General features: G+C 36.8%; 2 protein-coding genes and 1 long non-coding RNA gene across 11 annotated transcripts; 2 read left to right on the forward strand and 1 right to left on the reverse strand.

The window, feature by feature from the left end:
* Positions 1-34,439: 34,439 nt before the first annotated feature.
* Positions 34,440-42,614, forward strand: SERTM2 (serine rich and transmembrane domain containing 2). Of its 4 annotated transcripts, none has more exons than XM_058536536.1 (4): positions 34,440-34,689; positions 34,784-34,880; positions 38,199-38,314; positions 40,745-42,614. In XM_058536536.1, exon 4 carries the CDS (start codon positions 41,547-41,549, stop codon positions 41,817-41,819), a length of 273 nt encoding a protein of 90 aa, XP_058392519.1. In that variant the 5' UTR covers positions 34,440-34,689; positions 34,784-34,880; positions 38,199-38,314; positions 40,745-41,546; the 3' UTR covers positions 41,820-42,614. The 4 variants fall into 4 exon arrangements, with proteins under 4 accessions (XP_058392519.1, XP_058392518.1, XP_058392517.1 ...); XM_058536535.1 differs by having other exon boundaries at positions 34,440-34,663; XM_058536534.1 differs by having other exon boundaries at positions 34,440-34,626.
* A 75,704-nt stretch (positions 42,615-118,318) lies between these two features.
* LOC131401334 (uncharacterized) lies at positions 118,319-170,084 on the reverse strand. 6 transcript variants are annotated; one of them, XR_009217638.1, is made up of 8 exons: positions 169,683-170,084; positions 164,680-164,774; positions 163,483-163,534; positions 148,161-148,252; positions 124,072-124,409; positions 123,912-123,966; positions 120,202-120,302; positions 118,319-118,837 (listed from the first exon to the last, which is right to left on the reverse strand). It is a non-coding gene; the product is annotated as an uncharacterized LOC131401334 (long non-coding RNA). The 6 variants fall into 6 exon arrangements; XR_009217637.1 differs by lacking the exon at positions 124,072-124,409 and adding an exon at positions 123,343-123,446 and having other exon boundaries at positions 169,683-169,806; XR_009217642.1 differs by lacking the exon at positions 124,072-124,409 and having other exon boundaries at positions 118,319-118,590; positions 118,754-118,837; positions 169,683-169,804.
* On the forward strand, positions 169,434-232,524 carry ALG13 (ALG13 UDP-N-acetylglucosaminyltransferase subunit). Its single transcript, XM_058536538.1, is given in 30 exon segments — positions 169,434-169,534; positions 170,457-170,619; positions 172,338-172,476; positions 189,611-189,641; positions 189,643-189,765; positions 189,767-189,838; positions 189,841-189,999; positions 190,570-190,653; positions 192,730-192,780; positions 193,566-193,612; positions 195,042-195,114; positions 199,467-199,548; positions 199,751-199,913; positions 201,580-201,655; positions 202,682-202,790; positions 203,969-204,033; positions 204,338-204,438; positions 205,552-205,679; positions 206,427-206,673; positions 207,135-207,248; positions 207,442-207,598; positions 208,746-208,866; positions 211,052-211,084; positions 211,187-211,242; positions 214,407-214,478; positions 215,746-215,911; positions 222,797-223,030; positions 226,816-226,856; positions 228,763-228,946; positions 231,592-232,524. Coding segments are annotated over 30 exon segments (3,438 nt in total). The 5' UTR covers positions 169,434-169,453; the 3' UTR covers positions 231,858-232,524.
* The last annotated feature ends 11,269 nt before the right edge of the window (positions 232,525-243,793 follow it).

A 243,793-nucleotide genomic window follows, 5' to 3' on the forward strand; every position in this document is an offset into this window, starting at 1 on the left:
TCTAACCATAATTTTTTCTGAACAGAAAAGACAGAAACTGAGCAATTCTATATCCTCCTTATAGTTATTAACATTATACTATTACATTATCGATCTCAACCCACACATATACCCTTCTTCTTTGGTGGTGCGGGAAGGTTGTTGTTCCTAACAGTTTCCAAATTCCTTAAATAATTCTGGGTGTTGGCTTTCCTGGCTCTGTGATTGCAGGGTCATTCCATTCATTTATGTTTGTGTTTGCACCAGTGTCCCTTCATTCATCTTTTGTCAATGTATATTATAAATATTTGCACATATATGGATTATATGTACATGTATGTATAGTTACTTCAATGTTATAAATCATAAAATACTTTTTTCTGGAAGGAATTTTAGAGATATTATTTGTTCCAATAGTTTTCAATTTTTTTCTAACCACAAAACTCTTTCTCCAAGCAAACTGTATTCAGAATCCCAATACATAAAACAAACATCAGGAGAAACTGGTAGAGCAAGAAAGGAAAAGACTTGCCTGCTCTATCTCTTTGGACTTTGAAGAAGCTGCAAAGCACAATTTGAAAAACACAATTCTAGTCAACTTCCTCAATTTTTGATGAGGAAATTAAAGTCCAGAGAGGTAAATCAACTTGCCTAAGGTCACACAGCATGTAGTAAATCAAGATCTAAAGTTCAAATTTCCTAATTTGAAGTCCATTGCTCTTTCTAACACACTTGATATGATAAAAATGGAAACTAGCACCATATCCAGAAAGTTCTGGAGAAAACTTCAATTATAGGGAGAATAATAATATTAACAGTTAATATATCTTGAGCACTTACTATGTGCCAAGCACTTTTACTGCTTTACTTCTGGCTATACTCTCACTGTTTTAGAGTGCCTTCACTTGAATTAAAGTACTGTACCTGCTTCATTCATATGTCTCTGAGAGTCTTTTGAACACATCCACCATCTTTTCCTCTTCACTCCCACTAATAGTGCCTTAATTTAGGCTCACATTATCTCTCTTTGTTTTTTTAAATACCAGCTTTATTGAGATATAATTCACATACTGTAAAATTCACCCATTTAAACAGTACATAATACAATGATTTCTAGTATATCCATAGAGTTGTACAACCATCTCCATAATTAATTTTAGAATATTTTCATCACTTCAAAAAGAAACACCACACCCATTAGCAGTCACTCCCCATTCTCCCCTCCCTGAAGTCCTGGCTACCACTAATCTACTTTTTTGTCTCTATGAATTTATGTATTCTGGACCCTTCACATAAATGGAATCATATAATATGTGGTCTTTTATGACTGACTTCTTTCACTTAGCACAATTTTTTCAAGGCTCATCTATGTTGTAGCATGAATTAGTGCTTCATTCCTTTTTATGACTGAATAGGATTCTATTGTATGGATAGACCACATTTTGTTTATCCATTCATCAGTTGATGGGCTCCTTATTATCTTGTTTGAACCACTGAAATAGCATTCTGACTAGTGTTCTTACCTTCATTATTCCCTCCACTCTTCCCACTGCCATCAGAAATATTTTGTAAAAGTACCTATATGCCATTAGTACCTCAGTGGTTCCCTACTCTAAACAGGAAATCACAAACTTAATTGCCTCTAGAGGCAAGATAGGTCACTCAAGTGTGAAGCTGTGAGATGCAAGACAATTTTGAGCAGTGTGTTCAGTGGTCAATTGGAGAGCGCAAGCCCTGCTTCAAGGCATTCACATTTGAATTAAAATAAGACAAACATTGTGCTCATATAACAAATAATGAGGCTGCTTTTCTCCATGCCTAGTCTACAGGAGAAAAGCCAAACCACTTAGCAAGGCTCTTGATCATTATCTGATCCCAGTCTTGCCCCCTGGTTCCTCTCCTGCTTCTTTTCCTCCTCCTTCCTCCCATTCCCTCCTATTCCGTGCTCCAGCCACATAATGTTATTAGAAGGCCCAAATTAACCCTTTGTACTTTCAGGCCTTTGTGCCTTTTTGTTGCCTCTGCCTAGAATGTCCTTCTTCTACTTCTCTTTCTAGAGAGTTAATTCTCCATCCTTCAAGATCCTGCTTGAATGTCACCTATGCCACCACCCTTTGTAGTATATCTCTATTATTATACCTACCAAGTTGTAATGGAACATCTTACATTCAGGTCTATCTCGCCTATCATACTGTGAGCTCCTCCAAGGCAGGGATGTTGTTCTAGTCAATGTTGTATTTTTAGAAACCTATCAAAATACCAGTGAAACTCTTGTGGTAGGTTGTTGGTTTTCTTGTCCCCCAGAGCATGCGTTTCCTGCTACAAAGTCCTCCAGCTAGTTATTGTCTGGGTATAGATACTCCTCTCTGTCCAATAGTCCACAAAAAGGAGGCTCCTACTACCATATTTGGCCAAGAAGGGGGTGGGGATACTACCTTCCCTGCTTTTCCCTGGAGCTATTATTCACTGGACCCCAGGGAAGGTTTACACAGTTCTTGGCCCAAAGCTATCTGAAGTTGGTGTGTTGGGGTCTAAAATTGGACATTGTGATCCTGGCCTAGCTACTTCAGTGTCTCATATCACACTAGGCATGGGAAGTGGAGTAGGGTGGTCCCAACTAGATGATCCCTGGGACTTTGGAGAGTTTTGCATATGGACTTATTATTTAACTCTTCCCTGTTCTCTCCCTTCCCACAGTCCTCAAGTCTTTACCTCTTCTTTGTCCCAGCCTCCTCCACCCCACTTACCCCTTCTCTCAGTCATTTCTCCCAACAGCAACAATCCAGCCTCAAAACCCATCAACTCTCCCTCTCACTTGCAAATTTTGCAGCCTCAGAGGATCCACTAAATATCAATATATTTTCTTCTAAGTTCCTGCTGGTCTGCAGAGGTCAGGGTAGGCTGTCCCAGAGGTGAGATTTGGTCACAAGTGGGATAGAGTACACCGATGATTTTCTACTCAAGTCTGTGGGCTTGTTCAAGCCCCAAAATGTCTGTGATTAAACAGACCCTTCTCTGGTTATGAGAAATTCACTTTCCTCCTTAACATAACTAGCACTCTATTTCTTGTAAAATAATATCCCTGCCTTGTTATACTAATAAAACATGTGCCATCTCCCAGCCCAGAGTCTTTCGTTCTTTTCTGTTTCTTTTTTCATTTTTTGCAGAAGCAGTGGGAAGGGGAGGACGGGAAAATAGTTAAACTTAGCTTGTTATATATTTTATTTTTCCAAAGCAAAGGTCTCAACAAGGATAATTTCTATTACTGAAATACAGTTCCACACACTTTTATTGAATGGCTTTTGTGTCAGGCAGTATCCTGATTGTGATTTGCTTCAATGAACTAGTATTATAAAATTTCTCCAGAACTGGCCAAATCAAGGGGCTTGAGATTTGATGCCAAAACCCAGGATTTGCTCCAATGAACAAGTTTTTATACAAGGTCAATTACATTTGACACAGCCAAAATGTTTGGTGATTTTGGTAGCAATCTAGAAGTACTGCTCCCAGTGCTCTCTGTACCAGTGTTCATCCAATCAACTAGTGTCGGGGGAAGAGAGAGAATCTCCCTCTGCCCTTTCCCTTAAGGTTCTTCTGGCTGGCCAAATAATCAACAAGACAGGTTAGCAGGAGAAAATAATACCAAGTTTAATAACATGTATACATGGGAGAAAGCAGGGACACTGCGTTTCTCAACACAATAGCAGAAATTCTCGTCTTAAATATCATTTTCAGCCAATGACAAAGGAGGATTTTGGGGGTGGGGGGAGTCAGTTACAGGAGATTACCACTAAAGCACAGTAAACAAGAGTAAGGTTTATTATGTAGCTCAAGGCCTCACCTTTCACATTGATAAGTCACTGGAAATGAGCTCATCCCCCTCTCTTCTCCAAACAGAGAGGGAGATACCTTTACAAATGGAGATTTCCCTTATAAATGTAAATGATTGTCTGGCAACTCTTCCCAGGGCCATCCAGAGAATGTGGCCAGAGAGACAGAACTTCTGATAAGAGGGGCTTGTTTGTGCCTTTCCTATTGTAACATTTACCCTACGTTATCTTTACAGCCATCATGATAGATCTGTTCCAGGAAGGAGCTACCATGTCAAATTCTTTAGGCAGTTAGTGGGGGAGGTCAAATGTCCCTAGAGAAAACAACCAAGGTAAAGAGATAGATTTCAGGGTGGCCAAATCTTGATCTCCCACACCAGCATGGATTGATCACTTACTATGTTCCAGGCACTGTATTAATCATCATGGCTACCACGATGAAAAAGATGTCCATGTCTCATGGAGGAGGCAAATATATATATACTACTAAATGCATTACAGTGTTTTGAATGATGTAATCAACATACGAACAAAGTGATTTAGTGCAGAGGTTTGCAAACTGCCCACCACCTGTTTTTGTGAATAAAGTTTTATTGGCACACAGACACACCCATTCATTTACTTATTGTCTATGGCTACTTTTGTGCTACAGTGGCAGAGTTGTTGCAATAGAGACCATGGCCTGCAAAGCCAAAAATATTAATATCTGGCCCTTTACAGAAAAAGTTCGCCGACTCCTGCCCTAGAGAAACTAAGTCTCTTTGGGGTATCCTGAAGAAGCATCAAAGGGATGTCCTTTAAGCTTGAACTTTTAGAATTAGTTTTACGTTTTCAGGTGGACAAGAGAGGAAAGGAGATTATAGGCAAAAGATCATAGGCAGAAGTTGAGCCGAGATATGGAAGTATAAAAAAAGCAAGGCCTTTACTAAAACCCATTGAATTATACACTTTAAATGGGTGAATTGTATAGTATGTCAATTATATGTGAATAAAGTTGTTTTTTAAAAATTACCTTCTTGGGCACCGGCTCAATGTGTCTCAATGGAGCACTCCATTGAGTGGGACAATTCTATGTTGTACATTTCAAGATGTTTAACCTCTCTGGTTCTCATCCATAAATGCCAGTAGAGTCCTCCAGGCTCTATGAAAACCAAAATCACTACTACACATTTCCAAACATCCCCTTAGGAGGCAGTAACAGGCTCACTGAGAGCCAGTGATAGCCCAATGTGGCTGAGTACGGGGCATATGGAAGAAGCGGCAGGAAGTGGCAGGCTAGGAAGTTTAGATGTTATCCAGTAGTCAGTCCTCCTCCACGTTGATAGTTCATGGACTAAGATCTCTCCTCTTGGGAAAAGCTGCTCCCTCCCTCTAAAGGAAGCCTTTCTGCAATATTCCAAGGTCAACCTAAGGTGAAAAGCCCAGAAAAAGTAGATGGCTTCCATAATTCTATCCCTCGCCATTACCCATCCTGCAAAATGGTGACCAACCTACCGAGCCATGGTCAATTGAAGTGAACAAACCTGCTAGAACCATATAGACACAGCTGAAATATGCAGCTCTGTATTGAACAAACTAGGTCATTAAGCACGCATTACCAGCTAGGAACCTGCCCTTTAAAAGTGCTATTAACGTGCTGATAAGACATTTTAAACATTCAATAAATAAAAAGCACCTTAAGAATGGTGTGAATGTATTTATATGTTCCAAAGCCCCACAAAGTGAGCACAATTTATTTTCGTCATTGCTTTTAATCCTTGCAACTCCTACCTTTTCCACATTTATTCAACACTCATTTGAGAGCAGGCACGAAGAGGCATTCTCAGGAGGGCGTGGTTAACAGTATTCAAATAATAACATTTCAACATGCTAGGGGTATTGGGAGGTAGAAACAAAGATCTCTCTTTTCCTCAACTCTCAAGGTCAGCCAACTCTAAGCAGCATAATGTTTCCGGGGCCTCAATGAGAAAGGAACATGTAGATTTTGAACAAAATGTCAGCCACACTGTTACATTGGTTAGGTTGTATGTCTGAGAGCACTCAAGGACAAAGTTCATTTTCCCAGAATATTGGTGATGGAGGATTAGTGAGGTTTTTAGCTGCTTCAATTTTAAAGACCCTTTCTTGAATATGTTGCAGATTAGACTCCAATCAGACTAACTTCTCTTTGTGCCTCCATCTCGTTCACAAATTAAAACAACATTTTATGGGGTCCAGTTTACTCAAAATTGTTGTAATTATTGCTTCATTGATTGCAAACCGGGAACCACCCACTTCTCTTAAATACAGACAGCTGGGCCATCTGTGCCCTATGAATCATGTAAACAGAGAAGACTTGAGAGAAGGATTTAAACACTTTCCAACCTGGTTCTGCCTTATTTCAAAAATGCAATCAACTGTCCAGAGACTTAACAGATGCAATGCTTAAGATATGACCTGCCAACTTGGTCCTCTTGTGTAACATAGAAAGTTCTGGTTAGAAAATGAGGTCAAAGCCTCCAACCTAGGCACATTTGTTTGTCCTGTTCATTTAATTAAGGTTTTTTTTATTATATAGCAAATACATAACACAAAATAAAAGTTCAAGCAGTACAGAATGGTACAAAATGAAAAGTAAAATACTCCCTCCCTGCTCCTTGCTCCCAGACCAATCCCTTCAGACCTTTGACTTTTCTGTGTTGAGTATTTTGATGTTAATTCCTTTACTTCAGTTCTTGGTTTATCAACTTTAGTCTGTATCTATTGAGGCTACCCACTAAGAAAGATGATGAAGTTGGCTCCCTTGTCTTCTCTCTTGACACTGCCAAGACCCTACCTCATTAATCCTACCTCTCCGTTCTGTCTTGAAATTTTTGTTATAGTCTTCAGTTTTAGCTTTTATATGAGTGAACTTTAAAATTCAAATGATACACATAAGCCTTGATTTCTTGATCCATCCACTTGGTTTTTATTTTATTATATTTTAATGCAGTCAAATTTAATATTTTCCTTTTTATGGTTTGTGCCTTTTGTCTTGTTCAAGAAATCCTTCCTTGTCACAAGGTCACAAAAATATTCTCTTGTATTTTATTCTAAAGTTTCGTCTTCTACACATAAGCCCCTAAACCATATGGAATTGATTGTTGTATATAGTGTGAAGTAGAGATCCAATTTTAGTTTTTTAATAATCATTTGTTTCAGCCCCATTTATTAAACAGTCCTAGCTTGCCCAAGTGTTTTGCAATGCTGCTTCTGTTATACATCAAGTGTTATACAACACTTTCAATATAAGTGCTGGTCTGTATCTGAGATCTCTATGCTATCCCATTGGTCAATTTGAATTTAACTGCAGGCCTTGGAGTCACCATGCTCTCTGGGACTTGGTTTCCCCATCTTTAAACTGGGGATAACAATATTTTGCCTTAACTACCTCAGAAAGTTGTTGGGAAATCAAATGGAATAATGCATGTGAAGACACTATGACAATCGGAAAGTGTTATTCAAATTATGGAATCAAAACATGCTGGAATCCCTGATAGTTAATGATTTTGAACATCTTTTCATGTGTCTGTTGGCCATCTGTATATCTTCTTTGGAGAAATGTCTGTTCAGGTCCTTTGCCCATTTTTTAATTGGGTTGGTAGTTTTTTTTGTTGGAATCAAAGTGACTTTAGTTATCACTTAGTTAAACTCTTTCTCTTTATGGAAAAGGAAATGGGGTTTGGAGCAGACGTGTGATCTGCCCATATAGAAGATATCATTATTGTGCTCCTAGACTATGTTTCCTGAATCCTCAGCATAAAGCAAATGGCATTGTATCTGATTCTACTAAAATACCAAGTCAAGGACTTAATCTGCTAGGACTTTCTATTGGACACCGTCCATGTTTTCCCCAAAATGTGACGTAATCTTTGAAGTTTGACATATTACTTCCGTAGAAGCCTGTGCCTCATGGCCAATTTCAAGGTTGAATGGTGCAAATGCGATTTGGCATAGGCCACGTCAGACTTAGCAGCAGAGATTGATATACATCACGGCCACTTAACAAATGGCATCTATCCAGTTGATGCCTGTCACACAGCTATTATGTGTTAAAATATAAGGCACAGTTAGGTGATTTATATTGCTGCTTTATGTAAAACAAGAACATCTATTTATAGAAACTGGCCCATCTGCAAATTGGCAAACACACCTGAACAAGAAGACAAAAGTTTGATTTAAACATTAAATGGCAATAAAGATAATTAAAAACTTTCATTTTCATTGAGTTAGAGAAAAAAAATGTCTCAGTCAAAGACTGAACTTGGGCAGATAGTCTACAAACAGAATAACTATTAGCATATGATAAAGTGGGGTTATAAAAGCATTATTTCTCATTTTTATTGTGAAATATATTATTCACACAAAAGAGATTAAACATTCCTACAGTTTAAAGATTAATAATAAAAAATAAAACAACCACTCCTGTATCTACCACTCAGGTTAAAATATAGTACATTACCAATACCTTAGAAGCCCTTGGTGTACCGTCTACAGGACCTCCTCACCCCCAAGGGTGACCACAGTCCTGGATCTTATGTTAATCATTTCCTTGCTTTTGTTTATAATTTTGCCACCTATGTCTTAAAAATGCATTGCTTAATTTTGCCTTGATTTGAAACTTACATTAAATGGAATCATACTGTTTGTATTCTTCTGTTATTTTTTCCCTTCATCTGAGCCTTAGATACGTTTTAGCTTACACAAATTCAACTATAAGATAGGAAAAGGAAAGAAAAAAGAAGGAAATAGCAGAAAGAGTAAGTTGTCAAATAAAATACAAATTTGTAGTATAATTATTGTTTATCTAATATTCAAATTTAACTGGGCTTCCTATTTTGCTAGAGGCAAAACTGGCTTGTTGGAAAATATGTTGGTCTCTAACATGGCACCTTCCCAGGCTATTTTTGAAGGTAATTTTGATTATACACAATTGCATCAGCAAGTGCATTCAGTCACTAATAACAGAGACGCGACTACAGCATTTTAGAAACAAGAAATTATCCCCTCATATGAAGGTAGTCTAGAGATAGGCAGTGCAGGGATGATATAATAGCCTCACATCTCATCAGGGACTCAGGCTTCTATCTTTCTGCTCCACCATCCTTAGTGCTGCCTTCCATCCTTAAGATCACTTCATGGTCTGAAATGGCTACTAGAGCCCCAGCCATCAAGTTCACATTCCAGGCAGGAAATAGGAGAGGTAGAGGGCAATATGGGGATTCACCAACAGTCTGTCCAATCTTAACTAGCTTTCCTGCAAGTCCCTCCTAATAAGGTTCACTTAGATCTTGTTAACCATCCCTAGCTGAAATGGAAGCTGAGACATGTAATGTTTAATGAGCACATTACTATCCAGGAAAAATCTCTGTCACTACAGAGGAAGGGGAAAGTGGATATTGGGTAGGCGATTAGTAGTCTCTGCCACAGTGATTTTTGCCTTATCTTCTGAATTAAGAACCCAACCCCTGAGTAAGATAGGACTCCACTGTGACTATTTTCAGGGGAAATTGTCTAAACTCTCATTCATTGCTTTTTTGATCATAAAGAATCAGTGTAATTATATTAGTATGTTTGAAAAACAATGTATAAATCTGTCTATAAATTTGACATATGTTTTAATCCATACTACACTGCTATAAATAAGTAGCCCCTTCATTTAAATACTCACTTCATAAGCAACATGCTTTATAATACTTAGGTATTAATGGTTGGTGCTAATGAATGCAGTCAATCCTCCTAAAGGAATACTTTAGCTTTATTAACAAATCTAACATCAATTTTTATAGAAGAAGCTGTATTTAAAGGATCTTGCAAATAACCCATGTACAAGGAGAATCATCATGTTTCCTAAACTCTTTGGAGGGTGATCAGAGATACACTATTGAGCCATGCTTCTGGTCTGACACAGGTGGGCATTGGATGATACACCTATCCCCTTTAATGCATCAGCAAACCATCATATTTAGTTTGTGTGTTTCCAGAATCCTTGTTTCCCCCTTGGGCCATCATTTGATCCTTTTACCTTCACCTGGAAGGCATGGGAAGATGCAGTGTAAACAAAAGACAGACAAATGCATTTTTCTTTTAAGTTACAGAAAGAATCAGGTAAGGAAAAAGTTTGAAATAATGAGGTAAAATTCAATTTTAGAGCTATTTATATATTCAATTTACTAATGATTTTCTGCATAATCAAGAGTTTATTCTATGGCAAAACTGTACTGTGCTTCATAGGATGCCTGCTGGCTGCCTAATCCTCAACTCTTCCAAGTCTAAGAGCCAGTCCTGGAAACAGAAGGTGTCTTAGACAGCTCAGGCTGGTACAACAAAATACAACTTCTCATTGTATCCTCACATGGTAGAGAGCAGAGACAAGGAAGGAAGCTCTCCCGTGTTTCTTCTTATAAGGGTATTCACTAATCCCGTTCATGAGGGCTCCACCCTCACGACCAAACTACCTCCCAAAAGCCCCACCTCCTAATACCATCACATTGGGGCTTAGGATTTAAATATGTGAATTTGAGGGAAACACAAACATCCAGTCCATAACAGAAGGGCTGCCAACTGGTCCATCACATTCTCCCCCATTAGCCTCCAAAGCAAAGTCCAGGAATATAGTGGTGAGTGTCACTGCATTTCAGTGCTTGGCTCCCACTTCCAGACTCAGACTCACCAGCCTCCACAGGTGGCACTATGTGCTCGGACTATACAGCTGAATAACTCACTATTGTCAAAAGGAAAAAAACAAAAAATGACATTTACTTCCACATATTTGTGCTTTTGATCATGGGATCCCCTCAGCCGGGAATATCCTTCCTTGCATCTTCTTTATCAAATCTCAACTCATTTTTCAAGGCCCAAGTCAAGGAGTAACTCTTCTGTGAAGCCATCCCTCACCTCCTCAGGCAGAACTAACTTAACCTTCCTCCATACTTTCAAGTCACTTTTCTCAGCACCAATAACTCTGCCTAGGATGTACTTCATTCCACTTTGTATTAAGCATATTGACTTGTTTGTCTCTTCCAGTAGATTGTGAGCCGCTTGTGGTCTGGGAGCCGATGTCAGTTCATCTTTGTTCATGACATGGAACCTCTCAGTACCCATGACTCTTGGTTCAAAGTGGTCTTCATTCCATGATATTATTTGAGCAAAAGGTAAACAATCATTTTTTTTTATTCACCACTGATGAGGCATAAATTGAAATGGAGTCATAAAGTCCTCCCTAGACATAATCCACTATGAGGCAGTATTATATTTAACAAAAGACAATCTTGTGTTCCATCCAGAGGAGTGTTTGTACTGCAAACACAGAAAGCTCTCCTTAATATGCACCCCAAAAGTCCAACATGCAGAGTATTATGGAAAGTCTTCAGTGTACTCTTCAGAAAACATGAGCCAACAACCACTAAAATCTCTGTCTATGTCTATTACCTATTCCTCGACATCTGTTCTTACTGTCTCCAGGGATAAATTTTTTTTTAATGTATGAAGCATAACTTTCCTCATCTTATCAGCCAGCTTCACAATTAATTGGTGTCTAGCCTCAATACCAGAGGTCAAAGTAGATGAATAGCCACATATTTCCAACACGCAGATGTTGGGAGGAGCACTATTCTGATCTGGCTCTTACTCTAGTCTAGTAGGACTCAAGGGAGAAATAATATACCCAGTCATCCACTGGGTTTCCTTCTGTCATTATTGCAATCATATCCATACAAATACCAAACCTATAATGTCAGCACTTTGAGTCAGTTTAGTCTACCATCCGGGCCCAGTTGGGACCTTCGGAACACACATTTCAAAATGAATATCAGGGTATTCACCACTGTAGTCCTTTTGGCTGGATAGGGCAAGAGATTGGCCAAGGAGGTGCGATAATAAGAAAAATGCTCAGCAGTCTTTCTGCTTCTTCAGCCAGGCTACCAGACAAACCTCTGAATCCCCAAAGTTATTCTTACTCAGTGACACTGCGTTCTGAGAACAAAAACTCTTTTAAATGTGGTAGAGTGAAAAGATCAGGGGATTTGAAATTAGATAAGTCTGGGCTTAAATCCTGGCTCCATAGGATTGGTATAATGCATAACTGAGATGATGTAGGGCTCAGCACACAGAAAGCACTCATTTAACAGTGTCTGCAATCCATGATTGTGAGTTGTCAACAACAGCTGGAGGGTGACAAACAGTCCCTTCCATTGGGCATTTGGTATGTGCACAATATTTTTGTATGTATTAATAGCTCGTGTTTTTCTCACAATAACTATGGAATACTAAATAGGACCTGTCAGGTTGACTTTCCAGTGGTGTGATTCCCTCCCAAAAGCCCCACAGTCTTCACTCATCCTCAATCCTCAAGGACAACTAAACTTTTATGCAGCATTAAAAAAAGGGCCTGAAAGCAGGTTTTGATCAAGAAAAAGAAAAAACAAACATGATGAAGATACTGGGCCTTAGAAGATGGCTAACACCAAAGGATAGGGATGGGTAAAGCCAGAGGAAGGAAAGCCCTGAACATAAGCTTTGTCTATATCGAGATTCCTGGATAAAAATAATAATACTTAATTATTGAATACTAACTATGTGCCACACACTATTCTAAGCCCTTTACATGAAACATTACATGTAATACTTGCAATAACCCTCCAGGTCATTACAATTACGATCCCCCCCATTTTGCAGGTGAAAATACTGAGGCCCAGAGAGGTGAAGTAATTTACAAGGTTATTTATTGGCAGAGCCAAGATTTGGAGGTAGGCTAGCTAGATCTTGAGCCTGTGATTTTAAGCATCATGTATGATAGCAGCTGACATTTGGCAAATGGTGGTGGCAAAATATGTGAGATATAGTTCTAAGCACTTCACATGAATTATCTCATAATAATCTTCCAACAACCCTTGGGAGCCAATGCTATTGTCAACCCCATTTGACAGATTAAGAAACTGTGGTTCAGAGAGTTGTTGTTTGCCCAAGGTCACATAGCAAATAAGTGAAAATAAGCCAAGATTCCCACCCAAGCACTTCGGTTCTGTGGCCTGCACTCTTAACAAATACCTTATACTGCCTCTCCAGGTAGAACAGGTATTATTAACCACATCTAACAGATGAGAAACTGGTGTCCAGTGGCTGAAGACTCATAGCCACTCAGCAGAAACAGGTCTTAAATCCAGGGTCCCTGAATCTTTGCTTTTACTAGGCTACCTGACCACGTCCCATAGAGACTATCTTATGGCTTGAGATTTAGTTTGCAAGGCCTGTCACAGTTCTGCCTCTGTCAAATAGGTAGCTCAAGCTTCTCAGGCTTTGGTTATTCCACAACAGTTTGGTGAATTAGTTGGTGCTCTTTTCTGTTATTCTAAAGGTGAGAATTCCTAAAGAGTTTATCTAAGAAAATTATGAAGAGTAAATAGCCCTAGAATGTTCCTTCCTAACCCTCTCCCTCTCCCTCTTCAGGTTTTACAGGAAATACACTGGCAATTATCACAGAAAAACCAATCATTCAGCCAGCACTACCTAACAAATCGCCTTGAAACTATTTTAGAAGTGACAGATGAGTGCAAGGTCCAGGAAGGCACATGTTCTTGCTTCCTTAATTGCTGCCTGACTAAAAGCATGAGGCAAACAATATTGAGAATCTTATCTCTGAAATGCACTACCTCAGATGGCAGAAGAAGCTGTCTTCGTACCTATTAAATAGGCCTACTGAAACCTTGTTTGCTCAATATTCATTAAGAGATGCTAATATAACCCAGCTTCTGTGAATGAGCCAAGAAGACATCTGTGGATTACCAGGACAAGTATTTCATATTTTTATATCCCTTTTAATAACTTAAGTAGCTCGAGGTACTTTTATAAACACTAGAATTTAGCTTTCTAATACCTCTAGGATATAAGAAACGGGTGAATGTTTAGTCCTTCCTATTTGAATTAAAAAAATTGAGACACAAAGATACTAAACAAGACAAGTCTCCAGATTTTTAATTCACTGCTAAATCCTTAAACTAGAGTTTTACATAGGAAGACTCATTCTAGGGAAAAATATGAGAGTGAAATTTGTTTTTTGGGTCCTTCTGAATTTTCCTTTATCCATCCACCAATCTTCATGCCCTTTCTCTGATTCTTTCTTCCCCTGCTCAAATGGCCTAATGCTGAAAGACTTTTATTATGGCTTCTAATATGGACCAAAGCCATACTCTATGACTTGCTCTCCACATTTACCACTCAAGAAATTACCTGGGTCCCATTCTAATACAACCTCCTACAAAGAGTCGTGAATAAAAGCAATCAGATGACCAGACAATCCCAGATCTAGGAAAGTATGTGACAGAAACAAAAGTAGCAGAAGATAAAAACAGATGTAGGAAGATGTCGGAGTGGGGTGACCAACTGTCCCAGTTTTCCCAGGATTAAAGGTTTTCCTGGGATGTGGGACTTTCGGGGCTAAAACCAGGAAAGTCCCAGGTAAACTGAAACAAGTTGGTGACCCAAGGAGTACTCTTTATAGTAAGCAAACAACTGAAAAAAACCCTAAATGTTCATCAATAGGGTAATGGTTGAGTTAATTATGGGATGTTATTTTGTAGAATACTACCAAGCTATTGTCGGGGGAAGAGGGAGAATCACCCTCTGCCCTTTCCCTTAAGGTTCTTCTGGCTGGCCAAATAATCAACAAGACAGGTTAGCAGGAGAAAATAATACCAAGTTTAATAACATGTATACATGGGAGAAAGCAGGGACACTGCGTTTCTCGTTTTTCAACACAATAGCAGAAATTCTCGTCTTAAATATCATTTTCAGCCAATGACAAAGGAAGATTTTTGGGGTGGGGGGAATCAGTTACAGGAGATTACCACTAAAGCACAGTAAACAAGAGTAAGGTTTATTATGTAGCTCAAGGCCTCACCTTCCACATTGATAAGTCACTAGAAATGAGCTCATCCCCCTCTCTTCTCCAAACAGAGAGGGAGATACATTTACAAATGTAGATTTCCCTTATAAATGTAAATGATTGTCTGGCAACTCTTTGCAGGGTCATCCAGAGAATGTGGCCAGAGAGACAGAACTTCTGATAAGAGGGGCTTGTTGGTGCCCCTCTTTTATTGTAACATTTACCCTACGTTATCTTTACAGCCATCATGATAGATCTGTTCCAGGAAGGAGCCACTATGTCAAATTCTTTAGGCAGTTAGTGGGGGAGGTCAAATGTCCCTAGAGAAAACAACCAAGGTAAAGAGATAGATTTCAGGGTGGTAAAATCTTGATCTCCCACACTATTTAAAAAAATGAGATAAATCTCTACGTATTGAATAGAAAAGATTATTACAAGGAATTATTAAATGAAAACTCAAAGTATAAAATAATATGACTAGTATGATACTATTTTTGTGAAAGTTTAAAAAAAGACAACTAAAGTAGAAAAGTGACATGACCAGATTTGCATAATAGACCCAATCCTAAAATGAAAATACGTTGTCATTTAAAAAATCCAGGGGCCAGCCCGGTGGCGCAGCGGGTAAGTGCGCGCACTCCCTTTTGGTGGCCCATGGTTCACAGGTTCGGATCCCGGGCGCGCATCATTGCACCACTTGTGAAGCCATGCTGCAGCGGAGTCCCATATAAAGTAGAGGAAGATGGGCACAGATGTTAGCCCAGAGCCAATCTTCCTCAGCAAAAAGAGTAGGATTGGCGACAGATGTTAGCTCAGGGCTAATCTTCCTCAAGAAAAAAAAAAGAAAAAGAAAAAAAATCCAGATAACACAGGGATGATCCATACATTTGGAGAGATCAGCAGGGTAGTTATTAATAGTCATTATTACCTCAGGCCTAGGAATTTTGAAAACTGTATCCTAAATACATGAAAAAATAGAGCAATCTGGAGTAATTTAGAATTACAGTCATATTATACCAGAAAACATGAGGGTTCAAAGAGAAATGAATAGAAAAAAAAGAATAATAGGATGAAAGCAAACAGGCATTATTTTCAATTTCTTTTAAAGTGGCCTAAAAAGAAAAGCCAAATGCAATTTCTGGTGATGGAAATGGAGAGAAAGAGTAAAAACATGTAAGATAATGTCTAGCCAGTAAATATAAATTTAAAATAAATAACAATGTAGAGCTGTTTGAATTTGATGGTGGTATAGATCTTTGATATGAACAAGTTCGCTATATGATATATATGAAAATAAATAAAAGTGATTAGAAAACTGTTTCAGCGAGTAGACTACAGTCACTGCAAAAATTGTGTTTTGTGACTGAAATATATTATAGAGGTATTCAAGACTTTGGGGAGGGCCGGCCCCGTGGCTTAGCGGTTGAATGAGTGCGCTCCGCTGCTGGCAGCCCGGGTTCGGATCCCGGGTGCGCACCGACGCACCGCTTCTCTGGCCATGCTGAGGCCACGTCCCACGTACAGCAACTGGAGGGATGTGGAACTATGACATGCAACTATCTACCGGGGCTTTGGGGAAAAAGAAAAAAAAAAAAGACTTTGGGTAGTGGTCAATGTCTCAGGACATATTTCCCTTGAATGTCAAAGGTCATCAATATACAAAAAGAAAGAAGAGTAGAAATTAACTACACCAAATGGGTAATGATGGTTCTTACTGATTAATAGGATGTGGGAGATCAAGATTTTGCCACCCTGAAATCTATCTCTTTACCTTGGTTGTTTTCTCTAGGGACATTTGACCTCCCCCATTAACTGCCTAAAGAATTTGACATGGTAGTTCCTTCCTGGAACAGATCTATCATGATGGCTGTAAAGATAACGTAGGGTAAATGTTACAACAGGAAAGGCACCAACAAGCCCCTCTTATCAGAAGTTCTGTCTCTCTGGCCACATTCTCTGGATGACCCTGCGAAGAGTTGCCAGACAATCATTTACATTTATAAGGGAAATCTCCATTTGTAAAGGTATCTCCCTCTCTGTTTTGAGAAGAGAGGGGGATGAGCTCATTTCTAGTGACTTATCAATGTGGAAGGTGAGGCCTTGAGCTGCATAATAACCTTACTCTTGTTTACTGTGCTTTAGTGGTAATCTCCTGTAACTGACTCCCCTCACCCCCAAAATCCTCCTTTGTCATTGGCTGAAAATGATATTTAAGATGAGAATTTCTGCTATTGTGTTGAGAAACGCAGTGTCCCTGCTTTCTCCCATGTATACATGTTATTAAACTTGGTATTATTTTCTCCTGCTAACCTGTCTTGTTGATTATTTGTCCAGCCAGAAGAACCTTAAGGGAAAGGGCAGAGGGAGATTCTCCCTCTCCCCCGACAGTTTTGGCGTAGTCGGCAGGATCCACACTGGCTGGCAAGTTGCCTTCTCTGGCTGGAAGACCTGCCTTCTCCCTGGACTACTGCAGATGATGAGATACGGGAACGCCTGACGAAAGCCGGCAAAAGGTAAGACTTCTTACCATGTCAGCCTCCCGGAATCTCTATCTGCGGAGTCCGGGAGAAGGAAATGGTGAGAATTTTTTCTCTTTCTAAATTTAGATTGGCAGGAGAAAATATTTGGGAAACTAGTTTCTTGGGCTTTTAGTGACTCTTGGTTTAAATTTGGTAGAGTACTCTTGGTTTTGATCTTGATCCCTTTTCCTCCCAGAGTAGTCTCTGTCTTGAACTTGGCTTTGTGGCCAGTGAGAATATTCTCCTTGGTCTCCACCATACGGAAGGTGCATTTACCGGGGTGCACCTTGGTGGCCAGTCGAGTAGACTGGGGTTCCGAACTGTCTCTTTGTCCAGCTGTGCCAAGCTCTCAGGGGAGTTTGTCATAAAGGGCCCAGTCCATAAGGGCTTTTGTCGTCTTTACCTTCGTTGCTTGTTAGTGCTGGAAAAATCCCATTCCAGTATCGCCTGCCCGGTGTCACAAATTAGTGGGTCTGTGACTGGAGGCGTCCCACACTATTGTGGGAGACCGGAGACACCATCCTTACCGCCTGTGCAACGAAGGTCTTTACTTTCTCTGAATATCTTTGGGAGTGAATTCTGTGGATCATGGGGGCTACATCATCTGTGCCCTCACCAGGGACGCCTCTTGCGTCCATGGTAGATTTATTCTAAGCGTGGAAAGTTACCTCCGGGTCTTTTCTTAAAAAGCCTTATTGGTTCGAGTCACTATTGGAATAAATATACAAATGAAGATCCTACTTGTCAATGGCCAGACGACGGATCCTTTGAATTGGGAAAACTTCTAAATTGGGGGAAAAAAAATTTTTTTGAGAGCTCTCACATAATTATTTATTTGGTACCTAAGAAAAGGCCAGAAAAAGGAAGGAAAAAATTTGACTAGCCTTAAGACCTTGACTCAGGTTACAATTGAATTGAGAACATGTAAAAGTGTAAGTGTTAATAAGATTATAAAGGTTGGCATGTTTGAGCTAATTTTATATAGAGGTTACATCAACTTTGCCTGAGTATGTTTTAAAATGTCTGACTGGGAATGCTTCCCTTGTCCAAAATTAGAAGACCAAGACCTATTGATAAAAATGTTAATGATAACTATGTTTAAAGGTATAAGAGGTGATGAAATTTACATAAAATTTTGTAGAAAAAAACTGATGTTATTTCTATTACAGAACTGGTTAACAAAAATAGTAATTTAAATGATGGCTAATTTTATCTAATGTCTTATGAAGTCTTATAGGCAATCTAAATAATTACTGGGAACAAGTAAATAGTTGTGAAAAAGATAAATGTTGGATGAACTTTAAACAATAATTATGTGTTATGGTGCTTACAGCTTCCAAACTCTTTTTGGTGACTTTTAGAGTTTTGATAAAATTTATGATAAAAAATTCTCTGAGTATCATCATTTCCAAATAAGATAAGATATTAGACATTGATTGCTAAATGTACGTTTGTCTACTTTTGGCTTTTCATTACAGGAAAACTAAAAGGTGTTTTGGGTCTATTGGTAAACATGTGTTTTATTAAAAGATTGTACTATAAAGAAACATGTTTCTAGAAGTTATGAAGTGTTTATAAATTTTCCAAGCCACAAGATACTAATGTAAAAGAAAGTTTATAATTGTTTAGTTTTTACTTACAAATTAAGGTTTCTAAGGGTTAAAATTTCTAATTAATATATGTGATTGAAGCTACTAAATATTAAGAAAAGTATGTCTGTGTACAAGGAAAGTAAGATGTATAAAGAAGGTGCAAAGAATGGAAATATTTTGTTTGGTTGATTAAGAAAGATAAATTTGTCCTCAAGTACTAGAAGGGAAAAAAAAGACATGGGACAAATTCTGAATGTAAAAAGAAAGTTATAGAAGGTTTGTGGAAGAGGAATTCTGGAAAAGGAGTTTTTGTATGGTTAAGTTGGCTAAGATTGAAATGAATTTAATTAAGTAAATGAGTTTTAATAGCAGAAGTAAGCTGGTGCAAAATTGAAATTTCTCGTAAAAAGATAATTTGCTTAAACTTGATAAAGAGGTTATAAAAGATTTTTCTTTACCTTTGAGAATGTCTACCAAAAAAAAAAAAAAAACCTGTTAAAATAATTTCCTGTGTTCAAAAGACTGAGGTCTCTCTATTAAGGCTTTTTGGACTGTTAATGCTATGTTTGCTTTGACTTTTTATATTTTTGACAAGCTGCCCAAAATTCACATCTTAAAATAAGTCTTTTTTTCTTTGAGAATTTTCAAAGGGCCCTGGAACTTCTCAAAGAAATTTGCTCTCTTCCTATAAGGGGAAAGATACTAAACTTATTAGGCTTATTCAGTATGTTAAATTACATAGAAAACATTGTCAGACAAGTGATGATAAGCCTGCTTAGGTTGTATTATGTGGGTAAATGTTATTGATATAGGTGTTTTAAAATTGTATAACATTACTAAAATTCTGATCTGTCCTGGTTATCAACCATAATTCTGGTTATTATTATTTTAAAGTGTTGTATGTCACAAAATTAACCAAATTTCTTTGTCAATTGCCATTTTGAAGTCTTGTTGTTTACAGACTTATTTCTTTGCACTAATGCTTTTGCAAAACATGTTTCATCTTCAGAGAAGTTCATGGAAAGGACTTTAACACTTACTCTAGAATACAAGTTTCTGACAAACTTTCTGATCATAAAACTGAACTTGGTAAGAAATTACAGAAATCTGATTGAGAAACTGACTTCATGAAGCTGCTAACAAAAAGATTGGGATCAAGAATGGATTACACAGGACTGAATGAACTGATAAGGATGATTATAATTTTTATGATTTTTCATTTAAAGTATTGCTGAATTTTTAATGTTTTGTTTTTTCAGATTTAAGGAAAACTTTTTCTCTTTTCTCCCGAGATAGCTATGACTTACAGCAATTTAGTAAATGATATTTTTGTAAGTAAAATTGAAATATTTATCTTTTTCTCTCTATCTGATCCCTCAAATTTGGAAACTCTTAGTGAGTGAGTATTGTTGTTTTCATGGCAATATAGTTATTTGCATAAGTTCAATAAGAATCTGTTCTCCTTATAACAGGACACAATTGGAAACACTGGTTCTATTACCAAGGTTGTGACTGGAACACCATATTTGCGATATAACCGTACAGCTTTTGAGCAATGAAGATTCGACTTTATGGAATAAAGCCACGTGGAACTATTGGCCTGGTACCTTATGTTCCAAGCAGCACTTAGCAGGATAAGTAAAGAATGTCACTTATCTGGCAGGTACAGGGAACCTCAAAATACTTTGGGGGAACCTCGGAAGAGAGGAATTCACCCAAATCTGTAGGTATTGCAGGCAACGTCTGATGACAAAATCCTTGGCTTGGCTTTCCTGGCCTCGAGAGGGCTTTGAAGTTCAATCTGAGATTCCTTATAAAAAGTTCCAGCAAAGCAGATTTAAAAGAGCCTATGTGATCAATTGCTATTCTTGCTGTACTTATGTAAACAATTGGGCCAACTCTATTGGAACTAGACTTATTTTGCAAACTAGTTAGTTTTAATTTGGCTATCTTTGATAAAAATGAGGGTGATTTTAGAGAGAAAAATTATGTTTCAGTAAAAACTATAGTATACATTTGCGGATATTAGATCCTAGTTTTGTTAATTGTCTTTTGAGGTTTTTGTTTTATATCTGTTGACTGGACTGGATCCTGATTTCTTCTAGTCTCGTGAAATATCTGGCTACAGATGTCCAAACTAACGTTTTTGATTTTTTCCATCATTTTCATTTGAAATCACTGAAAACTGAACCTGCCCTTTTTCCTGAAGCCTTACAAACTGAAGCTGATGGACTTGATACAAACTTAAGAGATTACTTGATGACATCATCAGAGACATTTTAAACTGCAAAAGATGCTTTGACGCTGACATCTAAAATTCTTCTTCACTGGCTGTCCTCTGAACTCAAAAACTGCTTTACAACTTGCTCCAACCATTAACCTTGTTTTTCTTTCGTTTACACAGAAATGCTTCTTATTAAATACTTGATTGCTTGCTTCCACAATATAGGTTTAACCTTGAGAGCCCACCTGCATCACCACCTTCTAAAATGAACTTAATTGAACTGATCTATTATCAGGACTAAGAAATGTGTTCAGTGACATGAAACAATCTACCAACTCAGCTTCTGGACTATGAAACTTCTTTAAGTTTCAAAAGGATTGTGAAACTTATAGTTTCAAAGGCAGGACTGTGGGAGATCAAGATTTGGCCACCCTGAAATCTATCTCTTTACCTTGGTTGTTTTCTCTAGGGACATTTGACCTCCCCCACTAACTGCCTAAAGAATTTGACATGGTAGCTCCTTCCTGGAACAGATCTATCTTGATGGCTGTAAAGATAACGTAGGGTAAATGTTACAATAGGAAAGGCACCAACAAGCCCCTCTTATCAGAAGTTCTGTCTCTTGGCCACATTCTCTGGATGACCCTGCGAAGAGTTGCCAGACAATCATTTACATTTATAAGGGAAATCTCCATTTGTAAAGGTATCTCCCTCTCTGTTTGGAGAAGAGAGGGGCATGAGCTCATTTCTAGTGACTTATCAATGTGGAAGGTGAGGCCTTGAGCTGCATAATAACCTTACTCTTGTTTACTGTGCTTTAGTGGTAATCTCCTGTAACTGACTCCCCCCACCCCAAAAATCTTCCTTTGTCATTGGCTGAAAATGATATTTAAGACGAGAATTTCTGCTATTGTGTTGAGAAACGCAGTGTCCCTGCTTTCTCCCATGTATACATGTTATTAAACTTGGTATTATTTTCTCCTGCTAACCTGTCTTGTTGATTATTTGGCCAGCCAGAAGAACCTTAAGGGAAAGGGCAGAGGGAGATTCTCCCTCTCCCCCGACAAGGAATACAGAATATTTTAACTTTTTCATAATATTCTTATGTTTTCCAAGTTTATCTACAAATGAGGTATAGTCCTTTTATAATCAGAAATAAAAACCATTGATTATTAGCTCCTATCCATCACTGGAGGGAGCACGTGGAAAAGGATTGTGCCAATATAACGTTGGTGGGAATGTAAATTGGTGACCCCTTTTAGGAAGGCAATTAGCTGTATCAATAAAATTTTTAAGCTTTAATATCTTCAATCCAACAATTCCACTTTTCTGTGCAGAGAAATGTATACATAAAGACAATCATTGCAGTGTTGTTATAATAGCAAAACTGAACAAGCCCGTGTTCATCAATAGGATATGGGTTAAATAATTTAAGCTACACACATACTAAGGAATAAAGGGAAGACATTTAAAAGAACAAGGTAAATATGTAACTAATAACATGAAAGACTGTCCATAGTATGTGATTGAATGAAAACAAGTTGCAGAACAATGTGTGTGTAATCCTATTCCTTATATGTATACACACACATACACACACATATTTGCAAATTTTGTCTAGAGATATAGAAACTAAACTGTTCACAGCAATTATTTTTGTAAAGGTGATGGGGAAGAGTGGAGAGGACTTTCACTTTATATATTTACATATTACTTAAGGTTTTCCTTTTTCATCATAAGCATGTATTATCTTGTAAAAAAGGTTTTTAACCCAAAGTAAGCAATCTGATAGTAGCCTGGATAAATACAACAAAATACTTAGGTATTAAATACTTTAGGTAGTAAAAACGAACTACATCCATACAAATCAACATAAGTGAATCTACCAAACATAATAAAAAAAAAAAGCTTCAGAAAAATATACACAGCGTGAACCTATGTACGGAAAATGCAAAACATGCACAAAATCTAAACAACATTGTTTAGAGATACATAAAGAAGAGCAAGGGATGACAAACACAAAACTCAGAATCGTGGTTAATTCTGGAGAGGAGGAAAGAGCACCCAAGGTACTTCAAAGATCTTGGTTATATTCTATTTTTTAGGCTGGATAGTGGGTAGATGGATGCTCATTTTATCACTATTACTTAAACAATATGCATACGTAATATATACTCTTTTACATATATGACAGATTTTATACATATAAATTACAGTATAGATTTCATAATTAAAAATTTAAACAAAAGAAAAAAAACATTGATGTTATCCTGAAAAAAATCATTACACACACACATGCAATCAGATAAACTCATTCACATACAAGTGTTACAAGCTGAATGGCACCCTAAAATCTGACCTGAGGGGCAGATGCAATTTAGTGGAGGTTCTCTAGAGATGCAAAATCCTACCACCAAGGAATGAATGAATGACTGAAGGGCATTTTAGATTTGGGGAAGTAGAAAGAGGAGGGGAATAGTTTTGGATGAATTGGGGGCAAGGAGTATTTCTGGTGTTCCCACATTACATCACAACACATGGGGATCAGCTAACATCTTATCCCAAAGGATTTAGGGAGTCAGTGACTATACCATAAAATTTATCTTCAGGGGTAGTACCAGGAAACCACTCAAAAGTCTGATGTACTGACTTTATACATGATGTATATACATTTACATGTATATACATTATGTACAGCCATGTCTATAAAGGGCTTCCAGGATGACCAGTAAAATCTAATAACTTGGCTAAATTTTTCATTGAATTGAACCTAAATACTTGAATTGATAGCCCTATAACAACATAGTTTTTGACATATACATTCTTCGTGGAACATTATGCTGTGAGTTCCTATTAATTAAATTTAATCTCAAGAACACTAATCACCCCCCCACCTTCACTCTCCCCTACCCAAGAAGACAAAATGGTAAATTAAAAAAAAGTTTTAATTTGCTCAGACATCCTGATTTTGTTGAAATGACTTTAAATCCTTTGTTTCTTAATTGATACTTTTCCCCTAGTAATTAAAGTATGGCAATAAATAAGGAAGAAGCCTTTTATATTACTTGATAATGATGGGGTCAGGCTCTCAGTCTTATATTCATCAGCCTGAGATGGGAAGCAGCAGCACGATGGGGGAAACCCATCTGTCTTTATTAAGACTTGGCACGGAAGGAGCACAGAATAGCAAAGAGCTCATTTAGTAAATGGCAGTTCCCATTCTGCAAAGCGACGGAAAATTTACTGCACTGTCAGCAAGAAAAAAAAATAATCCACTCAGAGAAAGTTGTTCTATTAGGGAGATTTAAAGAGAAAGAGCTTTTTAGTGAGGATAAAAATTTCTACCTAATAATACATACTAAGTAGAAAAAATATCTTCTCCAAGCCATTGCTCATGTTGCCTTTCCCTCCCCTAAGGCCCTTCTGTTCTAGACCTATTCTTATCTTTTCCATCATTTAAGGCCAGAAACGAAACAAGCCCCAGCTCTGCCTGAAGGCTTCCCTAATTCCAATCCAAACTGATTTAACCTTCCTGCTGCTATATTTTCTAGTGGGCATAATTTAGCATTCTAACAATTTAGCATTTTACTATGTATTTTCATTCTCTAATTCTCTCATGTACTAGTTTGCTTTGCCCAACTAGATTTCCAGTTCCTTATGGACAGAGACTGTCTTAAACACTCTTGAAGCTCCCTTTAGCACCTGGCAGGGTGCTAGGCACATAATAAGCATTCACCAAATGATCGTTATTTGATTTTTTTTCTAATCTAAATCCCATCATCCACAATGACCGTCTTCATTGGACAAAAACCTGAAAAAAAACAAATAGCTTAATATCTTAAATAATTAAAAAGTATTTATCAAAGTAATACATACACAGATTTAAAACATAATAGAATACAGGAGGGCTTACAATGCAAAGCAACAAACTTCTGCTCCACCATGCCATATCCCGTATTTATGCTCTCCAGGACAGCTCCTTTTACTTGTTTAGCTGTTTCTTCTTGTAGTTACCTCCTCCAACCTCTATATAAAATGCTTATACCACTTGCTCTCATATCATTCCCTCTTCCCTCTCTCCCATTCATCTACTATCGTTATGTAATTATTTTGATTCCTCTATTGGTTGCCTTAAATTTTACATATTATGGTTGTAGTACTTTTATTACATGTTCCTTCAGCATTCTTCCTTTTACAAACCAATTTTTTTCATCTGTATGTTTCTTTTGCATTCTTTCTATAATCGTAATTAAGTCTTCTGCACTTTTCTGTAGGTTAACCTGAAAGTTAAAATCAGTCACCAGTGTTTACATTGTTGTGACTATGTACATAGCATTCACTTCAGGGCCAGGAATTAGATTATATTTCCTAACTTGTTCAGCTTTTTCATCTTTTCTTGGAGTTTCTAATAGCTTTTTCCCCACTTTGTACTATTTGCTTATATCATATCTCAGTTTGTTTGTTGGTTTTTTTTCAGTCTCCAACATAACTGATGAATGGAAACTTTTTTCTGGAAACTTCCCTCCCGGAAGCCTCCAACCAGGCTCCACTGCAGGCCAGTTTCTCTCTAGATTTACTTCACAGCTACCATCCTAGAACTTCACTGCTTCCCAGGGTTGGATCCACTCTTTTCAAGAATTCATGTCTTTCTCTTTCTTGGTTTATTTCTTCTTTTTTGCTTGACTAAATCCTCAACTTCCTTTAAAAGTATTTGATGTTGATTAATTTCAGAAGTCATCTCGTATCTGAAGATGCTTTTGTTCTATTCTCACACTTGAATGATAGTTTAACTGGTTATAGCATGCTGCCTTGAAGAAATTAATTTTCCTTCAGAACTTTGAAGGCATTGCTCCAATGTTGTCTCCCCTGTGAGATTGCTGATAAGAAGTCCAATGTCAATATCATGCTCATTTCTTTGTAGGTTACTTGTTTTTCTCTCTGGAAGCTTTGATGATATTTCTATACTTTGTATTCTGAAACTTCACAAGAATATACTCTGAAAAACTCTCTGGTGGGCCGGCCCCGTGGCTTAGCGGTTAAGTGCGCGTGCTCTGCTACTGGCGGCCTGGGTTCAGATCCCGGGCGCGCACAGATGCACTGCTTGTCCGGCCATGCTGAGGCCATGTCCCACATACAGCAACTAGAAGGACGTGCAACTATGACGTACAACTATCTACTGGGGCTTTGGGGAAAAAAAAAAGGAGGAGGATTGGCAATAGATGTTAGCTCAGAGCCGGTCTTCCTCAGCAAAAAGAGGAGGATTAGCATGGATGTTAGCTCAGGGCTGATCTTCCTCAAAAAAAAAAAACTCTCTGGTATTGTTTCTTTGATAATTCTTTCCACTTTGTTCTCTCTCTCTTTCTTTTTTTTTGTGAGGAAGATCAGCCCTGAGCTAACATCTGCCAATCCTCCTCTTTTTTTTTTTTTTGCTAAGGAAGACTGGCCCTGGGCTAACATCCACGCCCATCTTCCTCCACTTTATATGAGATGCCTGCCACAGCATGGCCTGACAAGTGGTGCGTCGGTGTGCACCTGGGATCCGAACTGGTGAACCCCGGGCCGCCACAGCGGAGCACACGTGCACTTAACCACTTGCGCCACCGGGCCGGCCCCTCTACTTTGTTCTCTTGAATTTTATTATTTAAATATTGGATCTCTCAAATTTACCCTCTATGTATCATATTTTTTTCTCTCATTTTCCTTCTTTTAGTCTTTTTCTGCTACGTTCTTTATTTCCTCAACTCGATCTTCCAACTCTTCCTTTGAATTTTATCTCAGCAATCATGTTTTTTATTTCAAAAGATCTTTCTTGTCATCTTATTATTGATTTTCAAATATCCTATTTCTGTTACATAAATGTAAAGTTTTCTTGAATCTCTCTAAGTATACTAATTAGAATGTTTTGCCTCTCTTCTCTTTTTTCTCTCTCAAGGGTCCTGTATTATTTTTTTTCCCTATTTGTTTATCATTCTCTTTCATGTTGAAAGTTTTCCTCAAATATCTGGTGAGCATTGATTTTTTTGTTCACATGGTAGAATGAGGCAATAAAAAAGTGATTGGGCGCTTCATATTCATGAGTAGGGAGCTAGCCATTTTGTTGGGGAGTTTCCTAAATGCAAAATGGGGAGGGATTTTCCTTTGGACCTCTCAATCTCTTCAAGGAATAACACTCCAATTTTTTGGAGCTCATGGAGGATACATCTGACTACAAGGCACTCTGTCCACCAGATTGGGGAGGGTAATGGGGGAATTAAATCTATAAAAAGTGACTTAATTCATTTTCCCCCTTCTGCCTTATATCTCACTCATTCTCTTGTTCAAACCTAGCATTTATGCAGGGAAGGGTGACTTTCTCGTGCACTGTATCACCCCTCTGCAAGTATTCTAAATTGAGGCTTCTTCTATACTGTTTCATCAGTTATTACTCCTGCATCTGCTTTCCAGCTTTCTTCCAACTTTCATCCACTAATGGCCCCTTTCCCATTATCTTCTTCATCACGAATTTATATCTTTTTATTCCTCTGCTATCTTGGGATGTAGAGGCAATATGTGCATGTAATCTGTCTCCTGTCTTTAACTTATTGAAAAACATAAACTTGTTTTGATTACAGTTTGAGCTCTCGCTTTGCTATTCATTCCATTTATTCAGGAAGTACAGCACTAAAGAGCATCATACTTATTGCTGCGATAGCATCCAACTGACTTAGTAATAAAAGCCCATTTTACAGGGTACTGAAACATCAGAACAGTGAACTTCCATATACTCCCTTCTTAAGCAGAATTTCCTTTTTATTTTCCAGCTTTGTTAAGATATAATTGATATATAACATGTAAGTTTAAGGTGTACAAAGTGATGAATTGATACACATATACATATATTGCAAAATGATTACCACTATAAGATTAGTTAACACATCCATCACTTTACATAGTTACTACCTCACATAGTTACTTTTATGTTTTTGTGGTGAGAACTTTCAAGATCTACTCTTTTAGCAACTTTCAAGTATACAGACACAGTATTGTTAACTATAGTCACCATGCTGTACATTAGATCCCCAGGATTTACTCATCTTATAACTGCAAGTGTGCCCCTTTGACTATCCTTTCACTCACTTCTCTAACCGCACACCCCCCTCCCCACACTAGCAACCACCAATCTACTCTATTTTTATGAGTTCAGTTTTTTAAGATTCTACACATAAACGATATACAGCATTTTGTCTTTCTCTGTCTGACTTATTTCACTTAGCATAATGCTCTCAAGGTTCATCCATGTTGTCACATGTGGCAGGATTTCTTTCTTTTCATGGCTGAATAATATTCTATATATATATCCATTCATCCCTCAACAGACACCTAGGTACCTAGGTTGTTTTCATGTCTTATTGTAAATAATGCTGCAAGGAACGTAGAGGTGCAAATCAAGATACTAATTTCTTTTCCTTTGGGTATATACGCAGAAGTGGGATTGCTGGATCATATGGTAGTTCTATTTTTAATTTTTTGAGGAAACTCCATACTGTTTTCCATAGTGGCTGCACCAATGTACATGCCCACCAACGGTGCACAAGGGTTCCCTTTTCTCCACATCCTCATAAACACTTGTTATCTCTTGTGTTTTTGGTAATAGTCATTCTAACAGGTGTGAGATGATATCTCATTATGGTTTTGATTTGTATTTCTCTGATGATGAGTGATGTTGAGCACCTTTTCATGTACCTGTTGGCCATCTGTGTATCTTCTTTGGAAAAATGTCTATTCAAGTCTTTTGCTCATTTTTTAATCTAATTATTTGTTTTTGTGCTACTGAGTTGTATAAGTTCCTTATACATTTTGGATATTAACCCCTTATCAGATATACGGTTTGAAAATATTTTCTCTAATTCCAAAGGTTGTCTTTACATTTTGTTGATTCTTTCTTTTGCTGTGCAGAAGCTTTTTAGTTTGATGTAGTCCGAATTGTTTATTTTTGCTTTTGTTGCTTGTGCTTTTGGTGTCATACCCAAAAAGTCATTGCCAATATCAAAGTCAAAGAGATTTTCTCTATGTTTTCTTTTAGGAGTTTTATGGTTTCATTTCTTACATTTAAGTGTTTAATCCATTTTGAGTTAATTTTTGTGAGTGGTATATGATAAAGGTCCAGTTTCATTCTTTTGCATGGGAATATCCAGTTTTCCCAACATCATTTACTGAAGAGACTATATTTTCTCCATTGAGTATTAATGGCTCCCTTGTTACATATTAGTTGACTATATATGCATGGGTTTATTTCTGGGCTCTTGATTCTGCTTCATTGGTCTATGTGTCTGTTTTTATGCCAGTACCATACTGTTTTGATTGCTATAGCTTTGTAATATAGTTTGAAATCACGAAGTGTGATGCCTCCAGCTTTGTTCTTCTTTCTAAGGCTGCTTTGGCTTTTGGGGGTCTTCTGTGGTTTCACATGAATTTTAGGATTGTTTTTGCTATTTCTGTAAAAAATAAGCAGAATTTCTATGCATAGACCAAGGGTGTTTGATATACTTTTTAATACCATCAGTTCATTAGGTACCTACCTGTCTGTTCCCCCAAGGCAGTGATTCTTGACCTGGGGAGCTTGTCAAAAATACATATTCTCAGGTCTCAGGCCTGCAGAAGGTCTGGGATAGGGCCAAGATTCTATATTTTGAAAGGGCTTCCTGGGTGATAAAGCACAGCCCTGGTTAAGAACACTGGCCACTGGAAGGCCACCAACAGCAAGGCTGGGCCATTCCCATTCTCTTTTCCTCCCCATTTCAACCCCTATTTTTGCTGACTCCAAAAATACATTGCAGGCTTTAAGGTGAGAATTGTCAAAGAGTAGTTGCTGCATGGCTAACCTAGCTTTCCAAACCATGCTACCTCAATAAAAATCCACCAAGCAATCAATAAAAAAGTGACAGATTTAATCTGTGCTGAGTAAGTTCACTTGTCCAAGGTCATCAATGTGAGTGATGAAAACAGGAACAGTACTTGGACCAGTCACCATATGTGGTCCAAGCCAGAGGGTACTATCCATTCTAAATGTCTAAATCTATAATGAGAAGGTAAGAAAATTACATTATTGCAGTGCTAGGGCTTAGCTACCAGGAAAAAAAAAAAACTCTTCCTGTAATGATGAAAATAAGCAAAGTCCAGGGGCCGGCCCGGTGGCGCAAGCGGTTAAGTGCGCGCGCTCCGCTGCGGCGGCCCGGGGTTCGCTGGTTCGGATCCCGGGCGCGCACCGACGCACTGCTTGGTGAGCCATGCTGTGGCGGCGTCCCATATAAAGTGGAGGAAGATGGGCACCGATGTTAGCCCAGGGCCGTCTTCCTCAGCAAAAAAAAAAAAAAAAAAGAGGAGGATTGGCGGATGTTAGCTCAGGGCTGATCTCCTCACAAAAAAAAAAAAATAAATAAGCAAAGTCTGAATTTGAGCAACGTGTGGTAGGTTTTATTGGGTGGAAGGGTTATTTTTAAAAGAGAGAACTAGAGTTCTGGTCAAGATGACCCAACATTATTGATTCACTGTCTTATTTTTAAGGTGTGCAAGCCCCTTTACAACTTTTACATTTTCAGCCCCAGGGGAATCAGAAGTGAGCCAGAGAGAGCTGCTGATTTGCAAATACTAAGAAGTAGATCCTAGATGTAGCTTCAGTGCCAGGGCAGGAGTATGATACAGTGGCTAAGAGCGTGGGTTTAGAGTCAGACGCACCTGGGTTAAGAGTTTAGACTTCATCACTTACTAGTTGTGTGACCTTTAGCAAACTACTTAACCTCTGTTAGATTCAGTTCCCTCTTCTGTAGTTTGTAAAGTGAACCAAGCTCTGTCAAACTTTAATGCCTGTGTACAGGCAGCTCTCTCTGCCTTGAATACTACTCACCACCTTTAACCCTGACTAATTCTACTCATCCTTCAGGTCTCAAATCAACATTGTTGCTTCCTGGAAGCCCTGATTCCCCAATCAGAGTTGGGTAATGCTCTTCTATGTCTCTTCCCCAAGTGCCCTAAACACGTCATCAATCATAATAAATGTATGGTAATTGGTGTTTTTTAAAAAAAATATTTCTTCAACACATTAGGAGCCAGCAAACTAGGACCCATGGGCTAAATCCGACCCATAACCTCTTCTTTGTATAGCCCTCAAGAATGATTTTGGCATTTTTACAGAGTTGGTTAAAAAAAGAATATGCAACAGAGATCTTCAGTGTCCCACAAAGCCTAAAATATTTACTCTCTGCTGATCCCTGCCATAGACCATAAGCAATCTGAAGCATTTCACTGTATGTCCTACTCCTAGCACATTGCCTGGCACATAATAGGCACTCAGATTTTTGTTGAACGAAGGAATGAATTAATGAGTACAGCTGGTATTTTTTAAAGTATAATGTGTGATAGAATCAAAACACAACTTTATTTTGTTTCCCAGAGTACAAATAAAATGTACTCTGCTGGAGTAAATTTTCCCTGACCCTGGATGGAAACTTGGACAGATCACATGACTTTTCCCTTTATTTCTTTGAGAATAAACGGTCCTAAGATCACTCAAAGTCACAAAACACAGTCTTGATTCAGTAATCAGGACATATTTGGTCCAAGATATTAATCAAATTCTTTAGGCTTTACTCAGAGATAAGATCACCCCTCTTACCCCATGTTAAGGCCTGTAGGTGATGGCAACCTGCCTTTGGAGAAAGAAGAGGTGATAGGTTTTCTTCTTTCTCTCCTCACTTAGCAGCTCCTATTTGGAGCCTCACCAGGCTGGGAGCAAGAACAGGGAGGAGAGGTAAAGGGATCGGTCATTTCTTCCTTGGTAGAAAAAATGCCTTCCCACTCTCTGGGTCTCTGGCTCTTCTTTGGGCTTTTTAAAGGCCCCCATCACTGAGGCCTCCTCTCCTGCAATTTGGGAGACCTTGGTTGATGCATTTCTATTCAGGTTGGTAGTTTACAACTCCTTTCTCAGGCCCTAGAAATCCAACAATTATCTCCAGCTTTTTTTGCTGGGGTATCTCCACTCCTCTAGGTGGCTCTATTGGACTGGGTCCAGGGTGACACCACCTTGGCTCTCTCTCTTGCATGGCCCCCATTTGGTTCCCAGGAAACACTCAAACATTCCTTGTTCTGACAAATTCTGGGAATGCCAGCCAATCCCAACACAGTCAACCCTGTCTTCCTGCCAAGGGCCACGTTAGCTTTCTTGGAATGGAGTACCAGCTCCAATCCTCTGCCTCTACTGCAGGGAATAAATGTCAAGCTCTCTGAGTGGTCTGATGAAACACCCCCTCAGTAGGGTTGAAGTGAAGGAGGTGGAAAGTGGAGTGGAGTCTTAGCCTGGCAACAGATCTCTGCAAAGAAATGTTTTCACAAATTTTCCTTCCCACTCTCCTCCACAATCTGACTTTTTTTTTTCTTGGAACTTGTTCTGGAGCATTTCCTTTGTAAATTTTGTATATGATGACCCGGCTTTGGAATTTCCCATGTATTGTAGGGCATCTATTATGTCTTCCTGGAAACTTGAATTTTAATATCATCTTATCTAAGGCTTACTTTTTTCTAATTAGGTGAGAAAAGTTAGACTACTCCTGGTGAAATCTCGTTATAAAAGTAGCCTCATTTTCTTCTGACATAAAAAAATTTGAGAGGACAACATTAACATTTATTGAGCATCTACCACATAGTGCATGCTCTAGAGATGTTTTCTCATGTAATCCTCATGAAGATAGTTTTTCCTCTTTTACAGATGAGAAAACTAAGTCTCAAAGAAATTAATTGACCTTCTCAAGGTAACCCAGAAAATATAGAAAAAAGCTGAGGCTGAAACCCAGGACTATCTGAATTCAAAATCCATGTTCTTTTTGTTACACCATAATCTTCAAACTTTTCCACCAAAATACCCCAAACGGCAGAAAAGAGTGAACATGTATCCTTGGGGAAGTCTGGATAGCCCAGAGGCCCCACCACAAGTGCAAAATTTCTCTGAAGTCTAGTGTTTAATTGCAAAAATGCATACAAAATTTGCATTTTATTCTACAATATATGTTTGTCATATAAACTATGTTGAAAATTATGACTCAAATTACTTATGTTCTCCCTATCTGAATTTTCAAGTAAAATTGATTATGTAGAAAAATTCACTGCTTATCCTGTAGCTTCATGAATCTTAAACATAATACTCCAGTTTGAGAAACCTCAACATATTCCACAAGGTATTAGACTATGCTGGTAAGGTATTAAGGATTTCAAGGAGAGCCTCAACCCATTGTAACCACCAGAATGAGGGAAATGAAAAGATAGAAGATGCAAGCCTTGTTAAGAAGAATTTGGAGATAAAGGGGAAAGCACTTCAATAATTTCTTAAAGATTGGCATAACTGTTATTATTACAGTATATACTATTAACATTATTAATTTCATAATAAAAATTGTTGATGACCGTGAGTTGTTGGATGAACAATGCACTAATGATGTTATAATATTGGAGAAGTGATGTGAGGACATTCACCTGTTTTTAACCTGCAGGCCATGGAGCATGGAAATTCTATGCCCATTTCGGAAGGAGGGGAAGGTCCATAGCTTTCATTAGGTTCTCAAAGGAATCCAAGATCCACAAAAGCTTAAGAACCACTGATACAGAGAAAAGAGCAGAGACTTCAGGATCACACTGGCTTGTTTTCAAATATTGGCTCCAAGCTTACTAAAACTACATGATATACTTCCTCTCTGAGCCTCAGTTTCCTTATTTGTAAAACGAAGATAATACCCAAGTTACAGAGTTGTTGTGAGGATTAAATGAAATGCTCTACATTGAATGCTTGACTCAGAGTAGGCACTAGAGAAGTGTTCATCTCCTTTCTTCTGCCACAATATGTAAAACACACGGCATTTAAACAACAGTTGGATGAATCATTTATAATGGAGCATACACCCTGGGTAGATATGCCTTCTTCATAGAGATTCTACCTAAAACTTAGACCCCCAGCCAAAACCTCGGACCTAGATTCCAAGATTGATATTAAATTTCCAAAAAAATTCAAAATAAAAGTATTCAGTCGGTGCCTAAAAAAAAAAGTTTCCCAAACCTAGAAACATACGTATGTATACATTCTGTTTTTAAAGATGGAATTATTTCAATACCACTACATCCTGGCATGTTTGGTTTCAATTCTAATCATATACTGCCATAGAACCTAGGATGAAAAACCTCTTGAATTGAGCAAGAGATCTGATCCTCTTAAATGACATATGAAGAAGCTTTTACAAAGACAGGGAGCCTTCACAAATCCTACAGATTCATGAAGAAGCCTCGAAGGGGTTAAAGTGGAAGGCTTAGACAAACTTTGCTTCTCAGCTTCTCTCTTATCTCCTCCCTCTCGGGCTCCCCACGGCTAAGGCAGAGCAGAGCTGAATCACTACCTTTCCCTGCATACTCTGAACTGTTGCCTGCGAAAGAGAACTGTGGACTTAACTATTCAGGCTGCTTCTATTCAAGTGTTTCAGACGGTATCATACACATCCAAACAGACACTTGTCTCAGCTCTTTGGAGTTTATAAGGAGCAGGCATCTGAAACCGCACTTGGAAGCTGTAAGCGGCAGCTGGCATTTTAAGTAACTAATAGAAGGTGCTTTTCTGTTTTGCACTGGAAAGGTCTGACTCTTTAGGAAGAAGAAAGAGAAAGCATACTTTGCATGAACATAGTCCTGCTTCTCTGGCAAAACAATTCTGTCATTCTGTTTTCCAGATATTCCAGAGATGTTCCTGAACAAGTTGCCTGTTGGTGCAAGCCTCAAAAGGGATACTTAAATGGCCCACCCCATTCATCCCGTGAGCCAGGGAAGGTAAGAGAGATTTGGAAATATTATAGTGTTATTCATGGTGAAAGGAGCGGCATTATTTTTTTTATCGGCAGATGTGACAAATAGGCACCATCTGCCGCAGAAGATACAGCAACTCCCACTTGAGAAAGCTTATTACTTAATGGCTCCAGCCACTGAAGAAGCGCTTGCTGCTGGAATTGTTCTTTTTCATAGGCGGATATGGAACTAGATACTCTAACAGCTCTTACCTCCTTTAGTTTGCTCTCGCCTACACTGGGCAGAAAAATACAAACAGAATGTGTTAACTCCTGAAGACTGTTGCAACTGATAGTTTTGACTTTCTCTTCTGAATTGTTCTACTGATCATTTTTCTTAGTTATTTGGTGGGATTTCAGCTCTGGAATTATAGGCAGGTGTCATGCAGAAAAATGTAAAATTACCAGTAAATTGTTTTCAGAGCTTTATCATGTTAGAGAAAAAGCAAAAGTAACTACTAGGAGCTCCTTAAGAACCCAACAGGGATCAGGTTACGTTTATCTCTATCTCCCCAGCACTTAGCAGTGTCTGATACTTGGTTGGGGCTCAAAGGTTTGGTGAATAAATGTCAATCTGATTTTGGAGATCCACACAGAACTTTGTTGCTCTTATTAGAAACAAGTTTCACCCAAGTAATCCCTCTCAGGGTTGATGGATGGAGAAAGCTCCACATTTCCTTCTCATTTTAAGGAGCAAAATTCATGATCTGGGTGTGTATGTTATTTTGCTTCTGTGAGGTTATGTATACTATGCTGATGTCAAACATTACCAAAGACTTGGCATTTTAATGTTCATACCAAAAACACAAGAAGTTTTTTTTATTACCAAGAGTTTTATTTACCAAGTTAGTGACAAAACATGCAATCAAAAAACCAAAGGTGCAGTCACATCGCTTGTGGGTTTTTTGATTTATATTAAAAGTGAAGTAAACCAGATATTCAGGCTAATGTTAGACATTGGCCAATTATTAAGTTAATCTCTTTCCCTTTGTGGTTCCCTGAAACTTCCCTCCCCCTTTCCTTTCTTCCTTCCTTCCCAATCTTCTCTTACTTCCCTATCTTCATCTCTACCTCTTAATCACTCATTTCCTCCCACCTCTTATCTACTTCCCACATCCCTCATCATCTTCTCACATTTCCTTGCTTCTGTCCTCCCTTCTTCCCTCTATCTCACTTCCTTTCTTTTCCTAATTCCTTACCCTTTTTCCTATCCCTCACTCTCCTCCTTATCCTTCAACAGCTTTCAATCACTTTTACAAAGACTAGAAACTGATTTTTATGTTATGAGCTTTCCGGAAAGGACTGCAGGATACTAAAATTTTATAAGGGTCTTTCCACAAAAATGAGATCCTTCAGAATTAATAAAATTGCAATTTCTTTTGAAATTGCATGGTTATTTTTCTTTCCAAATGGTGCAGAGCTTTTAATGGAGCAATCACATTATCTGTGCAACTCATTAATTAGTTAGCAAAGAGAGCCATGGCAATCCTGTTTGGAAAGCATTTATGGGAAGTCATCACAGATACAGGACCAGGCTAACAACGAGGATTCCCCAATACCTAACTTTTCTTTTACTCATTTCCAAGTCCTTAATGGGTTTACGGAATTAAATCGATAGACCTGTCTGAATTGGCCAGGGTATTTGGTGTCCTGAAGACTACAGAGGTTTTAAGAAATATGTAATTAGTTAGTTTTCTAAACCCTCAAATGAAATGTTTAAAGAAATTCACAACTGTACATGAGATCATTGTTTTTTACAGCTTCTCCAAGCTTCATAAAATTCTGATAAATATTTAATAAATATTCAGACCTAAGGAAGATTCAGGGTCAATTGTGTAGGAGGCAGAAAATATATATTGTCAATTGTTACTGAAAAGTACCTATAGACATAACTGAACTTTCTAAAATTTAAGGCTGTAAACCCATCCCATGTAGTTTTCCTTTAAAATCATGTAACTAAAATAGTAATTCAAGAGCAAAGTTTCTAACAAAGTGATTATTCCTTAATTCCAGATTACAATTGGGGATTTAGTCTCCTTGGCACAATAAGAGAGAGGGGAGTGGGAGAGGGGAATACAAAGAAATGGGAGTTTCAGGCTCTTCCTCAACCTGTATTAGCAATCAGAACAGAGATAAGACTGCTTCTCTTCAAATTGTTAGTGCTAAGTGCATTTCTTCAGTCATATCCATGCGTTTATTCAAGAATTACTGAGCAGCTACTGTGAACACGGTCATATAAGGGATAGAATATTGAAAAAGATCCTCAAGGAGTTTATGTTACAACTTGGGGGAAAACACTTCAAATAGATATTTACAATATTAGGTGAATGTAACTTCTGTAAGAGAGACACAAAACCTGTGGGAATCAGTATTTGGATGGGAAATCAAGGTCAGTTTTTTGAGCTGCACCATGAAGAATGGTAGCATTTCCCCACACAGAGATGTGTGAAGATGGAAGGAACTGGTCAAGCAAAAACATGGAGGCAGGAAAGTAGGTAACAGTGAGCATTACAGCTTGACTGGAAAGGAGAGTAGTGGAAGGAATTAAGGTCAGCAAGGACCAGGACATTGACAGCCTTGAACGCCAAGCTAAAGAGAATGGAGTAAAGTCCAAAGGCAATAAGGATCCTCAAAGGCAACATGTAGGCTTCCAAAACTTTATTCCCTTTTCATTCTAATAGAATAGTTATAAATAAATCATATAGTAACAGAATGTATAGTAAAAAGAGCAAGTTTAAGATGCCGTATAGCTTGACGCTTTTTTATTAAGTTCAAAACAAATAAAACTAAACAATATACTGTGTAGGCATAGGTGTGTGTGTGCGTGTGTGTGTGTGTGTGTGTGTGTAAATAAAAAGCAAGGTAATGATTAACAAAATTTAGAGTGTTGATTATTTCTGGGGAGGAGTAGATAGTAGGATGAGATGGGGAGGAGCATAGATAGAGTTTAGATGTCATGTAAATTATTATTCTCAATCCTAAAGTCGGTAAGTGTTCACTCACAGGTGTTTGTCCATGGGTGTTATTAAGTAAACAAATAAAATAGACCCTGGATGCACTTATGATGACAATGTAACATAAACCAAGGAGTATGACTTATTCAAATCTGTGTATTTGAGGTCCATGGGAGACTAAAAAGATACCATAATACTACAGTGGCTTCTCCTACTTGGTTTGCACTAGCAGTGAGTATTTATTTTCCTTCCACTTCTCTTCTGGAGGGCAGGTGAAAAAGTAACACCTCTGTGTGGGCTGCCCCAGACTGTCAGAGTCCTGAATCTGAAGTACTCTGTTCTATTTGTAGAGTGGTGCTTCTCAGCCCTGGCTGCGTTTCAAAATCACCTGTGGAACTTTAAGCACTAAAGATGTTCATGCCCCACACGGACCTACTGAATCAGAACCTCTGAAGGAAGGACACAGGTATATATATTTTCAAAAAGCTTAATAAGTGATCCTGAGGGCAGCAGGGTCTGTAAACCATTCCTTGCAGTGTGTGCTTAGAAACTCTAAATGGGTAGCATGTCACGAATGTAGATTTCAGGGTCTTATTCCCAGAGATTCTGATCTAGGAAGTGAGGGAAAGGGCCTAGAAATCTGCATTTGTAATAAGCATCTTCCAGGTGATTCTGATGAAGGGACTTCCTCGGACCACATTGAGAAACATTGACCCAAAAGTTTCAAAACACTAGGGCCTTAGGGTGATTACTCAGTGTATCCGCTTCCTAGGGCTGCCACAAACAAAGAACTACAAACTGGATGGCTTAAAACAATAGAAATTTAGTGTCTTAGGTCTCCAGGCTAGAAGTATGAAAACAAGGCATCAGCAGGGCCATGCTCCTGCAATCTGTAGGGTAAAATCCTTCCTTGGCTCTTCTAGCTTCTGGTATTTGCTGACAATCATTGGCATTCCTTGGTTGGTAGATACATCACTCCAATTTCTGCCTTTGTCTTCTCCCTGTGTCTCTGTCTTCTCTTCTTATAAGGACACCAGTTATATTGAATTAGGGCCAACCTAATGACCTCATTTTATCTTGATTACATCTGCAAAGACCCTATTTCCAAACAAGGTCACATTCACAGGTACTGGGTGTTAGGACTTCAACATATTTTTTTGAGGGACACAATTCAACTCATAACACTGTTTTAAATAGTTTTTTAAAGTAGGGCCCTCAAACAACCAATAAGACAGATTAGCTATGTTCTTTAGCTGAGATATCTAGATAGAAAGACCAATAGTTAACTCTCAAAGTTCAGTGTGCATAGAATAACCCGAAAAGCTTGTGCGTAGAATGCATATTCATGGGCCTTGACCCAAGATATTAGAATTCATTAGGGCTTGGGAAGGGCCTAGGAATCTACATTTTAAATGATGTTGGGGTCCATGCATCACACTCCTGAGAAAAACTGGATTTGACAGAAAAAGCAAGATCAAGAACCAAGTGGTTTGGGGAGGAGTAGCTCCCAAGAACAGATCCTGAAATCTGCATTTGTAACAAGCTACTCAGCTGAACCATTGCCTTTGGAATATGTTGTTTCTAGGGAACTAAAGGATACCTACTGTGATTTTCTTTTCCTCTTGTTAGTGAATCAGAAATCAAAATTGATGTACCTTTAAGTATTGCAAAAATGTTTCCTAGACCATTGCTCCAAAGATAGTGGAAAGATACCCTTTCTCTTTGCTCTTGTTTCTTGTAAACCAGGTGGCTCTGCATGGGTGGCAGGGGCAGTAGGCAGGCAGACTAATAATCATGTAGATTACAGAAAGTATAGTAACGTAGGCTAGTGAATATAAACTTTAAGCTGAAGTGCTCCCAGTCTGGGGGCAAAATTCAAGATTATAGGAAGAGTAATGTGACTGTCGGATCTATTTCTATTAACTCTTTTTGGGTATGTTAACAAGCGACAGAACTAGGCTACATTGTCAGCTCTCTGCTACTATTGCACATAGAAGTTTGATGGGTGATAGTGGTTTATATTGTATATTTTGGTCACACATATTCAAAATTCATGTTTGAAATGACAAGCTAAATCATTTTGGAAGACTTCCACAGTAAGTAGTTGACCCTATTTACACACTGGAATGTTTTTGCTTATAAAGACAAAGGTTCTATCTTTACCAATAACGAAAGATGCAATTATTTGCTCAGAAAAGACACACTCAAGTCTTCCTGATCTACAAATACCGAGAGAAAAGTGTATTCTCACCCCACAGACCTAAGTGAGAGAGAGAACACAAAAACAAAATTGGGGGAAGCCTGCATTTCTGAAAATTCCACGATTTGTTAAAATGACCCATGGCACTGGGGCCTGGAATTTGAAAAATGAATCCTTAGATTTAGGTCTTCTTTATTTCAGGGCTAGGCTTTCCTGGTCAAGCTAGAGCAGTAGTTCTCAGTCCTGGCTGCACGTTCGAGTCACTTGGGGAGCTTTTAAAAAAGACCAGTGCTTGGGTCCCGGCCCAGACCAATAAAATCTGACTCTCTCGAGTGGGGACCAGGTGCCTACTGTGGAGATTGTGATTCAGAAAGTCTAGGTTGGGGCCCCGGGTCTGTATTTTAATAAGTACCTCAGGTAAATCTTATGACCAGTTAGTTTGGGAAACACTGTCCTAATCTAGCCTAGTTATTAGCTGCTGTTCAGTGATCTGAGTTTTTGTTTAAACTTTTAATAGCTATTTTTACCACAGAGAAAAAAAAAAGCATTCAAATGATGAAAGCTCAGGGTATAATTTTAAAACTAATTTACCCCAGCAAACCATTTTGCAATATATCAGTTAATTTTTATTTCAAAAGAAATTGCCATCTGTTTCCTTGGATACATGAATCTTTTATTTTTGTTTTCGATTTTCAGGAAAATAAATCTGTTGAAGAATCTTAAGAGTAAATCTTCTGAGCCTCGACCTACTGCCGTTAGCATCTCTGAGACCTCCTCCATCTGAGAATTACCAGGTCTGACAACACTTTCCCTCCAGCCTACAGTGAGGGACATCAATAAAGCAGTAGAAAACTCACATCCTCTAGACTTACAGCCCTCAAGCTATGGCAGCTGGGCAGGAACCTTACAAGCTCCATCCTTAGGGAAGATTTAGAAAGACAAGAAGGGTGAAAATTCAGATATGGTGAGCCTGAAATATACAGAAGCATTTAGAAAGTCTCCTCACAGAAGAACCCAATTAAATCCACGTAATTAGTGTACACATTTAGATGAGCTGTAGGTAAAATGGAGCCCTTTCTTCCTCTACCAAAGCAGAGTAAAAGTCTGATTTAATATTCTGAAAGATCTTGTCCCAATACCAGTATTATAAAGCAGTTTCACCATATTTGTTTTCATCAGTATAAGAGTAGGACTGTGGAAAATAAAAGACTTATTTATATATATATATATTTTTAAAAAATGATCAAGAAGTTCTGATAAAACCTATTTGGGAGGGGGGTGCTGTGCTGGAGGACAGAGAGGGTGTGGCAATTGCCAAATTAGAACATCACCATTTTTCTTGCTGTACGCTACTGACTTGGCTCTGGTTGTGATTGTTTTGTATGAGATTGTTAGAACACCTCAATATTCAAAATTCAGAGACAGTCTAAGTGACTGTGGAATGCCTCAAGGGCAATAGAAATCAAATAGAAACAGGTAGCAACTCAAGCCTTAAGTGATGACGGAGGTGCATTTCAAATACCATGGAAATCTCACTGGGCGGGCCCATTACCCCACCCTGGCAACAGAGGTTGACACCACTTCAGATAAGTATTCCAACCTGTACATGTATGTGGGCTTATTCCTGAGCCTCCTGGCTATTCTCCTCATTCTGCTCTTCACAATGCTCCTTCGGCTCAAACATGTCATCTCGCCCATCACCTCTGAGAGCACAGACAGTGTTCCTCAATTCACAGATGTAGAGATGCAGAGTCGAATCCCTACTCCTTAAAGCCAGGATGAAGATGAGCATTAGTGGATCTCAGTAAACCCTTGTACTTTGATGTCCAGGAAAGCTTACTTTGTTGTACATAGCTTCCCATGTAGGGAATCAATAAGTTGTTCATTTAACAACAAGTTGTTCATGTTTTCTTTGTGTTATTCTTTATTTTGACTCTGCTTGTGTGATATCTAAGAGGTTTAAGACTCATTCTTTGCCAGGACTATAGGAAACGGCAGCTGGTTGGGAGGGCAGGTTTCCATAGTAACCAAAGAGATCCTGGGCCTTGAGCAAACCTCAGACCACAGAAATTCATATGTGGCTGTTGTAAAAAACACAGGATCCCTGCAAGCTCCAAGAACAAGGAAAATTTGCCTTTGAAAGGGCTGATTGTTCAAAGACAGTACCCCAAGAAAATGACAAGCTTTAATTTGGCACTTGGACCCTAAAGAATCACCTCTGCTTACATGAAGCTAAATCATGTCAGAGGTTAATGGAAGGGACTACGAACCCTTTCCCAAGGGAGCAGTGATTTTTTTTTCTCATCTAAGGCTATTAGGTTTGTCCCAAATGAAAGAAGAGATTAAAGAAACTGTTTCAGTTTAAAGAGCAAGTTTGCAGAAAGAAGTTTCTAGTCAACAAACTCATCCAGAGAGGGAAAATGTGTGTTTTATATTTGTGTTTTTACTATTACTGGACTGTTAAAAACTCAGATAATCGCAGATGTATTACAAAAATCTGGCATGATGAGCTTCCCCCAAACCAAGGGAAAATAAAGTCAAAATATGCTCATGACAATGAACCTTACATTATACGTTCAGCTTCCTTGCCTTTTTCTCCCTCTCCATCATGCTCCAGGATTGAGTTGCACACTCATATGAGCTTTGTTTAAAGGTGGCCTCGGCAAAGAAGACTCAACTATACTTTAAAGCAGAAATGAACTAATCTTAGTATTCTGTCGTTAAATGATTGTGGCTTTGGACAGAACACTCAAGCTTCCAGGGGCCAGGTTTTTCTTTCTGAAAAATGATCAGAGAGCTATTTAGTCATCACTAGACTCCTTTTATATCTGAGTGTAAGGAAAACAAAGAGAGATAAAGGAGGAAAGGACTAAACAACACCCTCCAACAAATCCTTATTGAGATCAATGTCCTCAAATGTCACATTTGTCTTTCCCAGAAAATGCTCCTCCCTTCCTGATCCCTGCCAAAAGATGAAGTGTTTCACTTATTACCTATAAGAGAAATATATTTTGAAAAATTCCATTCTCATACATAGCCCTAATATGCCAGTAGTGGAGAAAGAATTTGATTTTTTTTAAATTAATGTTCCAAAAGGGGAACCAAAGGAGACAAGTACTGTTTACAAATTAGAAATTAGAAAGCTGGTCATATTCTTGCCACCAAAGAACTAATACACCTGTGTTAAATTCTACCTGCTTACAAAAAAACCAGGTCTCTCTTGCACCTAAAAAGTGGTCATCAAATGTCAGAGGGTGATCCCTTGGGAACTGCAGTGGTGGTGAGACAGAAATGGAATGGATCTTAGGTTAACGCCGCTTCCACCAGACATGCAGCTCTCTCTAGTCTATTACCAATTTAGATTGGCCCCTTTACTCTGATCTAAATCTAGCTTGGTGGTAAAATTCCCAAGTGCTTTCTACTTTTATACACAGTCATTTGCCAATACTCCCCTCTCCAAGGGGCTGCAAAGTGTGAAATCCCCACATGCAGAGCTAAATTTAGCAGCAAGGCTGACTCTGGCACATCTATTATAATAGCGTACTGTTTAAGAGATGGCAGCTTCATTCTGCACCATTCAGAAGAGATCAGCAGGTAGGCTAAGACTCGGAGAGGGCATACACTTCCCTTTTGGCATTATATTTTCCAAAATGCAAAGTGACTCTTATTATATTTGGTGGTTTAAGTTGTGTCTTTATTCAACACCCAGGCTCCATGTACTCTTTAAAATTTTAGTTCTTGGCAGCCATACGTGGACTTCATCAAAGACAGGCAGTATACCCCAGAGTCTTAAGCCCTCACTCCAGGCTCTCCCTTTTGAGCTCACAGTATTTGAATGCGCTTTACAGTTAAGAAGTCAGTGGCTGGATAAATGAAGAAACTGACTACACTTTCAACAGCAGTGAATAGCAAGATACCCAATGCCTTGTCGCTGAATCTGATGAAGAGACAGACTGCAAATCTGTTCCCTGCCCACCTGACCTCCCCAACCCAAATTTCAGGAGTTTAAAACTGCTCTTTAATCACTGACTTGGATGAAGATTCCTAATTTATGATTAGGTTACTCACCTGGAAAACAACTACCCTCTTTCATCACAACTACCCCATGGGATCCGGATCTTCACTGAGCACTAACCAAAGCACACAGCACAGATCACACTAAAATAGTAGCATAACTGCTCACAATTTCCAGTGATAATATAAATGGAGATGCATTTAAGCAGATGTATCATTATGGTGACTCACATGGTATTTAATCTTTAGGAAAATAAACTGAATGTTTTCATCATAGCAAACTTATTGTAAAGAAAATAATTTTTTCATTTATATTAAATTATATTATATCCCCCAATGTATTAATTAATGTATATTACTGCTCAAAGGGGCAGCTAGAGCAATCAATGGGCATGATTTGAATTTATCCATCTATCCAAAATGCTGACTAGGCAATTCTCTCCCCCACCGCCGCTCTCCAAAAAATTGCACGTTAGCTTAAATTCTAAAAGTATATAAACAGGTAGGTTATTTACATATAGATGTACCCTGTTTTAAGGTGAAAGAATGATTCTTCACTTTTTATTACACTGAACCATAAGAAATTGCCATTTCTATAGGTCAAAAATGCTCAAACATCAACAATTTCATATAATTCAATCTAATAAAAGACTCATCATATGAATTATTTAAATAGTAAACTCCCCTAATACATTTAAAATTAATTCCATTTCTAAAAATGTACTTTGCATATACTTCAGAATCCTGGGTTGTATAAAACGAAGTGTATTGTTAAAAGTTTATGTATTATGTATTAGGCAGTTAAATATTAAGGTTAAACAAGTAAAGATGGGTTCATCCAGCCTAAGCTTTCCATCCATGCCAAATCTGAAGCTTTGGACTCATAACTGAGTTTGACTGCTGCAGACCCTACTTTACTTACTAAGTAGGTAAAAGGGGTCCATTTAATGCAATCAAATTGTTATATTTAATAATACATTTTATTCACCTGCCTTTGTACAAAAGGAACATTTTTTTTTAACAAAATGAAGAATTGTGTGGAAGAAAAAATCGGGTTTCTTTTGTTTGAAATCATTAATATTTGATATAGATTCATACTGTATAAAAACAGAAATATAACATTTGAATTGATATTCAGCATGTCATTTTTGATTCCTAGAAAATAAATTCTGTTTGGTTTGCTGATAACAAATATCTATTGTCTGAATAATGTAAAGAGCATTAGTCTCTTTATCCCAATATAAATTGTAACAACTGCAAATTTGTGGATTTATAATTTTGAGGTGTTGTTATTTTTTCTTATTCCTCAACCTCCCAGTTTTTATTTTCTCTCTACTTGCAAACTTATTGGTGCATTTGTTTGTTTCTTTAGTAGTAGGATGTGAAAAATGGATAATGAATATCAGCTGTCAATGAAGGTGACCTGAGGTGAGAGTGAGATAAGGCATCTAAAGTGCCAATATCTTTCAACATTCCCCCCCTTGCAGGGTATTTTTTTAAATATATCTTCCATTTTGTGCTTTCTTCATTTGATCCTCACAGCAACTCTGTGAGTAATGAGTGGAGGTATTATGGTCTGTTTTACAAAAGAGGACATGAGCACAGAGAGATTAGTGAGACATTCATAGTTACACAGAGGTCGAGTCAAGATTACACTACCAGTCTTTGGATTCCTAGTTTAGTACTCATCCCATCATGCTCTGCTTTCTGAGCACTGAATAGATATCTCAAAGCTAGCCATTCTATAACACTCCAAGTTCTGCAAACAATGATTGAGCTCTATAGATGATTAATTCCCTGTGCCCAAATTCAAAACAAATAAGCAGAATTCTGCCATCTCTTTAATTTTATAGCCACAGCAACACATATTAACAGACTGTTGGAAAGTTTACACCAAGGGAGATCATGCAGCTTTAATTTACATGGATGAAGGGAAACAGGTAGCAATATGGATGGATTATCACCCACAATGCAAATCCCAATCCTCTGGTCATTTGACTTAATGTTCACAGTCAATGCCAGTTCTTCATATGCATGATTGTCTTTCCCCTCCCTCCTAGAAATGAGAACACCTCCCCTTAGGTAAAAATAGTGTTTTTATTTAAAATTGTATGGTACTCTAAGTGTACACAGCAATTGCACTTGTGATCTATAATAAATGAAATGACATTAAAAGAGAGAGAATTACTAGCTAGAGAAGCTTCCTCTAGCCACAAAGAATGAATTATTATACTTGTAGAAAAAGGAGACAAAAATATGGAACATATGTAGAGTAGAAAAAAGAAATGCACATATTAAATATAGGTGAGAAGATTTTGAAGAATAACTTGAGCAATTCCAGGCATTCCAATTCATTTTCACATCAAGTATTTATTGATTAAATCATACATAAACATGGGGGAGAATAAGAAAGATTTACAGCATACTGGGCTAGGCTCTGTGGGGATCTAAAGTTTGCAATCAGAAAGTTTGCAATGTGGCAAAGATGATAAGTACCAAAATTCATTAATTCATTCATGTATTCATTCAACATTTATTCAGCACCTACTGTGTGTGCTAGCATTGAAAACAAGACACAATCTGTGCCCTGAAGCTTATAGCCTACTGGGATGGATGACACCAATCAGATAATTACAAGAATACTGTGTTATAAAGGAGAAGTATAGGGTGCTTGGGTACATATAAAGTGAAGGGGATGCTGCCTAGCCTGGCCTAGAGTGTCAGGGAAGTCTTTACTAAGGAGATGATATCTAAGCTAAAATCTAATGCATGAGTAAAAGAAGAGAATAAGGCAAACATTCCATAGAGAGGATAGCATGTGCAAAGATTCTGAGGTCAAAAAAACTTGGCCCACTTGAAGAAGCACAGTGATTGAAGAGAAGTCTCCAGAAGGCTGGAAATGTTGACAGGGACAAGAACATGCAGGGCCTTGTGGACAATCTTATGAGTTTTTAACTTTATTTTAAGCATAAAGAAGAAGAGAACTCTGGCAGCAGTGTGGAGGACCAGTTGAAGAGGGGCAAGAGTGGATGCAGGGAGACCAGTTGAGAGGCTATGGCAGTGGTTCAGGAGAAATGTGCTAATACCTTAGATTTACCACCATCAAGTGGTAGTGGGTAGGGATAAAATGAAGTGGATAGCTTTGAGACAGATTTAGAAGATAAAATCAGCATTACTTGGTGATGAATTGGATAACTGGAGTAAGTAAGAAGGAAGAGTCTGGAATGACTTACTGGTCTGGTTTGAACAAGAGCCTGATGGCTCTATTCACTGAGATAGAGAACATTGGAAGAAAACCAGATCAAGGGGGAGATAAATTCAGTTTTGGACATGTTTAGCTTGATGTGCCTTTGAGACATTCAAGAGCAGTTGAATATATGGATCTGGAGCTCACAAGAGAGGTTAGGAAAGGAGATGTAAATTTCAGAGGGGTTAATGGATGAGACTGCACAGGGAGGGGTTGTAGAGTAGACTGAAGAAAGAATGACAATAATGTAACAAGGAATATGCCCAAATACTCTCCTCCCCTGTTTTTGGAATGGTTAGTCACTTGTTAAGCAAATTGAGAAAGAAGATTAGGTTTAAGGGTCCTCAAACAAAGGCAGATTGCTCAGAGATACTTGGGAGCAGGAGAAAAAGAAGAGTCAGAGCCAAAGTCCTTTGGGGAGAGGGGAGATTCCAACCTGGGGAGACCAAATACAAACTTTAAGTACAAAGATTAGGGGCAGGATCATAAATTAGAGGGAAACAGAACCAATAATTAGAAGCCAGAAACCAATGGAGCAGTGTAGGTACAGGTCAGCAATAGTACAAAGAGGGTCCTGAGAGTTTGCAGTGAACAGGGGTGGGTTGTCCAACACAGGTATGTGATTATGGTCCGGTAGGAAAGAGATGGCATTCTCAAAAACGGTGAGTAAAGAAATTTTAAAGAAGGAATTATTTATAAAGGGTGGGTAGGATTAAGGGGCCAACAAGAGATGGCAAAGCACCCAGGGACTAGCAGCAGCAGGAAGCTACTACCACTCCTAGGCTTGAAGGGGGAAGAGGAGTGAGCTGTGACTGGAATCTGGCATGTCCTGTAGCCATGAGAAAGAAACTAACAATCGATGGCCTTAGGCAAAGAAGCAAAGCCAGAGGGGGCTGGAGGTTTAAATACCCCCAACACTTCCTCCTCCAGCTTCCATTCTGCTGGTACAGATTGAATATAGCTGGAAGCCAGAGGGCAAGAAGCCCAGGTGATGCAGTTTGTAGAGGTCAGCCTCCTAGAGCACAGAGCAGGGTGGATAAACTGCTCTGGATCTGGAAGGGAAGACATAATATCCAGCACAAAAGTAAATAGGCATGTTGGCATGGCTTAAAGATTTGACTTGAGGTTTACTGAATATGACTTTACTATATAAGAGATAAAACATACTGCAGATTTTCAAAGGAAATGTATCATTCAGAGTCGAATCAGAAAAAACAAAATCACTTTAGCTATTTCAAATAAATGGAATTTAATATAAGGAATTGGTAATGCCTGTGATAGAAGACAAATGTGATAGTGAAGCAACCTAGAGATTAGCAGAAGCAGAAAGCTACCACTAATCCTAGGGCTTGAGAAACAATGGGAAGAAGTGATATTACCAGAGCCTAGAAGCTGGGACCCTCTTTGGGGCCTAGAATTATGGAGAGGCCTGCCTGGCAAGAGATGAAACCACAGAAGTAGCTACCTGGTAGAATCTGGGGCCTTAACAGAAAGGGCTCTCTGGCAGGAACAACCACCACAGAGGAGAAAGATTTTGAGCCATTTTTGGTAAAGCATGCTATGATTGATTAATAACGTCTTTCATGGTGGAAAGGGTAATGGAGGCATGCATGCCATATATCTTTCATCATGGACAAAGGTATTTTCCTTATGTCATGTCTGTGTAGCATGGAGATATAAAATGTTAGTGTAAGAGCTAGCTGGGGGCAGATTTTCTCTTAGTAAGAAAACTTTTTATCTGGCAAAACACTATTAACAGGCCATTTTAATTGTGGAAAGATAACCCTCAGAGTATAGCTGGTTTGGGCTAGAAGCAAGAAAAAGATGGATAAACTGTGATATAAGAAATGAACAGGCCGGCTCCGTGGCTTAGCGGTTAAGTGCGCGCGCTCTGATGCTGGCGGCCCGGGGTTCAGATCCCGGGCGCGCCCCAAGGCACCACTTCTCCGTCCAACCCGGGGCCGAGTCCCACGTACAGCAACTAGAAGGATGTGAACCTATGACATACAACTATCTACTGGGGCTTTGGGGGGAAAAAATGAATAAATAAAATCTTTAAAAAAAAAAAAAAGAAATGAACATATATTTGAAGGGTTGGTGGGCATGAACTAGAGATGAGAGGTAAAGAATACAGAGTAGACAGGGGACCTAGCAACATGGCAGGGGCTGGAGGCCAAACTAAAGAGATAACCAGTGAAGATTCTTCCCTCAGAAGAACTTTGAAGAACAGCAATGGTTAATGTTCAATTTTAAGACTTTTGCTGTGATGCCCTAAAACGTAACCCTTCTCCATACCCCCAAACCTTCATTCAAGTCTGCAGCCCATGTTGCCTGGAGATATCAGTACTTTGGTAAGTGAAGGAACTGTGATGGTGTCTTGCATGGTGGTCTGGTGCAGAAAACAGACTACATACACAGAAGGCAAAACAGAGCAAAAATGGTGAATTTGGTAAAACCAGGAACTTGGATCCAAAGGTAAATAAAAGAAATATAAGACTTTCCTTTACCCCAAACCTTAGATACTAAAACTCATTAGATGCCTGGAGACAGGCTAATTACACATCTAAATCAAACTGTTACCGCACAAAGGGCATGATCTGCTTGCCGTGAGACAAAAGCCAATCGTCAAGAGGCAAGATGATGGCAGAGAAAGGGCATTTTATTACTGCTTGCTAGTAAGAGGGAAGATGGCCGATAATTCCAAAAGAACCATCTTAAGGGGGCACAAAATCTTACAGCAGTTATATAGGCCAGTGGATTACAGTGAAGGGGGTTAGGAATGTTGACCCTCGGGTGTTACAGACTGGGAGTCGCTACACCAGATCTTTCAGTTTTCATTGATGATGGCTATCAGCATAGACTCTCTGTTCAGGGGTCATCACATTCCTAAGGAACTCAAAAGAACAAAGTTATCATCTTATTGCAGCTAGGAGGTACATGTACAAGCAGGGGTCATAAAATCTACAGAGCAGTTAGGTCTCCTGGAGGGTGCATATCCAGCTGGGTTAGTTAGTCAGAGGTCATTCAAAGTTACAATAGGGTTTCTTTTCTACAATATGGATTCCCTTATGTCAACCTTGTCTTCAGCCAGTATCAAAACACCTCAAAATTGATCATTTTACACTACCATAATATCCAATACTTGTTCACCAATCTAATACATTTTTAGGTGATGCTGAAATCTGCTAGCTAATTCTAACATGATTTATACTCTAGAGTTCTGACATGTAGGTAGAGAATGTTCTGGAGAATAAGAGACATTGATTTCAAACTTTGAAGAATTTCTACATTGAAGTGATAGAGACTTAATCTGTATAGTTTGAAAGGGCAGAATTATGACCAACAAATAGAATTTAAAATAGGGTTTCTAGGCAAAGAATTTTAGCTCATTGTGTTTCTAGCAACAGAGATTCCCCAAAATAGAGCAGGTTTTCTTGTAGAGTAGAATACTGTTGAAACAGTTCAAGCAGAAACTGATGGCCATACCTATCAGAAATAATGATAATGATAATGATAATAATCACTAGCATATTTTGAAGACTTATGTGTTAAGCTCTATGCTTAATAGTCTACATGCATTCTTATTTAAACTTAACAAAATCCTACAAAGTAGGTATTATTATTATCCCCATTTTACCTACAAGAATATTGAGGCTTAGAAATGTTAAATAACTTGCCCAGGTCACACAGCTAATAATTGACATATAACTGGGATTCTAACCCATTGCCAACTGACTCCAGAACCCATATGCTACCATTATGGTATACTGCCTACCTACCTAATGCTATAGAAGTGATTCATATATTGGCTAGGAAGACAACCTGGGGGATTTCTAACTCTAAGATTCTATATCTGTGTGTGTATAATTATGTATATACAATATATGATCTGTGTGTATATGTATGTGTACATATGTTTATATAATATATATGTATATAATATATATATGCATGTATATATATATATATACATATATATATTTCCATACATAGAACACTAGGAAAAGAAACTCTTTAATCTACGGAAAAGATGAGTAAAAGATGGCCCTCTCAACAGAAAAAAAATCAACATAAATTGAAATCAATACAAACTGAGAAGTGGTTTCTAAAATTTTGGTTGACAAGAAATGGGAAGTGACCAAGTCTTATGAAGCTGACGAAGGTAGAGCTAGATAGCCTGGAAACTATGACTGGAATGTAATGAATCATGAACTACCTCAACTGTAATGTAACTGGACCATCTGTGATGCTGAATCAGAAAAAGAGATCTACATGGTATCTGAAAAAAAGGGAGACAAAAAATTGGTCATTGTTTATGAAGCAACAGCATTATTAAAAAAATATTAAATATTTTAAACCTACAGAAAAGTGCAAAGAAATATTAGGAAAGATAAACCATTTTACCTGTAAACCCATTACCAAGCTTTGGCAAGTCTTAACATTTTGCCTTATATTAGCTTCAGATTTTTTTAAGAGAAATAAACATTGTAGGCAGGTTTGAGACCCTGTGCACTTCTCCCTGATCCTATTCCTCTGCCCTAGAGTTAACTACTGAGAACCAAAACCATCTACCCCTACTCTCAGTTTAGACACTGAGGACTGAAATTACCTACCCTCCCCCACATATGCCTTATTCTCTACCTTAATGTGACTACTCTTCCAGGAGACTCTGTCCAAGCAAATGGCTTAATTGTCCGTTATAGGAACTTCCCAAAGACTTATCAACTTTTCAATGGAAAGTGTCAACAGGCAGTTTGTGCCCTAAGACTCTTTGAATACCTCTCCTCGAAATCCTCTCATTTTTGTTTCCACCAATCCTGGACTGTTATATCATAATCCTTGCCCAATCTTAATCAATTCCCCATATTATAAGACTTACTTTTTTTTTTTGTGAGGAAGATCAGCCCTGTGCTAACATCTGCCAATCCTCCTCTTTTTTTTCTTTTTCTTTTTTTTTTTTTTTGCTGAGGAAGACTGGCCCTGGGCTAACATCCGTGCCCATCTTTCTCCACTTTATATGGGACGCCGCCACAGCATGGCTTGCCAAGCCGTTCATTGGTGCGCGCCTGGGATCCGAACCTGCGAACCCCAGGCCGCCACAATGGAGCGTGTGCACTTAACCGCTTGTGCCACCGGGCCGGCCCCTATAAGACTTAGTTTTAGCCAAACTTCCAATTCTCAATAAATTCTGACCTTGCCTTTCTCCCTCTGAGATACTACTAAACCATTGAGGAGGTGGTAGTCTCCCTTACCTCTGTAAGTAAGTAAACTCCTCAAGTTGTGTTGATGATATTTGAGGAGCCAGCATTCAACAATGCTATTCTCAACTTGGTATTCATCATTACAATGTATGATTTAATTTGTTTTACTACATATGTATGTATCCATAATTATATGTAATATTGCTTTGCAATGCATGCTTTTGAACTTAATATAAATATATCACAATGTATATATCCTTCTCCAACTTCTTATGATGATGATGCTTATTAGATTTGTGATATTTATCATTAATTTTCACTGTTATATTCCAGTGTATAAATATACTGTAATAGCTTTATCCACTTTCCTGGATAAATGTTTTGTCTGATATTGATTGAGCTATACCAGCTTTCTTTTGGTTAGTATTTGCCAAGTATATATTTTTCCATCCTTTTATTTAAAGTACGTGTGTTCTTATTTTAGGTATATATCTTATAAGTACAATATTAGCTGGATTTTCTTTCTTTGTTTTTTTTTTTGGTGAGGAAGACTGGCCCTGAGCTAACATCCATTGCCAATCTTCCTCCATTTTGCTGAAGAAGATTAGCCCTGAGCTAACATCTGTGCCCATCTTCCTCTATTTTATGTGTGGGATGCTGCCACAGCATGTCTTGATGAGAAGTGTGTAGGTCCATGCCTGGGATTCGAACCTGTGAACTCCAGGCCGCTGAAGTGGAGTGCGTGAACTTAACCACTACACCACTGGGCCACCCCCGGATTTAGCTTTCTTATTGTATTTAAAATCTGTGTGTTTTAATTGGTGTGTTCAGCCCATTTACATTTACTGGGATTACCAATATATTTGGACTTATTACTATCATCTAATTTTGTTATTTCTCTTGGTTTTTGTTTGCTTTTCTTTCTCCTTTTCTACCCTTGATTCAGTTGCTTAAATTTTTTTATTCTTTCTACTGATCTGGAAATTAGGTATTCTATTTATTTTCTTTTAGTGATTAACCTTAAAATATTAAGATATTTTATGACAATGTAAAGGATAAAGTTTACCAGCATGTCTAGTCTCCTCTTTCATAACACAAGGACTGAACAGTAGAATTCTTTATGTGCAATTTCTTTCTTCTCATCTTCTATATTACTCTTTTTGAGCATTTTATTTCCATTTTGTTTTAGTTTTTATTAAAATAATGCATGAACAAATCTTAAAATTCTCAAAATATTATACTGAATAAAAATCTCTTAAAGGCTACATATTGTACGATTATATTTATATTACTTTCTAGAACTGTGCTGTGTAATATGGTAGTTACTGGCTACATGTGGCTACTGAGCACTTGATATATGATTAGCCCAAAGTGAGATGTACTAAGTATAAATTGTACACTGGATTTCAAAGACATAGTATGAAAAAAAGAATGTAAAATATCTCATTCATAATTTTTATACTGATTACATGTTAAAAATGGTAATATTTTGGATACGTTGGATTAAATAAAATACATTATTTAAATTAGTCACCTATTTCTTTTTACTTCCTGTAACATGGCTAATAGAAAATTTAAAATTACACATTACACATGTGGCTTTATTTTTGATTCACATTATATTTCTATTTGACAATGCTATTCTAGAAAAAGCAAAAGTTATCTATGGTGAAAAAATCTAAATAGTAGTTAACTTTGGAGAGATGGGAGTGGGGATCAACTGGGAAAGTCAGGAATAAACTTCCCATGGTAATAAGTATGTTTTATGTCTTGAAGGACGTTAGCATTATGCAGGTTATTATTTTTCAAAATTCAAAATATTAAGCTCTAATTAATGATATGCATGCTGAAGTGTTTAGGGTTAATTATATTGATATTTTCAATTTATTTTGAAATGCATCAAAAATTAAGATGGTTTGATGGATGGATAAAGGGATAAATAAATAGACAGTTGTATAATAAGGCAGATATTGTAAACTGTTAATTATAGAATCTAGGGGTGGGTATACAGTTGCACACTGTACAATGCTTTCAATTATTTTGTATGTTTGAAAATGTCCATTATGAAATGATGAATAAAATTATACATGTAGACAATTTTTAAAGTTAAATACATGAAATAATGGTTTTTAAGACACTGGCCATCAGGCAACGAAGAACACTAGTTTGCAGATGTGAGAGACAAATGAGGTGACCCCCTATGATATCCCCAGCTTTAAGAGATTTTCCAGGCCACAGCATAAGGAGGAGGTATTGAGGCAAGGGCCAGTGGACTCTCTCTGTTGAGGATATATAGCTGAGAGTCTGGGGAGGCCAATGTAACTAGAGTTAATAGGACAGAAATAAAACCCCAGAGAATTGCAGAGGTCTCCCCTCAAGTATTCAGCAGAGTATATGTCAGTGCACACGTGTGAAAAATCTACCTGAGGCCAGGGAAACAACAACATGAAAGGATTAGATTAGAGGGAACAGTGCCTGACACAGAAGGCCAGAAATAGTGCCTATTCCCACCAGTCAGACTAGAAAAACTCATAATTCACAGGACATTGGGTAGGGTCCTCAGAAAGGTCTGGCCTCAGTGGTGGGAAAAATTAGCCCTAGACTAAGCTCTGCTTTGCACTCACCCAAACCATAAAAATAAGACCTGAGGGGCCGGCCCCGTGGCGTAGTGGTTAAGTTTGTGTGCTCTGCTTTGGCAGCCCGGGGTTCACAGGTTTGGATCCTGGGTGCAGACCTATGCACTGCTCATCAAGGCATGCTGTGGCAGGCGTCCCACATATAAAAGTAGAGGAAGATGGGCATGGATGTTAGCCCTGGGCCAATATTCCTCAGCAAAAAGAGGAGGATTGGCAACAGATATTAGCTCAGGGCTAATCTTCCTCACCAAAAAAAAAAAAAAAAAAGACCTGAAAAGATCAAACTCTTTCCAAGTAACTTAACTGTATCCAAGAACAAAGCTCATAAAGATTTACAGGAATACAAGTATTTACAACACTTAACAAGGTAAAATTCACAATGTTTGGCATCCAATCAAAGATTACCAAGTATGTAGAGAAACAGACATATATGACCTATAATGAAGAAAAAAAAATCAATCAAAACTGATGCAGAACTGACAGAGATATTAGAATTAGCAGACAAGGACATTAAAACAGTTATTATAACTGTATTCCATATGGTAAATAAGTTAAGTAGACGTATGAAAAAGACCCAAATTGAACTTCTAGAGATGAAAACTACAATTTCTGAGAAGAAAAATTCACTGGATGCGCTTAAAGGCAGACTAACCATTACAGAAGAGATAAGTGAACTTGAATACATAGCAGTAGAAACTATACAAAATGAAACATATAGAGAAAAAAGAATACCAAAAAAAGAAAGCATTAGTTAACTGTGTGACAACTATGATTGGCCTCATATATGGGCAATTGGAATCTTTGAGGGGGTTGGGGGACAGAAAAAACAATTGAAGAAATAATGGCTGAAACTTTCCAATGTTAATGAAAAATATAAACTCACAGATCAAAAAGCTCAATGAACCCCAAGCACAAGAAGTATGAAGAAAACTATAGTAAGACACATCAAAATCAAATTGCTCAAAACCAAGGATAAAGAAAAATCTTAAAAGCAGATAGATCTGTTACATATAGAGAAATGAAAATAATAACATCAGATTTCTTGTCCAAAATAATGCTATAGAAAATAGAGTGGACATCTTTAAAGTACCAAAAGGAAAAAAAGCCTGTAAACCTAGAATTCTATACCTGGCAATATATATTTCTAAAACAAAATAAAGTCATCTTCAGACATACAAAAATGGAAAAAAATCATCACCAACAGACTGGTACTACAAGAAATATTAAAGGACATCCTTCAAGCAGAAGGAAAATGATACTAGATGGAAATATTGATTTAAACAAAGAGCAAGAAAAAGAGCACCAGAAGTGTAAAGGACTTTTCCTCTTATTCCAATCTCTTTAAAAAACTGTTTAAACAAAAATAATAACAATGCATTGTGGGATTTAGAACATATATAAAAGTAAAAAATATGACAACAATAGCATAAAGGCTAAGAGGGGAGAAATGGAAATATAATTGTAAGGTTCTTATACTATACATGATGTGGTATAATATCACTTAAAGGTATACTGAGGTATATTGTAACAAGTTAAATGCACATACAACAAACCTTAAAACAACCACTAACATAACAGAACAGTGTTATAGCTAATAAGCCAACAAATGAGATGAAATGGGATTATAAAAAATACTTCATTAATCCAAAAGAAGGTAGAAAACGAGGAAAAAGTGAACAAAAAAAACCACATGGGACAAATAGAACTAAATAGCAAGATGATAGACTCAAACCTAACCATATTAAAATCATATAGATGCAAATGGTCGAAATATCCAAATTAAAAGGCAGAAAGTATCATACGGCATAAAAAACTAAGACCCAAATATATGCTGCCTGAAGGAAACACATTTTAAATATAAAGACACTAATAGGTTACAAGTAAAAGGATAGAAAAAGATATAGCATGCTAACAGTAATCAAAAAAAGCTGGAGTATCTATATTAATATCAAAGTGAATTTCAGACCAAAATATTACCAGGGACAAAGTAATTCATTTCATAATGATAATGGGGTCAATTAATCAAGAAGACATAACAATTCTAAATGTGTATGCACCAAGTAGCAGGGCTTCAAAATGCATGAAGCAAAAATTGAGAGAACTGCAAGGAAAAATAGACAAAGCCACAATTATAATCTACTAATCTCTATACCCCTCTCTAAATAATGAATAAAACAAGTGGGTGGAAAATTAGCAAAGATAAAGTAGACTTGAACACCACTATCAACCAGTTTGATCTGATTGACATTTATGGAACACATCACACAACAATGTCAGACTGTACTTTCTTCCCAAGTGCTCAGGGAATATTTACTAAGATAGACCATATTCTGGGCCATAAAACAAGTCTTAATAAGTTTAGAAAGATTCAAGTCATGCAAAGTTTGTCCTTCAACCACAATGAAATTAAATTAGAAATCAATAAAAAAATGATCTTTGGAAATTCCCATAATATTTGCAAATGAAATAATACTTCTAAATAATGTATATATCAAACAAGAAATCAAAAGGAAAGTTAGAAAATAATTTTAACTAAACGAAAATTTAAACACAACATATCAAAAATTGTAGGATGCTACTAACCCTGTACTTAGGGGAAAATTTATAACACAAGATGTCTCTATTAAAAAAGAAAAATGGTCTCAAAGTAACATCATCTTTCACCTTAAGAAACTAGAAAAAGAATAAATTAAAGTAAGCAGAAGAAAGGAAATAATGAAGATCAAAGCAGAAATCTATATAATAGAAAACAGAAAAACAACAGAGAAAAACCAATGAAACCAAAAGCTGTTTTTTTGAGAAGATGAATAAAATTGGTAAACCACTAGCCAGATTAATCAGGACAAAAAGAGAGAAGATGCAAATTATAAATATCTAGAATGAGAGAAGTGATATCGTGACAGATTTTACAGATATTAAAAGAATAATAAGGGAATAACTTGAATAACTTCCCATAAATTTGATGAATTAAGTAAAATGGACAAATTCTCTGAAAGGCACAAGTTACTAAAGCTCACTCAAGACAAAACAGATAACCTGAATAGTGATATATATATATAAATTGAAATTATAATTAAAAACCCTCTCACAAAGAAAACCCAGGCCCATATGTCTTTACTGGTGAATTCTACCACACCTTTAAAAAGTAAATAATAACACTCTTACACTAAGTCTTCCAAAAAATTTAAGAGGAGAGAATACTTCCCAACTCATGCTACAATGTCATCATTACCCTGATACCAAAACCACACAAAGACTTTACAAGAGAAGAAAACTATAGGCTAATACCTTCATGAACATACATGCAAAATTCATAACAAATTTTTAGTAAATTGAATCAGCCTATATATAAAAAATACAATACATTATGACCAAGTGGGTTTTATCCCAGGAATGCAAGGTTAGATTAACATTCAAAACCCAATCAATGTAATTTATCATATTAACAAACTAAAAAGGGAAAAACTATGATCATTTCAATAGACACAGAAAAAGCATTTGACAAAATCCAGCAGCATTTCAAGATATAAGCACTCATCAGACTAAGAATAGAAGGGAACTTCCTCAACCTGATAAAGGTCATTTACAAAAAACCTACTGCTGGAGCCAGCCCGGTGGCATAGTGGATAAATTTGCACGCTCCGCTTTGGCGGCCTGTCGTTCGTGGGTTTGGATCCCAGGCGTAGACCTACACACCACTCATCAAACCATGCTCTGGAGGCATCCCACATACAAAATAGAGTAAGATTGACACAGATATTAGCTCAGGGCCAATCTTCCTCAAGCAAAAAGAGGAAGATTGGCAACGATGTTAGCTCAGGGTCAATCTTCCTCACCAAAAATACAGAAAACAAATCTACTGCTTACCCTACATTTAACGGTGAAAGACTGAATGCTTCACTCCTAAAATCAGGAACAATGCAGGAATGTCTTCTCTGCCACTTCTATTCAACATTCTAATCGGTGCAGTCAGGCAAGAAAAAATAAATACATAAAAGACATCCAGATTGGAGAAGAAGAAGTAAAACGATCTTTATTTTCAGACAACATAATTGTCTATGTGGAAAATCCAATAGAATCTACAAAAAAAAGCTACTAGGACTGATAAGTGAGTTTAGCAAAATGGAAGGATACAAGATTAATATAGATCAGTTTTATTTATATATACTAGCAACAAACTATTTGAAATTAATATTTAAAAACAATACCATTTGTAATAGCATCAAAAAATATGAGATTCTTAGGGCTAAATATAACCAATGATGTGAAAGACATATACACTGATAATTGTGAAACTTTGCTGAAAGAAGTTATAGAAGACCTAAATAAATAGAGAGAGATTCCTTGTCCATAGTTTGGAGAATTCAATATTGTTAAGATGTGACCACTTTTCAAAATTGATTTATAAATTCAACACAATTCCAATCAAAATCCCAGCAGGCTTTTCTTAGGAATTCATATGAAAATACAAAAGACCTAGAATAGTCAAAAGAAATCTGAAAAAGAACAAAGTTAGTGGATAATGTCTCGTTACAAGACTTATCATAAAACTACAGTATTTAAGACAGTGTGTTATTGGCATAAATGTGGACAAACAGATCGATGGAACAGAATAGAGAGATAGACATAAACCAAGACATATATGGATAACTGATTTTTGACAAACATGCAAAGTCAAAGCAGTGAATAAAGAAAAGCCTTTTTGCCAAATGATGCTGAAACAATGCAATGTCCATAAAGCAAAAAAATGACCTTTGATATATGCCTTGCACAAAATACAAAAATTAACTCAAAATGGATCTTGTACCTAAATGTAAAATCTAAAACTTCTAAAATAAAATATAGGCAAAGATTTCTTAGACTTGACAACAAAAACACAATCCATAAGAGAAGAAAATGATAAATGGGATTTCATCTAAATTAAGAAAACTTTGGCTCTTCAAAGGACAATGATAAGAGAATGAAAAACAAGCCACAGACTGGTAGAAAATCTTTGCAAAGCATGTAACTGACAAATTCAGTATATATAAAGAACTCTCAAAACTCAACAATAAGGAAACAACTCAATTTGAAAAAAATGAGGAAATATTTGAAAAGATATTTCACCAAAGATGTACGAGTGGCAAATAAGCACATGAAAAGTTGCTCAACATCATTAGGAAAACGCAAATTAAAACCACAATGAGGGCTGGCCCTGTGGCGTAGCAGTTAAGTGTGTGTGCTCCACTTGGGAGGCCCACGGTTTGCGGGTTCAGATCCCAGGTGCACACCAATGCACCGCTTGGCAAGCCATGCTGTGGCGGCGTCCCATATAAAGTGGAGGAAGATGGGCACGGATGTTAGCCCAGGGCCAGTCTTCCTCAGCAAAAAGAGGAGGATTGGCAACGGATGTTAGCTCAGGGCTAATCTTCCTCACAAAAAAGAAAAAAAAAACCACGAGACACCACTACACACTTATTAGAATACCCAAAATTAAAAAGACTGACCATACGTTAGCAAGCATTGGAGTGACCAGAACTCTCATACTGCTGGTAGGAATGTAAAATGGGATAGATGCTTTGCAAAATAGTTTGGTAGTTTATTATAAAGTTAAACATACAACTACCATATACAATACAGCCATTTCGCTCCTAGGTATTTACCCAATACTAAAGAAAAATATGTCCATACAATGACTTGTACAAGAGCCTGATTTGTAATATACAAAAACTGGAAACAACCTAAAGTCCATCAACAGGGGAAAGGATAAATAAATTGTGGTATATCCATACAATGGAATATTATTCAGTCAAAAAAGGGCTGGATTGGCGCCAGCCTGGTGGTACAGTGGTTAAATTATCACTCTGCTTCCGTGGCCTGGGGTTCGGATCCTGCGCAGACTTATACACCACCCCTTAAGACATGCTGTTGCAGCATCCCAAATACAAAATAGAGGAGGATTGGCAATGGATGTGAGCTCAGAGCCAATCTTCCTCACACACACACAAAAAAAAGGACTGGATTATTGATACATGCAACATGGATGAATCTCAAAATAGTTATGCTGAGTGAAAGAAACCAGACCAAAAAGAGCAAATACTCATGATTTCACTTACATAAAACTCTAGAAAAATGCAAATCTACAGTGACAGAAAACAGAAGAGTGTTTGCTTGGTGAAGGACAGGAGGGAAGGCCCAAGGAAACTTTTTGGGGTGATGGATATGTTCACTATTTTGATTTTGGGGATAATTTCATGAGTGTACATATATGTGAATATGTATATATATTTGAATATATATGTCAAAACTCACCAAATTATGCACTTTAAATATATGCAGCTCTAAAAATGTTGAAGTTTTTCTCAAATGTCTGGTGATCCTTGGCTGAATGTTCATATTTAAGAATGAGACACTGAAAAGCTAAGGGAAAGCTCTGTGTGTATGGAGATTGTTTGTTTACTTGTAGATGTCACTATAAGAGGATCAGACATTAGTCCAAAATGTGCAGCATGAGGTATAAAACTTTCCATCACCTGGTCTTGCTTGCTTTGCTCAATCCTCATCCCCCACTAGTTTCTCTTGCACAATACGCTCCAGATCACATTCTGCTCCCTCCACATAGAAAGCCCCTTCCACCTCTGCATCCTTGATGTACTGCCATTTACCCTTCAAAACAGCTTAATTTACTTCCATTATCCAGGTCTATCACTTTCCTTGATTCTCCCCCTCCAAAACATAATTACTATTTCCTCTGTGTGACCTCAGTGGTTATAATTGCATATATTCTTGCATTTAATCGCTGCATTGCAATTCATTCATTTGCATACATGTGAGTTCCTTGAAGGAAGACGTTCATCTTTATTTCCTCAATGACTAGCACAGAACCTGGCACATAGTAGATGTTCACTAATACTGGATTACTGACTGCATGGCTAAATATCATATTCTAACTCTCATATTGCATTTCCTCTGGTGCCTATAGCTGAATTAGCATAGCTAATTCCATGACCTGGCCCACCTACTCTATTCCAACTGGATGCAATTAATCCTGGTTACCTCCAACTGGGTCTTGAAATATATGAAAGACCTACACATACTGTGAACATTTTAGTTGTCATTACTGGCAGAGAGCGTAGGCTAGTTTAACATTGGGAGGTTGCTTTTAGTAAAAGGTTGTTCACTTAGACAGCCTAAATATGATACTAACATTGTTCTTTACGTATTCATTTACTTACCAAACCTTTTCCTCACTGTTCTCCACACATCGAATTCTGAAAATTTTTTCTGATTTAGTAGAGTCTAAATTAGTGGGATTTTACTTTACATGAGGAAAAGAGATAATCACAATAATTTTGGAATAAAACAAATGCTTCCTTCTAGCATACGCTCCTAGTACCACTTTACAATCTTTTTCATATGCTAGTAGGAATTTAGGTTTGAATGTCTCCATTTATTTTTAATCAGAGTTTTTCATTTTGCTTGATCATTTCTTAAACAGTATATACGCTATTGCTATCATAAGTTATTATGGAGAGAGTGGTGATCACAAACTCAGTATTGTAGCACAATTTTGAAGGTAAAAAAGATGAAAATGTAGATAAAGAAAAACTCTTGCTTCCATTCAAATACATATGATAATTAGGGAAAGAACCATATGAAAATTTTAAAAAGCAGAATTTAAATATGCTGATGACCATTTCTTCAGAATTTAATGGAAGGAAACTGTTTTTCATGACAGCTATGCTCATTTATATTGGATTCATGTATAGAATCAATCAAAATATGGTAGTTACACAGTAATGACTAATGTGATAATGATGAGATTCTGAAACAGGGGCAATTGAATATGCATCACTTGCTTTTCATATGTAAATTCCATTACTAACAGAGCATTACTGTTACCTTGTATTTCTATACCACACTGTAGTTAATAGGAGTATCATGATAGAATAAGAGAAAAAAGGTTCCTATGTTGTGTTCGCACATTTACAAGAAGCAAAAAAATCCAGATTTAAGTCACAGCAGAAGATCTTCCTTACTTGGGCACTTATCAAATTGTTTAGGGTGAGAATGCAACTAACAAATTTGTATCTAATCTACAATTCTCTGGTGGGTATTGATCTGTCTCCTTTTCTCGAGCGAAATAAAGTATTTTTTTTAAACTCTGGATTCAAATGAACGTAAATATCTGTATTCTTTCAGACCTAGTTATAGCATCTAGCCTCTTTCCCTAGAATGACTACATCAATGAGCAGGTCAATTTATCCCCTGAATAAAAATGTAGATTTGCTAAGGGTTCTGCATTTCTTTTACTTAAGTATCAAGAGGGAGGGAAAGAAATAGAATAGAGGCATCTCAGAAACTCTGCCTGGTGGCCTAGCATCAAAAACTTTTTTTTTTCAATTTATTTAGCAGAATCAATCAGAAATATGCACTTAAGTCTGTCCTGGGTATATAATCCTCTAATAAGCACAACGGAAGTCACCATCCTTACCATCAAATAGCATATGTCATCTGGCTAGGTAGACATGATTTAATGAAGGAGCATAAAGTATTCACAAAGGTTTTCTTTATCTTAGTAATGGTACTACCATTTGCTCAGGTCAAAAACACTGGAGGGGCCAGCCCGGTGGGGTAGCGGTTAAGTTCGAGCATTCCACTTTGGCGGCCGGGGGTTCGCCGGTTCAGATCCTGGGCGTGGACCTACTCACCACCCATCAAGCCAGCTGAGGTGGTGTCCCACGTAGAAGATCTACAACTCTACAACCATGATATAAAACTATGTGCTGGGGCTTTGGGGAGAAAAAAGAAAAAGAGGAAGATTGGTAACAGATGTTAGCGTAGGGCCAACCTTCCTCAAAAAAAAAAAAAATTGGGGATATTCTTTTTTTTTTTTTTTTTTGTGAGGAAGATCAGCCCTGTGCTAACATCTGCCAATCCTCCTCTTTTTGCTGAGGAAGACTGGCCCTGAGCTAACATCCGTGCCCATCTTCCTCCACTTCATATGGGACGCCACCACAGCATGGCTTGCCAAGCGGTGCAGTGGTGCCTGCCTGGGACCCGATCCGGCGAACCCCTGGGCCACGGTAGCGAAGCGTGTGCACTTAACCACTTGCGCCACTGGGCCGGCCCGGAGATATTCTTGATTGCTCTTTCTCACCCCACATTCAACCCATCAACAAATCCCATTGGCTCTACTTTCCAAACATGTCCTGAATCTACCACTTCTCACTACCTCCAAAAGTACTATCCTGTTCAGACCACTATCATCTGTAGGGGGGGAAAAATTTATCCTCTGTCCTCTTAGAGTGTCTGGCTGGGCCTAAGAATTAAACTGACATAAGACAGATTAACAGGAGAAAAGCATACAAGTTTTAATTTTTTTTTTACTTGTACACGGGAGTCCTCATAAGAAAAATGAAGACCCAAAGAAGCAGTTCGAGTTTAACACTTATGTACTGAGTTGGACAAAAAGTAGTAAATTGTGAAAACATGACAAGGCAAAGGGGCTTGGACTAGGGTACTTCATTGGGTGGAGAAGTGACTAGGAAGATAAAAGCTAAACAAGGTTTGTTTATACAGATTTCTCTCAGCCTCAACTTCCTGTCCTTGGAGATAAGAATGTCTCTTTCCTTCTGGTATAGGGAGGACATCATTCACAAGGGAATTTCATCTCCTGTTTTTAAAAGAAAAGGACTGTCAGAGCGTCTTTTTGCATCTGCTGTTTTTCAAGTGCCTTTAACTCAAAATAGTCAATATGCTAAAGTAACCTATTTTGGGGAGCATGTTCTGAACTCCTTCATATCTCCCACCTAAACTATGGCAATAGTCTTCTTGGTAGCCTCTCTGCTTCTACTCTTGTCTCTCTATAGTCTCTATAATCCATATAACAGCCAAAGTAACCTTTTACAACTATAAATCAGCTCACTTCACTCCCCTGTTGAGAATACTCCAAAGGGTTCCTATTACAATGGAGTAAAATCAAACTCTTTACCACAGATTTCAAGGCCCTACCAGGCCTATTCTCTACCAGTCTCTCTAACCTCATCTCCTAACACTTTCTGCTACTACCCCTCACTCTAGCCACACTTGCTTTCCTGGTGTTCTTCAAACGTGTCACATTTGAGAGACAGAATATGCAAATAGACAATGGCCAGACCATATATAAAAATAGAACTCTGACCCACAATCTACAGAAACCAGCCCAAGAAACCAACTTTACTTTTTACAAGTCAGATTTGTAGGAAGTCAGATTACTATCTCTAACAACTATTCCAACAAGCCAAACAATACTCCATGTAACAATCAGCCCAAAACAGCCAGGGCTTGATTAATAACGGACAGCTTCCCTAATTTTTGTCCTGGCTTCCAACTTAGGACCAACCAAAGAAAGCCAAATATGCACCTCTAACCAACAACATAGGATACCCTACTTCTAGTTAGCCTGCCTACAGCTTCCCCATGCCAACAGCCTCCAATCAGGGCATACCTGAAGCCGTCCCTTTTTCCCACGATGAAGCTTCCCTACTCCTTGCCCACCTTTGAGTCTCTGTCAAACACAAGTAATGGTGGCTGACTCCGTTGCTATAACAAGCCCTGAATAAATACCCTTTGCTTGTTTTGATTTGGGTGATCTCATTTATTTCCACATGTTCATTTGTGCCTCAAGTTCTTGACACTTTCTGTTCCTTCTGCCTGCAACACCATTCTGCTTTGCATGGCTAGCTCACTTAATGAACTCAAGTCTCTGTTCAAAAAAGATTTCCTCAGAGAGGCCTCCCCTGGTCACCCTATCTAAAATACTCTTCTCATAACAACTGGTTCTAATCATTGATATTAAAAAAATATTTATTGACTAGAAATATTTCACAGGCAGCTCCACCCTTGCACAAAAAGGGGTATAAGAACCAGGTAAGCCCAGCAGTCTAATACCTTCAAAGGAATACCTATGACAATGCTGAAATTTGTCTGAGCCCTGTGCTCCTGGAAGGTAGTGTATGGGAGGAAAAATATATTTTTCCTTCAACCCTTCTAGGTTCTTAGCTGGGTCTCTGTAACAAAAGACAGATTAACAAGAGAAAAGCATACACATTTATTTAAGTTTTACATGACACAGGAGCCTTCATAAGAAAATGAAGACTCGAAAGGGTTAAACCTGAGTGTTTTTATAATAGGTCTGATGAAGAGTGGAAAGTTGTGGAAAAATGTGATAGGACAAGACGGTATGAGCTAAAGGTAGTAAACTGGGGGAAATTTCGCACGGCCTGTTCAATCAGATTCCCTGCATCTTCAGAGATAAGGATGCACCTTTCCTTTGGGTACAGGGTGGGCACCTCTCACGTGAGGGTCTTATGACCTGTTCAGGGAGAGGTCAGAGAGTCCTTCCTGCACCTACCATTTCTCAAATTCCTTCAGCTTAAAATATCCTATATGTCAAGGCACCATATTTTGGGGTAGTGTGTTCTGAACCCCATCATTAGCAATAGTTAAGAATTCCTCCCACTCCTTTATATTCTGGCTAACCTCAAAGGACCACTCTTTTTTCATATATTCCCAGATAAGACCCATCTATATCCTTTATTATGACTCCCATATGCCTCATGGATAACTCCCTTGTTTACCTGGCTCTGTAAAACCTCAGGCTCCCTTCTTTTTCTTTGAGATGTTCCTCATTAATGAACATTCTCCCTATTGCGATAGCCTGAATAAAATAATCTCTTTAATTGTCTGCTGCATTTTGTCTTTCACACCTTACATCTGGAACTCCTTTCCTTTCTGTACCCCGCTTCCCACGACATACACTAATAAGAAAGGATTTTGTTCCATGACTCAAATAGATTAGCTAAGCCTACTCGCAGAACATTTGCTTTGGAGTGAAACTTTCATGCAAGATGCTTGTTAAAGTGCTCAAAAAGATGGAACAGCAACTTTTCCAAGCTTCTTGTAATAGGTTGTAAGACTTTCTTCTGCCTGCTTACTAATAAATGTATGTATGGGGTAATTCAATTTAAGACCTCCATTCATTGTAACATACCATGCAGTAGCAAAGTTGTGCATGTGAAAACCTATAGTCTTCAACTTATATATATTCAAACCTAACACTTGTGAAGGCCAAATTGGCTAAGTCAGATTACAAAAAAGATATGATAATAAATGGAAATTAATTGTTAAATATCCACTATAATTAATTTGATGTATAAATATCTTTTAATCCCTTTCCTATTTTCTTTTTACTGTCTTCTTTATATGAAAACTGAGACCATCTACACCCACATAGCTTACTGTCTTCATTAACATGACTTTACTTTTCCACTGCCTCTATCAGCATAATTTTACTATTCTAGGAAACTCTTTCCCAGAAAGATAAAAGTTTTAAATAAACTTATTGTACATTCCAGGAACTTCCTGTAAGAACCATCAGGAAAGTCCTTAATGTTCATTGGTGGACTTCTGGGTCCACAAATCTTAAACTATTGTATCATGATCCTTACTCAATCATAAGAAAGCCTCTTCCCCAATTAAAGGCCTGCCTTAAACCATACTTCAAAATCTCATAAAAATCCCAACTTCACCCTCTCTACTTATAAATGATATTAAGTCTCTGTTGAGGTGGTGCTCCCCCTTACCGTGGAGAGAATAAGCTCAGCTTTGTTTCATCAAGTTGTTTTGATGATATTTGAGAAGCCAGTATTTACAATAAGAACTTGCACAGAATCATTTACAAGCTCAATTGCCTTACTTTGGTATTTCTCACAAGGTCTTTGGTTCTGCAACCAGGAATTGTCCTTCCAAAGGTGCTTTTGGTAACAAACTGCACAGCTGGGGACTATGATTTCACATTATAGTTAGCTTTTCACACGTATCTCTCACAAACACATCTCTAGTCATTTACTTGTAGACACAAATCCATGGGGACCAGTTTGAAGCCTATGTCAATAGTCCAGGTGAGAGATGGTGAGGACTCTGACTAAAGTGGTTGCTATAAGAATGAGGAGAGCCTGAATTTAAGAAACATTAAGGTAAAATCAATAGCATTTTGTGATTAACTAGATTTAAGAGTGACAGGGAAAAACCAAGAATTGCACTGAGGTTTCAAATTTTCAAGAATGGCAGAATTGGGCCAGCCCCGTGGCTTAGCGGTTAGGTGCGCGCGCTCCGCTGCTGGCGGCCCGGGTTCGGATCCCGGGCGGGCACCGACGCATCGCTTCTCCGGCCATGCTGAGGCCGCGTCCCACATACAGCAACCAGAATGGATGTGCAGCTACAACATACAGCTGTCTATCGGGGCTTTGGGGGAAAAGTAAATAAATAAAATCTTTAAAAAAAAAAAAAAAGAATGGCAGAATTATGTGTCATTCAAAATATCAAGAAGATTTCCATTTTAATTCAGATATTTATTGAGCACCTACTATGTGTAGGGCACATGTAAGGAAGAAGAATGGGGGAGATTATATTAAATGGCAGGTTCCCGGAGAACATTCAAGTGGATACAATTAATGAGTAGCTGATAATATGGGTCTGAAATTCAAGGAAGAAGTTGATATGGGACAAAGAGATGTGAGAATCATCAGTACGGAGTTTATTACTGAAGCTATGTGAGAATATATAAAATGAGAGAAAAATAAATAAATAAAAATGGCTGGAGAGACAGGAGAACTAGGAAAAAAAGCGATGTCACAAAAGCTGAAGTAGAGCACTTTAAAAAAGGAGAAATTGGTTAACAAGGACAAATGTTGCAGAGAGGTCAAGTAGGGATTGCATTTGGAAAATCAGGACATCTTTGATGCTTTTAGCAAAAATAGTTTAGTGGAGTGGTGGAGGGAAGAATAAATTATGTAGTCCTCATAATTAACCTATTTCAAGGGAAGCCAATAGATTTTAAGTATTTTATGTTACTGGCTTGTAAGTTTCACTTTGAAAGATTAAGGGCATTTTGACTGGAACCACTCAAGAAGGCTCTCTTTAATGGAATGGATGGTGTTTGAAAATGTATTTTTTCAACTTTGCATTAACCAGAATCTTGGCTGTAGAATGCATGCAATAAATTATCGTTAAATTAAAGATAACACTCATTCATTTTCATCTCTGTCTCACACACACACACACGCCTCTCTCTTATATTTATATATATGCACACTTTTTATTTTTAATAAAATATATTTTATATTTTAATATAATAATTTTTATTTTAAAATAATTATAGATTCATAGGAGGTTGCAAAAGAAATGTATAGGGAAGTTTCATGTATTCTTTGCCCAGCATCCTCCAATGTGAACATCTTATACCAATATAATACATGATCAAAACCAAGAAATTGACTTTGGTACAATCCATAGAACTTAATCAAATTTCAGCAGTTATGTATGCACTAATTTGTGTAAGTATGTGTTGGGGAGGGGGTTATGTAGAATATTATCACATGTGTAGCTTTGTGTAACCACCACCACAACCCAGATATTCAACTGTATCATCACCATAAGACTCTCTCATGTTACCCATTTATAGCCACACTTGTCCCTCTCCTCCCCAGCCCTAACACTTGGCAACCATTGATCAGTTCTCTACCTTTATAATTATGCTATTTCATGAATGGTACATAAATGGAATCATGCACTGTCTTTTTGAGACTGGCTTTTTACACTCAGCACAATTTCCTCAAGGTTCATCCAAATTGTTGTGTGCTTCAATAGCCCATTCTTTTTTATTGCTGAGTAACATTCTATGGTACGTGTATATTGCATTTTAACTATTTGCCCTTTGAAGGACATCTGGGCTGTTCTGAGTTTTTTACTATTATGAATAAAGCTATTACGAACATTCATGTAAAGGTTTTTGTATGAACATAAGTCTTCATTTCTCTGGGATAAATGCCCAGGAGTTTAATTACTAGATTGTAAGTTGTATGTTTAGTTTTGTAAGAAACTGCCGAACTGTTTTCCAGAATGGCTGTACCATTTTACCTTTCCACTGGCAATGTATGTGAGATCCAATTTCTTTGCATCCTCACCAGCATTTGGTATTATCACTATTTTTTTTATTTAGTCATTCTGATTGGTGTGTAGTGATATCTCACTGTAGTTCTAATTTGCATTGTCTGGTGGCTAATGTTAAACATCTTTTCATGTGATTATTTGCCACTTGTATATCTTCTTCAGTGAAATGTCTCTTCACATATTTTGCCCATTTTTTAACTGTTGTTTTGAAAGTTCTTTATATATTCTGGATACTAGCTCTTTGTCAGATATGTGGTTTGTAAATATTTTCTCCCACTCTACAGTTTATCTTTTCATCCCTCATAAAAGGGTCGTTTGCAGAGCAAAAGTTTTTAATTTTGATGGCCGATTTATCAGTTTTTTTCTTTTTATGAATCATGCTTTTGGTGTCCAGTCTAAGAATTCTGCCTAGTACTAGTCCCCAAAGATTTTCTACCATGTTTTTTCTAAAAGTTTTATAGTTTTACATTTAAATCTGTAATCTATTTTGACTTAATTTTTGTATACAGTGTGAAATTTAGGTGAAGGATCGTTTTTTTGCCTATAGATGTCCAATTGCTTCAGCACCATTTGTTAAAAAGGCTATCCTTCCTGTATTGAATTGATTTTGCTCCTTTGTCAAAAATTAATTGAGTATACCCGTGTGGATCTATTTCTGGGTTCTTATTCTGTTCCATTGATCTATGTGGCTATCCTTCTGCCAGCACCATACTGTATTGATTATTGCCAATATATTGTCAGACTTAACACTGGGGCAAGGGATTCCTCCCACTAATATATGTATTTTTACTTTACTGTTTTATAGTAATAGCTCTGTGGTATGAGTTACTATTTGTCTCTAACATGGGTTATCAATTTGCAAAGAATTAGAATACAGTAAAGTACATTTTAAACTATAACTACATGAGAAATAATTTAATATTCACCCTTGATGGACTGATATAATGAAAAGAGCATTGGACTAGGAGTCAGGATATCTGGGTTTCATATCTAGCTTTGACACTGATAAGCTATATTACTTTAAGCATGTCTCTCTTTCTTAACCTCTCAGAGTCTAAGTTTCCTTATCTGTAAAATGTGTAGGAAGTAGATAGTTCCCATGGTCTTTTCTAGAAAGATGAAAAATTCTCAAGTTGATTTAATCTATGTAAATTGTGTACATGGCTACCACACTGCACAACTCCAGGAGGTACCATTCACACTATATCCTGTGTCAAGGTTTGGAAAACTATAACCTGAGGGCCAAATCCAGACTACAGCCTGTTTTTGTAAATAAAGTTTTATTGGAACACTGCTATGCTCATTCATTTACATATCGCCTGTGGATGCTCTCCCTATGAAAATGGCAGAGTTCATTAGTTGCAACAGAGATCCTATATTCAGGAAAGCCAAAAAGATTTTTTTTTTTTAAAGCTAAATTAAAGATTTCATTTATTCATTTTTTCCCCCCAAAGCCCCAGTAGATAGTTGTATGTCATAGGTTCACATCCTTCTAGTTGCTGTACGTGGGACTCGGCCTCGGGTTTGTCGGAGAAGTGGTGCCCTGGGGCGCGCCCGGGATCCGAACCCGGGCCGCCAGCATCAGAGCGCACGCACTTAACCGCTAAGCCACGGAGCCGGCCCAAAAAGATTTACTTTACAAAAAAAATCACCAACTCTTGGTCTATGTGAATGCTGCTTCCTGGAGTTGTGCAACTATGGTTGACTTAATTATTTAAATATTTGCAAATGAGGGAGAAAGCACTGATTTAACAAGAATTAAACTGTTTTTTTGTTTTACTAATTTATCATTATAGTTAGAAAATATTCAGGGTAACAAAAATAACATTCCTAATTTTAGAGCCATCATTATCATATTAATATATGGAAACTTAGCCCTTTCAAATGGTAGAAGTTTAGCCTAGAAGAAATAGAACTTGATATGTTAATTTAGAAATATTCTTTTCATTCAAGTACTTTTTAGTTCAAAAAATATTTGAGCACCAATGACCATTATGAGATATAATGTGTGCTGTGAGGTAAGAAATGAGTAAGACAAGATTCTTGCCTTCAAGAAACTTACAACCTAGTTGAGGGGAAGGAGAATAAACCAGAGAAAAAACCAACATAATTAAGACATATTGTGATAAGATATATAAAAGGGGATGAAAAGGGTTATGGGAACATCAGGGGTATGTTTTCTTTCATTTCTTAGCTTCAGTGGCTTGCTTGTGTGATGACATTGTAAGGGAGGAAAAAGTTTTCCCTGACCCTCCTAGGGTCCCTGGCTGGGTCTGAAAATTAAACTGACAAAGACAGATTGACAGGAGAAAAGCACACAAATTTTATTAAATTTTTACATGTTACATAGGAACCTTCACAAGAGAATGAAGACCTGAACAAGTGACTAGGGCAGGAAGGTCTGTTTATACCTTTTAGACAAAGAAACAATAAATTTGTGAAGAATTGACAAAACAAAGCGGTTTGGGCTTGGGTAGTTAATGGGGAAGAAGAAACTAGGAAGATAAGGATTAGTTTAACAAGTTTGTTTATACAGATTTCTCTGGTGCTGTCTCTGGGCTGATAAGAGTCTGTCTCCAGTATAAGGAAAAATTATTTTCTGTCTTTAGGTAGAAAAAGGGGAGCTTTTGCTGCATTTATTTCTTCTTAATTGCCTTCAGCTCAAAATAATTTTTATGTCAAAGAGGCATATTTTGGGGTGACATATTCTAGTTTCTTTCAACATTCATCATTCCCTGAGTGTTGTCACTTAACTTGCACTAGAATGGCTCATTTAAGGTATGCTTTGTATGAGTTAATAGAAAATCAAAAGTAGTATCCATTCTTGGCACTTCTGAATTCCAGAGATTTTAGTTACACTACACTAGAATGTCTGACCTGAATAGATAAAGATGTGGTATATGTATACAATACTATTCAGCCTTGAGAAAGAAGGAAATCCTGCCATTTGTGACACCATGGATGGACCTTGAGGGCATTATGCTAAGTGAGATAAGTCAGACAGAGAAAGACAAATACCATATGATTTCATTTATATGTGGAATCTAAAAAAAAAAAACTCATAGAAAAAGAGATCAGATTTGTGGTTGCCAGAGGCGGTGGAGGGGGTGTGATACTGGGTGAAGGTGATCAAAAGGTATAAACGTCAAATTATAAGATAAATAAGTACTTGAAATGTAATGTACAACATGTTGACTATAGTTAACACTGTTGTATGGTACATTCGAAAGTTATTAAGAGAGTAAATCCTAAAAGTTCTCATTACAATGAAAAACAAAATATATATATTCAGCAGAGGTACTTGCGGGAAGGATTTGCTCCTTCCCCCAAACATTTCTGCTAGTTTTTCTACTTCAGTTAATAACCTCATTATTCTTCTAATCACAGGGGCTCAAAACTTTGGGGTTATATTTAATTCTTTGAGGCAGTATAGTTGAAGGGTTAGAATTTTGTAGCTGGACTATCTAGGTTTAAATCCCAACTCTCTGACCTTAGGCAGGGTGCTTATCCTCTCAGTACTTCATCTGTAAAATATCTTACTCATAGGATTGCTGTGAAGATACATGAGTTAATATACACAAATGACTTAGAACACACCAGACACATAGTACGCTCGAAATACATGATTGTTGTTATAAATATCCTTCCTCTTTTCTTTGCTCCCTACATGTTTTTAGTTGTTGAGCCATGCAGATTCTTCTTTTACCATGCCTCTCCAATCCATCCTCTCTATTCTCACAACTACCATGCTAATCACTTTTCATCTGGAGTATTATTTCCCCCATTCAATTCATCCCACACTTCCTCGTCAGATTAATCTTCCTAAAATGAAGCTTCAATGATATAAAACTGCCCTTCTCCCCATATATACAACAGTGATTTCCACACTGTAGACTATGGACCCCTGGGACCCTATGAGGTAATTGCATGGATTCTGGAACCCATATGCACATAAATATTTCCTCAATCAACCAAATCTACTAAAAATACAAGATGCGATTACATTCCAGAGGCAGGATTCTGTCAGCCTATAGCCTGCATCAAGCAACTAGAAATCCTCCAAACCAAAGGCTGGACTCTGGACATAATTTAGGTTTGAATCCTGGCATAGTGTAAGTGCCTGACAATTAGCTTTTTTGATTGTAATGTAAGCACCTTACATTAAGTTTTTGATGCCGAGGCATCTACCTCAAAGTTACCCATCTCGAATAAATGTTGGAAGCTGGTTTTTATTGGAGAAATTTGTGTCCTAATTAGCATAATGAATGGTAGAAATCAGTTCTCATTGCTGAAATTAAAAGTATTCAGGATATGTGGATTGACTAACATATTTCGAATACACCCTTCATACACTGCCAGCTATACAACCAGATAAAGAGCCAGGCCACCTCACCCATGAAGTTCCCTTTTTAGAGAGCTCTGGTTGACTTAGATAACTGACCGTTTGACTGACTACTTCTTTTTCCCTTCCCATGCTTTAATTCCCATTCTCATGTTTTAAATTCACCAACAAAGGTGAACCCACGAAACCCTAGGCACCCCACCCTTGACCCCAATAAAAGCAGAATCCTAGGCTCATGCTTGCTCTCTCTACCTGCAACCTTGCTATGTGGCCCTAGGCATGCCTTGTATCGTCCAGAACCTGTATGTAATAAACCTTGTCTTTTCAAAGTTCTCTGATGGTTGTTGCTACGCGTGTATTGCAATCCTAAGAACCCCAAGGGCCGGTCCAGCCATAACATTGGCTCTGGTCAGGGAAATGTCTATGGAGGCTCGCCACAGGTAGTAAAGGCCCAGGTGAGTGCTCCAGGCATTTCTAGCCTATAACATCACTATCCATAGGCTGAGATCGACCCCAAAACACCTGATATTCCTAATGATAAAGGCCATAGGTCTCACTAGATTTTTTTACACTACTCATATAAGAACGAAGTGTGTATTCAAAATATATCAGCCAATCCACATATCTTGACTACCTTTAATTTCAACAATGAGAACTCTTTTCTAACATTCATTATGCTAATTAACAAGACACAAATTTCACCAATAAAAACCAGCTTCCAACATTCATGGTGCTAATTAGTAAAGCACCTGGTATTGCTATAGATAAAGGAAGCACTTGTAGTAGTCACTTTAGGGGTAGTTGCCTCCTAATTAAAATGATAGTTGGTTTCTCTGGAATGTGAACTAACTGGAATGCTAGTTGCACCTGGGTCATAACTTCAACTAATCCAGACACACAATATCACACTGTCTATGCTAAAGTGTTTTTAGTTACAAATAATATAACACTTCTGCTCTGATTTCTGCTTGTAATTATCCTTTCATTCTTCCTAGGTCATCTAAGATAAGCCTTTCAACAAAGCTCTCTCCAGTGAGCTTCAATAGCACTTAGAACTTCTCTTATGATATTCACCTTATACTCGTATAGTCCCTTACCTCACGCTGATCCTCAGAAGCAGTAGAGCCATAGCAGTTAAAAGCATGAGCTCTGGAGTCAAGCTACCAGAATTTGAATCCTCACTTCACCTGTGACCTTGGCAAATCCTACAAGATACTTAACTCCTCTGTGCAATTTCCTCATTTGTAAAATGGGGATGTTGCAAACTAATTGTAATATGCATTTGCTGTATTGACTGAGAATATTCAATTCTGCCATAGAAAACAAGGAAATAAATGGGAGAGATGAAATTCACACATATGTCAAGTAGAGACAAGTAGGTTAGTAACCCATGAGACATTTTAGACATAGAGTATGCGTGTGCAGAACATAAATCAGAAGGGTTAGAAAAACTAAGGCACAAAATATTCATGTGGCACAGGAGGCACCTAATATTTGTGATACACTAAATATATGAGGCACTCAGTATTCATGAGGGCCTAAATCAGCCACCCATGAGTGATACCTATTCTGGGCCCAGGTATCCTCTGGCCAGGAAATAAAAAGTAAAAATCCCTTCAGCTCTGGACAGGCACACTTGCCCCTACAACGCTCCAATAGAGTACATGTGTATAATTGGCTTCAGGCTTCTTTCATCCACAAAGTCCCTTTGCTCAAATCTCATCTCTAGTTCTCCTAACCACACCATCAGTGGGAAAGGCTGATGTGGACAAGAGAAACAGGACCTATAAACACTGCATAACCTAGGTGTGGTTCAGCTTGCTGGCATCCTATCCTAAGTGTGTTAATATACTCCATTTCTCTCCCCTAACTTCTTACTAAATATTAAATTGATTTAATAAGTCACATGATTTGAGTGATCTGAGACTTATCTGAGTTTCTAGGAGCCCAAGCACTCATTATTCCACCATGCAGTATTTTTATTAACAGCCTCATTGAGATATAATTCATAAAGCATACAATTCACCCATTTAAAGTGTACAATTCAGGGGCTGGTCTGGTGGCATAATGGTTAGGTTCATGCTCTCCACTTCTGCGGCCTGGGGATTGCAGGTCCGGATCCAGGGCACAGACCTGCGCGCTGCTTATCAAGCCATGCTGTGGCAGGCGTCCCAAGCATAAAAGTAGAGGAAGATGGGCATGGATGCTAGCCCAGGGCCAATCTTCCTCAGCAAAAGTAGGAGGATTGGCAACAGATGTTAGCCCAGAGCTAATCTTCCTCATCAAAAATAAAAAATAAAAAAAATAAAAAATAAAGTGTACAATTCAATGTTTATTGATATATTAAGTTTTTAAAAATTGTGGTAAAATATGTATAACATAAAATTTGCCATTTTGACCATTTTAATTGTATAATTCAGTGGCATTAATTACATTCGCATGTTATGCAACCATCCCTATCTATTTCCAAAACTTTTTAATCACCCCAAAAAGAAACTCTATAACCATTAAGAAATAACTCCCCATTCCCCTGCCCCCAGCCACTATAACTTCTAATCTACTTTCCATTTCTATGAATTTGCCTAATCTAGATATTTCATATCAGAGCAATCACACAACATTTGTCCTTTTGTGTCTGACTTCTTTCACTTAGCATAATGTTTTTAGGGTTCATACATGTTGTAGCATGTATCAGCACTTCATTCCTTTTTATGGCTGAATAATACTCCATTGTATGGATATACCATATTTTGTTTATTCATTTGTCTGTTGAATGGACACTTGGGTTGTTTCCACCTTCAGGCTGTTGCAAATAATGCTGTAATGAACACTGGCATACAAATATCTGAGTCTCTGCTTTCAGTTCTTTTGGGTACATATCTAGGAGTGGAATTGCTGGGTTATATGGTAATTTTATGTTTAGCTTTTTGAGGAACCACCAAACGATTTTCCATAGCGCTTGCACCATTTTACATTCCTACCAGCAATGTACTAGTATTCCATTTTCTCCACATTCTTGCCAACACTTGTTATTTTAACTTTTTTTTTAATTATAGGCATCCTGGAAGGTGTAAAGTGGTATTTTACTGTGGTTTTGATTTGCATTTCCCTAATGCCCATCTTAGTTTTGCCTAAACATGCCCCCTAGAGCAGATTTGGAAAACACTTTCTGTAAAGGGACAGATAGTAAATATTTCAGGATTTGCAGGGTATATAGTCTCTTTTCACAACTATTCAACTCTGCTGTTGTAGCATGAAAACAGCCACAGGCAATATGCCACAGGCCATGGTTTCCAGACCCCTTATCTAGAGCTACAGAGTCATTGTGGCTGAATTTGCTCCACATGCAAAAACATGAATACAATGGGATCACGTTCTTCTGTTTATTCAAAAATATTCAACAATATTTATGGAGTACCCACTATACGCCTGCATGTTCTAGGTGTTGGCTATACAGTAGTAAATAAGATGCTGTTCTTGCTCTCAAGGAGCACTTTAGGAAGTTCTGAGATACTTTTACTGAGAAGGCTTTTTATTATTTTTCTGATGCAATTGAACAGTTAGCTCTGCTATAGAGATATTATGGTTTCATTACAACAGGGAACAAAACAAAATACCCCACAATTAAAGGTCTAAATTCTCTTGAGGAAAGTCTTTGACTTGATCCATTTGCTCATTTATTTTTCTTTTTCTAAAACCACACTAATTATTTAAGGGAGCAAGATATATTATAAGCCCATACAATTTCCTTGACTACTTTTACACATAAATTTTAAGTTCTATGTGTTAAAAATCACAAGTGTTTTAGGATGTGAAGTTGACAATCTTTTAAAAAGTTTTCCATGTTTAGTCCTTTCTGTTCTGCCTTTCACACTCAATGATATCACTGAGGTGAATAAGAACTGACTGTACAAAAGGAAATTAAAGGGGTGAAAAGGGCAAAGATCAAGTCAAATATGAATAGAGATAATCATGTTTTAAATCATAATTAATTTAACATGTACAGTCCACAAAAAGATGCAGCAATAGAACCTTCCTGGATAAAATCAAGAGAATCCAGGGATTAGACATGACATTTAATAGAATTATTATTATAAGCATATCTTATTATTAAGAAGAATGAAATTCATGTTTTGTCTGAGTTTCTGAAGACATACTGAGCAATTAGAATAATGTTTAAATAAATAAATCATCAGAAGCCTTCTACCCAGGTTAATCCCCTTACTTAAACAAGAGCTTAATAGAAAAGATTAGTCTTTACAGAGCTATCAGTATTTGAAAACTAAATTCAATTTGACAAATGAAAGAGATGAAATTCAAGGCACAGCATAGGACAAGGGTCTAGCAATCAGGAGGTCTATTTGTGCCCCTGATCCCCTGAGTAAGCCTGTGAAAAGTACTTTAAATCTTCAGTTCTAGATTGATGGATGAATAGAGATATGGATAGATGGAGGAATATGTGATAAAGCAAGTAAAATAAAATGTTAATTATAGAATATGAGTGGTATTATAGAATAGAATTATAGAATATGAGAATATGGATGTTCACTGTAAAATTCTTTCGCCTTTTCTGTATGTTGGAATATTTTCATAAAATATTGGAAATAAGAAAAATCTTCAGTTCTGTGTAATTAGTAACAACAGCATCATAGTCCCACTTTGACCATAAAAGATATTTTTTGTGTGTGTGTGTTTTACCTGACATGCTAACCAACTTGCAGTACCTGAACTACATTTTCCACATGTTCCAACATTTTATCTTTATTTTAGCACATTGGACTGGAAGGGATAGTGAAAATGGTATTCCTACACCATCTTCGTTACATGCACTCCCCTGGAGTTAGGAGAGCAGCCACAAAAACAACCAGAAGAGAGTGCGCTTTAAGCTCCATGTCACCAACCTTTATGAAAATGATTCCAGGGTTATAGCTGTCAGTCCATCAAACCAGAGCAATGACAGAATTCACCATCTGTGTGGATGATAGATGGGCCATATTTCTTGGGAGGGAGAGGATAATGGAGAAAGAAAAGTTTTCTTAGACAAAAACTTATTCCTTAGTATTTAGTTGACAACTTATCTAATTCTATGTTCGTACCATCAAGGGAGTCTTGTCTCAAAAGGGTAACTCTGTCTTATGGACTATTACCAGTTCCTGATCACTAAAGGGATTAATATTCAGGGCCCTACTTGGAAGCAGGCTGGCTAGAGACACAGAAAAATTTTTAGGAGGGTTAGGTGGAGGAGGCAAACCATGAGATGCAGCCAGGTATGAAAGCTCTGTGAGGTAGAGATTTGGGGGCTGTTTCTGTTCACTGCTATATCCCCAGGTCCTAGAACAGAGCCTAGCACATAGTAGGTACTCAATAAATGCTGAATGAAGGAATTCTACCCAACTGACAAGACTGTAAAACCCTTTAGGGCATGGGCCATGACTTGTCTCTGATCATATTAAAAAGAACCAAGCAGTCTAGCCCCAAACTAAATCATCATAGGTTAAAATTAGAATCGAGTGGGATGCAGTATTTCTTATCAAACATGTGCTATGATCTCTCTCTCTCTATCTCTCTCTCAGCTTCCAAATTGTTCATTTAGTAACTTTAACAGATTAACACTTTATACTAGAAGAGGTGTGCATTTTGAAAAAGGAGGAAAGAAGGGGAACTCATACTTTCAGATATTTAGAGGACTAATATTTCATATTTGTAATTTGAAGCCATGTAGGCAGCCTCATGTACACTCCAATTGACTACTTTCTGCAAAAAATTGCCAAGCTTTATGTTGCTATGACTTTTGGATGACTGGCAGAGCTCATATGAATCAGGAAGTATCAGTGATTGCTATTTCTGAAAAAGAAAACTGATAAATTTTCACTGACTGAGGTAGAGCTTGTAATTCATCATTTATTTATTCAATCATTCAACAGATATTTAATGAATGGCTATGATGCGTCAGGCACTGAGCTAGGCCCTAAGGATACAAAAATAATGAGCCTTGATCCATCTCCTAAAGAAGTTCACAACCCAGTAAGAGAGAGATAAGGATATCAACCATCACAGTGCAGTGTGATAGAAAAGTACCCTGAAAAAAGAATGGAGGAATGATGAACTTGGCCATTTTTCTGGTTTAATTGATTAACAACTATAACCAATAGTGGAATCATTTTCATATGGGAACAGTTTTGCAAAACTATGAACCAACTACAGCATTTCTTTCAAAAAAAGAAGATAAATTTTATGTTACTAATTGGTTAGTTTTTTAGTGCACATAATTTTTAAAACCAAAAATGAATTATTATTATAGAGGCAGTACAAGCTTAAATAAACAGCATGATTTTTAAACAACTTTCTTGAGATATAATTCATATTCCATAAAGTTTACCTTTTAACATGTATAATTCAGTGTTTTTTAGTGTATTCACAGGATTGTGCAACTATCACCACTAACTCCAGAATATTTTCATCCCCCCTAAAAAAATCCCATACTCATTAGCAGCCACTCCCCATTTCTCACCAAGACCTCTCTCCCACCCCTAAGCAACTACTAATCAACTTTCTGTCCTGTGGATTTGCCCATTCAGGACATTTCGTATTAATGGAATGATACATATGGTCTTTCATGTCTGGCTTCTTTCACTTAGCACAATGTTTTCAAGGTTCATCCGCGGCCTAGAATGTATCAGTACTTCATTATTTTTTTTAAATTTTTTATTGATGTCATAATAGTTTCTAACATTGTGAGATTCCACTTGTACATTATTATTTGTCAGTCACCATATAAATGTGCCCCTTCACCCCTTGTGCCCACCCCCCAACTCCCTTCCCCCTGGTAACCACCAAACTGTTCTCTCTGTCCATGTGTTAATTTATATTCCACATACAGTGTTTGTCTTTCTCTGTCTGGCTTATTTCACTTAACATAATACCCTCCAGGTCCATCCATGTTGTTGCAAATGGGACAATTTTGTGTTTTTTTTGAGGCTGAGTAGCATTCCATTGTATATATATATATCACATCTTCTTTATCCAATCATCTGTTGATGGACACTTGGGTTGCTTCCACGTCTTGGCTATAGTGAATAATGCTGCAATGAACAGAGGGGTGCATAAGCCTCTTTGGATGGTTGATTTCAGGATCTTTGGATAAATACAGTAGTGGGAAAGCTGGATCACAAGGTATTCGCATTTTTAATTTTTTGAGGAATCTCTATACTGTTTTCCATAGAGGCTGCACCAGTTTGCACTCCCACCAGCGGTGAATTAGGGTTCCCTTTTCTCCACATCCTCCCCAACATTTGTTATTTTTTGTCTTGGTGATTATAGCCATTTTCACGGTTGTAAGGTGATATCTTAGTGTAGTTTTGATTTGCATTTCCCTGATGATTAATGATGTTGAACATTTTTTCATATGCCTATTCGCAATCTGTATATCTTCCTTGGAAAAATGTCTGTTCATATCCTCTGCCCATTTTTTTGATCAGGTTATTTGTTTTTTGTTGTTCAGATGTGTGAGTTCTTTATATATTACGGAGATTAACCCATTGGCGGATATATGGTTTTCAAACATTTTCTCCCAGCTAGTGGGTTGTCTTTTCATTTTGATCCTGGTTTTGTTTGCCTTGCAGAAGCTCTTTAGTCTGATGAAGTCTCATTTGTTTATTTTTCCTTTTGTTTCCTTTGTCCGAGTAGACATGGAATTCCAGAAGATCCTTTTATGACCAATGACAAATAGTATATTGCCTATATTTTATTCCAGGAGTTTTATAGTTTCAGGTCTCACCTTCAGGTCTTTGATCCATTTTGAGTTAATTTTTGTGTAAGGCGAAAGAAGATGGTCTACTTTCACTCTTTTGCAAGTGGCTGTCCAGTTTTCCCAGCACCATTTATTGAAGAGACTTTCCTTTCTTGATTGTATGTTCTTTGCTCCTTTGTTCAAGATTAGATGCCCGTAGATGTAAGGTTTTATTTCTGGGGTTTTAATTCTGTTCCATCGATCTGTAGGTCTGTTTTTGTACAATACCATGCCGTTGTGATTACTATCACTTTGTAGTATGTTTTGAAGTCAGGGATTGTGATGCCTCCAGCTTTGTTCTTTTTTCTCAGGATTGCTTTAGCTATTTGGGGTCTTTTGTTGCCCCATATGAATTTTAGGATTCTTTGTTCTATTTCCGTGAAGAATGTCATTGGGATTCTGATTGGGATTGCATTGAATCTGTAGATTGCTTTAGGTAGTATGGACATTTTAACTATGTTTATTCTTCCAATCCATGTGCATGGGATATCTTTCCATTTTTTTATGTCATCATTGATTTCTTTCAATAACGTCTTATAGTTTTCATTGTATAGGCCTTTCACCTCCTTGGTTAAATTTATTCCAAGATATTTTATTCTTTTTGTTGCGATTGTAAATGAGATTGTATTCTTGAGTTCCCTTTCTGTTAGTTTGTCATTAGAGTATAGAAATGCAACTGATTTTTGTAAGTTGATTTTGTACCCTGCAACTTTGCTGTAGTTGTTGATTATTTCTAATAGTTTTCTGATGGATTCTTTAGGGTTTTCTATATATAAAATCATGTTGTCTGCAAACAGCAAGAGTTTCACTTCTTCATTGCCTATTTGGCTTCCTTTTATTCCTTTTTCTTGCCTAATTGCTCTGGCCAGAACTTCCAGCACTATGTTGAATAACAGTGGAGAGAGTGGGCACCCTTGTCTTGTTCCTGTTCTCAGAGGGATGGCTTTCAGTTTTTCCCCATTGTGTATGATGTTGGCTGTGGGTTTGTCATATAGGGCCTTTATCATGTTGAGGTACTTTCCTTCTATACCCATTTTGTTGAGTTTTTTAAATCATAAATCGATGTTGGATCTTGTCAAATGCTTTCTCTGCATCTATTGAGATGATCATGTGGTTTTTATTCCTCATTTTGTTAATGTCGTGTATCACATTGATTGATTTGCAGATGTTGAAACATCCCTGTCTCCCTGGTATAAATCCCACTTGATCATGGTGTATGATCTTTCTAATGTATTGCTGTATTTGGTTTGCCAATATTTTGTTGAGGATTTTTGCATCTATGTTCATCAGCGATATTGGCCTGTAATTTTCCTTCTTTGCATTCTCCTTGTCTGCCTTTGGTATCAGGGTGATGTTGGCCTTGTAGAATGTGATAGGAAGTGTTCCATCTTCCTCTATTTTTTGGAATGGTTTGAGAAGGATAGGTATTAAATCTTCTTTGAATGTTTGGTAAAATTCTCCAGAGAAGCCATCTGGTCCTAGACTTTTGTTTTCTGGGAGGTTTTTTTTTTTTTTTTTTTTTGAGGAAGATCAGCCCTGAGCTAACATCCATGCCAATCCTCCTCTTTTTGCTGAGGAAGACCGGCCCTGAGCTAATATCTATTGCCAATCCTCCTCCTTTTTTTCCCTTTTTCTCCCCAAAGCCCCAGTAGATAGTTGTATGTCATGGTGGCACATCCTTCTAGTTGCTGTATGTGGGATGCTGCCTCAGCATGGCCAGACAAGTGGTGCGTCAGTGTGCACCTGGGATCCGAACACGGGCCGCCACTAGCAGAGTGCACACACTTAACTGCTAAGCCATGGGGCCGGCCCCCTGGGAGGTTTTTGATTACAGTTTCAATCTCTTTACTTGTGATTGGTCTATTCAGATTCTCTATTTCTTCTTGATTCAGTTTTGGGATGTTGTATGAGTCTAAGAATTTATCCATTTCTTCTAGATTGTTCAATTTGTCGGAATATAGTTTTTCATAGTAGTCTCTTATAATCCTTTGTATTTCTCTGGTATCCATTGTGATTTCTCCTCTTTCATTCCTAATTTTATTTATTTGAGTCTTCTCTCTTTTTTTCTTGGTGAGTCTGGCTAAAAGTTTGTCAATTTTGTTTACCTTCTCAAAGAACCAGCTTTTTGTTTCATTGATCCTTTCTACTGTTTTTTTGGTTTCAATTTTGTTTATTTCTGCTTAATTTTTATTATTTCCCTCCTTCTGCTGACTTTGGGCTTTGTTTGTTCTTCTTTTTCTAAATTTGTTAGGTGTAGTTTAAGATTGCTTATTTGAGATTTTTCTTGTTTATTAAGGTGAGCCTGTATTGCTATGAATTTCCCTCTCAGGACTGCTTTTGCTGCATCCCATATGAGTTGGTATGGTGTATTCTCATTATCATTTGTTGCCAGACATTCTTTGATTTCTACTTTAATTTCTTCAATGATCCATTGGTTGTTCAGTAGCATGTTGTTTAGTCTCCACATCTTTGTCACTTTCCCAGCTTTTTTCTTGTAGTCGATTTCTACTTTCATAGCATTATGGTCAGAAAAGATGCTTGTTATTATTTCAATCTTCTTAAATTTATAGAGGTTTTCCTTGTTTCCCAACATATGGTCTATCCTTGAGAATGTTCCATGTGTGCTTGACAAGAATGTGTAATCTATTCTTTTTGGATGGAGTGCTCTATATATGTCTATTAAGTCCATCTGGTCTAGTTTTTCATTAGTACTTCATTATTTTTAATGGCTAAATAATATTTCACTGTATGGATATACCACAATTTGTTTATCCATTCATCAGTTGATGGACATTTGGGTTGTTTCCAACTTTTGGCTATTATAAATAAGGCTTCCATGAACATTTTTGTGCAAATTTTTGTGTGGACATATGTTTTCAGTTCCCTTGGCTGTATACTAAGGATTAGAATTGCCAAGTCATATGGTAACTCTATATTTAACTTTTTGAGGAGTTTCCATACAATTTTCCACAGTGGCTTCACCATTTTACATTCCACCACCAGTAATTTCTTGACATCCTCAAAACTTTTTTTTAATTGAGGTATAATTGACATATAATGTTATATTAGTTTTAGTTGTACAGCATAATGATTGAATATTTGTATACATTGCAAGATGATCATCACTATAAATCTAGTCAACATCTGTTACCATACATAGTTACAAATTTTTTTTTTCTTGTGATGATAACTTTTAAAATCTACTCTCTTAGCAACTTTCAAATATGCAATACAGTATTATTCACTATAGTCACCATGCAGTACATTACATCCCCATGACATTTATTTTATTAACTAGAAGTTTGTTTACCTTTTGACCCCCTTCATCCATATCTATGAGCTTGGTTTTTGTTTTTAGATTTCACATATAAGTGATATCATATGGTATTTGTCTTTCTCTGTCTGACTTAATTCCCTTAGCATAATGTCCTCAAGGTCCATCCATGTTGACACAAATGGCAGGATTCCCTTCTTTTTTATGGCTGAGTAATACTCCTTTGTATACATATACCGCATTTTCTCTATCCGTTCATCCATTGATGGACACTTAGATTGTTTCCATATCTTGGCTATTGTAAATAATGCTGCAATGAACAGGGGAGTGCATATATGTTTTCGAGTTAGTGTTTTCATTTCTTCAGATAAATACCCAGAATTGGAATTGTTGGAACATATGGTAGTTCTATTTTTTAATTTTTGAGGAACCTCCATACTGTTTTCCACAGTGGCTGCACCAAATTACATTCTCATTATGGTTTTGATTTGTATTTACCTAATGACTGACAATGTGAGCATCTTTCCTTGTGGTTATTGGTCATTTGTATGTCTTCTTTGGAGAAATGTTTATTCAGATCCATTGCCCATTTTTTTAACTGGGTTATTTTTCTTATTATTGAGTTGTAAGAGTTCTTTATATATTCTAAATACAAGTCCCTTATCATACATGATTTGAAAACGTTTTCTCCCATTCTGTGGATTGTCTTTTCACATTCTTGATGGCATCATTTGTAGCACAAATGTTTTTAATTTTGATGTAGTCTAGTTTATCTATTTTTTCTTTTGCCACCTGTGCTTTTTTGCTGTCATATGTAAGAAACCATTGCCTAACAAAAGGTAACAACACTTTTTTTTTTTTTGCAGGCAAGATTCGCCCTGAGCTAACATCTGTTGCCAATCTTCCTTTTCCCCCCCATAGCCCCAGTGTGTGGTTGTATATCCTAGTTGTAAGTTGTTCTAGTTCTTCTGTGTGAGCCACCACCACAGCATGGCAACTGACAGATGGGTGGTGTGGTTCTATGACCGGGAAGCGAACGTGGGCCACTGAAGTAGTGAGTGCTGAACTTTAACCACTAGGCCATCAGGGATGGCTCAACAACAGTTTTTTAACAACAAGTCAAATGTAACCAAGTACTCAAAACAGTGGTACCTTCACAACTACCCATTGTTGCTGGCTGCCTCACTATCATTAAATCATGTTTACTTAACACTTTTATTCTTTTCAAAGAACTTTTAATTTTACCTGGAAACTCAACCTAGTACTTAATTTAACAAAATATCACAGGGCTAATATGTGTCAGGCACTCTGTTTGGTCTCTAGGATTCAAGGATGATTAGAACAGCATCCTTGAGAAAGACACTAAATACTTATCTACAATATATTATGCATAATATTATAAAAGAAGCAATATACAGGATGTTATCAGAACAATGATGAAGTAATTCTACTTGGGGTGGTTTGGAGAGTCAGGGAAGTTGTCCTAAAAGAGTTCAGCCAGTCAATCAACAAATATTTACTGAGCATCTATTTTGTGGCAGATATTGTGCTAGGTTCCAGGAGTGTAATAGTGAACAAATCTGATGTGGTTGTAGCTTTCAGGGAGCTGATGTTCTAGAGCAGGTGTGGCTTATGAACTAAGATGATTTTTACATTTTTAAATGGTTGAAGCACAAACAAAGGAGAACATACAACAAAAAACAGATATGGCCCACAAGTCCTAAAATATTTACTATCTAATCCTTTACAGAAAAGTTTGCTGTTCCTTAGTCTAGAGCAGTTCTCAACTTTGGCTACATATCAAAATCCCTTGGGAAGCTTTAAAAAATTACAGATGCCGGGGTCCCAAGTTGAATTTCTGACTTAACTGGTCTGTTGTATGGCTGGAGCTCCACGATTTTTAAAAGCTCCCCAGTTGATCCTAATGTGCAGGCAATGTTGAGAATCACTATTCTAGAACAATGCTGTCAAATAGATCTTTCTGCAATGATCAAGATGTTCTATATCTATACTGTTCAACATGGTAGCCACTAGTCATATGTGGCTATTGAGCACTTGAAATTTGGCTACTGTGACTGAGGAATTGATTTTTAAATTTTATCTAATATTAATCAGTTTAAATTTAAATAGCCACAAATGGCTAGTGACTACTGTATTGTACATGGCAACTCTAGAGGGAAGGCTGACATGAAACAAAAGATTGAGTAATAGAAACATTAGATAACATTTACTGAGAGGTTATATGGGCTAGGTACTGCTCTAAGTGCTTTACATGTAACAACTTTTTTAATCCTCACAACAACCCCATACTATTATCATCTCCATTTTCCAAATGAAGAAATTAAGAAATAGAGAGGTTAATTCACCCAAGTTCACACAGTTACTAAATAGCAGAGCTAAGATTAGAACTCAAGCCATTTGACTCCAAAACCCATGCTTTTAATAATTTCATAAAACTAATAATTAGTTAAATAATAACTACACAAAGTGTAACTGTCATAGCTGGAGGGTAGCATGTCTAAGACCTACAGTGAACCCTGTTACATTTATCCCACTGGCCTCAACATAATAAAGAGGAAACTGAATAGAGGTAGCTTTTTCAAATTACTTATATTTATTATGGAATTATCCAACATAACAAAAGATTTTCCAGTATAATTTCTAATCTAAATCAATCTTCCTATTAATATGTACCACAATCAGGCATATTCCTTTGGGGTAGAGGTAGAAGGCCAAAGTACCTTAACCTTTGCGGGGTGCCTGCAATGGTCCATTAGTTGCTTTGTAGGTATGGAGGTATGGATGTGCTCTCCTTCTCCAGGGGTTACTTAGGTCATCATTGTGGATGGGCTCTGGTACAACGCTCTTTTCAAAGAAAGCTCAAGGGCTTCCAGCCAGAGACACAACATTCAAGCCTTAGAAGAATGGAGGGCCTCCATGTAGTCCTTCAGCAAGAACAAGTGCCATCAAGCTATGCACCCTCAGGGTTCTTATACTTAGGAAACCTTAATATATTTCTCTTAGGTATGCTGACTGAGTGCACAACTAGCTCTGTTATTCCCAACCTTCTGGTATATGTTTTACATATATATGAATCAGGCAACCTTCTTATGTTGATCCTAAGTGTTCCACTGGCTGTAGGTTTTGCAATAGGTAAATTAGGAAACCCTAATATTGATCCTGATTTTATATAGTGACTCTTGCTGGAATATAGGCAGCTGTTATGTGTTGGTACTGATAAGATGTTGTGAGCATATCTGGGATTTATAATTGTGTTCTCTTTCTCTATCCCCCCTGCCCCCCCCAATAATTACCAAGGAAGTATAGGGTTCAGAGAATTAGGTAGTTGATATATAAGAAATAAAGAATGTGATAGTTCTAGCACACGTAAGGTTTCAGATTGAGAATCATTCCTATTATAGTTAGAAAAACAAAACTGGAATAAACCACAGTCCAAAAGATATGTGAAGACCACGGTAAGAATAAGAGTGATTTAGAGATATTCAATTCCAGCCGCAGTGATATAAAGAGCAAGAATAAGCCTTTGGGAATTTCAGCATAATTAATGGGGAGCTCTATTCAGAGCACCTTGGATAACTGTGCCTCTGGGGGCCAATTCTTATACAATGCTTTAGTCTGGGTACAAATTTTGCTGCTGCCTTTTGCTCAGAATAAGTGGAAGTAGTAGGTAGCTGCCACACCTAGAAGATAAACTACTGGCACACCCAATCTAGCAGCATGTTATGTTTCTTTCCCACAATTATGAGAGGCAGGTTTTACTTTACAAAAACAACATCTACAGACAAGCTAATAAGGAATCTCAGAAACAAAGACAAGCACACAAGCAAGAAACACCAATTAATATTTGAATAACAGACACCATGTAAGAAATTTACCAAAATCAATAAATAGAAAAACTAACATCTGAAGAAATGGAGTAAATATAGCAAATGAAAAAAGACTTTAAAATAAGTATAAGTAGTGTTCTCAGAAGGATAAGAGAAGTTATCAAACCCATAAGCAAGGAAAATGTTGATATAAAACAAAACCAATGGTAGGTCCTGGAAACTACATAAATAAAAGGTAACAAAAATAAAGAATGCAATGAATATGTGTAATAGCATCATAGAACAGAAGAAGAGAAAAAAATTGTGTGTTATCAAATCAAAAGATTCTCACAGGATAGTGCTAAAGGACAAAGAAATAGAACTTTTGAGAATACAATAATAGACATAGATATTAGATCTAGAAGTTCAACATCCATGTGGCAGAAATTCCAAAAGGAAAGAACAGAAAAAATAGGAGGAAGTTAATAAATCAATAATAGAAGATAATTTCCCAGAAATGATAAAAAAATACTAGTCTCAGATGGAAAGTGACCATTAAGTGCTAAACAAGGTAAATAAAAGATGACTCATAAATAAGTTCATTGTGGTAAAATTTCTTAACACCAAGGATTAAAAAAAGGATAAAGAAACCCCAAAATCTTCCATAAAGAAGATATGAAATAAAAGAAACAGCAAGAAGCAACAAAACCATTAAAATTTGTAGTTAAGTCTAAATAATTGTAGATACAAAGTCAAAATATTTTTTTTATAATTATTTGGAACTAAAATCCCAGGAGATCTCAACTTGAGAGACAACAGAAAAGAAACTGTAAAATTGCTGAGGCCTAATACAAGAAAAGATATAGATTCTAATAGAATCTAGATTTTTATTTAAAAAATATATATATAAATGTGTGTGTTAAGGGTACCAACCAGATGCATAGAAAGAGCATTTTCACCTTTGAAACTAGAAGAAGAAAAATAAAAGAACAAATTAAATCATCAATCCAGCCAAAAGAAAGAAAAGAAAAAGAAAACAAGAAAAATGACAAATAGAAAACATAAAATAAGAAGCAGTACAGTCATACACCACATAATGATGTTTTGGTCAATGACGGACTGCATATAAGATGGTGATCCCATAAGATTAGTACCATATAGCCTAGGCGTGTAGTAGGCTATATCATCTAGGTTTGTGTCAGTACATTCTATGATGTTTGCACAATGATGAAATTGCCTAATGATGCATTTCTCAGAACAAATCCTCATCATTAAGTGATGCATGACTGTACTAAGTACAAATGTACTAGTAACTACAATAAATATCAATAGGTTAAATTATTAAGAGAAGATTCTGAGAATAAAAATAAATAATTTGAATATTACAAACTGTTCCAAACATAGTTAAATAATTCTGATATAGCATTCACCCAGATTTACCAAATGTTAACATTTAACCACTTTCATTTTCTGTCTCTTATTCTTCCTTGAAATATTTCCAAGTAAGTTGCAGACAGGATGCTCTTAACACAATCTTACAAAGGAGCACCTTATTGGGACAAATGGTGAAATTTGAAGAAGGTCTGCATATGAGATAATAATGTTGTATCAATGTTAATTTCCTTATTTTGATAATTGTACCGTGTACAATTAATATGTAAGAGCATCCTGTCTGCAACTTATCTTTCTCATGATTTTTTTGAGAACTTCTTTACTTTCTGGCATCACAAGATGTTCCAGAATCATCTTGTACTTTCTCTGTCCTAGCACTGGAATCAGTCAGTTCTCCAAGGAGCTCTTGTTCCTTTATTGAAGAATGGTTTTTAGAAACCAACATCTGGGTACTGGGTGTGCTCATTGGTACTAGAATATCACTTGCTTCTATGACCTCTCAGTAGACAAAACTAGGATATATATATGTGTATATACACACACAAACACACATCTGTATTTCTATATCTTTCTATCAATCTATCTTCCAAAAAGCATGAATTCACACTGATACCTCTAATTCCAATCCAACACCATAGTGTTTGTCCTAGGCTTCCTCCTTTCCTTATTTGTAGTTCCCTTCTCCAACAGTGAAAAACCTGGCTCTTATTATCAACAATATATTTGCTCAATCCCAGAATACATATAAATTAGTTGTAGAATTGCGAACCTATACTGAGAAAACCAAACCTACCAACAAGAGTACAATATTTGTTTCCAAATCTATCTTTATCCTTAGGTTATATTATAGCAACCTCACTGTATCACGGGGAAGCTCCCGTTCAAGGTTAGGTTCAGGTGTTGAAACTCATGATGGTAGTCTTTTGGTATGAAAAAAACAAAACTATATTATTCAAAAAGGTGAGGAAGTCCCAAGGCAGAAGGCAGGGAGGATGGCTCTCTAAAAGAAAGTCCAGAAGTGAGAGAGAATGAATAGCAGTGCACAGAAATTTTATAAAGAGAGAGTCCCACTGGCACAAGATTTAAAAGAAGCTCTTGTCCAATGCAAGATTTTAAAGAGGTAGCCAAAGGATACATGACCTTGTGGGATGTGTGGGGGAAAGGGGCAAACCTTATCAGAATGCTCCAGGAGGTGACAGACATAGGCAAGAAATGAAAATTAGAGGGTGCTGGCTCTAAATCATATATCATTGGGAGTCCAAGTTTCTTTCCTGTGGTCTTCATAAGGTATATAGTCAAAATACTGTGTTTCAGTTACTTATGTTAAGTCTCAGACTTCCTATCTCCTACACACACACACACACACACACACACACACACACTTTGGTGTGGTTGTTATTCACCTAAAATAAAGTTAGGTTCATTTACTTCTGTTTGTATTCCATTTATCTTGCCTTGCTCCACCCTTGTTGATTTTATTAGTTTTTAAGTATCTGAAATATTAGCATGGTTCTAAAAGTCAGAACTATACAAAAATGTGTATTCATTCATTTATTTATTTTTTTTTGTGAGGAAGATCAGCCCTGAGCTAACATCCATGCCAATCCTCCTCATTTTTTGCTGAGGAAGACTGGCCCTGAGCTAACATCTGTGCCCATCTTCCTCCACTTTATGTGGGACGCCGTCACAGAATGGCCTGACAAGCAGGGCGTCAGTGTGCGCCTGGGATCCGAACCCAGGCTGCCAGCAGTGGAGCACACGCACTTAACCATTAGGCCAGGGGACCGGCCCCAAAAATGTGTATTCAGAGAAGTATTACTCTTCCATATTTCTTCTACTCTTTTTCCATATCTCCTCCTTTCTACCTTATTCCCACCCAACCCCTGTAGGTAACCAATCTCATTACTTTCTAGTTTATCTTTTCATGTTTCTTTTTGTACAAATGAGCTGATACATGTATATTTTTTATTTCTCCATTTTTCTTATGTGAAAGGTAACATACTATTTTTCACTTTGCTTCTTTTTACTTAATATATGCTGGAAATCACTCCATATCAGTTCATAAAATTCTTTCCTCATTCTTTTGTGCATCTGCATAGTATTCCATTGTGTCATATACCACATTTTATTCAAGCACTCACCTGTGTGATGATTTAGATTGTTTCCAGTATTTTGAAATTACAATTCTGTAATAAAAAACATTGTGTATATATATTGTTATATTGTTGTAGGTCCATTTCTGGATAAATTCCTAGGGATAGGATTGCTTTGTTAAAAGACAAATGAGCATGTAGTTTTTTTAGATATTTCCAAATCTCCCTCCAAGAGGATTGCACTACTTTGCATTCCCACCAGCAGTGTATGAGAGTGACTGTTTCCCCACAGGTTTGCTAATAGAATGTGTTGTCATACTTTTCATTTACATCACCAGATTGAAAATTTTAATCCATCTATACACCTATGTTTTGTTTACAAGAGACCCACTGAAATAAGATAAAAATTTAAAATTTAAAATAAAGAAATGGAAAAAGATATACTAGGTAAATGCTAAGAAAATAGAGAAGATGTATCAATATCAACATATAAAATAGAATTCAAGGTGAAGAAATTTAATGGGACAAAGAGGGATATATCATGGTGGTTTTATCCACCAAGAAGATGATAGTTGATCCTTTAGGCATATAACAAGGGAGCTTTGAAATATATAAGCAAAATCTAATAGAAATATAATAAGAAATTTACAAAATCACTATCATAATAGGAGACTTTAGCATACTTCTCTTAATGATCAAAAAATCAAATAGAAAAAAATGAGAAGTTGTCTTAATTTGGGTTACCCAGAAAGCAGACTTTTAAACAAGGACTGGGTATGGGTAGTTTATTTGGGAATTATCTCAAGAATCACCTCCCAAAGAGATAAGGTACAACTGTTGCAGACAACTGGTGCTCAATCCTGCTAGGAACTCTCTGAGCAACTGTATAGAACAGGCTTCAGAATTGTCTTACCACGGAACAGAGAAGTTGGGGCATTTATCCATTGACTTGCCCTCCTTTGGTTGAGAATTGTCCTCATTCCTGGGGCTTTAACTCCCCATACTTTAGGTTGTACCTGTAACACAGTTTAGCAGCCTTCTGTAGCTTCTAAGAAAGCAAAAGCAGAGAAATGCTGACATGCTTGGTTCAAGACACTGGCAATGATACATTGAACTTCCACCATGCTGAGCTGAAACAAGGTGGATTCACAGGGATCTAGCATGGTATATCATAAGCACCTGCCATAGTAGGATTACTGAAGATTTGAATAATACAAGTAATCTCACATGGTGTGTGGTTGGCTCATTGTTGGTAAGGTAGAATGAAGCTGTGTCTGATGAACCTTGTATGCCAGACTTAAAAAGCAAACTCTATCATTTTGCAATAGGGAGCCATTTCAGGTTTTAAGCCAGAGAATGGCACAGTCAGACTGTGTTTTCAGTATATAACTCCTGTAAAGTTGAGGATAATTTGGAGGAGGGTAAGAATGGGGGTAGGCTGACCATCTATTGCAATTGTCCAGAAGACTGAGAAGAATAGGATTTGACCTAGGACAATGAGAATGGAACAAGGAAGAAAGATTTGTGAGACCATTAAGAGCATAAAAGACAAGATTTGGGGGGCTGGCCCGGTGGCGCAAGCGGTTAAGTGCGCGTGCTCTGCTGCAGCGGCCCAGGGTTCACCGGTTCGGATCCCGGGCGTGCACCGACACACTGCTTGTCAAGCCATGCTGTGGCGGCGTCCCATATAAAGTAGAGGAAGATGGACATGGATATTGGCCCAGGGCCAGTCTTCCTCAGCAAAAAAAGAGGAGGATTGGCAGATGTTAGCTCAGGGCCCATCTTCCTCACCAAAAAAAAAAAAAAAGACAAGATTTGGGAAGCAGAGTTGGGAGAAGAGATGGTGGAGGTAATCAGTTGAACTTGGAACATGTCAAGTTTGTCTTTACAGCATCCTAATGACGTAAATAGGAGAGACATTATGACATGATGGATAAGAAAACTGTGGTCCCTGTATGAGGTTGTGACTTGTTCAAAATTACAGAGCTATTTAGTTGCAGACTGTAGACTAGGACCCAGGTTTCCTAACAGATTTCTAGTCTTGTGTTCTCTCATTCTAGCACTATGCCAAAACAAGCAATTGACACACGTTATGAATGGTATTAACTGCTCTTCTCACTATTTGTAAAGAATATTTTACCCATTGCAACACACGACTGCATCATTAAAAACTGTTTTTTAAAAAAAGCTGAATATAAAAAATCTTATATCCTATTATACTCTAAAAATCAAAAAAGGTGCTGAAAATTCTCATAGGAAACGACGATTCTAACAGCAATCTTGAAATGGAGAGTGTTCATTGTGACTGTAATATAACAAGACCGTTTTAACAAATCAGAATGTATACATCTGAGTATTCTCCTAAGAGAAAAAAGAACATTTATTCCATGGATGCCACTATCACTTGCAAACCTTTTACTCATTTTTGAAATTGCTTTTACGCCAGTGTATGAGTCACAGAAGGAAAATTAAAAAGAAAATTTATAGTCATACCTCATATACAACTGATGGGAAATTTTTAATCAGTATGCAGCTACTACATACAGTTATAAAAGCTACACATATGGGAACCGATTCAATGAAAATGATTAAAGGGCACAATTAATTCTGAGTGAATTAGCAAGCACCTAGTTGGAGTCGATGATAAATTGTGTTACAAGTGGTTAGTATTGAACCTAGCTGAGTAATGTGCTTAAAGTAAAACTTCATGGTATGATGGTGGGTGGAAAGGGCATCTGAGGCATAAAAACCCTGCAGGCTGACCTTATGTGAGATGAAAAATCCTGAAAGTTACCTATAAAGAAAGGAGGCTAGGAATTATACCTCTATTTTGCTGAACTTTCACAGATAGTATCACACCAGAGATCAGAGAACAATGAATGGAGTTTTGTACTTAATCATCCTTAGATTGTGATCTTAATGTTCTCATTGTGATGCCATTTGCCTTACCATCCACAGGGTTCAAAGCATTTTTGAGCTATAAATGAGTTACCGCTCTGGGTCTCCTTTGGCCACGATGAAAATATTTTGGAACTATATAGAGGGGATGGTTGCACAACATTGCGTATGCCAAATGTCACTGAATCGTACACTTTAAAATGGCTAATTTTATGTTATGTGAATTTTACCTGAACCTAAAAAAAAGAGCTACCACTTCCTGAACAATTATGTTTCAGGCACTTTGGCCTTAACATATGGCATCTCACCCTCCCAACAACCCTGCAAGATAGACATTATTATCTCTATTTTTAGGATGAGAAATCTGAGGTTCAGTGAGGTTAAGTGTTTTGCCCAAGGTAGTTTAGTATAAAAGTTGTGGTTCAAACTAAGTCTATCTGATTCCAATGCCCAGGTTTAAACATTAATAGAAGTCCATAAAGGGAGTGGTCAGTCACTTAGATGTAAATCCTTGAAGCAATTTAGCTAAATATGAAAAGAGGAATATACCTGTTGAAACTTTCTTTACCCCGTGTCATGGAAAAGTGAACTAATATGAGGACTCTTCATGAGGAGGATATACTTACTGGAACTGGATTATAAAGAAGAAACTTATTTATAAGGACAAGGTAAGAGTCCATTTATTAGTCTAGACTATTAGGTCAGAAAGGGACTGGTAGGAAGGCTGACTTTATGCTGAGTGACTGAGGTGTGAGTCCAGGGTTCTTTACATTTCCCCCTGCCTGACAGCCAGACGGCTCCTAGAGACTGGGGCAAGGCTGAGCCTGCAAGTCTGGGTCAAGTGACAGAAGCTGTAGGAACTGAAATGGAACTGATCCTTATACCTAGAAGCTCACCTCTAGGAATTGCTTTTCTCTAAGTGGCCAGTTCCTAAATTTCTCCTAGGGCAGAGAATCCACACAGAATCCAACACTTTACTTCTTTCCTGCTTTGTCTCCCCTGGGTATTTACAGTGTCTGGTGGAACAAGACTATATAACATGTGCTTCCTGTAGCTTCTGTCATCTGACATATATAATCTAAAAATATTCAATAAAACTTTGAATTCAAGGAATTATCACTTCTCCATGTTTCAATTCTGAATATAACATTTTCTTAAATAAATAGTACAGACATAAAGAATAGGTTGTATTCCTAAATCTCCTGAAAGGCAACATGGTAGAGCAGAAAGTACATAAGGCTTGAGACAGATCTGGATTCAAAATCAGCCTCTATTTACCAGCTGTGTAACTTTGAGCAAGTTACCTATCTTCTCTGAGCCCCAGTTTCTTCCTCTGTAAAATGTAGATGCTATCTGCTTCAGGGTTACTGTTAGTTTTATATGATATTATGTATTATTATACATACAACAGTGCCTAATATATAAGCGCTCAATAAATGTTAGTTTCCCTTCCCTTCTCTCTTATAACAATAGTCTTAGAAAACGTCTGATTTTATACCAAGAACTCAACAAGAAAATATAGAGAAAATGGGGTAGGAGAAGATAATGCTTCTAACTGAGAAAGAGAAAAGCAGGCCCTGACATCCAGGAGCTGACCTGGCATTCACAACTAAATCTTGGTATTCTCCTATTGAGCATAAGGAATCTTACAGATAAAGAACATCAAACAAGGCCACTCTGTGACTATAGTGTATCAACGCAAAAAAAAAGACCTCTGTGTACTCATGTTAAAACATAGACAAAATATGAATGTTGTCCAAGCCACAAAAATGACTAAACATCCCCCTAGCCTAGCTAATATTAGTGACTGCTGCTTCTGTACCAATTATAGCTTTATCCTTGGGCTAGTCTTCCCTTCTTCTAGGTAAGATTTATTAAGATACCCAATCATGAAATTACTCCTACTTCCTGACAGCATCCATAGCCAGAAAAAAGACTGCTTCCTTAAAACCTTCCCAGAATCATCTAACACCAACACAAATCCTAAACGCTAAGTCCTTTCTAAAGTCTCTTAATGAGGTGCCCCATGAACCTCCATGGTGTGCATTCTCCCTCCCTGCAACAAGCAATAAACCCAACTTGTTCAATTATAGGTGTGTTCCCAGTGGCCTTTGGGTGGAGGGCCATTGACAGAACTGATTATGCAGTATCAACTCCAAGGTCTGAATAAACCAAAAACACTTCCATTTTGGTCTTTTAATATAAATTCCTTTTCTCTTCCCTCAGCACACACTTTTTAAAATTACTTATTGCAGTTAATTGAAATATTATTTAAGATATAGCAGGTAATTTAATCAGTACAGAAGATACTCAAATCTTCCTTGAGCTCTGCTGTAGCTTCCTGATTCTTTGCTTACATAACAAATTGATGTCTGGGTTAGCTATTGAGAAGGGAACATGATGGGTATCTCTGTATCTTAACAATTAAGTTTAAAGCCATAACTACTGTTTTCTCTATTTCAAGAGTAGCTTCTGATTAATTCTCTTTTCCACTCTATATGTAATACACAAACTCCCTTTTTCATACTAGTCAAGAAATCTTTTGTGAATATTTTATGTAAATGCCATTGTTTGCTAGTATAGAACTGTTATGATATCTACTACCTACTGAGACTTGGAGAAAATTACACAATCAATATAGATCTTTGCATACATGGAGAAGGGATAAAAGTGAATAAAATGAAAGAAATACTAAGGACAATGTGGGAAATAAAAACTAGAAGCCTGATAAGATCCCTGTAAGTTTTAGAGTTAGTAGTGCCTTTAGGCTCACAGAATGAAGAGAATTAGGGAAAACAGGCCATTTCACCTGAACTGGGATAAAAGAACAGAGGGCCACAGCAAGACAGGTGAAAAAACTAATGTTTATTGAGAATCTACCATGTCCCAGGCTCCATGCTAGATACTTCATATAACTTAATTCCATTTAGTTCTTACAACAACACCTTGAAATAGGTTATGATTCCCATTTTGCAGATGAAGAAACTGAGGTTCAGAGAAGTTAAGGTCACACAGCTGATTAAGTGACAGTGGTCAAATCTTGGTGGCGCCTCTCTCTCCCCAGGTTAATTTCCTAATATAATGTCACTCCTGGAAATTACAGTCCTTAGACTCAAGAAACTCATAATCTAATGAGGGAAGATGACAAAATCAGCAAAGGGCTAACTAAAATGACTGAGTTCAAACATGGCTAGTAGCACCACCACAGTATTTGTAGGAAGAGAATCCCGACTTTGAATCAGGTAGAAAAATACTTGGGCTAGGAAGGGCTACATTCTGAGACTAAGCTGAAAATATAAAATTACGGAAATTTTTAAATAAAATATCTCCTGTGCACACTTGTTTGCTAACTCATCAGTTTTTCTTCCTGCTTTTTCTTTTCACTAGTTCAAAACTAAGTATAATACTTCTTGTTACATATTGCCATTACATAATGAATTTATAATATCACCGGGAAATAGTTCTTCCTATTTCCCTATAATACTGACACTGATTTCCCCATTTCAAAATTGTTTACATAGACAGATATATGAGTATTTTAAAGTTGTATGCATTTGCATATATACATTTTCATATGCTGATGTTGTCTTTATTTCATTAAACTCTCTGCCACTTTGTTCCGTTTTTTAGCAGCTTAGTTGGAATATAATTCACATATTATACATTTTAGCCATTTAAAGTGTACAATTCAATGTTTTTGGTATATTTAGAGGGTTGTGCAACCATCACTGCAATCTAATTTTGAACATGTTTGTCCTCCCAAAAAGAAAGCCTGTACCCATTAGCAGTCACTCTCCATTTCCCCCAACCCCTCACCCCAGCCCTAGGCAATCACTAATCTACTTTCTGTCTCTGTGGATTTGCCTGTTCTGGACATTGTATATGGAATAATACAATATGTGGTCCTTTGTGACTGGCTTCTTACACTTAGCATAATGTTTTCAAGGTCTGTCCATGTTTTATTATGTATCAGTGCTTCATTCCTTTTTATCGCCAAATAATATTGCATTTTCCCCTACCTTTTGCTTTGCTAACAGAGCCCTGAATTTCATCAAGTATAAGACAGGCTCGTACTCCAAGGTAGGTCACATCACAGACAGTCAATCTGAATTAACATAAGCTAGGATTTTTCAAAATCAGGTTGTGACCCATTAGTGAGTCATAAAATCGATTTAGTAGGTCACAATCAACATGTTTTTTTTTGTGGTAAAAGACACATAACATAAAATTTACCATTTTAACCATTTTTAAGTAAACAGTACATTAGTGTTAACTATATGCACATGGCTGTGCAACAGCTTTCTAGAACTTTTTCATCTTACAAAACTAAAACTCTATACCTATTAAACAAAAAGTCCCCATTTTCCTCCTGCCCGCAAGCCCCTGGCAACCACCATTCTGCCTTCTGTTTCTATGAACTTGGCTACTTAAGATATCTTATATCAGTGGAGTCATGCAGTATTTGTTTTTTTGTAACTGGTTTGTTTCACTTAGCATAATGTCCTCATGGTTCATCCATGTTGTGTATATGATAGGATTGCCTTCTTTTTTAAGGCTGAATAATATTCCATTGTATGTGTACACCACATTTTCTTTATCCATTCATCCTTTGATGGACATTTAGGCTGCTTCCATTTCTTGGCTTATTGTGAATAATGCAATGAACATGGGTGTACAAATATCTCTTTGAGATCCTGTTCTCAATTCTTTTGGATATATACTCAGAAGTTATATTCCTGGATTATATGGTAATCCTATTTTTAGTTTTTGAGGAACCTCTATAACATTTTCCACAGTTATTACATCTTTTTACATTCCCACCAACAACGCAGATGGGTTCCAATTTCTTCACATCCTCATCAACACTTGCTATTTTCTGGTCTTTTTTTTTTTTATAATGGCCATCCTAACAAGCATGAAGTGATATCTCATTGTGGTTTTGATTTGTATTTCCCTGATTATTACTTAAGTTGTACATCTTTTCATATTCTTGCTGGCCATTTGCATATCTTCTTTGGAGAAATGTCTATTCAAATCCTTTGCCCATTTTCAAAATTGAGTTATTTGGGGTTTTTTGTTGTTGTTGAGTTGTAGGAGTTCTTTATATATTCTAGATATTAACCCTTTATCAGACACATAGTTTGCAAGTATTTTCTCCCATTCGTAGTTTGTCTTTTCACTCTGTTGATTGTGTCCTTTGCTGTGCAGAAGTTTTTCAGTTGGATGTAGTCCCATTTGTCCATTTTTGCTTTTGCTGCCTGTGTTTTTGATGTCATATCCAAGAAATTATTGCCAAATCCAATGTCATGAAGCTTTTCCACTATGTTTTATTATAAGGGTTTTATAGTTTTAGTTCTTGCATTTAGGTCTTTCCTCCATTTTGAGTTAATTTTTGTAAATGGATTAAGGTAAGGATCCAACTTCATGCTTTTTTTTTTTTTTTTTTAAAGATTTTATTTATTTATTTTTTCCCCCCAAAGCCCCAGCAGATAGTTGTGTGCCACAGCTGCACATCCTTCCAGTTGCTGCATGTGGGACGTGGCCCCAGCATGGCCGGAGAAGCAGCGCGTCGGTGCGAGCCCGGGATCCGAACCCGGGTCGCCAGCAGCGGAGCGCACTCACTCAACCACCAAGCCACGGGGCCGGCCCCCAACTTCATGCTTTTGCATGTAGATATCCAGTTTTCCAAGCACCATTTGTTGAAAAGACTATCCTTTTCCCATTGTGTATTCTTGGTGTACTTGTCAAAGTTCATTTGGGCATATATGTGAGGGTCTATTTCTGGGCACTCTATTCTGTTCCATTGGTCAATATGTCTGTCTTTATGTCAGTACCATATTGTTTTGATTACTGTAGCTTTGCAATATGTTTTGAAATCAGAAAGTGTGAGGCTTCCAGCTTTGTTCTTCTTTCTCAAGATTATTTTGGCTATTGGGGTCCTTTGAGATTCCTTATGAATTTTAGGATGATTTATTTATATTTCTGCAAAAAAAAACATGGAATTGATAGGGTTGGCATTGAATCTGTAGATTACTTTGGGCAGTATTGATATTTTAACAATATAAAGTCTTCTAATCCATGAACTCAGGATGTCTTTCCATTTATTTGTGTCATCTTTAATTTCTTTCAGCAATGTTTTGTAGTTTTAAGTGTACAAATCTTTTGGCTCCTTGGTTAAGCTTATTCCTAAGTATTTTATTCTTTTTGCTACTATTGTAAATGGGATTGTTTTCTTAATTTCCTTTTCGGACTGTTCATTGTTAGCATATAGAAATGTAACTGATTCTTGAGTGTTGATTTTGTGTCCTGCAACCTTACTGAATTTGTTTATTATAGTTTGTGTGTGTGTGTGTTTGTGTGTGTGTGTGTGTGTGTGTGTGTGTGGAGTCTTTAGGGTTTTCTACATATAAGATGATGTAGCCTGTGAACAGAAATAATTTTACTTCTTCCTTTCTTATTTGGATGCCTTTTCTTTCTTTTTCTTGCCTAATTGCTCTGGCTAGGATTTCTAGTACTTTTTTCAATAGAAGGGGCAAGAGTGGGCATCTTTGCCTTGTTCCCGATCTTAGATGAAAATCTTTCAGTTTTTCACCATTGAATATGATGTTAGCTGTGGGCTTTGCATAAATGAACTTTAATAAAGGGCAAAAAAACACATTAAAGTAGTTTTCTTCTATTCCTGGTTTGTTGAGTTTTTATCATGAAAGAGTTTTGAATTTTGTCAAATGCTTTTTCTGCATCATTTGAGATTAACATGTGATTTTTATCTTTTGTTCTGTTAATGTAGTATATTACCTTGATTGATTTTGCATATGTTGAACCATCCTTGTGTCACAGGGATAAATCCCACCTGGTCATGAAGTATAATCCTTTTAATGTGACTTTGAATTTGTTTTGCTAGTATTTTGCTGAGGATTTTTGTATCAATATTCATTAGAGATATTGATCTATAGTTTTCTTGTTTGTAGGATTTTTTGTCTGCCTTTGGTATCAGGGTAATGCTGGTCTCAAAAAATGAGTTTGTAAGTGTCCCTTCCTCTTTAATTTTTTGGAAGAGTTACCATCAGCATTTTTTAATTAAAGAAAAAGAATATTATAAATAATATCAAAGTATGTTACATGCATTAAAGGTAAGAATTATTTTGTGAAGTTTTATATGTGTGTGTATGCATGTGCATGTTGATGCCTGTGTGTGTGTGTTATGTAATAATGTGTAGATTATTTTCTTACTGCGGGTTGTGGTTTCAAAAGTTTAAAATTCACTGGTATAAGCCAATCATGGTAATGTCATTCCCCTTGCTGGAGCTTGGTCTAGGCATATGTTAGTGATGCAGTTCTGGACAATGAGACATGAAGAGAAGCCTGTTGGCTGAAGAAGTTATCTATTTTCTGTTTATGGATACGAAAGGACATAAGAAACAGAAACATTCTTTTTCTCTCTTGCAGCCTTTAGGTATTTTTGGTGAATGGGTGATATTTGGGGCTGCTGCATGCATTTTGTGACTATGTGGGAAGTAACTAACTTACTAAGGATAGCAGGTTGAAAAAACACAATGACCCTGGGTCCTAATAACATTACTGAGTCTCAAGCAACCACTTCTGAAACTGCCCTACCTTCCAAATTTCCTGTTATGTAAGATGAAATAAATTTGTTTCCTTATTGTTTAGACACTTTTAATTAGATCTTTGTAACTTCTGTTTAATGTTGCATAAAGTACATCAAGGATAAAGATATTTTATTCTTCTTTATAGTCCCTACACCCCCTTGTACATATTTCGTGGTCAGGAAAATTTAACAATCTGACAACCTTATTGTGATCACAAGAGCAGGGTGACAAAGTAGGGTGTCTCTGGAATTTCATTACATCTGTTGCAATGTTGTCAACTAAAAATCGTATTGACCTGCTTATTTTTAGGTAAAATAGGTCTGTATTACAAAGATTAGATTTTTGTCTGTGCAGAAAGCTAAAACTGAGTCAAAAAAATTAATTGAGGATGTACCATGTGCTAAGCATCATTGAGCCAGACCTGGTGGTATAGTGGTTAAGATTCGGTGCTCTCACGACCACGGCCGGGATTATTTCCTGATCAGGGAAACACACCACCCATCTATCAGTTGTCATACTGTGGTGGCTGCATGTTGCTGTGATACTGAAAGCTATGCCACCAGTATTTCAAATACTAGCAGGGTCACTCACAGTGGACAGGTTTCGGCACAGCTTCCAGACTAAGGCAGACTAGGAAGAAGGACCTGACCAGCCACTTCCGAAAAAATTTGACCATTATAACCCTATGAATAGTGGTGGAGCATTGTCTTATATAGCATGGGAAGGTGAGAGGATGGTGCAAAAAGACTGTGCAGATTCCACTCTGCTGTACATGGGGTTGCTAGGAGCAGAATTAACTAACTACTAATTAACTCAACTAACAACAACAAAAGCATCATTAAATGCAATTATAAAATACCTATGACAGCCTTTATGCTAAAAGTAATTTTAATCTCTTTGGCAAAACCAAATGGACTAGATTTTTACTAGTAGGTGCCGAATAATTATTTGTTGAATTAATTAAATGAATATAATAAAGCTATTTAACACATGAGTCATATAATGGTAGGAGTAATGCCACAAAGTGGTACGTGATCAACTGCCAAATGAACAGTACAGATAAGTGTGTGCCCTTTCCACTCTTTCCTGTTTCTGTCTTTGCATTTATACATATATTTTTAAGAAGGTAACTATTATTTATTTATTTATTTATTTATTTATTTATTTATTTATTTATTTATTTATTTATGTCAGGAAGATCAGCCCTGAGCTAACATCCATGCTAATCCTCCTGTTTTTTGCTGAGGAAGACCGGCTCTGAGCTAACATCTATTGCCAATCCTCCTCCTTTTTTTTTCCCCCCGAAGCCCCAGTAGATAGTTGTATGTCATAGTTGCACATCCTTCTAGTTGCTGTATGTGGGATGCAGCCTCAGCATGGCCAGAGAAGTGGTGCGTCGGTGTGTGCCTGGGATCCGAAACCGGGCCGCCAGTAGCGGAGCATGTACACTTAACCACTAAGCCACGGGGCCGGCCCTGCATTTATATTTTTATCTAAGTTACATTATAAGAGTTTTTTTTTCAATATGTATATTTATTGACTTGCTATTATGCACTTAGCAGATTAAAAAACAGGCAAGGTCTTTAAGCTGACAGTTATATAAATAATTAACCTATTATAACCCTTCATTTTACAAAGAAAGAAATTAAGTCCCAGGGGGATTTAACAATTTCTCCAGGGGAATGCTGGTCCATTAATATTTAAATAATAGTGGAAATGGCTATGAGACAGACTATAAGGGCATCCCCCTCCTTTAAAAACAACATTTTTTACATTACCAAAAAGATAATAGCAATAATTAATGCTAAAATTCTATAATTCTGTCAGCAGTGCCAATTAACAAACTATAACTATAGAACATTTAGACAATTACTGATCAATAGAATAGACACAAAGTTCAATCTTGTTCAGTTTAAGAGACAATGCATACTGAGTTCCTTCAGTCAGTGCCCCGATCCTAGTTTGCTCTTTGTCTAGGGTTTCTTTTTCTCCCCAGGGATTCTGTAATCTTGCTCTCTCTCTTTGCACTAAGCTACATCTGAACTACATTTTATCACAGTCTGAATCTTTTCGAGACTTTAGACCATTATTTTATCAAATGGTCTTCTTTCTTTTTTTTATCATAGATTCCTTCTGACTGAACTGTTCTCTTAGAAGTGTGGTTAAGAGCATGTACTCTGGGGCTAGCCCTGCTAGTGGTTAAAGTTTGGTGCTCTCACTGCTTCTGCAGCTGGGGTTCATTTCCTGGTGTTGGAACCACACCACCTGTCTTTCAGTTGCCATGCTGTGGCGGTAGCTCACATAGAAGAAATAGAAGGACTTACAACTAGGATATACAACCATGGACTGGGGGGCTTTGGGGAGGAAAAAAAGAGGAATATTGGCAACAGATATTAGCTCAGGGTGAATCCTTCCCTGCCAAAAAAAAAAAAAAAAAAAAGCATGTACTCTGGAACCAGACTGCCTGACTTCATAATCCCAGCTCCACCAGTTATTAGCCATATGACTCTGGTTAAGAGTCTTAACCTCTTTGTCACTCAGTTTCTTAATCTGTAAAATAGAGATATTAATTGTTGTGAGTATTAAGTAAAATGATATTTGTTCTATATAAGTATTTGCTGCTATTATTTTCAGTATTATTATTATTAATCATAGTCAACTCTCTATTAAGATAAATACAAAGTTATTTGGGTAAAAAATGTGTACTTAGAGGTCGACAGATAGTAACTTTAAGGATATCCAGAGGGGAACATGGGAGTCTTTTTCTAATTCCATTTTATTTCCCCTTTGTTTCCAATTGCAGCTGGCCAAGTGTCAGGTGGCTGAAGAACAAGTACTCACTACCGACTTCTCATTAAGCTGCCTTGAACCACAAGTGAAGTCACCTTATTCTTCATTTTGAAAGACTTTACCTATAAGGCATCTGAAATGGTATTGTCTATGGAATAATCACCATTGGTTGGTGTTGCAATAAGCCATTTTTACTTTTTAAAATCTTGAGAAGCTCACAAAAACATAGAAAGGAAAGCCACTTGAAATTTGTGAAAGGTAGTTTAAAGCTTCTTCAGAGTTTGCCCAGAGCATCCTGCATTAGATCATGAGCTGTGCAGAGAATTTCAAGTATTGATCTACCATACCCATAGGAGCCTCCTGAAAATGATAGACATTCCAAAAGACTATATCAGCAAGAATACAATTCTTCAAGAAAAGAATGCATCTTTGGTTTATTATAACACAACTTCCTGGCGCTATGCAATTCATTGCAGTTGCTATTTGCTCAGAATTTCCAGGTGAATCCTGTAGAATGGAGGTGACTTCTGCCCTTGCCTTAGCTCAGCTATTTCCTGCTTTCTTGAAAGAGTCTTTCTCATTTGTAGTCTCAATGTTTTCCCCTTCACTGCTAAATGGATCAAGTGGCACCTTCATCTACCTGCTAAGCAAACTATTAATGAAGAAGAGTATATGGCCCACATCTCTGAAAACAGCATAGGAGATTATTAGGGAGGCAGTGTAACATGCACTTATGAGCAGATACTCTCTGGAATCTAACACATTTGGACTTGTAGTCCAGCTGTGCTACTTACTAGCTAAGTGATCTTGGGCAAATGACGTACCATCTCTGAACCTTAGTTTCTTCATTTGCAAAATGGGAATAATTACAGTACCTATCTCATAAGGCTATTATAAAAATTCAGTGAGATAATTTATGCTAAGTTCTCTTAGGAGTGCCTGGCACATGGTGGCCCCATATAGTGGTAGTAGTAAACCTATTCCTATATGATAAGGTCATGGAGCTACAAAAAAACAAAGTGTAGGTAATCCATTCTGCCATGATACTCATTTTCAATGAAATACTATTTGGTTATAGTCTGCTCCTTTTAAACTCACCCCTGTTGGTAGGAACAACCAAAACATTCAGAAAACGGGCCTGAAACTACATTCCCACTTCTTCGAGGTGTGTTCCTGAATTACCCTATCCTCCACAAACACCAAGCTCCATCCCAGCTTGTTCCATTATCTGATGCTCACCTTGATCTTCGCAGCATCTTACTAACTCTAGTTCCTATCATTTCTTTAGTGCCTTGGTGTTACTGCTTCTTTAGCATCTGGCCCACTTTGTCTCCTGGACCCATGCTCTCCTCTTCTCTCCTGCTTCAAGTTGCTCAGAATTATTACCCAGATTTAATCTTTCTGGCTAGGCCTCAGGATCCTCTCTCATTAACTGCCTGCCACAGTCAGTCCTGGTAAGTGAAGCCGACCACTCTTGGGACCTGCCCTTTTGCATGGCTCTGGTCTCAGAGGATTCAACACTAGAAAATTACCATTTTACGGGGAGTATACTATCACCTACCACTGTTTCTTACCACTCTGTTATTCATCTGTTCTGCACATAAACTCTCTCTCCCATATGCAGCCTCTTTATTATCTACAAAGCCCTTTGTATAAAGAGAAAAATCATTTCACAGACATGGACTCATATACAATGGAAAGCATAAAGGTGTGCACCTACGTGTGAATTTGTGTATGTATATACTAGCCACATGGAAGAGGGGCAACTACTTGGTCAGAAATCTGGGTGTCCTTAGGAAAGAAGAAGCGGGAAATGGATGCTGAGTAGGCAACCAATTAAAATCCATGACAGCAAGTGAACATGGATAACTTATGAAACAAATCTCATTCATAATAGAAAACATATATTTTCATATGAGTATATGACTATACATGATGCCAGTTAAATATAATGTATTGTCTTGGGGGTGTAAAGTGCTCAATTTTGAGGTATAAAAATGCAGGATACAGGTTGTCAACCTGGTAAGATTTCAGTCTACAGCTATAAAGTTTCCTCCAAGGTTTAGCCCAGTGGGCAGAGCAGGAAAGGAGATGAATTCAAGTGCAGTCCTTCAAAATTATCCTGGAAAGAGGAAATATAATGTAAGGGTTTCAGTATAGTAAGTAAAGATTACTCTCAGTGAACATTCATCTCAAGCAAACAATAGGCATTCAATAAAAATCATATTGGGGCTGGCCTGGAGGCACAGTAGTTAAGTTCACATGTTCCACTTCTGCAGCCTGGGGTTCATGTGTTCGGATCTTGGGCATGGACCTACACACCGCTCATCAAGCCACACTGTGGTGGCGTCCCACATACAAAGTAGAGGAAGACAGGCACAGATGTTAGCTCAGGGACAATCTTTCTCACCAAAGAAAAAAAAATTCATATTGAATTGATTCAAATAATATAAGTTGCAACAGATAGATCTGAACTTCTGCCTCACTAAGTAAATAGGAAACATATATTACTAGGTTTAGTAAGTAAATAGAGAACACAGCTACTTACATCTTATCTAGTGTACGAATTAGGAATTTACATTTGGCTGGTAGTTACAGAAACTGGAAAACAGTGACTCAAACAAATTGGAGGTTTATTTTTTCTCATGTAGAAGTCCAGAGGTGGGCAGTCTAGGAATTGTATGGCTTTACCACTATCCTTAGGGTATGGCTTTGTGTCAGCTTGCCTACTCCTTTTAAGGAGCATCTTTAGAAGTTATAACCAACAACTTCTCCTTCATATATTTGACCAGAAGTGTGAAATATAGTCATGCCTATCTGCCAGGGAGGTTGGGAAATGCTTGCCAAAAACTGGGGCAAATCTGTTAGTAAAAAACGAAAGGGAAAATGGATATTGGGTAAGAAACTTGTATTCTCTGCTCTAGTCCACCTCTATGACTACCAAACATCTATGCACATCCTTCCCATTTATGGACTACACTCGTCCATCTCCCAAGAGAGGTAATAATTTCATATAATCACTAGATCCAGTAAAAAATTTAGGATTTCTGGGTGATGTGAAGTCCTCTCCATCAGGTTTGGATGTGGCAGAAGATACTAAAGTAAAAATTCCCATTCAGAAAAAGGAGAATGTAAAACTCTGAATCCTAACAATCATCAAGTCATTCTGAACAGGAATAGTGAAGTTTCCTTGCCTTGGCAGTAGGCCCTTGAGTGGCCCATCTGGCAGCCTTCAAAATCTTTGGAATCATCTGGGAGGATTTCCCTTGTCCATTGCCCTCTGTTTTCCCTGATTCTTCTTTCTCATAGTTCTTCCTTATTCATCATCCTCCTGGTTACATCTGAGTTGAGCTTTGTCAAGGATGTCCTTTCTGGAAGCCTATACATAGCTTTGGGCTGCTTTCTTATTGCTGGTGCAGGTTCAGGACCCTGGAGATTGTTAGGGGGTTTAACAGTCACAGACTGTTCCAGTCAGGCATTGGACATTTTTTGGCAATATATTCCCTGAAAATTTAGCAGATTTCCAGCATATTTATTTCTGATCAATCCATGCGTGAGTAACCTCAGCCAAGGACATTTTCTAGACCAGTTCTCCTCAAAATTCCAGATTGTGACAAGATAAGGTGATTGCACCAGAATGTAAATTAACACTGCTTTTTTAAAATAATTTTATTTCTTTATTTATTTTCTTCCCCCAAAGCCCCAGTAGATAGTTGTATGTCATAGCTGCACATCCTTCTAGTTGCTGTATGTGGGACGCGGCCTCAGCATGGCTGGAGAAGCGGTGCGTCGGTGCATGCCCGGGATCCGAACCCAGGCCACCAGCAGCGGAGCGCACGCACTTAACCGCTAAGCCACAGGGCCGGCCCAACACTGCTTCCTTCATTGACGAAGTTTTGACATTAAAAACTGAGATGAACTAAACGGTGATCTTAGTGTCAAAGTTGATTTACATTCTAGTTCAATCTCCTTATCTCCTCTCAGACCAGTACCGAAAATTCATGAACTGACAGCTAGTCTGTGGACCACACTTTGAGTACCACTGGCCCAGACAAACTTTCTAAGCCTGAGAATTTTGGGCTTTTAGTTGCTTATCTTTACACTCTATCCATTCTCATCTTCTCCTTTAACTTAATGGCTACCACCTTCAGGACATTTGAAACAATAAGCTTTGTCGAGGAGAAAACACTATTAATTTGATCAGAGAATTTGTTCAGCAGAGCATCAATCTTATTTCCTGCTAAGGCTGCAGCTTTGTTCTCACCACTGTTAATGGCTTTCTTTGGAGTACAGAAGCCTTTAGCTTTTTCAACCCTGCAAGGCTCCAAATTAAAAGAATCTCAGTAAACTTAAATTGCAAGCCAAAGACTAAAAGCACCTCTCTTAGTACATTTATCTTTCCTTCCATTTCTGCAGCCTGAGTTTATCACTTTCTTATGGAACTTTTCTAAAAGCCAGAAGAAGGAGCCAAAACATGCCAACTTCTGAAATTTCCTACCATTTTTCTTAATGCTACAGCTTTGGTTGACACTTGGTTTATACTCCAAGGAACAGCAGGCAAAAGTTTGACCACAGTCACAAGCTTTCCAGACTGAAGTAGGTGTATCTTTAATACTTATTTCCCCATTGTCTCAATTCAGCCAGTACCACATTTTAGATTCTGTTACTTGCAACACCATTCTGATACCAATTACTGTATAGGTAAGGATTCTTAGAACTGGACAAAAGATTCCATTCTAGCTAGTTTAATAATTCATTCAGCTTAGTTTAATAAGGGATATTAGATGATGCTCAGAATCATTGGGAGACCTGAAGGAACAAACTGTAGAGTACATTTCTAGAAACAACTCCCTAAACCTAACTATAAAACCGGCTTATTAAGCAAGCCGTTATTGACATAGGCCTCAGAACTATACTGTTTCTGCCATAATTTTGAGACAGCTGCCTCCATGGTTATCTTAGAAGAATGAAATTCCTTTGCCAGTGTATTTGCTAGTAGTTCAGTCTCCTACATGTGGCCACTACCACACACTGCTCCTTTCCTTCTTCCAGGTCTCATTACACGTAGAACCCTAGCTCCAAGGATGAGAAATAAAGATTTCAGCAGGAAGTGGGGTGGGGTGGGTGTTGAGTGAGCCAATCTACAGTATCTATCATAACTGATCTTTTCCTTCCCTCCCTTCTCAAAGGAAGGGGTGTTTCTACTTCTTTTCAAAGTAAGTCTCTTACATTTTTGATCTCACTTCTTGAATTTTTCAGGACTTGGCTCCATCAACTGTTGCTCAATTTATTTTCAATCTCCCCTCCACTGTCTGCTTTCTCTCTATCCCAAATCTTTCCTCACCTATACCTTCCTATCAAGGCTCTTGCTTTCTCTTTCTCCTTTACCTCAACATCACATTTATAGAATAGATAATCTATATTAACTCTTCAGCCCATAGCAATCTGAACATGTCTGTGCAGCCAAATTTTTCTCGAAAATCTGAATGAAGAGAAAGCTTTGATTTTGCCTTAGTTAGAATGCAGATAAAAATAGGAATTTGCTTGATTTATTGATACTATGATAACAGTATAGACTTGATGTTTATATTTAAGAATAAAGTAAGATTTCTCCATAAACTTTATGCTGAAAGGATACAAAGTATAACTGGGGAAATATGCAAGGAATCGTTTCCTTGTGTCTTGGCGCCAGTTTTCCGGTCTTTAAGAACAAACTTTTCAGTGAATACATTTGTATACAAAAAGTACATCACAGATTAAAGTGTACTGATAAATTCATAAGTATGTGGTCAAATCAACTATCTTCGAACCTCATATTTTCTGGATTTTAAACATGACTAATTTATTTATGTAACCCTTAAATATATAGGAAAACACAAACCCAAATTTGAGACCACTTACCCCCACCATTCCAAAGTACCATATTTCAGGGCTCCCAGAGACAAACTGCTCATAAATATTTCCTGCCTAAGAAATTATAAAGCCTCCCTTGTAAGCTATTGAATACTGCAAGGGCTGTGTGATTGGTTGCTTCTGCAATATAATCACTACTAGTACAGTACAATAATTGATAGGACGGTCAATCCCGAACTCTGTAACCTAGATAATTAGCCTGAAGTAGAATCATGACTAAAATGCTAAACTTTATATTGAGAATGTTAGAATCAGAAAAGAAAAAAGTCAAAAGGTAAGCATCTATATTAAGCGCTACTAATCTGATATTCATATATTGAGTAAAACATATTTTCTTGAATTATCCACTTGTTGTCACAATTGTTTTCTTTGCTAGTAGGAAATCTAGCTAAGGAATAGCTTCCTTTCACCTCAAGAGAAAGTTATAACCCTCCCACATCAAGAGAGCTTACTTAAAATGACCAAATGGAAAAATAGATTGGTATATGTCAAAATAACTTCATAAATGGGGGGGGCTGCATTGACATCATGTACATGTATTCTGAAAAGAACCCTAATTTTAGGCTTTCAAGATTAGGAATGTTTTGCTCAATTTAACTGCATTAATATTATCATTGACACATGGAATATTCCAGGTTAAAATTCTTTAAGGCCTATGGTTCTATATTTAAAGTTCCCTGATTTATTGATTCTTCTATATATTCAGCTATTCCAAGGAAGAGGCAAAAATCACTTTGGCTTGTGATCAATAGACCATCTTAAAATAAGATTTTTATTACTGCTGATGCCAATAAGGATGGTGAAGATAATCACACCTTTTTTTTCTTTTTGCTCAATGAGGTTTTTTAAAACAGCTTTACTGAAGAAAAATGACATAAAGTAAACTGTAAACTATAAAGTATACAATTTGGTTAAGTGTTGACTTATGCATACACATGGGAAACCATCCCAACAACCAGGATGGTGAACATATCCATCACCCCCAAAGTTGTATTTTGCCCCTTGGTAAACCCCTGTCTCCCATCCCTCTCCACTCTCCCTTTCCTCAAGCAACCACTGATGTGTTTTCTGTCAATATAGATTAGTTTGTATTTTCTTAAGATTTGTATCAATGGAATCATGAGTATGTGCTCTTTTGGGGCTGGCTTCTTTTAATTGGCAAAATTATTTTGAGATTGATCCATGTCGTATCAATTTTTATGTATTTATTTTTTATTTATTTTTTTTGTGAGGAAGATCAGCCCTGAGCTCACATCCATGCCAATCCTCCTCTTTTTGCTGAGGAAGACTGGCCCTGAGCTAACATCCGTGCCAATCTTCCTCCACTTTATGTGGGACACTGCCACAGCATGGCTTGACAAGCAGTGCATCAGTGCGTGCCTGGGATCCGAACCCAGGCAGCCAGCAGGGGAGTGCACGCACTTAACCGCTAAGCCACAGGGCCGGCCCCTGTTTTTATTTTTTTTATTAATGAGTAGTATACCATAGTATGGACATATACCAATTTGTTTATCCATTCACCTGTTGATGGATATCTGGGTTGTTTCCACTTTTTGGCCACTCCACATAAAGTTGCTATAAGCATTCATGTACAAATTTTTGAAAGGACATATGCTTTCTTTTCTCTTGGGTAAATACCTAGAGAAGGAATGGCTAAATCATATGGTAGCTGCACATTTATCTTTTTAAGAAACTGCCAACCTCATTTCCAAAGTGGTTGTACCATTTTACTTTCCCACCAGCAGGGTTATGAGAACTCCAATTCCTTCATATCCTTGCCAATATATGTCATTTTAATAGGTCTGTAGTGGTATTTCATTGGGGTTTAATTTGCAATACCCTTAATGACTAATGAGGTTGACCAATTTCTCATGTTATTTTTTGTGATCCATGTATCTTCTTTGGTGAAATATCTGCTCAAATATTTTGCTTTTTTTATTGGGTTGTTTGTTTACTATTAAGTTTTGAGCATTCTTTATGACCTGGATACAAGTCTTTTATGAGAAATATGCTTTGCAAATATCTTCTCCAAGTTTGTAGCTTGCCTTTTCAGTCACCTAACAGTGTCTCTTGAAGAGCAAAAGTTTTTATTTTCCATGAAGTCTTTTATCGATTTTTTTATGGCCTGTGTTTACGGTGTTGTATCTAAGAGATTGTTCCCTAAGCAAAGGTCACAGAGATTTTCTCCTATGTTTCTTTCTAAAAGCTTTATAGTTTTAGGTTTACATTTAGTTCTGTGATCCATTTTGAGTTAAATTTTGTGTATGGTGTGAGCTTTAGATTGAAGTTCTTTTCTTTTCTTTTTTTTTTTTTTTTGCATATAGACAACCTCTTGTTCCAGCATCATTTATTTAAAAAATAAAATACTTTCTCCACTGAATTGCCTTTGCACTTTTGTTGAAAATCTGTTGTCCATATATCTGGGTTTATTTTTAGACTCTCTATTCTGTTCCACTGATCTGTTTGTCTATCTTGATGCCAATACCACATTGTGTTAATTACTGTAGCTTTATAATAAGACTTGAAATCAGGCAGTGTGAGGCCCCAACTTTATTCTTTTTTTAGTTTTGGCTATTGTAGGTCCTTTGCCTTTCTAGAGGCATTTTAGAATCAATCTGGCAATTTCTTCAGAAAAACAAGCTGGGATTATAATTGAGATTGTGTTGACTCTATAGATCAATTTGGGGAGAATTGATCTCAACAATATTGAGTCTTCCAACCCATGCACAGGGTGTATTAATTAAAGGTCTTTTAAAATTTATTTCAGCAATGTTTTTTAGTATTCAGTCTTGCATATCTTTTTCAGCTTTACCCCTAACTATCCTTAAGCGTTTTTGATCCCTAAGTGCTATTACAAATGGCATTGCCTTTTAAATTTCAATTCTTTTTTTTTTTTTCTTTTTTTTGGTCCAGTTTTATTGAGATATAATTGACATACATCACTGTATAAGTTTAAGATGTGTAGCATAATAGTTTGACTTAAATATATTGTAAAATGATTACCTTAATAAGTTTAGTTGGCATCCATCACCTCATATAGATACAAGAAGAAAAAGAAAAAAAAGAAAAAAAATTGTTTTCTTTGTGATGAAAATTTTTAGGATTAACTTTAACTTTCATATATACATATCATATAGGTAGTATCTTTTTTTTTTAATTAATTTATTTTTTTCAGGTGTACATCATTGTACTTCTATTTCTGCATAGACTACATCATGTTCACCACCAAAATACTAATTACAACCCATCACCACACACATGTACCGAATTATCCCTTTCACCCTCCTCCCTCCCCCCTTCCCCTCTGGTAACCACCAATCCAATCTCTGTCCCTATGTGTTTGTTTATTGTTGTTATTATCTACTACTTAATGAAGGAAATCATATGGTATTTGACCTTCTCCCTCTGACTTATTTCACTTTGCATTATACCCTCAATGTCCATCCGTGCCCATCTTCCTCCACCTTACATGGGATGCCGCCACAGCATGGCTTGCCAAGCAGTGCTTCGGTGACCGCCTGGGATCCGAACCGGCGAACCCCAGGCTGCTGTAGCAGAGTGCGTGCACTTAACTGCTTGTGCCACCGGGCCGGCCCCTAAATTTCAATTCTTGATTGTTCACTGCTAATATATAAAAACACAATTGATTTTTGTATATTGATCTTGTAATCTGCAACCCGATAAACTCATGCATTAGTCCTAGTATCTTTTTTGTGGATTCCATCAGATTTTCTACATAGACTGTCATGTTGTCTACAAAGACAGTTTTACTTTTCCCTTTCCAATATGGACGTCATTTACGTATGTATATATGTATGTATGTCTTCATTTTTGCCTAGTTGCACTGGCCAAAACCTCTAGTACAATGTTGAAAAGAAGTGATGACAGTGGACACCCTTGTCTTATTCTTGATTTTAGGGGGAAGTCATTCAGTCTTTTAACATTAAATATAATGCTACCTATGAGTTTTTCATAGTTGCTCTTTACCTGGTTGAGAAAGTTTCAATTCCTGTTTTGCTGAGAGTTTTAATGAGGATTGATGCTGAATTGTGTCAAATGGCTTTTATGCATCTATTGAGATCATAATATGTTTGTATGGGTATTAATTTGTTAGTATGATGAGTTACATTGATTGCTTTTGAATGTTAAATCAACTCTGTATTCCTGGGATAAGCCCAACTTTGTTGTGATGTATTATCTTTTTTTTTTTTAATTTTTTAAATTCATTTATTTTTTTCCCCCAAAGCCCCAGTAGATAGTTGTATGTCATGATGCACATCCTTCTAGTTGCTGTATGTGGGACGCGGCCTCAGCATGGCCGGAGAAGCGGTGCGTTGGTGCGCGCCTGGGATCCGAACCCGGGCCGCCAGCAGCAGAGCACGGGCACTCAACCGCTAAGCCATGGGGCCGGCCCATGTATTATCTTTTTTATATATTGTTGGATTCAATTTGCTAAAGTTTTGTTTAAAATTTTTGCCTCTAGCTTTGTGAGGGATATTGGTCAGTAGTTTTTTTTTTGGTAATGTCTTTGTCTGGTTTTGGGACCAGAGTAATGCTGGTCTTGTAGAATGAGTTGGTAAGAGGTCCCTCTCCTCCATTTTTTGGAAGAGTTTTTGTAGAATTCATGTTATTTCTTCCTTACATGTTTGATAGAATTCACCAGAAATAACATTTTTTATATAAAAAATTTTTAAATAAATATAAGAAACAAAAAGCCTTTTTGTGATTTGATTAATGTTTAAATATAGCTATAACTTTTCTAAAATTTGTCCTTCAGGGTCATTAGTTTTCACTGTTTTCAATTAGAATGAAATTCCTACCCACCCATACACATTTTTAATAGCTGTATTGAGATATAATACATATCATATAGTATAAAATTTAACCATTTAAATTATACTTTTCAATATTTTTTAATATATTCACAGAGTGTGCGATCATCACCACAATCTAATTTTAGAACATTTTTATCCCCTCCAGAAAAAATCCTGTATGCATTAGCAGTCACTCCTTATTTACCCCTCCCCAGTTTCTGGCAACCACTAACCTACTTTCTGTCTCTACGGATTTGCCCATCTGGACATTTCATATAAATGAATAAATGTAATTATATACATGGTCTTTTTTGGCTGGCTTCTTTCACTTAGCATATTTTTAAGGTTCATCCATGTTGTAGCATGTTATCAGTAATTCATTCCTTTTTATTGCCTAATAATATTCTATCGTAAGGACCATATACATTTGAAGGAACACATTTTCAACTTATATTAGATATACCAATATTATAGAAAAAGCTAAATTTTCAGTAAAAAGAAATCAGCAGTTTCCAGTCAAGATAGTGGATTCATAAGGATACCAGGAGCCTAATCACATTAACAATGGCGAATAAAATCTATTCTTTTTTTAATTAAAAAGTATAACAGAGATTATAGTGGTGGTTATAGAACTCTGTGAATATACTAAAGGCCATTGAATTGTAAGTTTAAATGGGTGAATTTTATGGTATATGAATTATATCTCAATAAAGCTGTTTTTTTTTTTTTAAGATATAACAGATAAAAGTCGGTTCACCAGGAAGGGAAAGAGATAGCAATGAGCAAGAAGCTGAAGCCACAGGCTTGTGCGAGTTGCTCTTAGGTACTCAACTGTACATAGTGTACCGTACAGTTCATTGCTTATTACTTCTATAGGGACTATATTAACCATGTTTGACGTAGAGAGAGTCATAAGAATTAGGACTATAAAATATCCTTAAATAATAAGAAAACAAACTTGTTTATCTACTCATCCTATCTTTTCTATACTCAGTAAATTTTATCTTAGCATCCACTATGTACCAGGCACTATTCTAGGAACTAGGGATCAATGGTGGGCAAGGATGATCATGGTATGTGAAAAATGTGCATAGAAACAAAATTAATATGAAATCCTCCAAAACGTTAACGTTGTGCCTTTCTGTGGTTTCCAAATTTTCTAAAATGAACATGTACTCCTTCTGTCATAAAAAAAACAAAAAGGAATAACATACATATTTTTTCTGGAGATTATTATCTTTATTTGCTTGGAGGAGTATCAATCGTTATTCAAAACATGCAGTTATCCTAACCAAGACCTCAATTTATTCTTGTGGGTTTTTTTTCTTGTTTGTTTGCTTCCTTGTTTACTTATTTATCTATATCCATTTATTTATTTGTGGAGGGGGCAATTCTTAGAGGAAAGGGGAAGTGTATTAGTTTTCTATTGTTGTGTACCAAAATACCACAAACTTAGCAGCTTAAGAAAAACATCCATTTATTTCCATGGGTCAGGAGTTTGGGCACAGATTAGCCGGTTTCTTTCATCGTCATCTCACTAGGCTGAAATTAAGGTGTTGGCCAGGGCTGAGGTCTCACCTGAGGCTGTAGGCTCTCTTCCAGGATCACGCAGTGTTGGAAAACTTCATTTCCCTGCAACTGTTCAACTCATGGTGGCTGTCTTCAAGGCCAAGAGGATCATGTTGGCTGTTGCTCCTTATCTTCTTTAAGGGCTAACCTGATTAGGTCAGGCCTACCCAGAATAATCTCCATTTTGATTAACTCAAAAGCAACATCTGCAAAATCCCTTCGCCACCACATTCATAGAGCCCTCCCACAATCAAGGGGAGTTTATTATACAGGGTATGTACGCCAGATGCTGGGAATCTTGGGGGCCATCTTAGAAGTCCACCTACCACAGAAGGGTTCTTCTTTAAAGGATTATAAGAAGATCTCCTAGTTATCCTTCAATTCACTCACAAGCAGAACTGGAGCATGTTCTGTAAATTAAGCACACACACAAAATTAACAATAAAACTATGAATTACAATCGCAATATATAAGAACTGTGTCTGAAGAAGGGAAACCTTACATTACCTTAATGAAATTAACTATTTCTTGTATATATAGAATCTATTGTCAGGAAAAATTATGAAAGAACAAAATGGACAAAAAAGTAATAGTGAGTGTCCTGTCGAGTTTACCCATCAGAGTTATCTCCACCTTTCATCGTCTTTGAATTATTTTACAATTCTAAGTTGTAGATAACTGAAAGCACTGCCAAGGATTTTTCCATATGCAAATTAATTGTCTAGTAGAGAGACAACTGATTTTCCTCTTCCTCTGTGGAAAAAGCCAGTTGTGAATCTATACTGTATTTGTAAATTCATTTCATAAGCTATTTTTCTTCTCTTTGAATTCACCTTAAACCAATCTTTCATTAATTAATAAATAAAATCTTTGACACATTCATTTTATATTTGTATGATAGTCATGATTTCATTTTATTTATTTATTTTTGTGTGTGTGTGTGTGTGAGGAAGATCGGCCCTGAGCTAACATCCGATGCCAATCCTCCTCTTTTTGCTGAGGGAGATTGGCCCTGGGCTAACATCCATGCCTGTCTTCCTCCACTTTATGTGGGACGCCGCCACAGCATGGCTTGACAAGCGGTGCGTCGGTGAGTGCGGGATCTGAAAAAAATTATCTTTTGAGGCCAGCCCGGTGGCACAAGCAGTTAAGTTCGTGTGCTCCGCTGCGGCGGCCCGGGGTTCGCCGGTTCTAATCCCAGGTGCACACCGACGCACCACTTGTCAAGTCATGCTGTGGCGGTGTCCCACGTAAAGTGGAGGAAGACGGGCACGGATGTTAGCCCAGGGCCAGTCTTCCTCAGCAAAAAGAGGAGGATTGGCATCGGATGTTAGCTCAGGGCCGATCTTCCTCACACACACAAAAAAATTATCTTTTAACACTCTATCTTTTAAATTCCAAAGAATTAAAAAAATGCTTGTAGGTACAATCTGTGCAATGATAATATTTGGCCATAGCATAGAATTTTTGTGCATGTCATGAGCCAATTTTTCCAATGCTGATTATCTGTTTAGTGACAAGTATTTTGCTACTTTCTTGCTTAATACATTTAAAAACTGCCTGCTCCTGTTTTTAATTTTTAAATCATGTATACTTGAAATGAAGTCACGTCTGTGACTGCATTAAAGCCTCTTAGGCAGGCTTTCAAGAAATCAGAGTATCTGGTCCCCTAACTAAGATTCTATACCCTTACTTCCAAACATCAGGGTAATGGGAAGAAAATGTTAATTCTCCTTCATAGTTTTTTATTTAAAATGTGCTTCAGTTCACTTACCCAGTCTCTATGAGAAGTCTTTTCTGATTCCATAAAAGTGAGGTGTGAGGAGTCTGGCTATTTAAATACAAGCACGTTATTTTTTTTCTTCAGGCTGAAAGCTGAATTTCCAAAAGAAATTAATCAAATGCAGCATTTTGAAAATTGGACCTATTATGCTAAGCTGATGTATCCTCACAGAGGAAAAGAGCAAAGCACTTGAAACTAATAGAATTGGCTGAATGCAGGGATTTTTAAAAGGCCCTTGCCCATTTCCTGGCTGACCTTTCTCATAGCATATGTAGCAGTCAATTAGAGTGGCATCTGAGTAATTCAGACTCACACACTCTTGACAATCATAATGTTTTCATAATTTTTATTATGATTTTATTTAGCTTTAAATGTGCAGAACATGCACTCACAAAATTTAATATTATTTTTTGAAAATTGATTGGAGTAGTAGAAAGTAACTATGTTCCTTAGCAACAATAACATTGCCTAACTTATGAACACTTACATTAGCCAGCAGAATCAGACAAAGCAGCCTTGAGAAAATTTAAGCTAAGAGAAACGCCATATTGTTGAACATTACCTTATTAGGACTAAGAAAACAAAAATTCACCCAATCATCCCTTTATCCTAGGTAGTTGTTATATGGGGCTTTTTGTTTTATTTCTTCATTTGTACCTTTCAATCTGAAAATAGGAACTTAATTATCTCTTAGATTTTATCAATTTTCAAAGAAATCTAACAATGCTTTGAAAACCCTCACTTACCCAGTCATCAACATAAATTATTAGGATGCATATATCTTTAGTTTATCATTGTTAGGGGAAAGTGCCTGATGAAGCCTTAGATTATATTCACAAAGCTGGTTTGGTGTCCTGTGGATAGAGATGCTTATGTGTATAGATATCAAATCATGGCCATGTCTCCTGAATGAAGTAATGTTAGGGACTGAGGTCACAAAAATAATCACACCATGATTTCTGCCCTGGAGAAGTTTAGTCCAGCAGGGAACACAGACATATAACAAATTAATTACCATACAAAACATATAATGCCAATGTTTACAAAGTGCTATGGAAAAACAAAGAAAGGAGTGATGACGATGAAACAAAAAAAAGGATAATGAAAGTGAAAGAAGAGGGTCACAGGAGGTGACTTTTGAGGATGGTCAAAGAATTACCAAGTAGAGAAGAGGGAAGGGGAACTTCCATCAGAGGGAACAACTTTAGTAAAATGTATGTACAATGACTTTTACATTACAAAAAAATGTACATTTTCTTTCATTGGCATTACAAAAAAATACATATTTTCTTTGGCCCCTTGAGATGAAGTGATGAATTTGGTTTCCCACTTCAGTAGGTCCATAAGCGAGATGCTTTTATGTCTTGAATATAGAATTAAATAGGTATGTATTCCAAATCAGGACTAGCCATAGCTACTTTAGTATTTCAAAAAGATGTTAATGTTAATATAGCAAGTGTTGATTTTTAAAAATTTTTTATTCCCAAGATAACAACCATATTACAAATTTCCCCAGTATTTCAAAAGGGCATCAAATGATTAAAAAAAGATGACTTTATTTTCTGAATTGTCTAGATATATTTGGTTTAGGTATTTTGGGTTTTTAGGACAGCACTTCTAAAGTGTAGCATGCTTCAATTTCATATGTGGGGTGCTTGTTACAAACCCCTAGACTCCTTCTTAGTGAATGAGAATATATGGAGCTGGGAAGTGGGATGCAGGAATTTGCACTTTCTACAAATTCCTCAGGTTATGCTTAGATATTACTGCTTTAGAGAATTTAGCCTAAAGGTACAGCTAAAATATACGCGTTTTCTAGAACACCACAGAACTGAGAAACAACCACCAATTAATTGCCTAAGGAAATTTGTAGACAAGTTTGCCTATAGACATAACTACAGGTATGAGAAAGACTAAAAGAAAAAGTTCAAACTTGTTTTAATTTCTTTCTTAATAAGAGAATTTACAAAACACATATTTCCTCAAAATGATTATTAAAATTTTAAGAGAAAGGAAGGTTCATACAATAGTAAGTAACAGCATGTTGCAGTTTGCAGGTGCAGGGGAGAGAAAACTTTTCCTCTACCTTCTTGGGTTCAGTATCTGGGGATGTGTGAATTAAACTGACAAAAGATAAATTAGCAAGAGAAAAAAATAGAAATTATTTACACGTGCAATGTGCATATACGAGGGAGTGCTGAGTGATCAGTAACACAAAGGGGTAGTTAGAATTTGTTACTAAGTTAGGTATACTCGAAGGGGTAGTTATATACCTAACTTAGTAAGGGAAAGGGGGAGAGGAAAAGGCTTCTCTGGGAAGAACAAATAGGTTTCTTTAGGAAAGACAAATGAGTTTCTAGAAGAACAAATAGGAGATAAGGAAGTTTGTGATAATTGTGTTTATGTAGCTGCGAGTGGTCTTTCTGTCTTCTTCATGGCCATGAAGCTCCCCAGAGAGGAGATTTATGGTAGATTTACTCTTGGTTTCTCTCCTTGGTGTAGGAGTCTCCCCCAAGAGGGAATTTATGGCAGTCTTCATTTCTCAGCAGTTTCTGCTTTTAGTCAGATACGGAAGTTCTGAGAAGGCCTCTTTCTGCACCTGTTGAATCTCCAATGTCTTTAGCTTAGAATAATCTTTACATCAACTATGGGGTTTCGAGCAGGTCCCTATACAGAACAAGAAGCCATTTTGGAATGAAGTGTAAGTTTTAAAAGTCAGAGCAGGTATTTTTGCTCTAAAACAATTAGGCAAACCGAGCAAGGGTGTATGCAAATAATTGGGTAAGGCATGTTGGGTATCAGATACTAGTGAGAACTGATACCAACGTAATTTCCTGTCCCCCTGTTAAATAATATTGACTCCAGGCATGCTTTCCTGTCCTTAAACTGGGACCAGGCATAAAAATTTAGCTTCTCAGTGCAGGAGTTACCTAATCTTAGAAGATAAGCCAACCAAAACAGCTTGATCATGAAGATTCACTTCAAGATCCTCATCCTTGCTGTGCTCACCAATCCCAAGCTATTTTGGGATTGCATAAACTCTGCCCAATCTATAGCAGATTCCTGTCTTCAAAATCACCTTAAAATCACCCATTCCAGACTCTAAAACCCTAAAACTTCCTGTAGACACACCTCCTTAATTTCTCCATTTCGAGAGAGTACTTAGATTTTCATGGTGGTTTTCTCTCATACCGCAGTAAGTCTAATAAACAGCATTGCTTGATCAACAGCTTGTTCTGTAAAAATTGTGAAACACCAAAAAAAAAAAAAGGCAAAAAATTAGTAGGTGTCCTTTCAATGGAATGCTAGATGTTATCTAGCAGACCTTTAGGGATTATCTGATTCTCCATTAAGATCTATGCTTTTCACTCTCTTTGGGCTATTGTACAATTCTGAATATTGTAGAAAACTGATAATAATGCTAATTATTTTTATCCATAGAGATGCAAATGATGTTTTTCTGGTTGGTGATGCAATTGATGGAAGAAGAGATGATTCTACACATTACATTTTATTTCCCTGTGAGTATTGATCATTTTTGCGCGTAGTAGGAAATTCATTTGATTACCTATCTATATATGTGCCTGTTCTTTGGATTCTCCTTTGAACCAGTATTAACATCTTACTTGTTCAATCATTATTGAGTTTAATAAAACCTGTGATGTGTGTTTACTTTATATTTGTATAAATCATGATCCTACCTTTTTGAAATTATCCTTTAACACTGATGATCTTTTGGGGAGTCAAGAGTCAACCCTAGGATGGAACAAGAAAAAGAAGTGAGACTTGGTTAGAAATCTAGGTGAGTGATATGCCGGAACTAAAGGGTAAAGCAGAAAGAACAGATTTGAGATTTGGTACCTAGGATCATGATAAGTGAAGCAGCCTGTATTAGTCAGGGTTCTTCAGGCAAACACAGACAAGGAGATTTATTTGGCTTCCATGATTGTGGGGCCTGAAGTCTGAAATTTGTAGGGCAGGAAGGCTGGAAATGAAGGTAGCAGTTGATGTTGCAGTCTTGAGTCCGAAATCTGCAGGGCAGGCCAGCAGGCGGGAAACTCAGGCAGAGTCTCTTCTATGTTGCAGTCTTAAGGCAGAATGGTTTCTTCCTTGAAAAACCTCGGTTTTTCTCTTAAGATCTTCAGCTGATTAAATGAGGCTCACTCACATTACGCAGGGTAATCGGCTTTACTCAAAATCTATTGATTGTAAATGTTAATCATATCAAAAAAAATACCTTCAGAGCAACATCCAGACTGATGTTTGACCAAAAGTTTTTCATATACTTAGAGTTGAGGCAAGAATCGGTCTCTGTACAATGTCTAGAGCAGTGCTTCTCAAGCTTTAATGCACAAAAGAATTACTTTTTTTTTTTATAATTTTATTTATTATTTGTCCCCCCCAAAGCCCCAGTAGATAGTTGTATGTCATAGCTGCACATCGTTCTAGTTGCTGTATGTGGGACGTGGCCTCAGCATGGCCGGAGAAGCGGTGCGTCGGTGCACGCCCGGGATCCGGGCCCGGGCCGCCAGCAGCGGAGCGTGCGCCCTTAACCGCTAAGCCACGGGGCTGGCCCGTGGAATTACTTTTGGACCATGTTAAATGCAGATTCTGATTCAGTAGGCCTGAGTAAGCCCTAACTAGCTCCAAGATGATGCTAATGTTGCTGGTCCTTGGACCACACTTTGAGTAGCAAGGGTCTAAACCACCACTGCGCAATAGAAATATTATCCAAGCCACAAACGTGAGCCACATGTGTAAGTTAAAATTTTCTAGTGGCTATATTAAAAATGTAAAAAGAAATAGGTGAATGAATTTTAATAACTTACTTAAGCCAAAATATCAAAAATATTATCATTATAACATGTAATTAATATAAAAATAGTTAACAAGATATTTTACATTTCTTCTTTCAAACTAAGTTTTTGAAACTAGTGTGTATTTTACACTTACAGCACATCTCAATTCATACTCGCCATATTTCATGTATTCAATAGTCACATTTAGCTATTGGCTATCACAGTGGACAGTGCAGGACTAACCCTTCCATGTAGGAGCCATAAAGGAGCGTCTAGACAAGTATTTGAGACATTTCCTTTCCTCATCTTCTCATTTCTTTTTTTAGATAAGTCTTTATTAAATGAGATTAGTATTCAGGATCCAAGTGCATTTGAGCACAGACATTAACAAAATCCAAGCATGAGGCTGAACTATGCAGATCAACAGCAGCCTTTGATTCTGTTTCTCTCTCTAAGAAGTAGAGAAACATCTACATTCAGCAAAACACATATAGTAAGAGACGTGAAACTTTTGCATCAGTCCCTGGTGGTTGACTGTACAGATGACATTCGCCCAATCCTCTCTTGGTTCTGCCAGCTGAGACTATGGTCAATGCAAGGATTCTGGACCATGATGCTGGCATCTCAGAAAAGCTTATCAAGAGAGCTGGCCAAAGAAGACGTCCAAAGGCAACTCTAATCCCACTCCAGTGCCCCAACACTCTTCTGTACCCCAGTACTGATGCCTTTCAATATTAAATCCCATAGCTGAAAGAAAGATCTCATTTGCTGGGAAGAGGAAATGGATCATGAAATGCTTCACTGAGGGGTTGTACTAGAACTGGCACTTTATGGTTTAGCAAAAATTTTGCAGGAAAAGTTGGAGTGAAATAATATTCCAGAAATAGGAAAAAATATGGACAAAGATATATATAAGCCAAGCCTACAGGGAAAGAGGAAGAACTTGAGTTTGAATCTTTGCTCTAACACTTAACAAACACTACTGTGATTTCCATCCCACTTACCTATCAATGTGAAATCCCTGCCTTATTCCTTTAGTTTCTTGCTCTCCTGTTAGATAACCCTATCCCCACAGCACACGCTCAGTTAGTTAGTTGTTTATTTTCTGTCTCTGGGTAGGAAAATTCCCTTAAGTTATTTCAATTCCTTTCCCAACCACTACTTATTGTACACGTGAAGTTATCCATTGAGCAGCCATTTTATCTCACTCCCTGGTATACAAAAAAAAGACAACTAGATTTGAACTCACAAGAATTATGTTCACTCCTATCTTTTTTTCTGTCGCCTTAATTAAACCTCTTTGAATCATTTTCTTTTTATATTTTTATATTTATTTCTATTTATATAATAGTGATAAACTCTTCCTCATAATTTTGTTAGCATTAAATAGAATATGTAATCTAGAATGACTAGCAATTAGTAGATCCTCAATAAATAATTTTGTCACCCTTTAAAAAACGTGTGAGAAAAATTAGCAACTTTTGGAAAGCAGGTCCTAAACAAATGGATCTTAGACCTTTCTGAGATTGAGAGTATCTAAGGATTAAAAGTATATTTCAATGTTAGTGAAACGTTTTACCTTCTGGAAATATTGCTTATATGCATCTATACAGTTAGAACTCCAGGTCATAATTGTAAATAATAAAAATTAAAATATATTACATGAATCTAAAAATAGTCATAAGAGTAAATGAAATTGTATGTTACTGAATTTAAGTCTTGTAATAAGGTGGGATTGGTATGACATAGAATTGCAAAGCCAACTCTAAGAACTTGTTCAGGGTCAAAATGCCAGTGATGTACATATGAATATCAGTATCTCAGTTTATGTACCCAAATGGAAGTTGGAGTATAACCCGGGTCAAGGAGATAACGTTGGGTCTTGTAACTCCAGGAAGACTCAAAAACTAAAAGGACAGAAGCTAATAAAGTGCCATCTAAACTCTGGTCAGGATACAGGTGGTTGAATGTAATTCTCCTGGATAGCAGTTGCTTTCCCTGTGGGTAAAAATCTGATGCCCGACATGCATACACTTACAATGATTATTTCTCTGCATAAGTGGAATTGGCAGTTCTCTGTTCAAAGCAATTCATTAATTTCACAATACTTTCCTCAAATGAAATTAAGTTTTTAATGAAACAATATACTAGTGTATAGAATTTGCATATAGTTATGTCCTTTACAATTTTGCTAGGATTTATAGGAACTTGAAGTAGGTGTTTATAAAATGGATCTTCCACAGGCTTTCAGTAATGTTATATAAATATACCTCAACTCATTCAGCAGTTTGCAATGTACTATTCATGGCAATGAGAATCGTTCAGTGTGAAAACACCGTATCTGGAATGGACCCAAAGGAAAATTAGTAATAGAGATACATACTTTGAGAAGAATGCTACAATACTATCTTGACCTTGAGCTATGCAATTTTAATTTTGATGAGGACAATTACTAAAAATGATATGTGTGAGTTTGGTATAGGGGCCAGAGTCATGTAAAGTCTCTTAATATTTGGAATAAACACTAGAAAAATCATAAGCAAGAAGTTTGATCACGGGTTTACTATCCCTTGGGTCACATTCATTACCCTTGGCCAAAACAGAATAGGTTAAGAGGGTATCCTTGGTTAAGAAAATCCTCATTTGGGAAAATAGGCTCAACAGAGAATGAAATGAAGGTCGACTGAGGTCCAAATTAGTATTTTTTGGTGATTGTTAAGTTGTTGTTTTTCCTCCTTCAATAATTTACTGTTGGGCTCAGTCATTAAGGGGAGGGATTACATTTTACACACCTGAAATTCTGGCAACCAATACAATGTTATTTTTGGGACCATTGAGAAGGGCCTTTAGACCAGAGCTTTCCAAAGTGGATGTGTACAAGATGATCCATGGGGCACAGGAAGGAAAACAAAAACCTCCACTTAGATTTTTAATTTATTTAATTTATTTTATTTTTACATAGCTTTATTGAGATATAGTTTACATACCATGAAATTTACCTGTTTAACGTGTGGAATTCAATAGTTTTTAGTATATTCAGATTTGTGCAACCATCACCAGAATCCTATTTTCAAACATTTTCAGTACTTCAAAAAGAAACCCCCCCCAAGAGTGACGTCAGCATCATGGCGGAGTGAGCTTTCCCGTGAATTCTTCCCCCACAAGATACAACAAAAGTAACAGCCACGGACCAACAACGGAATCCCAGACAGTGAAAAGCTGGAGCGGAGGGATCCACACTGCCGCACATCTGAGAGCGGAGCGTGCTGGGCCCACGGAGGAAGTGGGGAGAGGTAAGGAGAACTCCGCTCCCTCCCCATCAGATCAGCGATCCGGTCCGCGCGGCTCCCAGAGAGGGGGGAGGGGCGGCCCTCGGCGGGAAACTGTAGCTCTTCGGGCTCTCTCAGCCAGTGGGAAACTCCCGCACAGAGGGCTCAGAGGAGCCACAGGGCTACCATCAACATCTGAGCAACCCAGAGAGCGGATAAAGAGGGGCAAACGAGAAGCCTCCCACGTCAGGGACCCAGAGGGCAAAAGAGAGAGCTCCCCCCTCCCCGCAACCCGGAGTCTGCAGCTCGACCAGATCTAGCGGTCCGAGGCAGACCTGAATAAACTGGACTGGACCCGTGGATCGCAGTGGGGAAAAGAAACAAAACAAAACAAAACAAAACTGCGGATCGCAGCAGAAAAACTGGGGCAGAGCACAGGGGGCTTAGACTACACAGCCCTTTACCACCACACAGTGGCGGCAGGTGGAAATTGCAATCAGAGACTTCCAGGATGAGGAAAATCAAAACCAACACAGGAACCACAATGCAAAAATATATGAAATCACCAGACCAGAAACAAAATGACAAGCACCCAGAAATCAACTCCGAAGACACAGAAATCCATAAACTAAATGACAGAGATTTCAAAATAGCTATCATAAAAACACTCAACGAAATACGAGACAACACAGACAAACAATTAAATGAGATTAGGAGTTTCTTCACAAAAGAGATTGAAATCATAAAGAAAAACCTATCAGGGCTGATGGAGATGAAGAACACAATGGAGGAGATAAAGGAGAATCTGGAATCTTTAAAGAACAGAGCTGACAATATGGAGGAAAGAATTAGTACTTTAGAGGATAGGAATACAGATATACTCCAGATGGAAGAAGAGAGAGAACTAAGACTAAAAAGAAATGAAGAAAGACTCCGAGAAATATCGGACTCTATTAGAAAATGTAACATAAGAATTATAGGTATCCCTGAGGGAGAGGAGAGGGAAAGAGGAACAGAGAGCCTATTCAAGGAAATAATAGCTGAAAATTTCCCAAATCTGAGGAAGGAGCAGGAAATACCAGTAAGCGAAGCCAACAGGACTCCTATATATATTAACAGACAAAGGCCTTCACCACGACACCTAGTGGTAAGGCTAGCCAGGGTCAACGACAAAGAAACAATATTAAGGGCAGCTAGACAAAAACAAAAAATAACGTACAAAGGAACTCCCATCAGGCTCTCAGCGGATTTCTCAACAGAAACTTTTCAGGCTAGAAGAGACTGGAATGATATATTCAAAATACTAAAAGACAAAAACTTTCAGCCAAGAATACTCTATCCAGCAAAAATATCCTTCAAATATGATGGAGAAATAGTAACTCTCCCAGATAAACAAAAGCTAAGGGAGTTCATGGCCACGAGACCGCCACTACAAGAAATACTCAAGAAGGCCCTCAGGCCTGAAAACAAGAAGAGAAAGGGAACACAAAGCTTGGAGTAAGGAGAAAAGTAGGTAGACAAAATCAGAGAAATAGTAGATCTTTACCGGAATAGGTTAGCAACCACTTAAATACTAAACTCAAAGATCAAAGGAAGAAATTCACCAAAAATAAATTTAACCTCATCACTGTAAACACACAGCCACAACACAAGATAGAATAAGGTATAACAAGAGCAACTTAGAAGGGGAAGAGGAAAGTGACTGAATTGACTTAGTATAAGGAAATAGGAGGCTATCAGATAATGGACTATCTCATACAGAAGATTTTTCGCCCAAACCTCAAGGTAACCACTAAACAAACATTCAAATTAAAACCACATATGATAAACAAAGAGAAAACTAGAAGAATCATAAGACAGAACAACCAAACTGAATTGGCAGTCCAAAACAAATGGGACAAGAAACAAAGGAAATGCAAAAGAACCAGAAAATAAGTGACAAAACAGCAACATTCAACCCTCATATTTCAATAATTACCCTAAATGTAAATGGATTGAACTCTCCAATCAAAAGATACAGAGTGGCAGGATGGATTAAAAAGCAAGACCCAACAATATGCTGCCTTCAGGAAACACATCTTAGCACTCAAGACAAGCACAGGCTCAGAGTGAAAGGATGGAAGACAATACTCCAAGCTAATGGCAAACAAAAGAAAGCAGGTGTTGCCATACTCATATCAGACAAAGTAGACTTCAAGATAAAACAGGTTAAGAAAGACAAAGAAGGGAAATATATAATGATAAAAGGGACACTCCATCAAGAAGACATATCACTTATAAATATATATGCACCCAACATAGGAGCACCAATGTACATAAAACAACTATTAACAAACCTAAAAGGAGAAATCAACAACAACACAATAATAGTAGGGGATCTTAACACCCCACTTACAGCAATGGATAGATCATCCAGACAAAAAGTTAATAAAGAAATATTAGACTTAAATGAAAAACTGGACGAGATGGACCTAGTAGACATATACAGAGCACTCCACCCAAAAACAGCTGACTACACATTCTTCTCAAGCGCGCATGGAACATTCTCTAGGATAGACCATATGTTGGGAAACAAAGCAAGCCTCAATAAATTTAAGAAGATTGAAATCATAACAAGTATCTTTTCAGACCATAAGGCTATGAAACTGGAAATGAACCAGGAAAAAAAAACTGGGAAAGTGACAAAAATGTGGAGATTAAACAACATGCTACTGAACAACCAATGGATCATTGATGAAATTAAAGGAGAAATCAAAAACTATCTGGAAACAAACGAAAATGATAACATGCCATATCAAACCATATGGGACGCAGCAAAAGCGGTCCTGAGAGGGAAACTCATAGCGATACAAGCCCACCTTAACAAACAAGAAAAAGCCCTAATAGGCAACCTTAAATTACACCTAACAGAACTAGAAAAAGAAGAACAAACAAAGCCCAAAGCCAGCAGAAGGAGAGAAATAATAAAAATCAGAGCAGAAATAAATGATATTGAGACCAAAAAAACAGTAGAAAGGATTAATGAAACAAAGAGTTGGTTCTTCGAGAAGATAAACAAAATAGACAAACCCTTAGCCAGGCTAACTAAGAAAAAAAGAGAAAAGGCTCAAGTAAATAAAATTAGAAATGAAAGAGGAGAAATTACAACGGATACCATGGAAATACAGAGGATTATAAGAGAATACTATGAGAAATTATATGCCAACAAATTGGACAATCTAGAAGAAATGGATAAATTCTTAGACTTATACAACCTCCCAAAATTGAACCAAGAAGAAATGGAGAATCTGAATAGACCAATCACAAGTAAAGAGATTGAAATAGTAATCAAAAACCTCCCAAAAAATAAAAGTCCAGGACCAGATGGCTTCTCCAGTGAATTTTACCAAACATTCAAAGAAGATTTAATACCCATCCTCCTCAAACTATTCCAAAAAATAGAGGAAGATGGAACACTTCCTGAATCATTCTATGAGGCCAACATCACCCTGATACCAAAACCAGACAAAGACAATACAAAGAAAGAAAATTACAGGCCAATATCGCTGATGAACATTGATGCAAAAATCCTCAACAAAATATTGGCAAACCGAATACAACAATATATTAAAAAGATCATACACCATGATCAAGTGGGATTTATACCAGAGACACAGGGATGGTTCAACATCCGCAAATCAATCAATGTGATACATCACATCAACAAAACAAAGAATAAAAACCACATGATCGTCTCAATAGACGCAGAGAAGGCATTTGACAAGATACAACATCCATTTATGATAAAAACTCTCAATAAAATGGGAATAGAAGGAAAGTACCTCAACATAATAAAGGCCATATATGACAAACCCACAGCTAACATCATACTCAACGGGGAAAGACTGAAAGCCATTCCTCTGAGAACAGGAACGAGGCAGGGCTGCCCACTCTCACCACTCCTGTTCAACATAGTACTGGAGGTTTTGGCCAGAGCAATTAGGCAAGAAAAAGGAATAAAAGGAATCCAAATAGGTAACGAAGAAGTGAAACTCTCACTATTTGCAGATGACATGATTGTATATATAGAAAACCCTAAAGAATCTGTTGGAAAACTGTTAGAAACAATCAACAACTACAGCAAAGTTGCAGGGTACAAAATCAATCTACAAAAATCAGTTGCATTTCTATATGCTAATAATGAACTAACAGAAAGAGAGCTCAAAAAGATAATACCATTTACAATTGCATCAAAAAGAATAAAATACCTAGGAATAAATCTTACCAAGGAGGTGAAGGACCTATACAATGAGAACTACAAGACATTATTGAGGGAAATCTACGATGACATAAAGAAATGGAAAGATATCCCATGCACGTGGATTGGAAGAATAAACATAGTTAAAATGTCTATATTACCTAAAGCAATCTACAGATTCAATGCAATCCCAATCAGAATCCCAATGACATTCTTCACAGAAATAGAAAAAAGAATACTAAAATTTATATGGGGCAACAAAAGACCCCGAATAGCTAAAGAAATCCTAAAGAAAAAGAACAAAGCAGGAGGCATCACAATTCCTGACTTCAAAACATACTACAAAGCAATAGTAATCAAAACAGAATGGTACTGGTACAAAAACAGACACACAGATCAATGGAACAGAATTGAAAGCCCAGAAATAAAACCACACATATACGGACAGCTAATTTTCGACAAAGGTGCTAAGGACATGCAATGGAGAAAGGAAAGTCTCTTCAATAAATGGTGTTGGGAAAACTGGACAGCCACATGCAAAAGAATGAAAGTGGACCATGTGCTATCGCCATTCACAAAAATTAACTCAAAATGGATCAAAGACCTGAAGGTGAGACCTGAAACTATAAAACTCATAGAAGAAAATATAGGCAACACACTATTTGACATTGGGTTTAAAGGAATCTTTTCGGATGACATGCCTACCCAGACTAGGGAAACTAAAGAAAAAATAAACAAGTGGGACTTTATCAGACTAAAGAGCTTTTACAAGACAAATGAAACCAGAATCAAGATGAACAAACAACCAACCAGCTGGGAGAGAATATTTGCAAAACATACATCTGACAAGGGGTTGATCTCCATAATATATAAAGAACTCACACAATTGAACAACAAAAAAACAAACAACCCGATCAAAAAATGGGCAGAGGAAATGAACAGACACTTCTCCAAGGAAGATATACAGATGGCCAATAGGCACATGAAAAGATGCTCAACATCACTAATCATCAGGGAAATGCAAATCAAAACAACACTAAGATACCACCTCACGCCCGTTAGAATGGCTATAATCACCAAGACAAAAAACAACAAATGTTGGAGAGGATGTGGAGAAACAGGAACCCTCATACACAGCTGGTGGGAATGCAAATTGGTGCAGCCTCTATGGAAAACGGTATGGAGATTCCTCAAAGAATTAAAAATAGAGATGCCCTATGATCCAGCCATCCCACTACTGGGAATCTATCCAACGCACCTGAAATCAACAATCCAAAGAGGCTTATGCACCCCTATGTTCATTGCAGCATTATTCACCATAGCCAAGAAGTGGAAGCAACCTAAGTGTCCCTCGACTGACGATTGGATTAAGAAAATGTGGTATATATATACAATGGAATACTACTCAGCCATAAAAAAAGACAAAATCGTCCCATTTGCAACAACATGGATGGGCCTGGAGCGTATTATGTTAAGTGAAATAAGCCAGAAAGAGAAAGACAAACACTGTATGATCTCACTCATATGTGGAATATAAACCAACACATGGACAGAGAAAACTGGACTGTGGTTACCCGGGAAGTGGGGGTGGGGGGTGGGCACAAGGGGTGAAGGGAGTCATATATGGGGTGATGGACAAACAAAAATGTACAACCCAAAATTTCACAATGTTAGAAACCATTAAAATATCAATAAAAAAAAAAAAAAAGAAACCCCATACCCATTAGCAGTCACCCCCATTCTCTTTTCACCTCATCTCCAGGCAACCACTAATCTAGTATCTGTCTCTAGATTTTCCTATACTGGACGTTTTATATAAATGGAATCACATAATAAGGGTTTTTTAATGATGGGCTCTTTCACTGAGCACACAGTTTCCAAAGTTCATCCATGTTGTAGAAGGTATCAGTACTTCACTGCTTTTAAAGCCAAAAAATAGCCCATTGTATGGATACACCAGATTCTATTTATCCATTCATCTGCAGATGAAAATTTGGGTTGTTTCCACTTTTTGGCTAGTTTGAATAATGCTGCTATGAACATTCATATAGAAGTTCTTGTGTGGAAATACGTTCAATTCTCTTGGATATATACCTAAGGAGTGAAATTGTGGATCATATGGTAACTCTGTTTAACATTTTGAGGAACTGCCAGACTGTTTTCCATAGAAGCACCATCATTTTACATTTCTACAAGCAATTTATGAGGGTTCCATTTTCTCCACATTCTTGTTAACACTTATTTTTTGTTTATTTGATTATAGTTACCTAGTGAGTGTGCAGTGGTATCACACTGTGGTCTTGATTTGCATTTCCCTGATGACTAACACTGTTGAGCACATTTTCATGTATTTATAGGCTGTTTGTCTGTCTTCTTTGGAGGAATGTCTATTCAAATTCCTTGTCCATTTTTAAATTGGGTTATTTGTCGTTTTATTGTTAAGTTGTAAGAGTTCTTTACATATTCTGGATACCAGTTCCCGTATTCATATTTATTTTTATCTTGTTTTACAATTTCTAATTTTTGAATGTTTTATAATGAACGTAATAGTACGATAATAAGTGTATATTAATTATAACTAAATTTGGGGGAGTGTACTTGAAGTATTTTTACTGTTAGGGGACTCCAATTAAAAGTCTATAGAGCACTGCTTTAGACCAAAATTTTTTTTCTCTTTCCTGTTTGCAAGAAGGGGAAGCTGAGTGTGCTAAAGACAAACTTTAGCTCTTACGTCTTTTAGTCACAGTCCTATTGAACTATGCCTGGTAAATACAAAGCATTTTAGGTTATGCTAGATAATTAACACTTACAGCTTAGGAAACCCTAAATATGAGAGATGAGAAAGGGTAACAAATGTAAGTGCTACCACATAGTAACTGGTCCAGTAAATATCAGCCAAGGTAAACATCATCTTCATTTTGATTCTACAGATCAAGAGATGAAGAGCCATGTTAAGTAACATGGACAAGGTCATACCGCTCATGAATGGTAAAGCTGGAATTTGAATTAAAGTCTAACTCCAAAGTTTTCTATGTGACACTGCCTATCAGTCAAATTACAGCTGAGATTTCTGCAATAAGTGGGAAATTGGACTAAATGACTTCCCTTCCAATTCTGAGATATTATGATGACATTTTGATGTAAAGAAGCATTCAAGTCTGTGTCAGTGGTGATTTTCATAGCTGATAACATCTAGGGGCAAGAACCATTTTTTTTTATTTAAATCTTTTTTTTTCTGTGAGGAAGATCAGTCCTGAGCTAACATCTGATGCCAATCCTCCTCTTTTTTGCTGAGGAAGATTGGCCCTGGGTTAACATCCGTGCCCATCTTCCTCTACTTTATATGGGACGCCACCACAGCATGGCTTGACAAGCGGTGTGTTGGTGTACGCCCGGGATCCGAACCTGCAAACCCCAGGCCGCCGAAGCGGAGCACGTGCACCTAACCGCTGTGCCACCGGGCCGGCCCCGAGAACCATTTTGTTTTACTGCCTGTGAATAATATCCAGTACAGTGACATGTCAAACATTAACTCAAAAACAAGAGATATATGACAATTATTATTTTTGCAGTTTTTAATCATTTATGTAATAATAAATTTTATTTATACTTATCATATTTAGAATGTGACTTTGTATTTGCAGTACAAATTGTATTTATACTTATTCAAAGTAGATTCCATAAAATAAATATGTCATACTTTCATTCTGATGAAGAACTCATACTCCATGACTAAATGAATGAGATGAATGGATTACAGCATGAAGATGAATTCATTTCAGCAAACTAATTTTTACAAATCACTACACAAATAGTTAAGCTATTGTGATTAGCATGAACGAAATTGATTAATGTCTGGTTAAATCACAACATGTAAGCCTAGCTAACAGTCTAGGGGCATAGATTATATCACCACCCCAATTATATCACGAACAATAATTTCATTTCATACAGACAGCAAACTAAAGGAGAGTAAGAGTGCATTATTCTTCATGAAATAGAGAAAGTTCATTTAATTTTACCCAATAGCAGAAAACATATTTAAAAATACTCTAAATTTAGTGAAGAAAAATCAAGATTATATAAAGTCAAATGAGTTATTTTATATACTCAATGCTTTTACTTGCTCCCAATGTAGTTATCTTTCCCTTAACCACTATCATTTTTTCTTTTTGAGGAAGATTGGCCCTGAGCTAACATCTGTTGCCAATCTTCCTCTTTTTCTTTTTTCTCCCTAAAGCCCCAGTACATAGTAGGATATCCTAGTTGTAGGTCCTTCTAGTTCTTCTATGCGGGATGCCGCCTCAGCATTGCTTGATAAGCGGTGAGTAGATCCGCGTCCAGGATCTGAATCGGCAAACCGGGGCTGCCGAAGTGGAGCGTGTGAACTTAACCGACACACCACTGGGCCAGCCCCAACAGCCATCATTTTAATGCACTGACTGTTGTATGCCTTCTTTGGCAAAAGTATTGAGAAACGCATAACTGTTGTTCTAAAATATATAAGATTTCTGTTGGGAATTACTTTTTTATAGATGAAGTTTTTTTTTTTTTCCATTGAGGGATTTATACTATAATCAGAAAAATGATGGTCTAAACCCCAGTGGAAAGATTGTACTTTAACCGGTATTCATTTGTGTTAGTCAAGCCCATTGAGAAAACTAGGAGCCACTTTTTTTTTTGTGAGGAAGATCAGCCTTGAGCTAACATCCATGCCAATCCTCCTCTTTTTGCTGAGGAAGACTGGCCCTGGGTTAACATCTGTGCCCACCTTCCTCCACTTTATATGGGACGCCGCCACAGCATGGCCTGACAAGCGGTGCGTTGGTGCGCGCCTGGGATGCGAACCCGGGCCGCCAGCAGGAGAGCATGCACACTTAACCGATATGCCACGGGGCCGGCCCCTAGGAAGCCACTTTTTATGGAAGTTAAAAGTATCGTAGGGCCGGCCCCGTGGCTTAGCGGTTAAGTGTGTGCACTCCGCTACTGGCGGCCCGGGTTCGGATCCTGGGCGCACACCGACGCACCGCTTCTCCGGCCATGCTGAGGCCGCGTCCCACATACAGCAACTAGAAGGATGTGCAACTGTGACATACAACTATCTACTGGGGCTTTGGGGGGTAAAAAAAAAAGTGTCGTTAACTGTGAAATCAACTGAATCATATTCTCACTTAAATATCTGAAATGACTGGCCCATTTAATTGCTTTTTTAAAAAGAGCTACTCATCTGACATTAAGTGAACAATTCTTTAGGACAAGAAATTTTAAAACCCTTCAGATGAAAATATAAGCTCCGGTAAAGTTGGAGAGGCAGTGGAATATTTTAAGAATACTTAGAGTTACTTTGTCTTAGAAAATCATATATTTTACAAATATCTCAAGATGAAATAGTATGTTTCATATTTTGAGGGTTTCTTAGCAGAAAGATTTAGCCTAATGTCAGATAAGCGAGGGTCAAGGCCTGCTAATGGCAATGAGATTATACTTGATCTTCTCATTTATAAGATAAAAATAATAGCATATGCTGCCTAGTCATCTCCTAACCTTCTACGATAGGATAAAATCATATTTCAAATTAATTCAGATGACATTTATTGAGTACAATTTGCATGGTAACCTGGAATGTTTAGGGCAGTCAAGGTAACATTCAGTCTGCTTGTCTACATAAACCATCCAAATGTCCCGGAAAACCCAAAATTTCATCATCCAAACTATATCTTCTAGACTACATGTTACACATGAAAATAACCAAAAACTTTTGTCACAACATATTTATTACATAAACATATGGTTTTCAACAATTTTGACACTGTCAATACTGGATAGACTTTTATTGACCAAGTGTGTTAATTTCTAGTAAGAACAAGTGCTAGTAAAATGCAAGTTATTTATCTTGGGTCTAGGGACATTCTAAATAATTGAGTAACTGGCAAATACTATTCATATCATAGAGATGAAGAAACTTTGGTACATTATACATAACTTATTGGGTCCTAAGAAATAATAAATTCAGCAGAAGAATTTATAATATTTTCCATTTGTATAATTTTCCATAGAACTTCATTCACCTCTCCGCCACCTATCCCTGCAGTCCTCCCTAAGCAATCCCAACCTCCAGGCTTCCCTGAGCTTTCACATTCACATTTTAGTCTTGATTCAATTCATTTCACCAAAGATTTATTGAATATCAATTGTTTGCAAGGCACTGTGATACGTCCAGATACAAAGATGAAGGAGATGTTCTCAATAAGCCTAAATCGAGTAAAGAAAAGATCATAATACCACAGTATATTATAAGAGAGATACAAATAAATATCTGAACACAAAAGAGGGAGAGAGCATTTCCACCACAGCAGAATCAGAGCAGCATTAGAAAAATTATCTGAAACTTAGAAATAATGCCACAAGACTGGGGCCACATATTTTCAATGTCATGTGAAAGTAAAGGCCACCCAGGATTGTCTAGGGCAATGATTAGGAAATGTTTTCTGTAAAAGTCGATAGCAAATATTTCTGGCTTTGTGGGCCATATGGTCTCACAAATACTCAACTTTGTCATTGTAGCATGAAAGCAGCCATACCCCATATGTAAATAAATGAGAGTGGCCAGATTTGGCCCACAGGCTGTAATTCGCCAACCCCTGGTCTAGGGCACCTAGGATAATAACTCATTCAGCCCACTGCTTACTATTTATTAAAGATACCTGATTTAGTGAAGCTGCATATTAACTTGTAGATTTTTGTCATGTCTAAGTGCAAATGAACTTCTTTCTGGAGACAGATAATTCCAAAGTTTTATGGCCCTGTTGGACATTACTCAGTTTGTATCTAACTCAGCAATCTTATCTGCTTATCAATACTGTTTTAAAATGGTCTTTTACCCAGTCATGACATCTTAATGGTTCCTTCATTAATTAATGAGTTAAATAAAATCTTTGACATGTGTTCATTTTATATTTGCCTGAATGTTATGATTTTACTTGTCTGAAAATTATACTTTGACAATTTTGGAGGTTCCATGCAGATTCCCAATTGACTCACCTGATGGAGACAAGTAAACTGCCTTATGGCAGACATGCACCTCATAGTCTGTTTAAGCCCAAGTATATTTTTCTTGGCTGTCAGGGTGAATCTCAAACAGCAAAAGAACTTGAACTTTGCTTATTCTGTTTCTATAGGATTTATTTTCTCCTCCCTAGTGATTTTTGTGTTTTTGTTCTTGTTTGCACATGACAAAAGAATTATTCCCCTTTGGTGGTAGTAATGATTGGGAATTTGTTTTTATTGTCTGACCATTTGGTGATTGCTACTGAATGGATGGTGGAGAGCTATTCTCTGTTGGGAGAGAAACAGAGACTCTGGCTTATTTAGGCTTTTTCTTTGTCTATTTGTGAACTCAAGTCAATTAAGAACTTTGTGCCCATTGTGAAAGAGACCTATGAGTTTTGTGTTTATGTCTTTACTCTTGACCTGTGATAAAAGTGGTAGAACTGAAGCTATAAGCGTTCCAAATATCTGTGTTTCTGTAAATCAGAAAGGCCTTTCTCTCTCATATGAATATGAGAGAGAAATATTACTCTTCCTACCTATGAAGAGTATTAATAAATTAGATTATAATGTCTCTTTAAGGAAGTCGATTGTAACATTTATATATAAATAAGCACTTATATAACTCTAATATTCCAATAAATGACAGAAAATTTTAAAATGAACTTCTAATATTTTAAATGTGCTATATATTTGTAAAATCCTTACAGAAATGGCTAGCTCAGAAACATTTTAAGAATTCACGTTTACATAATTAAGAATGTTTGGACAATTTAGATTGGTTTGATAATTTAGGTTTAAGAAAGAGAAACAAACAGCTCTAGGTCTATTTCTCAAATGTACATTAAGTATAATAAAGTTTATGTTTTATTTTTATAAAATTTTGTCTTTTATGAAAAGACTACTTAATGTGAATTTCTTAAACTTATTTTGGTTTACTAATCAAACAAGCTAATATAACTCCTACATAATTTTTAAGATTGTGAAAAATGTAAATTTGTCTTCTACTAAATTTCATCATTATTTTGATAAAGTTTTTATATCCACTGCAATTACGTTTTGTAGCTTGAACATAATTTTTGAGATCCTTAGGTAAATTAAACACTTGGAGTAATATCAAATTAAACTAGTTAATTAATAATCTTTGATTGATAGATAATTTCTAAGTGAAACGGAATACTTAAAAGATGATTACTATGCATAACTTCAAACTAACATACATTTGCGTATCTTTTTATATGCTATAGGGTGGCTACGTCTTTGGTCATGTTAATGGACATGTTCATTTTTGACACTTTAAGGTGTAAAAAAGATATGTGAGGCTGTAGAAAGTTGTGTACTAATAAGCTTTGCTTTCTGCTTAATTCTAGTGCACAGCAGTTTTCAATTACTTACCTCCCAGATTTTTCTGTGAAATAAAAGTTAGTTACTTTGGTTAAAAGTTATAATTAGGGGCCGGCCCCATGGCATAGTGTTTAAGTTTGGCATCCTCCAATTCAGTGGCCTGGGTTCACGGGTTTGGATCCCGGGCGCAGACCTACACCACTCATCAGCCATGTTGTGGCAGCAACCCACATACAAAATAGAGGAAGACTGGCACAGATGTTATCTCAGGGCTAATCTTCTTCAAGCAAAAAAAAAAAAAAGAGGAAGACTGGCAATGGATGTTAGCTCAGGGCAAATCTTCCTCAGCAAAAAAAAATGTTAAAATTAATATAAATATACTAGGAACAACAGTAACAGAAAAATAAACCTGGGTATATAAGGTAATGCTTGTGTTTTTGCTTATCAAGGTAAAGGAGACTAGTTTATCTCTTTAAAGCATCTGATTATTTTAGAATATAAGAGAGAACAGGAAAAGACAAAGCCTTAACAATTACACAAAGTTGTAGAAGATTTTCATAAAGGGAATTTTCTTTTGCCTTGGTTTATCACACTGAATCGGAAAAGAAGCAATAAAATGTGTTAAAATTTTGCCAAAGTTTAGCTCAGTTTTCATGGGTTTGTTATAAGAAAAAAAAGAGCTTGTGAAATTTTCCTGTCAATATTATATCAATGCAAAACTAGAATTTGATTTTCTTTCTATTAAAATGGTAAATTGCAGAGAGATAGACACATAGACCAATGGAATAGAATGTAGAATCCAGAAATAGACCCCCATAAATATGCCCAATAATTTTTGACAAAGGAGCAAAATCAATTTAATGGAGGAAGAATAGCCTTTTCAATAAATGGTGCTGGAGAAATTGAATATCCATTAACAAAAAAATGAGCTTTGACCTAAACTTTATACCAAAATTAACTGAAAATGGATAATGGGCTCAAATGTAAAATGTAAAACTACAAAACTTATAGAAAAGGACATGGAAAAAAATCTTTGGACCTAGGTAGGACTAGGCAAAGTTCTTAGACTTGACACAAGTAACACAATTGATAAAATGAAAAATTGATAAATTAGACCTCATCCAAATGAAGAACTTTTGCTCTGTGAGATTTTGTCAAGATGATGAAAAGACAAATTCATGTCTGGGGGAAAATATTTGCAATTACATATCTGATATGTATACAGGCCTTGCATCTAATGCGTATAAAGAACTCTTAAAATTCAAAATTACAAAAAAATAAACAATCCAGTTAGAAAATGGACAAATAACATGCACAGATATTTCACCCAAGAGGATATACAGGTGGCAAATAAACACATGAAAAGATGTTCAACATCATTAGCCACTAGAGAAATGCAAATTAAAACTATAATGATATATCACTACACATCTACCAGAATGACTAAAATATAAAATAGTAATAATACCAAATGCTGGTGAAGATGTAGAGAAACTGGATCACTCATACATTGCTGGTAGGAATGTAAAATGGTATAGCCACTCTGGAAAATAATTGGCAGTTCCTTGCAAATTTAAAAATGGACTTAACAGGGGCTGGCCCAGTGGCATAGTGGTTAAGTTCACGCACTCCACTTTGGCGGCCCGGGGTTTGTGGGTTCAGATTCCGGGCGTGGACCTACACACCGCTTATCAAGCCATAATTTGGTGGCATCTCACGTACAAAATACAGGAAGACTGGCATGGATGTTAGCTCAGGGACAATCTTCTTCAAGCAAAAAGAGGAAGATTGGCAACAGATGTTAGCTTAGGGCCAATCTTCCTCACCAAAACAAACAAAAAACAAAAAAAAGCCAAAAAAAAAAGGACTTAACACATGAGCAATTGTACTCTCATTATTTACCCAGAGAAATGAAGATTTATTTTCATACAGGAACTTGTACATGAATGTTTATAACAGTTTTATTCCTAATAGTCTAAAATAAAACTACCCAATGCCCTTCACGGGTGAATGCCTAAATTGTGGTACATCCATACCATGGAATACTACTCAGCAGTAAAAAAGGATGAATTACTGATACATGTAACAATTTGGATGGATCTCAAGGGCATTATCCTGAGTGAAAAAAAGCCAATCTTAGAAGCTCACATACTGCATGATTCTATTTATGTAACATTCCTGAAATAACCTAATTATACAGATGGAGAAGAGATTCATGGTTGCTAAGAATTAGGGATGGAAGGGGAGGAGAGTGGTGTGACGTAAATGAGTAACATGAAGGAGTCTTGTGATGTTACAGTTGAGTATCTTGATTGTAGTGGTGGTTACGCAAGGCTACACATGAGATAAAATTGCATAGAGCTACACACACACACACACACATACACACGAGTGCATGTGTAACTGCTGAAAACTGAATAAGCTCTGTGGATTGTACCAATATCAATTTTTTGGTTTTGATATTGTACTACAGTTGTGTAATTTGTTAACACTGGGAAAAGCTGAGGGGAGAGTACATAGAACTTCCCTGTATATTTCTTTGCAACCTCCTGTGACTCTATAATTATTTCAAAGTAAAAAATTTTAAAAGATGATAAATTGGTCTTCAAACTCTTATCAAGGAGTAATAAGAGGTTATATTTACATTGTGTGTAATTTGTCTGACAGCAGAGTTTTCACATATTACAAGAATAATTTTGTCTACATTTTCTTGCCTTTTTTCATGTCCTTGATTTAAAAAAAAAAACGCACCCAAAAGTACAAACAAAGAACACAGGTGGAAAAATGAAGTCTTCTCATAATCATGTTACCTTCTATGTTTATTTTAAAACTTTTTGATTAAATTGATAGGCAAGTGTTGTTTTTCAGGTACTCATGTAAATATTTCAGAAACTGTACAATTTATGTAAAGGTACTAGAGACTTGTTACTGCCTTTGCTGTTAAATATGTTCTTACACTCAGGGGAAACATTGATCAAACTCTTATGAAATAGTTCTGTACTGTGTGCCAATAGAGAATTTTACTCTCCTCCATTCTAATATTATTGGTGCCTCTAATAAATTAACCACAGCCTCACAGTCTCATTATCAAACAGATTTCTGCTTCCTGACGCGTGCCTGAAGTCTCTGCTATAAGGTACTGGCTGGAATTTGTGTCTACAACAAAGTAGGGCCGTTGCAGAGGTTCACGGATAAAACTATATGAGGTACTCTGAACAACTGCTACTTTAAGAATAGACTTTTGGTTACAGGCTTCTGAGCTGACATTGTTTAGATAGGTTTTAGACTGAATGAATGGAGTGAGTCAGTTTCCAGAGCTCTTTATAGTCCAGAAATAGATGTATTTCATGAAGGCAGACTGCTCATCCAAGACACAATGAACACAAGTGGAACTAGAAATAATTACATAGGCATGAATGAACTGATAAGGGAATCTTATTACAGTTATTTCCTTGGAATATGGGGGGTATTATTTTTTTCAGGTTTATTGAGTTATCATTTACATACCATAATATTGACCTATTGTAAGTGTACAACTCAATGATTTCTAGTCCATTTATGGAATTGTGCAACTATCACCAAATCTAGTTTTTGAATATTCTCCTCACACCTAAAAATGCTCTCGGGCCCCTTTGCAGTCAATTTCCACCCACTGCCAAGGCCAGGCAACCACTGGTCTGCTTTCTGACTCTATAAATGGCATTTTCTGGACATTTTATATAAATGGAATCATGCAATATGGGGCCTTTTATGTCTGGATTCTTTCATTCAGCATGTTTTTGAGGTTCATCCATGTTGTAGCATGTATCATTATTTCACTCTTTCATAGCTGAATAGTACTCCATTGTTATGAATATACCACATTTTGTTTATCCATTCACCAACAATGCACATTTGAATTGTTTCCAGTTTGGGGGTATTATGAATAATGCTGCTATGAATATTTGCAAACAAGTCTGTGTGTGACATATATTTTCATTTGTTTTGGATAGATTCCTAAGAGTGGAATTTCTGGGTCATATGGTAAGTTTATGTTCAACTTTTTATGAAACTGTCTGTTTTCCAAGGAGACCGTACCATTTTACTTTCCCACAAGCAATATATGAAGATTCTTTTTCCACATCCTTACTAACACTGTTATTGTTTGTCTCTTTGGATGTACCCATTTTAGTGGGTGTGAAGTGGTATCTCACTGTGGTTTTAATTTGCATCTCCATGATGATTAATTACGTTGAACAATTTTTCATGTGCTCTTTGGCTATTTGTATGGCTTCTTTGGAGAAATGACTATTCAGATCTTTTGCCCATTTTTTATTTGTAGTTTCATTGTTGAGTTCTAAGAGTTCTTTATATATTCTAGACTAAGTCCCTTAACAGTTAATGATCTGCAAATATTTTCTCCCATTCTGTGGGTTGTCTTTTCACATTCTTGATAGTATCCTTTGAAACACAAAAGTTTTTAATTTTGATGAAGTCCAATTTATTTACTTTTTTGTCATTGTTGCTGGTACTTTTGGTATCATATCCAAGAAAGTTTGGTTTAACCAAATGTTATAAATATTTTCTTCTAGAATGTTTATAGTTTTAGTTTTTACATTTAAGTCTATGATCTATTTAGGCTTATTTTTTGTTTATAATGTAAGGTAAGGGTCTGAATTAATTTTTTGGCATAATATGGATATTTAATTGAACCACTGTTGCAAGGACTATCCTCTTCCCATTGAATTGTCTTGAAGCCTTGGTGAAAAATCATTTGATCATACACATACGGGTTTATTTCTGAACTCTCAATTCTATTCCATTGATCTACATCCCTATCCTTACGCCAATACCACAGCGTCTCAATTACTATAGCTTTATTACAAACTTTGAAATAAGGTAATGTAAATCCTTCAACTTTGTTATCATTTTTCAAATTTATGTTGACTATTCTAGGACCTTTGCATTTCCACATAAATTTTAGGATTACCTTGTCAATTTGGGAAAATTTACAATCTTAACAATAATGAAGTTTCCAATCCATTAACATAGAATGTCTCTCCCATTTATTTAGATCTTTTAAAATTTATCTTAGCAGTGTTTTGTAGTTTTCGGCATACAAATTTTGTACTTCAGTTAAATTTGTTCCTAAGTATTTTATTATTTTTGACATTATTAGGAATGTTTTCCTAATAGTTTTCTTAATTGCCTTTTTGATTGTTCCTTGCTAGTGTATATAAATACAATTAATTTTTGTATATGGATCTTGTGTCTTGTGACCTTGCTAAATTCATTTAATTTCAGTAGTTGTGTGTGTGTGTGTGTATTCCTTAGGATTTTCTAAATATAAGATCATGTCATCTGCATATTAAGACAGTTTTTACTCCTTCCTTTCTAATCTGAAAGGCTTTAAAATAATTTTGCTGTTGTTGTTGCACTGGCTATAATCTCCAGTACAATGTTGTAAAGAAGTGATGACAGTGGACCTCCTTGTCTTGTTTCTGATCTTAGAGGAAAAGTATTCAGTCTTTCATGATTACATACGACATTAGCTAAAGGTTTTTCACAAATGCTCTTTATCAGGTTAGGAAAATTTCTTTCTAATCATAATATCTTGAGTGTTTTTATCACGACAGAGTGTTGAATTTTGTCAAATGCTTTTTCTGTGTCTATTGAGATGATTATGTGTTTTTTGTCATTTATTCTACTAAATATATCCCACAGTATTTAATCGTTTTTAATGTTATGCCAACTTGCATTTCTGGAACAAATTCCACTTTATCAGGTTTTATAATCCTTTTTATAAGTTGCTGAATTCAGTGTGCTCATACTTTTTAAGATTTCTTGCATGTGTGTTTATGAGGGATATCAGTCTGTAGTTTTCTCTTTTTCTGATGTCTCTATATATGTCTTTGGTATCAGAGTAATATTGGCCTCATAGAAGTTGGGAAGCATTCCCTCCTTCTCTGCTTTTGAAAGAGTTTGTACAGAATTGGTGTGATTTTTTTTTCTTCAAATATTTGATCAAATTTACCACAGAAGCCACATGGGCCTGGGCTTTTTTCTTTTCTTTTCTTTTCGGCGAGGAAGATTGGCCCTGAGCTAACATCTGTTGCAAATCCTCCTCTTTTTGCTTGAGGAAGATTGTCCCTAAGCTAACATCTGTGCCAATGTTCCTCTATTTTTTTTTTTCTGTATGTGGGATGCCATCACAGCATGGCTTGATGAGCAGGGTGTAGGTCCGTGCCCAGGATCCGAACCCACGAACCCCAGGCCGCCAAAGCAGAGTGTGCAATCTTAACCACTATGCCACTGGGCCAGCCCCCGGGCTCTTTCGTGTGTGTTTGTGGGATGACTTAGATTGCTGAATCAATTTACTTACTTTTTTGTCTATTTACATGTATTATAATTTTTTGGTGAATATCGGACAGTTTAGATAATATACTGTAACAACTAAATTCTGATTTTGCCTCCTGAAGGTTATTCTTGCTTGTTTACGAACTTGCCTGAACTAAGTTTATGATCTCTGTCTCTACTACAATGTGTGGCTGCTGATGTCTCTGCTCCAGATTTTTTTCTCTTGCTTTTATTTTTAAAGACAAGCTTTCTAGGGGTTGGTCCTGTGCCTGCATAGCTTATTGTTTAGCTAAAGATTACTCCAAGGTTTTGCTCAAACATCTCCAGCCAGTATGCATCCATTATCTGCTGATAGATCTGTGTATGGACTGAGGAACACATTCAAACTTCAAACTGCTTTCAAGTCTGCTCCAACTTTACTTTCTGCTGGTTTCTCTTGCTTCTCCTCTGTGCATTCACATAGGCACCGTAGGCCAGGGATGTGTGGGCATGTGCACAGGATATATGGATTGCTTATCAAGTCCACTATGGCTGCTTCACTTCCTGGAATTCTCTGTTACATCCCCTCTTAGTCTGCTTATCCATTGCCTGCCCCAAATAGTCCTACAACCTCAGGCTAGCAACCCTTCTTATTTATTTGCCACTTAGATCACTACCTTAACCAACAATGCTCTAAATCAAGTGAGTTCCTTGCAGCAGCACGAGCAGTAATGCTGCTGGTTTTTATTTTACAGCCTGCCTTACCTTGGTTGAACTCCTGTGCCAACAGAGCTGGGGCAGGGGGTGGTGGTGGTTGTGAGTGGGAAGCTGGAGTAACCCCAGTGTATTATTTAGGATTCTTCAGAGAAACAGAACCAATAGGCTATACCTATATATATAGATATACAGAAAGAGATTTATTATGAGGGATTGACTCACACAATTATGAATGCTGAGAAGTCCCACGATCTGGTCTGCAAGCTGGAGGTCCAGGAAAGCAAACGGTGAAGTTCTAGTCCAAACTTGAAGGCCTGAGAACCAGGGGAACAAATGGTGTAAGTTCCAGTCTGAGTCTGAAGGACCAAGAACCAGGAATGCCAATGTCCGAGGGCAGGAGAAGATGGATATCCCAGCTCAAGCTGAGCAAATTTGCCCTTCCTCTGCCTTTTTGGCCCTCAATGGATTAGATGATGTCCAACTGCCTTGGTGTGGGCGATCTTCTTTACTCAGTCTACTGATTCAAATGTTAATCCCTTACAGAAACACCCTCAAAGACACACTCAGACATAATGTTTTACCAGCTATCTGGGCATCCTTTAACCCAGTCAAGTTGACACACAAAATTCACCATCACATCCAGGCAAGAACACCATAGACTTGCTCTGTTCCTACCTAAAGTTCAGAAGTTCTCAGTTTGTTGTATTCTTGGGTCAATATCCATAGTGTTGAAATGGCTGTTTTTGACAATTTGTTCAGCTTTTTAGTTGCTACGCACATAGGCATAACTTCCCCAAACTCAGGAATTTGTTCACGCAAATATAGGAGGATCTCCTCCATCAAGGTCAAAGAAGCTCTTCTAACTGAGGGAGATGTTAGTCCTTGGCCACCATCAATGCAAGAAACAACTGCAATACTGACCTGGAGATTTTTCTCCTATTTTACAATACAGCCTTTGACCCAAACATATGAAGAAGGGAACTAATATTTAATAGAAGATGGACTTCAGTTTTGATATACGCTTTACTGATGTGATCTGAACTTGGAGCCATGCGAGCAAATCTAGATGGCAAAACAAGAGAAAAGAAGGTCATAGGATGAAAAAGAGAAATTAGGAAAGAAAGGGATAGAGCAGAATATGAATGGAGTCTAATGATCTTTCTGAAGGGCTCTTTATACCTAGATTAATTTTTCAATTAGTTTGTATATCCTTCAAAAGCAAGAACAGTATTTTATGTGTTGTAAAATACTTTGATGTAATGTCAGTACTGCATATGTGTTAAATTAAAATAATGGTCACTAGCTCCAATAGTCTGGGTAGTACTGAAGGTTAGATCTGTTAGTATTACATGGCAATGAAGCCAAAATTCCAACTCTTGATGTAATGTGAGTGTGTCCCCCCAAATCTAGAGGATGGGGCACTAAGACACTGACACTCACAAAATTTCAGACACATAAGAGTCAGATTTTCTGATCTTCATTTATGTAAACAATATCTAAAAACACATATGTTAGGAACCAAAGATAGGTGAGCTGCCAAAATGCAGAGTATTTGTCATGTAATGAGGAATAGCAAGCATCTAGGTACAGCTATACCATTTTTAAAATACCCAGGAGACTTAAATCTACTAAAAATCATTGAATTGTACACTTGAAATGGGTGAATTATATGACATGTAAAATATGCCTCAATAAAGTTACTAAAAATACCCAGGAGACTGAGAAAAAAAAGCATATTTTTCAAATATGGATTTTGAAAAATATACAGATGCAAAATAAAGTCAATTACAGTCATAAGAAAAAGGCAATCTGTTAGGTATTATAGATATTTAATTCAAACAGATGCCTTACACAGCTGTACTTTAAAGTAGGTGAAACGTGTTGCTTTAGAAATGGATTTATTAATGAAATGTGAGATGCAATTAGAACTCTATTCAGGAATAAAAATTTCAACAAATCTATTTTTTTTTCTTTTTCTGGAACGTTTACCATCATGCATATTTTCAGAAATTTGCAGTTCATGGAACCAACCCATCAATGACTTTTACCTTGACCACAGATTTATTTGTATGGAAAAACACAACAGTATTTGCTAAGTATATGCAAGATCTTCCACCTAATTAGTACCTCAGGGCAGGTTGTTTATAAACAGAAAACAATAAGGGACATGTTAAATATCCCCAGCAGTACTCTCTGCATACTGTCAGGTTTAGAAATAAGGAAGACAGTTTACATTTTAAGCAATAAACCAGTTAGCTACCAGATTGCCATTAAGTACAAGGAATCCAACTAGAATAACTTGTGATTCATGAAGACATAATACTGTCTGCAGCTTAATACACTGGAGAAATGAATATGGTTCCTTTTAGCTTCAAATTAGAAATATGCTTACAGGGCAACGTAGAAATAGATACTATTATTTTTGTTTTCAATATTAATAAAAAAAAAGAATGTTACTAAAAATATTTCACACAACGCTAAATACGTCCCAAATCTGCACATCCCCCACCTTCCAACAATCACTGCCTAGTGACTACCTAGTATCCATTTACTGGGATCACTATAGAAATTAGCCATTAATCAGGGAGCATCTGGCTCAAGGGACCCGTAATGGGTTGCAGAGGATTGCACATCATGTTTCACATGCAGATGAGGTTGCCATCCGGTGGACTTTCTCTAACTAAAAGCTAACAACATTGATAGGTATAAGCAGAGCAATCCTCTTCTAGGTGGGCAAATGTTGTAACTTTTAGAAGACATATCATTTCTTTTAACATTTATTAAGTGTCCATTTTGTGATCTGCACTGAATGGGTACTTGTCTTTTGTAACTCAAGTATGAGGAAAAAATATCAGAAAAGCAAGTATACTAAAGCTTTGGATTTAAAAGGTAATAAATGTGGAATGGAAAAAGATATTCCATGCAAATGGTAACCAAAAGAGAGCAGGAATGGCTATACTTACATCAGATAAAATAGACTCACTCAAAGTCAGTCACAAGAGACAAGAAGGTCACCATATAGTGATAAAGGGATCAGTTCAGAAATAGAAAGTGATACAATAATAGTAGGTGACTTCAATATGCAGATTTCAACATTGGATAGATCACCCAGACAGAAAATTAATAAGCAAACAGCAGACCTGAATAACACTATAGACCAAATGGACCTAACAGACATATACAGAACATTCCATCCAACAGCACCAGAATACACATTCTTCTCAAGCACACATGGAACATTCTCTAGGACAGATCATATGTTGGGCCATAAAGCAAGCCTTAACAAATTTAAGAAGAAAGAAATCATATCAAGTATATGACCACAAAGGTATAAAATTACAAATCAGTAACAGGAGGAAAACTGAATAATTCACAAATATGTGGAAATTAAACAATATACTCCTGAACAATCAATGGGTCAAAGAAGAGAATCAGAAAGTATCTTGAGTCAAATGAAAACAAAAACACAACATACCAAAACTTATGGGATGCAGCAAAAGAAGTTCTAAGAGGGAAGTTTATAGTGATAAATGCCTACATTAAGAAAAAAGAAAGACCTCTGGGCCGGCCCTGTGGCTTAGCGGTTAAGTGCGCACGCTCTGCTGCTGGCGGCCCGGGTTCGGATACCGGGCGCGCACCGACACACCACTTCTCCCGCCATGCTGAGGCCGCGTCCCACATACAGCAACTAGAAGGATGTGCAGCTATGACATACAACTATCTACCGGGGCTTTGGGGTAAAAATAAAAATAAATAAGAAAAAAGAAAGACCTCAAATAAACAACCTAACTTTACACCTCAAGGAATTAGAGAAAGAACAAACTGAGCCCAAAGTTAGCAGAAGGAAGGAAATAATAAAGATTAGAGCAGGAATAAATAAAACAGAGACTAGAAAGACAATATGAAAAAAATCAACAAAACTAAGAGTTGGTTTCTTGAAAAGATAAAATTTACAAACTTTTAGCCAGACTAACCAAGAAAAGAGAGAGGACTCAAAAGGTAATAAATGTGACTTTTTTTAATTTAGAAAGTTCTTGCTAAACAAAATTTTGTTACATTAATATTAAAAATGGCTAGAAGTAAGACCTATGACATCACATGGGATCTGTTTTAAATGTTAAAGTGACTTCTGTGTCATGTATATCTTTATCTAACAGCCTTACCATGGGGATTCAGGGTCAGATAAATGCAAGAAGTATAAATGGTTCCATTTATAACCTACTTTAATTAAAAATGACTGTTGATTCAGATATCACGACCCATTTTTTCTAGTTTTTCTCTTCTCTCCTTTTCCCTAATGAACCCTCCAAAAGCGATCACCCATATATTGAAACATGACATCTATCCCTTAAAAGGCATGACAGTCGATGAAAACAATGTGCTATAAAACCATATTACTTGTTCCATTTTTACACATAAGCCAGTTAACTGAACTCTGCCTCATGATCATTAGCCAGCCATCTCACAATTATGTATTACTTGCTGACCATAAAAGAGAGCAGGTAAAAAAGAACATGGGCTTTAGAGTTGGATCTGGATTAAAATCCTATCTCTGCTGTTTTTAAGTTATTTCTCCTTCATAAATTAGTTTTCTGAGACTTATTCCTCAGCTGTAAGAAAAAGAAATGAAGGAAATGATACTATAGGGATGGTATTGGGTTGTTGGGGGGATAAAAGCACCTACCAAATAGTAGATTTTTAACACACCTTAGTTAAATATGAGAGGTTTTTTTAGAAAAGTATGTACTTTGCTGCCTTTAAATAGTTGCTCTACACATTTTTGTCTTTTTCCTGGAGCCCTATCTACTTTTCTACTCAGAAGGTTTCAATTAACACTCCCATGTTTGCATCAAATAACCTACATCGAAGCTAATTTAAAAATAAATGAGCAAGCAAATACATACATTCATATATACATAAAATATTAATACAAAATTAATACAAATATTAATACAAATGTAGTGACTACTCCTGGAGATATGACATTACAACTGCAAAAGTGATGTTATGTGAACAGATATTTGTGACTTGTGATAAAATTTCCTTAACAGTAAGATGATTGCAACTAGTTCTGTATGTAGAAGTGAGGACAATGAGCTCTGGAAAGCAGATGACAAGAATAGATTCTAGCAATGACGCAGATACTAATGTTGAAACTGCATGTGAAGAATTAGTTATTTCATGAAATATGAGGGGAAAAAAGTAATACAGCTAAATTAATATATTTATATAATATAGCTCTAGTTATTTTACTAAATTTAAATTTTAAATGCCATAACAAGATATTTGACTCATTCATCCATATCTCTAGAAGTTTTTATAGTCCAGTTGACAAGAGAAAATTTTTTAGTATCTTCTTATTGAGGTCTCCTTATATTTGAAGATATATAACACACGCTGATGACTACAAAATGTGTATCTCTAGCTTAATTCCTTCTCTTGAGCTCCAGACTCAGGTATCTAAATATCTCCTAGACATCTCCATTAGCATGTTCCACAAGAGAGACAGCATTAGCCAAATGGTTAAGAGTGCAGACTAGGGCTTAAACAGACTGGGTTCAACTCCTGACTCCATCATTTACCAGCTGTGTAACTTTGGCCAAGTTACTTACTTTCTCTGAGCCTCAGTTTCCTCATCTGTAAAACAGGGATGAAAATAGTAGTGACCTCATAGGATTATTGTGAAAATTAATGAAATACATACCTAATGCACTTGGCTGAATGGAATCTACTAAACAATCAATACATTATATATGCCATTAAAAGAAACACATACACATATGTCTCTTGGAAGCCAGTAATTTTTTTCCCTAGTGTGCTATAGCTGGCAGCTCTTTTTCTAGACTTGTTGTACCTGAACTGGTTTTAATGATGTTTTGCAGCTGTTGTCCAAGTTTAGCATGTATGAATAGCATACAAAGAAACATATATATTTGGAAATTTAGCTACATGATTCATTCTATTTATATTGCAAGTTGGCAAAATGGAAAATTAAAAATATTTTGTCATCCACGTGGCACTTGTCACATAATACTATATGGAGTATAGTAGTTATTTTGCATGTCTTACCTTCAACACTAGACTATGAGCTTACTGACAAAACGAATAGCATCTTAGACATTTTCATATCCTTTCTTCCATAATGCCTATCACAATGCCTTGCACAGAGTAGGTACTCAGTAGCTATCAATTACGTAAAGAAGAAAGAAATCTACCTTGTTCTTTTACAATAAAAAAGTAAATGCAAATTTTTCAATCTTAAATAATCTGCAGGCTCAAATATATTTCACTAGTCTTTGAGAGAATTAATTACTTAAATTCTCATATTCTCTCTAGATTATTTCCTTTAAACCCAGACCAATTTTACACATGTTCCAGATCTATGCATTCTTGGTAATTTGTTTGACTGAATGTGTATTAAATCATCACAGATTGTTATTATCTAGAAATTTTGTAAAAGTTTGATCACTTGGAAACATTAGCTATATTGTTTTTAAAGATTTTATTTATTTATTTTTTTCCCCTTAAAGCCCCAGTAGATAGTTGTATGTCATAGCTGCACATGCTTCTAGTTGCTGTATGTGGGACGCGGCCTCAGCATAGCCAGAGAAGCGGTGCGTCGGAGCGCGCCCAGGATCCGAACCCGGGCCGCTAGCAGCGGAGCCCGCGCACTTAACCGCTAAGCCACGGGGCCGGCCCTATATTGTTTTTAAAAACAGGTTTAAAAGTTATAGCAATGCCTTGGCAGGTTTCTCTTTCTTCTCTCTTTCCTTTTATTCCATCTTTTCTCTTACAAAATATTTGATGGTATATTTTGCAAAACAGTGAACTATTTAAATCAAAACTCCTGGTTGAAATTCCAAATCATTAACCTTCAAATTCAAGTACCTAAGATGAACTATTTAATATTTACATACTGAAAGAACAGCAAAAAGCAGGGATAAGGTACAAAATGATGCTACGAACATAAATAAGTCTAGAGCAGTACTTGAGAAGTGGAGAGATGGGAGAGGAAAAGGAAATGAGAACATTATGAATCTTTGGTAGCATTCTTCACCCTCTCCTCCTCCTAAGCCATCTGTCCCCTAATCCATTCATTTAAACAAATGAATGTTTAAATTCATTATTCAAAGAATCACTAACCATTTATTATGAAATAATTCATGAAAAGTGTTTAGCACAGTTACCAGAACATAGTAAACACTTAGTAAAGGTTAATAAATGTTAGTGATTATTATTATTGTGTGCAAGCCCACTTCTTTGCCCTTACCTTGACCTCTTTTCCCAAATTTACATATAGGCAAGTTGTGTGGTCAGGGTTGGCACAGAGGAGGACTATGCACACTCTTTTCATAATACTAAAAAAAAGGTCTGGCTGAATAATTTTTTAAAAAATGATGTCTTGAATTCACTCATTTCCTGAAATCTACAACATTAAACTCCCTGCTCCATCCCCCCACTCAGGAGCTGTTCCAACTAGTCGCTAAATGGCACGCTTCTTAAGGGTCCTTAATGAGAGCAATTAATGTCTAAAGGCAATTTTTCATAAAAATGCATTCTGTATCCAAAAAACACTAGAAAGCTCATATATCTTATGTTTATGTATCAATTTAAATTATCTACAAGTTTAAATATTTGAGAGTTGATATAATTCAGTTTTCTGAAGCAACAGACCTTTTACTTTTTCACAGTGCAATGAATAGTCATACATATGGCTTACATATTATATCATTGTTTATTTCAGGTTTCTCTGAAACAGATTTTTACTTTGTTGTTGCAAAGTAGGCTTCTTAATTTCCCACCCTTAATGTTATTAGCTTTGGACTGTATTATTTCTCAACATAGAGTGTGCTATAAGACTTCCAGTTAAACAAGGCAGATTAGACACGTGCATTTATCTCTGTGGCCTCATGAAGCTCCACTAAAATGACAGTAAAGGAATTTTTTTTAAAAAGGTACAAATGGAGACAGACAAAGAACAGGAGAGAAGACAACAGCAGACAAGTGAAATTGACAAAATTTTGGAAGTTGGAAAGCAGTCGAAGAGATGCTAAGCTAACTTAACAAACTAAAGAAAGCTGAAACCTATGTCTGGTGGTGATAGGTTCAGTTCTTAAAGTTACTGGTGGGCCGGCCCCGTGGCTTAGCGGTTAAGTGCCCTGTGGCTTAGTGGTTAAGGGCGCGCGCTCCACTGCTAGCAGCCCGGGTTCGGATCCCGGGTGTGCACCGACGCACCGCTTCTCCGGCCACGCTGAGGCCGCGTCCCACATACAGCAACAAGAAGGATGTGCAGCTATGACATACAACTATCTACTGGGGCTTTGGGGGAAATAATAAATAAAATTAAATTAAAAAAAATAAGGTTACTGGTTATCTCTGAAGTACAGGATGAAGGGAGGGCTAAACAAAGGAAGATTGATTGAAAGTACATATTAGAAAAAATTAGATCCCAAAGCCCCTTATCCATTCCAGCAAAAGATTCAGTTTTTATTTTCTGGAGTAATTGAAACATCTTTCCAGAAAAGAAGCTCTAGTCTTGGAAATAAAAGGCATAGCTGAGGGCTGGATTGTGAACTTTAATGCAAATAGGGATTGAGTCTCTATATACTAAATATTAAGACACCCCCCACCCCACCCCTACTCAGTCACCTTTCTGCTGCTTGGTTTCTAAGATATTGTCAGCTGAGCAGGAGATTGGAGGATTCTGGAGAAGCTGACCAGCACTAGTGTAAAGTCCTATAGATAGACGCTGATATTTGAGGTTCTCCCATTGAAAAGACTGAATTTCTGCCCCGTTACTTCCCAGTGAAGCTCAACAATCCACAAGTCCCAACAATGGAGAAAGAACTTCTTTTTTGACCAAAACAACAACAACAACAGCAACAAGTCAAAGCAAAAAGAAACAAACAAAAAAAAACTATAATGAGAAGATACTACATTCAAGACACAAGAACAGTATGCCGTAAAAATGGAACTTTCAAGGAATGAGAAAGAGCTCTTAGAAATTCAAAATATTACAGTAGAAATCTTAAAAATCAATAGAAGAATAAAAGTTTTCCATTGAGGAGCTCTCCTAGAGAGTAGAACAAAAAGAAAAAGAAATGGGAAATAGAGAAAATTAAAGAATTCAGTACGGGACGGCCAAATTAGATCAACAGAAGTTCTGGAAAGAAGACAGAAAAAGCAGGAGGGAGGAAATTACTAAAGAAATAATATAAGGAAAATTCCTAGCACTGCAGGATGTGAGTATACAGATTGAAAAGGTCTACCAAGTATCTAGAACAATGAATGAGAAAAAGATTCTCAATAATGTTCAGTGAAATTTCAGAAGATGGAATAAAAAGATTTTAAAAGCTTCCAGAGAAAAAAAACAGACCATATACAAAGGATCACAAATAATATTAGGAACAAACTTCTAAACTGTACCCCTAGAATCAAGAAGACAAGTTTTTAGGGAAAAGCATTTCCAACTGTGGTAGGATGAATAATGCCTTCTCTCAAAGATGTCCTTGTCCTAATCCCTGGACCTGTGAATATATTAACTTACACGGCAAAAGGGATTTTGCAGGGATGATTAAGTTAAGGATCTTGAGATGGAGTGATTATCCTGGATTTTCTAGTTAGGCCCAATGTAACCAAAAGGGTTCTTATAACAGGAAGCCAGGAAGATCAAAGTAAGAAAAAAGATGTGAAAACTGAAGCAGAGGTTGGAGCAATATGCTTTGAAGATACAGGAAGAAGCCTTGAGCCAAGGAATGCAAATGACCTGCAGAAACTGGAAAAGGCAAGGAAAACAATTCTCCCCTAAAGCCTCTAGAAGGAACCAGCCTTGCCAACACCTTGACTTTAGCCCATTGAAACTGAATTCAGATTTCTGATCCAAAGAAAATAAATGTGTTGTTTTGGGCCACTAAGTTTGAAGCAATTTGTTACAGCAGCAATAGGAAACTAATACACCAATCTAGAATTCTATATCAGTTGAACTAACAATAAGATGAGAGATTAGAACAAGGTGTTTTCAGATATGCAAGATCTCAAAAAATTTGCCATCTTTCTCAGGAAGTTACTGGAGGATATTTGTCCACCACAATGAGGAAGTTAAAGCAAAAGTGAGGGAAACATAGGGTCCAGAAAATGGGATCCAACACAAGAGAAAGGCAAAAAGGATTTTCACAATAAGGGTGAGGGGATACCCCAGGAAGACACCTATGCAGAAAGACTAAACCAGTTCAGCTTGGAACAGAAGGACAAAAATCCCCTTCACAGACATCTTTAAATAAAAAAAAAAAAAAGAAAGAAAGTTATAAATAACCTGATGTATTTGAACATACAAAAAGGAGATGTATAGATTTCTTGGGAAGATCTGTTTGGGGATGAGTAAATGGTAGATTCATAAGAAAAATTCTAAGCAAATAAAAATTAAATATAATGTGGCAAACCCAAATTTTTATAGGAAAAGAAATGTAATAACATACTCAATACATGGTTAAACTCTGAATAATGTTTACAAAGTCATAGTAATATAATCACTGAATATTGATTTCACCAAAAATTTTGGGAGGAGGGGAAGTGTGAGTTTATGCGTACATAAGAGAGCCAAATTACCACCTTTCATCATAGAAAGTCAATAGATATTATCTAAAAAGCAGAAAAATAAGGAAATAGCAATATAGGCACATTATGTAGAAACATGGTAGTAAATATTATAGGGAACAGCTAAAATTGTTTAAAGTTATTGCCCTTCAGGAGTGAGAATCAAGAATGGAGAGGGATGGAGAGGGGACTGTTGTTTTTTACTGTACTTTTTTTTTTTAATTTTTTGTTTATTGCAGTAACATTGGTTTATAACATTGTAAAAATTTCAGGTGTACATCATTATACTTCTATTTCTGCATAGATTACATCATGTTCACCACCAAAATACTAATTACAACCCATCACCATACACATGTGCCGAATTATCCCTTTCACCCTCCTCCCTCCCCCCTTCCCCTCTGGTAACCACCAATCCAATCTCTGTCCCTATGTGTTTGTTTATTGTTGTTATTATCTACTACTTAATGAAGGAAATCATAGGGTATTTGACCTTCTCCCTCTGACTGTACTATTTTTTTTAAATCTATGTACATGGTATTAATTTAATAAAATTAAAATTTTAGTTTAAAAATGAGTTATTCCCATGAACCATATATTTTTGTGCTTAGCTTAATTCTTCTGAGATGTGTTATGTGCATGTTCTAATCCAGAAATCACAATTTTTAAAACAGATAAAAATCCTCTTATATACGTTGGCACGTTTGCCACTTACTTAATTCTTGAGGAACACAAATAAAAATCCTTACCATGACCTGTAGGGCTTGTTGAACTCTCTAATCTCATTGCATGCCACTGGTTCCTTTACTTATTATGCTCTACACACACTGTCCTTTTCCATTTCTCTGTTCAAATAAGCGAAGCATCCTTCCTGATGACCTGTCCACGATCTATTCACTTTGCTTGGAAGGCTATTCTTTCAGTCTTCTCCCGGTTGGCTCTTTATCTTTCATGCCTCAGCTTAAATGTCACTTCTGCAGAGAAGCGTTCTCTGACCATTGAATCTGAAGTAGGTCCGCAGGCCACCCCCACCCCGTTATTCTCTCTTGCATTGCTCTGTTTCTTTATTGTACTTTATCAAAATTTGTAAAAACATATTTGCATATATGTTTGTGTGTCTGCACTAGACTCTAAGCTGTCTGGTATACGTGTGTGTAGCAGAGGGACTTGCACATAGTAAGTGCTCAATGAATATTTTTGAATGAATTTGTTTTTAAGTAATATATCCTTGTCTCTGACATTTGTAAATAATGGCATGTTATAACTCTAGTTTTTGCTATATGTTAGCAAAAATTAGATAAAGAGGATTAAATAAAAACAAAATAATACAATTCAGATCTTTTTGAAAACTTGAGTTCTTGAAAAATATCCAAGTTTTAACTTTAACCTTTTGTCTCATCTAAGCACTAGCCCTCTGTTACACAATGGATGCTAAGCAACGTCTGGAATTATGTTTTACTCAGTATAGTCTCCTTTAATCAAACACTTTATCATGTTTAGTTAAGCAGATTATGATAATTTTATACAACGGGGGTTAATTAACAATATCACTGATCCACACAGAAGGCATATACTCGTATAATCAGGATCACATAAACGTCTGTTCCTTTTTCCAAGGAAAAATAAGATGCATAACTTAGTCTTGTAGTCACTATACTAAAATTAAACGCTTCATTTAGGTGACTTGTTCCATACTCAACTGGATTTTACTTAAAGAAAGCATTTCATAGTTTTTGTTCTTTGGCTTTGTAGCCTGGGAAAGAACGTGAAATGAAAATCACAAAGGTTCATTTTAATTATTTCAGTAATATCATAGCTTTAATATGAATTATAGTATAACTTTTTATAAGCAGCAATTTCATGTAAAGAATTTGTAAAAATTTTACAATTTAAGCCTGATAAAAAGCGATCAGACATGTAAGATGCCTACCACAGTGCTTGGCATATTAGGAGTGGTCAATAAAAGTTAGTTTTTTTCCTTGCCTCTGATAACACAAGTAGTGGTACAGCCAACTCTCATTCATTACAGTCCATTAGAACCACAACTTTATACTCACATAGTGTTTCGTTTTGTTTTTTGTGAGGAAGATCAGCCCTGAGCTAACATCCATGCTAATCCTCCTCTTTTTGCTGAGGAAGACCGGCTCTGAGCTAACATCTATTGCCAATCCTCCTCCTTTTTTTTTTTCCCCAAAGCCCCAGTAGATAGTTGTAGGTCATAGCTGCACATCCTTCTAGTTGCTGTATGTGGGACGCAGCCTCAGCATGGTCTGAGAAGCGGTGCGTCGGTGCCTGCCCGGGATCCGAACCCGGGCCGCCAGTAGCAGAGTGCACGCACTTAACCACTAAGCCCCAGGGCCGGCCCCTCGCATAGTGGTTTTTTTTAACCTAAGCCTAAGACTTTGATCTGATTTATTTGAACTCATTGTTTCTACTTCTCCATATCTTCTTTCATGTCTTTTTGAATCTTGATTTTATCAGCTTTCTTGCACATTCTTGGGTAAATGAAGTCCTTCATTTTACTCACTAGGATCTTGAAGAAACCAGGCAACCTAATCTGAATTTTTTAAACATTGCTGAACTAAAAATATTGATTAATAAACTGTAGGAGAGGAAAAAAATCTTTTTTGTCTCTACCCTTTTAGGTAATCCAACTGGGGCCTTGTAAATTAGACTGACAAAAGACAGACTAATGAGAAAAACAAACAGAAGTTTATTAATGTGTGTATCATGCACACATGAGAGTACTCAATGGTGAGTAACTAAAAGGGGTGGTTAAATCTTGAACTTATATAGCATCTTAACAAAAGAACAACAAATTTTTAGAGATGTGACAAGACAAAGGAAAAGGACTTTGAGTTTCTTCGGTGGCAAATTGTGGGAAGGTAAATATATGGGGGAATTAATGGACCGTAAGGGCTAGTTAGTAAAGTTTGTTATATAGATTCCTCTGATGGTGACTCCAGGCTGAAAACGGTCTAGAGTTGTCGGTGGTGGTTAACTTCTGTCCTTCTTGTTACAGAGGGAAGAAGGACACCTTTACAACTACTTGTAGGCCAGTAAGAAATGACAGAGAGTTTTTCATGTATCTGCTTCATCTTAATTGCTTTCAGCTCAAGATAATCCTTATGTCAAAGTGCCATATTTGGGGGTGGCATATTCTGCTACTCTTTAAAATTAAAACATTTTCTTTTTTTTTTGAGGAATATCAGCCCTGAGCTAACATCCATGCTAATCCTCCTCTTTTTGCTGAGGAAGACCGGCTCTGAGCTAACATCTATTGCCAATCCTCCTCCCTTTTTTTTTCCCCCAAAGCCCCCGTAGATAGTTGTATGTCATAGTTGCACATCCTTCTAGTTGCAGTATGTGGGACGCGGTCTCAGCATGGCCAGAGAAGCGGTGCGTCGATGCGCACCCGGGATCCGAACCCGGGCTGCCAGTAGCGGAGCGTGCGCACTTAACTGCTAAGCCACGGGGCCGGCCCTAAACCATTTTCTTTTTGGTTCCCCCAAAATTGACTCTATTATAGTATTATTTTAATCCAAGATTTGACCAGTGAAGCCAAGAAATAATTATTTTGGTGTCCCTAAAAGTAAGACAATTGCAATCAATAATATTTGGAGGGGGAGGAGGAAAAGAAGAGTCAAATTCCGGCAACTTTTCAAGAACACAATGGATCCACAAAGCAGAGATTAAAAACAAATGTTTTATACCATGCAACTTCTCAGCTTTGATAAAAGATATTTGCTATATGACAGATGACATGAGTGGAGCCACATTAAAATAGAGCTGGAGCAGCCATTGCAGAGAATTGCCTTGAACATCTTGTTTTCTTTATCTTCCAAACTGGACCAAACTGCCAACATTCCATGTCAGTAAGGACAAGAATATCCTGTTTGTAAGGACTGATGAGACTGGACCTTGCTGATGACCAAATTGCTAACCAATCAATGAAGTACAAGTCTAGCCTTTTGCCTGATGACTGAATCTCAAGCCAATCTATGAAGTACAAACCTAGCCTTACATCATCTAGCACCAATGAGCTCTTCTTTAATACAACTTATCTTATCTTCCTCCCTTTTTCCCATAAAAGTCCGGAGCCTCTCTCCTGTGATCGGGACACTATTTGGGTTTCTACCTGAATCTGTGCTCCCCGAATTACAATTCTTTGATCCCAAATAAAAGCTTTGCCTCTTAAATTGGTTTCTGTTTTTGTAGGTTCACAACTGTAATAATAAACAAAGGATATACAGAAACTTTTAATGATGAAAAATAAAGAAATAAATCTAAACAATAGTTATGTAGCTGAAGGATTCTACAATGTGCTTAAAAGATTAAGAAGAAACATGTCTGGTTTATCATCCTTTTAAAATTATATTGCTGTTATTGCTTTCTATTATAATGCAGATGTCATTACTGTAGGCTTATTATTAAAAGATAGGTCAGCAGAGTCCAAGAGAGTACTTGACAGACATCTGGAGAGTTGGGTTCAACCCTAAACTCTGCTATTATTATTAGCTCTGCTATTATAATCTTGGAAAAAATCACAATCTATTTGAACCTCTGTTTCTTGTACATAAAATGAAAAGAATGGATTCCATGGTTTCTTAATTCTAAAAGTCCACAAAACACTGATCAGCCTATGAACAAAAAATAATAATCTATTGTTGGGATAGAAAAGAAACGATGTTTTTTACTTATCTTTGTATTCCCCACAGGGCCTAGCACTGTACCTAATAATGTAACTCTTTTTAGTTTAATAAATATTTATTGAGTATCCTCTAGCTTCCAGTGACAGCACTAAATGCTGGGAATTTAGAGATGAATTAGACATGGTCTCTATCTTCTAGGATTTTACAGTCCAGAGGAAGAAACAGTATACAGGTAATTTAAACATCAAGAATTATGACAGAGGTAGGCAAAGAGTAGTATTTTCACATAATGAGCACACCTTACAAGGGTCAGAGAAAGGCTTCCTGGAGGAAATTTCACCTCTGTTGAATCTTAAAGGATTAGTTGCCCATGTTGATAGGGAGGCAGAAGAAACAGCAAGAGCAGAAACAAAAAAATATAAAAAGAATGAATAAATTAATATGGCATGCATTTATTACAATTTCCTACTGAATTATTTAAAAAATAAAATAGGGGCCAGCCTGGTGGCACATGCAGTGAAGTGTGCACGCTCTGCTGCGGCAGCCCAGGGTTCGCTGGTTTGGATCCCGGGCGCGCACCGACGCACTGCTTGGCAAGCCATGCTGTGGTGGCGTCCCATATAAAGTGGAGGAAGATGGGCATGGATGTTAGCCCAGGGCCAGTCTTCCTCAGCAAAAAAAGAGGAGGATTGGCAGATGTTAGCACAGGGCTGATCTCCTCACAAAAGAAAATAAATAAATAAATAAATAAACAAAAAATAAAATAGAGGGGCCGGCTCAGTGGGTAAGTTCGTGCGCTCTGTTTTGGTGGCCTGGGTTTGCCAGTTCAGATCCTGGGCGCAGACCTACACCGCTCATCAAGCTATGCTGTGGTGGCAACCCACATACAAAACAGAGGAAAACTGGCACAGATGTTAGCTCAGGGCCAATCTTCCTCAAGCAAAAAAAGAAGAAGATTGGCAACAGACGTTAGCTTAGGGTTAATCTTCCTCATCAAAAAGAAAATAATATAAATAAATAAATAAATAAATAAGTAAATAAATAAAATAGATCCTCAGTTACATAAATCAATATGAAACCACCCTTATCATAAGGGTATCTAATGCTATTTTATTTTCCATATTTCCTTTAGATTCTCAGCAACAGTTCTAGGTTTATTTTATCCGGACAAGTATATATGACATTTCTTCTAAAATGCATTTCAGAAAACCTGGGTTTCATACGTCAGAAAAAATTGTGAAAGATTTTGAAAAGGCAAAACAAAAAAAAGAAAAGAAAAAAGGATTACTGGGTATCTTATGGAAGGTTAGGCATTGTCTAGCACATCCTTCCTGGTTATCTGATTTTATAGTGGTCTGTACCTTTCATTGGATTAAAAAGAGCCCTGGAAATCTTGCCTCAGTTCAGTGGTATGGTCTGAAAGTTATCTAAGTAATGTCAGCTCAGAAGCCTGAACCCCAAAGTCTATTCTTTGAAGCGGCAATCATGTGAAGTACCTGGTACAGTCCTTTTCCGTGAGGCTCTGAGATTGCTCTTCTTTGTTGAAGACACAAATTCTGGCCTGTAGTTTATAGTAGAACCTTCACGTAACCTTTAGAGTAAAACAAGAACATTAAGAGATTTAATGGCTATGGTTTTTATTACCATTGCCAATTCTATCACAATAGAGATGAGTAAAATTCTGTATTGGAGTACAGTATATACAGTATATAACTTTTGATGAGGGTTACTCCTGAAGGTAAAACAATATTATGGACAGGGAAGACACTGACAAATCACCAGGGACTTCTCATAAGGCATATAATTTCTGAAATGTTTATATGTAGTATTTTACCAAAACAAACTTAATTTAGAGAAGGCTGAGTATCCCTGCTGATCTGACAACTCTTCCCATGCAACTTTACAACAGTAACACATTAAACAAACCTAATTATTTCCAATGTCTATTTTTATAAGGTGATACAGCAAATCTTTGTGACTGCAGAGGCCCTCTGAGAAATCTTAGTGGTTTTATATATAAAAGTTTTAGTTTTAGTTATAAAATATATCTTGAAAATTTTATTTGTTCTAAATTTAGGAACTGATTTGGGGAAGGCAAAATTAAGAGTTGTCAGAGGAGACTTGAGCACTTGATTAGACAGGATCGTGAGTGACTGAGAAACAATACTTCCTTACTTATTTAATCAAAGCACACATAAAGCATTTGAAAAGAAACATAGAAGGTAACACTACTGTAAGTGAAGAGCCTATGTTCCATAAGATTTTTTTCCCTTAAGTAATCAAGGACATAATAAAAGCAACTTAAATCATAGAAAATTATTCTTGTAAGACACAGAATCTCTGCTATCTAGGCAGATTACACATAAGGTAGAAAATAAACTCTCATACTGTCAGTAGAAGCATTAATTGTTAAATAAAGGAAGCAATACCATCTAAACTGAGGTAGTACTGTAAACATTTTAATATATTTCAGAGCTTCTTTTCAGACTCAAGTATTATAAACCAAGGCAAATAAAATTCACTTTCTAAGTTTTGTCCTTTTTTATACTCATATTCTTTCAGAGGACCTGTGAGGTCAAATGATTTTCATAATACTACTAAGATGTTATCTGTCTTTTTGACTCTCATACTCTCCTGAGTATACAGAGTAGTTTTCCAGAGGGCTGTGTGATGTGTAATAATGCAATGGACTAAATGCTGAAGCAGATACAAGGATCCAGCTTTCTTCTGTTAGCCCAGATAGTAATGAGATTTGCAAAAATGTGAAAGAATAGTATTCTTTTCACGAAAATTTTTGTTTTGAAAAATAGTTTTTTTTTTTTTTTATAAAAAATAGGTCATTTATGTTAACATGCAATGTGTTCATCATTGCTACTGTGGGGGATCAAAATTGGCCACCCCAAAATGTATTTCTTTGGCTTGATTATTTTTAGGAACAAAAGAAACTTTGACCTTCCCCCTAACTGCCTAAAAGAATTTAAGATAGAGGGCCTGTTCCAGGAAAGAGCTAATACCATAAGATAACACTGTCTACAGATGGCCCAACAAACACTTGTTTAATAATCATTTGCATTTCCATCTCCACGTAAATTGCCTTCCTTCCTTTTGAAGTCCCAAACCACTACTCCCAACATCCTCCTTTGTCTTTAGCTGAAGATGGTATTTAAGGTGGCAGGATTCAGCCATTTTGGCTGAGCTACTCAGTTTTCCTGGGTTTCTCCCATGCATACATGTTATTAAACTTTCTTTGATTTTTTTACCATTATTCCGTCTCATATCAATTTAATTCTTAGACCAGCCAGAAGGACCTAGAGGGTAGATGAGTTGTCTTCCTCCCCTACACTACTTTCGAATGAATCAATAAATATTTTAAAATGTTCTAATTTTTAGTCTCTAATATGGTAAATATCAATAGTTATAACCCACATAAACAAAAGCTCTTTGAGGTTCTCAATCATTTTTAAGAGTACATATAAAGGGGTCTGGAAACGAAAAGCTGGTTTAGGAAAAAACTATTCTTTTTCCTTGAAAAACAAAAGTACATATGCTGTTGTAATTCTCTGTCACTGTTACTCCTTGAAGAGACTCAATCACCCATATTACAATTTTTAACCAAAATGACTGACTTCCATTTTAAAGTGAAGAGTGCAGGGTGGATAACTGAGAACTGTCTGGCATATACAAGCATTTTAATAGACTAGCAGAGGTTAAGAATACACATGATGGGCCGGCCCCATGTGTATTGTGGTTAAGTGCGTGCGTTCCGCTACTGGCAGCCCGGGTTCGGATCCCAGGCGCGCACCAACACACCGCTTCTCAGGCCATGCTGAGGCCGTGTCCCACATACAGCAACTAGAGGGATGTGCAACTATGACATACAACTATCTACTGGGGCTTTGGGGGAGAAAAAAAAAAAAAGGAGGAGGATTGGCAATAGACGTTAGCTCAGAGCCGGTCTTCCTCAGCAAAAAGAGGAGGATTAGCATGGATGTTAGCTCAGGGCTGATCTTCCTTACACACACAAAAAAAGAATACACGTGACAAAACTTTTTATAGCCACACAAATCCTTTTTATAACTTCCTAGAATGGCAAAAATGAACACATTCATTACATAACTCCAAGATGTAGTTTCTCTATAGCATTTCAAAATAAGAAGCAAAAGTATATAAACTTAGAATTATGCTTAATTTAAACCAATGTTTGTACTTTACTTAGAAAGTATCTAGCTATGCAAGGATTATCCATTAATTAACTCAATTTAATGTCAGTCCATGATTTTAAGTTGCTTAAAGATCTTGGAAATTATCTTCAAGCTGGCATACTACAAACATAGTCGCTACTGAAATAAAGTTTGTCAGAATACTGATTTAACGTAGTTGAAAACAAATTTACATTTTTTATAATCATAAACATTTTTAAAAGTAATGTTAACTTATTTGGTCAGGAAGCCTGTATAAGTTTAGGAAAAACACACCCAAGTAAAATAAAATGCATGCTTGTATTATACTTAACACTTACAAAACAGAGAAAAGACTTAATTGCTAAAACTTTACATTAATTATGTAAACTTGGATTCTTAAAATGTTTCTGGATAAGTTTCTGCAAGATGTTTTATTCAAGTCTAGCACATTTAAAGTCCTAGAAGTTTGATTTTCTTATTTTCTGGGAATTTAAGACTATTCACTTTATATATGTCTTATTCTATGAGCTAATGAGAACAGTGCTCCTTTAATTTAATACCTTCCAGATTTAGGAAAAGATTTCACAGACATGACAAGAGGTAAAGGTCTTTCTGAAGTACAGAATATTTTAGAATATTTTTTGACTTTATATTTTATTAAATATTCACATCGTTTATTCTTTATTGCACAGAAAACATGATCATGCTTTTTATTATTTAACCATGATCTTTACACATTTATTGTTATTACAAAACTGCAGTTTCACTGAATCATTAATGTATGAAATTCAGTATCAAGATAGGAATAGCAGCATATCACTCCTCAAAAAGACAATTACCCCAGCTATAGGATTTAAAGGAACAGTCCAGTAGAAACAGGTCTAACAGGTTTTTTCAGTCTATGTTCTCGGGGTAATTCACCTCCCATCCTTTTCCTCTCTGAAAGAATTTCTTCTCATAGTTTCCCTTCTGTATACAACCAGGCAGGGCAAAGCATAAGTATGAACTAAAGTTTTTAAGATTTTAAGTAGGAAATATAGAAAACATTAGAACGAGATAGAATAGGCATTGATCTTAATAATGGTGGTAGGAGAAAAAACGGGAGTCTTCAGAAATCACCTCTCCTGTACTTGACTGCCTGAGGGTAATGTACTTGTGGTATTTACTCACGACAATGTATAATTTCACATTTTAAATGGTTCATTGGATGGATTCAATTTATATAGATATAGGCTTCAGGCTTTAACGCCTCTATTTTACACACAATACTTGCTAATGGAAGTAACTGTCTCGCTGAAGCTTCCAAGAGACCCTGTAGGGCTCTGGCTTCCTGAGAACCATAGTTGTAACAAGAGCCCAAGCTAATGAGCAATTTTTTTCCCCTCCCCAAAGCCCCAGTGCATGGCTGTACGTCCTAGTTGTACGTCATTCTAGCTCTTCTGTGTGAGCCGCTGCCACAGCATAGCACCCAACAGACGGGTGGTGTGGTTCCGACCAGGAAGCGAACCCCGGGCTGGTGTGGTTCCGACCAGGAAGCGAACCCCGGCCACCGAAGTGGTGAGCGCCGAACTTTAACCACTAGGCCATCACTAATGAGTGATTTTTTAAAAGGCACTTTTTCTTTCACATGCCCTTTCTTTCACAGCCCTCAACAGACTGAAGTAAAACCATCGCTCAATTGTATATTGGCAAAACATGGCAGCAAATAAAGAATCCCAAACTTCTGTATCATTAACAAGATTTGGGGTACCCAAGCAACGAAGCAAACACAAAGCTCAAGATAGGGTGTGAGGTTTCATAATTATTTTTTAATCCCCATCTTTTAAAAAAATAAATCTGTCAATTCCCCACCTCTTTATTGTGAGGGTCCCGTGAGGTCCTACACGCAAAGTGCTTACAACAGTGCTTGGCACACTGGCCGTTAGTCTTTGCCTCCCCCACCCTCCGCGGCCAGACAGACCGAGTTCCCACCGCCCCCTGGCGGCCACGGCTGACTTCCGCCTCCCCCACTGAGCGCAGCCGCTGCAGCCGCGTGGCCTCCACTACGTCACATCCGGCCCTTGCGAGTCAGCGTTACGGAACCCTCGCGATGAAGTGCGTGTTTGTAACGGTCGGGACCACCAGCTTTGACGACCTCATTGCGTGCGTATCGGCGCACGACACTCTGCAAGTGAGTGCGGGGGCGGGCGGGCGCGCGGTGGCTTGGCTCTCCGCGCTTTGCTCGCCGCTCGCCGCTCGCCACTCGCCGCCGGCCTCACCGCCAGCCTCGGTAACCCTGCCTGACCGCAGCGCTCGGAAAGAAACTTCCGAAGCTTTACCTCAGGTGCCGCCGCCCCTTTGCTGGCTCCTCCCCGCGCCTGGCTCGGCCCTCCTCCGCCTCCTCTTTTCGCTTCCCTGCGCTTTGCCGGGCCGCTCCTCCCTGTCTTTTCTCCGGCTCCTCCTTTCCCCCGCTTTTCCCCTCCGATTCTCCGCCTCTCCGCCTCTGTCTCGCCGTCCTCCGGCGTCGCCCCTCCCCCCAGCGGCTCCGCCTCTCAGGCTCGGGCCCGCCTCGCCGGCCGCTCCTCAGGCCCGCTCCGGGCCGCCGGGTCCACGGTGCCGGGCGCCTCAGCCAGTCCGGCTCAGCGCGCAGCCCCCTGCCCTGCTCCGCGGCGCCCGGAGCGCGTCCGCGCCTTTCCTCCCTCCTCAGGCGTCCTCGTGGCCGGCGGCCTCGTGGCGCGGCGTCTCCTGAGGGCTCGCGGTTCGCGCAGCGCCATCTTGAGGCGGAACGAAGCCGTTACTTGGTCTGCCCCGTAGTTTTCGACGCCTTTTTAGGAGTTTTTACCTGGTCTCGTATTTCTTGCAGGGCCAGTTCTTTCAGGACTCGGTGAGCTGGGTGGCTTAGATCCATTAGGGCCAGTGAGACACCTCGTAGGGGCCCGGGGCGCGGCGGGGTGGGGGAGGGGAGGGTCATTTTAGAAAACTAACTCAAATCGACCAGACTGTTTCGCAGCCCGTGCTCCGGTCTGAACACCGACTTTATGGTTTGTTGTGGTTATTCCTGTTTTTACAGTAACCTGTTTCAAAGGGCTGCTTTTTCTTTTTTCCCGTTTCAGATAATCAAGTGCCTTGGTTACAACCGACTTGTCCTACAGATAGGTAGAGGAAAGGTGGTACCTGAACCATTCAGTACTGAGTCATTTACTCTGGATGTTTACAGGTACAAGGATTCATTGAAAGAAGACCTTCAGAAAGCAGATCTTGTTATTAGTCACGCAGGTAAAGTGCCTTAGAATCTCGCGGTTTGGTTTTTGATAGACAATAAGAACAGAAACAACCTTTTTGAGGTAAAATAAAATCACTAGAGTAACTCACTGTAGCCCTTTAGAATATAATACTTACTTGAATATAGCAATTGAGAACATTAGCGGAGAGAATTTATTATTTTTGAGTGGAAGAAGGATGGGAAATTAATCACTGTAGCGCAACTTGACAGTAAGAAACCCTAAGGGGCAAAATAGTTTACCCCATGATATGTGTAAAGAGTTGTCAGTTGAAATTAGTATTTGGGCTTAGATCTGGAGGAATGTTCAGCCAGCTAAATAGTCATGGAGAAATTGGCTTTGAAAGATTTTTTACATTTCTATTAAATGTGAGTGTGAAATGAATGTAGTGAAAAATATTTAACTACCACATATTGTGTAAATCATTGCCTGCTCTTCAGAGAACCATCCTGGTCTAATTAGACTGCTGGTATCTTAAGAAGAACTGCTTTTGGGGAGCACTGCAATTGTAACTGCTGAGCATTGCAATTTTAGCTGCTGGATAAGTGAGGGAGGAAGGGGGGAAGTTTCTTGGTTATTAAAAAAGCCTAGTTTGAAGAGAGAAAAGTCGTTAAAAATAGACATTACTAACAGATTGGTGATTAGAAATGTATAGAATAATAGCTAACAGCTTTTGGTACTTTCTATATGTTTTGAGTATATAACTGGTTGAATCCTCCCAAACAATCTTATGAAGTAAGTACTATAGTATCTCCATTTTATGGATGAAGAAACTGAGACACAGAGGTTAAGTAACTTGTCTGGTGAGTAAGTGGTAGACAGGTAATAGTCTGGTGCTGGAGTCTGTGTTCTTAACTACTCCCCTAGCATCATCTACCCAAAAAGGCTTTGTCTACTTATCAGTCTCCTTGCTCCCATTTAAAATATCTAAATGATTTAGATTTCGAAGTTGAATTGACCCAAATATTGTATATATGCACATTTGTGGAGAATTATCCTTGACTGTGTTCGGGACGGTACCTCACAGGCAGACTTTTAAGGAGTGGTCAAAGTTTATCTTTATTAGTGTCTCGCTATTGAAGGCTTGCTTTTTCTACTTGTGTTGGAATAGAAGTGCAGTGCAGTTTCATGTACAGTATGTTGAACCTGAATCTTATTTGAATTGAAGGCCCATGCCCAGGACATATTACTAGAGGACAAGTGGCAAGCACTGAATCCTATGTCATAATATTGTTGGCGGTGATAAAGAATGCATTTTTCTTTCTTTTTTTTGCATATTATGCTATTTTATTTTATTTTTTTGTGCTTATTTCTTCACACGTATGACTTTATTTCATCCCAAAAACAAATCTTTAAGATATTTTCCCTCATTCACCCCACTTTTCTTTTTTTTTTTTTGTTTTGTTTTAAATTTTTTGTTTATTGCAGTAACATTGGTTTATAACATTGTATAAATTTCAGGTGTACATTATTATACTTCTATTTCTGCATAGATTACATCATGAAGAATGTATTTTTCAAGTCAGGTTTATAACACTTACTAGAAAGCAACTGATAACTATACTTTTGTCATTTTGAAGGTATAATTAAAATGCCTGGTTTGTAGTTCTGCCAACTAAGTTTTTCATCTTTTGAGTTCTAGCTATAAAACTTGGTGGAGCACCTTGACTTTTTTTTTTTAAATGTATTAACGAATTTGATCTATTTTTGTAGGTGCAGGAAGCTGTTTGGAGACTCTGGAAAAAAGAAAGCCACTTGTAGTGGTTGTAAATGAAAAGTTGATGAACAATCATCAGCTGGAATTGGCAAAGCAGCTACAGAAAGACGGGCATCTCTTCTCCTGTACCTGCAGGTATACTAGATACTGATTATTTGGCCTCTTGCCTTAATTCCTCCCTAGCTATTCTTACCCACCTGCCTAACCCCATCTGTCTCTTTGACCTCTTACCTTCTCCTACTTATCAAACATACTTTGATTTTCTCACCTGTAAAACCTTCTCATTTATTTATGTTCCACTTTGTGATCTCTGTGTAGTAGTGCTTTCTGTATCTATGCCTATTTCATTGCATGTGCATATCTGAATGTATGTGTGTGCGTGTGAATATGTGTTCATCTGGGTGCACAAGTCTCCAAGAATGTAATTTTTTAGTTCATTATTTAGATTTTCATTATTCAAGGAAGACATTTGCTTCCTTTTAATTAAGATTTTGCCTTCAGTAAACCCTCTGGAATTCCTAAATTAAATTTACTCATTCATTAATTCAACTACATCTAATAAGTGGCAGGCATTGTTTTAGGTGCTGTGGATACAGTGGTAAACATGAGATCAAGTCCCTGCTCTCATGGTGCTTATGTTCTAGTGGTGGGAGACAGTTATAAATAAGAAATTAAGATAATTTCACATGGTGAAATGTGTTGTGAAGAAAATAAGGCAGGGTGATGTGATAGCTGGGGTGAAGACTAATTAGAATGGTCAGGGAAGGCATGACTGGGTATATGACATGTGAGCTGAGACCTGAATGACAAGGAAGAGCCAGTCATGTGAAGCTCTAGAGACAGAGGAAGCAGCAGTTGCAAGGGCCCTAAGTTAGTAATGAGCTTGGAGTTTGGTGTGTTTGAGGAACAGAGGGAAGGTTAGTGTGGCAGGAGTATAGTGAGCAAGGGAGAATAGTATAAAGTGAAGCTGGGTGGGGATAGCTCATATAGGAGTTCTGATTTTGTTCTATGTTTAGTAAGAAGCCATTGGAGTATTTTAAGCAGAGGAATTACTTTATGGTAAGGAGTATTATTTTCTAGAAGTATATTAGAATTCAACAAGAACTGATCAACATCACAGTAGAAGGATGAAGAAAATTGCTGGTTTGTTTTCTGTTAATTCTTCTTGAGACACTAGAAGCTTGCCAAAGCGTCAGGTCAGTAATTCCCAATTGTTTGACTTTACAAGCTATCCTAATTTAATGTTTTAAAAAATAAAGACCTCATAGAAGTATTACAAAATACATATTTTTATGTTATAACAAATTGAAATTAATTTTAAAATAAGAAATAAACCTTAGAAGAAACTGGTTAGAACATAATAAGCTTTTCTTTTAACTTTACTGCATCTGTCTCTTAGGCACTCAGTAAATACTTGTTCATTCATTAAATATTTATTGAGCACCTACTATGTGCCAGGCATTATTCTAGGCACTTAGCATGTACGGCAGTGAACAAAACAGACAGATTCCTATTCTCATTGAGAGGAGACAGCTTCATTGGTTGTTTCAGGAGCAATTGTTGGTGTCCTATTCTCTGTAATGATGGAGGAGAAGGACTGTCAGGGTGGCTTTGTAATATAGAAACCATTCTTAAAAGTATTGTGAGTCAGGGGAGAAGCTAGATAATCCAAATTATGTGGGCTTCAGATAATGGACATATCTGTCCTTGGGTAGCTGAGATTTTTAGTGGTTAACATTTTTTAAAGAGGAATAAACTGTCATCTTCCTAATTGGTTAAAGCAAGTCAGTTTTTCCAGATACTTTTGATGCGTATTTTCATTCTAAATCTTAAATAAGCTTTGATTTTATGTCAGTATATTAAAAAAGGGAAAACATTGATTTCATAAACACATCCTGACTCTTGACTCAGACTGGAAAGAAAGCTGTACAAGTCTCCAATTTATTAATTTTTTACAGTTTTAGAATCCTTTTTTTCCTATATTAATTGCAAGAAAGTCACACACGAGTGCCACAAGAATCAATAATTTGTTGTATTTTCATTTTCAGCATATCATTTATTTGCACCAAATCTAGGCTGGGTGGTTGTATGTCTGTTCTAATTTAAGTGACTGGTTTAATTAAATTTCTGCAGTAATAGTTTTATGTTGTGATTTGGAACCTTATTTCCAACATGCATGGCGATTGTACGTTGCTTAATTATATATGGATTTGTGATGGTAAATTACTGGCAACAAAAGTTATTTCACAGTCTTCATGCATGGTCTAGTAGTCTCCCCAGCTTATTGTTCTTGTCTGGCACCTGTTACTTTTGGTTTCATTTATTCTGTTTTCATAAGTTAATTTTGCTTCAGTTTGTATGTGCCCAGTCCTGAGAAATGTTCCAAAGCCATGTGATCACATCTTTCATGAAATAACATTTCTGAAATATTTCAGTTGACATAGGAGATAATGTGTCTGTTAAATTGATATTGATAGGCAGTGCTTTGTATTGCTTTAATCTTAGTATGTATACCTGTAATATTAAAATACATTAAAGTTCACATGTACAGTTTGAGAAGCATCACAAATTCTTGGAAGTTAGATTCAGTCATCAAGTGGGCAGCAGATGAATTATGAAATTTTTCTCCCATGTTACCTAATATTTTTCTTCTTTTGTTTTAGCACGCTTCCTGGGCTGTTACAGTCAATGGACTTATCAACACTGAAATGTTTTCCTCCTGGCCAGCCAGAAAAATTTTCTGCATTTTTGGATAAAGTTGTTGGATTACAAAAATAAACACTAAACTCTCAACATTTTAAAAACACCCCCCTAAATGCAACCTATGGAATGTGGTTAAATCAAATTAAATATATAATATATATTTGCAGAATAACATAAGTTAATAAACTTACTATATCTGTAAAATGTATAGAAAATTTTATGATGTGAGTATAAGCCTTTGGGTCCAAATCCTAATTGCAATTTAGTAAATTCATTAGACTTTTCTTAATCGTTATATTTTAGTAAGAGAAATATATGGTGAGCATTCACAGGTTTTATCCTAGAATCCCAAGTGGATTTGGAATCATGAAAAAAATGAATTAAATTTGAAAACTTTGGCACAAACCTCAAATGTAGTTAGTTTGATGTTCCTTAGAATGAAAAAAAATGAAACTAACCAACTTGTAAAAAAATTTGAGAGCATCTTGAGCTTCATAATCCAAGGAACCAAATTTTTTAAAAAAGAAAAAATGATGGATTGTGTTCTGTGAAATAAAAAGCTCAATAATTACCTAAAAGATTAACTGTCAAGTCAGTTGATCTATAGTACTTGGAGAAACAAACTACTTTTGTCTTGAAGAATAGAATGGAGTGGATATGTTCACTTTTTTCCTTTAAGATACAAATAGAAAGTGACAAAATCTTGCCCAATGTCAAAGCTTTACTGGTTTGAGAAGAGGAAATCGAAAAGGCCTTATTTACCCATAGGGCTTGCTGTTATTTTTTAGGGACTCCCTCTCACAGTGGTGTTGAAACATTTACTGTAGCATCATAGGGGAATTGATAATTTATGTACTTATAAAGCTAGTTTTACAAATGATTAAATGATCTGATGTGTATATTGGCCTAAATATATGGTTTTAAAATTTCACATAACTTGAGATACATTATGAAATTCTGATTAAGGGTCTCAAGACCTATAAAATAAACTAGGTTATCTGTAAGTGTTCATAGTTTATTGGTAGAAAGTTCAGATATAGTTCATCCATAAACATAGAGCATTCACTATAATTATATTATCCCAAAATGTTGACGACTATACACATTTTACTTGGGATGCATTATATGTTTTTGTAGATTTATTTTCCTGATTGTGTTTTACTTAGGCTAATATTAAAATAAATTCTTACTAATAGTAGAAGGTGGTGGCTGAGAAGTACTCTGGGTAGCAGGAGGAAGCCAACTTGGATTAAAATTTTGCTGAGAATAATCTGAAAAGTGAGTAATCTACCTCTACATAGTTGAGAATTCACAGCACCATAATCATAATTATATATTAATGTTATACAAACATAGGAAAGGCCCTCTTCAAATCCATGGAGAGAATTTGACTTTTCTGGGCTCTCTTTTAAATGTGTTTCTCTAATTTGAGAAAAATTGTGGCTTAAAATTTATGTTGATCACTGAGTCTTTAGTTATTTTATGTCATGAAGGACTAACCATAGAGAATCAGGAACAAATGCAAGGGTCTACTGAAACATCAGACAACTAAAAAGCAACATGGGACCTCAAATCTGCTTTCTTTTTTCCCACAAAAATATATAACCCAGATTCATTTATCAGAGGCTTAAAGCACTGGTGTCAATTGTGTGTAGTGACATCTTTTGACTATACCTTGTGAAATTTTATATTAGTTGTGGGGTTTGAAAATCAAAGGATCTTAGAATGATTTTGATTTGGCAGGAATCCTCAACATCATCTGGTCCAATCCTGTTGTTTCTCAGATTAGGAAGAAGGCCAGAGGTTATGACTTGTCTGAAACAACAGCCTTTGGCAGAGCTGCCACTAGAAGCAGCTCCTTGACTCCCATCCTGTACTCTTTCTACTACCATAATGTATGTTGTAAGCTTTTTGTTTCTTTATGCTTGTTTGCCTAGTATTTGCTTTAGTTACTTTACTCCCTTCCAAGGAAAGTTGTTTTCATTTCAAGAAGTTGTTTAATTAGTTTATTTTAGTATGAATTTCATACTTCACTTAATTGGGTTTTCCTTTGGTATATGACAACCTTACCTTGGACTTAAAAACCTGTGATTCCTGAGCTTTTGGAATCTAGCAAAACGGCATGGGTGGCATTGATACTAGATTGAACGCATGAAGACTTTAAGACAAAGAATAGTAGATTTTTGGAGTTGGAAGAGAATTTTAAAAACGCCTACTGCAAACCACTCATTTTGCAGATGAGGAAAGAGGTTAAGGTAAATTAATTGCCAAGTTTACATCTTATTGGTCCTTATGAAAAAATTAATGGTAATCAAGATTCTATAAAATTTGTTTAGTTTCATTACATGACAGCTTCAGGTTCTTGAAATCAATGAGTAAGTGGAATGCAGTTTATTTAGCAGTTTTCTGTTAGAGATATTTAGATTTCCAGGGATAAGGAAGCAAAAGAAAGTTTAAAGAAATTCACATCATGGAAAGCTTCAGAGGTGGACAGGTAAATAGTAGAAAGTTGATGTTGGAGTAGATGAAAAGTGATGTGAGGTTATAGGATGACCTTGGGAAGTAAGGATTTTAGATGACTGTGCTTATAATTTGGGAGGAAAGAAAGTAAGAGCTGGAAAAATTTGGTTTTAGGTAAGCTGGTGCAACTGATTAACTTGCTATGGGGTTCTGGAACATTTAAAAGTAGTCATTATCTGAGCCAGCCCTGATGGTCTAGTGGTTAAAGTTCCGTGTGCTTACCGCTTCGGCAGCCCAGGTTCATTTCCCAGTCATGCAGCCACACCACCTGTCCTGTCAGTTGCCATGCTGTGGTGGCAGCTCACATAGAAGAACTAGAAGGACTTAGAACTAGGATATACAACCATGCACTGGTGCTTTGGGGAGAAACAAAAAAAAAAAGAAGATTGGCAACAGATGTTAGCTTAGTGCCAATCCTTCCCTGCAAAAAAAAAAAAAAAAAAGTCATCTGGAAGTACTATTGAGTGATTTTTAGACACTTGAAAGCACTATTTATGCTTTTCAAAGCAAATCATGTAGACAGGACAATATAAAAATGTGTACCACTATGATAGTTTGAGGAAGAGTTTTCCAAGACTGAAAATAATTCAGGAGTGACTAGCAGTAATGTAGATATTTTTCTTGGCCCTTTACTGTCATGTGTTGCTTAATGACGGGGATACACTCAGAAATGCCTCATTAGGCGATTTCATTGTTGGTATAGCCTACTACACACCTATGCTATGTGGTATTAATCTTATGGGACCACCATCATGTACGTGGTCCATTGTTGACTGAAATATCATTATGTGGGGAGTGATTGTAATTATGGTATGAGCACTTAATCCCTCTGATTTGTTCAAAATATAAAATTTTCAGAGATGACCAAAAATCTGCATACAGTCGGAGAAATGAGATGTATGGGCAGATTATTCGAAATTGATTTTGGGGAAAGATTTGGAATTGGGTGGTCCTGATAGCTATGTGGTAATCAATTTTCTGCTGTACAATTAGTACCATATTGTTATGGCAGAGTGGGAAATGAAAAGTAATTAGTTGATATCTGTTGTGCGCTTAGTATGTATCAGGTACCATTCAAAGCACTTTACACGTATGAACTCAATCTTGACAATAACCCTATGAAATAGTTAAGATTATTGTCTTAATTTTGCAAGTGAGAAAACAGAGCTCAAGCATAATGTGAAAAGGATCTTTATGCTACTTAAGTGTCCAAAAGATAGTCTGGAAGTTGTGATTGGAATGCTGAATTCCAGTACATTTCCGTCATTTATGGGGACAAGAGGACAGAATATTTGAAATAAGACTCTTGCAAGAAATTTAGATTGTATGGTAGCCCCATTTATATAACCTGTTTCAGTTTTTACATTGCTATTTAAAGCATACTGATTGCCACTCATAAAATCCATGTGGGGAAACTCCCAGTTTGTTTACCTGGTTGCAAGTTATTTACTGGCTCTTTTGTTTTCTCTAAATATTTGTGTTTTAGGTTCTGTTTTTGGTCCTCTTCTCTTTACATATTTTTTCTTGGTATTCTCATCACTCCCAGAGCTTCTATTATTGATTGCCATATCTATATCCCCCAACTCTTGATTTGAGCTTCTGAATGGTATTTCCAGTTGCCTGTTAGTCATTTCTGTCTGTCAATTCTCTAAGCACCTTAAACTCGGTGTGCCCCAAACTAAGATCATATTTCTCTCTTTCACTCTTCTGAGATCCTTACCTCTATTAATGGTGTTACCGGTTAGTCAGTTCCAGGATTTAACTCATTTCTCCAACCTTTAATATCTGATTGGTCACAGGTACTCTCAGCTTTACTTCCTAAATATCTCAAGCCTATTTATTTGTTTGTTCATTTAGTCTTTTAACATAAATGCATAAGAATCTACTTTTTGTGTCAGCAGAACTCAAGATATAATTCCTGCTCTGGAGGAACACTTACAGTCTAGTTGAGGAGGAGCTATAGGTCTTATTCATTCTTGAGTCCTCTGCCTGAAACACAGTAGGCTTTCCATAAATGGTAAATGCACTTCTGTAACTTAGTACTCTTTTTTCATTATCTTGATTAGAATTAGGTATTGGCTATAGGAAACACTGTCATCTTGCACACATTCATTTCATACTGTCTTTGACTTGACTCCAAAGTATCTAGTATGCCTCTTGTTCAGAAGAAAGATGTGACCATTAGATTGTATGGTGAAGTCTGTAGGATCAAGCATTTACAGTAATGACATCTAAAACATAGCAGGGCTGATACTATGGAATATCCTAATGGTATTTAAGGGCCTGTCAAATAATCGTTTTTATTGGAGATTTTTGGTAAAACATTAAAAATCAGAGGTTTATTAAAGGCATTAGCTGTAGTGTTTTCCAGTAAAAGATTACATGGAGAGAGGTTTAAGATAACTGCCGAACAACACTCAATTTAAGTCCTTGTTAAATGGTTAATTCCTTACATAAATATTCTAGCACAATCTTTAGATTTTTATAGTTCTTTTAATTCTTATAATTTTTGTAGGTGGCTAGACAAAAGGTGGGCAAATAAATCTAGCTGGCTTCAAACAGGTATGTGGAATATATGCTTCTTGACTTTGATATTGATTCTTGAAAAATATTTTGAGGGGCTTTTATATCGTTATATACCATCTGTTTTGGTATTTGACTTCTAGATCTTTATTGTCTTTATGAATTTTTACCACATCCTGGCCAAAGCTATTTATTTTGATTGACACACTATATTGATTTTATTTTGATGGCTACAGGCCTGCTCTCTAAGTCAATAGTTCTTAAGCTTCTTTGGGTCATGAAACTTCAGAATATTTAAAACTATTGCTTCTCTCCCTACTCAAACATATACACATTTTGCAGTGAATTTCAGGAAGTTTACAGGTACCTTAAGGCCCCAGGTTAAGAATCTCTAGACTGAGGCCAACATCAGTAACTTCTTTCCTTGGTCATTGTTCATTAATATTCTGGTGATAACTACTTGACTCCTTTATAATTAAACCCTCTGATTAAGTACATTTGAGTTTAGTAATTTCTAGTTTTTATGATACAACACAAATTACAAACTTTCCTCATAAAGTTTAAAACATACCAAGCAACACATTTTGAAACTAACCTTTAGTACTCTTATACTATTAACTCAGTATCTATAACCCATAATATGTATCACTGTTTCTAATTGATAAAAGGAACTAAATGGAATTTTTTCATCTGTAGTAATTATTTTAGGATATACTACGTTAGGGTATTTGGTGAAGCAATACAGTATTGTAATTTACTCATTTACTGTCAAGTGTGCTGAAGTATTTGTTTGCTGAACTGATAGTCACTGTTGGAATGATGCCTGTGAGAGGCCATATATTGCATCTTTTTTACTGTTCATTTCCCCTTTTGTACAGAACATATTGGTTGGTTGTCCACTACCAGTACGAAGTGGGTGGATAACGCACTTCCCAAAGTTAGGAGTGAACAACATTCCTAAATCCTCAACCTGAGTAATTTTCTGGATCTCAGTTTTCCCATTTATGAATTAGTAAAACTAACTTCCCTCATAGGTCATTTCTTAGACATAAAACCAATTGTGTAGCATGCTTGAAAATAAAAGATTTCATTGATATAATACAATTTCTCTTGGTTAGAGCTTTTGTTTTAAGAAGTAGGAATAGTTTTAGAGATATTTCTCTAGAATTTACAGTATGTAGTCCTAAATGATACAGAAAGCAAAGTCTTCATTGAATTTTGTATTTAAATTCATATTTAGTCTCTAGCAGGGGTTAGAGAATTAATTTAGAGGTTTAAGTGAGTGGGTCTTTCCAGTGCATCAAAACAAAAGAATGTTCTGGTCTTTATTCTCCGTTCCCTCAATTCCCTGTCTGTAGACTGATTAGACGCTGCAAGTATCTTAAATCAACAAAAAAAACTCTCAGTATTTCTGTACCAATGTAATATATTTTTAAGCAAAGTACTATTTCTCTTTTCTTCTAATCTATATTTGAATGCTTCAGGTGAAAGGGGAAGAGAAGGAAATGAAAGCAAGCGGCTCTTGGTAATGTTTCTTCTGTTTTGCATATCTGAAGAAGGATGACTGCTCTGGGAAGTCGGTTCTTTTACTTAGCTTTATTGTCTCCTTCCTAAAACTTGAGGAGGAGGTTGAATAGGGCCATGGGACCAAATTTTGTTTTAGAACCCTTGTGGTCCCTTCCTTCATAAATCTTGCTTTATTAGTTCTGGTTAAATGTCCACCGGGAAAACAAGTGACAGGTTCTAGTTCCAGGGTGCTGGTAAAAAATGTTTAAAAAAATTTACCATTTTATTTTTCAGTAATGAAAGACCTAAAAAAGAAGTTCTATCGAGTTGAGGAGCTCTTTCTCCAAGTTGGCCCCATGTTATTTGGTACTAAAAATAATTGAAATACATGATTTAGCATTGTTATTTTAATACTAATTGCCTTTTCTGCAGGTTCTGTCACAAGTTGTTACATACATGTGTTTCTCTTTATTTTTTCCAGTTTTATTTAGATATAATTGACCTATAACATTGTATAAGTTTAAGGTATACAGCATAATGATTTGATATATGTATATATTGCAAAATTATTACCACAATAAATTTAGTTAACATCCATCACCAACCATAGTTACAAATTTTATCTTTAAAATTTTAGGTCTCTTTATTTCATTTGGTAAGGTAAGACTTATCATCCATTTTTATGTGGGGCTGTCAACCCCGCACTTTGCCAGGATAATAGGTTAATCCCCCTACAAGCTGTTTTTGTGGTTAATGTTCATCACAAATTTGACCATCTGAAGGGAGGGCAAGTCTGTTATCCACCATTGAATCACAGAGAATCACAATTCCTTAGACTTGAAAGAGCTTAGAGATCATGCAACCCATCTTCCTTCATTTTACAGATGAGGAAACTGTGACCCAGGATGATTAAAGTGGCATAACCCAAGTTCATGATACTCTTTTCATGGTACCATATTGCCTCTCAGAAACTAAAAATAACTCAAAAGCATCATGTCCTATATACATTTATAACTATACCTTGTATGTCACAGATAATGTGTGCTTTAAAAAAAAAATCCAGGCATATATCTCATTTTATTGGTTGAAACATGGAGTATTATTTTAGAATTAAAACTACTAGTATTCATATGTTGTACTACAAAGAATTTTCCCATTTGATCAGTGAAAGAAAATAATTCTAGCAATTAAATCACATTTTCAAGTTAAATTACAATATAAAAAATAGTAATTATAAAATTAAAGCACATCAGTTTCATGACAGGTCAAATAAGATGTTAAGTTTTTAGAGTTATTTTCAGTTTCTTCAATTTGTTTTAATCTGGCCCCAGAGTACAAGTACCTGAAAAGTCTAAGGCAATTGTTTTTCATCCTATTATTTTCAGATGTCAAAGGGAGGAACTCCATCAGGTTGGGGAAAGCTCTTCTGGGGATCTATATTTGAACTTTGGCTTGATTTACAGTATAATTTAGGTGAAACTGTTCTGGTTCTTACCTTTTTTTTTTTTGGCAAAAGAATAATTTCTTAGTGAACTGCTTTGTCAGCAGCTAACAGTAGTCAATACGTAATTAAGCACTTACATGCTAAGCACTTGACCTGCAGTATCTTATGTAATTATTCCAACAACCTTAGATAACAGAATAATTTCTAGAGCAACATTTCTCAAACTTTGAAACAATTTAAAAGCAGTAGCTATAGTGCATTAAAAACCATTAGTAACTTGAATGCTAAAGTTACTGCTTAACTTTGACTTGGCCTTTCCCAAACTGTTTTTCTCCCATGGGAAAGGCCAGGTCAAAGTTAAGCAGGTAACCTTATCATTCCTTAGAGCCTTTAATATTGCTAATGGGCATTGTGAACCTCAAAGATAGGATTATAGTATGTATGCAGTGTTTCCTGAAATTTTGGCCTTGAAACATTTTAGGAACACTTATTAATAACTTGTGGAACACATTGTTCTAGAGCACTGGTTCCCAAAGTGTGGTCCTGGACCAGCAGTATCAGCATCATCTGAGAACTTGTTAGAAATGCAAATTCTCAAGACACACCCCAGACCTGCTGAATAAATATCTGGGCATGAGGCAATCTGTTTTATTAAGCCCTTCACTTGAGAACCACTGTTGTGGAGGTTTACAGGATTGGAGTAGTTTGCTGTGGAGGAATAGTCAGCTGGTTGGAATTTCAAGTGCAATAGATATTTCAAAGGACAGTATTAAATACTGTGAAATGGCTTTCTGTTATATACAGGATGAAGTCTAGTGTTGTCTCACGGGTCTTTTTTTAGAAAGTCCTATTGTGCTAATTTGGGGGACGTAACCTGTACTAAACCACCTCTGAGCCTTGGTTCGTATCTTTTCTTCTGTGGTATGTGATTCCTCTCTATAATAATTGTACAAGAATTGGGAGACTATATATAGTTCTAGTCCTAGTAGTATTACTGATTGGATGTGAAAACTTGGTTAAGTTTTGTAATTATTTAAAACCCGTTTTTACATCTACTTATTTATTTTCCCAATTTATTATGCTATTCTGTTTCGTGCTCACTTATTGAATAATTTTTGTTTCTTAAGAAAATGTAAATAATATAAAATATTAACTCGTTCTACAAGGCTTATAACAAGAAACAGTTCTGTGTCCCACTCTACATCTCTGATCCTGCTTCCTATAGGTGACCATATTACATTATTTTATATGTTTTATAAGTGATATGTTCAAACTTTTTTTTTAAATATAAATTTAAATATCTATAGATTTCCTGGTGTGGAAGAGGTGGGAGATGAAGCCGCCTCTTCCACAGTAGGAAGTCCATAGATGATATTTAAATTTAAAAAACAAAAACAAATTTAGTTTTATCAGTTCTTGTGAAATCTGTTTTCAGTGTTGACATTATTATGACTACTTAAGTACAATATTGTTCACATCTGAGCCATGTAGTAAGTGTTCATTGATAGATTTTCTTTTCTATAGAACTGTTATACTTCATTTTTGTTTATTTTTTTCATTTGCTCAGTTTTCTATAGAAATGTCCCCACACTCTACAACAGAGGTGTACGTTTTTCCTAGTATGTTTGATTAGGTTATAATTTTATTAATTTTTGAAATGTCTGTGCTGGAGTTCTCTATCCTTTTGCCTGAACCGGTCATTCTCTATCTAGTCCTTCTGAATATCCTCTTGGGATTTCTCCTTCATCCTTATCCTGGAAATTCCTTTTACTTCTCTCTTGTGTTGAATCTTCTGTTTCCAGGGCACTATGTGCCCCCTGCCCTTTTTGTGGTTTAACTTATTTATTTTGGTTTCACATATCCTCCAGTAGCTTTCTGAGAATGGATGGTGATTTTTTTTTAATCTTTCCTGTTTGAAAAGGCCATCTACTCTCCCATCTGATTGATAGCTTGTTGTAGAATTCGAGATTGGAAATAATTTCCCCTCAAATATTGAACTTCATTGTTAGAAAGCTTCTAGTGCTTCTGTTGAGAAGTTTATTGCTATTCATATGTGTGATCTTTAGTATATGATCTGTTTTTCCTCTCTGAAGTCTTTAGTCTTTTCGTTATCCCCTGACTTCAGAAATGATATTGTTATGTGCATTGCTGATCATCTTTTTTGCTTTCATTGTTCTGGCTACTTCATGGACCCTTTCAGTCTAAATATAGATTGAAATATAGATCTAAATATAGATCATATCCTGCAGTGCTAGAATTTTCCTTATATCATTATCATTACCATCATCATTTCTCCTCCTCCACTTTCTTCATCTCTTTTTGGGCCTCCTGTAGGTTAGATGTTGGCTTCCTGGATTGATCCTCTAATTTTCTTGTTTTTTCTCTCCAATCTTGTCTGTTCTGTGAGCTCTTAACTCTAAATTCTATTCCTTCTACTGGTTTTTGTTTTATTTATTTTAAAATTTAAATACAGCAAAATTAGCCTTTTTTCTTGTACAGTTCTGTAAGTTTTGACAAATGCATAATCATGTAACCACTACTACAGTCAAGATACAGAACACTTCCGTCACCCGCATACATCCCTTCCTGCCATCCCTTTGTGGTCAGCCCTTTCCTGCAGCCCTAACTACTGGCGGCAGCTGATCTGTTTTCCCTTCCCATAGTTTTTGCTTTTTCCAATATGTCATATAAATGCAATCATACAGTATGTAGCCTTTTGAATGTCTTTTGCTTAGCACCATACATTTGAGATTCATACATGTTCTTGTGTGTATCCATGCTTCATTATTTTTTATTGCTGAGGAGTATTCTGTTGTATGGATGTACCACAGTTTGTCCACTCACCAGTTGAAGGATGTTTGGATTATTTCCAGTTTTGGGAGAATCATGATTATGAATAAAGCTTCTATAAACATTCATGTACAGGTTTTTGTGTGAACTTAACATTTTCATTTCTCTTGGATAGATACCCAGAAGTGGGATTGCTGGGTCATATGGTAACTCTATGTTTAACTTAAGAAGAAACTGCTGAACTATTTTTCCAGAGTGGCTGTACTATTTTATATTCCCACCAGCAACATATGAGAGTTCCAGTTGCTCTGCATTGTTGTCAACACTTGGTATTATCAGCTTTTTAAAAAATTCTTTTTAATCATTCTAAGATGTATGTAGCGGTATCTCGTTAAATATGTACAAATGGCCAATAGGCACATAAAAAATGCTCAACATTATTAGCCATCAGGGAAATGCAAAACAAAACCACAATGAGATGCCACTTCATACTCACTAGGATGGCTATAATCAAGAGATAGGCAGTAAGTGTTGATAGGATGTAGAGAAATGGGAATCTTCATACACTACTGATGAGAAGGTAAAATGGTACAACTGCTGTGGAAAACTGACAGTTCCTCAAACGGTTAAATGTAGAGTTACCATATGATCCAACAACTCTACTTCTAGGTATTACCCAAGAGAATAGAAACATGTCCAAACCAAAACTTGCAGGTGAATATAACAGCATTAGTTATAGCCCCAAAGTGGAAATGACACAAATGTCCATCAACTGATGGATGGATAAATAAAATATAGTTTAACTATACAAAGGATTGAAATACTGATACATGCTACAACATGGGCAAACCTTGAAAACCTCATGCTAAGTGAAAGAAGCCAGTTACACAGGAGCATATATTGTATGATTCCATTTATTTCAAATGTCCAGAATAGGCAAATTACAGAACGTAGACTAGTGGTTGCCTGGAGTTAGTGTGGACAGGAGGATTAGAGGTCAATGGTTATGGGGTGTGGGTTTTCGTTTTGGGGTAATGAGAATGTTCTAAAATTGATTGTGGTGATGGATGCACAACTCTGTAAATATACTATAGACCACTGAAATGTACACTTTGAGTGGATTGTCTGATGTGAATTATAAAGCCATTAAATCACCAGTTTTAAGTGTACAGTTCAGTAATTTTTAGTGAATATATAGAATTGTGGAAACAACCACAAAACGGTGTTAGAACATTTCTGTCACACCAAAAAGATGCTTTGTGTCTGTTTGCAGTTAATACCTATTACCACCTCAACCTCAGGCAACCGCTAATCTGTCTATAGATTTGCCTTTTTGGTGTATTTCATTTAAGTGGAATCATATATCTTTTGCAACCATACCCCTTTTGCATCTGGCTTCTTGTACTTAGATTCTAGTTTTTCCACATCCTTGCTAACACTTGTTATTATCTGTATTATTTATTATAGCCCTCTTAGTAGGTGAGTGGTGATGTCTTGTTGTGGTATTGATTTGCATTTTCATAATGACTAACGATGATGAACATCTTTTTATGTGCTTAGTAGCCATTCCTATATCTTTGATGAAATGTGTAGTCAAATCTTTTGCCCATTTTTTTATTGTTTTCTTATTGTTGACTTTTGAGAGTTCTTTATATATTTTTGGTACAAAGTTTTTTCCTCAGGTGTGTGATATACAAATATTTTCTCCCAGTCTGTGGCTTGAATTTTCATTCTCCAAACAGTATCATTTGCAGAGCAAAAGTTTTTAATTTTGATGAAGTCCAGTTAATCAATTTTTTCTTTTATTATATCACATCTAAGAACTTTTTGCCTAACTCAAGGTCTTGAAGATTTTCTCCCATGCTTTCTTGTAAAAGTTTTGAAGTTTTCTACGTTTAGGTCTTGATTCATTTTGAGTTAATTATTGTACAAGATGTGAGGTATAGGTTGAGGATCATTTTTTTCTTTTGCATATGGATGTCAATTGTTCCAGCACCATTTGATGAAAATACTATCTTTTCTCTATTGAACTGCTCTTGCACTTTTGTCAAAAATCAATTGACCGTATTTGTGTGGGTCTTTTTCTGTGTGCTTTCTCTGTGTTACTTTCCCTTTCCTCTATCTCTTTTTGTCTTCCTGTCTCTAATTTTTCTTCTGTTTCCTGCTCTTTTTCCTATTTTCTGAATCTCTCTCCCCCCTTCCCCTTTCTCTATTTTCTTCCTCAAAATGAAGCCATATACTTCATTTTGAAGTATTAATTAGTCGATTAGTATTAATTGTATTTAATTAATAGTAATTAATTAGTATTAATTGACATTTTACATACCTTAATTTTAGTTTAAATAGCAATAAATATGAAGAATTTGTATTTTTCTCTATAAGTAAAAAATGCCAAAAATGAATTAACTTTTACATTATAACCCTTAATTTTTCCCAGTGGATTTGTAGCCTTAAAGAAAGATGGTGATTCCTCTTCCCGTTTGATTCCAAAAGGAATCATTTCTCCAGTGTTATGGTTTCTTTAAAAAAGAAATGAGTTAAGGTAATTTCACATTGGCATGCTAAAGGAAGTAAAGATTTTATTCTTTTTTTCTACCATGCTTTTATTTCATTCCTGAATTATAACATTGGTTTTTGGTGCTTTTCCTATAGGGAACGGTTATGATTAGTACTGCATCCACAGATACAAGAAAGACAGTTTTCAAAGCAGCTTAATTTTGCAAGTTTTCCAAAGCCAGCTTTTGATCTATTTATTTTTTTAACACTTAGAAAAAGTAAGAAAGGAATTGGATTTTGGCATTTAAATAAAAACGAGACAGTTGGCAGTGGAATCAGGTAATACAAGTGATCAGTCCTGTCTTTGAACCTTGCAAAGCACGGTCGTATTTTACTTTGGTTTTCTCAGAATCCAGAGTAGTTTTCCCAGAAAGGTGCCCTAATAACACATTGAAACATGCCTCTCATGTCCGATGCTTCTAATGCTGTGCCACAGCATTTTAAATGTAGTCTATTAGAACATTTGTGGGTAAGGTATTCCTTTCATGCTGCTTTAATTTAAATGTTCATTGTTTCCATTTTTTAAGAAACACACTTCTTGCATTTTCCATTTTTGTTAATGCTATACAATAGTTTGGAGACATTAGTCAGCAATTGTATCAGCGTTTCCTAGCATAGCTAATGGATTTAGTTTCTGTGATCCTAGCAGAGAGTTATTATCTAGGAGAGCTAAATGAGAAGATTACTTAAACCCCATACCTGAAATATCCAGATAAACTGCTTTGGCACTTTACTTTGCTTGAACTGTGACCTCTGCTCCTGTAGATCAAGTGAGCCCCCCCACCCCCCCCCCACACACTTTCTTTGCTATTTAAGATATTCCTAATAAAAAAGGTTACTAGTAAATTAGGTTCAGATATTTTCCCTCTCATTTCCATGAAACTATGAAAGGAGCAGGGAACTTGGGCAGAGACTGTAGTTGAAAGTTCAGGCATAGATCTTAAAGCAACGTAATGTGGGCCAGGCGGCATCATACACACCTGAGCCTTATTACAGTCCCTTTGCAGCCTCGTGCAGCAGTTGCCCTTAGTTAAGCTGCAGACTCGGCTTCCTTTTGGTCCCAAAGCTCAGCTGCTTGTACGTACTTCTCTCAACCTTGGGCTGATTGGGTTAATCCCAACCTTTCCCAGCAAGGTAGCTCTGCAAGTACCTTCACCCTTTCATATCTCCTTCTCAAGTCGAGTTCTCTATTCCTAGGAGCATCGGCTCTTCCTCTTCTTTTCACAGGGTCCCGACTTGTCCTGGGCAAGCCAGCCCTTGCTTCTTCTGCTCCTGAGAAGTGCCAAGATTTTGCAGCGCTGACTCCAACTGCCTTCTCATGCCTAGACTTTGGGCTCCTTTCCGGATACCTGCATAAGCAAGCCGTTGTCACTGCTACCCATTCCTCCCTGCACCCTGCTTTTTCCTTCTTGCCACACTTGTGTTCCTTTCTCTTTCTCCCCACTTTCACACCGCCCCTCCCCCTGCCGTGCACAATGCATAAAGGATGGAAAAAGTACTGCGGCCAGAAATCTCTGACTGAGGCATCAATGGATGAATATTTAGGCAGCTTAGGGCTGTTTCGAAAACTGACTGCCAAGGATGCCTCTTGCCTCTTTCGGGCTATTTCGGAGCAGGTAAAAGGAAAACGAATATATCTTCCCTATACTGAGTTTTCAGAGTTTGAGACATGGCACAGTGCTGTAGCTAGAAGACTTGTAGCCCACCAAAACAACAAAAAAATTGTCTTCCCTAGTAAAAACATCCAGGCCTGTCTGCTACTTACTAGCTTGGTGCATGCCTTTGCTGATTAGTCCAAATATATTGCTGTGCATTTGCTGTCTTCTGTTTTTTAAATGTCACTTTGAAATGTAAGAGAGAGAAGATAATGGGGTTAAAGAAAACTTTGAAATGTATCTTGATCCTTTATAAGCAGCCCCTGTTTCCTCTAAATGTTATGCCTAAGGAAAAATTTACAGGCTGTACCCATAAGTAGAAAAGGGGGGCGGAGGGCATGACAGAATCATCTTTTCCCAGTCTCACTAAAGATGACAAAAACAGGTTTTAGTAAGATCAGGACTTAATTTTTCAGTTTCCTCCATATGTTCTAAATAAGGAGGACTTAAGTGTCCAGCTCATAGTCTTAATTTAGAAGCTTCTATTTCAAATGACTGCTGACAGTAAGCTGGTCTTTCTCTTGTTTTTAGTTGTTTTGCAGCCAGGTCCATCATTTGGAAATCAGAAAGGCTTGTGTGTCATATATGAGAGAAAATCAACAAACTTTTGAATCTGTAAGTAGAATATATACCAAGGGGAGTTATCGGTAGAGTATGCAGCAGCGGGGAAATGAATTCTGAGCATCTACATATGAAAATTATATCATGCAATCTCCTCAATAGCAAATATTTAATTTTCAGCTGGCTTCCTTCCCCTTAGCTAGCATGCTTCTGGACCCCCTTCCAGAATTAGATTGTTTTGTACTCTGATTAAAAATTTAAAAAAACAGTTAATCTGTATCCTTCCTACTACTCTCTCATCCTGCACACACCAAAAAACCCCCCAAACCCTAAAAAGTTACCTTTAAACTGCTGTTTTGTGTTATCCACGCCACTGTTTTCTTGAACAGTTCCTCATAGTTCATGAACGGTTTGGCTATGTTAATGTTTTAAAATATGTACAAATGGGAATCCCCTGTGTTCTCTTTATTCTGTGCACAGTGGTCTTCAGCCAGTCAGCTTGAAGAATCTTGTAAAACTTAATTGTAAGGAAACAAATTAGTCCTCAACATCTATCTTTTCATGTGACAAACTGTGGTAATTGGAGCTCTGCCACTAACCACTGACTTTAAAACAACTTTTAGAAGACATCTTTGTGTACATTGAAGTATTTGAATTCTTGTTAACGAAACGAGGTTTTATCAAGGTCTGATTTGAAGTGTGCCCTTTCGTGTGGCTGTTTTTTTTTTTTTTTTTTTTAAATAACACTCCTAGCCCTTCCAGTACTATTTGTTTTCTTCTGACTGTATATTATGGATATTTGCCTGCTGTTTGAGGTTTACTCTTAATTTTCTCAACAGGTTTCAGTGAATTTTAAAACCATGTGAAAAGGCTTCTTGACTTTAAAACTTATTAACTTGACGTTAATTAGTCTTCACCACACCTGGGCAAAGGATTATTTGTGACATTACTTCAAATACAAGACCATGGTGTAAAGCAGTGCATCTCAAGTATTTTTGTGCATACAGATCACCTGGGGATCCTGTTAAATATGGATTCTGATTCATTAGGTCTGAGCTGGGGCCCAAGATTTCTGCATTATTAACTCTCAAATGATGCTTGCTGTTTTTTGTGGACCACATTTTGAGTAACAAAGATGTGTATAAAATTTTAAAACTTACGTGGATGAATCTCAGAATAATTATGCCAAGTGAAAGAAGCCAGGCCCCCCCAAAAGTACATACTGTATGATTTCCTTTATGTGATGCTGTAGAAAATGCAAACCAATTTATAGTGACAGAAAGCAGATCAGTGGTTGCTTGGGGGCCAGTGGGGTTCTAGAGGGCACAAAGAAACTTATGGGGGTGATGGATGTATTCACTATCACGATTGTCATAATGGTTTCATGGGTGCATACGTCTGTCAAAATTTATTTGATTGTGCCATTTAAATATGTTCAGTTTATCATATGTGAATTATACCTCAAAAAAGCTGTTTAAAAAAGGGCTTGAGAAAAATTAAAGGTTTTTTAAGTCTAGTGATATATGCATGGAACTAGACATATATTACCTTATATTCCCTGAGTTTAATTTTATTTTTATTGAGGTATATTTTACATAAATAAAATTCACCATCTTAAGTTTAGCATTTTTGGTTTTGGCAATAATATATAGTCATGTAACTGCCACTGCAATCAAGATACAAAACATTTCCATCACCCCAAAAAGTTCCCTGTTCCTGGGCTTTTTTGAAACTAATGAAATTCCCTTTAAATTTTCTCAGTTTAATTTTGTATATACACGTTTCCTGTCAAATTTGAACTCATAATTATTAGGCTTGCTTGATTTATGAAAATTTTCAAGTTACTTAAGTTGGCATTTCGAAAGAAACTCAAAGGCATACCATTTGATGAAATGCACTGGTATGTGGATAAGCCAGGACCAATTCCTAAGATACTTTTATAGTCCAGCTTTTCTCCACTCGTACCTTATATGTATGTGCAAATCTTCTTGAGGTGCTGTGCAAAGTAGTAATTTAATACCATAATTGTTGAGCTGAACAAAAACCCATTGGAGGATAATATTGCAGAATATGATCAGATTTAAGTAATGCTATGTATTTGGTTAAGTCAAGTTTGTTTTATTTTTGAAGTATGTGGAGGGATCTTTTGAGAAATACCTGGAACGGTTGGGAGATCCCAAGGTAAGATCAAATATGGGGGTTAAATCTTTTCAGAGTATTTGGAATAGTAACCTAAATATTCATTCAGCTGTGTCACTTTAGCTAGACTCGGCCTATTTTCTTCAGTAGCCAGCTGTGTTGAATCAAATAGTTCTTGTAAAAGTTTAGAGGCTGGCAATTGACCTATTGTTTTGTGCTGAATACTTAGAATTGTGTTAACAATTTTATCCATAGACTAGTGAAAGAGTATACACTGCTTGGGAAGAGGACAAGCCTAGGCCTTTTCACTTTAATGGGGGAGAGGGGTGGTAATGAATGTTACTAGGAGGTCATTAATATTTTTTTTATTAAACAATTCCCCTGATTTGTAGTTATTCTTCTTTTATATGGGAGTAAGATCCATAAACGTATTTAATTTAAAAAAATTTGTGACTAAATTAATTCCATAGTTCTGGACTTAAAACACATTTACTAAATACCCTGCTAACTTTGTATTCTTACACTAATTCCGTTTTTATTGTGCCTTTTAAATCTCCTATATTAACTGTCCTTGTTACTTAATGGCTAACTAAGAAGGTCTTTAGGTATTTTTTTATTTTTCAGAATAAGTTTATTTTAATGAACTTATTAACAATATCCCAACTTAGCAACAGTATCCCAAGCCTCAAAGCAAGTTACAGTGTGTTCGACAAATTCATCATCTAAAACAGTGCTAAGCATCTAAAAAGCAATTGTTGAAGTTGCAAAAACTTCTACCTCCTAGCAACAGAATGTTTTTAAAAACTTTATGCACTATTTATGTTTAGGAAAGTGCTGGCCAGCTGGAAATAAGAGCTCTTTCTCTAATTTATAAGTAAGTTGAATCTCCTGTTTTTAAAGAGTGTGTGTGTGTGTAAGGTTTCTATTAAAGTCCACTTTGGACTGGGAAAATATGAGATTTGATGTATTGATATGTAGAATGAAGAGGTCTAAGCAGTCAACTGGTATAATTTTTAGGTGGAGAACCTCTAGCATTAGTGTCCATTTGAATGGAAGAATAAAGGACTTTAAGAACTGCTGGTATTACTCCTGTAGAAAATCAGAATATTTGTCTTAGAATTATTGTGTATTTAACTCTGTGCCTCTTTTGCATGCATCCTCAGTGGGGCATCCCTCAGTATCACTTCCAAGAGGGTAGAAATTGGTTCTTGAGGACAAAAAGTATATTAGATATTACAGTAGTTTGCAGTCCTTCAAAGGGTCATAGTACATAAACAGATATACAGTATATCTGTGGTATTAAAATTTCATAAGGAAATTAAGAAAAGTCTAGAAAGGCTCTTGAGGAAGTCGATCCTGGGGGAACAATTAGAGAAACACTGCTCTGTTGCTTTGGAAGTTCTGTTTTGGTCTTGAAAACTGCAAATGTGGCATTTCTGAAAGCTGTAGGGTTTTGAAAAATAGGTAAATAATGTAGGTTAGAGGCTAGTGGGAGTCTTGTTCATGGGAAGAGTTGGATCTGTATAAGAATGCTTCACAATTCTTAGGATGATGAGATGGCATATTCCTTGGTAGAATCAGAACCCACTTGTGGGGACTTGCTCAAGTTAGTGTCTTGTAGTCTGCTCATTTCTGGCTAAATCCAGCAAGAAGTAGTATAGGAGGGGCATTGGGCTGGTGGCTAATCAGTTGTTGCTTTTCAGTCAGGGGCCGGCTTTTAAATTGGCCTGCTTCTGTTTTTGTATGGCTCCCGAGCTAAGAATGCCTTTTAAAAGTTTTTAAGTGGTTGAAAAATCAAAAGAATAATACTGTTTCACAACATGTGAAAATTATATGAAATTCAAATTTCAGTGTCCGTAAATAAAGTTTTATTGGAACACAGTCATGTGCATTTGTTTATGCATTGTCTGTGGCTGCTTTCATGCCACAAAGTCAAAGTTGAATAAACCATATGGTCTACAAAAGCTGAAACGTTTATCATCTGGTCTTTTACCAAGAAAAATTTACCAGCCCCGTTTTGAAGAAATGGGAGCCCCTCCAACTCATAAACATACATAAAATTGGTAACCTATCTTCTTTATTTCTCTTCCCCCTAAATTAAGATAACATTTTTTAAAATCCATAGGACTTTAGGGGCAGTTATCTGTCTACCTTGAATTAACATTATTTAGCCTCTTAAACATTTGGATTATTTTATATGAATAAGGTAGTCAGTTTAAAAGCACAAATACTTGTTCTTATAACTATCTCTTGCATATACTAAATTGTCTCTTCTCACCCACCTTTGTTTTCTACCTATGTAGTCGGGATTTCATTCTTTATCGCTGTCCTGGAAAGCCTCCAAGTTCTGTCACAGATAATGGCTATAAAGACAAGGTAAGAAGATGAGTGAATGTTTACTAAAAGAAATTGAATGATGCTGCTGGCTTACCAGGATATTAAGAAATCATCCTTTTTTTTTTTTTTACCTAATTAATGAAAAAAATAAGCACCGTCTAAATGCGACGCTTCTCTGCCACCAGCCTTTTCCTCTCCAGTCAGTCATCCTCAGTATTGTTAGCTACCCTTCTGAACAGACCTAATCTTGTCACTCCTCTGTAGTAGGAAAAAACACCCAAAACTCTAATTGACTCCTGATTGACTAGAAGATAAAGTTCAAACTCTGAAGCTAGGCATTCAGTGCCCTAAAGGGTCCCAAACCTCCTTTCCAGCTTCATTGTCCTCCAACCGTAGTATACTATGCTTCCGGATTGTCTGACTTGCATACTTTTTTCTTTTCCTTCATCTCAAACATCAAGTCCTTTGCAGCTTTCCCAACTCGGCTAGAGTTATTGCCTCCCTTTGTGTTCCCCTAGCAGCACCCAAGTAATTATAGTATTTATTACATTGTATTTGTTTTCATGTCTATTTCTGTCATTAGTCTGAAAGTTTCTTGAGGGCAGGGACAGTGTGTCCCCTTAACAACTGCCTAGCAAGGTGCTTGGAAAATAGTAGGAGGTTGTTTTGTTGGTTGAGAACTCGCAGCAGGTAAACAAATTGTTCTTTAGCATACAATTTTTCTTCCAAAAAGTTTTTAAGAAAAGCCTTTTATCCTGATTATTTGATTAGTGAATATAGACTACACAATATTTGAGTTTTGTAAGTCTTGTTTCACATCATGAAGCAAAATTCAGGCAACATTTTGATAATGGTAAGACAAGATTAGAGACTGGGAGAACTGTTAGGATGTCACAGTAATCTCGACAAAGACCTGAACTAGGCAAGTGGCATTAGGAATAGAGAAGACGGAGTAGGATGCAAGAGATAACTTAGAAGATAAGTATAAATTGGGGCGTGTTAATTGTTTTACCAGTGGTACCACCATCTAATTTGTTCAGCAGACATTAAGCCCCTGTAGTGTACTAGGCACTTTGCTGGGATTTGGGGATACCAAAATGAGTACAACAAAATCTTTGCCCTCCAAGGGCTTAAGGTGCTCTGAAGAAGACATGTAAATAATTACAGCGAAGTGATAAATTCTATAGTAGAAGTAGGTACAAAGAGCATAGAAGAAAAAGCCCTTCAGTCTGCTTGAGGAAGTTTAGAAAGGTTCATGGTGGTAGTGAAATTTAAGTGGAATATCAAAAAATGAGTCCTCCAGGTATGAAGGGCAGTCTATTTAGAGGTAACTGTATGCAAAGGCATGGAAGCAAGAGACCCTTTGGGACTCAAGTAGTTGAGTGGGAGGAGGGCAATGCTGAAAAGATAGGCTAGAGTTACATAATGAAGGGTGTAGTAGGCCATGCCAAGAATTTGGCTTTTCATTGGATAGAATAGTCAATTGAATCTTTTTTCCAATATTTTACTATGAAGATTTTCAAACTTAGAGAAAAGCTAAAAGAATTTTCCAGTGAGCATCCATATACCTACCACTTAGTCTACTGTTAGTATTTTAGTATCCTTGTTTTATCACATATCTATCCATCCCTCTATCCATTCAATTTATCTTAATTTTTGATATATTTCAAAGTGAATTTCAGACATCAGGTACAATTTCCCCTAAACACTCAAAGTTTTTTAAACAAAGGTGTGCTATAGTCAGAATTGTTTGAGGAAGAGGAGTGTGTTAGCTTTTGTATTTTAGCAGTTGTACACAGCATTGCCTGAGATGAGATTTAGACATTTAAATCTTTATCAGGACTCTTTAAACCTACAGTTCAGTTATTTTTTCCCTAACATTTTATCCTGAAAATTTTCATAGAAAAGTTAAAAGCCTAGTATAGTGAACACTCACATACCCACCACCTGGTTCCTACAATTATACAGCTCCATTTTCAAATGAGTATTGTACATCTTACAGAGATATTATTGAGCTAATTAAGGGTAAAACACCTCTTGGGAGCTATAAAAATACAAAAACGTAAGACTTTGAGTGTGTGCACCTCACATAGAGAATATCATATATATATATGTCTCATCCGTACATATATACAGAGCTGATACTTATTAGGAATTGGATATTTGCATGCACAGGATAGTGTGTATATGTTTGATTTGGGAATGTATAAAGTGAGTATGTATGTTTATATTGCAATTTAAGTATGGGAAAGCCAGGTGGCAACGGGGTACTTTTGTTGTGTGACACCTTGCTTTGCCTAAAACTTAGTTCCTTTATCTCAGTTCAGGTTCTTAAGATTTACATTTGAGTTCTTTGGGTTTTCAAAAATGACTTTGTTGAATCCAGTGAATGAGCCTTCCATAAAATATAGTTTAGAGCAAATTTTCAGAGAAATAAATGCCTAATGCTCACCTTGGTACGTTTCACTTTCTGTGTTGACGTAACTCTGCATTTTACTTAGTTATCCATGTCAAAGTGAATGCTACTGGGGCTAGCCATCATTACTCAGCCCATTTGATCTATTTAGAAAGAATAGAAATACTTACGTGAAAAACAAAATAAAACTTAAATATGGAAATGTAGAGTAAAAGGTCAAGTCTCCATTTGTGCTCTTCGATCTCATGCACTTCAACGTAACAACTATTAAGTTTGGGTGGGTATCCTTCTATATCATTCTCTTTGCATTTTTTTAAATGTAGATGGGCTCCTACTTAACATTCTGTTACTTGTTCTTTTCAAATCTCTGTCCTCATCAGTAATATAGATCTACCTCATTTTTTCACTAGTGTACTGTCATTGCATGCCACCCTCCCACCCCCAGCAAACACACCACCCACAAGTCTGTATGAGAGAGTTATTTTATATTGTGATACCACCAGGAACATAAAAGCCATCATGCTTAGTTTTGCCACTTCAATCAAAATGGAACTTCTTGCTACATGAATAGAGAAGTTGTATCGTCATCTGGTTTTTTTTTTTTTTCTTCTTCTTGCTTATTCATCATTTCTGGTTAGCTGGTTCCTTTACTCCTTAACAACTGCTTCTGGTTATTAACCTTTCTTAGCTGGAGTTCCCAGTTCTTCTAGTACAGAGTACAGAGGGCTTCTTTGCTCAAAATCTGCTCGCTTCTTTAGATTAATAAACTCTTAAAGGCAAAATACCCCTTAGGGGTGGGTGAAACTTCATAACTTAAACTTTAATGTGAGTTAACTTTAGCTTGATCCTTGCCCTCAATACTTTGAAATGGATTATACTGATGGAGTTGGAATTGAGATTTCAAAAAAAGCCTAGGGAAGAGTAATAGAGCTGGGATCAGAGAACTTGATTACTGGGAGAAGTTAGCTCATGGTAGTGTAGTAAGATAGAGAAAAGAGTGCTTAGGGTAATTTTCTGCCAAGGAAGCTTGGTGGCAACATCCTCCCATAGATCATAGAGAATTGTCTTTAGTACCTCAGGTTGCTGATAGCAGAGATGACGTCAAAGTTAATTAGACTTAATCACTAGGGATTATATCCCTTACATAAGACAGAAGTTTTTGAACAAAAATTCAAAAAGGTTTTGGAGCAGTTATGTAAACAGATTTCCTCACATAGAGCATTTTTACTGGAATAATTTGGTTAGTAAGCATGGCCTTTGAATTGTTGTTTGAAAAAACTAGAGATCGAAGGAATCAGCTAATAAATTAACCCATTTCATAGCCATCTCAGTGCCTTAATTCATTAAGGAAGTCTCTTTAGCAGTATTGCTCCTATATAGTGTATTGATATATTGCTATTCAGTACAATGGATAACATTTTGAATAAATTGAATGAAGTCCCTCACCCCATAGTCTGAGTTTAGGGTATTTGGGTATTTGACCTAATTTCTCCAGTCATTTTTAGAAGTTAAGCTGGATGTTTTGACTTCTCTTAGATTTTCTACTCACTCACTCAATTTGTACAAGTTCCTATCTTTTGCACATTTGTAAATCAGTGCTTGCTTGGTATTAACAGGAATGTGGTTAAGGCTCACAGTGTAGCATTAGTAATGATTTTAATCTTGGCATTTAAGTTGTCAAGAAAATCTCTTTATGAAGTACAGCTTGCATTTATCTATATTTAGATTTTAGAAACCACTTTTTCCCCAGTTTTATTGAGATATAATTGACACATTATGCTGAGTGAAATAAATCAGGCAGGCAAAGACAAATACTGTATGATATCACTTATGTGAAATCTAAAAATCACTTATTTAAAAAGAGCAGATTCATTTAGTTTATCAATTTCTGATTAGCAGCTTAATTTCAAATATTTCATAGTTGTAATATGTGTAACATTCGCTTAATTGTTTTGTGTGTTTTTCTTTTCTTCAGATTGTACTCTGCTATTCAAGTAATGGTCATTATGATTCAGTGTACTCAAAACAATTTCAGTCAAGTGCAGCTGTTTGTCAGGGTATGTGAAGGGTTTATAAATGTTTGGGTGTGTTTTCAGACGATTTGTTGCTAGTCTTTAAATTGAGGGACCCATGATAAATAGCTCTTTTAAAACCTTATTGGTACCTATTGAATTTGTACACTGGGTTATGGCTATTTTGACATTGTTATAAAAAAAACCTTATTTTGACAATTGGAGTTTTGGCCATTTTTTTCTTTAGCCGTATTGTATGAAATTCTCTATAAAGATGTGTTTGTTGTGGGTGAAAAAGAGTTGAAGACTGCAGTTGAATTGTTTCGAAGTGGTTCCAAGAAGAACAGAAACAATGCTGTGACTGGCAGTGAGGATGCCCATAGTGACTACAAGAGTTCAACTCAAGATAGGTAATAAAGGGAAAGGGGATGTCTGCTACAAGATTACCATGTTTCTGTGCATTATCATTTGAAAGTAGAAGGGACCTGGCAAGCTTATGACTTAGACTATGTACACACACGTATGTATTTACAGGGATAAACATTTTTTAATGGAGGAAGAGAAGTTTTACCAAAAAGATACGTTGTATTGTCAGATGCTCAGGCTTTGGGGGGTGGGGTTCAGCCCAAGTCAGAATCAGTTTTTTTATTGCTAGAAGAGACTTTAGAACTATCTAATCCTGTGATTCTCAAACTTAAGTTGTATACAGATTACTTAGGGTATTTGTTAGGCAGGTTCTTGGACCTGCCTTCACAAAATTTGAGGTCAGAGTGGGACCAGGAATCTGCATTTTTAATAAGTACACCCAAGTATTCTGATGTAAGTAGGCCATGGACCACACTTTGAGAAAAAAACTGATTCCAAACCAGCAGCATCATTTTGTAGGTGGTAAAAGGTTCAGAGTGGTTACTTGACACATACATTCAGCAGGTAGAAAAGAATCTCAGGCTAAGGGGAGTTTTAGGAGCTTTTGAATGTCTGCCTTTGTTACTCACTAGGAGTGGCCTCTGAGGAAGCAACAATTATTGAACAAATTTAGTAAAAACCTGTGTTTTAGATAATAAAGTAGAGGTTTTCTTATATTTCTTCCTGATTCCTAGTTCTGTCTGAAAATTCAGATAGGCTTGGTGCCAGTCAGGTGTCACCTTGTCTTTTTGTCTTGCAGTACTATTTCTTGGATGTTTAATACTTACAATTTTTTTTGGTAGAAAAGAGTTGTTTTTTTTTTTTTTAACTCTTACTTGAGAATGCAGGGAGTGGCAACCATGTATCGGTAAAAGTTGCTTCATTCTTCACTGATTGTCTTAAGGACTTTGGGCTTATGGAAACTATAGTAGTAGGAAGGCAAGGTGTATTAGTTATCTGTTGCTGCATAACAATATTAGCACAAACGTAGTAGCTTAAAACAACACACTTATCTCACAATTTATGTGCGTTAGGAATCTGGGCACTGCGTAGCTCGGTATTTTGCCTAGGATCTCACAAGACTGCATGAGGGTGTTGGCCAGGATTGAGTTCTCATCTGGAGCTTTGACTAGGGAAGGATCCACTTTCCCACTGACATGGTTCTTGGCAGCATTCAGTACCATGCAACTGTAGCACTGAGAACATCAGTTTTTTGCTGGCTGTCAGCCACAGGTACCCTCAGCTCTTTGCCACGTGGAGTTGGTGTACATGGCTGCTTCCTTCCAGATAGTCAGCAAGAGAGAGAGACCGGCAAGACAGGCACTACATTCTTATGTAATATAATGATATTCATCCTGTCTATTGGTTTGAAGCAAACTTGAGAGGGGAATCACACAAGGGCTTGAACACCAGGAGGCAGGGATTGTAGGGACCATCTTAAGAGTGTGTCACCTCAGGAGATATGAAATATAGGAGATAATCTGCTAAGTATATTGTAGCACATACTTATAAAAAGGAAGCATAAATGTAAATGTTGGAAAGAAAAAGTATTTGCCTCATTTTTAAAACTGAGCTACTTTACCACTAGGTGGTGGTATGGTCATTAGACTTAAGACTTTTCTTAGCTACTGTATTTATATAAAGCTCTTTGTTCTAAATCTTTTCAATTAGGACTGAAGAGTGGGGTGCCTGCTGCAATGTTGAGAATATACCAGAGGGGTACAATCAAGGAACAGAAGAAGCAAAGGTTTGAGATTTTCTAGGGCAAAGAATTTTCATAATCTTGGCTTTACAGCATCATAACTTAAACTAGTGAAGGTCAGATGGTCCGTTCTAGTTATATGGGGTGGGGGAGGAGTTGATGTTTCCTTTGTGGAAGTCTTAATCTGAAAATGTAAAATGGTTGTGCTTAATGTTCTTTAAATTTTTATTTTTATGGAATTGTAGACTTTTGCCAAAGCAAACTCGGAACTCTTGAGAAATTTCAGAAGCTGTTGTTTTCAAGTTAAAGTAATATTACAAGCCCAGTAGATACATTTAGTTTATAATCAATCTTCTGATACTAAGGTTTCTTTTTGTCATTAAAGAATATAATGCTTATCCCTATTATACTCAAAGAAAATAGGTAATAATCCTAGTTGGAGAAACAGGAGAAATTTTACCATCTGTATAGGCCTAAAATCAAGCAGACCTTCAGTTTGAGGCTAGCTAAATAGGGTAAATAGTATTACAACAATCTCTATTTATGCCTCACGTACTGGTAATTGGGGAACACTATTGAATGTGGTGAAGTTCTAGGAAAGCAGAAGAAAAAGGTAATTCCTTTGGAAATTGTAACATATTTTGACCAAAATGAGGTAAACTTTTCAGATTTTTCCAGGTGATTTTAGGGTACAGAAACACTTGCACCTCTCTGTGTATATCAAGATGACACTTGTTGAATAGCCCTGACTGAACCTTTCATCCTGCTCTGTGTTGCATTGATTTATATAAGATGTGTCCTGAGTTGTTGGCTGCTTTAGACAATATTTCCCTTCTGCCATCTAAAACCTTTTAGATTATTTGCATATTGCTTCTTTAATCTCCTGATTTTAAAAATACACAGTAAAACTTATTGTAGCATTTATTTCTTGTTTTAATAAAGAAGGAAAGGGAGGCATATGTACATAGTTTAAAAAAAGAAGGAAGAAAAGAACCTTAATTCTTCCTTCTTCATAGAAGGAAGACTTAAGCTAAGGATGGTGAGTTTGTAGCATGATTATTTTTGTTTTAGTCTCCAGAAAATCCATCAAAGATGCTCTTCCCCTATAAGGTGCTCAAAGCCCTGGATCCAGAAATCTATCGTAATGTAGAATTTGATGTTTGGTTGGACAGCAGAAAAGGTAATGAAATATCAACAGGATACTTTTGAATCCTGACAGATCCAGGAGAATAATTTTGCAAATTATTTCTAATAAGAGCCATTTTCTGCGTACTGTTATAAAAAGCAGCCTGGTACTTTTTAGCTTGCTCAATACATGATTTAAATCCAAAGGAGGAAAACAAATAGGTTTAGAAGTGGGGAGGGATCTTTTGGAGTCTGATGTTTATCTGGGACTTCAACTTTGCAAAGACTATGTGGAGATAGCCTTTAGATAGCTTGAAGAGTACCAGAAACTTGTAGTAACTGGAAATAAGCTCATCTTAAATTTAAAGTGTTAAGATGACCCTGATGGGTAAATGAGTAGGTCAGATGTCAGCCAGCTATGGCCTGTGGACAAAATCTGACCTGCCACGTTTTTTGTATGGTTCGTGAGCTAAGAATGGTCTTTATATTTTTAAATGGCAGAAAAAAATTTAAAAGAGTATATTGTGAACAGTATAATGAAATTATATGAAATTCAAATTTGTCCATAAATAAAGTTTTATGACAGTTCAGTAGTTGTAACAGAGTCTGTATATCCCACAAAGCTTAAAATATTTGCTGTCTGACTCTTGACAGAGAAAGTTTGCCAACCCTTGAAACAGATAATTATTTATCTCACTTTATAAGATAACTAAGTTGATTAAAGTAGGCCTTAAAGTTCTGTCTTTGAGGTAGCCTTTAATGTTTCATATTCAACTCCTTGAACCTCAGTGAATCTAGGTATAGTTAACAATCTAGAATGAAGTTAAGACCTTGTGGAACACAGTAAGTTCTTAAAAATAATAGGCTGCTTTGAAAAAGCTGCATAGTGTTACTTTTTTTTCTTTCTTTTTTAAATTTTTTTTGAGATATGTTAACTTTCAGATTGTACCTTATTCATATTTGACCAACTCTAAGATTACAACCTCCCAATTTCCACCTACTATTTGTGTTTTATAGCACAAAACTATCCTAGCAGGTCTCCTTAAGTTGACCACAGAAATAACCATCAAGAGTGATAGAATGACCGTTTAGGACTTTTTCCGCCCCAGATTTTAGCTTATAGTGGTAGCATTGTCAATGACGCTGTGGTAAAAATAAATTAGAAAATTAAATGATGTGAAATAGGAAAGGAAGCTGTTTAGTTGAGCTTGAATCTTAATTTTCTTTTAATAGAACTTCAAAAATCTGATTACATGGAGTATGCTGGGAGACAGTACTATTTGGGAGACAAGTGTCAGGTTAGTTCCTTCTTTAAAGAATCAGTAATTTGTCTTTCCAAGATTATGGTTTTAGTCATTAATGAGTTCAACAAAACTAATTTAAAAATGCTAGAATTTTAACATTTGTGTTATGTTTAATCACAAAAGTTTGTAATTAAAATTTAAGGCTCTTTCAGCATGTGCCGCTTCCATTGAACCAGACTGGCAGTGTCAATTATTAGCTGCTTTAATAAGTAGACACTGAACACCGTTTGGGGAGCAGAAGCCAGATCTGCCAGTAGACTTGAGACTAGATGTATTCTGACTGTCTTTTCCCTTTCAGGTTCGCTTGGAATCAGGTGGAAGATATTATAATGCTCATATTCAGGAAGTTGGAAATGAGAACAATTCAGTAACAGTCTTCATTGAAGAATTGGCAGAAAAGTAAGAATATAATAATTTGTTGAATTACTAAAATCTTTGGCTCCTAATGTCTTTTTAATATTTAATATTTTAATATAATTAAGGGTTTTTATATTAAATATATTTTATAATTTATATTACATTTGTAAATATAATATTTAATATTGATAATTACCAGAATACTAGTAACAGAACCAAAGTTATATCTGGTACCAGCCTAAGATGACTTATCTCAAATTGTAAAAGCATATGCTGAAGTATGAAATCTCAATATACCTTTACATGAAAGTTTCCAAATCCTAGGCACTAGCCAACTTATTAGAAATATTAAGTACCACAGAATTATGGTACAAAACTCTTCATACTAATTGGAAGGCTGGTTTGCTAACTAAGCTTCTGCCAATATCAAGATAAGCTAGTCCAGTCATTCTCAAACTTTAATATGCTCCAGAATTACCTGGCGAGTTTGTTAAAACACAGATTGGAACTCCATCCCCCAAATTTCTGATTCAGTAGGTCTGTGGTGAGGCCCAAGAATTTGAACTTCTAACAAGTTTCCAGCTGATACTAATGCTGTTCGTCCACTTTGAAAACCATTAGACTAGGTTATATTGTCCTAACAACCAAAAAATCTCAGAAGCTTAAAACAAAGTTCATTTATTACTCGTTTAGCATGTTTAGTGGATCAGCAAAGGGGACCCAGGCTGACAAAAGTTTTGTCTAGACACACGCTTCCATGATCAGGCAGGGAAAAAATGAGAACATGACAAACCATGTGCTGGTTCTTAAAGCATCTGCTCACATTTTATTGGCCAAAGTGGGTTACATAGCCGGGCCTGAAATCAATTGGGTGGGAAAAATATAATCCTCCTCCAAGGAGAGGCAACAAATACTTCTAAACTAGTCTACCACAATCTTTCCTCTGGAATGTGATATGTGCTACAAATGGCTGTGAAATTGTACAAACTACTCTTAGGTTTCCTAACCTAAAAAGAAAATCTCAACAGAGAAGCTAGTGTCAACAGATTTAAGTAGAATACATTTGAAGTTGAAGCAGGAGGGATAGGGAATGTGTATCGAATGAGAATTAAGTCTGTGTTGCAGTGGATTCATGTTGGCATCTTTAACTTTAAGGCATGTTGTTCCACTGGCTAACTTAAGACCAGTTACCCAAGTGACACCTGTTCCTGCCTGGAATGCTATGCCCAGTCGGAAAGGAAGAGGTTACCAGAAAGTTTCCGGGAGCTATGTCCCAGAAATGGGTTTGTATGCTGACAGTTTTTATTATTTTCCCCTTCTTGTCCTTAGCTACACTGTACTTTTTTTTTTTTTAAGGTATAATGTAAGTCTTGTTCTGGGGTAGAGTTTCTGAACTTCGTCACTACTGACATTTGGGATGGATAATACTTCATTGTGGAGAGCTGTCCTGTACATTGTAGGATGCTTAGCAGCATCCTTGACCTCTATCCACTAGAACCAATAGCAATCTCCCTCCGGTTGTGACAACCAAAACTATCTCCAGACATTGCCACATGTGCCCCAAGAGGAAGAGGGGCAAAATTATCACTGGTTGAGAACCACGGTTCTGTGGAACTTGGTGTGAACTTAAGCTGGAGTGGATTTTAGACTCTAAAACTTGAAAAGATTTCTCAAAGAACTAGGAAGACACCTCACAGAAGCAGCCAGAGATATTAACAGGCATAATTTCTTGGATAATAGTAACGAAGGTGGCTGGATGACTGACTCTTTGTTTTGATGACCAAAGCTGCCTATACTGAAGATAGTGCTGAGATGTCCATTGATACAGAAATTACCTGCTAGTTTTGCCCTTCTAAATGGAAGATGTAGTACATCCTTAAAAAATACAAAAATTCTCTCCTTGTATTCATTTGATTAGTTCCTAAGAAAAACATCTGAGAGTTTTAGGCATTTTGGGGAGTTATGGGGAGAAACTAGATCTTTTGCTTTGGTTATGAAGCTTATTTGCTGCTACATTTTTTGTCTGAAAGGTGTGTCAGAGATAGACATGAAGCAACGGAAGAAGATGTTCAAGAAAGTTAGAGGGAAAGAGGTTTATATGAGTATGGCTTACAGCAGGGGAGACCCCCTCCTCCCACCAAGGCTTCAGCACAGCATGCGTTATGGGCATGACCCTCCAATGCACTACTCACAGCCTGCTGGAAGTGTTACGTCTAATGAACATTTTCCTCCTCAACATTCATCTCAGAGACAAGGTCGGGGATATGGGATGCCCAGGTAAGGCTTAACTGACTTTCGAGGTAATGTACATCTCTGTTTAGATATTGGAAATAATTCCTGGACAGAATGACAGTAGAATTTAGAAATATCTTAATATTTATTAATATAATTATTATTATAATTATTTCTTTTATAATCTCTGCTTGAAGGGAGCATAGAGAATGAAAATGGATGTATACTTAAATTTTTGTCATATGAATTTTTTGGAAAATTTGTGTTCTTACAGTCTAAGGAAATATGGAGCAGTTGAAGATGTGGTAGAATGCCATCAAGATGAGTGCCATGTATATGGCACTATATCCATTAATAATGGATAGGCCTAATGCCAGTAGTGAGGAGAGCAAAGCTCTTTCTATTTGGATATTTTTAGAAAGATGTGTTAATTCTGTTTAACTACCAAGACTGACTACTCAAGCACTAGTGAGTAGAGTTCTGTTTTCCTTTCCTTTTATTCTTAGGGATTCATCCCGCTTTATAAACAGGCACAACATGGTGGGCCCTAAAGTTGGTTTTTACCCTGGCCCAGGTAAAAGGTGCTGCCAGAGTTATGATAACTTCTCCTATAGATCTCGGTAAGTGAATTTTAAGTGTTGAAAATCAGAGAAAATGGGTAATTCTGGCTTTATTGGTAAGCAATGAATATATGAACTAATTTTTAAAGACTGTCAACACTGAGATGCCTGAACTGTTATTTAGAAATTAGAAACAAGTTAATACCATGTTTTGTCATTTTTTTCCCTCTTTTCATTCTCCGATCTACTTAAGTTCCTTTAGACGGAGTCATCGCCAGATGCATTGTATGAATAAGGAGTGCCAGTATAGCTTTGCCCCAGAGAATGGACAGATGCCCAGGGGCTTGGAGGAAACCATTACTTTTTATGAAGTTGAAGAAGGGGATGAGACTGCTTATCCAACTTTACCTGTAAGTAGGTCAAAGCTTTACTCAAAAAGCTGTTTAGGGGCCACCCCGTTGCATAGTGTTTAAGTTCCGCACGGGCTCTGGTTCGGTGGCCTGGGTTCCCAGGTTCAGATCCCAGGTGTGGACCTACACCATTCGTCAGCCATGCTGTGGCAGTGACCCACATACAAAGTAGAGGAAGATTGGCACTGATGTTAGCTCAAGGCCAATCTTCCTCAGCAAAAACAAACAAAAACAAAAACAAAAAAACGAGAAAAAAGTGGTTTGCTTTTCTCTTTTATTTATTTATTTTTTAAGTAAAGGCAATGAGGATAAATTTTTGCTTTTTGTAGAAACGACCAAATAAAGCCCTTCCTGGAAAACATGAGTTTTCATCTTAGAGCTTTGCAGATGGGAGAAGAGAATTTTTTTTTTTTAGCTGTTCTTAGAGGAAGGGGTAAAGGTGGACAAATAATGTTGCCTATATAGTAAGGGCTAATATTTTCTATTTTCTTGATCATTATTTCCTCACTTATTTTTTTTTTTTTTGATGTTTTAATGGTTTCTAACATTGTGAAATTTTGGGTTGTACATTTTTGTTTGTCCGTCACCCCATATATGACTCCCTTCACCCCTTGTGCCCACCCCCCACCCCCACTGCCCGGCTAACCACAGTCCAGTTTTCTCTGTCCATGTGTTGGTTTATATTCCACATATGAGTGAGATCATACAGTGTTTGTCTTTCTCTTTCTGGCTTATTTCACTTAACATAATACACTCCAGGCCCATCCATGTTGTTGCAAATGGGACGATTTTGTCTTTTTTTATGGCTGAGTAGTATTCCATTGTATATATATATACCACATTTTCTTAATCCAATCGTCAGTCGAGGGACACTTAGGTTGCTTCCACTTCTTGGCTATGGTGAATAATGCTGCAATGAACATAGGGGTGATAAGCCTCTTTGGATTGTTGATTTCAGGTGCGTTGGATAGATTCCCAGTAGTGGGATGGCTGGATCATAGGGCATCTCTATTTTTAATTCTTTGAGGAATCTCCATACCGTCCTCACTTATTTTTTGATTCTCAAGTACATTTAAGATATTTATAGCTTTTTTCTGACTATATGTAGGGAGAACTGCATGTGTATATTTGTGTCTCTTTGGTACAGAATCATGGAGGGCCATCTACAATGGTTCCTGCTACTTCGAGATACTGTATTGCAAGGCGAGGACCTAGCTCAGGCAAACAGGCTTTGAATTCAGAGGAGGGCGATGGCCAGAGTGACAATGGTGAGTCAATTACAGTTAAATATTTTTTTAAAAGATGATTCTTGTGGCATTAGCACATCAGGGCTGTGAAGTAGACCTAAAGTTTGGTTTGGCGGTCTCACTTTGTTCTCATAGCTCATTTTGAAAGAGTTACCAGTTCTTGTCTCAGAGCTTGCTAAGGTTTTGAAGATGTCTTGGTATTTCTCAGAAATTTCTCAGACAGATTTCTGTTTTGGTAGGCCATTACATTGTTATAACTTATTTTCAGCTCTCTGCATAAGTCTTTAGTGAGTTTTGCTTTGGTGGAAAGCAAATCCATTTGCTTTCCATAGCAAGTGGACTTTACTATGGAAAACACCTATTCCTTATTAGTAAGGCACTATTCATAATTCTCACCATTTTGTGTAACTGCTTAGGCTTTTCATGTAACTTATTTTACAAGACTGATACGAAATACCTTTTTCACCTGAACAAGTCTACTTGATCTATAAACATTACTATTCATTGAATCCTATTGGCCATCCACTGTACTAAGTAATTATATTTATAATTTAATATACTTACTGTATCCCTCTGAAGAATGCGGTATTCCCATTTCATATGTGAGGAAATTGAGGTTCAAAGGGTAAATGACATGTCCAAAGTCATACCCTTGGTAAGTGGCAGAGATTTAGCTTTTTTTATAACAGCTTTATTGAGATATATTTACATACCATACATACAGTTCACTTAAAGTGTTTTTAGTCTAGTTTTTAGTATAGTCGCAGAGTTGCATAACCATCACCACAATCAATTTTAGAACATATTTTTCACCTCCAAAAGAAACCCTCTGCCAATTAGCAGCCACTTCTCATTTTCCCCCCAACTGCCCTCACAGCCCTAGGCAACCACCAGTTTGCTTAATGGATTTGCTTATTATTCTGGACGTTTCATATAAATTGGAATCGTGCAATATGTGGTCCTATGTGACTGGCAGAGATCAATTTTGAATTTGGGTTTGTCTGATTCTAAAGCCTCTATGTATATGCCCTTAGTTGTTATATTGCCTCTCACCACGGAGTGTGCTTGTTTTTACCACTTGACTGTAAAATGATATATGCCTACTGTCTGGAGGAATTGGGTGGATTAAGGAGGTGCGAGGCAGTCTGAATGACTTGACTTACCAGTCAATTTCCTTATTTTCTTGTGATGTTCTTTTTTCTGCTACTTATGTAGAAGAAAACAGATTTTCTAGGAACTTAATAAGGACAAAAAAATCGAGCACAAGAATAATCTGTGAAGACTTTGTATGTGCATGTGCTTAAGGATGCGTACTCTCTGCTCTTTTACTCGGGCATGGCCCTTTTGTTTTTTCCATTTAGCACAGTGGGTACTTTCACATGTACTGGTCATCTGTAGTGGCATATTTAAAGTACTCAAATCTCTGTTCTCACCTTAAATCCTGCTCTCTGGAGGGGTTTGCATGCATGTGTATTTGATAAGTGACCTGTTTAAGAATCAAATCCAATTTTGACTTGTGGGGTTTTATTTGGTGGAAAACTGTCCAGTTGAAGATTGACTTTGCATGGCAGTCTTAAAGCAAATTATTTCAGTCTGCTGAGCCATCCTCTGAAGACAAACCGATTTTAAATGTATTATTTACCTGAAACAGGCTGAAAAGCAGATGAGGCATGACATATCCCTTTAATATGCACCTAAGCAAACTATGGGTTATACTCAGATTACAGTCACCATTTGCTATGTCAAGCACCATGCTATGTTCTTTTCACCCCACTATGAGCTAGATACTGTTATCCCTGTTTCACAGTGAAGAAATTAAGACACAAAGATTAGATAACCTGCCTAAAGTGATGTAGTTAATCAGGATTCACATCTAGACAGACCTAACTCCAGAGCTGGTGTACTTAATCACCATATTCTACTGTCTTACTGGAAAAGTTAGACACAGCTGGGTTTTTCACCTCTGCCTGACATCTAAGAACTAAGGGAATTTTCAGAGGAGAAATTTGCACTGTTTACAGCCAATCTCTGGCTTCAATATCTGTTGACTAGTATGAAAGCTCAAATCACTTGTTTCAAGGATGTATACATTTTCGTTTTGAACGTATATCCATAAAAACTTGAGAAAAAAGCAGGTGCTGGCCATCTGGCTCTGCTGAGCTAAAAAGCCCTATATAAACACACTTCTTCTGTCTCTTTTTTCTAGGGGGATATCACGAAGAATATATTTATCCTCCAGGTCAGTGAGATCTAGATATAGTCAGACGTTTATCATTGTTTATAAAATTTCAAATTGTAAAATAATACTTATTTTTTACTTTACTTCGGCTATATCCTCTAGAACCAGATTATGAAACTTCAGGTGTTTATAGCACAACTGAATCTACAGCAAACTTGGTAGGTATTTAATAATAATGGCAAGCACTTATACCTCCTCTGTACTAGGTGCTGTTATAAGAGCTATACATATCCATGCATTTAAATGAGAACGATCCTATGGGTATCATAATTCCATTTTATTTTATTTTATTTATTGTTTTTAATAATTTTATTTATTTATTTTTCCCCCAAAGCCCCAGTAGATAGTTGTATGTCATAGCTGTACATCCTTCTAGTTGCTGTATGTGGGACGCGGCCTCAGCATGGCCGGAGAAGCAGTGCGTAGGTCCGCGCCCGGGATCCGAACCCCGGCCGCCAGCAGCAGAGCGTGCACACTTAAACTGCTAAGCCACGGGGCCGGCCTCATAATTCCATTTTATAGATGAAAAAATTGAGAACCAGAAATTAAGTAGCTCATCCAAGATCACACCCCTTTTCTGAAATTAATCTATTTAGAGCTATTCCTAATATGTGTTGATACAGGAGGAAATTCAAACATTGGCAGTGATTTGTTTAGAGGATTTTATTATGATTCTTCTATCAGTAAGAATGGGCCATAAATCTCAGTTACTTAATATAACAAAAGTTTGCTTCTTGGTTATGCTACATGTCCAGTGGAGGTCTACAGGAGGGCTCTGCTCAGGGACTCAGGCTAATGGAGGCTATGGAAGCTCCGTCCATGATTGCCAAGGCAGGAAACAATAGGTAGTGGAATGGTGAACTGTCTCTAACAGCTTCCACCTGGAGATAACACATGTCACTTTCTTTTCCATTTGGTTTTCATTGGCCAGAGCATGTTCCACTGAAGAATATAACTTCTCTGTGCCTGGAAGTCAAAAAGTTGGAAATATTTTAACAGCAGTAAGGACTACAGTATTCAACTCAGACTCCTTCCCACAGGCAAAATACTTGCTTCCACCTCAAGGGAGGTGACCCAAAAATCCCATTCAGTGTAATTAAACTCAGAGCCAAAGGTTTCTGGGAAATGTACTCTATATTGGGTACAGATGTGGCTCCTCTTGATCTGGAGGCCTGAAACCAAAGATATGAAGTTATTTACCTCCTGCACACCCAATTTACAATGGTGGAGCAGGGACTGAAAAATTGCAGTAAAAATTTCTCACTCAGAAAGGGGGAAAATGGGAGAAACACAGTTACTAGCCTATAACAATACTGGCATCATGATGGACTTTGTGAGGACCCCTAAGATATGTATGGGGACTGTTCCCTAGAGGGGCTCCCTGGTTCATTTTTTCTGGGGCTCTTGGTTACTCCAAGGCCCGCCTGCCCTTTGGCCATATTTGAGGTGGGAATTGGGGACTAATCCTCCTTGGCAGCTGAGGAGCTTTCTCAGCCTACTTCTTACTCGTAGAAAATTGGGAGCCCAAGGGTCGTGTTATCTCAGTTGGATAGTTTTAGTTTTGCTCATGGTTCCTTTGGCTGTGTAATTATTTTGTTATGCTGCTTCTCTGTACGATTCCTTTTTAGTTTCGTGTGCCAAGAGCCGGACTGACGATTCTTTTTTGTAGATATACTACTTAGATTTGCTGTAGTTCTTTTCTTTATTATCTCTCTCTCTGCTTGATTGCAAGTACCTTGAGCTTATCAGGCATTGATGGAAGAGCCATACCTTTGGACATTTTTCCATGAGCCATTTTGTCTAAGTACAAGGATTCACTGGGTGTTATATCCTTAGTTAGACACTTGCTTTGAGATATTTTAATGCAATCAGATTTTAACAATGATTTGATTCTTGCCTTGAGGCTCAATTTTAGCTGGTCTTTGTTGTTCAAAACATTTATTAATTTTATCTTTTATAGTTTGGGGTTGTAGCAGTGCCTCTTCAATCCTACAAGTCCCTGTATTCAAGGGCTCTCTATTCCCTTTCATTCCTGCCTGCAAACTACTCTTCTATACGCATCTATCATAAAATATCTTGCTGGACTCTGCCAACAGTAATCAAAACACAAAACTAACATTCTGTTTTCTAAACCTCTTCCCCTAAGAGCTACAAGACCATAATCTCCATCTCATGTTAGGTTTTTGTTACAGCAGCACCCTGCTTCTAGTTACCAATTACTGTTTTAGTCAAGCTAGGTTATGCTGCAGTAACAACTCCCAAAAATCTCAGTGGCTTACCACAGGAGAGTTGTCTTGCTAATGTTATATGTCCAATGCAGGTTGCTAGCAGGCCTTTGCATATCCTAGTCACTCAGGGACCCAGGCTGATGGACATGTGCTTTCACAATCACCTTGGCAGGGCTAAAGATAGAGAAATTGAACACTGACTCTTAATATTTCTGCTCATGTTTCATTGGCCATACAAGTCACATGACCATACCTATCTTTAGGTACTACAGTATAGTGTAAACCTAACTTTTATATGCGCTTGGGAAACCAAAAAATTCATTTGACTTGCTTTATTGCGATATTCATTGTGGTGGTCTGGAACCGAACCTGCAGTATCTCCGAGGTATGCCTGTACTCGAACACAGACTTCAAAAATGTGCAGTCTTTGTTAAGTTGAGCTCATCTTTGTCACAGAATGGTTCCTCTTGTTTCCTGTGATTACTTCCCCTGATTCCCTCTGCATTCTTACCAATGTTACTAATTTCTGCTGCTAGAGGTTTTTTTTTTTTTTATGCTGTCATGGCAATCTGTCATGTGTAACTCTGAGCCTTTTAAAATCATTTTTACTTTACGAAGACAAGGCCTTGAGCCAGAGGGGAATGGTGTTTGAATTATGCTATGTTCTGCTTAGAAAGGATGCAGCTGAACAACCAGTTATCCACCCTTGTCCCAAGCTACATCTTCAGATGGAATGCTTTCTTTTAGCAAAACTATTGTTGATTCTACTGATTTTGAAACTTTTAAGACAAGAAAGGCCACTGAGAGTGTTTAGATTACAATCCTCCGTTACATTTTAGTGTCTGCATTGGGACTAGAGTTGGATGTGATCAGGATCTCTGTACATGGGAAATAGAGCAGTCACCTAAATCAGGCACTAGAGTGATACTTTATGGAGTTTTATCTTAGTGGTCACTTCCAAATTTGAATACTTTCAGGACAGATGACTTTCATGTAATTTTAGGAGATGTGGAAACAAAACAGATCTTTTATTGATGTGTTGCTTGGTTTCTTGATTTCACCTTATTTTACTAATATTTCTGTTCTCATTGAAGTCTCTTCAGGACAGAAGACCATATTCTATGTCTCCTCAGGACACAGTTACCTCATACAACTACCCCCAAAAGGTAATCTTCATAGTGTTATCAAGCAGTCAGTTGCAATGATCTAAATAGAGGAAAGTGAATTTTTCCTTTTTGTTCTCTTTGCCCTTCATTATACTTCAAAGAAGCTGCATATGTTCCTATCTTAAGTATTATTGTACCTTGTGGTGCCTGGCATATAGTAATTAGTAAATTTATTCAGCAAATTGATTGAGCATCTGCTGTGTTCTAGACACTGTTCTATGTGCTGGCTTTAGACTCCTCAAGCTGCTCTGAACCTCTTATATAATGAGCAAGTTAATATAATCACCTGTCAAATCTGTCATTTTCGGAAACTTAAATGTAAAGCTCTCCTGTAGAATGGGGAGTTGGCATCAGAAAGGTACCTGAAACCATAGGAGTGAATGAGATCATCCTGGGAAAAGGAAGAGATTGAGAAGAGCATCTAGAACAGAGCCTGTGGGTCACGAAATTTTAGAAAATGGGTAGAGAAGGAACAGCCAAGGAGGGAAGAAAAGCAGGAGAGTGTAGTATTATGGAAGCCCCAGGAATAGATTGTTTTCAAGGAGTAGTCAAGTGTCAGTTGCTACCGGAAGGTCAAGCAACATAAAGACTAACAGGAGTCTACTAGGATTTGTTGGAGTAGAAACTACTGGTGACTGAGTACAGTTTCTGAGTACCAGAGGGAGTAGCAGCCACACAGCAGTGGGTGATAAGGAAATGGAGACTGCCACTGAGGACAGTGTGTTCAAGAAGAAGTCTGTTACCATTTATTGAATATCTCTCTGTGCACAGCCCTATATTGGGTGCCGTTGCCCAATCAGAAAAACAAATTGCAGTCTCACAGAGTTTAAAAAAAAAAATCACCTTTCTGTTGAAAGTATATGTTTGTGTGGGGAAATGTATATGCATGTAAAAATAAATATAAATCTCTGGAATAATACGTAGGAAACTCAGAGATTACCTGTTTGGGTAGAGGGGAACTAGGCAAATGGAGGACAGAGTTTGGAGGAAATTTTTCATTGTATACAATTTTTTACTTGATTTTTGAATCATGTTAATATATTACCTTTTCAGAAAAATAATAAATTGAAAAATTAAAGCTCTCCAGGTAACCTGGAGCCTTCTAAAAGAAATAATCTAATCTTCCTGTTTAGGGTTTACGTTAAAGATCGACATCTCAATATTTTAATTATCAAAATACTATTTCCTGAAATTTGGGATCAGATAAGAGACTAATATTGTTTGAGAAACCAAACTTAGATTTCTAAACTTCCTTCCACACTTACAGGTGGTGGTAAATTCTGCAGCAGTTGCAGCTTCCTGTGCCAATAATGTTCCAGTTGCAGTCTTATCTAACAGTACAGCAGCTAATCAAGCTAGTAGTACCACTTCAGTTTCCTCACAGAATGCTGTACCACCTCTATTTGTATCTCCACCAAAACAAGGCAGGCCAGGTAGGTTAGTAGTGGTTGCTTACTTCAGAAGCCTCTTTTCCTATTTGTGAACATGCATAAACAACAATTCTAGTGATTAGATAGGATTATTTCATTTCCAGTATTAAATTTGTTTAACCTACTTAATAAAGTATGTTCTATGGTTGAGGAATCCATGAGATTTGAGAGTCAAGGTTTCAAATTTTTTCTGACAAATTTGGCTTTGATGTTATTGTGTATTATCATTTTGCTACCCCACTGAATATTTAGAGGACCCGTACTAGTTTCTCAAACTTTGACTTAAGTTTTATTATACAGGAATTAAGGTAGAGGTGTTTCATACTTCACAGAATTAATTCCTGAAAAATTTTCTGTAAAATACATTTATATATAATGAATCAGTTTCCCATGACTGTTATAATAAAGAATATATGCTCTTGAATTGAAAAGATCTAGGTTAGAATCTTGGTTTTACAACTTGTTAGCTATGTAATTTTGGATAAGTTACTGAACGTTTCTTATCTAAGGGGGTACTGATAGTGCCAGTTTGTGAAGTGGTTGTGGAATTCCAGTGAGTTAATATAATTTAAGAATCTCAGCAGAATTCTGGAAAGGTGGTACCAACAACAGTATAGCTTTTCAATCTGAGTCGCAAATAAAAATGGAAATAGCAGAGCCAAAACCCACAAATAACAGCAAAACTAGGTGACACGGTAACTCCATGAACCCCAAAATTTAAGCAGGTGGGGACAAACCACCAGTCACAAGACCTGCATGCTATCTGAGTCTATGTGGGAGCAAGAAGACAGAAGCATCGGGGATGTTGTCTGATGGACCTGAGAACAGAAGAACTATAAAAGTGCTAATAAGAATTCACTGGAGGTGGGGTAGCCAGTTTGGAAGGAGCGGCTAAGACTGGGAAGGGATTTGACCTCTCCAACACTCGGTGAATGCTTTGGGTACACGGTAAAGGCACTGAAGGGCTTGGAGCAATTTGGCCCCTAAGAACTCTCAAAACTTACCTTCCAGGGTTCCCTTTTAGGATAGTATTCCTCACTGGGGAGAAACTGCTGGGAGTGGAATCAAAATTGATCAGGATAGGGAAAAGAGCAAGTCCAGACTAAAGATGAGGAGGAGAACAGAGCCAGGGAATCCTAAAAGGTAGGCATGTTTTTGAACACCACACAAAAACCATAGATGAGGGAGCCTTATCAAGTTAGAAAAGTTTTCCTGTACTCCACTTCATTCTAAAGTTCATGAAAAATAATTTCACATAAAAATGAACAGAAGAAAAGCGCAAAGGTCAAATCCTATACAAAGTACAAAGATGTTTTAAGGAAAAAGAATATTCCTGTAGACAGTAAAAGCATGTCAGAAATGTGCCCACTAAATGAACTAACAATTTCAGAATGCACTGAAGTCATAAATAAAATAATATAAAAAATCATAATCAGAAAAATGCAGAATTGGAAAACCTCAGATGAGGTGACAGAACTCAGGAAAGCATTAGAAATGGAAGAAAGTCATTTCAGTAGTGAAGACTAAAGTACAAAGAACATGACCAAATATATATAACAGATAATGCTTTAAGAGAAAGATGTAAGAAGGGGGGGAATCTAAAATGAAGAAAACGAAGATAAAGATTCAAAAGTGACATATTAAAGTAAGGCTAAGGAGATCAAACATTGATAGAAGTCCCTGAAGAAGAAAACCAAAGTAAGAGAAAAGAACAAAAACTGTAATTCAGAAAACTTTCCTGAAATTAAATAGGCTTTAAAACTACATACTGAAATAGCACTTTGCATACCTAAGAATATTGGCCAGAACTGCTAACAATAGGATATTCTAGTAAAATGACTGTACTTAAAGAAGTCTTTTGATTATCTAGTTAAAAGAGTCTATGGAATATAAAGGAACATAAAGAAATGATAATCGTCAAACTTTGACAGCAATGCTTCATGCTAGAAGAAAATGGAGCAACATTTAAGATAATGAAAGAATGTGTGGATCAAAGATTTTATATCCAACCAAACTGAAAGCCTAAAGGGCAATATGTCAGAATTCAGAGAATATTTTTCACGTGACCCCTTCCTGAAGAATCCACTAAAGCTATGCTGTCAAGCAAGATATAATCACTAGCCACATGTGACGATTTAAAATTTAATTAATTACAATTAAATAGAATAAACCTTCAGTTGCTCAGTCACACCAGCTACATTCTAAGTGCTCAAAGCCACATGTGGCTAGTGGCTACTGTATCAGCACAGATGTAGAAAATTTCTACTATCACGAAGTTGTATTGGATGGACAACAGCATACTAGAAAGTGAGATTTGACTTTTAGACTGCCAAAACAATTAGAGATATCAACATAAGACCTGATGGTCACTGTTAAATAGTTACCTGTAAAGACAAAGTGAGGGCTGAGAGGTTGAGAATGTACTGTTTAATAGCCTTATGTTTGGATAATAGCTATTTTTTAAAATGAGAATTGAGACACCATGTGCCAAGCTTTTTTTTTTTTTTTTTGCTGAGGAAGATTCACCCTGAGCTAACATCTGTTGCCAATCTTCCTCTTTGTATGTGAGCTGCCACCACAGCGTGGCCACTGACAGACAAGTGGTGTAGGTCTGTGCCTGGGAACCAAACCTGGGCTGCCGAACTTAACCACTAGGGCACTGGGGCTGGCCCCCAAGCTTGTTTTAATGCTCTCAATAATCACATCAGGTTCTTTTATCTAGATAGTCAGATTCTTATTCTGAGACTGTAATGTTGGCTAAAACAAATGAGTGAGTATGAAATATTCTAATTTTATCTCCTGTGTCCTTGCAAACCAGGAGTCGCAGTATGGAAGAAAGGTAATACAGATGTAACAAAGAGGCTAAGTAAAAGATTTTATGGTCTCAAATTTGAATTGGAAGTATCAATATGAACTTGAGGTGTTTTAAGTATATGTTTATTTTCCTAGCTCTGTCCACTAAAAAGGCCTAGAAACAATGAATATCCTTAGCACTCAGTTTGTGATCTTGGAATACCATTTGTCGCTTAAAAAAACCCAAACGTCTTTGTGGAGAAATAGCTGATTCCAGGTCGGCAGGAAATTTTCAAGATGAGCTTGGATCATTCTGTCATGCCAAAAAGGAAGAAAGCTATCAAAGAGTACTGGGGTCATGTCAAGGACTCGAGAGCCATCTTGAAGAGGTTCCCACTGGCCAAAGATGGAAGAATTTGAGCCTCAACAATGATGATTGAAATAGATGGGAACATATCAAGTGTATTAAACTTAAAAGTTCCTAATGATACTTTAAAAATTGGTCAGCTTAAGAGGATGTTAGGAAACCAGTTCATTTTCTGAAAAATAAAGTGAAAGAATTAAGCATTATCCTGCCTTATATGAAATTTACCACCGGTAACCAAATAGATGAGGAGAAATGTTCCTGTGTATTAGTATGTATTCTAACTAATCAGTGAAAAAGAAGTGGCAGAAATAATCGTTTGGCTGTCCTTACTGAATGGATGGGTATTAAATAGCAATAGCTGCTAAGATTGCAAAGATAATCAGACATTATCTATAGACGTGCCAAAGAAATCAATCCTGAGTCTCTTGGATCTGGCTCCCTATTTTCAGGAAATACAGAAGACCATGTTGAAACACACTGTGAGTATGTAATCTAGTAAAATCCAGACTGTGGGAAACTCAACAGGTCGAAGAGCCTAGATTCTTCAAACGAAAACTGAAAGGAAATGACAAGGATGGAGGAAGGACCAATAGATTAAAAGAGATTCAAGACATCAGCTTTACAAAACTGTTTAGGAATGCACATTTGGGTGACAAAACTCTTAAAACCACAAGGAAGTGATTACTATGAAAGTCAGGATAATGGTTAATTATGGTGAGAGGGAGAAGGTTGTGATTGGTATGGGGTACATGGAAGTTTTCTGCAGGCTGGCAAAGTTTGCTTTCTTGACCTAGATATTGTCCATCTTAAAGTAATTCATTTGATTTGTTTTCTGTATCTGTTTCATTTATAATTTAAAAATTGCTTAGCACAGTGCGTGGAACAAAAACATGCAATATATGTTAATTAATTACCATAGAAATTTTTCATTGGAAATGTTAATGTAGACCCTGGTTTCACCACTTCGTGCTAATTGTAGAGGGAAGCATTAGCTGTCTGCTTCCAGCAGACGTCTGAGCTTAAAAAATCAAGTGACGGGTGAATCAAGCATTGTAATGCCTCATTTATGTACGATCATTGAAAGCTTACCCTTTAAATGCCAGATTTGTGTTCTTTGTAGATATTTCTAAAAATGTATACTGCCTTCATTTATTTTGCTGTTTGTTCTTTGAGTCACTTATGAGCCTCAACTATAACTCTACTAGGTCATGGCTACTTTTTAGTTGCTCTTTATCATTTCATCTATCTAGATGAAACAACTCAATGTTTCCCATTGTGTTATTCGCATGTCTCTCTGACAGCCCCATCCCGTCCTCCTTTAAGTCACTTCCTATCTGCTAGGTAACTAGATGCCATGGTTGCCTTTAATATGAGTCTTCTCGTAGGCATTAAATCCTGTTAACTGAGTTTTGGTAACTTCCCAAGGCTTTTGCCAGGGCCAGGACTAGTGACTCACTTGCCCCGGGTGCAAAATTTAAGGGAGTCCCAAAAAACCACAGTAATCAAGATAAATAATACTTTAATGCATTATTTACAAAAATCAAGATTATGCAAAAAAAATCCATGATAAAATATCAAAATTTTAAATACAGGATTTGTGGGCCAGGCTTAAGGTGAGTTGAGTGAGGCACTCATTCTTGGGGTCATGCAAGTGCAGGCTTAGATCCTATATTTATTTAGAGTTTTGATATTTTACTCATCATGGATTTTTTTTTTGCATTAATTTTGTGGCCCCTTAAATTTTGCACCTTGCTGCACCCTAGTCCCAGCCCTGCCCTTTGATCTATAGAGAAGCCGGGTCTTACTGTGTATATTCATGTTCTCTTCTGAAATGTCCTGAGCAGACACAGTTACATGGACAGGAGGAAATAAATATTTTGAATGCATTACATTGGTTTCCATTAATATTTTAGAAAAGTTTGCTTCCATTGTTCCAGAGCCATCCTTTGAACTATACCTTTTAAGCCTGTAGAGTCCAGTTAAGTCTGTGAATGAGATACTCATGCAACTGAAAATTATAAAAGCTTTTTCTCAGGGGGCTTATTGTAATATGCATTTACAAGGAAAATGAGTTCAGACAAAAGTAACCTCCAAATTTCTTCTGCCCTTGATACTCTCAGGCCCTTGAGAACTTATTTAGCTACCTCTGTGTCTAGTAGTTGGTTTTTACCTCGTGGTGATAATCACATTCTATCTCCAGCTAATTGAGCTTACTCCCTTTGCTTTTTTAAAAATTGTGTGATTTAAAGAGTGCTAGTTTAAAAGGAATAAGAGTGGAGCTTTGTTGAAGAAGCCGTTATTTTACAGAAAACAAATCTATAAAGCCTTTAGAGCACTTGGAGATGTTCTAAAAATTAAATTCCTCTTCCAAAACTGTACAAGTGGAGATTTCTACATGTATGACAAAACTCCAAAACAGTTGAGCAAGTTTTTAAAATTTACTGTTCAATTTAGGTACAATAAAATTCATTTTTTGGTTCCCAGTTCTGTGAGTTTTGACAATGCATGGAGTTGTATAACCACCACCGCAATCAAGAGAGAACAGTTTCATCAACCCCAAAGAGTTGTTTATCAAGTTTTAAATCACCCTAAGGCACAGATCTCCTTTTACTATTAGCCTATAACTGTATAAAGGGTATAAATGAGTGTATTGTTAGTGTTTGTCAGTAAATGAAAACAGTGGATTACTTGTAGTACTTGGCCTTAAAGTCCTCTTGCTAAATTACCAGAATAACAAAGTCAGCTTAGGTGGACTGTGTCTGTACTAAACTAAGTGTTCTAAAACTCTGAATTTAAACCTTGATTGAACAGTGAAACTAAACTTTCTATACTTCTCAGGGTGAAAATTATAGGGCCGGTAAGAGAAGGATCAAATTTAGTACTCGAATTTCTAAGTTGGCTAAAATGATTCAATTAAACTTGAAAGATTGTCTCATTCATCTTTTGTCAAAAAATTTAACCAATTTATCTGGCATACTATATATATATATATATATATATATATATATATATATATGGAGATATTTATTTTTACTAGGTTAGAACTGCATTGTTTCATTTAGCATAGAGGAATGTATTAATATTTAAACATAATTGTATTTGAATTTCTTATGTCAAAAACTGTGAAACTCCTAAATGAGTATTGTTTTTAAACTATGCTAACAGGTATAGAAAGTTAAAGGGATAAGATATTTCATCTACCCCGTCTCTTTTAGATTCTCTACATCCTTAGAAATGAAACTGTCTTAATTTAGAATTACCTATATTCCTCTGATGCCACCAAGTAGAAACCTTCAAGGATTACTTAAATCTGTAATTTCTGCAATTTAGTCTCTCTTATTAGCGTCTGCCTCTGGTGATTTGACTAAGAGTGGCAGGTGGCTGAAAACATCCTTAACTTTGTATTAAGCTAAGTGAAAATTTTGCTTTAGTGGTATTTTATGTACCTCTTAGCTGATGTTCAAAGTCTTGATAGTCAAAGCTTCCAGTTTTTTTCCTTTTAATTTCAAATAATTTCCTTAACTCAAATAACCTGTAGTAAACTCCTAGTTTTCAACTGGCATATCTAAGAAAATGTGGGCCATTCACCTTCCAAGTTTTTGTTTTTAAGTCAAACCATAAGAATTAGAGTTGCTTGACCATATTGGGGACACAAAAGAAGTAGAAGATGAGCTACTGCTTATAAGGTGTTACAATTATGCATTGCTACTTTTTTTTTTCTTTTTTAGTGATTGCTTCACCATCTTATCCATACCTCTCTGCTGCTATTCCTGCTGCTGCTGCTGCCTCTATACCTCCACCACCTCCTCCTCCTCCTCCACCACCACCTCTTCCACCTCCTCCTCCTCCTCCACCTCCTCCTCCTCCTTCTCCTTCTCCTTTCGAGGTGGGAGAGGCTTCAAATTTACCACCACCACCTCCACCTTATTCCTGTGATCCAAGTGGCAGTGATCTGCCTCAAGGTAAGTAGATTTTGAGACTTGGGTGAGGGTTATTTAGGTCTGAGATTTTTTTTTTTTTTTAGTTTTAGAGTATATCTCTCCTTGGTTGACCTATGGGGGTAGGGTGGGAGACCACATGGAAGTTGGCTTGAGAGCATAATGCTAGGTAAGTGACTAAGGAAATGAGCAACTGAAAGCTGAGAATATCTTCTGCATAATCAAGAAGTGGATGGTTGAGCTGATTCTTGCTGCTTTTTTTTTGGTAGCTACATGTCTGCCCTGAAGAAGATTCTCAACTGCATAGCTTTGCTCTTTCAACTATTTTTCTGTAAAAAGCAAGAGTCAGTATCAAAATTTTCTCCATTTCTTTTCTTAAATTCCTACCACAAATGTGTGAAGTCATTACAATCTTTGATATTTAGGATTCCAACTGAATTTTGAAGAGTTGGAGACTTTTTTTGGGGGGGGGAATTGGGGATCTGATCTGCCTTGGATTTCAGCCATCTGTTCTTGTTTCCTTAATTAAACTAAGGAGTAGCTTTCCATTGGAAGTTCTTTGTCACCCTTCAGTTTGGCAGTGTTTCTCAAAAGAGAATTATAGTTGAAAGTTGTTTGTAGCTTATTTATACTTTCTTTTCTGTAACATTCTCTTGATTTTTCTAGCTGCTGCTTTATTTTGGTTCTTTCAGCCCATAAGGTAGTCAGCAAGATCTTCTTCAACTCCATTCTGTTCTTTTTCTCTACCTTAAAACTTCGTTATTACCTTTATGTAGATTATTCCTAAGTCTATCTAGTCCTGGCCTCTGAAGTCTCAGGTACTTATCTCTAGCTACTTGCTAGACATTTTCACTTGGCTTTCTTCCTTTCATCTCAGATTCAGTCTGTCTGTAATGAAATTCCTCCTCTATCTCTCTTCTTTCTTCTCTCCAGGCCATGCAAAACATTGACTCTTCTCCTTGGTTTCCTATTTTGTTAATAGTGGTATCATTTCCACCTAATTTACTCGGTATCTAAACCCTGATCCCTTTACTTCTTTCCCCTCACTTATTTACCCCTGCCCAAGATCTACTCAGTAACCACATAATGCTGATTATGCAGTTTCCAACATTTTATTATGAAAATATTCGAATATACATGAAAGTTGAATTTTAAAATATTCATAATTCCACCACCTAGATTCTGTCATTAACATATAACTGCACTTGCTTTATCACATATCTGTCCATCCTTCCCTCCATCCATCTCTCTGTCCATCAATTTATCTATCTCATTTTTGATGCATTTCAAAGTAAATTGTGGACAGCAACATAGTTCGCCATAAAAGCTTCAGTGTATATACCATTAACTAGAGTTTGGTATTTCTTTTTTCTTTTTTTTGGTGATGAATATTAGCCCTGAGCGAATATCTGTTGCCAATCCTCCTCTTTTTACTGAGGAAGATTGGCTCTGGGCTAACATCTGTGCTCATCTTCCTCTACTTAATATTTGGATGCCTGCCACAGCATGTCTTGATAAGTGGTGCGTAGGTCTGTGTCCGGGATTGGAACCTGCGAACTCTGGGCCGCCAAAGCAGAGCACGCAAACTTAACCACTATGCCACCAGGCCGGCCCCTTTTTTTTCTTTTGATGTAAAGTTTACATATAATGAAATGCACAAATCTTAAATGTACCCTTTTTGAGTTTTGACAAATAAGGACATGCACCTGGTGCATAACCCTGGTGTATTTGGTGTAACCCGAATCCCCATCAAGGTATAAAATATTACTGTTATCCTGCAAAGTTCCTTCGTGCCCCTTGCCAGTCTTTCCCCACCCCCATCTTAACTCCCCCCAACCAAAGGCAACCACTACTGATTTTTTCTGCCATAGTTTCACCTGTTTTAGAATGTCATATAAATATAATCAAACAGTATGTATTCTTTATGAAAGTCGAGAAAACTCCGCATAATATTTTTGAGATTCTTCCATGGTGCTGCATATATCAGTAGTCCATTTACTTTTATTGCTGAGTAGTATTTCATTGTGTGAATATTCTACAGTTTGTCCATTCTCCTGTTGATAGACATCTGGGCTATTTCTAGTTTGGGGCTGTTATGAATAAAGCTGCTATGAACATTCTCATAAAAGTCTTTGTGAACATATGTTTGGGTCATAGATAGGTGTGTTTAGTTTTTATAAGAAACTGCTGGTCATTTTTCCAAAGTACCTTATCCTCCTACTTTTACAAGAACTCTAGGCACCTGGTTTTCTACTCCTAAGCGTTTGGTGACATGGTGATTCTACTCAAATTCTCGCCCCATCCACTCTTCCATGTAACTTCCAGTTGAAATCCAGTCATTTTCATGATACCTCCCCATTGCATTTCAAAGTGATGTTTCTGAGTTCTTATAGTCCTTATCGGTGCAACTTTTTTAAACAACTTGAGATATAATTCACATACCATACAAGTCACCCATTTAAAATGTACAATTCATTGGTTTTTAGTGTATTCACAAATATGTGCAACTGTCATCACTAATTCCAGAGCATTTTTATCACCCCAGAAAGAAACCCTATACCCATTTGTAGTCACTCCTTATATCCCCTGGCCCTGGCAACCACTATTCTACTGTCTGTCTCTATAGACTTGCCTATTGGACATTTCATATAAATGAAATCACACAGTATGGGGTCTTTTGCATCTGGCTTCTTCCACTTAGCAGAATGTTTTCAAGGTTCGTTCATGTAGCATGTATCAGTACTTCATTCTTTTTTATGGCTGAATAATATTCCATTGTATGGATAATACCACATTTTATTATGTATTAGTTGATGGACATTGGGATTGTTTCCATTTTTTTTTTTTTGCTATTGTGAATAATACTGCTACAGATATTTGTATACAAGTTTTGTGTGGATGTATGTACATACCAAGGAGTGGAATCCCCATACCATTTGTGAATTTACTTCCTCCTATTATCTTTTCATATTTTTTAGCTTGAGCATTAGGTTTTATACTATACTCCCACATGATAGTCAGAATATAAGCTGATTCTTTTAAAGTGGCACTAAGTATATTTGTATGTATTGAGAGTCTCCAACTTAAGAAAGAAGGATTTTCTGAGAGTTCATTTGTTTGTGGAACTCAAGTTATATTATTTATAAGAATATACATGGATCCCAGGTCAATCAGTAAAAATACATTTTGAGAATTGGAATGCTAAGACTATTCCCTCTTTCCCCATACATCTAGTTTTTGTTCATTTGTGAAATATTTTAAGTTCTGACTCATTTTGAGTTACCTTGCTCATTGCCTCCTCTTTTTGGAATTCTACTGGTAGTTTGTTAGTCATGTTAAATAAAAACAAGATGAATTGTTTCATACAGCGCTAGTTATCTCAATAGGCATCACTAATCTTGGCATTAGTAGAGCATTAGTTCCTACTACGTAGTAGCTCCATTAACTGAGGACCAATATGTTTGCTTATGTAGATTTGATTTAAAATAAAATTTTAGTCTTGAGACAAGCAAGAAAATGCCTTTACTGGATTCTTTCTAAATATTAGCAGAGTGGCATTCCTGTAACATCTGCCTAATATTAAGAATAGAAATAAAATATGTATTTGGTGATTAAACCTTGGATCAGAAAATGATCTTACCTATAGTGGTAGGTAAATGGTCATTTACTATAAGGTAGAATTGAGAGTGGTGGTGATGCGGGAAGACTACATTTCTATCTATCTTAATGTTCAGAGAGAAAAGCTGTTTAAGTGACAGTTCTAATTGCTTATGTCGTCTAGTCACTAAATTAAACATTTTTAATTTTAGATACAAAAGTTTTGCAGTACTATTTCAATCTAGGATTGCAGGTAAGAGTCATGTTAAAATTGCTTTGATAAACTCTGTATTAAAAATGTAAGCTATTTTGATAATCAGACGCTTGAATTTTAAAAGCCAAGAACACTGTGAGGGGCATAAAAGTTTTATTTCTGTCTTTGTCTCTGAAGATGATATAGGTGAATTTTCTATTTTAGCCTCCCAGTGCTTCCGATTCCCTTATTATAAAATAGTTGTTAAATTGTGGTGAGTGGGGGCTCTAAGCAGCGCAACTTTAGCATATATTGGCCTCCATGTTTAACATAATATACCAAACCTTAACTCTGTTTTTCTGTCTCAAAATAATAAATGGGTTATTTATCCTGCTTACTTAAAACATTTTTATAGCTATTTCTACATTTTATGTGAAAAGTAACCAGACTAATTCAGAGACATTTAAAGAGCTGTATTATTTGTAAAGCACTCATGTGTTCCTATATATTTGCCAAACGCTGATTTTCACCACTCCCCTGAGTTATAGAAGTGGCCTGCTAACAAATATCTTCATATCACTGAAAGGTGTCTCCAATTTCAGGTTAGAGCTCTTGTATTTTATTCCTTCAGGGATCATTTTTCCCCTGAAATACACTTGACTTTTGGTTTAAGAAGATGGCATATTTCCTGAAAAGGAATTATGCATCTTAAGATTTGGCAGATGATAGTAAACTAGATAGTCTCCTGGATAATACTTAGATTAGTTCATGTTCCCAGACACTGATTTCCCTAAAACTTTTGACATATCATTTCCAGAAAAACATTTTTCCCAACTTGCACACATTTATAAATTAAGAGTAGTGGATTGGGTTTTTGTTCTTTGAGACTATATTTCCTAAATGCAGTTTGAAGAATGAAAAAATAAACTGCTTGCCCCTTTAGTTATGTCAGTTAATTGTAGTCACATGTGGAAATGTTGTAATCCATTCCACGAGACTGAGGCATTTTTAAATATTCTCTTGCATTTTACATGATGGGAATACAAGGAAATGCAAAATAGGTATTATAATACTTTTTCATATTAAAAGTAATAGCATTCATTGTAGTACATCTGGAAAATACTAAAGTGTAGAGAAAACTGAAATCACCTGTATAACCAGTGCACACTATGGTATATTTCCTTACGGCTTGTTTGCTTTATTTTAGAAAATATGGACTATGCAATGTAATTTTGTAAACTTTTTACAATATGAACATTTTTTCTTTAAATAATTGGCAGCATAATTTTTTATTGCCTGTATAGTATTCTATCATGGATATATCATAATTCATTCATCCAGTTCCCTATTGTTGAATCTTTAGGTTGTTCAATGCTTTTTGCTTTTAAAAATAATGTTATAAAAGACATCTTTGTATAAAGGTCACTGTGTATATCTCCGATTTCCTTAGGATGCTTTCCTGAAAGAATTCCTAGGTCCGAATTTGAGAGATAGGTGCTACAAAAGATCTTAAAGTTGTGATAGAGAATAGATTTTCTAAATGTCATATCTTTTAGGTCAAAAAAGTCACTGCTATCTCTCCTGAAAATCATGGCCCAACTTTTTTTTTTTTTTTAAATATCATTTTTTTTTTTTGAGGAAGATTGGCCCTGCACTACCTCCGGTGCCAGTCTTCCTCTCTTTCTTTTTTTTTTCTTCCCCAAAGCCCCAGTACATAGTTGTATATCATAGTTGTAGAGTTGTAGCTCTTCTATATGTGACACTGCCTCAGCATGGCTTGATGAGCAGTGAGTAAGTCGACGCCCAGGATCCGAACCAGTGAACCCCGGGCTGCCAAAGCAGAAGGCGCGAACTTAACTGCTACGCTACCAGGCCGGCCTCCCAGCTTTTGTTTTTAGTGAAGAACTGGATTACTTTAAGAAAAGGGAACAATAATGTGTTTATTTTTTTCTCTTTCTTGCCCAAGTGCTATCACCACAACTACTGGCACTCCATGGTCTATGTGCCACACGTGCAGCAGCAGCAGCAGCTTCATGTAGAGAATTATCCAATCTATGCTGAGCCACCTCCTCTGGTAGATCCAACCATTCCTCAGTTTTACAGTGAGGTGGGGAGACAAGATGGCACACAGGTGCAAGCATCAGCAAATGGTGAGTATGCAATGAGATGGCCTGCAAGAAGGACAATTGGATTTTATCATGTGTAATTAAAAATAGCCTTCAGATATTTCATTACATCCATATACTAGACCAGCAGTTCTCAAAGCGTGATATGTGGACCCCTAGGGGTCCCTGAGATCCTTTCGAGGGATCCATGAGGCCAAAAGTGTTCATCAAAATACACAGATTTTATTTGTCCCATTCACTGTGTTATATTTTCATTAGGGTGCAAAAATCAGTAGTGGGTAAAACTGCTGGCATCTAAGCACAAATCAAGGCAGGGGCACCAAGTTGTGCTAGTAATTAGTGTCTTCCTCACTGCCACACACTTCTGGTATGAAAAGCTAGTTTTATTTTTTGTTTCGTCAAAGACGTTTTTATTTTTAATAAATCTTTATCTTTGAATAATTGTACTTAATATGCTGTGTGACAAAATGAGAAGTATTCATAAAGCACTGGGCATACTGAGGTATGATGATAAACTTAAAGAAAAGGACTGGTGCGGTTGAGTTCCAAACTGAACTAGCTGACTTTTTTCATGGAACACTATTTTTACTTGAAAGAATGATAGACAAACTGTGGTTATTCAGACTTGAGGATCTGGCATATGTTGTCTCAAATGAACAAGGTTAGCCTGTCACTTCAAGGAAAACAACTGATAGTATCTGTTGTCAAAGATAAAAATTCAGCTCTCAAATAAAAATTAGAATTTTGGAAAACTTGTATCTGCCACCATGAGCTTGATAGCTTCCCAATACTTAACTCTTCTAATCAGTTAGATGGGGCTATTAATGAAAGAGGTTGTTTACATTGTATAATGAAGTGTTTCAACATTTGGGAGATCTGTATAACTCAGTGAAATAATATTTTCTTAATTGCCAATGCGTGATATTACCTGTGCGTGATTTTGTAAAAAATCTACCCAAAGTGCAAGATAAAACAATGGATTTTAATGACAAATGTGAAAAGTCCACATTGCTACTGACCTTTAAGAAATTACTCTTTACCTAGTTTTAGTGTTGCATCAAAGAATATCTACAATTATCTGAAAAGGCTAGTTATTAAAAGACCTCTCTCTTCCAACTACATATTTGTATGAGGCCACATTTTCTTCAACTAAAAAAACATGTCATAAACGATTAAATACAGAAGCAGGTATGAGAATCCAATTTTCTTCTGTTAAGCCATACATTAGAGATTGCACAGTGTAAAACAATGCCACTTGTCGCACAATTTTTATTGTTTTGGAAAACACATTTTTCATAAAAATTTTGTGTTAATGGGCTTATTTTTACATGAATCAATAAATATTTTTAACTTTCCCAGTTTAATTCCTAATACAGTAAATATTGATAGATATAACCCACATAAACAAAAGCTATTTGGGGTCCTCATTTTTAAGAATGTGAAGGGATCCTGAGACTAAAAAGTTTGAGACCACTGTGCTAGACCATAAGGATGGTTGTTGCTCTGAGTTCACAATATAATATAATATAGATGGGGAGGCATTTTGAAAGATTTAGATTAGAATCTTTGTGCTGCCTTTCTTGGAAAGAATCAGCAGGAGGTAGGAGAAACGATGTGGACTAACCTAACCAAATCTGTTGCCTTTTCCAGCACTGCTACTTGATGGTTGTGATCTCGGCTAAATTACTTGACCTCCCTAAGCCTAATTTTCTGTAAAATGAGAAATACCTGACTTGTCAGGATTGTTATAAGAACTAAGTGAGACTTTATGTATATAAGTATACTGTGCCTGGTGCATGTTAGGAATGTGAATTTCCTTTGCTCCCTTCCTTTTTTAAAGCATATTGGTGGTTTGGGAATATTAGCACCCTGGAATCTTATCCTTAGGGTGGTGTGAAGTGGCCCGTGGTAATAAAAAGTATCAACCTTTGTTGCATTTTTGTACCATGTACCTTTTATAGGGCTCTTTTTAATTGTAGTAAACCATGAGACAGTTGCAGTCTTAATTTCATGGAAGAGCTAATCTAAGTTATCCAGAATCGTGAAGGATTCCTTTTTGTTTAATAGTTATATAGTCACTATAGCAATCTCGAAACAGCATCTGTTTCCACTGAAACTGACTTATGGTAACAAAATTGCTGTAAAATTAAAATGATGCTAGGATCTTAATGACATTCAAGAAATGACACTTAAATGTCTGGTCTTTTAGGATGCTCTTCAGAATTATACCTTCAAGTATAGACCAGACTGTATAGACACCTGAGATTTTAATTGCTAAAGTGATACAAAATGGTTATTTGGATGATATGTGTTATACTGGAAGGCTATTGGATAACTTAATTGTGACCAACTCTTATTATAAGAACTTATTTCACTAGAAGGACTCTAGAAAATATTTCTTTGTGTATTTAGTCTGTTGGCACCTAAGTCATCCCAGAAAGATAGCTATCTCTAGGTAGAATACATTGGACACATTATATTTAAATATAATCTTCTGGTAGCCTGTTTTAGTCACTATTGTTCACATCTAAAGTGCTATTTTTGTAATCGCTGTGATCTGCCTTATAGTTAGCGCTAAATTTCATTTTTACATGTAAGAACATCCATTTATGTTGGTGTTTTAGTGAATCTTTGAATATAAATTGTCCTATATACATTCTTTATTTCAGGTACTTTTCCAAATGCTGAATCGACATCTGTCCCTCATGGAGCAGTCTATTATCCAGTGATGTCAGATCCCTATGGGCAACCACCTCTGCCGGGTTTTGATTCTTGCCTTCCTGTTATGCCAGATTATCCCTATCTTGCCCCCTGGCATCCAGTTGGTGCAGCATATGGTGGTGGTTCTCAAATTCATGGTGCTATGAATCCTGGGCCAGTTGGCTATATTGCTTCACCTCCCTCAGCTTCTCATTACATACCTCAGAATATGTAAGATGCAGCAGTATGAAGTATTCTTGCACTGCCGTTTTTCTTGCTGTTTTGGTTTTTAAAAAGTGTTTTATGTTAGTGGTTAAGTGATTTAGGTGGTTAGAGTGGTTGCTGTTATATCTGTCTTTAAGATTATTTTATCTTTTGATTTAAAATAGTACTTTAAAATAAAGGAATATTACTTTGGGTTGTGAATAAGGAAATTGAGGTGAATGTACAACTAGCCCCATATTGAACATACTTCATTGTATTCAGCTGTTTTCCTGTCAGCCAGTTTGTCAACTTTATATTAGCTGATAGTACTAATTGATAAAAGGAATCATACAAACTATTTCCTTGGTTCAGATGTCAGACATCATATTAAACCGTGCAAAATTGGAATAACTTCCACTTTTTTCTAGAAAATAAAACAGTAAAACCAAGAGCATTTGCTTCTGGGTAACTAACAATATTAAATGAGAGAGCTCTTCAGGTTTCTTAAGAATTGTCTGAACTGAGTTGTGTTCTATGATATTAATCAGTTTTGAAGGCACATGGTGCTCTGCTTTAGATTTATCCCATATGGTATTGTTTAATATTGGATTTATGTAACTGTTTTACTGCACAGTATTGAATTGGTGTCCTTTGCACAGTTAGCAGTAAATAAAAATTCGCATTTAAAATTGCTAAAATGAGTGGGGTTTTCTTCTTTTTTGCTTTTTCATGGCAGCAAAGAGTACCAGACATTCAATTATTCCAATGTGTTTTTTCCCGTGGTATTTTGGTTGCAAAAGAATGTGAAATTACAGCATGAACTGGCAGGGTCAATTGAAATGTTATTTAATCTCAAGATACTGCAATGCATACTACCATATCTAGTTCTTTTCCTTTAGAATGTTCCTTTTCAGGTTGTATTTCTGTTTTTTTTCTTTTTTTTTTTAAATCTGTTAACTCCCTTATGGAACTTGAATCTAGACTTACTTTCTCATTGTCCTATACTTCTAATACTTGTTATATCTTGCAGTTTTTGTTTTTTAGACTTACCTTGTATTTCTCCAGGCCTGACTTGTCTATGACTTTCTGCCTTCTCCCTTTCATCTACCCAAAGACCACAAGATCTTCTGTATTCATCAGTTCTCCTCTGGAGGGGTAATTCGTCATGAATGCTTTGCTGTATCTCAGCTGACAAACAGCTATTTTAAAAGTGTTCTTTGGTTGCCACAAAACCTATTTATATTGCCTTCTTTAAAGGTTATTTGTGCTTGTGAATCAGTCTGTCCTTTCCCACCTTCAGCTACACTCCAGACAAAAAGAACCATTTGAGACCTCAGGGCTTGAGGTCTTTGAACAGTTGAAAGAACTGGAGTGGAATCCATTGCAAAGAAGATGTCTTCAGTGTACTGTTCTCCAGATGATTGATATTAATGAGTTCCAAATCAGTCAGTGTACTAGTTAAGGCTTCTGCTTCATAATAGACGTGGAACTGGTGGTATTTGTTTTTGCATCCTTGATCTTAAATCTTTGCTCTACAAGTTGGCATCTGACAACTTTAGTAAAGAAAGATGGACAGTAGTGCACTGATCTTTATAACAACCTAACTATGGATTAATGTTGTAGCTGCTTCTCTGCTAACCTTCTGGGTTCTCAATTTTGTGCAGCCTACATACAAATTGTTTTATGTTTTAAATAAAGACTTATTTTAGTCAAGCTTAAAACATGGAGCAACCCCTCTTCAACATTTTTCAAATATGCTAACATTTCTGAAATATACATAACTCACACCAAGTGAGTATCTTCAACTGTATCTTGTATCTTCAACTGTCAGTGGTTCACTAATTAGCTTCGAAGGAGTGGTTTAGAAGGTTGTAGTCTATCTTGAGAATGTGAGTCTGGAAATTGTGTGGTTTTGAGACAAGCACGTTTGCCTTAGGCTTCCAGTTGATTTGTTTTTATTTTAAACTTGTAGGTTACTGCCTGACCTTGAGTTCCATTACTAATTTAATGAGATGTTTTTTCTTAACTTAAAAACCAGAGATCAACCTAACTGTTACTGTCACCAGTGTTGAAATCAACAGTATTTATGGTCTGTTTAAATCATACAAGTGCAGTCCATTATTTTACATATTACAATCAGTCTTCTATAAGAAATAATCAAGAAGTATTTCTCCTCGACCCTCTTATTGTTGTGGGGGTTGGAAGAGTGAAGGTGACCTGTACCGCTGCAGAAGTCTGCAGTGGTTTTTGAAGGCAGCTTCCAGATTAAAAGGAAATGGTGTTTCGGGTAATAAAAAAAAAAAAAACCTAAGACTTAACGTATTTAATCAATCTATAGTATAAAGATAGTGGTAGATTTCTTTTTACATATTACCTCTTTAGTTGCCCTTGATCTGTCTTTCCTCTGCTGTTATAATCAAATTTCATCCACTTAGAATTGTTGGGGAAGGAGACATAAAAGCACTGTGGTTTGTTTTGGACCCATTACTTCCACCCTCTTCCTAAGATAAATCTGGTTGCACCAAATGTAGAAAGTTGGATCATTTCCATAGTGAAGAAAAACAATTAGAATTCTTTTTTATGCTATTATATTTATTCTCAAAACTAATTGTGGTTTTCTGCCTTGATTAAGAACAGATGAAAATATTGAGTCTGTTTTACTGTTGAAATTCAAGACTTGTGTATTTAAAACAGCTTTCATTTCCTTGGAGCCTATAATCAAGGCATAACCTTTTAATTAGCGTTGGAAATAAAAGTATAAACAAACAAATCATAATTTTTTATGTGAACACCAGACATTTAGAACTTAATTAAGACATAAATCGCCATGAATAATAAAATAGTCCGTGGGAGGGTGAGCATGGACTTAATCTAGACTTATCTAAACCTGGGACAAATTTAGTCCATTTTACATGAAACCTCTTTGAAGCCATTTGTATTTCCATTTGTAATAAAAACTAAGAATTCAGGAATACCAAAAGGCAACCTCTTGTTTCCCCCCATCTTACCTAGAATTTTAGGTTGCAGTCAGAGCAACTTGATATATAAACACTTGTCTTCTCTCCTGCCTCAATTATCAAAGGCAGTTTCAGGGATGTGTGGGGTGCCTGTGTGTGGGGAGATGCAGCTTCAGGAAAGGATGGACCTGAGTTTAGGTGACTACCTACTATGCAACTAAAACCGCTTTAGAGCGATAAATCTGAGTATCACCTCAAAATAATCGGGGTGGCGGGATTTATTTGTTGAAGCTTGGGGTTTGTTATGCTATTCCCTCTACTTTTGTGTTTGAAATGTTTCATAATAGTGAAACTACCTTGGTAACTGATCATCTGGAGAGTAAATGTTTATGAAGTTGAGGTTCAAGTTTTTAAAAATACTGCCTTGAATCCTGAAAAGAAACGTATACGATTTTAGAGAAGCTGTCACATAAGGTCCATAGGTACCTTGTTAAGATATCTGGGGGTTAGGGGAAGCCTATTAGTGTAGGCAGCTGATTCTTAAAATTTTGTAATTCTCAGTATTCACTAGCTATGTGTAAAACTAAGTTTTATTACACCATGACATTTATTTGTAGTTGAAACTAATTGAGGTGAGTGAACCGCTTCAGGTTTTACTGCTTCACTGTTTCCCTAGTAATCACCACTTCTGAATTTTCTCCTGTCTGCCAGAGGGGAGCTTGGAAACCCTTTACCATTGAACAGCTATTTGTTGTTTTTTTTACTTCATAGGTGGCTCTTGCCACTGGCTAAACAAAGCGGCGGTGATTCAACAATATTGAGGTTAAACTGAATCAATTCTTAGGAATTCAGATCAGTCAATGAATGCAAATGTTAAGATCTATTTTAGCCAAACACTATTGATTAATAGCATTGATTTGTTGGTGTTATATGGGTGGTCAGTCCCTTCACCTAATCAACTAGCAGATCTTGTCTTGCAGACCTTATGGCTTTTTCCAAACTATATAATACAGGTTTTTCAAATCGTTTGCAGAATTGTAGAAAAAAAATTTTACCCTAGTACTAGGGTACTGGAGTTCTGGACTTAAACTAATGTTTTATTTCCTTGCTGGTATAATAGCTAGATTAAAGTGACAATTTTTATCTTGATAAATTTCAGTAATGCAAGATGAAATAAGTTCTAGAGATCTGCTGTACAATATTGTGCCTGTAGATAAGAATACTATATTGTACACGTAAAAAATCTGGTAAGAGGGTAGATCTCATGGTAAGCGTTCTTACCACAATAAAAGTTCTACCACATGTATAGCCCTACAGAAAAAGAAACACCATTTTATATTCAGTTGTTTTGCTTGTTTCAGCATTTGAACTTTGTTTTAATTTTCTTTCATTCCTTTAGCTCTGCTGAAATAGCTTCAACTACCCCAATAAGTTTTCTTCCTCGGAGTTGTTTTGAAGCATGGTGTAGATTTGGCTTTTGTTAACCTAGTTCTTTTCCTTTACTCAGTGCTTATTTTTTCCAACATTTTATTAAGAAAAATTTTAAACATACAGAAAAGTTGAAATAATTGTGCAATGAACATCCATATATCCACCGCCTAGATTCTACAATTAACATTTTACTATACTTGCCTTTTCACATATCCATCTATAAATCCTTATTTTTTGATGCATTACAAAGAAAATTGCAGACTTAAGTATACTTCACCTCTAAACATTTCAACATGCATACTGTTAACTAGAGTTCAGTATTTGTTCAAGGTTCTTTTTTTTTTCTCTTGAGGTAAAGTGTACATGCAATGAAATGCACAAATCTTAAGTGTTTGATGCAATGAATTTTGGAAAAGCATACATCTTTGAAACCCAAGCCCTTATCAAGATAACATTTTCATCACCCCAGAAAATCCCCTCATGCTCCTTAACAGTCAATCCCTGCTTCTGATCCCCGTTCCCTAGGTAACCACTGTTCTTCTGATTTTTCCCCCATCACAGATTAGTTTCTGTTTTTCAAGCTGTATATACATGCATTAGAATATGTGCTCCTTTGTGTAAGGCTTCTTGCAGCATAATGTATTTGGGATTCATCCATGTTGTGTGTGTCAATAGTTCCTTTTTATTACTAAGCAGCATTTCATTGTATGGATATGCCATCATTTATCCATTCTCTTGTTGATGGACACCTGGGCCATTTCCAGTTTTTAGCTATGAATAAAGCTGCTATGAACATTTTTTGTAGAAGTCTTTTTGTGAGCATTTGGTTTCATTCCTCTTGGAATGGAATTGCTGGGTCATAATTTAGGTGTATGTTTATAAAGGTTTTGTAAGGAACTGCAGGACGTTTTTCCAAAATGATTGTACCATTTTACACTCCCACCAGCAATGTATGTGAGTCCCAGTTATTTTTCCTCCTTGGCAACATTTGGTGATGTCAGTCTTTTTGATTTTAGCCATTCTGGTGGGTGTGTAGTAAGTGATAGCTCATTGTGGTTTTAATTAGCATTTCCCTGATTATGTTGAGCATTTCTTCATGTACTTATTTGCCAGTTGTGTATATTCCTTTTTTTTGCCAAGGAAGATTCACCCTGAGCTAACATCTGTTGCCCATCTTCCTCTTTTTGCTTGAGGAGGATTTGCCCTGAGCTATTTGCTTGAGGATGAGTCGCCCAGAGCTAACATCTGTGCCAGTCCTCCTCTGTTTTGTATGTGGGTTGCTGTCACAGCATAGCCACCGACATGTGGTGTAGGTCCATGCCCAGGAACTGAACCCAGGCTGCTAAAGCAGAACACGCCAAACTTAACCACTAGGCTATGGGGCAAGCCCCTATATTCCTTTTTGAAGTGTGTTCAAATCGTTTGTGTTTTTATTATTCAGTTGTAGGAGTTATTTGTATATGCTGGTTGCAAATTTTTTTCAGATATGTTACTGCCTTTTTAATTGTCATTACTTATCTAACCAATATGTAAATGTTATACACCCAGTCACGCTTAAAATAATTAGGCCAGGACTTGCAAGTGAGTTATTTGGCTGAAAGTTAAGCTGTTCTGGTATGCTTAGCAGTGCTCTGGTGGCCTAAAAGTTAATGTTCATTAGTAAAATAAAAAATAAAACTTCAGCAATCTGCTAATTAGGTAAAGCTAACTGCTGAAAAGCCTATTACCATAAACAAAATCTTAGAAAGAAATGTCAACTGATACTTGAGGAAATATTGCCCAAATGTACTCAGATTATACTACTTTAATAATGACCAGCTTACCCTCAATTTATGTGTCTCCTCACTGACCCACAGATTCAAACTGTTCTGTGCAACATGTATCATACTTTGGGTCTTCAATAAAGAATAAGAAATTTCCAGGATAAGTTCTGTAAGGTTTCTCAATGTTATAAGCTATAGCTTTATGGCTGTATTGGTCCCTTCGTGTCATCATCTCAAAGTTCTTTATGAATGCCTATTCAATTTTTAAAGATTTAATAGAGCTTTGTTTAATGGGAAATATAACAGAATGATATTCATAATGTTTATTCTTCAAGCATCTTTTAAAATATATTGGACTGCAGAGGTCTCCCTTAAGTGTTTCTACTGGTTAAGTTATAGTGTGAAATCCATTGTTGTTCCTAAATGTTTATTAATAATAGATGGCTATAAATGATTACATTGGAAAAGGGAGGAACAAAACACCTTAAATCTGACCAGCCATATATTTTGGGGGGAAAAAGTAAATGCTTTATTTTTGTTTATACTGAAGCTAAAAATACACAAAATCATTTTGTTGTACAAGATTCTTTTTAACACATTTAAGGATGACACTTAACTTTGCACTTCTTACAGAAAGTATTTAAATAAAAGTAATAGTTACTCAAGGAGGTTTTAGCTATTAAAATAGTAATCTGCAAAGCCAAAATGCCATTTACATAAACATTTGGAATTTTCCCTTTTCATGATTGAGCTCAGGAGATATAATTAACCTTAGGTTTGATGCAAACATTTTCTGTGTGGTGATGTGTGATTGGGGCCACCAACTAAGCTAAGAAAGTGAATTAAACACCACCTGTGTTTTCTAGTATTCTTTATTTTCTATCAAATGTTACCTCCAAATGACATTCATTGTTTTGAATAGGAAGAAACTCTTCATCCTCAATGTCAGCCCTGTTTTGGAGAAATCTTGAAATAGAATCCTGTGAAGAGTTTAAATACTGATATTTTCTTGAATACTACAACTGGTGTGCATTCCTATAAGCAACAAAGACAAATTAAAATGCTTTCACTTGAGAAGGATGTGTTTGTTTATCCTTATCTGAACTGAAATGTCCTTGAGAAGGTCTTTGTCTTGATAGCTGAAATAAGAGAATAGATGGGTTTACTTTTACTATATTAAAGGAGTAATTTGAACAGTTAAAAATTTTAAAGTTGATAATTTATCAAATTGGGTTTCCTTTAACATTAAGAAAACCACAGACTAATGTGTTAGCCCTTTGGGTTTAGAGGTTTCCTCATGAGCTCATACAACATTCATTTTAGTGCCATTGGTTCCAGTGATCTTGTTAGACACCTGAGAATTCTAACCGCTTCTCCTGCCCAAGTATACTAAGTACAGTTAATCACCCTGCTTATCGGACTACAGGCTACATTGCTTTGGTTATTTAAACTGATCGCTTAATATATGTTGTAAAATGAAGTCCTACAAGGTGTGACCACAAAGAGATGAAGCTGTCCTTTGAATATGACTAGATCTTATACGGGCAATACCTGGTCTGAACATGTGATTTTCAAATTACCTGAAAATTCAAGTAGCTGCTGCCATTCTCCCACTGGAGCCGCCGCCTCCTTCTGCTACCAGGGCTCCTTCTGAATCCAAAACCCTCCCCTCCATTTTTCTACAAGGCTGGGGCCTTTCTTTACTGCCCCTTCTTCCTAGTAACAGCCTAGTTGTCAGAGCCTCTGCATTATAAAGTGTCATTTCCTACGGATCAGATAAGATTTAGGAAGCCAATTCTGAGTTTATTTACAGCATAAGCCATTGGAACTCTGAATGTGTTTTACTATTTAAACACAAATGTTTCAAGGGTTAAGTCATTATGGTTGTTTCCAAATTAGTGGAGATTGTATACCTAAATATAGTGTTCTTTAATACTTCCTCCTTGGGAAGCTATACACTTATTCCAGTAAGGCTGCCACTATTCCAAGCATGTTTGAAACTAGATTCCAGACTGCAAAGAGGAACAAGGAATCGTTGGGGCATGATGGAAATATTTTATATGTTGATTTTGGTAGTGGTTCCAGGGGTATATACAACTGTGAAAACTCAATTGTACACTTGATATGGATGCAGGTAATTGTACATAATTATTCCTCAATAAGGTTGATAAGGGAAAAAAAGTGGATTCCAAAGAACAGTTTCAGGTCACTTTACAAATCACTCAAGAAACTGTCTCTGTATTTTACAGTGGTGCCTATCAAAGTGCCTATTGTGTAATAGCACTTGAAAAATGTTTATTTCCTACCAGAAAAAGTAGCACTCAGCTACTTTTCCAAGTGATTCCAAGACCACAGCACACAACTACTGTTGTGTCTTCCAAGGGTCAGTTGTAAGGGTTGTATAAGACCAGAGAACTGTTAAGAGGGTTTCTAGGTTGGAAGGCAATTGGTGGCAATCAGTATTTTGGGGATATATTGAATTTTGTGGGAAAAGACATAAAATGGCCAAGCCCAGATTAACTGTACTTGCAAATGGTTGGCCACCTTAGGCTAAAATAAAAGGCACATGGCCACCTACTCGTTAACTACCACCGAGGATGGTGCCTTGGTATGTGTGTGTGCATGTGTTGAGATGCAGCTCCTAGGATGTTAGGTTGCCCTGAAACCTGCTCGTAGATAGAGTCACAGAGCAAAAAATATGCCGCAAATTGGTGAAAGTGACTTGCACATTGCAGGCCATTCTTACGTGCTTTAATTTAGTCTTTTGGTTTTATCAAGTCATTTGGAGTTGTAATGAAGTCTTTTTTTTTGAGGGTGGGAAAGGAGATAGGTCAGATGTGTGCTGCAATCATGGATTTATGAAGGTTGATTACAATAGTCAAAAGTTGTAGGCTCTTTCTGTTACTACAGAAATTGTTTGCCATTCATCTGTGTAGTAACAGGAACTTTCTACAGAGCTTTCACAACTTTTCACATCAGATAAGAAAACTAGCTTTTGGCATAAGGGCATTCCACTTAATTTTATATTTAAATATTATAATTCTTGATATGTACATGTCTCTCAAGTACCACAAACACTGATGGTATATCTCTAGAAAAAGAAAGACTACAACTCAGATCCAATAAACTAACAAGTATAAGATACAAATCCACTCTATAGAGTGGGAATAAAACAAATACTGAGCTTAAAAACACTAGAGCACTCTGGCCTGTTGTCTGTGTCATTTCAGCAATTAACTCCTTTGTTTCTTAATAAACTTCTAAAAGTAAAGCTCTCAAAACCGCCTACCAGCACCTTCTTCTCTAGACCATCATGCAGCAAATAGGTGGAAATCCTAGGCCGTATATTAGTATATGAATAGTAATATCTCAAGTATATAGTAAATCTCAAGTATACAATTTACTTAATTCACCAATAATGTATACCCTTATTTTTACAGATAAGTTCTTTTCTTCTGACATAAATGCTTTATTTTTTCTTCAAACCATAAACCCCAAATCCTGAGAGCTCTCAATATTAACTCAATATTTGTAGTTGTGCTACAGTAGATGCCATCATACCAGTTCATTTTAGCAATTCCTCACCACATCTCAGGAAGTTTCTTTCCATTGAAGTTATTCCTGCTCCCCTTCCCTTCAATAATGATCTAGTAATTACCATAAGGGGTGAAGGGCCAAGGCCAGAGCAATCAAACGCTATTAAGTTTCATTGCATGTGTGTGTGTGTGTATACATAGGCAAGGTTCCCACTTTTACAAACAAACACCAAAAAGCAATGCAAGCCAAAACCCACATCTGTTGGAAAAAGTGATAGAAAAGGTCATTGGAAATACAGTAGAAATAGCATTTCTCTGTACTAAAGTAATGCTCACACTGAATTGGGGTACACATTTCCCAGTGGCTAGTTCTACAACAACAAAGTAGATATTTGGAATAGTTATCTAGATAAAGTAAGCCAAAGAAACAATCTAAAATACCCATAGATTTGAGGCAAAGCCACAGGGGTTGAGGTTGGAGGGAGCTGACAAGTAGGTATGAAGAGGTTAAGTGATAATGAACCATTACATCAACTTATTTTGGCTATGTCTATACAGCGATCTGTTTATTAGCACTGTTTTGAAAACTTGATTACCAAAATAATATGCTCAATTTTTCTTATGTACTTTTAAACAGGAAAGAATGTCTGCCTAAGTTCAAGTACTTTTTACCTGATGGTTTAGCAAACCAAGGTCTGGGCCACTTAAACTATTACTCAAAATACCACTTAAGTCTCACCCACAGGCAATATGAACATGAAATGGTTATTTATATTGTCTTGCTAAGGTATCAACTCATATTTTTCACTGAAATTCCCAATGAATTTGCAGGGTAGGTTTTGCACTACCGTAAGAACTATACAGTTCTTATTGAAAAAGTATTTGTTTATTATGTGTCATTCAAAAGGTGAAGGCCCTTTTCTTTTTTTAAGTTCTTTAATCAAATTGCAGACAGATGTTTAGATTTAGCTGAAATAGCCTAAATTAGATCAGAGTGGAATGATAAACGACTATGGGAGGCAGAACTGGGAAATTTCCAATATTCCCATGTAAGTGGACAAAAGTATAGCTTGAAGCATTTATATTCCTGTAAAATTTGGCATCTTCCAAAAATGATTTTGAACTTTGAATCTTTCCTCTATCTTTTTACTCCACTGGACTTAAAACTAGATGTGGAGGAGATACTTAAACAATGCTCATTTTCTAATATAATTCAGACATTTTCTTTGTAATATTTTTACCCTTATTAATTATGAGGGAGTTTAATTATGGAATCAAACAAATGAATACAGATGTCTAGAAGTGATAAGAAAGCCAATTGTAATGGAAGTGAACTGTGGTAAAGATATTTAGAAAAATTGTAAATGATTCTTGTACCATTTATAATTATATTTGACTTTGGAGTACATTTTTAACTTTGCATTTAAATATGTCAGTCTGAAATTTGTGGAGTTCACAGCATTTGGGGCAAATTAACAAAAAAGTATCTGTAGTGGCCATTCCATTTTCACATCTCCTATGTATAACATCTAATATATATGCTTAATAATAAATGTCTTGTTTCTATCATCTAGAAGATTTAGGTTTATTGACTGGCTCTGTGACGTTAAGCAAGTAGTTATCCTTCTCTGAGTCTTTTTTTTTTTTTCCATTTGTCAAGTAAAAGGTTGGAGTAGAGTAGATTCTCTCTAACATTCTCTTTTAGCTCTAACTTTTTATGTTTATAAATTTACTCTCAAGTTGCCTTATACCTTCTCTGGGGTCAGAGGACATACTTAAACATTTGATTTGAAATAACTTGCTTGATAGTAGCTGATCCAGAGGGTAGAGAGGTGAACACAAATCTCTTTTCCTTCCCATTTTCTGCTGAGTTAAAGTTAATAAAAATGTTGGTGTCACCAACATGGAAGTTAGGGCAATAGCTATTTAGCTGTAACAGCTAATTGGCCTCAATCTGCAACATAGCTAAGCCTCAACAAAGCTACTGAAGTCTTAAACCCAAGTCACAAAGACAATAACCCTGAGAAGATCTGAAAAGGAATGTACTGCCCATGAAATATGACACTGGTTTCTTTCAGTAGTAGGGATTGGCTACTGTGACTCATACGTATTCTCTCTTTAGAACATAACTGAGAGAAGACTGTATTTTGAAGCATGGTTCTATGTTTGGGTCCCCTTGTTTTCTGACAAATTGATAAAATAACTGCCAGAACAATTATACCTAGGTTATCACAAGTACATGCATTTGTGAGAAAGACATATCTTTTTCTTTGGATGAAG

Source organism: Diceros bicornis, chromosome X, assembly GCF_020826845.1.
Source record: "Diceros bicornis minor isolate mBicDic1 chromosome X, mDicBic1.mat.cur, whole genome shotgun sequence".
Classification (NCBI taxonomy): Eukaryota; Metazoa; Chordata; class Mammalia; order Perissodactyla; family Rhinocerotidae; genus Diceros; species Diceros bicornis.

What these genes read in the sequence shown, in the direction of transcription:
- SERTM2 (XM_058536536.1), top strand. Translation starts at nt 41,547, where the DNA reads ATGACGGAGGTGCATTTCAAATACCATGGAAATCTCACTGGGCGGGCC.